Here is a 288358-nt window from a genome sequence, read left to right on the forward strand (position 1 = left end):
GAGTAGCAGGGCCACTGTCCAAAAGCCAACTGCCTTGGGGTCCTGAGGTAGCCAGCCCCACCTGCTATGCCTTGGGGATAGACAGCTCCTAATCTGACAGGGGCATTGACTATAGTGTAAAATCTGACCTCTAGGAAATGCAGTGGAATAGAGTGTAGGCCATCCTCCTTCCCAGGCCTAGTCTGTTCAAGGCTAGCTGGACAGGAAGGCATCATTATAGAAAAATAAAGTAAATATGTGGTTTGAATTTTTGTCACACTAGATTAACTGATTCTTTAATTGGTGTGAATTCATATACCTTCTCAGTGCATTTGCACTGCCTAATAATTGTAATAAACACAGCAACAACAATTCTTTTTAATATATTGGGCACCATATGCCAGGTACTGTGTCCTAACACAGATTATTTCATTTACTCCTCCCCACAACATATGGGGAATTATTCCCCACCTTAAATATGAGGTATGTAAGGCTTAAAGAGATTGAGTTGCCCCGCATTGGCTAGAAGTGACAGAACCCAGGACTCTCTTGCTTCTCAACTCTTGTCTCCTTGTACCTGATCCCATCGCTATATAGTACAACATCAGGGCTTTGTGGCTCAACTGAATGTTTTCCTCAAAAAGACAACATAAGTAATTCTTTGGAAAAAGTTCTACAATTTGAAAATAGTGGAATTTGTAAATTAATAAATACAAATTCAAGATCATTGATTCTGCAAAAAGGCAGAAGCTGCAGCTGAGGTAAAAGGGCATTTTAAACTGCACATTAAAGGTTGATTCTTTCGATGAGATCACAGTGAAATCTGGGACAGAAGAATTAGAGCTGTTACGCCTTTTTGCCATGAACTTGAATCATAAAAAATAATCTTAGGCACAGGCAGATCCAAATACCTGGCAGAGATGTGTAAAACCCACAGGCTAAATGTGATTCCCCAAGCCAAACAATCCCAGCCCTTGAGGGTGGTGAGGGTGAGGTGGACCAAGGGAGGACCTGTGGGGCTGAATCCAATGGCCTGGCTCTGTGGAATTTCCTCAGTAAGGCCAGAAGGCCCAGAGGACCTGCGGCTGGTAACAAATCCCATCCCCATTATTCACGATCAAGTCTGCGCCCTCACCTCTGGCCCAGAGATGTCCAAGTTGGGAGGCCAGGCCCTTTCTGGCATTTCTGGGGAACCTTTATTTCTGTTCCTCCCCCTCATTCCTTCTTGCCCCTCTTCTTTGGTAGGAGCTACCTTGGCTCCCTAAAGGCTATTGCAAATCGCTCTGCTTGTGACCTGCAAGACAGATGTGCCACAAAGTGGAAAACCTTCCCACTGTTTATTCCTAAAACTAGAAGATGCCCTCTGGGCTGCAGGCCCTCTATACATAAAACAGGATCAAAAGAAGGTCTTAGTGCTTCCATGGTGTGTTTCATGCATTCATTATCTTGTTTTTAGAACCTGATCTAAATTACTGTCTTTGGCCCAGGTGCGGTGGGTCATGCCTGTAATCTCAGCACTTTGGGAAGCTGAGGTGGGCGGATCACTTGAGCTCAGGCATTTCAGACCAGTCTGGACAACATGGCAAGACCCTGTCTCTGTAAGTAATATAAAAGTTAGTCGGGCATGGTGGTGTACGCCTGTAGTCCCAGCTACTAGGGAGGCTGAGAAGAGAGGATCACCTGAGCCTGGGAGGTCAAGGCTGCAGAAAGCTGTGATGGCACCACTGCCCTCTATCCTGGGTGACAGAGTGAGACCTTGTCTCAATAAACAAACAAACAAACAAACAAATTCTTGTCTTTATTTTGATGAATTTTTTTCTAGCTCAGAAAGCGTATAATGTTCTTTGCCTTAATAAGCCTGGGCAACACAGAGAGACCTTGTCTCAATAAATAAATAAATTCTTGTCTTATTTTAACGAATTTTTTTCTAGCTCAGAAAGTGTACAACGTTCTTTGCCTTAATAAGAAAGGAACAGTTTGACTGCTTGACAACGGAAGACCTTCTAATTCCCAGATTTGATAATCTATTCACCTGAAGGGCTTTGACTCCTGGGACAAGCTCGCCATAGCTCTGAGCCTTATTTGGCTTTTCTAAGGTAGGAGAAAAGGATCTTTTACATCCAGATCCCTGTTCTCAGCTCCAAGTACAAAGGTTAACCTAATTTCTGAAATCCATTATTTTTCTAAACTTACCGGTCAATAAAACTGAGTCAGTCCAGATAATGATTTTGAACCTTGGACATTGGTAGCTTTACCTAAGTTTAAGGCACAGAATAGAAATAAAGATGCCCCCAAGTCCTCCTCTACCATAGTGAATATTCAGCATCTACTGATGACTTCTCTGATCCTAACATGTATCAGACAATAATCATGGGAATCTTTGTGTAATGCACTACAGCAGGGCTTACCAAGAGGTACGATGGAATGAAAAATGGGAGCATGGGCTGTGAACTTAACTTTCACCAGGCTCTAATGAATTTCCTTACCCCTGTTTCATACAACAAGTGTGAGGATCAAATACATATAAAAAGTCCCTGACCTGCAGTTCGAGACCAGCCTGGACAGCATGGTGAAACCCTGTCTCTACTAAAAATACAAAAAATTAGCTGGGCATGGTGGCACGCACCTATAATCCCACTTACTCAGGAGACTGAGGCAGGAGAATTGCCCTCTCTGGTGCCAGGCATTCTTCACTAAAGTTCCAATAGAAGGGAATTTCCCTTCCAGTCTATGGAAAATCTGACACAGGAAACAGCCTCCCTGTCAGAGGGCAATGGTGATGGTCTCCAGACTGCTTGCAGCTCATCCTCCAGTAGGGGCTGGAGCCCAGGCCCTTCCCAGCGTCTCCTCCCCTCACCCACTGACTCCAGGGATGGCTGGGAAAAGGCATTATGCTGGTGTTGTCTATGCCTGTCCCCTGAGTAGAAGGATAGCTACCTCCGGACCTCAAGGCAAAAAATTCTCCAGGAGAGCCCTGGTTTTGTGGCTTCCTCAACCTAGCCTTCCTTACTGTCTCTGAAGCCTATCTATAAATGAGTATACAAAGCCAGCTCCTCTGTAAGAACAGGAACATTCTCACTTCTACTTGTGGACTGACAACATTTTGGTTGGTTTCTATTGAATTCAACAAACAGAGGCTAGGGTTTGGACACGGCATTGGACACAGTAAAAACGTAGTCTTACTATGCTGTCACAGAAGGGGACGGGGTTTCAATGACTGAGGTCTCATCATGAATTACACAATAAGGTAGATTATTTAGATGGTAGATTGGCTCTATCCCTTGGTCTGCCTCTTTGTGGCCACTTTCCTGCTCATTATTATCTCCCTCAAACATGGAGAAGGAAGAGAGACAATCTCTCAACTCGACATGTCACTTCCCCCACACTGGCACATCTGTCAGGGCCCAATAGACTGCAGAAAGAGCATCGTTTTCTCCAACTTTTTCTGGGTTATGCCTCTTTTCTCTATTAAATGCAAAATTTGCTGATCTAAGTCTAAGTATACATTTTATAGCACATCTGGCAGTTTGAATGATGTTATTTACAAATGCTATAAATTGAAGTGCTAGTTTTTCCTATGTTATCAAAGTTTTCAAATAAACCAATAGATGATATAACTCTCCTAAACTAACTCAGCTATTATAATCTGTTGAAATTAAATAGACAGTGAATTATCCAGCCACATTTTCCCCAAAGTCTAGGTCAACTAGATTTGACCAGCTCTGAAGATTTAAAGATAAAATGTCTACAGCTAGTATTAAAAATGACCTAGTTTATTAAGAAAACTCATTAAAGTATTTCAAAAACAAAGTCTAGTCTGATAATTTTATGCTATGAAAAGGAATCCTTCTTTTAAGTGGCTATAAAAATTATGCAATATCAAAAAATATAAAATCTATTTTTGTCTGAACTGCATTTGTTCCTTATATGAAGATCATCCTGAAGGAGGCAACTGAAATTTAGAAAAAATATTTATAACAAAGCCATAACCTCATGCACATTAGCTAAGTAAGGCTAAAAGGAAATAGCAAATAAAATTATAGAAATTTACCTTTTTTTTTAAAAAAAAGAAAAAGGTATACGGATAACTCCCATTAATACTGATTTAAATAGGAATGATAAAATTTATGAGTGGGTGTAAAAGCAGAAGATTTACAGGCTAACTATTGAACATGATACTGTTTTGCTAGACAACACCATAAGATGGATGAGCTATAACAGTGACTTGGTTTAACTAAAAAGCAGCTGCTCTCTCAAGTATGTGGTCTCTCCAAACAATGTTAAATGCTGTGATTCACTGATTAAATATGAAATGTTTCCACTCTGAAATTCACACATGATGTTTATGTGGACGATGTACTCAGAATTATGACACTGTGATGACAGGCAGAGACAATGTGAGTCCCAGAGTGGCTGCTCAGTGCAGAGGAGACTGCCCACTGTGGGTCTGCACATCACCTCCCCACCACCAAGTGGGTAGCCCTGACCACACGTCTTACTGCTGGGGGTTATACACAGGGCAGTCATAAATCATCACTGCAATATTTATAACTTCTTGCCTTGAACCAGAACCAATTAAAAACACACTTGGAGAACATGTTCTCTAACATCCTCTTTAAAATATTTATATGGATCAACTTTATTGAAAGTGAATAAACAGAGATAATGTGGCAAAAAGAAATTTTCCCAATATTAAACCCTTGATGATACTTTTTAATTCACTATAAGGAAAAGAATCCACCAACAGTAGATAGTTACTTATTTTTGCTGAGTGTCCTCTGCTTTTCTGCATGCTCCACAATCTTTTCTTCCACATAGAGCCCCTTCCGCTTTCGTACCGCATTCATGTACTTCCGGGCCTGGTTCTCAGAGTCAGCCTTCTCCCCAAAGTGCAAGTACTCCTCCTCAGTAGTTGGCACCCAGAAGGGGTCACTGGGAATGATCTTGTAAAAGAAGATGACAGAATGTGCAAGGTTAGGCATTTTTAATTTCAAACCTTATTCACTGAGCTCCCCAATTCATATAGTCTTAGCTAATGAAAAAAAGTTAGGCAAAGAACAACTAAGCTTGCTAGGAATGGTAGTAAGTATGAAGAATTGGCCGGGTGTGGTGGCTTACACCTGTAGTCCTAGCACTTTGGGAGCCAAGGCAGGCGGATTGCCTGAGCTCAGAAGTTCGAGACCAGCCTGGGCAACAAGGTGAAACCCTGTCTCTACTAAAATAAAAAATAAAAAAAAAATTAGCTGAGTGGGGCGGCATGTGCCTATAGTACCAGCTACTTGGGAGGCTGTGGCAGGAGAATTGCTTGAACCCAGGAGGCGGAAGTTGCAGTGAGCCGAGATCGTGCCACTGCACTCCAGCCCGGGCGACAGAGTAAGGCTCCACCTTTAAAAAAAAAAAAAAAAAGCATGAAAAATCATGGGAGGTGTGAACAAATGGAAGTAGAGTCAATAAAACTTGTAACATACATTATTATTCTTTGCTCATAATTCCAGTTCATAACACTAAGGAAGAAAACTATTAATTTTTAATAATATAATTTTAAAAAGCTTTCATTTTTGCTAGGATATATCTGAGTCTTAATATCTTTGCCATCAATATTTTGCCTTTGTCTTCAACCTCAACAAAGATCAACACATGTAACTAAACTCTTACTATTATTACATATATTTTTTTATTGAAGAGAGAGAGTTCTGCTCTGTTGCTCAGGCTGGAGTGCAGTGGTGCAATCATAGCTCACCGTAGCCTCAATCTCCTGGGCTCAACTGATCCTCCTCCCTTGGTGTACCAAGCAGCTAGGATTACAGGTGCATGCCACCATGCCCAGTGAATTTTTAATTTTTTTTCTGGAGGTGGTGGGTGCATGACATTGTGAATGGAAAAAATGCAGCAAAATGTTTACTTTAAAATGTTCAATTTTGGGGGAGGCTGAGGCAGGCAGATCACCTGAGGTCAGGAGTTTGAGACCAGCCTGACCAACATGGAGAAACCCCATCTCTACTAAAAATACAAAAAATTAGCCAGGCTTGGTGCATGCCTGTAATCCCAGCTACTTGGGAGGCTGAGGCAGGAGAATCTCTTGAACCCAGCAGATGGAGGTTGCACTGCCTGGGCGACAAGAGTGAAACTCCGTCTCAAAAGAAAATAAAAAAAGTTCAATTTTAGGTTGTATTAATTTCACACCTCAGTATATTATTTTTAAAAAGACAGACTTAAAGAAATCTTCCTGAATACACAATATGGTACAGAGAGATGGAGATTAGAAGAAAAAAGTCTGAAAGGAAAATCAAGAGCCATCAAGTATGTACAGGGTATATCTAACAGGAGTTCTAAAACCAAAAAACAGAGAACAGGATGAGAGTCTTCAGATGGAAAAACCTCACTGAGTCTGGACCAAGATAATAAAATAATCTACCCCTTGTGACAGTGTTGAAATGCTGGAAATCTGTGGGCACCTGCATCTCCTGAGGCTTGATTCTGACCCACTAGACACTATAGAATGGGAGGTGTGAGCCACAACTGTGCTTCTTGCTCTTGAACAAAGGTTGGAAATAAAGCAGCTGCCTGTGTCCTGGTGCTGAGGCAGGTACAGAGAAAATCAGAGAGAAAAGCCAGATCATCTAGAGAAGAACATGAATCAGACCAACGAGACGCTTTGCATCAGCAACAGCAGTTGCTGGTACACAATGAAGTCCTTCAGAGTGCTAAGGAGCCTCAGTGTGAGCCTACACGTCTTTATCTAGTTAAATAAACCATTATCAGTGACCAAAAAAAGCCTCTGTTGGACAGACTTTAAAACATATCTCATGGACACTCAACAAAAGAACTAGAAATATCTTTTAGAAAAGAGTCCCTGAAGGAAAGGGCAGACAGTAAGAAGTGAGAACAGCCAGGGGGGCACAGAGGCATTATCAGCGCTAGAGTAACAATTCTGGTGGGTGACAACAAGTCTACAGAAGCAGTGTCTTGAAGGGAACCCCATTAGAGGTTGGGCAACAAGGGGCAGAGAAGGAGACAAGGTCCAGGAATTGGGTGGGGGCGTGGGTAGGTAGAGTGGCAGACAAGGGCGAATGGATGGAATTTAGATGAGAAACTGCAGTAAGAAGGAGGAGTGGGGAGGAAGCTCGGTCCTGTGGACCTGGCCATCTGAGGGAGTTCTTCTGGGTCAGAGGGTGTGTGCTATAATTTTGTGGGCACGGCAGTTCCAGAGACTCAATTCTAATTCACTAGCCACTGGGCCTAGGATAGCAAGGCTCATTCCAGACCATTCACCAGCAGACAATGTCACCATGATACCAGCCAGGCTGAGTCAGTGTGGCCTCAGGGCCTGGGCAGGAGGAAGGGAGGGAAGGTGGTTGCTACTCAAAACAGCCTGACTGGTCAAAAGCCACCCACCCAGGGTGAAGGTAGGTAGCTATGTAGGGGGAGCATGAGGGAGCCTGTGGTGATGAAACAATTCTGTATCTTGATTACATAAAACTACATATGTGATACATTTTTATAGCACTACAGATGCACAAACTCCCATGAATATACAGAGCAGAAGAAAGGGAGCCTGCATCTTTGATGGTGTCCCTGAGCCATGGTACCAGCCCTAGTTGCTTAAACAATTACTATTCTGGCATTATGGTTCTTGCAGCTGAAAACACTCATAATCTATCAACTGATACAGGGTTGTTGTGAAGACTGAAGAAGATATATGAAAGTCATATGGTAAGGCACCTGGCACATCCTAGATTTGTCTGGCTCCAAAGCCTGCCCTTTGCCATGTTTGCAGACTGCCATGAAGACTGAGTTTATCCAAACATAAATTGCACAATGGTACTAGCTAAGTCAAGTGCATATATTATAACTGGTGAGACCTGAACAAGCGCTATGGGTGTATCAATGTCAATGTACTATAAGGGATGTTAACATTGGGGAAGGAGGGGTGAATGGCGCATAGGATCTCCCTGAACATATTTTTTGGTAAAAACATATGTTTGGTAATATATTTTTTGGTAATTTTTTCCTATGAAAAAAAACTATTGTAATTTTTTTAACACATTTTTTTTTTTAAGACACCCGGCCACAAGTTATAATTCTCTTTTGTCTGAAGGTAAAATTCTCAACATTTGTAACAAACACAAACTATTTTCAGAATTGGTCATTCTGCTTTGCTGGTGGGAGGACAGGGTGAGAGGGGTGGGGTCTGTTCCTCATATGTGAGGAAACAGGCAGAGAGAATGCAATGAGTGAGAAGAACCAAGTGAATCTGTGTGGAATCAAACCCAGAGAGTGAGGAGTAGGGGGCTGGCACTTCACTGAATCCAGGAGCAGGCACTGAGGCCAGAGTGAACGTGGTGTGAGGGTTAACTGCACTGGCTCTGGAGCCAGGCAGTTTCCCTTCAACGCCAGTTCTCTACTCGCTTAGCTGTGCGATCTTGGGCAACTTATTTCCAATCATTTATACCTGAGTTCTCCTATTTGTAAGGATGGAATGTTAAAAGTCCCAATAACATATGACTATATGAAGACATCTTCACTACTCTTGCATCTGTGTGGAGAGCCTGAAGCACCTGCCTCAACATGCCCAGCAAACTCTGAGGACAGGGGAGATGGAGTAACACTCGAGAGCTTGAGGCTGGTTTTGAATTTCCTTAGTGGAGCAAAGACAAAGCTACCCTTTTATGGTTGTCCAGCTTGTGCTCTACAGAAAGGCCCCTCCAGGCCACAGAGAGGGGCTTGATATCAAAATGAAGAAAAAGGTGCTTTTTTTCCTTCTTTTTTTTCCCGCACTTCCTCACCCAGAATTCAGCGGCCTAGAGTGAGAATGTATTTTTGCAACTCAACAGCCTGAAGGGGATGCCATTTTCGAATCATAAAAAGGCACCCAAGTGCAAAGTGTTGCCCTAGGCATTAAGGAAAAAGAAAGCCTAGAAGGAAAAAGCTCTGGGTGCTCCATTTCAATTTTTTGCCCAGTTTTCACTATGATTACTGCTGGCAGGTGGAAAATACCATGTCCAAAATAAATTTGTTTGGTGGTATTGTAATCACTTCACCCGGTATGAACTTTAGCCTACCCCTCAGGGTAATCTCAGTAATAAGTGGCAAATCTTGAGGTTATGCTGACATATATGTACAACAGCACTGGTTGGTAATATTTTTTCTTTCTGTGTCTGTTATTAGCTCCTTTTCTTCCTTTTTCATAGAAGAGTAAAACATAGAAAGAGAAATTATGAGATTGCTGACTTCAAAGGTTTCCTCATGGAAAAATGCCTGTAATTTTATTTTCTCTATTTTTTGAAGCACTTTCTCTCAAAAGCTCTTGATTGTAAATTATATGGTGTGGTAGAATACAAATGAAAAGAAGTGCCTTGGAGTGAGAAGCCATATCTCAACAACTGTGTTATTTCTAAACCTAACTATGGGGGAAAAACCAAGACAGCCAAAAAATATCAGATCAATGACATTTAATTATAATGTAGTTTTTAAGATTTCAAAAATTTGAAGCTTTTGGGAACAGGACCATGACAGGTGGCAAGGACGTGGCAGAAGGATGGTACAAAACTGGGGCAAAACTTTTCTTGAGAATATTTTTCTCTCAAGTTATTAAAAGACTTATTTTTAATAACAAGATGTAGCTAAGCCAGAAAGTAATATTTTTTAAAAGTATTAAATGTGTAAGATCAATTTTAAGATTTTTTTTTTTTAAATTTCTGAAGGATAAAGGAGACGGACAACCATCAAGGCTTTCAGGTAACAAAAACTGCCTATTTGGTAAAATCTTGCTGTTTTTATACTAGTTGTTCCTAAATATCCGTTCTCTACCTTTCTTTGGTAATAGATACTTCAGGTAGGCTTATAGCCACCTAGATTCAGAAGGTGGAGGCATACTGTTCCTATAAGGAGCTAGACAGTAAATATCTTAGACTTTGCAGGCCGTATATTATTTCTATCACAGCTACTTTACTCTGCTTAAAAGCAGCCATAGAAAATACATACATGATTGGGTACAGCTGTATTCTAACAAATTTTATTTATCAAAACAGACAACAGGCCATAGACCTAAAGACTACATTTCCCAGCCTCCTTCTTGTGTGGGGCCTTGTTAGATGTGGTCAGATGACTGGTTTTGGGCATTGGGATGAGGGTGAAGTAATGTGTGCAAGATTCAGTTTGTGTCCTTAAAGGGAAGGAGTATATCTTACTCTTCCTCATCCCTATTCTTATTGGCTGGAATGCAGATGTGACGGGGGAGGTAGAACAGCCACTGTGGACAATCAATGGGAGCCAAGTGTTGAGAAAGGCAGCAAGCCAGAATGGGCCTGGGCTCCTACCACAGTGAGGCACATGTCAGCCCTAGCTGCCTCCCTAGATTCAAAAGAGAAATAATCTCTGCCTTATTTCAGCCACTATATTTTGGGATCCCTTTATTAGAGAAGTCTTACCTGCTTCCTAATATATCGGACAACTAAGAAATGAAGGGAATTTCATACATTTTTCTAAAAAAATATGCTTTATAAAAATTACTTTTGAGGATAAGACTGACTATAAAATGATGAGATTTTAAAACAAAAAAGAATCTACAAATTCAAATGGATCATTCTTCTAATAATGATGCCGTTACAACAGCTTTGAATGCCTATTCGGGATCTGCATTTACAGACAATCCCAGTGATTACTTAACCTATATCCTCTTTGTTCTGATCAAACATACTATAACCCAGTTTTATGCACAAGTGTTAATCAAGGCCATCTTCATGAGATGGACTTCTCATCTCTGAGATATTCAGAAGCACGACTTGTGAATTCTGAGGGCAGTTTGCAGCAATGGTAATGCCAATGAAGAAAGCATTCTTCCTCTCAAGGTCATTAGGTTGAAGTGGACTGAATCTCTCTGATTCTAAATATCATTTAGCTGTATTGCTCTGCAATCACACATCTGGTCACTAAAACCTGTGGTAGAGGATGTTGTAATGATGTTTTCATTAGAGCCATCAGTAATATATTTACACTACAGACATAGTTCCTATTTTTCAGGCACTGCCTTTTAAAACCCATCCCTTATATTTCTCACTTGGTTTGTGTTCTTATATAAAAGCTGAATGCCGAAAACCAAAACCAAAACCAAAACCAAAACTAAAAAGTTAGAATTTTTGATAAATGAGAAATTACTACCCACAAGCACACGAATTAATAAACAAATGTTTATCCCAGCACTTTGGGAGGCCGAGGTGGGTGGATCATGAGGTCAGGAGATCGAGACCATCCTGGCTAACACGGTGAAACCTCATCTCTACTAAAAAATACAAAAAAATTAGCCGGGCATGGTGGCAGGTGCCTGTAGTCCCAGCTACTCGGGAGGCTGAGGCAGGAGAATGGCGTAAACCCAGGAGGCGGAGCTTGCAGTGAGCCGAGATCTGGCCACTGCACTCCAGCCTGGGCGACAGAGCGAGACTCCGCCTCAAAAAAAAAAAAAAAAACAAAAAAAAAAAACACACAAATGTTTGGTGGGTACTGTTTTCTACATAATGAAATTCAGCAATATCTCATCAGATATGATAAGCCAGCAATGCCATCAAAACACCATTAAGTTTTCAGACAAACATGCAAAAGTCAAGAAAAGATTCATAGTAAATTACTGTTAAAACCTAGAGTTTGTACTGACCAAAACAATGTAACCTAAATCACAGTATTAACCTTGGTTCTGCCAAACATTAAGAATGTGACTTTTTTTTTTTTTTTTAAAGAGGAAAAGCAGACACAATGGAGTGCTCCGGACTAGCAACTTCACTTGCATCAATTTAGATGATATGAACTTGCTGAATTAAAATCAAATTTGCCCTGTCCAAAGGCAATTTTTCTAAAGTGCCACCCTTCTTTACTTCACTGAATCACTTGATTATAAATTTCGTTTTAAAAAGAAAGTTCTCCCTCAATTATTCTCATTTTCCATTCTCTTCTAAACTTAAACTCTTCTTAAAGTGTTCTGGAAAAACGGACCCATCAGGCTAAAGAAAGTGAGAAAGATAACAGCTTAGCATTGAAGCTAAATCATGAGTTTTGCTGAAATAGAGTTTAAGAAAAAAAACCACGGATTATCTGTGTGAAGCCCCGTGCAATGAATGCCACACTGCTGAGAGCAAGCCAAAAGGAATGTGGTATAGACTCAGAGAATGATCCACAAGGAAATAATCTTCGCATCAGCAAGGGCTGGTCAGCCACAATGTCAGGCACTAGGTTAGATATTTGACCTAGGGCTGAGGAAAACTCAGGGAGGGTCCATGATTTGTCCAAATAAGTAGAAGAATATTTGAAACCAGGACTTTCTGACTCCAAAGTCAACGCTACTTCCATTACCTTACAAGCCTCCATGGTAAAAGGGGATAATGTGAAGTCATTTCAATTCTCTGTAAACAACAACAAAAACTGCTTTCTTAAAACAATCTTTCTACTTACATCCTTGAGTTTACAATTTGATTCCTGACCTTAGGCTTTTTCTTGAAAAGTAAATTGTTTTTTGCACATGCCCTGCAGTTTGCTTTTACCAGCCTTTTCTCATGCGGCACTTTCTAATTGAATGTCCTTCTTCTTAGCCAGTTAACGTCTACTTTATGGATATGTTCAGGATGGCTGGTCTGACCTTACCTTTACCTCTTGTTATTATTTTTTCTCTAACTTACAACAGTGTGTTCACAATCTTTCCTTTTCTCCCCAGCAATGTGGATCTGTTAAGTTTTCCTTTCTGATTACAGGTAAGGTTTGCCTTTTCATCTACCTTTACCTACACTGACAATGAAGGGTTCTGAGTAGCCATTTCATTCCATTCTCATTCCACAACACCTGAAAGCCATGGAAACCTTGAATCTCCATAATGGGGACTGAAGAATACACAATACATAATAATTTAAAGCTACCCCTTGCAAGAAGTGTAACTATTCCCCTCTAAATGCTGGAAATATTTTTTTTTCCCTAGAAGAAAATATTCTTAAAATTTCACATTCAAAAGGCCTGTGATTTTCTTCTAAAAATCTAAAATATATATTTGGATAAAAAAGGATTAAATTTTCAGCATCTTAAATTTTATATTGAATAAAAAGAAGAAATGAGAGTGAGTGTGTGTGTGTATATATGTGTGTGTGTGTTTATTAAAAACCACAGATGATCTCAGGCTCATTCAATCTGGATGAAAAACGCATTTGCTTTCTCCTGTCCATTTGACTGAGCCATAGGAACGCCAAATGGCATGATCTGTGTTGTTTGCTACTCTTGGCCTTTTCCGTAGGGAATGGATCCATAGATGAGAAGGAAAGGAATGAATGGGAACTTGGATTTTTACCTCCCAATGGCTGAATACCAGTTGCGGGCTGGCCAGGCCACTTGTCCTCTTCCTGATTTCATCAGCAAAACCAAAGCTTTCAGCAACAGGCAGCACAGCCTTGATGATGAACATGTCTGTTCCTTCTTTCATTTCTTCTTGAAGTACTCGACCTTCTCTCTTTGACAAGACAGCATAGACTCGACCTGTAAAACCATAAATATTTTTAAATCATGGATCAGTCATATGGCTTGAGCCACACCAAGACATGATTACCCATATACTCTGTAACAATCCACTAATGATTAAATTCGTTCTCAATAATTTTGGTTTACAAAAGTAACGAACACTTTTTAAGTGTTTATTTAAAAAGCATGAGATTTTTAGAAAAATTAGAAACAAAAAATAACAAAAATTAAATCACCCCAAACTGCACTGCTGCTCATAGACAAACTCCACAAAACAGCATGAGAAGAGGGAGATTTGTAAAAGGACCTTTCAATGTGGTTTCACCTATGAGCTATCTTTGGGTCTGAAATCCAATGATATGAGTGTGACTGGGCTTTGTTAAAGTTTATTAAATATTAAAATATTTTAATAATTATAAGACCTTATTGATATGCCAATGATAATTAAGATGGCATAGGCTATTTGGGCTTAGTAGGGAAGCAACTGGCATTTTTATACCAAAAATTAAAACCACACACATAAATATTTGCTCATAGTTTTCTTAAACTGGTAATATTTAAGTGGCACGAGTATTAAGTGTTTTATTCCCCTGAAAACTGATAGAATTCCACTAGCAAATTCTCTTGGATGACTCTTTTAATTCGTCTTTAGGCACAATTCTGCCTCATACTGAGGAGGGAAACATCTTCCCCTCTGACTGGTGTTCTGTATGAGTGTCTCTGGGAATGCAATATATTCTTTCAACTAGTAAGGAGAAGAGACCCTGCAAAGAATAGAGATACATTGAAAATCAAAGACAATCATGTAAGTAGCAGATACTCTCACTAAAGCCTCCTCTTTCACCTGCTGCCTAAAAAATAATTTTAGTTACATAAGTGATCTATTGCATATATTATCCTTAAACATTTACAACACTGCTGTTAAGCAGAGCTAAAGTATCCTTTGACCACCATTGAGTCCTGGACCCTACTCTCCTAACTGCCAAGGTGATGAGTCTGGAGTGTCCACGACCCACTCACCTTTATTTATTTATTTTTTAAACTAGAAACTGAGGAACAAAGCCAAACTGTCTGACTCCCAAACTTTTCTCTCTGATTCAGATTTCCCCCTAGTGGCGGTTATTAGGAAGGGTAATAGGAAACAAATGGCAGAAAATCTATTGTGTCACAAGGCCTCAAGGAAAAAAAAAACTAAACTAAAATCTCTGATGAGCCTTCACCATGTTGAGGTTTAGCTTAAAAACAAACAACTTAACACTCCATTCGTAATGAAAGGCACCCCCTTTCCTCTTGTCTACTTCCCCAGCTAGCTACTACATTTTCTCCTTCCTTGCTTCCTCACATCTCTTAAACAGGTAGCTTCTCATTTCTTCACTATGTGCTCTTTCTTTAACGTCTAGGCTCTCCTGTGCTCCAGGAAACTGCTTCCTTGAAATTTCACAATAATTTTCATATTCCTAACCTAAATGCTTTTTTTTCTCAATTTTCATTCTCTGTGATTTCTCTGTAGGAGGTACTAATCAGAAGCCACTGATTAGTATCTCCTCTGTCAACTGTCTCCAATCTTAGTATTATTCTCCTTACACTCCTGCCCTTCTGACCATCATTCTCTTTATTTCAGTATCCTGAACTTCTTCTTATGGATATTCTTTGAAGCTTCATACTCTTTGAACAAACTCTCTACTCAGCAAGCCAACTAATTTATAATTTGTGTGGTTTAAACTAATTTTATGCCTGGGACTCCTAAGACCATCTTATCTAAGCCAGGCCTCTCCTTGGATCTACAATACTACTTTACAATGGATGCCAGGGCATCTCTGCTGTGAGAGCCAACTTCCTTTTAAAATTAACACATCTAAGAATATATTATCCACTTCAAAAGGCAACTCCACTCTCCCCATTCTAACTATTCCCCCGTCATTCATACCAGAAACCTCATAGTTACAGAATCACACAACAGTGGGATAGAAGGAAACTTGAGGGTTAAGAAGTTCTACCAAAGTAGCTGTTTAAGCTCTCCTTGTACACTCTAAAACTCACTTCCTCCCAGGGCAGCCCATTCCATCTTTGGATAACCGTAACAGCTAGAGAATTCTTGAGTCCCAAATATGTTCCCCTGAAGTTTCTGACCATCAGTCCTAGTTTTTATCACATGTGACAAGTTTAATCCCTCTCCCACAAATTACCCTGTAAGCTACCCAAAGACAGCTATCTTGTCTTCACTTTTCCAGGCCAATCTTGCAGTGACTAGACCTGTATTTCCTGTTTTATCGTGGCCTACTTGAACTACTTGAACTACTATGATTTATTTACATCCCTCTTGGTATTTGGTACCTGGAAATGAAAACAATACTTCAAGTACAGTCTGAAAAGCTCCCAAAACAGCAGAATAATTATTATTTTCATTAGTGATCCCTTTTAGTTATATATTATTTGAGATATATAGAAAAAAAATCTTACCATAACACCTAACATGTGTGAACTAGTAATCTTTACTCCCCTATCTCATTTGAAGAAATGTTTTAACAGTCAGGAGCAGTGGCTCACACCTGTAATCCCAGCACTCTGGGAGGTTGAGGTGGGAGGATCACTTGAGGTCAGGAGTTCAAGACTAGCCTGGCCAATATGGTCTCCATATCGCCACTAAAACTACAAAAATTAGTTCAAAAGGCAACTCCACTCTCCCCATTCCAACTATTTCTCAACTACTGAGCACGGTGGTGCATGCCTGTAATCCCCGCTACTCCAGAGCCTGAGGCAGGAGAATCGCTTGGAGGAGAACTTGGGAGGTGGAGATTGCAGTGAGCTGAGATCGTGCCATCGCACTCCAACCTGGGAAACAGAGCGAAACTTGGTCTCCAAAAAAAAAAAAAGGAAGTTTGAAGGTAGTCTGCGGAAGTCAATACACAACAATAAAACAACAGGGGTAAAAAAGAATGAGGAAAGTGGGGCCAACAGACCATGAATAAAGGACCAGTGGGGACAAGCTGCCTGACTGCTGCTGCATGGGTCATGCCAGCAGGCTTAGATCAATAATTGTAATTGAAACTGAATGTAGTTAACATGTAATTTTGATCCATTCAATTTTAATTCCATGAAAACTATATCTTGATACTGGGGCACACTGGAAAATACTATAATAAAACCTTCCAAATACACTTGGCTCTCATGATAGGTGTGTCCAACGCTTAGGATGCATTCAAAGACCCTAAATGTGCCACTGTTATCACTAAGAAATTAACATAGCCATATCAATAAGAATTTCTGATCATGTGGCCCTTGACTGCAAATACTTTCAGACCCTTTCCATTGGATATTTGTTCCATCATGATCACTCGTTAGTTCAGTCACTTAAATAAAGATCAGAGTTGGTTGAGTACAGCGGTTCATCACTGTAATACTAGCACTTTGGGAGGCAGAGGCGGGAGGTACAGTTGAGACCAGGAGTTTGAGACCTGCCTAGGTAACAAAACAAGACCCTGTCCCTACAAAAAATTTAAAAATTAGCCAGGTGTAGTGGTGTGCATCTGTACTAAGGCACTAAGTAGCTAGTACCTTAGTAGCTATGGGACTAAGGCAGGAGAATCATCTGAGCCCAGGAGTTGGAGGCTGCAGTGGGCTATGATTGTGCCACTGTACTCCAGCCTGGGTGACGAGGCAGGACCCCATGGGAGGGAGGGATGGAGGCAGGAAGGAAGCGAAAGAGGGAGGTAGCAGAGTACCCTACTATATGAAAGGAACCAGGGAAGAGGAATTCATCAAGGAAAAAAACAGCAACAAAAAGCTTAATCAATTGAAACAGTTCTGATCAGGGCTCAACTATTAATGACTACACTATAAATATCTCAGCCTGTATTCAAGGCAGTAACCCACCCCTTCAGCTTCTCTAACTGCCAGACCCTAGAGTACACAGGGTACAGCCTCTGTGCTCCAAGCCAAGGTATATCACTCACTGTCCACAGTACACATTTGAGGTTTTGCCAACTCTGAGCTCATAGTTTCTTCAACCTAGAATACTCTTAGTCCAATGCTATATTCAAATCCTTTTCATCATTCAAGGCCCATTCAAAAATAACTAGTTCCATGAAGTCTTCTCTGATACCCAAGCTCAAAAAAATCTCTTTACCATTTGGGAACATTCTTCTTGTATGGCTTTATGGATTCTCATATATACATTTTCTTCTTCCATAATATTAAGATTAACCTGTAGATTGTATAATCTTGAAAGCTGGAAGTTTGGCAATTAAAGGTATGTTGTTTTTTTCAGAATTTAGGAAAGGGAGTAGCTGTTCACAGTAATGTTTTCTTTAACAGTAAACAATCAGAAAACAATGCAAATTTCCAATTTCAGAATGATAGTTAAGTAAACTATATCACATCCAATTGATAAGATCACATGCAGAGGTTAAAATGAAAATTACAAATTCTAAGTAGCCAAATGAAAGCATGCCTATAAAATAAATAAACCTAAAAAGCAAAATATTAAATCATTTCTATCATAAGGTTACAGATATGCAAAATGTACTATTACGGACAAGCGCTGTAAAAGGAAATGGGAAATAAAGTTGGATTCCAAGAAAAAAGAGCTTTCTTTCACCTCGTGATTTGTTATTGTTGGTAACACTTCTGCAATAACTTTAATTAAAAACACACACACAAATAAATTGGTAGGTACTTATTCTTATACACCAGGTCACACTAACCTCTTCCTTTTGTCACAGAGCTATGACTTCTGAATCAGACCAACATGGTTGACAGGATACAGATGGGCTTCAATCAAATAGGAGATAAAGCATGCTCAGACACAGTGGGGAATGTAGGCCGGTTGCTACTACATAGATAGATCAGCTACAAGTTTATAGATAATTGATGTTAACAGGTCAAACCCACTCTGGAAAGTGGTCCTTAGTGAGTCTGCTAGCAACTCTGTGTTCTATTATAATCAGTGACTTAAAAAAGAAGGCACAATGATCAAATCCAAAGTGGACATGAAGTTGGCAGGTAACAAATACTGTGACACAGTCAAGATAACTGGGCAAGGACCCCAATTTTTTTATTTTTTAGACAGAGGGTCTTGCTATGTTCCCCTGGCTAGATTTGAATTCCTGGGCTCAAGCGATCTCCTGCCTCGGCCGTGCAGCTGGGACTATAGGCATACACTAGCAATGCCTGGCTAGGACCCGAAATGGAAATTGTGTTAAACCAATCAAGTGTCCAGGATTTGACAGGTCAAGCTGCTGGAGACCAGCCTGGGCAACATCGTGAGACTCCATCTCCACAAACATTAAAAAGTTAGCAGGGCATGGTGGAATGCCTGTGGTTCCTGGAGGCTGAGGTGGGAGGAGCGCTTTGAGCCTGGGAGGTTGAGGCTGCGGCAGTGACCCATGTTTGTGCCACTGTTCTTTCTAGCCTGGGTGACAGAGTGAGCCCCTGTCTCCAAAACAAAACAAAACAAAACAAAAAAAAAGGAAGGTCATGCTGAACAGCAGTTCCTATAAAACCAACTAGAAATGAGTTTACTTTAGGCTTAATAGTAGTCTTCAATGTGCTATGGTATAAAGAAAGTCAACTTAATACTAAGTTGCTGAATCAAAATTATTCCATCAATCAAGGCCCATTTCCAGAGACCTACTGTTTCAAATTTTGCTAATCCCAATTTCTCTTAAAGCTTCCCTAGAAAACCATGTTTGTGCACTAAATTCAACTGTATTTTACTTTCCAATTATTTTATATAATTAAGATTTGTCACCTTATCTCTCAAAGCAGGAATCATGTTTAACACAGTATTGGCACATGCAGCTCATTAAATCTTTGTTGAATTGAATTACAAAATGCTGAGGAAATGTAAAAAGAGCCCTAAGTATAGAATAAGAAAAGGTTTAAAGGCCAGGCGGGTGGCTCATGCCTATAATCCCAGCACTTTGGGAAGCCGAGGAAGGAGGATCATGAGGTCAGGAGACGGAGACCATCCTGGCCAACATGGTGAAACCTTGTCTCTACCAAAAATACAAAAATTAGCTGGGTGTGGTGGTGTGCATCTGTTGTCCCAGCTACTCCGGAGGTTAAGGCAGGAGAATCGCTTGAAGCCGGGAGGCAGAGGCTGCGGTGAGCCGGGATTGCGCCACTGTACTCCAGCTGGGTGACAAGAGTGAGACCCCATCTCAAAAAAGGTGGGGCGGGGGGGGGGAAGGAAACAGCGAGGCCGGGCACAGTGGCTCACGCCTGTAATATCAGCACTTTGGGAGGCTGAGGCGGGTGGATCACTTGAAGTCAGGAGTTTGAGACCAGCCTGACCAATACGGAGAAACGCCATCTCTACTAAAAATATAAAATTAGCCAGGCGTGCTGGCACATGCCTGTAATCCCAGCTACTAGGGAGGGTGAGGCAGGAGAATAGCTTGAACCCGTAAGGTGGAGGTTGCGGTAAGCCGAGATCACACCGTTACACTCCAGCCTGGGCAACAAGAGCGAAACTCTGTCTCACAAAAAAAAAAAAAAAAAAAAAAAGTGAACAGTGACACTTATTAAGAATGTTTCTGATAAATTAAAGTACATGTGTTCCAACAATATTGGCATTTATTCCTATGTGTAAAAATAAAAGATTAAAAATATCTCATATATTCCATAAATATACCTACTACATACCCATAAAAATTAAAATTATTCAAAAATAAAAATTTAATAAAAGGAAGAACTACAATAATCATAGCTGTAATTAAAACTCTTAACTAGGCTGGGTATGGTGGCTCATGCCTGTAATCCCAGCACTTCAGGAGGCCAAGCTGGGTGGATCACCTGAGGTCAAGAGTTTGAGACCAGCCTGGTCAACATGGTAAAACCCCATCTCCACTAAAAATACAAAAAATTAGCCAGGCATGGTGGCGGGTGCCTGTAATCCCAGCTACTTGGGAGGCTGAGCCAGGAGAATTGCTTGAACCCCAGTGGGGTGGAGGTTGCAGTGAGCCGAGATCGTGCCATTGCTCTCCAGCCTGGGCAACAAGAGTGAAACTACATCTCAAAAAAAAAACAAAAAAACCCAAAAAACTCTTAACTAGTACTGTCTAACAAAAAGAAGTATTTTAAAAATGTGAGGTTATTACCAAAGATTTTAAAAAAAATGAAGAGCAAAAAAAAAAAAAGATTAACAGATTAGAAGGAAAAAATACAAAAAGAATTCAATGACAAGCAGGTAAAAGCTCAGCAATAATCAAGTTAATTACAGGGAAATTTCGTGGGTAAAAAATGATAATAAACTGCATCTTTAGAAAAGTGGATTTTAGAAGTATAGAAGGGCATTTTCCTGAAATTATTTCCCCAGATAAAATGATTTTGAGATTATTTTCCTACAAAATGTCCCATTTTGACCATATGCAAGTCTATCCATTTATAGAAGGATTTCTTGTTTTAACAATCTATATAGAAAAAACTAAGTTTTAAAAAAAGACTAAGGAAATTCATTTTGCTAAATAAAAAAGACCTGAAATCAACTTGTGCCGATTCTTGGAGAATCAAAACAACAGTCAGCAAAGTCTAAAGTCTTCTCAGAAGATCTCTAAGTATCCAGACAGGAAGCAAAAGGCCTTAGGAACACAGAAGTTCTTTTCATTTCTTTCCAATTGAAGGTGTTGATTTAGAAAGAAAAAGGAAAACACAAGTGAACAGCTGACTGCATTGATAGACCCTGGACACTAGAAATTGGTTATCAATATAAAAGAGCCCCTCAAAAACAAAAAGAAAACAGGCCTCAGAGGAGATTCTCCAGTCTAAGCAAGAGGACTTCAAATCAATTTGAGAGAGAGGAAAAAAAAAAAAAAAAAAAAGCCAGACTGTCTCCAAATGTAAGGCAGTGGATGTGGTAGTTGGTTGGTCTCAGGGGCAAAGTATTAAGAAAGTTGACCAGTGATAATGGTACAGAGATTGCATACCAACCCACATACACACAGTTGCCACACAGAAGGTAAATAAATGGGGCTTCTTAGAGGGCAGTGAGGCCCAATACAGTGACATTTGTACCTGGGTGAGGCAAGTCAAAATGATCCTTTGCTCCAGAGAGAGAGGGTTAAAATACATATTTCTTCCTGGAAAGCGGCAGAACTGACTCTGATGGCCAGGTGGGGAGTGCCAGGATAAAAATATAAGGATAAGATGACAAATGATATTTTGAGGTATTATCCCAGGGTGGCCTGGTCACATGCTGTATCCAGGTGGTGATTTCCTAATAGAAATGAGAAAATGAACACAGAGTGGTGACTCAACAGGGGTGACTCAACACTCTGCTAGGAATTCAGTCTGATAAACACCAACAGCTGATTCTGGCTTCACGTGTTGTACTGAAAATTCATCTTCTCAGAAAACAAAGGACAAATGCCACTCCAAATGAATAATGTAGAAGAGATGGCAATCTGGGGAGAAAACAGGTGTTCCCATTATTTTGGGAGGAAATACATGTTCCCATTATCTTGAGAGAAAGGATAGGCACAGACCTATGCGGGCCCTGGACTTCAGAAAGGATCATTTTGGCTGGGTGTGGTGGCTCACGCCTGTAATCCCAGCACTTTGGGAGGCCGAGATGGGCAGATCACTTGAGGCTAGGAGTTCGAGACCAGCCTGGCCAAACAGCAAAACCCCATCTCTACTAAAAATACCAAAAAAAAAAAAAAAAAAAAATTAGCTGGGCGTGGTGGCGCACACCTGTAATCCCAGCTACTCAGAGGCCAAGTCAGAAGAATTGCTTGAACCTGGGAGAAGAAGGCTGCAGTGAGCCGAGATCGCACCACCGCAGTCCAGCTGGGGCAACAGAGGACAGGAAAAAAAAAGGAAAAAAAGGAAAGATCATTTCAAACACAGAAAAAAAAAATACAACCAATACACACCATGGGTTCTAGGATAACAGTCCCTAAAATAAAATTCCTTTACAGAGTAATGAGAGTCTAAAAGAAATCAATCATGAATGATTACAATGACAGAAAAAGGAAGAAAGCCCATCCCCAACCCCTATTTTAAGAGGACATGCACAGTAGACGGAAGAAGAGGATACCAACTCAGGTGGATCAGTAGCATGTCCAAGATGCTCAAAATCAGAACAAGCTGAGTGTATGTACCCAAGCAAAAGAGCTAAAGACAGTGCAAAGAGCTTTTTCCAACACAGGTTGAATATCTCTTCTCCAAAATGAGTGGGACCAGAAGTGTTTCAGATTTTTTATTGTTTTAGATTTTGGCATATTTGTATTATATACTGTTTGAGCATCTCAAATTAAAAAATTAAGGCTGGGCGTGGTGGCTCACACCTGTAATTCCAGCACTTTGGGATGCTGAGACGGGCAGATCATGAGGTCAGGAGCTCAAGACCAACCTGTCCACCATAGTGAAATGCCGTCTCTACTAAAACTACAAAAATTAGCCAGGTGTGGTGGCACACGCATGTAGTCCCAGCTATTCAGGAGGCTGAGGTGGGAGAATTGCTTGAACCCAGGAGGTGGAGGTTGCAATGAGCCGAGACCATGCCATTGCACTCCAGGCTGGGTGACAGAGTTGAGACTGCATCTCAAAAAAAAAAAAAAAAAAGTTTCAAACTTTAGATCATTTGGGGTTTTGGATTTTCAGATTTGGGATTCTCAACCTATATTTTCAAAATAAGGAGACATGTCTTATGTACAACTTACAGAAACTCGTATCATGTTACAGAGGATAGCATGAAAACAGGGGTTCACAATACCTATGTTACCTATCATTCTCTTCAGTAAGGAGAATGGTGAACAAACTACAGCAAGGGGAACAAGCTGAAGTGGGAGAACACTGAAGTTCAGGATAGCTCAGAAGTTGATGACTAAGTACTTAGCCTTCTTAAATGAGTTCAAGTCTCCAGGACCAGAATTATATCTCACAATGTTAAGAGAATCTGCCCTTTTGAGAAATTAGAAATAGTAAGGTAGGTACCAGACTACAGGAAAAAGGTAAATAATGACTAAACTTTTTGAGGATATAAACACTGGGTTCCATAAATTGCAGACTAGAAAGCCATATGCTAATTTTCTGTAGAATTTTAAAGAAGCATTATAGGCATTTGTTCATGTTTATACAAGTATGAGGTAAATCTTGGGAGACAACATGAACTTTCTAATACAAAACATTAACCTAAGCTTTTTTTTTTTTCTAACATGATTGGTAAGCTGATAATTTACCAATTATCAGGGACTGTTGAAGATGTAAAGGACCTTAACTTCATCAAAACATTTGATTTTCTACCTGAGTTTTATTTCTCATCAGACAAGGACACATGAAAAAAATGAGTAAGAAGTCAATGTGTTAAGATGGTGATGATGTGACTTTTCTTGCCATTAAAATTTTTCTCCTTTTTACTGTTGTAACGCTAATTATGTTATATAACTTAAGAAAAAAATTAAGTATATAGACTCAGTACTCATACATAAAATATAGGAGTTCATACAACTACATAATTTCTACAGTCTAGTCAATTACCAAAAATTTGATTCTGCTCTTTGGGGAACAGAGTAGGAAAACATAACTTTTTTTTTTTTTTTAAAAGAAATGGGATTGATTTGACTTCTCACATGAATTAATGAGAAGATGTAATTGCTAAATTTCATTAAAAGAAGAATGCTGTATTTCACGTAGGAGGTAACAGTGTAGACACAGACGTGTTCTCTACTGGTTGGACGGTATGTGAGGTGCTGTGTTCAAATACAGTTGCTTTAAGAGGGATGCTGACCAAATAAATTATGTCCAAAAGACAGCAACTGAAATGGTGAAAGGATACAGAAATCATAACAGAAAAATAGGTGAAGGATTTGGAGAGTTTTTCTCCTGGATATAAAACTCGAAAACTAATGATTTCCTTCAAATACATAGAAGTGTTATTGCATGGAAGACAGATGAATGGTGGTACAGATGACTGGAAAGTAGCAGGTGACGGACATTTTGCTCAATATAGGAAAAAACACCATTAAATCATGAAGCTGGCTGTGCACTGCCCATCAACAGAAGTATTCAAACAGTGGTGGTATAAGCATTTGTCGGGGTAGGAGAGACTGGAGAAAAGCTCTTAGGTCTTCTTCAAAGATGTGAGGGATTAAGATTTCTTGATTTTTAACTCTTACTTCCGCCTTCTTAAATTAAGAAAGTTCTCAATGAAAATGAAAAATAGCATCTGAGAATAGTCTAGATTGGTGTTTCCCAAACAAATCTACAGATTCCATGGCTGTTAATACGAATGCTGTATTCAAATAAGGTTGAGAAGCACTGTATATGACATGCCGTATTTGGAGATTTGATTCACAATGCACACTGGCCTTAACCCAGCTATTTTTCAAATGCTGCTACTGATGCTCAGTTAGTCTCACAAAAACCTTAATGTGATGCAAGCCTAAATTTCTTCTGGAAAAAAAAAAAAAAAGCTTAAATTTCTGCTTTCAGGAATTAATCAGCAAAAGAACCTTCCTAAAAAGAATGTAATTAACCACATATTGACTCAAAGGGCCTCAGGGTTAGAGGAAACTTAATAATTTGGCCGACTCTCTCATCCAGGGCTCAATCCTCCTTTATATTCTCTTCACTACTGAAACAGTTCCATGATCTCAAGAGAATAAGAGAACTACTGTGTGCCAGGTGCTGTTCTGGGAACTGTATTTAAAAAAATTGTGTTATTTTAATCTTCACAATCTGTATGATTATCCTCTTCATTATATGTAAACAAAGTAAGTCTCAGTGAACTAATATCAGTCAAAAGTCCAAAGAGCTACTAAGTGCCAGGGCTTCACATCTCCTGAGATCTTAAAGGCTGCTTCTCCCAAAGAGAAAAAAATCAGGAATAGGATTTGATATAATAGTTAGTAGTGACTAAAGCCCCAAATAATTTTCTTTTTCAGAAAGAACCCAGAATTCACAAAAACCCTTTTGTGTTATGAGTACAAGAATGTTGCCTTATTCTTTGATCATTTTCAGAACAACTTTGGTTACCCAGACTGATATGCTTATTTGCTTGAGATAAAATACGGCACAGGTTTGGATGGTAACACATATGAGCAGTTTAAACTTCATTTAGCAGACCTCTCATTACAGAAGGGATTCTATTTGTTGCAAAAGAAAAGATCTTTAGTAGTCAGGTTTTTCCCCTCTCAAGATTTTAATATTTATGACATCTGGCTTTCAAAGATCTTACTTTGTTAGTAAATCAGAAGATGGTATAGCTTCTGCAAAACATACTAAACAAATTTAAGATTTTTGGGTCTGCCAGGTGCAGTGGCTCACGCTTATAATCCCAGCACTTTGGGAGGCCAAAGTGGGGGGATCGCTTGAACTCAGGTGTTCGAGACCAACCTGGGCAACGTTGTGAAACTCCATCTCTACAAAACATACAAAAAACTTAGCTGCACATGGTGGTGTGTGCCTGTAGTCACAACTACTTGAGAGGCTGAGGTGAGAGGACTGCTGGAGCCTGGTAGGCAGAGGCTGCAGTGAGTGGAGATTGTGCCACTGCACTCCAGCTGGGGTGACAGAATGAGACTTTGTCTCAAAAACAAGATTTTGAGTCTAGGAGACTTCACTGTTATTCAGGGCATTTCTTACTATCTTTACCTTTTCTTCCTTACCGAGAACATCACTGGTGGCCATGATTTCACATGTGTACATGGCTGCCATGAGGCGCTGAGGTTTCACTTGCAGTGCATAGCGACATGCTTCTTTCATGGTGGCAATTAGCTGTCCTGAGATAGGTCCATAGCAGTCAGTGAGTGGAGATTCTCCTTTATGGGATGTCCTCTTCTCAAAGGCCTCAGAGCAGCCATCTTGTAGCTCTTGGCTTTCATTTCCACCAGAACAGGTTTCATTTTCCTCCTGTCCCTCTTTTGCCAGATCACTTGCTCCTTGCTCCTCAAATTTACTTAGGTCCCATTTTTCCAGAATAAAACAGACACCCATGAGAGGCTCCTCACACATGGGGCCAGAGAGGGTTGCCAGTTGGAAGCCACTCACAATGCTATTGCCCAAATCTCGGTATCTACTAGCTTCTTTTGAAGCTTTGGCTGCTGGACCTGTCCATATTGAGTTCTGAAAATCTTCACTTTTATTGACTAGTATGTTGGGCCCACATTTTCTTGGGCCAAATGACCAGATTTGGTCAACAATGTTCCTCCATCTTCTCCCTGTTAGGTGTTGCTCTAGTTTTCCTTTGAATTCCCAAATTTTCTCTTGGATCTTCTGATGAATCACCTGAGTATTTTCACCCTCATTCAAAGAGGATGTCAACTGCTCCATAGAACGAATCAAATCACTATTTTCTTCCAGAATCTGGGTGACTTCTTCTGGAAGGGGCATGGCTCGAACAGTGAGCGTGGCAAGTTTATTGGGAGTTGTTATGGTGATTAGCCCAACAGAGTCAACTTGGATTCCTTCAGGGATTTTGTTTTGATCTTCTTTCATTTGGTGTATGACTGCAACTTTTTGCTGTTTGCCTATTTCTTCATTGACCATGTCAACTTTTGGGGGTTTTGTGATTGTTTCTCTGAATGGAATAATAGGTTCAGATACACTGATATGAATCTTTGCAAACCTACAGACAAATTCAAGAGAAATAACAGAAGGTTAAAATCAAAACAGCATCAAAGCTCCTGTGTAGAAATTATCACACAGTGGAGATTCTGTAAAAACATAGGAACATAAAAATTATCTTACTATGAAAGATCTGCAATTTACATTATATCACAATTCAAAAACTGCTTTCTTTCTGGTTGAAAAGACTACTTCTAATGGGAATATACCTCCAGGGAAATCCTTGCATGTACTGGAATTTCACTCTTTTTTTTTTTTTTTTTCATTTTTAAGATATATAAACTACCCCTTTAGATAAGAAAGTTTTGAGCAGAAAATAAACGTTTTAATATATGAAATATGAATTCTTTAAAACGGTATTTGCCAATCTAAGAGTGTGGACAAGAAAAGCTCAATGATTAAAACGCTAAATAGACATAGAATCACAGAACCTCAGGATAGCTAGTCAAATCTTCACAATGTATTTGGTTTTGATAATGAGGCTTATAGCAAGGCTAGCATGATCTATGAGTTTGTCTAGAGTAGCACTTTCCAAAAGAACTTTCTGCAATGGTGGAAATGTTCTATATGTTTACTGTGATTGCTGAGCCCTTGAAATGTGTCCAGTACAACTGAATAAATTTTTAATTTTATTTAAATTTAAAAAGGCACATATAGCTACTAAGCATTTGAAATGTGGCTTGTATGACTGAAGAACTAAATTTTTAATTGTATTTGATTTTAAACAGCTGTATGTGGGTAGTAGCTACTCTTCTGGACATCATAGCTCTTAAGCCCCAGTCTGCCATCAAGTTCAGAAAGTCCCTTTTTCCACATAATATCAAGTTTGATACTGTTGTATATTGCATATTTACAATCTTGTTATATATTCACAGGATATACAACAAGATGGACTGGACACTGTATGTTTTTAAAACTACTTTGATATTCAAACCTGACAAAGACAGTATACATATACAAAACTGTAGTTCAATCTTACCTAAGAATTCAGATATAAAATCTAAGATAAAATAACAAAAACTAAGGATATGCAGGTGTGTGCATTAAAAAAGCTTATTATGTATGAGGCACTGTGTTAAGTGTTTTACATGTAGTATTTCTTTAGTAGGCACTAGTACTATTTAATTTTGTAGAAGAGGAAACCAGATCAGAAATATTAAGTAACTTCTCCAAATAGCCTGTAAGTGGAGAAGCTAGGATTCAAATTTAGGTCTGACTTCAGAATCCACACTCTTGGTCATTATGCCATACTGAAAAATGGAGTTACACAGTACGTTAAAGGAATAATTTATCACAACACTACAAAGTTTGTATTATAGGTTATATGAAAATTAATTTGTATTAGAAGATCTGTTAAAATAATACCACATTAAAAATGTCAAATAATCTATGTAGCCACTTTTAAATATGCTAAATTGGCATTCAATAAGATTCAATACCTATTCTTGATTTTAAGAAAAAAGTCACTTAAAAATCTTAGGAAAAGAAAAATATTTCTAAAATTATCATTACATAGGGAAAATATGCTCATATACTTAGAACACTCAAGAAAATCAACTGCAAAGCTACTGAAACTACGACAGAGTACACATCTACGACACTGCCCTCTTATTCCTGTAACACAGTCAAAAAAGCTATGAGCTACTTTAGTCGTTCTAATTCCTGAGGCTCCCAAGAAGTCTCCTGTAGTAATCATTTATATGATTAATTAAAACCACTCCAAGCTGTAGAAGGAAGTGTGTGATGGTTGCCACATTTACAAAGCACCTCAGGACCAAAGGTTCTTTAAGTCCTAGCAATACAGAGCCTCTGATTACACTAAAAAAAGTGCAGTAGGCTCAGGCTACATCATGGCAATTTCCTGTGGCTTCCTGCTCTGATTATTACTACATTGAGATCTGGATGCTAAGAATTCTGACAGTTTCTCTGGCCTGGAGACAACAGATAGTCTCCTTGTCTCCCATTCCTGGACATAGTCTATTCCTGAAAAAGTGTGTAGAAGTTGAAAAAGATTATATACTACCAAAAGGTAGGCTCTGTCCTATGAGAACTAAAAAAATTCTATAACATTATACACATTCTTAATGTAAGCATAATTATGAAATGTAATAGTCATATAGAACAGTTCACAAAACAAAAATCTACTGATCTATGATAACTTACCTCAAAGTGAATACCCATGTAAACTACATGGTATCGTCAAGAAACAGAACATTCTTAGCCCTCAGAGGGCCCCAGGCTGCCTTTTCCCAATGCCATGAAGTATGAAGGTAACTGCTATCCTGATTTTTATTGTAATATCCTCCTTTTCTTTCTTTTTTTTTTTAAATCACCTAAACATGTAACCCTTTATACTCCACAGTTCGGTTTGGACTGTGTTTCTTTTTGTTCTTTTTTTAAAACAGGGTCTCACTGTGTCACCCAGGCTGAAGTGCAGTGGTGTGATTATAGTTCACTGCAGCCTCGAACACCTGGGCTTAAGCAAACTTCTTGCCTCAGCTTCCCGAGTAGCTGGTATTACAGGCATGCACCACCTGCCCTGCCTGAATAATTTATTTATTTTTTTTTTTAGAAATGAGGTCTTGCTATATTATCCAACCTGGTGCAGTACGTTTTGAACTTCATATAAATACAAACAAACACTTTTTGGGGGAAGTGAAGCGGCTTCTTTTGCTCAACATTATATTGTGAGATTCACCTATGTTTTATATACCTGTTGTTTTGTTCACTGAGATCATTCTATAGAATTCCATTGTATGAATATATCTTTATTTATTTATTTATTTATTTATGCATGCATTTAAATGTTTGAGTTGTTTCCAACTTTTGGCTACTAAAATTTTGTTGCTATGAGGCCAGGTAAGGTGGCTCATGCCTGTAATCCCAGCACTTTGGGAGGCCAAGGTGGGTGGATCACTTGAGGTCAGGAGTTTGAGACCAGCCTGGTTAAGATGCTGAAACACTATCTCTACTAAAAACACAAAAAATAGCTGGGCGTGGTGGCGCACACCTGTAGTCCCAGCTACTCAGGAGGCTGAGGCAGGATAATTGCTTGAGCCCAGGAAGTGGAGGTTGTAGTAAGCTGAGAGTGCACCACTGCATTCCAGCCTGAGCGACGTGAGTGCCTTTTCTCAAAAAAAAAAAAAAAAAAAAAGAAAAAAAAAATTGTTGCTATGAGTATTCTTGGTGCACATTTGCCTAGCTCTGTGTTGTGTATATACAGAGTACAAATGGGAGATTTACCAAGCCACAGGAAGTGCCTATCTCTCATCTTAGCAGACCATACCAAATTATATTCCAAAATAGTTGTACCAGTTGATATTCCCACTAGTTGCGTAGGTGAATTCTTGTTGTTCCACATCTTTGCCACCACTTGATAACATCACTTAAAAAATATTTAACCACTCTAGTGGGTATGCAGAAGTATCTCACTTTGATTTTGAGTAAGTTGAATAGTTTTTCATGTTTATTGGCCTTTGGAAGCCTCTGTTATGAAGTAGCTCTTCAAGTCTTTGTACAGTTTTTCTACTGGATTGCTGCCCTTCTCATTTATTTGTAGGAATTCCTTCTATATTGGGGATATAAGTCTCTTGTCTGTTACAAGTAGTACAAAGGTCTTCTCTAACCCTGTGGTCAGCCTCCTTATTATCTTAATAGTGTCTTTTGATGATCAAGCTTTTCCTTTGTCATTGGTGCTCTTAATATGCTATTAAGAAGCTTTTTGCTACCCTGAGGTCTTGAAGATATTCTCTTATACTATCTTCTAAACACTTTATGGTTTTGCCTTTTACATTGTAACCAAGAATCCACCTGAAATAAATTTTTGAGTACATTATGAGGTAGGGGTCTAGTTTCTGGCATCTGGTAGAAGCTTTACAGAATCCTACATAAATGCTGCAGTAGTTATTCTGTTTTTTGTTTGAGATGGAGTCTTCCTCTGTCGCCAGGCTGGAGTGCAGCGGCACGATCTCAGCTCACCACAATCTCCGCCTCCCAGGTCAAGTGATTTTCCTGCCTCATCCTCCTGAGTAGCTGGATTACAGGCGCATGCCACCACACTCAGCTAATTTTTGTATTTTTAGTAGGCACAGGGTTTCACCAGGATGGTCCTGATCTCCTGACCTCATGATCTGCCCGCCTCGGCCTCCTAAAGTGCTGGGATTACACGTGTGAGCCACTGCGCCCGGCCAGCAGCAGTTATTCTTGTTCTATTATTAGTGCCAGGTGTTGTTGTATAGTTACTACTACCACCAATTTTACTGTGGTATAAAGATTAAGTGAGATAAATAGTGCTTAACACAGTGACTGTTATATAATATTTAATATATATCAATCATTTATAATTATTATTTGTTATGATTATGATTATAGTCCCAGAAATTTTAAAAACAAAAGGAAGGACAGCAATTACAGGGAAATTTCTAATTTTTTCTACTAGTAAGCACAGAAATGTGTATTAATTGTGAATATCTTTCATTTGTCTTCAAGACTGACGACATTTTAAAAAAATGATAAACTATGCAAAGTTGCAAAAGTTTGAGAAAAGAGGCACTTTCCAATATTTATTGCTAGTTATAATGTAAATTAGAACAGCCTTTCTTGAGGAAAATATGGATCATAACACTTAAAAATAAGCATACTTTTTGAGTTAGCTATAATACTTCCGGAAGTTTATGTTAACCAAATAATCAGAACTGTGTATATAGATATTTGTGTATACTTTAATATGCATAGAACAGTGTGGATTTAGGAATCTGAATGTAATGGTGGTTATTTCTGCATGGTAACTGAATGATTCTTTTTCTTCTTCTGTATTTTCCTAATTTTTGCAATAAACATACATTATCTTTGCAACAAAGAGGAAAAATGCCTGTTATAAAAATTTGGGATGCCCATTTTATAACACATATTGTCTTTATAGAAAAATACAAAGATTTCCAGAAGGTTTACATTGTAAAGACCATATCAATAAGAGAAGTCTATCCTAATTACATAGCCAACATTTACAAAATAATATTTTGTTTTTGTTGTCGTGGTATTTTGTGTTTTGTGTACATGCTTAAAGTAAAATACATATACAGAAAAACATTTTATGACTTAAGCTAAAAATGCAAAATTATTCAAGTGTAGGCAGTGAATGCCAGTTTTCAGTTATTAAAAATTAAGTCTACAATCGAATAACTGTTCACGTCTGAATTGAGGGTATTTCATTTTTCTCCAAAAATAAGCCATAGTCTAAGTTCAACTGGTTTAGGAAACACTAAAACATCCCACTGATTGAGAGCTATCATTTCTCCATCACTATCATTTTCACCTAACCTTTCTTTTAAGTCATCCAGGCATCGCTGAAGGTGGACTTCTCCTGCTGTGACTAAAACGTGCTCTCCTGTTTCCTGAATTAAAATCTGGACACAGGGATCAGCCTGGTTTAACAGCTTCATTCCTTTTACGAGCTGAGGCATTTCACCTAGGTTAAAAAAATGAAATAGATTAAATATGATATAAGAACTAACACAATTCAAAGACAATGGTTCTGGCTACTCAAGGGAAAATTACATTGAAATAAACTCTTAAAACAACAATTTATTTTTCTTCCAGATAGTGCAGTGACATGAAGAAAACTACCTTCTAGTAATTTTTTTGTACAGATAGCAAACATGACACATCCGCAAGCTTATCATCAAGACTCCCAAAGCTCATCTATATTACTTCTTCAAATACTCTGCAGATATAAGCTTCCATCTTTCTACTTGTGAATTCACCTAAATCTTATAACAAATGTACACATTATATACCTAGAAAATAAACAGAGCATTTCTTCAAACATCACCTATAAAATCAACAAATAAGCAACAGAAACATTTAATATAATATTCAAGAAACCGTACCAGAGCCTCATATTAAAAATAATTATTTGTGAAACTGCTCGATAGAACTTGGGTTTTAGAATACCCTAACTAGCTACTTTACCTAGTGAGCTAAAGGCATCTTCTGCATTGTATTCTGCACGTGTTTTTCACATATAATTGCTTTTACCCTATAGTTCCTGGGAATTGAGAGTAGGGATGGGGACTATGACCTACATCTTGGGTTTAGCTACTTTTTCACCCCCTTTCCACATACCCAACTGCTACTGCTCCCTCAAGGCAGGTCCAAGGAAGTCTCCTGCAGTGGCCTTAGCAGAAGCCTTGGTCTTGAAGACATTTTTATGCAGTCTTGTTTCAGTTCTACATTTGAAGAAAAGACTTAGCAATCCTTCAATGCTTGGTTTTCAGCATGCCAAAAAGACAAAATCACAGGAACTTTCTGCAATGCAATGATTTTCAACATGCCTTATAAAAGTTGATTAACTGGGAGCAGGAATATTAGAACTTCTATACCTATTTATTTTTGAAATAAAGTTCTAATAATAACTAACGTTTCACAGCACTAACAATGTGCCAGACAAGCAATTTACATATATGAGCTCATTAACGATTAGGTGGTATGATTATTGTTCTCATTTAATAGATGAGGAAACAGGTATAGAGAAACTAATAAACTTGTGTTCAAGGTCCCAGACTAACTAAATGGCAGAACCTGGTTTAGAAGCTGGGCAGCCAGCCACAGAGCTCATGCTCTGTGGATGGATGTCAGAACCCTTGTAGGTCAGGTGATCAAAAGCCACCTATGGAATGCACAGAATTCCAAGGGAAGACGGGAAGTAGGATTTCACTGTGTCCAGGGTTGACAGAGGCACCTTCATTTGTTCCTTCTTGGCATACTGTAATTTTCTTTTGCCTAATAAGTGGATTTACAGATATTATCTAGTGTTAACTAAGGCTTCACAGAATTTTAAACCTGGCTTAAATGGATTCCCGCAAAGATATCACTGACAATACTATAATACTAATAACACAAGCACATGGGAATAATAAAAAAAGAAATGGCAGGCCGGGCGCGGTGGCTCAAGCCTGTAATCCCAGCACTTTGGGAGGCCGAGACGGGCGGATCACAAGGTCAGGAGATCGAGACCATCCTGGCTAACATGGTGAAACCCCGTCTCTACTAAAAATACAAAAAACTAGCCGGGCGAGGTGGCGGGCGCCTGTAGTCCCAGCTACTCCGGAGGCTGAGGCAGGAGAATGGCGTGAACCCGGGAGGCGGAGCTTGCAGTGAGCTGAGATCCGGCCACTGCACTCCAGCCTGGGCGACAGAGCGAGACTCCGTCTCAAAAAAAAAAAAAAAAAAGAAATGGCAAGGCTTTTTGTCAGCTCTCCATCAAACAAATTATAAAGTAAAAACAATGGCTACCACCAAGATGAGATCCCAACAAATATTTTTGAAAAAAAATATATACACTTAAATTTGTCTCTTCAAGGTAAAATAAAAGTAACAGTTTAACAATAAGAAAAATTTTTTTTTTTCCAAAAGAAATTTGAAACATGGAGACAACATTTAGAAATTAGGTGTTTGAAAATGTTGCCACTGACAGTCATTTGGTTGCTGAAGATAACATAAATACTTCATGTATAATGTATAAAAATCTCTTAAAATTTGGAGGGTGATTTTCTTAACCTGTTCTTAAAATCACCAAATAGATAGTTCAATAAAGATATAAGAATTAACAAAGCTTCTAATTAGTATAAGAAAAATGGACTGCCATCAGGAAAACTAGATAGTCACTAGCTACATTTTACCAAAACCTTTTAATAATTGGGAAAATGGGAATCTAAAATGGATACCATGATTTAGTAAAGGAAGCCAATGAATCATTCTTCCCTTTGGACTATGTAACTTTGTGAGGTGGCTTTTCCAGTGATAATGGTCATTAAAATCAAGTGTTTTAACAAATGGAACCTAGGAGCTGGACTTGGAATGGCTATATCACAAAGTGTTCAGGCAAGACCTTCAAAAAGAAGGAAGCATTATTGTGGTAGCCAGTCTCCAAGGTGGCTCCAATCATCCTTGCCTCCTGATATTCACATTCCTGTGCAGCTCTCTCCAACTGTGAACCATGGCTGGTCTGTGTGACCAACAGAACACTGTGGAAAGGATGATGTGTGATTCCCAAGGCTAGTTCACAAAAGGCATTATAGCTTCTGCCTTAGTATTTTGGAACGCTGGCTGCAGCCAATCACCACGCTATGCTGCAGGACACTCAAACAGTCATGTGGAGAGGAACTGAGGTCCCCAGCCAGCACTAACTTGTGAGCTCATGTTTGGAAGTACAGTTAAACCTTCAGATGGCTACTGCCCAAGGTGATGTATGACTACCACTACTTGAGAGACACAATGCCAAACCCTTCCAAATTCCAGACCAAGGGAACTATGAAAAATAAGTGTTGTTTCAAGCCACTAAATTTTGAAGTAATATATTACACAGTATTAGATAACTAAAATAATTATAGGCCACAATCACAAATAAATACTATATATACTTATATGTACATACTGTATGTATCTTCATCAAATACAAATAAAATTAGGTATTTGATTTTTCAACTCAATTTTTAAATAATTTCTATTTTGTGTTTCATAATGCATATAAAACATTAGCACAAAAATTCATCTATCTATATAAGCATAGGTGTCAAAATTTTTTTTAACTAATATGGATAAAGGATAAAACAATTCCAGAAACAAATTACTCTGATCTCAGATAAATAGGATTTCTTGGATTCCCACAAATGAAGATCTAGCATTGTTTCTGAGGCAGAGATCTGTATCCTGACTTCACTGCTTCCTAACTGTATGGCCTTGGGCAAATTAATTTAACTTCTCTAAGCTTCAGTTTCCCTCCTGTGAAGATGAGAATAAAAAGAGTATCCTAATGAACAGGGCTTTTGGGAGGATTAAATGAGATAATCAATGTAAAATCCTTAGTACAGTGTGTGGAATACAGTAAGGATCAATTATAATGAAGAAAATAATAATTGCTTTGGAACATTTGTAGTTCTCTGTGTTGAGTTTGTAGTTGACCTGTGGGCATGAAGTAGAGGGTGGCTGCCATGACATTTTGATCCCCACTTGGGAAATTAGAGAAAGAAAAGTGGAAGAACAAATACTCATGATTTGCTTCTCTCCGAAAGAAAAGAAGCAAATTGTTGTCTTCTGGATTAATCTAGTTGTCACAAAAAAAAAAAAAAAAAAAAAAAAAAAAGACAGGACCTGGGGATATGTGGTCTATTCAAGAAAAACAATGGATGTGTCCAGTGCCTCTCAGAGGCAGTATTACTGGAAAGTCTTATAAGAGAGTGAAATATCCCAACAGTCGTCAGACATGTAACCTATGAATAAAGGGGTCACTGCCCCCAAATAAGGATGATATAAGTTACTAGGGCAAAGAGTAAACAGACAATAAATACCCTCTGAAAGCTCATAGGAACAAGGAAGGGAAGTTTCCCCAGACATTCTGAATGTAAAATAACATATGGACAATGTGAAAACACCAAGAAGGCAAAATAAAGAGTACAAAGTTCAGACACTGAAAAATCAAATGGGGTGCTTCAGTAACACAGTCAATAAATGCATGGTAAAACCAGTAAAAATAATATACTTAATGGGAAAAAAATAGCAATACTCCTTTTAAAATTATGAAGAAAATTATGTGCCCCGTCTAACCATTTAAGTTTATTTTTCACAAAGTTCAGATAAATTTAATGAAAACACACATGAGGAAGCACACTTTGGCCTCCAAATTGATAATCCTGAATAATTCTATTTATTAGACTATCTCATTTATGGAAAGGAAAGGAACTTAATCTTACTATGAGTCAGCTTTAGGACAGGAAATACACTAGGTAACAGAACCCTTCATCTCATGTAGCCAGTCCTTCAAAGAAGCTGGTTCTTTAGAGTTGGGCTTTTACTTAGCTTCTATAACAGACACCACAGAGTAGCACATAACCATAACAAAGGCTTTTAAAAATTATAAATTTCTATTATTAAAATATCACATCTTAGGCCAGGCACAGTGGCTCACACCTGTAATCCCAGCACTCTAAGAGGCTGAGGTGAGAGGACTGCTTAAGCTCAGGAGTTTAGGACCAGTCTAGGTGACATGGGGAGAACCCATCTACAAATAATAAAAAAAATTAGCTGGGCATGGTGACATGTGTCTGTGGTCCCAGCTACTTGGGAGGTTGAGGCAGGAGGATCGCGTGAGCCCAGGAGGTCAAGGTTGCAGTGAGCCGTGACTGTGATTGAGCCACTGCACTCCAGCTTGGGTGACAGTGAGACCTTGTCTCAAAATAAAGAAATAAACAAACAAGTAAAATTATGGCTTAAATTATTATTGTTTCCTATTTGTAAAATGCATGTGCAAATGCAATAGAGAAAAACTAAGTAAGAAAGAGGATACGAATAAATAGTAGACACATCTAAGAATAAGCCATGGTTGCCAGACTCAAATATCACAACTTAAATAAAACTGAGCTTTCTTGTATGTATTTCGAAGGATTGAACACAGTAGACAGTGGTTAGAGCCAGCCTAGTGAGTAGAATAAAAGAACAAAATCACGAAAGGCCAGGATCTGGACAAGCCTAAAAGAGGAAGCATGTTTTACATAGACTGGGATAAATCCGTGCAGCAACCAAGGCACTGTGTCAGTCCACAGTGATGGGCCACAAAAAATTCCTATCTCGAGGCTGAAGGCAGATGGCTATTTACTAGGGCTGGCCCCAAAGGTCTGAGGTCCAGTCCTCCAAGTATCTGCCCTGGGGCTCCAGGGATCCTTAATGGCTAGGGGTATGTCTTAGAACTTGAGAGAGTGATGAGTTCAGAAGGGTTAGCTCTGGGGAGAGGAGGGATACATATGTTCAGGAGCAATGAGGCCATTATATACCTCAACAGAAAACTACCATTTTACCATTTGTTCTTTGGTTTCCTTAAAGCATGGTCTGGAGATTCTTCACTGACAATCACTAGCACTGGAATAGCAAAGTCACAGTGATTTAGGATTAGCGATAGTCAAGGGACGTGAAATACAAAAGTGCAAAAGGATTGACTAGGTAAATACTATAAGCCAAAGACTAAGGAGTTGTTGTTATATGGTCAGGCATATGCGAATGTCAGGTGGCCGGCAGGAAAGGTGCAGAAAGTGGTTTCTAAACAGATGGGAAATTCTCAGTGTCCAGATAATCTGTCAAACCTAGAGGGAACAGGCAAATGATGGATTCTGACCCAAGGAGCTTGAGATAAGATTCCAACTAAGAAGTCACCTAAAACATGAGCTTTGGCTGGGCACAGTCGCTCATGCCTTTAATCCTAGCACTTTGGGCGCCCAAGGCAGGCGGATCACCTGAGGTCAGGAGTTCAAGACCAGCCTGGCCAACTTGGTGAAACCCCATCTCTACTAAAAACACAAAAATTAGCCAGGTGTGGTGGTGGATGCCTGTAATCCCAGCTATTCAGGAGGCTGAGGCAGGTGAATCGCTTGAACCAAGGTATTAGAGGTGGTGTCGAGATCACGCCAGTGCACTCCAGCCTGGGCAACAGAGTGAGACTCCACCTCAAAAACTAAACTGAACTAAACTAAACTAAACAAAACAAAACATGAGCTTTGCTAAGCTACAATCTATGCCAGGGTTGTGGAGGATGTAGAGATGTCCCTGTCTTTGCCATTAAGAAGATGCAGTCTCCCGGACAGCAAAGGTACCTGTAACCACGGCATGTTCCTAAGACAGAAGTTAGATGCCCTTTGAAGAGTTGCTTCTACTATACACCTCAATGAAAATTCATTATATACTGCTGAAACAAGTCATGAGGAATCACATACTAAATACATGCTATGCTTTAAAAGAATAATAAACATATGCTTTTAAAAACAAGGTTATCTTACTTGGATGTTTCGGTTCAACAGCAACTCTCACAATAGGAGTGGCTTCGAAGTTGAGTGGTATAAATGGTGGGCAGGAGGGCAGGCTACACAGTGTTGCAGATTTCAGCACAAAATCTTGAAGGCCTCCTATTCCTGTAGGAAGAAAAGATCCATACGGTCAATAAAGGATGATAAACTCTGAATTTATGTTAGAAAAACAGCAGCATCAACCCAGTATATGTGTCACAGAGCCAAATGCTTCCAAAATGTTGCAAGAAATGAGGCAGACCTGCACCATTTTTTTTTTTTTTTGGTACACCTGGATACCATTTGATTGCTGTCAAAATACAGAAATTCTGCCTTTTGTTTCCCACATGTACAAATCTTATTACATCAGATTGGGCTAATGCATACCTACTTCGACCACAGAAATGATCACTTCCAGACATATCTGTCTGAAAACACCGATTATTTCTAACACTTAGTTGGTTTTAAAAAATATATTAATTTGATGAAGAAGATGGGTCTCTACTGAAATAATCTTTTGCCAAGTCCATTTGCATGAGTAAAGGGAATTCAGGAACTTAAAATGTGATGTTGCTATGTAGTATGTTACCCTAAGCCACCCTCCATACTTCCTCTATTTTAGAAGATAATCCTAGTCAACCCCTTCCCCCTGCCATACACTCACTTCAGGCTTTTGGCTCATGATTGCATGAGACTCTGAAGGTTGCATATTTGTCTTTGAGCAGATGGAAGCAAAAAGAATGTCTTAGAAAGAGTGATACGGGGCCAGATGCAGTGGCTCACACCTGTAATACCGGCACTTTGAGAGACTGAGGCAGGCGGATCATGAGGTTAGGAGATCAAGACCATCCTGGCTAACACAGTGAAACCCCATCATTACTAAAAATACAAAAAATTAGCTGGGCATGATGGCGGGTGCCTGTAGTCCCAGCTCCCTGGGAGGCTGAGGCAGGAGAATTGCCTGAACCTAGAAGGTGGCGGTTGCAGTGAGCTGAGATAGTGCCACTGCACTCCACCTAGGTGACACAGCGAGACTCCGTCTCAAAAAAAAAAAAAAAAAAAAAAGAGTGATAAAGAGGTATACTGAATCTCACACCCAGAGTATGAGTAGACAACATTTTAGAACAAATTAAGAAACACATACAGAGGGCCAATGCAGTGGCTCACGCCTGTAATCCCAGCACTTTGGGAGGTCGAGGAGGATCACTTGAGGTCAGGAGTTCTAGACCAGCCTGGGCAACATAGTGAGACTTCTTTCTACAAAAAATTTAAAATTTAGCCAGGCATGGTGGTGCACACCTTTTTATAGTACCAGCCACCTGAGAGGCTGAGGTGGGAGGATCGCTTGAGCACAGGAGTTCAAGACTGGGTGACAGACTAAGGCCCTGTCAAAAAAGACAGGAAAGTATAGGACAGGAGAAAGAGAGAGAGAGAGAGAGAGAGAATGAGCGAGCGAGAGAGAGAGGGGAACACACACACACACACAGGCCATTTTTGTGCTTTTGAGTTGAGGAAAGGAAACAAAGAAAACCACTTTGCTGCCTTTAGTTGACCAATTGATGTAAAGGTACAGGGCAATGGGAGGCCACCCAATCACACATCCAGGCTGGTGGAGGGGAACTGAAGCAGAGGCTTCAGGTACACACACTTGGAGGATAATTTAGATGTTTTTTGTTGTCTGACCACACAGTATGGAAACCTCCCTCTTAACATCCACCTGAACATCTACCCTCTGACATCCACCAGAATTTACCACCTCACTACATTAACAGATAGCTCCAACTTTAAGAAAATTTTCCTTGCATTATTCTAAAATCTGTCTTTCCCCATCTCCACACATTGTTTTTAGTTCAATTCTCCAAAGGTTCACAGAAAATGTGCTGCTTCTACTTTCACAAACTACCTTTTAGATTTTGAAAGCATTTGTCAGATCCTTTTAACTCTCTTCTGCCTCACATTAAATATCAGTAGCTCCTTTAACTATTCAGCACAGGACATGATTTACAGACCTTTTGTGTGCATGGGATCCTCTCCAAACTAAAGTTTCCAGGATGTTAAATTCCTCCTGTGCCTCCAGTGTACTTCTTTGGTCAAAATCTAAATTTCTTATTATTGTACCTCTTAGCTCAGCACACATAGTGATACCTAGCTATAGCTTCTTGTTTACATCTCCTATTGGTACTATGATGTAATAGATCTGGGTCTGTCCACGTTTCCACTAAGTCTGCTAGAAATAACATCTCCCAAGAGGCTAAGGGTTTAGGAAAACCCAATAGTAAATATTCCCTTTCAAACCTCATCTATCCTGCTTCTGACCTCTGACCAGCATGCATTTCCTTCCTGCACACAGAGCACATGGTTTCAATGAAAAGATAAATGCTGGTCTTTCCTCCGTATTGCCAGGTATGCAGACTGCAGATGGTCAGTATATTTTAAACACTGTCTCTTTGAACTTCTGGTTTACATTTGCTGTTCCAATTACCGAATCTACTCTTGCTATTTAGATATGCCCAGATTTGCTAACATGAATACAATTCTCCCAAAAAACAAAAAGTCAAGACCACAATGTTCATAGCTAATATTAGAATTTATGGAAAAAGCAATGCTCCAAAGATAGTAAAAACTTCACTACCCGTACTACATGTCAACATTTTTACTTATTTTTAAATATAATTTTAAAACCTACGACAGGGAAGACCATTAAGATGATCTAGATGAATCACTATAAAGTAACTTTAAAATCCCTTTTGAGAATTTCTTGATTTGCTATCAATTATTAACTGCACAACTTGTTCTTTACACAAAATACAGTCTGAAGCAACTTTTTGTTTTTAAAAATAACATCAGCAAGTACAATCTTGAAAAAAGACTTTATACCCACAATTCCACCATTCTAATATTGCCACTATTTTCTTTTTATATTTCTCTTTATTGTCTTCTTTATTGTCACACATAATTTACAGTATTGTAATAACCATAAATTTCTTATCCTTTTTTCTAATTAAATCATGTGATTTTCACTTCAGTCACTTTAGTGAAAATTATAACAATTAGGGACAAAGAATTCCTTCACAGAAAGCACATTTGCTAAAGCATTTTTCAACTGGAATCGGGGGATGAGAAGTATGTTCCCTCCGGGTAATCATTTCAGAATTCCCAGGGTAGGAAGAGTGACAGCATGGGGGAATAAAATCCAAAATTAGTGTGCCATTGATTTGTTTTTAGTCACTATATTTATTTTCACATTTCATGGATTATAGAGGGCACCAGTATTTTTTTTGTTTATCAAAAAAGTACATGTAATTTACAAGAAATAAAAGAGAAAGCAGGTTGAGGAACATGGAGCTAAAGCAATTTACTAGATGCCAAGAATTCTACTTTTTATAGAAACACCAGTACTTTTGTCTGATTGAAGATAAATTATCAAACCCAAGCCCTTTATGATCCTGATTTTTCTCTATACAACAAATAAAATTAAATAAATTGGCATGTGAACTCTATGTTACAGACTGGAATGACAACTGAGTACATAGGTCCTTGCTAGACTGTACACTATACCCTTCAAATTCCTCATAATCAAAAACCAGTATTTTGTAAAGACTGTTGAGCCAAATTTTTTTTTCTAGGCTGTGCCCTAATATTTCCCTTTAAAAAGAATTCCAGAAACAAATATTAAGGAGAGTATCTTGAATGATATGAGATTGAAAAAAACTGTGTGGGGCTTGAGAGATGAATTCACCTTCTGTTGAAAACTTTTTTTCTATTCTTAACAACTCCCTGTTGCACGGGTTTAATCAATCTAGGATGATTAAACTAGATACTGGCAAGTAGGAAGACGGTAAAACCAACAGTGAATACTAACACTGCTTTCTGTGGGTGAGCCTGTTAGCTGTCTGGATAGGGAACAGAATTACCCTCTTCAGGCAAATTTGGATTTGTAAAGTGCTCTCTCATTGAACTGTTATAATTTAATTCTAACATTATTATAATTTTAAAAATTTGTGGGAATAAACATTAAAATATGGTCTCTTAATCACCAAAGTTTTATTTCAAACTGACTTTAACATTCTTCACCCAAGAACCATCAACCTGTTCCTGTTAACCTGTTTAGGCTGGAATTAATGGATCTCTTTAAACCTTTGCAGTAAATGCAAGTCATATGTCATGAATATCCATACAGCCTCATGCCTGTGAAAGAAATGAACATCACTTTGGAAGAGAGATGAGGATTTTTTTTTAAAGTACAAGTTCCCCAGGTAGTGGGAATCTAGAGAACCCTTAGTTTTGAAAGACCATCTTCTGCTCTAGGCCCCGCTGCATTTGGATACCAAAGCAGCCCATATCCTCTGTTTCCAGTTTTATGCCTTGGTTCTGTATCTTTCATCAAAACTCAGATTCCGTGCTCTTTGACTCAACTACAAAGAATAACAGGGAATCCACATGCTTTATAACTGCTGTCACCCTTTTCAAGCCTGTTTGGCTAGTATCTCCAAAGTGGATCAGTATTGCTTAGCTAAAGTTTTCAGAAGATGGGTCAAGTCTGTCCATCATGCTAAACAAGTCCATTAAATCAACTGCCCTTTAACTTCTTGGTGTTATAGTAGGCCGTTGGGAAAAATCTTGCAACAATGACATCACTATGTCACAAATTTTTTTCTTCTCATAGGAACAGACTGAGCTAATAGTTTTTTGTGTGTTTGTTTGTTTTTGAGACGGAGTCTCACTCTGTTGCCCAGACTGGAATGCTTGTGGTGTGATGTCAGCTCACTGCAAGCTCCAGCTCCCAGGTTCCAGCGATTCTCCCACCTCAGCCTCCAGAGTAGCTGGGATTACAGGCACGCACCACCACACCTGGCTAATTTTTTGTTTTTTTAGTAGAGATGGGGTTTCACCATGTTGGCCAGGCTGGTCTCGAACTCCTGACTTCAAGTGATCCACCCTCCTTGGCCTCCCAAAGTCCTGGGATTACAGGTGTAATAATAGTTCTTACACATACTTCTTCAAGATCTGTGGGCCCTTTTCTCAGAAGAGAAACTACACAGGAAATGAGAAGAAAAAGTAACACCTAAAGAACCAAAACTCTTTTTTTCCTGGAGATATGCTGGCTTACTATCTTTACTATCAGTGTCCTGAACAAGTTAAAAGTTTTATAACTGTGTCACTGTAAGGTCCCAATTTATGCCCCAAGAAAGGATCCTGAGACAGTCAGACCACCATCATTCTATTAGGTACAGACTGACCCAATGGAGCTTGGTTCTCACCAAGGGAATAACATGGTTTTCAGTGTGGGGGTATAGAATTGAAATAGTGGAAGAAATTCCATCTGGGGCTTGGAAGCAAAGTAGAATGCCTGAGTGGGGCCTGGTATTTTATCATCTCTTGGTGTGTCCTAACAGGACAAAAAGAATCTACAGAGCATCTACCCAAAAAGGATCTACCCACACTCACAACTGTATGATTTTCTTGGTGAGAATAAAGCTCCAATTGGGTCAGTCTGTTCCTAATAGAATGGTGGTGGTCTGGGTTTCTTATGATCCTTTCTTGGAGCATAAATTGGGATCTTAAAGAGGAATTAGAGAGAACTGAGGTAGAACTGCCAAGTCTTGGTGGTTTGTTAGGAGCTCAGAAGAAGGGACAAGAAGGAAACAAGATTAAAATCCAGATTCCTGGCATGGACAACGAGGTAGATAAATTACTAGTTCAAAGCAGTTGTCTATTCTTCTTTCAGGTTTATAATTTTTATTATTTATATTAGTTTTATGTAATAAACATTTGAACTCTTTCACATTTCTTCCTCCAGCCTATAGTTTCCCTTTATATTTTGCTTCTATTTTTTTCCCTATAGTAACTTTTTGAGCTTTTTCCATTTGGTGTCTAAGTTTCAAAGCTCAGGAAGCTGTGCTTTCAAATAATTGATAAACAGTTATTCAACTTTCTGTTAGTCTTTCAATGAGTTCAGTTTTAAGGGCAAGGACCAAAATGGGCACTTCATAGGTTCCTCAATGAATGAGTGCACATGAACACAGTTGCCATCTTCACAGAGTTTAAAATCTGGTGAGGGACAAAGGCAAATAAACAGTTAATTACGACACAATGTGACACATCTTATAACAGGAAAAGTACACTTTTTGTTCATGTGAAGACAGAAACTGAAAAGGTTATGGGCCTCCTGGAGAAACTAGCATTCAGGAGTATGGAAATAACCAAACAGAGGACATGGGAAGGAGTGATGAGGTGTGGAAACGGCACCACTAGATGTCTAAGTGAGAAACCAAGGTCATTATTGACAGCTTCAGGGTGGAGCCTTAAGGCACAAGGGAAAAGACTTTTCCATCCCATTCATTTTCTTTTCTTTAGTCAACATGCTTTCTTGTTATGTTCGATTTGGAATCCAAGGAACTTGAAAGTTATAAAGTTCTAACCTTCTGCAATAAATGCAAGTAGTGGCAGTGGTGGTTATAACAGTCAGAGTAGCAGTGGTTTTATTCATAGATTTGTTAATCAGATTTAAGAGTTCCTTTGGAGTATGATATAAATTGCATATTTAATTTTTTGTATATATTGTTAACTATAAGGAAAATTAAAATAACTTCTTTATGAAGCGCAAATTCATATTCAGGATCAGATCCATTTATGAGTTTTGTATCCTGTCCCATTTACCTAAATTTATATTTTATATAGTAACACATGGTTTTAAGTGATAGTCCTTTAACATGTGCTGCATTCCAATTCAAATGATTTAAATAAATGGGGAAACACACAAGATTCAGCAAGTCAGAAGCACAAAATGCTTAGTATAGTTGAAAACAATGCTGGAAATTTGTTTTAAGACAAAAAGAAAAGGGGAAGAAGAGATACAGCTTTACACAACCAGGAAATCATAACTGAATTCCTTCTGCCTTTAAACCCTAAATATTTTCAATTAAAATCAGGAAACAGAGTCACTTCTGGAAGAAATGGCAACTTCAGCACAGGTATACAAATGGTCCTGATTGAAATGATCAAAGAAAGAGAAAACTAAAGAAAACCTGAATGAATAGGTGAAACTAGAGAAGGGCACCTTGAACTGTATGCTATTTCTGTTAGTCATGGATCAGATTAAAGGAAAATATTAAGGGTCAGTTCATAACTCTCTTCTTGAGCAAGTGGCACAACCTCAGGGGGATAAAAATACATAGGCAGTGTAGTGACAGTGGTCTGTTAGACAACAGATCAATGGAAAAAAATGAAGAGCCCAGAAAAAGACCAACACGTGGGAATGACGAAGGGGCAACAGTGGCAGACAGGTAGGACTATTCGGTAAACAGCATTGAAACAATTAGCCAATGCAATGGAAAAAATGATATAATTGCATCTGTGTCATACACCATCTAGAAAAAGAAATTTCATATAGATCAAAGACCTAAATGTGAAACATAAAACCTGAAAGCACAAATCATATGATACCATAAGACTGAAGATTTGTAAGACTCACTATATTCTTTAAAAAACTTCAAAATAAAAGAAACCAAAGAAACATAGGAACAACAGACGCTGTGGACTACTAGAGAGTGGGGAGGGAGGTTGGTTAAAAAACTACCTATCAGGTACTATGCTCACTACCAGAGTGATGGAATCTGTACTCCAAACCTCAGTATCATGCAATACTCTCATGTAACAAATCTGCACACATACCTCCTACATCTAAAGTAAGAGTTGAAATTTATACACACACACACACACACACACACACACACACACACACATCCCGCAAAGATAAAAGCTGCAATGTAAGAGATGCTTTCAATGTCTAAAGGAGACAAAAAATTGTAAGTATATAAAGAACTAGTACAAATCAATGAAAAAAAGCAACCCAATAGGAATCTAGGCAAAGAATATAAATAGTCCAAGAAAAGACATTAAAAGAAAAGAAAGCCTCAGCCAAAAAACATTAAAAAAAAAAAAAAAAGAATCTCATCGATAATAAGGTAAATGCAAATTAAAACCAGATACTATTTCACACCAATACAACTGGTATGAGTCTGAAGAAACCATGTGTTGGCAAGTATGTGCAGAAAAAGTAGGTCTTGCGCACTGTAGATGAGAACAAAGATTGTTACAACTATGAGGGAGAATAAGCTGCAATGTTCATTAAAGTATGACTATTCAACTCACCAAGGTGATTTCTAGTTGTATATCCCAGAGCAATGTTGAGAACAGGCACAACTGTGCACCAGCAGTGTTGAGAACAGCACACCACCCACAGCCATACAACCCCTCTCTAGGTGATTTAGTGAGTGAGTGGTGGGGGCGTTTCTGACTGGGGCCTACTACTGGCAGTTACTGAGCAGGGGCCAGTGCTTTGCATGTGTGAAAATGTCCTCCCGTACAAAGAATTACCCTCTTTGTATAGCTTTTGAATATTCTGCTGGAAAAATCTGTTCATAATAATCTGAGTTTAAATCTAATTCAATTTTAATAACAGAATTTTCTGTAGTTTAATATACACCGAATTTTCAGAAATGGAATTACCACATAAATCAAAGGAAGTATGAACTTGTTCTGAAAACAAGCTGTTCACCATTTTATCGATGTCTATTAGGTCTGCTTGCTGCAGAGATGAGTTCAATTCCTGGATATCCTTGTTAACTTTCTGTCTCGTTGATCTGTCTAATGTTGACAGTGGATTGTTGAAGTCTCCCATTATTATTGTATGGGAGTCTAAGTCTCTTTGCAAGTCTCTAAGGACTTGCTTTATGAATCTGGGTGCTCCTGTATTGGGTGCATATATATTTAGGATAGTTATCTCTTCCTGTAGAATTGATCCCTTTACCATTATGTAATGGCCTTCTTTGTCTCTTTTGATCTTTGATGGTTTAAAGTCTATTTTATCAGAGACTAGTATTGCAACCCCTGCTTTTTTTTGTTCTCCATTTGCTTGGTAGATCTTCCTCCATCCCTTTATTTTGAGCCTATGTATGTCTCTGCATGTGAGATGGGTCTCCTGAATACAGCACACTGATGGGTCTTGACTCTTTATCCAGTTTGCCAGTCTGTGTCTTTTAATTGGAGCATTTAGTCCATTTACATTTAAGGTTAATATTGTTATGTGTGAACTTGATCCTGCCATTATGATATTAACTGGTTATTTTGCTCGTTAGTTGATGCAGTTTCTTCCTAGCCTCGATGGTCTTTACATTTTGGCATGTTTTTGCAATGGCTGGTACCGGTTGTTCCTTTTCATGTTTAGTGCTTCCTTCAGGGTCTCTTGTAAGGCAGGCCTAGTGGTGACAAAATCTCTAAGCATTTGCTTATCTGTAAAGGATTTTATTTCTCCTTCACTTAGGAAACTTAGTTTGGCTGGATATGAAATTCTGGGTTTAAAATTCTTTTCTTTAAGAATGTTGAATATTGGTCCCCACTCTCTTCTGGCTTGGAGAGTTTCTGCCGAGAGATCCGCTGTTAGTCTGATGGGCTTCCCTTTGTGGGTAACCCGACCTTTCTCTCTGGCTGCCCTTAAGATTTTTTCCTTCATTTCAACTTTGGTGATTCTGGCAATTATGTGTCTTGGAGTTGCTCTTCTCGAGGAGTATCTTTGTGGTGTTCTCTGTATTTCCTGGATTTGAACGTTGGCCTGCCCTACTAGGTTGGGGAAGTTCTCCTGGATGATATCCTGAAGAGTGTTTTCCAACTTGGTTCCATTTTCCCACCTCACTTTCAGGCACCCCAGTCAGATGTAGATTTGGTCTTTTTACATAATCCCATACTTCTTGCAGGCTTTGTTCATTTCTTTTTCTTCTTTTTTCTTTTGGTTTCTCTTCTCGCTTCATTTCGTTCATTTGATCCTCAGTCGCTGATACTCTTTCTTCCAGTTGATCGAGTCGGTTACTGAAGCTTGTGCATTTGTCACGTATTTCTCGTGTCATGGTTTTCATCTCTTTCATTTCGTTTAGGACCTTCTCTGCATTAATCACTCTAGCTATGAATTCTTCCACTTTTTTTTCAAGATTTTTAGTTTCTTTGCGCTGGGTACGTAATTCCTCCTTTAGCTCTGGGAAGTTTGATGGACTGAAGCCTTCTTCTCTCATCTCGTCAAAGTCATTCTCCGTCCAGCTTTGATCCGTTGCTGGCGATGAGCTGCGCTCCTTTGCCGGGGGAGATGTGCTCTTATTTTTTGAATTTCCAGCTTTTCTGCCCTGCTTTTTCCCCATCTTTGTGGTTTTATCTGCCGCTGGTCTTTGATGATGGTGACGTACTGATGGGGTTTTGGTGTAGGTGTCCTTCCTGTTTGATAGTTTTCCTTCTAACAGTCAGGACCCTCAGCTGTAGGTCTGTTGGAGATTGCTTGAGGTCCACTCCAGACCCTGTTTGCCTGGGTATCAGCAGCAGAGACTGCAGAAGATGGAATATTGCTGAACAGCAACTGTATTGTCTGATTCTTGCTTCGGAAGCTTCCTCTCAGGGGTGTACTCCACCCTGTGAGGTGTGGGGTGTCAGACTGCCCCTAGTGGGGGATGTCTCCCAGTTAGGCTAGTCAGGGGTCAGGGACCCACTTGAACAGGCAGTCTGTCCCTTCTCAGATCTCAACCTCCGTGTTGGGAGATCCACTGCTCTCTTCAAAGCTGTCAGACAGAGTCGTTTGTGTCTGCAGAGGTTTCTGCTGCTTTTGTTGTTGTTTAGTTGTGCCCTGTCCCCAGAGGTGGAGTCTACAGAGACAGGCAGGTTTCCTTGAGCTGCTGTGAGCTCCACCCAGTTCGAGCTTCCCAGAGGCTTTGTTTACCTACTTAAGCCTCAGCAATGGCGGGCGCCCCTCCCCCAGCCTGGCTGCTGCCTTGCGGTTAGATCACAGACTGCTGTGCTAGCAATGAGGGAGGCTCCGTGGGCGTGGGACCCTCCCGGCCAGGTGTGGGATACAATCTCCTGGTGTGCCCGTTTGCTGAAAGCGCAGTATGGGGGTGGGAGTTACCTGATTTTCCAGGTGTTGTGTGTCTCAGTTTCCCTGGCTAGGAAAAGGGATTCCCTTCCCCCTTGCGCTTCCCAGGTGAGGCGATGCCTCGCCCTGCTTCAGCTCTCGCTGGTCGGGCTGCAGCAGCTGACCAGCACTGATGGTCCGGCACTCCCTAGTGAGATGAACCCAGTACCTCAGTTGAAAATGCAGAAATCACTGGTCTTCTGTGTTGCTCACACTGGGAGTTGGAGACTGGAGCTGTTCCTATTCCATTTAATACCATTTTCAATATGAATGGGGTTTTATACTATAGCAGTTACGGGTTTTGATTTTATGTTATAAAAACACAGTATTGGCCAGGCACAGTGGCTCACGCCTGTAATCCCAGCACCTTGGGAGTCAGGAGTTAAAAGACCAGCCTGGCCAACATGGTGAAACCCTGTCTCTACTAAAAATGCAAAAATTAGCTGGGTGAGGTGAAAGGCACCTGTAATCCCAGCTACTCGGAAGGCTGAGGTGGGAGAATTGCTTGAACCCAGGAGGTTCAAGACCTGGGCAACAGAGAGAGACTACATCTTAAAAATTGAATTTTGAAGACTACTTAGAAATAAAGTAGAGTATGTCATTCAATGTAAATAGGATTATATAAATAAAAATAGAATAATAATAACTAAAATGTAAACTGTAGGAATGCCAGTATTGAGATTACAAGTAATCTTTTAAAATAAAAGAATTGTAATTGTTACCCGGAAAAGTTATTAGACACAAACTACCATAACCTTTGAATTAAAGAGCTGCCATTATTGAGGATGTAAACTACACAAACTGATAAATGGCAATGGCAACACTGCAGTACAGTGGGGATGTGATAATGGTTTTAAGTCAACCAGATACCTGATTGAAAAAAATAATTGACACTGACTCCCACCTTACATCTGTTACAAAAACCAGTGTCAGATGGACTGCAGATCTAAATACGGTAAGTAAAACAAAAAAAGCTTACAGAATAACAACATAGAATATCGCCATGACTTTGGAATAAGCAGATTTCTTAAACGTGACACAAAAAGCACCAATCTTAAAAGAAAAAATTGAAAAATATTAGATTATATTAAAACTAAGAACTTCCGTTTATCAAGAGACATCATTAGAGGGCAGCAAGATAACTTGTAGAGGAGAAAATATTTGCAATACATATACCCAACCACGGACTTTTATGCAGAATATATAACGAATGCCTATAAATCAATACAAAAAAGGCGGAGAATCTAAAAGTGGGTAAAGACTTAACAGGCATTCCACAAATCAGTAAACAACAAAGGTCAATATATAAATGAAAAGGACTTTTCACTTCTCTAGTCACCAGCAAAATCTACGTAAGATACTACCCCATACACACAAAAATGACTCAAATGAAAGCAAAAACAAGTAGGAACAAAGACATAGAGCAACTGGAACTTTCAGATACCCTTGGGGGAAGCATAAAGTGGTACATTAACTAAGCTTGAGCATATGCCTACTCTATGACCCAGCAATTTCTTTCCATCAGAAAGCATAGGTATATTAGCCAAAAGACACATATAAGAATATCAGAGCGACAATATTCGTAATAGTCAAATACCGGAAATTACTTAAATATCCAACAACAGAAGAGTGGATAAATAAACTGTGGTAGTCACACAGCACAGCAACATGAATGAGCAAATCACAACCATGTGCCACAACATGGATGAACCTCATAAACAGAATGCTAAAAGAAAAATGCCCAACACAAGAGCACATTCTATATATAAAGCTTAAAATCAGGTAAATCTAATAGGGTGAAGGGGTGCGGTGGCAGTAATGAGAAAGGAGCTTGGCTTTTGGGATATTTGTAAGGTTCTGTTTCTGGGTCTGGGTACTAGTTACACTGGCATACATTCAGTTTATGAAAATTCATCAAGCTGTGCATTTAAGATTTGTATACTTTTCTATATGCATATTATGCATCAATAAGTTTACTTAAAATGTTGTATGACACAAATTACATGGGTATTTTAAGTGTTTCTGAGTCTTTTAGAGATGCTAATAACTGCAACTAATAAAAATAAACCATTTCAGAACCTATTAAAAAAAACTGGCAGCAAAGGGGAGAGCACATGGTTCGTCTCCTGGTATCAATTTTCTCCACATCCTCTAATGACTGATAAAATGTGGCTTTCACTGCGAAGTCTTTACACTGATTCTCCCGGCCAGGTCTGTCCTCAATCAAATCACTTCCTTACTCAAGTGCATGTAACCAGCCTCCTCCTGGCTGCATACTTCTGTCTACACTCTGGCTCCTGACACTGTGGTTCACATCAAGTTTGGTCTTTTAAATATCCATTGGAAGATGCTCAAAAAGGCTCAGAAAACTGTTCTTTGATTTTGGTCTGCTTCATTTTTTGGGAAAGCAAAACAATCCCCAGCACCACATGCTTCTCTACAGCTGCCTTTATTTATTTATTTAAAAACATCCAACACATTACTCAAAGAATTTCCAAGTGTCTCCTTCCATTTTTACCATCTACCACTGCCAAAATCTAACCACTAGCAGAATAAAATAATCTCAGCTCACATCATGGGAAATATTTCTTTGGTTCTGAGAAAACCAGAGAGAAAGTGCTGCAAAATGTAGGCTAGGAAAATAACGTAAAAGTTACTTCAAGTTGATGATTTCCACAATGTGGAACGTGATGGTCTTGTATATGTGACTCTCTGAATAAAGACCCCAAAAATACTGTGAGGTAAGATTATCATTTTTAATTGACCCCAAGTAGAAGACTCATAAGGGATTTTCACGGGAATCCCCTTTACTCTATTGAGGTACTCAGGTGTGTCTTCTCAACAAGCGTTCTTTAGATTTATCAGCAACAAACTAAAGAATTCCACTGTATACAAAGCAAACATGCTGATAGAGCATCTTTGAAGAAGCTTTCATAAGACAGACTAACGCAAAGAATTTTTTCAAGGCTTCCCAGCCTATGACTACCAGTGAAGTTAGATTAATAACAACAATCAAATCACACTGGCTCTCTGTTCCCACCAGTTCATACGGGGCCTTATTTGGAATGTGTTCATCAACTAATCTGGGCATCCTAGTGGAGATTCCTCATGGGCCCAAGAGCTCATACTTGCCGTAGATACTTAAACACTAAGTTTAGGTTTAAGTATGTCAGGGTGCCCAAACTCTGCAATGGTTTCTGGAATAGTGGAAATGCTCCTTTCTTCTGCCTCACTCTCTTAGAGGGAAAAAGGCATTGCTGTGATCCAATGTCTTACAGAGGTCAGTTCTTCCAGGTTTTACTCTTATCTTCCAAAGGTCTCAATCAGGGGAGCCATAGGGCTGGGCCAAAAGGCAAATCAAGTGACAGGCAGCACATCATTCCTCCCTCTTGAGACTAAAGCTTGATTACTGGATTACCCTGTCATGTCTGGTTTCTTCTCCCTTAGGAGGAATTTCATTCCAGGAGGTACTCCAATCACTTTCAAGAGCTCATTCTACCAATTCTCTGGACTTGCCCCTCCTCTGAACCCTAGAAAATAATACAGTCTATACTGAAGCTAAACTATTTGCATTACTATTCTCCATAAAGAAAATGGGCTTAGCATGGTGGCTCACACCTGTAATCCCAGAACTTTGGGAGGCTGAGGAAAGAGGCCCAGGAGTTCAAGACCAGCCTGGGAAACACAGCAAGACTCTTTCTCAAAAAAAAATAAAAAATAAAAAAACAATGAAAAAGTAAAAATTAGCCAGGCATGGTGGCATGTGCCTGTAGTCCCAGCTACTCAGGAGGCTGAGGCAGGAGGATTACTTGAGCTCAGAAGTTCAAGGTTACAGTAAGCTATGATCGTGCCACCACAATCTAGCCAGGGCAACAGAGTGAGACCCTCTCTCTAAATAAATAAATTAAACAAATAAAAAACAGAATGGCTCATAGGATTTGGCTTATGTGGCAGAAGAAGTGGCAATACTTCCTAGTATACTCAGGTAATGAGAAAAGCCTTCAGAGAGATATGGAAGCAGTCAGGTCTCCAGACCCAGTACCTTATCAGGTAAACAAAATCATCTCTAAAATGGTCTGTTTTAGTCAACATGAATTTTTTTTTTAAGCTGTGCAAGCAAGTTTTATAGTTTGCTTGTAAAATAGCACTGTCTCTGATTGATTTTAAAGATAGAATGACAAAAATGTAAACTCCAGCAAGTCCTCAGATCTCACCTACTCTACTAATGAGGAATCTGAGGGTAGCGTGGGGAAAGGCACATCCCAGACCAGATAATGTCAGGCAGTTCTGGAGAGAGTCCAGTTTTCCTGACTTCTAGGCCAGTTTTTTTTCCTCTGTGCCATGTTTCCTCAGTATCTCCCAGACAAGAAGGCTATATTTTCTAAGGCCAAGTCATATTATATCCTCTTCTTTTCACAATCATTGAAATCTCTTTCACAGTGGCCCTCCCTCCACTGAAAGAAAAGTAAAAATGCCAAATCTGGCTGGTAGAGAAGGAGAAGGGAGGCAGACTAACTGGTGGGAACAAAGAGGCAGGGGTCCACCCTCACTTCTATACAGCTGGTTATGCACAGAAACGGGAAGGGGGGCATCAAGGTGGAGAGGGTGAAGCAATAATTCCAAAAAGACCAGTGTCTAAACCCAGAATCATCCTTACAGAAGAGCAAAAGGGTTGGGCAAATAAATACTAGGTCCCTTGTCTACAAATACCTCTCTATGGGTGACACTGGTTTAAAATTAACATCAACTGGAACCCTGAAAGGAAAAATGAGGGACTAAGTACCTTGACAATCTAAATACAATCAGGCAAGGAAACTGTGAGAGAGTACTAACTCTATTCTATCCCAGCTTCCACACCTCTATCTACCACACATAGGAAGACCTCAGGTGTTGCTTCAGCACCTCTGGCTTTGCTATCTTCTTTCTTCTAATCTATTAACTCTTCCCCATCCCCACTCCCCAACTCCTACTCACTATGGCCTTACTGTCTCTCTACTCAGATACTCACCAGAATTGCTGTACTTGGCATCTAGTAGATCCTCCATAGATATTTGTTGAATGAATGAGTGAACCCAATTTGTGTTACCAATCAGTTAAAATGAAAAAATGAAGCACTAATTGTGATTAAACTGGCAAAAAAAAAAAAAAAAAGAAAAAAGAAAAAAAAGAAAAAACCACCACCACAACAAAATATACTGATTATCACTGGAACACTGCCTCAAACAGGAAACACAATGACCATGGCAATAGACTAATTATCCATTAAAAGGGACTGGTTTTAGAAAAACACAACATTCATTCAGCCATGAGAAAAAATATAGTCAATCTGAATGTGACAACAAATTCTATGATCCAGAAGTAAAAACTACTAAGATAAATTTTGATTTTTATAAAAAGTAAAGTAGAATAAAATAACATTAATCATATAAGATTCTTTCTTCTCCCCTATTAACATAAAAAGGTATACTTCTTGGTAGCTTGGTAAGAAGATAAACATGGTATAGGTAATTTTTCTTTTTTTTTTTTTAAAGACAGGTTGGAGTACAGTAGTGCAATCATGGCTCACTGTAGCCTCCACCTTCCCGGGCTCAGGGGGGTCCTCTCATATCAGCCTCCTCAGTAGCTGGCACTACAAGCTCAGGCTACCATGCCTGGCTAATTTTTGTATTTTTGTAAAGAAGAGATTTCACCATGTTATCCAGGTTGGTCTCAAACTCCTGGGCTCAAGCAATCTGTCTGCCTCGGCCTCCTGAAGTGCTGGGATTACAGGTGTGAGCCACTGCACCTGGCCTAAAATTTTTTTTTAATTGACCAGTTATCACGAATATCAGCTAGATTCTTAAAAAGTCTTTCATAAAAAATATTGAATGGATAAAATGGTATCCCAAGTTACTTTAAGCTCTAAATACATAGGGTCTTATGATTCTACTAGCAAATTTCCCTTTCATTATGGCACATTCTGTAACTCAATATATAGTTTTTCCTAAATGTAACTGACTGCGACAAAATGATCTCCAGATGACCAGTAAGACTGAAGTTAATTTATATTTCTGCATTTTGCATATCCACAAAAATAAATTTTAAAGCTTCTGAAAATCATTTCAGACAAACTTTGTGACTATACTTGACATGAGATGGACAGAAAAATATCTGTTACCTGATATACATTTACTATCCTCAGTAACAACAGAGAAAAACACAACCATGTGAACACAGAGCTCTAGAAGTGGAAGCAGCTTGGCAATTTACTTGCTTTAAAACAACTTGCCTGCAATGTGGAATCTCTTTCATAATATCCCCAAGAGAAGTTGGTCATGAATTCTAATTTATGTGTGTCCATGTGTGTGTGTATGCGTGTGTGTGTGTGTGTGTGTGTGTGTATGAATTCACTTATTCATTATGAACATCTCCTGCATAACAAGTTCTCTGGTAGGCCAATGAACATGACACTGCCTCTATCCCTCAGGCTCTTCCCGGTTTTCCTGTGTTATATTCAAATCATATTCTGTATTATAACACCACTGCTTCTAGTTTTACTTTCTGGAATAACACAAGCCTTTAAATTCCTGAAAGCTGGCTATCACATCTTCCCAAATACTTCTTTTTTCATAACCTCCGGTCCCCTAAAAACTTCCAGTTCCCTCCATGCTCCATGTACAAAATTAATAAAATATTGCACTTAGGTCAAAAAATCAGCTGTGGCTGGGCACAGTGGCTCACACCTGTAATCCCAGCACTTTGGGAGGCTGAGGCAGGCAGATCATGAAGTCAGGAGTTTGAGGCCAGCATGGTCAACATAGTAAAACCCCATCTCTACTAAAAATACAAAATTAGCCAGCTGTGGTGGCACACACCTGTAGTCCCAGCTCTCAGGAGGCTGAGGCACAAGAATCAGTTGAACACAGGAGGCAGAGGTTGCAGTGAGCTGAGATCATGCCACTGCACTCTCCAGCCTGGGCAACAGAGCAAGACTCTGTCTCAAAGAACAAACAAACAAAGAAAAAACCAGTTGCACAAACAGGTATATTTCTAGGCAGCTATTTGTGTGGGAAAAGCTCTTCGGTTTGTGGTTGACAATAGGTTTGGTGTGAGCTAATAGTCTGAAGTAGCTGCTAACTCAATCTTAGGTTTTCTTTCATGAAGCACAGGGACAGTTTACAAAGTAACAGGTTCCTTTAATGGTCACTTATATCTGAAGTATTATTCTGTTAGGAAGGACAGGTTGGGCCAAAGAGGATGGCAAGTTGCCTGTATATCATATTTTACAGGTATGAAGGACATGGAGCCAAAATGTGGTATGAAGTCAGATTTAATCACCAGAACAGTCAGCCAGTGAAGGCACCAGCGTACAATCAGGAGGAAAATTAGGCATCCAACCTTACGCCAAGATTGGAGCTGCTCTGGTACTGCGGCATTTTTAGAGGGTATGAGGTGGAAAGACAACAAGGAAGTTTGCAGGTGAAAAAGCCCAGCAAGGAGTAAAGGGAACTGGGAGGTGACAGCCCACCTGATACCAAGGTTTACTGAGAAGGAGATGGCAAAACCAGGGATTTGTCCAGAGAATTTTACCACAGAGGCCCTCTGGCTATATACTCAGCAGCAAAAAGTACCAACTTTTTCAAATGTAGGGAGAAAGAAAAGTTGATAATCATATTTTATAATAATTTTGTCCTTAAAGTAAACTTTGTGTTCTTGAGTAACTCAAACAAAGCATTGCATATTGCAGGGTACATCTGCTTAATCTTCAAACACATGAGATAAAAATGAACTTGGCAACAAAGTTTGTTTTTTAGCAGGCAGCTTTCTCACTCTCTCCTTTGGGATGTTAATCTCCTTATTTTGGGGGGAAATCCTTGCCTCCTCCGGATCTGGTTATAAGACACCACTTAGGGGCATCTTTCAGGATTAATAATCACTGGCCCAATTGTCCTTGCTCTGCTGAATATGTCACACTACCGCTCCACAGAGAGCAACAGGGGCCAGGTGAGAACAGGTTTGTTTGGTGATAACTTGCACCACCGTCCCCTAAATCTGACGGAAGGAGCTGAGAGAAATGTAATAATAAAGGTTCTAAAGATGGTCTAGCAAAATGTATTCTGTAGCTCTGAGGAACTGAATAGTTAGCCATTTTGAATATTATCACTGGATTTACAATAGGCCCTTGTGTTCTGTTTGTGAATAGGGTCAGTTGGCAGCTAGTTACGTTTCTTAGGGAATTATTGAAGTCAGCATTAAAATAAAACCAAACACAGGATTCCCTAAAAACTGCAAAGCACTGGGAAGTCTGCCTAGAACAATATCAGGTCATCTTACAAGTCCAAGAGCAGAATACTTGAGCAGCACATATTAGTAATAGAGGGATCACCTTTCAACGGTGGCTAGAACTGGTCATGCCTTCATGCTTGTGTCCATGGTTTTGGTTTACTTTCTATGGGGTTTCAGAACTCTGGGACCTCAGAGGTGGGTAAAGATGTGAAGCAGGCTAGAGAGTGGCTAAGAAAAGTGACCTAGTCTTACTAGCTATCACTATAATCAGTGGTTAATAATTATTTTTAGCCAAAATATTTCATCATATTTGAACCTGTTCGAAAAGTCATTATAAATGTCTATCTTAGAAAGGTCCAACTGCTATATTACTGTGCAAAAGATCTGTAGTTGAGATACATAAAGTTCTGGACAATAAACAATAGTCCTGGTACCCACAGGAAACAGCAGAAGCGTGAGGTAAGTAATAAAGCAAACGATAGCACACATTTACAGCAACCTCAAAGAGTGATTTAGAAGCATTAATTACCTCCAGGAAAGGTATTCTAACAATGGAATAGACAAAATCCTGCAATGAGGTTGACCTGTGAACCATAAGCTCAGTTGCCTGGTGGAAGTAAGCGTTAATTACCACAGTGAGTCCTCTCCCTGAGAAGGAGAAGGAACCTGTTCCTTCTACTACCCCATAAGTCACATTTCACATTAAAGCAGCACCCACCTGTCACATTTCACATTAAAGCAGCACCCACCTGTACCTTCCCAGCAGGACCAACCACAAAAGGAAACTAAAAGCATAGTCTAAAATGAGACGAAGAACAAACTGCCCAAGTTAGCATAGATATTTTTCAGTGCTCTCTAGTGCCCTACTAAATGGTTTCTCCGGCATTTCATGTTCATGTTATTTTGGGAATTTCCCCCCCAAATTTGGAGAAGTGGTGGAAAAAAAGATACTTAGGTAAACTGTAAGGAAGAAGAGGAAAACTTCCAACTCCCAAATTCCTCACAATTTGACAGATAAGGGATTATTAGATGACATAGAGTGAAACAATCTACGGTGAAAACATATGCAATCATAAAAACAAAGAAATGTAGAGTTTTATTATCTGAGGATTTAGAGACAAGAACAACTTAAAGAGTAGTGTGAATAATAAGTCCATTGTTTAGCTAACAAATAGGAGACCTTCATTTCCCCAGGCTGTGCTAACATGAAGCAAATCCTTTAGTGAAGGAAAAAGAAAGAAATCTATTTTTATATCCAATGCTACAATGGATTTTGTCTCTTAGAGATAAAGCTAAGTTCTGACTATTTACAAATGAACTCACAACATACATATTACCCCAACCCATAAGACATGCAAATTCTTAGGAATGTTTTGTGTGTGTGTGTGTGTGTGTGTGTGTGTGTGTGTGTGTGTGTTCCTCAATTCATAGAGTTAAAACACTGGGTCACCTACTTTCAAAACTAAAAAATTAAAGTTAAAATTGTATCTCTACTCCATACCGTAAACCAAGATAAAAATCTAGATGGATTAAAAAGTGACACATATGTGTAACTATTAAATAAAATTAAAATGCATGTCTTCATAAATGAAAAAAGTAAAGAAGAAAAAAGCTAAAAATCCAAAAACAAAAAATCGAACTTGTAAATACTTTAAAGACAGTCAGAAAAAAATTTTTTAAAATTATATCTTTTCTTATAAATTTTTACTTTTATGGCAAAAAATCAAAGTTAAAAAGCAAGTCAAAAATGTAAAAGAATTATCAGAACACAGATGAATAGCTTCAAATAAAAAGATTTTACCAATAAATCAGAAAATGAATACCACAATTTAAAAACACAGCCAAAGAATACAATTAAAAAAAATGTAAGTGGCCAACTTAGATATAAGGTAGTGTTCAACCTCTTTAATAGTAAAAGCAAATTTAAATTAAAACTCAATACTTTTAGTTACTGACATATTCAGGACTCTATTGTTGAAACAGTTTTGCAGCATTTTTTCCCTAGAAAATCAAAGGGCCTATTTGCATATGGAAATTAATTAGCCTTGAAAATTATACAGTATTTTCTTACAATTTAAAATCTCTATTTTAAATCTCAATTTAAAATCTCTTCATTCCCACTAATTCCTAACTTGCTTGTTTTCCCCTTTCCTCAGTGAGACATTTAACTATTTTTAAACACATCTTTTTAAATATATCTGCTATTTACTTATCAATTCTAGTATATTTTGTTGTATAAAATTTAATTTTTGCTTTTTTCTTTACTAGTATCTTCTTTTTTTTTGTAAGGGGGGACTTGTCATTCTTTCCCTGATTACCTCAGTGGAATGAATAGTTGATTTTTTTTCCTCACTAAATAATAAAAGCAAAGGCTAGCTTTTTATACTCAGAGTTTGGGAATCACATCTAAAGGCTTTGATATGTTGAATTCTTACTTTTGTCAATTTTTAAATCCACATAGGCACACTTCTTTCCATCTTTAATTAATATCTATAAAATGCAGGGAGTAAGGCCAAAAAGCAATAGCGGGGAAAGGCCATTAACATAACACAAAAATATTCTAGCCTAAAGTACTATATTGTCTGGCTTTTTAGTAAAGCCCAACCTGAAAAGCGTATCTCTTAACCATATAAAACGGCAAAAGAATGGTGCTCTGGCAGTTAAACACTCTCTCACAAACTGAATCATTTCCAAATATTAGGTGTTCCAGTCTCACTGTGTTTTGATATTGTCAGAAATGTCAGCCACTTTTTTTTTTTTGGTCCATTTAAGCATTCATTACCTTTATTTTTAATATAATTAACTCGATTATAAATTTATGTGATTTAATCTTTAATAATGGCCAAGTTTAACAACTGGTTAACAAATTTCCTGAAAATTCAGCGATCTGCTCTTATGAGCCAACAGTTTTCCTTTTCCATTTCCAGACCTGAGTGTTCTATTCCACCCTTTTGGAGGTTCTAGTCCCACATGACTTGGTGTTGGTCTTTTTCCTGTATCTGTTTCTAGTCTACAAACTCCACAGTACTTGAGTCCTCTTTGATGATCGAGGCTTGTTTTGCTCTAAATTGCAGGTCCCCTGGAACTGACATCTCATATTGTGCAAATAATTCCAATGATTCAGGTGCTTGTTAAGTAGTCTTTTGAGCACTCCCTCACTGGAACCTCAGCCTGTAGTGATTTTAGACTAATTTCTAGAGGTATGTTGTTTTTCATTTCCTTGAACTCTGAGTAGAGATCACCATGCCCTTTGGATATTTTGTTATACCTTCCTACGGAAGCTATTTTTATCAATTTTTAAGAGTAATTGCAAAAATGTTCTTTATTATACATCATCTTACAAAGGAAATTTGCAGGGGATGATAAGCGCTAGTGCTACTGTAGTGTTTTCCTACAGAGGAGGCACTTGTCAATGAGCAAAGAGGCCAACATTGTGACAAATACCTGGAGCTTCAGTTTCACTTCTTTCTAATAGGGAAAACAAATATTGTAAAATAGGTGTAATTTATCCTAAAGCTGTTCGGTTAAAGTGAAATGTAAATGTTTTAAACCAAAGGATTGCTCTACTCTGTAACTGCAAACTTAATTTCTACTTTGCTCTAAGAGTGACTTAGGAGACTGTATTTTAGTATCTAGCTGATTACAATTATTTTGAACATCTTTTTATTATTAACTTTGAGTTTTAGTTTATTTTGGTCAGAAAATAAATAATAGCTTATGCAGATTATATTTTGGAGATTTGATTAAAACTTTTCTTGTGACCTAGTAAATTCAATTTTTAAACTTAATTTCCACTTAGAGTACAAAATTTTATATCTATCTATTACACCAAGCTTATTGTTTATATTATTTAAATATTCTATTTTCATATTTATCCTCTACTTAATTTACATGTCAAATTCTGGAAGGCATGTCCAAGTCTTCTCATACAATTTCTATTCTGTAAATTCTAATTATTTTAATGTTTTGCTTTATATGCACAGTATCTAAAACATCTGGAGGAGGGAATACTTTTTAAATTTTTATATTTTGCTCTTTTTTACCTACTTAATCTACTTCAACTTAATCTCAGTCATATTATTCTATGGTTATTCTTTGGAGCAATATACACTGAGATTTTGTTCTATATTTCACGGTAATAACTATAATAATGAAGTGAACGGCCCTGTGTTTCCAGACTTTTAGGATACTCTAATTCAGTGCTACCTTACTTGGGACATAAAGACTTATGAACATTATAATTTTAGTTCCAACTATATTTTTCTTTAATAAAATATAACTGTTTGTCCTGTTGAATGCTTTTCCTCTTGAAATTTCGTCTACCTAACACTAAATTTGTATCTTTATCTTTACAAAATTGTTTACTTGAAACAATTGTTGTCTTTATCTTTTCTTTATTTTCAAACTTTGAACTGCTTTATTTCACATGGTTCCTGCAAACAGCATGATTCTCTTGAGTTGTTTGGAGTGCCCAATCTAAAGAGTCATTCTCTTTTAATTAAGTTGTTAAGTTCCCTCACATTTCCTGTGGTAATATATTTGATCTTGGGTCTAGCATACTTCCATTTTCTTATCTTTTTTCATCTTAGTTTTTTCGTTATGTTTTATTTTACCAAATGAAGTTTTCTTCATTCTTTTTTAGAAATCTTCACTTAGTAGGAAATTACATATCCTATTTCTCTCTCTGACTAGTGAGTTCCTTAAAGAAAATCTAAATCTATCTGTCTCTACCTGTATCAAGAACAATGCTATAACTGCTGCTTCCTCATTGGGAAAAGTTAAAAATTCACTATCTTTTAAGTTAACTTTTCTTTTACCTTACAACCCTACTCTATCTACTTTCTAGGTTTTGTTAAAACAAAGATTCTACATTCAGATTTTTTAAAACAATGTGCATCTTCCCTTTCAACAATTATTTTTAAAAAGACCTAAGCTTCAGAAACTATAAAAACACTTAGTTGGCTTAACCAGTACACATTAATAATTTTGTTGTTCTCTATTCTTTCCTCTATGTTGTTTCACATTATAATTCATTTCTTGGTTAGCTGCAGTACTATTTTAAGTAGTTCTTTGTTAAAAGGAAAGGTGTATCAATGGCAAACTTGGTGAGATTTTGCAATGTTAGAGAAGGCCTTTATGTTTTTTTCTTTTTTTTTTGCTCATGCATCCAATCATTCTACAAATACAGTCATGCATCACTTAACAACAGGAACACATTCTAAGAAATGCATCCTTAAGCAATTTAATCACTCTGTGAACACAGAGTATACTGACACACAAATTTAGATGGTACAGCCTACTACACACCTAGGCCAATATGGTGTGTAATGCTCCTAGGCTACAAACCTATACACCCTGTTACTGTAGTGAGTACTACAGACAATTGTAACACAATGGGAAGTATTTCTGTATCTAAACATAGAAAAGGTTCACTAAAAACAGGGTATGATAATCTTATGGGACCATCATCATATATGTAGTCCTTCACTGAATGAAACATTGTTATGCAATGCATGACTGTATTTACTGAGTATGTATCATGTGCTAAACGTTTTTCTAGATACAAGAGGTACAGTAGGGAAGAGTAGAAAAAAATCCCTACCCATATGGAGCTTACATTCCAAGAGTCTAGAAGATTAGACAATTCATGAATCACATGTTTTTTCCTCTCAAAATTCTGCAGCCAAGAAGAGATGCTTGATGTTGACTTCACTTTCTTTTCTTTCTTTTAACTATTATTATTATTATTATTTTTTTAACTATTATTTTTTAAAGTGGGCATCCTGCTTCAAACCATCTGGATGTTCTGGAATATTTTCTTTAGTCTTCAAATTCATATTTTTCTCTGGATTATTTCAAGGTCTAGGTTAAGGGTCTTCTTTCTCCCAATGTCTTCCCTGTACTCCAACTATGCCTGTTACTAAGGGTGTTCTTTCAATGAGAGTGCAAGTCCTTAAAAACTCTCTCTTATTATTCTTTCCAGTATAAACACACACGCATATATACATTAGTATATACATTTATTTATGTTGAATTCTCTGTATATATTTTTCATGTTTCCAGTCTTTTCACTTAAAATTTTCATGTTCTGGGCTGAGCACAGTGGCTCACGCCTGTAATCCCACCACTTTGGGAGGTTGAGGTGGGCAGATCATCTGCGGTCAGGAGTTCGAGATCAGCCTGGCCAACATAGTGAAACCGTCTCTACTAAAAATACAAAAATTAGCCTGGCGTGGTAGTGCGTGCCTGTAGTCCCAGGTACTTGGGAGGCTGAGGTAGGAGAATCACTTGAACTTGGGAGGCGGAGGGTGCAGTGAGCCAAGATCACACACTCCAGCCTGGGCAACAGAGTGAGACTCTGTCTCAAAAAAAAAAAAAAAAAAAAAAAAAAAAAAAAAAAAATTCATGTTATTTTCCTTTGAGTTTTATCAGAATTCCTTTATCTTCCTTCTCACTCAGTGATTCAGGTTTCTTCAGTATTGAATCTGTTCCTCACTGCTTTGTTTTAAAATTCTGTAACCAAGTTTTTAATTTCCACTAACTTTTTCTCTTCTCAGTTCATTTGTTTTTCTTGACTATCTGCTCTGATTTGAATCAATGCAATGCCCTCTTAATTCTGCTTTGAGTAACAACTCATTTTTCTCAGTTTTCTCCTGTTTTGTACAAGAAGTCTGTTTCAGACAGGAATATCACCTTTGTTGGTCAAACTGGTCTTTACTTTTGAATACTACATCTTTCTATATGTCCATGGATTCGTCTATGTTCATTCCAAGAGAGGGAAGTATCCATGTTTGTTTTGTGAGTCATAAGGAGTTGTGCCAGATAGTGTGTAAGTGTTCAAATCGGTGGTCTCCATAAAAAAAAGGAGGATAGATTTTGGTTTTATTATAAATTTATTTGCCATGTTAGTGATCCAACATTTGTATAAAATAATAAGGGGCTGGCAAGTAGAATCAGAATAAGGGATTTTACTTTTGTTCAAAATATATATTCCAGGTCTTGAGTAATCTAAGTGATAATACTGATAAATAGGAGTATCTATTATGCAGGTGTTACGTATGTGTATTATATATATATAATTCACATATATCTGGATTTATTGTATGTGTATATATACAGATATATATGTATGTATGCAAATTAACTTTAATATCTACTTAAATATGGATATCAGATCACAAGTACAACCTCAACAATGCCCCCAATATATATATACACTGGGCGGGTATTATTTTATTCTCCAACATTCCTTGATTTTTTTTCCATCTCATTGCCATCCCTACTGTAACCAAAAAAAGGGGAGTTTATTTTCTCAAGTAATTGCTTAAAATTCCTTTCCATCGCCTCAGATATTTAAAGAAAACTCACAGTTTTCATTGTCCCATCTTTTCTCCTTGGCTACTTCCCTACTTTTCCCTACAAATATTATGCATTATTCACATTGCAGTAAGTTACACCCATTAAATATAAAAAAGAAGAACAATACAACACACCCTGAAATCTTTGGGGCTACTAATTTCTAAAAAGATTACTTCAAGCAGTAAAGTTTTATTTTATAAAAAAGAAAGTTTAAAGTTTCATCATTCAAATGTAGCCTATCTAAAACACCTGGAAATGATTTCAAAGTTTTCAAAGTCACTATTCTAATAGGTATTACTTCCAACCTAACCATTACTGGCCTTTGAAATATAGAAGCTAAAAACAGACTGCACAGATCAAATACTACAGATAAAAGCATTTTGAAAAGCATACGGTACTACGAAAACATAAGGTGGTAGTATTAAAAATTGATTTGGACATGAAATCCCAAACTCATTCATTTCAGTGATTCCATAGGGCTTGGATGAGGGCAGAAAATAGTGAGACTTTCATCCAGATTCAGTTCAGCATCTTACTGGGATCATTTCAGGCCAGTCAGCTGTAATCAAATTACACTCCATCCAGACATGATTAGAAACAAACTAAGGTTTTGATCAAGTGCCACAGGTTTTTCACTCAAGGCCATCATGCTCACTTTCTTGGAAGACACTTGGAAATTATGTGATCAAATCTGAAAGTAACTTTTCAAGAGGTATGTGTGGTCTTTCTGACAAAGAAGAACTTTATATTTGCAACTGACTTAAAATCTCTGGCTGTAACTAATTAGTGATAAAATAACAATAATGAATATGGAATACAAGCTAGAAGAAATCTTAAGACTCTAAAACACACGTTAACAGAATGAAATTTATAATATCTGCTATTATATCTCATCTATCAAATATAGCCAAGAATATGGAAGAAAAAAATTGTTAAAGATATGCCTAGTAGGAATTTTTAAAAAACATCTGCTGAGACAAAGAAGGCTGGGCATACTGCATGTAAAAGTAAAAATACAGGCCGGGCGCGGAGGCTCACGCCTGTAATCCCAGCACTTTAGAGGCTAAGGTGGGCAGATCATTTGAGGTCAGGAGTTCAAGACAAGCCTGGCCAACATGGCGAAACCTCATCTATACTAAAAATATAAAAATTAGCCGTATGTGGTGATGGGTGCTTGTAATCCCAGCTATTCAGGAGGCTGAGGAAAGAGAATAGCTTGAACCTGGGAGGTGGAGGTTTAAGTGAGCCGAGATCGACCCACTGCACTCCAGTCTGGGTGACAAGAGTGAAATTCCGTCTCAAAAAATAAAATAAAATAAAATAAAAATACAGTAAGTAAAATCAGGTGTTTTGAAAACGTATGGAACCTACTGAAATAATTAAAATATAAGCAGATGAAGCAGATTTGGCAGTGACAAAAATTAGAATTATTCAGGGATAACCACTTCTTAGTAATCATGCAGTCATACTCACTGCTTTAAGCTTAACTAAGTGCTTTAATAAACATTACATTATTTGGGTTTCACAACACCATGAGGTGGAAAGCCCTGTGAACTTATAAAGAGAATAGCAACAGTAATGAATTTGAAACATGGCAAAAGAGAATGTGAGAAACTGCCCAGGGACAGAGATTATATACACTTATAGTATAGTGGCTCTTGACACTGTGTAAGCAAGAGCTTAATACATATCTGTTGAACTGCACCAAACTGATAACATATTCAATACCACTTTTATTAAAAAAAAATATATAAGAAAGAAAGAGGTAGGCAAAAAAAAGTACAAAAGCATGTGTGTGAGAGAAGCACTATAGGAAAAACTATGGAAGGCTATAAGGTGATTTGTGATCAATGGTTATATCAGAGAAGTGGTGGCAAAGATGAGGAGACTTATTTTAACACTTCTTTATTGTCTGGATTTTCACAATAAGCATGTATAACTTTTGAAATTCAAATGAGTAAAACCAAAATAAAAATGTGCCAGCTAAATTTGTTAACAAAGAATGGGTATTGCTTTTAAAACAAAAAATTCGAATTATGTGTTTTTTAAAAATGAAAGATAAAATACCCTAGGATTATGCTATAGTTTGTGACTACGGGATCCTGAAAATAGAACAGTTAACTTTATGATCACATATACTTGACAGAGATCTTGGTGGAGAAAGAAATTTAGATTCCATTACTCTGTATTGAGCACCGTCAGGTATTAGACACTGTACTAAGCAACTCTGCAGTAACTTAGGACTTAGAAAGCACCTGTACTCAATTCATGCACAGCCTTCCTCATACATACCCAATTATATCCCCTTTCAGCTTTACACATAAGCAACCCCTATACTGTGAACACAAAGTCAAAGATAACTATTTCCTACTTATCAAGTACTTCCATTCATGACAGTCCATGGCATTATTACATTTAAGAACAGTTAACTTGTCCTTATTTTGCCTAAACTTGGAGGCACTTAGCTAGAGTAAAATTTGGCAAAACAAAAAGATGACTCGTTTTGTCAGGCATTGTAAACTGCCTATCAGAGTATAAGGTGTATTTCGCAACTTAAATTCTGAAAAAGGTCATTCTTCCCTCCCCTGCCTCATAAGTGATTGGCTGTTACTGACTACACCTAGCTTTCTATTACTATGTCTACTTTAAATTAAGAGGCCAAATCTATTATTTGGAAATACACGTGGCTCAATCAACTGAAGGTGCTCACAGAAATCTTCAACCTCTTTCAAGAACTCTTTACATGCCATGCAAACTATTGTTCCATCTGGGCTCTCCCACCCAACTCGGGGCCTCACTCTCCTCATTCTGGAACACAGTGCTGTCGCTAACACTGTGAGCAGCCACAGTGGCTGAACCAGGCTACTCTCTGTCTGTCTCTGCTTGACACTGGAAAATTCCTTTGTCTTTATACTTAGCAGCAGTGTAATCTTAGAGAAAGATCTTTAATTGGAGAAGACTTTACTGAAAACTCACTTGGGAGTCCCTAGGGGAGGTGAAAACAGATCATTGAAATCTCTTCCACAGTTGGGTTTGGTCAGTAGAGCCACTGGGCTGACTGGATCTTCAGCCCAAGTGCAATCCCAGTTCTTTTACTAGGAGGCACCTATACCATTCCAGACTAGACCAAACTTCGCTCTTCATTTTGATAAAACCAAACTGCTTCCCAAGATTCATTCCATACTTATTTCTTGAGTACTTTGTTCAAAGCAGACTACTAAATACTGTCAGGGACACAAAAATGAATCCAGTGCCATACTCAAAGAACTTATAATATCTAAGTCTTAAATTGGTAGGACACAAAGGAGAACATCTCAGTACTGACTTACATTTAAAGAATGATCAGAAAAACACAAAAAGCAGCTATTAATCGAAATAAAATAGGATATACCTTCCAAAACATCAGAGAATTTAAAAATGCAGAAAAGTTTAGTCAAAAATGCACTTACAGAACTATTAAAATCAAAGCATAAAATAATCAAGGACAAAATATATCAGTGATAATAAGGGTGACCACATAGAGCTTATTGTCCAAGTTAGGATTTTAAACAGTGAAAGGAGACACTATTAATAACTTCTCCAAGACGACAGGCATAAACCAGACGTCCTCAGCAACCCAGGCTGTGAGGCCTCCCTAGTTATGAAAATAAATAGCTTGTTTTACTCAAAACGAGACATGGAGTTAACGGGTTCAAATGCTCAGCTTCGTCTCTACTTTTCCACAGTCCTGTTTTTGGAATTAAGTAATCAATGAGGCAAAGAAAACAAAATAGGATACACAAAAAACTATATGAAGGATACAAAGAACAAAACTATGGATCTGCTACATTTTAAAATAAATTTAAACTTGGTAATGATTTGTGGCCTTGGGAAATGTCAGCTTCTCTCTTCCTTTTGAGGAGCCAGCTATTTCTCCGCCTGTCCTTTCCAATGGTTTTGCCCCTTACAAAGTGAAAGACCTGGGTTCTAGATCAACTCTCAAACTATCAGCTGCCCAGCCTCTCTGTGAGTCTCTGATTATTTATAGGAGAAAGGGCATACAGAATCTATGAAACTCAAGGGTTCTATATGCAGAGTGTCAAAAATCATTAGAGCATATTTTCATTTTTAATAATCATAGTAAGTGAGGAGAATCAGTAACAGTATTTCAAATAATTTCAGCTACACAACTATACAGAAAATAAAATTATAGCTAACAAGCAATGGCTGGGATAGTGTAATTTGTTGAGCAAGTCAAAACCCTTTCAGTTTTTTAATATGCAAAATGAAGAGAAATTTACCACTAAAGTTTGTTTCAAGGCTTAAGAAAACAAACAAAACTGACTCAGTGAACACCTCCCATGCAGCTGGTACTAAATAAACATTGGTTAAATCTAATTTGATATATCTTTCAAGTGCATTAATCATTGTGGCACTGGCTGGGAGCAGTGGCTCACGCCTGTAATCCCAGCACTTTGGGAGGCCAAGGTGTGCAGATCATGAGGTCAGGAGTTCAAGACCAGCCTGGCCAACATAGTGAAGCCTCATCTCTACTAAAAATACAAAAATTAGCTGGGCGTGGTGGGTGCCTATAATCCCAGCTACTCGGAAGGCTGAGGCAGGAGAATCGCTTCAACCCAGGAGTCAGAGATTGCAGTGAGCCGAGACTGTGCTATTGCATTCCAGCCTGGGCAACAGAACGAAACTCCATCTCAAAAAAAAAACCAAAACAAAACAAAAAAACAAAACAAAACAAAACTGTGGCATCATTGTTAGTATCAGTTAACAAAATATATGCAAATATAGTGAAACTGATTATGTAAACTGGAAAGTGAAAATTTACTACTGTCATTTTAGAAAATCAAAGGCTTGTGGTTTTGAAGAAAAACAATCATTATACAACAAATCTACTAATTGCTCATTTTGTTTAGGGCTAAAAAAAAAATGTTCCTCTTTCCCTTCCACCCCTACCCCCAGGGGATAGAAAATTTACCTTTGAATTCCAAGCATATCTGATTTCTTCCAGCCATTACATAGTCAAATAATAAGACAAATTCAGATACAATGGTGAAGGAATAATGACTTTTACTTCAATTCTACACTTGAATCAATAGACTCAAATCCTTTGAAATATGATCATCATCAATGCAATTATGTGCTGAACTGCTAAATTAACAGTCATCTGGGAAACATAAAACAAAACTAGTGACAATGTGCTTCTAATTGCAGGGGGTTCAGGATATTAGTGATATTTTATATTCTGCTTCATTGCTCACCAAACAGCATACCTTTTCATAATAACGCTTTTTCCAACTAGAAACAACCAAAGGTGTCGTAACTCAATTTCCAAGATGAAGAGAAAACAAAAATAAAAGAAAATATATACAGTTGAAACAATGCCTTTAGTAGTTGGAAGAGGGGTAGGAGGGGCAAGAGAACGAAAAACAAAGGGCCAAATTAAACTTAAATGACTGTTGTGAAGTCATTCTTCAGGTTGAAACAGCAGGCTAAATGAATTTCAACTCCTCTATATTAATGATTCGGTCATCTCTAAGCCTCCAATAATAAAAAGTGCCTGCCTGCCTGCCTGCCTACCTGCCTGCCTGCCTGCCTGCCTGCCATGTGTAAGACTCTGGGTTTGGCAGGGGGATATAGTCTATAACCTATATTGAGGCGGCCTTGATTGTGTTAACGAAACTTTAGCACAGTGAAGCCCAAAATCTACTTAGCATTCATATGCCCTTCACCCTACAGCTCTTTATAAACAGAATTATCGGCTAAACATTTTACACACAGGCACTGGTGTGGACAGAGCACAGGCTCACGCATGCGCTTACACTGAAATCGCGCACTCTGTTCCTTGGTGATCTGACGAAAATCTGTGGGAAAGGCTGCCCCCTTGTGTTCATCTCAGTGCAGTTGTGACCCTGCTAGAGCTGGAACTTTGCAGATGCCTTTTACCATCCCATGACGGCTTTAGAGAGGGGACTTCAGCCTGCTCAACCTCTACCCAAAATCAAGGCCAGTGTAAACGAGAAAGTGCCAATACTTCTGAGCTTGTTCAAGTCCACGAAAGCCATTCTGGATCTCTCCTGAGGCACAGCCAAGTGAGGCTAGTCCTCATGGATCCAATCAGGATAACTGTTTTGTTTTGTTTAAAAAACAAAAAACTCCTGGTTATGAGAAGAGATCTTTGGAAGGATGGAATTGCTCTATGTCAAATGGCCTCTGGACCTCTGCCTGTCTGAATGTCACTTAAAGCAATCCACAGATAGAGAAGAGGGCACAGAGGGTACTGAAAACAGCAACATAACTAAGAAATAAAGGAAAACTCAAGACATGGGCAGTGGAAAAGGTGAGGAAGGATCCTGGAAAACCAACTAGGAGAGAAAGAAAGGCCATAGAGATTCATCTACCTCAACTTCCTTTTACAAATGCAGATTCAGGTCTGGAAATTCCCACAAAGTGACCAACTTGCCAGAGGTACCACCAGTAAAACCAGTGCTGCTTCTCCTATCAGAGGATGCCTTATTTACTAGTTTGTGATCAAAACTGTGAAGCACCTATAAATAATTTGGAAGACTAAGCACCCAGTATGAGAAATGTAACCTAGTGATCAATATAGAACCAAACAGTAAGCAAAAAATAAATTTGAGTAAATGATCAGGATACAAAATTAAGCCAATAAAGATTTCACTTTACAGAGGAAAAAATAGTTCACTGCATTTAAAAAAACAAAAACAAAAACAAAAACAAAATCTGTTTTTTTCTTTTTAAAAATCTTTGGATCCTGACAAAGGAAGGCTTATAAAAGACACCTTATATTCCTTCCTCCCTCTCTCACATCCCTTCACCTCCAAATTCTAAGTTCAAAAACAGGTAAAATTAGGGAGAGGCTATGTCAACACAGGAAAAGGTCTTATCCAAAAGCCGAAAACTTTGAAAAATGGAACTAAAGGCCACCCAGGTATATTATGCCACTAAGATAGCAGTTTGTTGCTCCAGAAGTTGAGGGAGAGAGAGAGAGAAAGAGAGAGAGGGAGAGAGATCCTGGGCTTCACAAATATCAAAAAGTAAGAAAGCCAAGGGCAGAAGCCTTTGGAGAGAGAGAGAGGGAGAAAGAGAAAGAGAGATCCTGGGCTTCACAAATATCCGAAAGTAAGAAGGCCAAGGGCAGAAGTCTTTGTCTCAGGGAAGACCCTCAGGCAAAAGTAGTTCTGGCTGCTGCCTGCTGGCTCAATTGGAGACGGCTAGGAATGCGGTCCGCAAAATAAGACCTTGCATGAAAATGGAAAGGGCTGCTCCCCCAAAGAGACTAGTACTGGGATAATTTTAACTGTTTAAAATCATTTATTTGGTAATAATAAGGAAACCAGAAAAACATAATGCTGGGTTTAAGCTGCAGTCCCAGCTTTAGCTCCCCAGTGAACTTATTTAAATTCACACACATGAATTTATTTCTTACTATAGGAACATGCATATGTATTATGCATAGAGAGAAGTCTGGAAGAATACACCGATAACACCTATAGGAACCAGCCCTAGCAAGGTAACTTACTTGGCTTTTTCTATATAATTACCTTTACAGTAAAAGAGTGGTCATAATTTACCTCTGTATGTAAGGTGTCTTAATATAGACATTTAATATATCACAAGAGATAAAATCATTTCAAATTCATATAGAATAAATGTTTAAAAATAGCCCCCAATTAAAGCTAAAAGTGAAAGAACCAGATTCAAAAATGAATTATTGATACCCTCAAAATCAAACAATACAGGCTGGCAAATACATCAGAATAGAAAACAGTGTCCAGAAGCCAACTACAGTATGTGTGGGAAATGTGGTAGTGAAACAGTGGGGAAGGAAGCAGGGGCAGGGGCAAGTTTATTTGATATACTGTGCTGGCACAACACCTATGCATTGGGAAAAAAATTAACCTGAATAGGTCTAGCTTAGGGGTTGCCTGACTCACACCCCAGAAGGGCTTAGCCAGGCACATGAGAGTTATATAACATAAAACAATCAAAGAAAATTGCAAGAAAGAGTACAAATGCCAAAATAAATGGTAGAAATTAAGAGAAATTAAAAAAAAAAAAAAAGAGGGAAAGCATTAGTGGAGCTTAAGTCTCTATACAACACACCTATGAGAATACTATACAAAACAACAACTTCAGGCAGAGGCAATTGAGTCTTGCCTTCCCTTGGTAGCAACCTTAGCTCAGGAGACTGGAAACTGGCTCCAAGTAGCTTCTGCGGGGTAATCTTGGCTTTACAAAAGCCTGGGACAATGTTCTCCCCTCCTGTTGACTGGACCATGGCCCATAGAAAAGAACAGAAAGATACTCAGAATATTTCTGCTTCTCTAACATCAAACAGCCTTGTTTTTTTTTTTTTTTTTTTTTTTTTCAGTCCAGGATGTAGCTGGGAGCCTCCCAGAACACACTGAGGGCAGGAAGAACCAGTTAGTTTCAGTGTACTCTCTGGGCTAAACAAAACATCCCCAGTGATAACATCATCTTGGCTCTGGGAGCTGAATAATCTTAACATACTAAAACATCACTACCCTGATATTCTTTAATAAGAAATCTTCAGACTAAGAAATTATTTTGCTTTCACCTAAAATTCCAGTATATTTACACTGAAAAGCCAATGTGTTTACTTCTAAAAAAATATTTCTATACTTTCTATCTCCTTTATGTACTTGCGAATTTTTTTCCTTTTTAAGACAGTGTCCCGCTCTGTCACCCAGGCCAGGGTGCAGTGGCACGATCACAGCTCACTGTAGCTCCAACCTCTTGGGCTCAAGCAATCTTCCACCTGGGTAGCTGAGACTACATGAAGTGCCACCATGCCCGTTTTTCTATTTTTCTATTATTTGTAGAAATGGGGTCTCACTATGTTGCCCAGGCTGCCTGAGAATATTTTAAACCTTGAAGAAATAAATGATGAACACTAAATAGCTTCTGGCTGCCCATGTATTCCCTCACCTAAGCTTATTAAGTGATTAATTTATTCATGCATTCAACCAATATACACTGAACACCCAAGAGATCTTCACCAGGAATAATTAAGTGTGAAGACTTGGGAGGCCCAGTCCTTGGGGAATTTGCAGTTAGTCCTCTCCAAATCAGCAGGTCTGGGTGTTAGGAAGGTAAAAGCTCTGTGCTCATCTACAAAGGAGAGGGGGACTTTCTTCCCTAGGCAAAGATGAACTAACTCTCCTCACTCCATGTACAAAACCGGAAAAAGGCCAAGTGTTTTTTAAAAGACTCTAATATGTTGTGTTCCAGGGAAGAATCTACATGCTTTCAACCCCTACTGCTCTTAACATAATTCTGGAGGTTCAGTTGAGGATTTTCCTTGTAAATGATACCTTAAAAAAAAAAAAAATATATATATATATTCTTTAATAAAACAAATTATACTGCAATTGTGTGGGCTGCTTTGTATTTGTGAACCATTATTTTGTTAGAATATCATTTTAGAAAAATATATGCCCATTTTTATAGTTAATAACTTCTTGCAAAAAAAAAAAAAAAAAAAAAAAAAAGAACTCAAACTTTCACTCTGAGTCTACCCCACACAGCTCATGGCTTTGTTGATTAGGACTATGGCCTGTCATAGAAGAATCCGGGACAATATGGTTACTACTGTTTCCTTCTCCACTTTGTCTCTAAGCTTGTATAACACATATGCTTCTCAGTAGAAAACTCTCTCCCTCCTCCTACTTTAAGCCACAGGTCCTGCATCAGCCACTCCTCCTTCTCCAAAACGTCTACTCGTGGAGTCACACTTCAACCCGAATCTGGAGTGGGGCTCCAACATCAATGTTGACAATTCAGGAGTTTTAAGGATCACTCCTTTTGCCTTGGTTCTCAGAAAAACTAATTCCCTCTATCACCTCTGCCATCTCAAACTTCCTCTTAAAAGCTATCAAAAAGTTTCGAATCTTTGCAACACTGAATAACTAGGAATGGAGAGGGAAAGTCAGAGTTTCAGCAACAGACAGTGAATCTGATTTCTTTTCTACATATATTGCTTGGAGGACCTCTTTCAGATCAACTTCACTAGAACAAAAGAATCCTTTTCCCCTAGAAAAGTACTCTTTTCCTATTTTTTGAGTAGCCTACTTAAATTCTTTGGATAAAAAAATTTGCATTTAAATAAATGACATATTTTTTAAAAGTGGAAAGCATTCTTTAATCTTCATAATTAAGTGCTTCACTTATCATTTTCTTTATGTGTGACTTTGGAGGTCTATTTGTTAATGACAATATTTCCCAAGGAAATCAATGATAACAATGATGTTGCTTAATTAACATTTTGCCTTTTGATATTTTTTTGAAACAAAATAATGTGCATCATCCCACTGGATCTTCAGAGCTGATTTCCATGATCCTCACCTCGCAAAGAAGAAACCAAGGATTGGTGAGGTAGAAAAGAGGTTGAAGAGAGGATCAGAGAGGCTTGTTGCCCAGGGCTACAAGGCTAAAAAGTTAGTTGAACTAGAATTTTAACACAAAACATTCTATTTCCAAATTAAACACTTTTAACTTCTCTAATCAATTATATGGGATAAATTCTGCAGGACACCACCAACAATCTCAGGGAAAGATATTAATTTTGTTCCCTAATTTTTTTTTGAGACAGAGTCTTGCTCTGTCGTCTAGGCTAGAGTGCACTGAACTCTCAGTTCACTGTAACCTCTGCCTCCCAGTTTCAAGCAATTCTCCTGCCTCAGCCTCCCGAGTAGCTGGGATTACAGGTATATGCCACCACGCCCAGCTAATTTTTGTATTTTTAGTAGAGATGAGGTTTCACAATGTTGTCCAGGCTGGTCTCGAACTCCTGACCTCGTGATCCACCCGCCTCAGTCTCCCATAATGCTGGTATTACAGGCGTGAGCTACCACACCCGGACAGTTCCCTAATTTTTTAAAGAAAAAATTCAACAATATTTAAGATATAAAAACAGGTAAATAATATTTAAGATATAAAAACAGCTAAAACAGACAATATAGGTCCACCACTCACCTTAAGAAACAGACCTTAACCAATACTTGTGTATTTCTCCTCAGTCATGTCCTCTCTCAAGATAACCATTATCTTGTACTTACTGTTTATCTCTCTGTGCATTTATTTTCTATTACATATATATCTGTTCTTAAACAATATATGGCATGTCCATGTTTTGTTTTGTTTTTGTTTTTGTTTTTTGAGATGGAGTCTTGCTCTGTTACCCAGGCTGGAGTGCAGTGGCGCGTGGTGCGATCTCGGCTCACCACAACCGCTGCCTCCCGGGTTTAAGCAATTCTCTGCCTCAGCCTCCTGAGTAGGTGGGATTGCAGGCACCCAACACCACGCCCAGTTAATTTTTGTATTTTAGTAGAGATGGGGTTTCATCATGTTGGCCAGGCTGGTCTTGAACTCCCACCCTCCTGATCCACCCCCGTCAGCCTCCCAAAGCGCTGGGATTACAGGCGTGAGCCACCGCGCCCAGCCATCTGTTTTTAACCTTTATATAAATGATAAAAGTTTTATAAAACTTGCTTGTTTTCAAAATTAATTCTATTTGTGAGACTGACTGTAGTTGATACATATAATGTATTTCATTCATTTTCACGAATGTATAATATTCCATTTTGCACCATAATCTACTTATCCATTCTTCTGTCAATGGATATTTAGGGTGCTTCCCTTTTTCTGTATTCACAAACAGTGCTACTATAAATATCCTTGTACTTGTCTCTTTGTTTAAGAGGGTACTTAAAGTTCCTCTAAGATATACACCGAGAAGTGGGATTGCTACACCCTGTGTCCAGTATTCCTTAAAGTGGTTGTATCAATTTACAACAGTTTACACATGTTTTCACTGCTCCATATCTGTAACACAGAATTTTGTTAGATTTTAACATTTCTGTCATTTTAATGGTTATGAAAGGACATCTCACTGAGATTTTAAGATGCATTTCCTTGATTACTTTACATCTAATGTCTGCCACATGTCATGCTTCAGGTCATACTAGAAACATGTTTCTCTATCCAATATCACCTTTCTCCTAATCATATACTTTACATTTTCTGGAAAGACCAAAAGACCTGTCAGGTCTTTACAATAACTGCCACTACTCAAAATTCATACTTACTGTTATAACTGAAAATCACCTTTCCCAAAAGCTATCTTCATAGCCTTTAAAAAATATCCTTTATTTTTGGAAATTAAAAAAAAAAAAAAAATCTACTTAACCAATTTACCCCTGCCTTACAACTTGCACTCCAACTGGACTATATCAATTTATGGGCATAAGAGAGTATATTTCCACCTTCTTCAAAGCCCTTTTGACAATCACTTGCTTTTCTGTTGGAAAAAATCAAATCCAAACTTATCAACAAGAAGACTATTGTGTGAACCATCAAGGATATCTTCCCAACCTGCACAAAACCACGTAAAAGTCAAATTATTTCCCCATTCTGTCATGTGCTAAAAATACTAAGAATAGAGGTCAAACGTCTCACTATCGGTTCCTTGAGCATGACCTTTGCTTGGCCTATTACCACCCACCTACTCTTTACGGCTTCCTATATCTGACATTTGACCTGCTAGTGTCGTATTAGTTTAGCTGAGTTCCAGGCTCTGGCCTCTCTGGCCTGCCCAGTGTTGGCATGACAACTATGCTGATAATTAAATACTCAACTCATGAAGTATGTTTCCAGCATATCTTTGGAAGAGAATATGATCTGAAGTCTATTCATTATTATATGTAAGTTCTAAATACGATTGTTTACTCTTTCAACTACTGTATCTGAAACAGTAGATTAGTAGGGCCAAAACCACAGATGGAAATGAAGAAACTGCAACAAGTCTATCAGCTGAGTTTGCAGGAGGTGGCTCTATGGCAGGGAGACTGTCCTCTCTCTCCCAACAAGAAGCAAGAGGACCTAACACTTGAGAAAAGATGGCCTCATGAGCATTTCCTCCAAGCTTATAACTAGCGAAGCCTCAAGCTATGAACAGCCTATATATAGTCCCTCTGGCACTTGACTCAAGACAGTCTTATATTTCAATGTCTGTGTAATACTCACTGGACTCCTCATCTCCACTTCTTCCCAGAACCGCATTACTGTCCAATTTAGTCAAGGTATCATCTAATGATTTGCTAGCAAATGCTCGTTGTGGCTTTTTCACGCATCTACCAGTTTTCAGAATCTTATTCTTTCCCAAACCTTCCTTCTTCTTAGCAGATGGCTATGCTCTCTACATTGTTGAGTTGGGAGAGACTATAAACCTTATATTATTAATCATTTAAGTTGTTCACTGCATCTTTTATTTTTCCTCTTTTCCTACCTGTTTTCCACTGATATAACAAGTAGAATCAAACTCCACTAAATACACAGACACGGACACACACACGCACACGCACATGAGCACACACACACACTTCCTTGACTCAACTACTCCTTCAAACTGTTAACCCATTTTGCTCCTTTCTTTAACTGACAAATTTCAACAAAAACTGTTCCAATTATCTCTTATTTCATCTTTCCTAATTATCTGGCCTCTACATTGTTAAATGTCATTTAAGAGTAAAAGAGGAATATACTCTTAGAAGATGGAGGGGAAGAAAATTCCCATTAAATAATCCTTTGTTCTTATATACTATCTATAGCAGCAATGGGCTTATTAGTAGATAAACAGTTATTAGATTATGAAGCTGTATTAATCCATGTATTCAAAAGAACTTATATAGTCATTGCCAGTTACTTCAGACAGTGAAAATGAGAATTAACAGACACATCTTAAGTTGTAAAATAAGCATTTTATCAACCTGTATGCTAACAACCTGTTCTGGGTGATAGACAAGGGGACTCCCATCTTCTCATAACCTTCTCAGCAGCTTCAAGGGCTGAAGAAATCAGTAGCATGTCACGTCTGTAAAAGGCAACTGTAATCCTCTGGTTGCAAAGCGTTGAATTAGAGTACACATAAAAATATGATAAAGAGAATATAGCATATCAAATCAAAGAAATTCAGTTCAAATTATACTAAGATTCAGACCATAAATGATTTCCTTTGAGAAGAAAACAAATCAAATCTAAATTAAAAATTAAAATATAAAGCCATCTATGATAAGCAGGAACCAAGACTTAAAGATAATACATAATATACTAGAAGACTGTAATATATAAAGAATGGGTTCTTTAAGGGTAGAAGGAAAGATACAATGTAACAAGTCATCAATAAGACATCAAGAGAAAAGGAAAAAAATTCAAGTAATATGGAAATAGAGATTAAATAACTACAGATACAGAAGTAGATAAATATGTCGTCTTAATAAATATTATCATGGGATCATGGAAAGTTACTTAATCTTTGTGTCAATTTTCCCATCTGTGAAATGTATGTATCTCACTTGGCAGGGAATAAAGAAGATATCACTTCCAAATATTTAGTATAATTTCTAGCACACAGTAAGCCCTGACATTAATTATTGTCATGAATATAATCAGTATTAATACTGGTCTCCATTACAAATAAACTGGATAGTCAATCTGATTATCTATGAGTGTGAAGTACCAAAACTGACATAAGAAGCAGTAAAAAGAACCTGAAAGGGACAATAACAATTAACAACTAACCAAATATAGCTGATTTCATGGGTGCTAATATCCAAAATTTTAGGGACCAGAAAATTCTTATGCCATTTAAACAGAATAGAGAACAATAAAAACCATCACCTAATTTGTGACTTGTTTCATGTACCTGGTATAATGCTGATATCAAAACTCCACAAACACAAATATACACAAAAAACTACAGACCAAACTTACAAATATAAACATTTTACTAAACTACTGACAGACTGAGTTTGCTGCTCAATAACATACTTGAAACACACTCATCTAATACTGTATTCCAGAAATAAAAACTGGCTTAATATTAGGAAATGTGTTCATATGATTCACGGCATAAGTGGATCCAAAATAAAAACCTCATATATGTCACCTGAAAGATGTAGAAAAGACCATTTGATAAATCTCATTGCCCACATTTTAAAAATTAACCTAGTAAATAGAAAAAGAAGGATACTTCCTTTTCATTATAAAAACTAGCCCTAATCTCAGGGTAACATATATATATATATATATATATATGTGTATATATATGCATATATAACATATATAGATAACATGTATATATAAATTCCTCTAACTTAACACATGAAACAAAGATTCTTATTGCATCACTATTTAACACTGTTCTGAAAGTTGCAGCAAATGCATTTAAATGAAGGCGGGGAAAGCTATATTCAGAGAAGGGATTGTCTCCAAGAGAAAAATATACAGGTTAAAAAACAGTACAGAAAGTATGATTTTTAAATAAAAAATGCTACTGAACTGTATACTTTTTAAAATAGTTAAGATGGTAAATTTTGTGTTGTGTTTTCTTACCACAATTTAAAAAAATATGCACATATATGGACAGAAGAAGACTGATGGTTACCCCTACAGTAAGCAATAACTCTTATTTAGCTTATCTGCATTTTCAAAGTTGAGAATAATTGATTTCTTTTTTTTTTTTGAGAAGGAGTTTCGCTCTTGCCACCCAGGCTGGAGTGCAATGGCGTGGTCTCAGCTCACTGCAACCTCTGTGTCCCCTGGGTTCAAGGGATTCTCCTGTCTCAGGCTCCTGAGGAGCTGGGATTACAGGCATCCACCACACGCCCGGCTAATCTTCTATTTCCAGTAGAGACAGGGTTTCACCATGTTGACCAGGCTGGTTTTGAACTCCTGACCTCAGCTGATCTGCCTGCCTCGGCCTCCCAAAGTGCTGGGATTACAGGCAAGAGCCACTGCACCTGGCTTTATCTGCATTTTCAAGTGGACAAATATTATGGCTTGCACTATACTGAAAGTTATCTTTTAAAAAGAACTTTAAAACATTAACTATATATACAACTGTATTAAAATAAAAAGACAAATTTTGTAATAAAGAAATCGAACAAGAAAACACAAATATACAGAACTGAAAATGAAAAAGATAAAGTTTACCAGATAGAAAGAATCAAGTATTTTATGCATCAAGCCCAGTTAGTTTTAAAGGTGAACTATTTCAAAACTTTTGAAGAAAAGGTAATTCTTACATCATATACAAATTTCTTAAGAGCAGCACTATACAATACGGTAACCACTAGCCACATATAGCTATTAAGCACTTGAAATATGGCTAGTGCAACTGATGGGTAAACTTCTAATATTATTTGATTTCAATCTATTTAAATTTAAGTAAGTGAATGTAGCTAGAGGCTACCAAATGGAGAGTGCAGCTTTAGAGGGTAGAAAAAAATTGAAAGCTTCCCATTTTAGTATTATGATACCAAGAAAAGAATGGCCATTTTAACTTATAATGCAAGAAAATGCTGGACAAAATGCCAGTACACTGAACCTAATAGGGGTTGAAAAGAATATGCAATGATCGAGTGCTATTTTTTTAACATAGGAATGCAAGGATGCCTTAATAATCAGGAAATTAAATATAATTCACGACATCAATTACAGTAAGGAGAAAAACTCTATAACTTTGTCTTCAGAGGCTAAGAATGCATCAATAAAATTCAGTATCCATTCCTGATTATTAAAAAAAAAAATTCTTTCCCAGCACAATAAATAAGAGATATCATGAATTGACAGGCATCAGCAAACCTGAAACTAAAACACCAGAAGCATTCCCATTAAAGTCCAGAAGGAACTAGACAAAATAGCAACTATAATTATTATTATTTACCATATTCTTATAAGCAATATGAAAATAAAAAAAATATGGCACACAACTATAAGGAAAAAAGAGAATAAAATCATTATTATCTGTAAGAGAAAAGCCATTAAAATCAGTTGAAACTCTTAAAACTAAGAAATGACTATTAGGTTTTCACTGATTAAAACAGATTATCTCCAAATGGAAATGTTGATAATAAAGTACATTTAAAAGAAATTCACTACTAACTGAATTAAAAACATAATAAAAGTATCACAAAGTCTTAAGAACCAAATTCTACTGAGCTTTCCCTTGAAATAAATTAAATCAGATTTGCTAGTAAAAACCCTTCAAAGGTTTCTCACGCCTAGATTACCCCACGTGACTAAGGATTCTCTCACACACACACACACACAGATTATCAACACTGACGGAATTCCTACTGACCCAGCAACCCACCATGGCAGAACTAAAACCAGTTCAGAAAAAGGCTAATTAATATTTATTATTTTCCTCATGCTGTGAAAAGAAGAGTATCATGTTTCCTCTCAGAATATGTCTCTCAACTTTTAAAGATTTAACCATATGGAAGAGATCTAAAGGAGTATATGAAAAGGCTAAAGATTTGGAATCCTAATTCAATTTCCCCTCACATTTTAATAGGAGCCTGTAGCAAATATTTATTTTTAGAGATATTCTCAGCAGGGAACTGAACAAAAGGCTATTGTGTGCTAAACATGGTGAGGTCTCTCTGATCCCATCTATACCAACTTTATAAACATCAGGTTAGAATTAAACAACTTTAAACTTTAAATCAACTATTTCCAGACCACAAAATCTATTCTACACTTATCAGCACATATAAGTTCTCTACGTGACTTATAGCTGAGTTCAAATGTGAAATCTGCATTTTTCAAGTGCCAATAAAAGAACTTTCCTTTGGACTTTGACTGAATAATGCTGAATTGTCCAAGAAGGCCATATAATGTTTTCATTTCCTTTTCCAACAAAAATTTTCATCTGCACTTGATAAATTTACTGACTCCATATCAATTATGATGAAAAGCATATGGGTACCAATCATATTGGTCTCCACTATTTTGTTATTAAATAGGAATTACAACTTTTTCTCAAAGTTTAACAAAAGTAAAAAAGATGACGTTTACAGGCCTGCCCTGATCGCTATGAACATCTCTTTATATGTGTCCTGTCATAAGTCTGCTAAAATGCAGAAGGAAACAAGAAATTATCTACGATTAGCAATGTGGTTGTTTTAAAACATATCCACGAATACTTTGACATGCCTCCCATCAAAAGGCAGAGTCAGTTCCCTCCCTTTGAACATGGGCCAGGTGCAGTGACTCACTTCTAATAAACAGAATGTGGCAAAAGTGGGGCTGAAGGCTTTGAAGGCTAGGTCATAAAAACATGATATACCTTCCTCCTGGCTCTCCTTGTTGGGTCGCTCATCCGTAAAACTTAGCCACCACGCTGTAAGGAAGCCAAGCAGCCATATGGAAAGGCCTTAGTTCCACTCCCAGTCAAGGTTCCAGACAACAACTGGAATCAGCCTCCAGACATGTGCTTGAAATAGCCTCCATATGACTTTAGCCCCGGCTTTGGGCCGTATCAATAGACATCACGTGGGGCCAGGTGCGGTGGTTCACGCCTCTAATCCCAGCACTTTGAGAGACAGAAGCAGGCAAATCACCTGAGGTCAGGAGTTCGAAACCAGCCTGGCCAACATGGTGAAACCCCATCTCTACTAAAAACACCGGCGTGGTGGTGGGTGCCTGTAATCCCAGCTACTCATGAGGCTGAAGCTGGAGAATCACTTGAACCAGGAGACAGAGGTTGCAGTGAGCTGAGATTGCTCCATTGCATTCCAGCCTGGGCAACAAGAGGGAAACTCTGTTCAAAAAAAAAAAAAAAAAAAAAAAAATAGACACCACGTGGAAGAGACAAGCCATTCCCACCAAACCATGCCTGAATGGCAGATGCTTGAAAAAATAAGGACCGTCTTTATTTTAAGTCACTAGGCTTTGAGTGTTTTATTATGCAACAACAGGTAATTGGAGTATATAGATTATTTCAGCCAAATGCAGCCATCTTATTCTTTCCATTTCAAAACTACCTGAGAAGACAAATCTGTTTCAAAGAAAAATAAAAACGCGCTGACATACCTGGTCACAGTCAACTCACCCTAGAAAGCCAAAAGCTGGAACCCCAGTATTTATTACCTGTGGCTGCCAGCTAGCCTTCTCTTGGGCAGTTTTCTTCTCACTCCTTAATATACCAGACTCTTGGCTGGGTGCGGTCACTCACACCTGTAATCCCAGCACTTTGGGAGGCCGAGTGGGCAGATCATGAGTCAGGAGTTCGAGACCAGCCTGGCCAACATGGTGAAACCCCATCTCTACTAAAAATACAAAAAATTAGGCGGGCATGGTGGCGCACGCCTGTAGTCTCAGCTACTCAGGAGGCTGAGGCAGAAAAATCGCTTGAACCCATGAGGTGGAGGTTACAGTGAGCCGAGATTGTGCCACTGTACTCCAGCCTGGGTGACAGAGTGAGACTCTTCTCAAAAAAAAAAAAAAAAAAAATCTATATCTATACACACACACACACACACACACACACACACACACACACACACACACACACACGACTCTCTGGCCTCTTTTGTTCTGTCTTAAACTGACTCCTAGCTTTGAAAAGTTGCTTTTTTTAAACACTCTGGCTTATGAGACTGCTGCTACTGCTAACATATGCTACATATTTTTAATCAAGGAACAAGTAAACTTTGCCTAAAAAGGTAATTCTATGACTTTGAGGCAGGTAACCAGTTCAAGATGTTTTAATGAAGCCATTAAAATGGGTTAGCAATCAAACCAAGCAATCATATCAAAACATTTACTGTTCCTCCTAATAAACACTAGGGAGGGAAATATTCTAACTACTGAAATAAGGTTTTTCTTTAAGAAACACAGCTTAAATGTTAAAAGCTAGAAGCAATCTTGAAGATAATCTAGTTTAGAACTTTTTTTAAGTCACTGGGAAACTGACAAAATCCAGGGAAGATCTTCATGACATAAGTAAAAAAGGTTTACCTCATTCCATCTCCACCTAGGAGGTCAACCTGCCATCATATAATGACAATTTTAAACTTCAATTCTGTTTGTATTTTACCAAAAAAATTACAAATACAATTTTGTTGGTATTTTATAGCTACAGTAGAAAAATGTACTCCATGCAATGTTATTTAATGCTTTATCTTTAAAGTTTAGGATATACGACAAATCCCAGTTAGGACAAATAAAAGCATCCCTGGGAATCCACAGTCTTCTTATAAAAAAATTAAAAGTGGCTGTTCTATTTCTATCATAAGAAATATTAGTAATCATTGCTCTAGTCCAAATCACTTGGGAAAACAAGTCCAGCAAGGTTACATAACTGGCCTGAGGCCATATAACTAGTTAGTGGCAAAACTATGGCCGTAATTTTGGTATACTCATCCTTTCTAGTCATGCGGGGCACTCAATTAGATTTCAATTAATAAAAGAAACACAATTACTATATGTTTCAATTCAAAAAGCCCCATCAAAGTGGCTGGTTGCATTCCAATTCCTTCAATGTTATGCTCAAAATCCTTCTGGTGGACTACCTTTCTCTTTAATGTAAAGAAAACAGAACCTTAATGAAGGCACCTCAGGCATCACCAGGTGAATGGAAGGCAAATGCAGCTCTAAGAGTGTGGACTGGCTATTCAAAAGCCATTCACAACCCCAATATCTTTTGCCTTAACTACACAGGCTGAAAGAGTAAAACACTCAATCCCAGGCCTCCCCGGCAGCTAGGAGCGGACATATGACAAAACTACAAAAATGAGAATATATACAGAAGTCACTAGAGAGGCATTTCTTTCCAAATAAAAACATTAAACCTGTTAGAAGGTCTTGACCCTTGTACTCTCTTCCTGTAAGGAATGTGGATATGATTCTCAGACATGTAAGGCCATCTTGCTTCTATGGGTACAAAAGCCACATGCTGAGCCACTGGCTCCCTGATGACACAGAAGAGTCATGACACCAGCCCTGGACTGTCCACCCTTGGGCTTCCTACTGAGTGAAGTTTAAGACTATGCAATTGGTTTTCTGGTTACTTGCAGCTAAATACAATCCTAACTCTTACAGGAAATAAATCTGGCTTTTCCTCTTCAATCCATTTTGTTCCAAAGTGGTTGGTTGTCCATCTGGCTCAGTCTTATGTAAGTCAATTTGGTAAACAAAGATTTAGTCACCTTCATTCTTACCCCATGTTGTGCTATCATCTCACTTTTTTAAAAGGTCAATAAAAGACATCAAGGTATATCTCTTCTCCAAGAATAAATGAAAAATTTTAGCTTATAGTAGGTTTGTCTCCCCGTACCATATAGCAGAGCAAAGGCTGCCTTGGAAAACAGAAGAGAGAGAAATGGTTTCTCTCCTTATACATCACTTAACCTCAGTCCTGGACAGCATCTAGAAATTCAGCAACAGGAAGAAAAAAGAAAACCAGAAACTAATGCATGTCACATGCTCATCCTCTACTAGGGAAGGAACACAAGCACCAGGCCTTAATTAGAGAAGATCGTATAAAAACCATTCACTCAGCAGAATACTTTCTCTTTCCCTTGAGCATCATGCTGGAGATATACCTCATGTTCCATTTAATCTGAGCAATACAGTAATCTCAAGGAAGGCTTATGAACAAAAGTAGAGTGTTTACCATTCTTCCAATGTCCTTTTCTGATAAAGCTGGCTGTGGCAGCTTACAAAGATACATCAATTGTTAAGGTTAAATGGCATTTTGCAAAGGGATAGAAGAAAATAGGTAACACTGATGAGAAGCTAAGCATTCTACAAATTTCATGCCAAAAAATTAAAGAAAGAAAAGAATATATCTCTGTAGGTGAATGGCAACATGCTTTGGCAAATTTCTTGGATTCAAGTCTATAAAATCCAGAGAAACCATTAGATATTCTGGACCAACAGACTAGACCTTTTTTAAAAAGTTAAACCTTTTTCTAAAAAGCTGAGGATTCCCAAACCAAGCAATCACCCAATAAATAGCTCTATAGCTGACAATGACCCTAAGGGTTCAGAATCTAACAGTACAATGGGATACAGTATTCAATAGTATACTCTGGATCCAAGAGAAATTTCTTCATCTGAGTCTATAGGTTTGCACTAAGAATCTCAAAAAGCGAATTCTGCACATGAGGAGCAGAAGTCAAACAAGTGATAACATTAAGGAGATGAAGAATAATATTTACAGATATAAACCGACAATCAACTAATCTTAGCAAAGCAATGCTCAAAGGATAAAAGCATTGGGAAAAAAGCAATGAGTTTATTTATTTATTTATTTATTTATTTTATTTATTTTTTTTTTTGAGACGGAGTCTCACTCTGTCGCCCAGGCTGGAGTGCAGTGGCCGGATCTCAGCTCACTGCAAGCTCCGCCTCCCGGGTTCACGCCATTCTCCTGCCTCAGCCTCCCGAGTAGCTGGGACTACAGGCGCCCGCCACCTCGCCCGGCTAGTTTTTTGTACTTTTTTATTTTTTAGTAGAGACGGGGTTTCACCGTGTTAGCCAGGATGGTCTCGATCTCCCGACCTCGTGATCCGCCCATCTCGGCCTCCCAAAGTGCTGGGATTACAGGCTTGAGCCACCGCGCCCGGCCAGCAATGAGTTTAAATAGACCTTTACATCAGAATAGTTTCCAACAATTTAGAATCTAATCTGTAGAACCAGAAATGCCTTAGTCATCTAGATTGACTTGATGTGAGCAGGAATTTCTCCTCTCACTCTGAAATAAATGGAACTCCAGCTTAAGCTAGAGCATTTACAAATTACTTAAGCAACACATTTTTAAAACAGCTCCTATAATTCACAGAAAGTAACTGATCTCCATGTTAGTTACTCAAATGTACTAAGTTAAAGATGCCAGAAACAAAAAATTATCAAACTAAAGAATAAAGTTATTCCCTTCAAAAATTTCACTAAATTTTCAGTGACATGTTAGATAATCTCCTAGAATGGAATAAGGATATAATAAACAGCATCACCCTACCTAGCACGTTTCCTGGAGGTACCTCCTCTAGATATTCCAGTTCTCTTCCCATCAGAAGATACAGGTTTTCCAGAGCACAGTATGCCATGTGGGGGACTGGGGGGAGGCCATCTGGTGGAGCTGAGAAGCCTAATGGTACCTGGGCAAAGAAAAATGATTGAAGACAAGTTAGGAGGCATATGGAAGCATTAATTGGTATTTGTAAAGTTATTTTTGTTCAACAGTAACATACGGTATAGCAACATTTCATGTAAACCTGAAATAAGAACATTTGAAATGGTGTGATAAAATATAAGTCTCACTTTATGAATAAAATTTGAAATACTGAAATTTCTCAAACACTAAAAAATTGTCTAGATTCCCATTTAATCATAAGCTTTATGGCTAAGTAATATAAATTCTGTTGCGACCTGGTATTGTCACTTTAGCTGTTCTCCATAGCCCCTGGTTAAATTATTTATATGAACCATGTCATACACCAGTTCTGGTGACTACTGTGCTATTATTTGAACACTCATTATTACTATTATCATTTAAAGTTGTTTTACTCTTATGTACAATGTTCTTCAAGTATTCAGCAAGGGCTGGTGCTAGTGCCAAGTAACACATAAAAATAACTTTGGAAGGGTAGTTAGATGTGATAAAAATGCAAAAAAAAAAAAAAAGGTCAGACTGTTATTATATGTTATATTGTTCATATGGAAGAGCATGCTGTGACATATTAGGAACACATTAATGAGAGGACAGAGTACATTTACAGCAAAAGTATACAAGTACAAGTACATTAGATGTATTAGCTCCCCGTACATCATATTTATTCTTACTGAAACACTGTCTCAAACGATTCAAATTTTGCATTGTGTGAAGTCTTCAGAAATATATCTACCATATAAATGCAAGTACCCAGAAAGCATTTCAATTAACCAAGCAATCAATCTTTGATGCTCATAGGCCTGGGGTGCTGCCCTAATGCTATGAAGAAAAAAAATGGCTGAGATACAACATGTACAAAGATTACTAACATCACAAGCACAGAGTGACCAACAAAAAGGTAGTATAGGCAAGTAAATCCATAAAGGTTTAGAGGAAGGTGAGGCCCCTGTGCTAGGGTAGACTCTAGAAACTTCATGAAAATGAAGGCACATGTTACATCTAAATGTATGTGTTCTGACACAATGACAACTCTCAAAGTAGCTCTAAAGATGGGCTGAGAAATAGAAAGATTATAAGAACTGAATGGAATTATCTACACAATATGACCATCCACTTAAAACAAGCTACAAGCTACAGATAAATTATAATTAGTAAGACAGCTTAGCAAGGTGGCAAAAATGCAAGATCAATATACAAAAGTTAATTATACTTCTATAATTAGGAATAGAAAATGCATAAATAGAATAGCAATAAATAGAAAATATGTATATTTAAAATGATTTCTAGAATAGCAACAAAATCTAACAAAAGTTAGATTCAAAACCCGTTATAAATGAAACTATAAAACTTCATGAAAAACATTTAAAATGACCTAAATAGATAAATCAACCTAATACATTCATGGATGGAAAGATGCTGTATTACAAAATGTTGATTCATGCCAAACAGGTGTATGGACATAAAGTAATTCCAATTGAAGCCTCAACAGGGCTTTTCATAGAAGCAAGAAGCTGACCATAAACTTGATATATAGGAGCAAAGAGTCAGGAACAAACAAGACACTAACAAAGAAAAACACGGTAAAGGGACTTGGTCTTTTTGACGTCAAAACATTGAAAAATGAAGACAGCACTGAACAGAGACAGTTAGAGACAACCAGAAAAAATAAAATTAGTCCAGAAACAGATCTATGTACATAGGTAATAATCTGATTTATGACAGAGTGGACAAAGCAAATTAGTGGATAAAGATGGACTATTCAATAACATTGGAACAGCTGGACATTTAAATGAGGAAAAAATGAACTTGGATCCCTTCTTCACAACCACTGAATTATATATTTAAACATGAAAGGTAAAATAATAAACTTTAGAAGAAAACATAAGAGAAATTTTTGAGACTTCAATACAGACTTAGTTTCAATTTTCCTAAGATATAAAAAGCGAAACCCATAAAATAATGATAGTTCGACTACATTTAAATTAAGAACTTCTGCCTATCAAAAGGTACCAAATGGAAAGTAAAAACAAGTTTTACACTGGAGAAGAAATTTGCAAAATTCAAAACTGACAAGGAATTAGTATCCAAAATATACAAAGGACATCTGAAAAGCAGTATTTAAAACAATAAAGTAGCATAATAGAAAAACAGGGAAATGACTCCAAGAACTATTAATATCTTCACATAAGAACACAAGCTTGATCAATGAACATATTAAAAGAGTAATAAGGAAAATGTAAACTAAAACTGCAAAGCACCATATCATACCCATCAGACTGGCACAAATCAAAAGCCTAATAAAACCACATTTTGGGGAGCATGTGGAACAACTGGAACTGTTAAACACTCCTATTGGGAGTGTAAATCAGAACTACTTTGGACAATAAATTGGAATTATCTTGATAAGCAGAAGATTACCAAGGCAACTCCACTATAGGTATATTCCCCAGAATTTCTTGTAAATCTGCATAAGGAGACATATACAAAAATAATCAAGGTAGCATTGCTTAGATTTGAAAAACAAACAAACAAACAAAAAACCGAAAACAGCAAATATATAGTGACCAAAAAACTGTATATATAAAATGTACATTTAAGTAAAGGAATCCTATGCCACACTGAACAATAAACAAATTATGGGAGTAGGCATTAACATAGATTAAATTCACAATGTTAAGTTAAAAAAAAAAAAAGGCAAGTTGTAGAATAGTTACAGTAAAATTCCATTTATACAAAGTTTCAAAAGCATGCAAATGTGACAATACTCTTTAGAAACGCACACTCAGGTTGTAAAACTATAAAGAAAAGTAAGAGAAGGATGTGGCAGACAGATGAAAGGTGCCCCTCCCATGATGCCTGCTTTCCGATGTTCACACCTTTGTTTTGAAGCCTCCTTCCCGAGTGTGAGTGGGACCTGTGACGTGCTTCTTCTAAAAAACAGAATATGGCAAAGGTGGTGAGATGTCACACTGTGATTCTATACCATCATACAGGACTCTGTCTTGCTAGAAGACTCCTTCTAGTCTCTTATACGGCTTGATGAAGTAAGCCTCCAAGTTGGGAAGGTCCACATGACAAGAAACTGAAGGTGGCCTCTAGGAGCTGAGGGCAGCCAAAGGCCAGAAAAAATCTGGGACTCTCAGTTCTACAGGTGCAAATATATGAATTCTGACAACAACCTTTAGTGAGCTTGGAAGCAGGTTCTTCATCAGTCAGTCCTCCAGATGAGAATGTACCCTGGCCAACATTCTGGTCACGGCTTTGTGAGACCCTAAGGAGAAGATGTGGCTAAGCCATGTGTGGTTTTCTAACCCACAGAAACTGTGAGATGGTAAAATGTGCAATGTTTCAAGCTGCTAAATGTGCTGTAATCTGTAATATGCAGTAACAGAAAACTAACACAAAGGATGAACACAAATTCTGGGTAGGGGTTACTTTGAGGGTAGGTCTGAAATATTTCAGGTTTCTTTTTTAAGCAGTTAGAATTAGGTTTTATGGTGCTCTGATTACTGAAATAAGAAGCTATTTGAGCTGTCAATGTATTGTATCATTCCTGCTTAAGACATGAGACACATAAGCAACTGATTTCAACCTGTAGCAAAGAAACACTATGCAGAGATAAACTGGATTGTTCATGGAATTTGTAATGCAAAATAAATCAGTGTTTCACTAAATAAAAATTTCTTGCTCATTTACCTTCACAAAAAAAGAAAAAAATTAACTGATACTTGACCCTTACTGATAAACAGCAAACTATCAATTACGTCCAAGCCAAGATAATCACAGATAAGTTTTTATACATATTCTCACTTTCAGACTCCCATAAAATATAACCCTATACACACTAAGTGCTGTGATCTTTCTTGCTAAATCAGAACATGCTCAACAAGGACTGCTTAACTGCCATGCAGCACTGCACTCTCCAAGGATTAAACTGCTAAAACTCATGGAATAAGCATTCAAGGCAAAGAAAAACCGATGACAGATTTTCTTCAACTGCTACCTCCTTCTCTCTCACTTGTAGCCAAGTACCAAAGCGGTTTATCTACAGACAGGCTGCTTCCTGGACAGAGAAGAGCATGTGTTTCTCTGCTCATGATGCTCCACGGTGCCAGCTGACAATTTCCTAGCTTACTGCTTTGTGCTGATCCAGACTGGCTACTTGGACCTCTGGCACTGTCTTCATCCTATGACCTCTATTATTTAAATATAATTACAATGTATATATCTTGCTTACTTCCAAAAATGTTCTGAGACATCTCTAGCCTGTGATCTCTGTTTGCCCCTTGGCTCAGGCATTTTTAGATGCTGCCTGTTCACCTACTTACAGACCCTCCTGACCAGACTCAGGGTCAGTGTGCCATGCAACTCCTGCCTATCCCCTGCTCACGGCCCAACCTTTGGCCTGAGCCAGCTAGTTTTTGGATCTTCCTATTTCTCAAAGATTCGCCATTGCCCTGGCTCCAGCATGACTTCTGCTCTCATCAGTCCTTTTCTCTAACCACAAGGTGATTCTTGCCTAGAAGAGAAAAGCCTTATAATTAAATAAGGCCTGAAAATTTGGTCCACACACTGATTTGGTTTCCTTAATGTTACTGAGACATACATGACAAACGTTATCAAAGCAACACAAACGGAGATACACAGTCACTCAAGTGTGCCTTTCCAGAGACAAAATAAATCTACCAATAAGATCATCGCCAGTCCCAACAAAATGTGAAAAGATATCAGACCCTTGAGAAACAATATCTAAATATTTTACTTTCAATTCTTACCCTTCGTAAAAACTCAAGAGGACTGTATTTGGGCCCCAAGACGAAAATTTTCTTTCCTCTTCGAGCCACACCACTGAACACTCGAGCAAATGCAATAAAAGACTCTTGGTTGTCTTCTTCCTGGAGCACAGGTTTAGAGGTCATACTTTCCACCTGTTGCTCGTCACCTGCCAGAAACAAAAAGATAATTAGTGCCAAGAATGCCCTCTTAATTCAAACACTGTCTGGAAACACGAATATGATATGTTTGGTCCAGTTTCAGAAAAAAAACAAAACTAAAACACCAAGAATGGAAAGAATATTGATAAAAACAATGATTAAAGCTTAAAAAGCTCAAGAACTAAAGGATGAGTGTCCCAAGTTAAGCAAAAAGGCAAACACTTTGCAACAGAGCCCACTTAGGAAAGTTATACCTCTTGGCTCCTCTCCTTTTGGACATGTTTCAAGGGCACTGCCATCTTGGGTGGGCTCCAAGGGTGCCTGTCCCTGTGCTGCTGCAAGCTTCTCTGCATGCCTTTGTCTTGCACGCTCATGTCTCTGAGCAATTTCTTCTTGAGTGAGAGGCCTACAGGATATCACAAATATGTTATCATCTGGCAACATTAAGCATCTCTCAGTTTAGTCAAGCAGGGAAACAGCAAGTATTGATATGGCTGGGTAAGATGAAGATTGGTCCCAGCTCCATTCCAGGCAGTTTTCTCCAAGTCCTCTCCCTGTCTGTAGCAACAGGAGAGGGCCTATCAGCTTCTCTCTAATAATGCTGTGTCCCAACTATTTTGAGCTTATGAACTGACATGCAAGAGCCCAAGTCCCTATCTGAAGCAATGTACAATAGTATGGAATCTTTCTCAGATGCCTATATTCCTTCTGGAAAAGGCAAAGAACAGGAAGAAGGAAGGGAAAGAGTGACAGATATCAGGGTTTGGAACAACCCTGGCAGGGAAACAAGCATAAGGCCTCAATAACCGGGGTTCAAGAGGAAGGGTTCAAGGTCAGGATGAGTACTGGCAATTCATCAGGACTAAAAGGTCAAACTGAAATATCAGCCACTGTGTTACACCCAAGAAGTACCACCACAGAAAAGGCAGGGTGTGGGTGTGTATATGTGGTTTTCCCTGGGGATGAGAATGAGAGGGTGTGGAGAAGGTAATTAAGCTATTTTTCCTGAAGAATTACCCTCATGTCTGTCAGGATATAGAGAAGGCATTCAGAGTTTTAATACCAAAAAGTTGTTGACAAAAGGGGAGCACTAAGTCGAACACAAATTCTGTTTGGGAGTTTGGGTTTGGAAGGTAGAAACCAGGCAGGTAGACTGTTTCCTAGGACTTGGCTCCCTTCCCATGTAGGGGTCCTTATGAACCTACCTGCATGCTCAACCCCAGCACATGAACAAGACCAATCCATGTCCTAAGGCTGATAGAATAGCAGCATCTTTAGCCTCCTGATACTCTGGGACTGAGCATCAAAGCACTCAGGCTAATCCTATGGTCCTAACTTTATGCTCCAGCTCTGGAAGCTGGACAACTCTTCCTGGTCCCAACACTTTGTGCCTCTCTCCCATGTTGTCCTTCACCTTTTACATTATGATTCCTGCTTTATTTCCCAAGCTCAGACTTCACACCTAACTGATAACCTTCATCCCCATCTTGCCATGCCATATTCCCCTCCCCTCTCTATAAGCCATGGAAGCCATGCAGGTAGCCATTCTGCCTACTTGCCTTCCAAATGGCCACATACAGGTAGGGCTCCTGATTCAAAGTGGCCTAACTCCTTCTACCTTTCTAGTTCATGTAAGCTAACCTGGAAGGTGACTGCTTAAATCGTTGACTGTCCACTGCTATACTCTTCAGATATCTTCCTGCTAGACAAGACTTCTCTAGTCCTAGTGTCCAGGACTAGACACTACTTCTGCCTTCCTTAGCACCTGTCCCTCAAAATCAATGGTTTAGTTCCAAGAGCAGGCCCTTCCACTCACACCCACTCTGCTGCAGGTCACTGGGCTGTGCAATAGAATACAAAAACATGAGAAACAATCCTTGAGCCTGGCTTGGTCAGGTGCCTCATTAGGCAATCAAAACTGCTGGCACTAAGGGGCCACACTACCACTGCAAGAGACAAGCTTCTCATTACAGGAAGCTCTAAATGTCAGAACTTTCAAATACAGAATGAACTCTGCTTCCTCGCAATTTCTAGCTATGGCCGCAGTTCTCTCCTCTGGAGCAACATCTAACAAACCTACTTCCCTCCCCTTTCCTTTGAATCACCTGCATTCATGCCTTCCCTGCCTCCCTTCTTTTCCCCAGGCTGAGCACTCTAGCTGCTCCTTCAACCAATCCTTAGACAACTTTCCTTGTTTCTAGACTTTTGCTAAAAACTCATAAGAATATCTGAAAAATGTGAATTAAAATACAAATGCAGAACACATTTTTATTGTTAGAGTAGAAGGGAAAAAATACCAGAGGTATCTGCTAGTATCTACAGAGAAATGGTCTCTTCCAACGGGTTTATCATTATGATCCAGAGACTGTGTTAATCACTTTACATATATTATAGCACATAATTTATCACAACCATTCAATGAAGTAGATATCATATTCTTATTTTACATACAAGAAAAGGGAGACTTTGAAAACTTCAGTAACTCGACCCAAAGTCACACAGATTTTAAATGGAGGAGCCATCATTCAAATCCAGATCTGTATGGCTCTAAGGTCTATGCTCATTATCACCAGGTTATGTCTTTCCTTCAGGAGGAATTAAAGATGATAAAATCGTCATCTTACATAAATGTGATTTCACTTTAGTTTTAGTGAAAAAGGAAGTGTATTTGTTCACCTTGCAGATTAAATCCTCATGTGCCCAAGTTCATGAAGTGATCTGGAATAATCAGCATGTATGGTCATTAAGTAAGCATCAACTGTATAGATGCTTGCTGTCTGTCTATGTTTCTATGCATCCATCCAATTAACAACTACTGTGTGCCACGCACTGCTGTGGGCACTGGGAATGATGGTAGAGGGGAACAAAGCAGATAGTAATCAGCAAGGATGTGTAAAAAGTACCCACTGTGTATCCAGCATCTGCTAAGAACAAAAAGAAATGTAATTACAAGAAAATGGGGCCCTACTAGTGAGGAAACAGCTGTGACTGGGAAGTTATTTAGGCTATAAACTAACCATGGACTTCTTGAAGGGACAATAGTCACTAATACTGAGATGAAGGAGACCAGAGGTGAGAATGTTGACTGAAGATTCAAATGTCATGTTGGAAGGTGAATTTGAAGAAGCAAAGAAAAGAGGCAAGAACACAAGAACAAAGGATAAAGTCCTGTAACAGTCCCACACTTCATTTACACCCAAAGCGGCACTGTTGAGCAGTGAGTAAACGTCAGTGTCTTCAGTAAGTTAGGGAAAAATTCTTAGGCTTTGCGGATGCCGAATCCCATTTCCTGCCTTACTTTTCTCCCTGGCACATATCACTAATACATTGTACTCTATACAAAAGGAAAATAATACTCTGTTATTCCTGGCTTGGGTATCTAATACAATGGAGATGAAAACGCTATCAAACCAACTTCCCAAGGTACATTTTCCTAAATTTAAAAAATAAAACTTAAATGAAAAAAACTATCAGCTAGAAGATGGAAAAGAACAAAGTAATGGTGATGACCTTAACCAGGTATACCTGAAAACACTGTATTATTACATAACAATTGTTGAACCTGATATACTGGTTAAAAAACAAATGACAAAAATAAAATCAATAAAACAACTTCACGGAATAGAATGGATTGCACTATCAGAAATATACTAAAAATCAGAAAAACATATGATGAATTATTAAGAAAAATGTTTACAGAAAATGTAATTAATAGTAGAGGCATAATAATACTATTATTCATCAGCAAGAAATGAAGGATAGGTAGAGGTAGGAATTTTAAATGATATAAATACATGTATTTCAAATCTTAACAGCAAATTTTCCAATTCTCTGATATTCCCTATGATTCTACTGGAATCTCTCAGATACTCCCAATGGCCAAAAAACATTCAGTATCCTAAAATTGTTAGCACAAGAAATTGCTACTACATGTAGCACTGAAATATTATCTGGGAGTAGCCTAGATACATAATTGGGCATTCATTCGTTCCATTATTCACTCATTTACTTACTCATTTAGCCATTCATTCACCTATTCACTGACCTGTTCATTCCCCCATTCAGATATTCACTCATTCATTCTTCATTTACTCACCCATCTATTCTTTTACTTATCCCCAGGGCAAAAATTATTGACTACACCTATGTCCAAATCACTAGGGAAGTACTAAAAAACAATGCATAACCTTTCTGCTGAAGGACAAACATAATTTTATCAGAAGAAAAGAAGCCTTCTCAGATGGAGGAACAGCACAAGTAAAGATATGACGTTTGTTCAGACACTAGTATATTAGAGAAACAGAAATAAAAATCTAGTCAAAACATGTTTTGGGGTCAGGTCACGGTGGGTCTGAAATGCCACTAAGACAGCTCAAGTTTATTTCACAGGCTGATGATCTGACCTTCAGTCACTCACATATTATTTTCATGATTTCTGCTATATCTGCATATTATTTATTTAATGCTTATTTAAATGCACAAACATTTTGAACTCAATAAAACTTTAAAATCTCATCACAGTAAAGGCTTTATCACTTGACATACACAGGCAATACACACAAATAAACATTAAAATAAATATGCCAACTAAGTAAACTAAAACTTGTTTCCCTAAGTACCACTGAAATCATCACCAACACTTCACACTTGAATCAAAACTGCTCAAAGCAGTGAGAATCATTAAGGGTTTTGAGCAAGAGACATATCTTCATAGCTGAGTTTTACAAAGATCACTCTAAAGGAAGAAAGGCAAGTGCATCGGTGGAACTAAAGATGGGGCAGGAGAACCAGCTAGGAGGTTGCTGCAACAATATCCACAAGACATGATCAGAATCTAAACTTGTAGGGAAAGCAGCAGAGACAGAAGGAGGGGAACTCACATAAAAAACAGGAAATGTAGAAGAGACAGATTCCCCAAGACTCTGGAACTTGAGAAATATCTCTCTCCTACACCCACCACACCCGGGCACACATAATACACACGGGGAAGCAGAGATACTCATACATTCATAATCTCTACTGAGGTAGACAGAATTAGATGAGACAAGGCAGGAGGCTTAGATTAAAACTCGCCTAACATGTTCAACAAAAGTTAACTGTTGCTACTGCTACTAACGCCACTCTTCAAACTTACATCACTTCAATTCAAAATCCCAGAGCTGCTTTCAACAGCTTTCTCCTACAGAGGTATCACAAAAGGATATATTACTGTACAAATTGTATGTTACCCTGGGGGTTGGCTTGAAATGAATTCTGGGTTAAGGAGGAAAAGCATTATCTGTGCCTCACCCCCATCCACACCCCAACTACATCCTACCAAACATATACCATATTCCTAGCCCAGCCCAACTTTCCCACTTCCCTTACCTTGGCTTATTCTGAGGCAAGGCCTTAGCATCAACTGCAAACATTTTGGAAACAAATATGATAACTGGAGCAGTCTCCTCACTTCCACATTTCATAAAAGCTAAACAAATAGGAAGTAAAAATGTCACTATTTTTCCCATTACTAAAAAAACACATATTTTTCTGGAAAACAATTAAAATGTTTAGAACATCGCATTATCTAAATGCATCAGAAGTCCATAACTTTTTCCAACTATGATAAGAATTTTAATTAGAAAAGGGTAAGATTGCTAGGAAAGAATAGCAGAGCAAAAGCAAACAGAATTGGCAGAAATAAGGAAGGAAAAGCAAGCAAATTTGATGGGGTGAGGGATCCCATATGAAAGTTAAAGCTATGCAATGAGGTTAAATATCTACTATAAGCACTAATACATTTTTCACTGTATCAAGTATAGAAAAAATAGAATTGAGGAATGTTACCAAAGGCCAACGATCAACAAGGTAGCTTGTTAATGAGATATATAAAAATCAATAGCTTTTCCAATCCCCCACAGTAACAAGTTAGAAAATAAAATGGACAAAAATACTGTATTATGATATTAACAAATTCTTAGAAATAAATTAAGATTCAATATTATTAAGATACCAATTCTCCTTAAATATACAAATTTTAACACAATTACGTATTAACATATGAACATTTTCCTTAACCTATATTGGAAGTAAAAAACCATTGATTACTGAATTTTTTAAAACAACTCCATCACCTCACGTTAAAATAATTTGTATACAAAGAATTCAACAGTAAAATTTAAAGAAGGAAAAAGAAAGCCACAGGAAGTAAGAATCAAACATATATCAGAAGTCTTGCCAGTGGAAGCTTTGAATGAGGAACAGAATGACATGCCCTGACTTTTATCTTAAGAGGATCACTCTGTTTTGTCTGCAATATTGAGAAAACACTAACAGGAATCAAGAGCAAAAGCAGGGATACTAGTCGTTTTGTTGTTGTTGTTGTTTGTTTTCTCAGACGGAGTCTCGTTCTGTCACCCAGGCTGGAGTGCAGTGGCATTATCTCGGCTCACTGCAACCTTCGCCTCCCAGGTTCAAGTGGTTCTCCTGCCTCAGCCTCCCAAGTACCAGGGACTACAAGTGTGTACCACCACGCCCAGCTAATTTTTGTATTTTTAGTAGAGACAAGGTTTCACCATGTTGGCCAGGAAGTGAAAACATTGGGAAATAGCTGAATTCCGTATTTCAAAGGAAGAATAAACAGGATGATGGACTGCATGTTGGACTGTGAGATAAATATAAGGGCCATTGATAACTCCACGGTTTTTGGACTGAGTAAATGAAAAGATTGAGGTCCCCCTGAGATGGGAATGACTAGGTGAGCAGGCTTGGGGATAAGATAAAAAGTCCAGTTTGGGATATGTTCAGTTGAGATGTTTCTTAGAAAACACAGTATAGGGGGAGTTCTAGATATCAGTCCAGAGTCCAGAAAACAGACATGCTCTGAAGATACACAATTGTGTGAATTATGAGTATGTAGTTGTCATTTAAAGTCTTGAGATTGGATGAGATTATCAAAAGAGGGACTGCAGGTAAAATAGATGACGATCAAAGACTTGAACCTTACTTGGGGCACACCAAAGTTAAAAAGCCAGGGAGATGGGGAGGAATCACAAAAAGACCTTATTAAGTATAAGCAGCCAGGGAGACAGGAAGAAAAGCAGAAGCAAGGGAATGGAAGCAATGGAAGCCTAGAAGTCAAGGGAAGAAATTGTTTCAAGGAGGAGTGATCACCTGCATCAAATGCGAGTGGAAGATCTAGTCCTATGAAGACTGAAAACTGGTCATTAGATTTAATGAACCAAAAGTCAATAGTGATGCCAAGAACAACAGTGTAGTGGTTTGGGGGCAGGGTTACAAAAGCAATAGAACTGGAGGAAAAGAATTAGAGAAAAGAAAATACATAGAGACAAATTTCATGGAACCTACAAAGTCCAGAATGGGAGCTTCTTTTCTCACGAGGAGCATGTGTACAGGAAGTCGCTGGTCTCTCATCGTACTGGCTGAGCAAAATGGCTGTAACAAGAAAACCTTTGGGGTGGGGGTGGGAGGCAAAACTGGTGAAATGGTCATTTGTGAAACTGTTCATCTGTGGAAGTGGACATTTGGCAAATTGGCCATTTAGCAAACTAGCATTCAGCAAATTGGTCTAGAGCAGCCTGGATGGAGGACAGTCAATGACATGGTATATTCCAACAGGTCCATCTTTCCTTACCTGCTTTCAGTGCTTGAGTTTCTGGTGGAAGAGAGTCAAAGGTTTGTGATCCTGTGCACATCAGTCTCTCCACTCTCTCGGCTGTAATATCAAGGGGACTAGGAAGTTTCTGACACACCATCGCTGAAGTCTGTTGTTAAGGACTCAAAACCTTGAGCCAGTGCCTCCCACCAAGGCGAAGATTCACTGTATGTTCTAAATATTGAGGTAACAAAGTCTGTCCATACAGAAAATGCCTGTGCTATATGGCAACACTGCTTTATGCATCACATCTCAAAACATGCACACGATTTCAGGGAGTTCACAAACTCCTAAAAGCTCAGAAAGGATCCTCATGACAGATACTTTAACACTGAGACCCATGGAACAAATGAGAACAGAGCTTAGCAGGCTGGCTATCGGTGACCTTGAAATGAAACAGTTATCTAACACAAACATCTTATTTAAATCTTAGTGTAAACATTTTTATTTTTACAGTTTACTAAATAAACACAAAAAGAATTGTCTTCTTAAAGAAGTTCACTATTAGTAATGTTAACATAAATTAGTATTAGTGTATTAATTATTAAAGTATTTAATACAGTTTCATGGTAGAACACCAAATAAGCAGAGAAGACTTATTTTGGATTGAATGTTATTTCCAGAGAATTTCCTGGTTGCCATAACGCATTGTTTTTTCTTGCTTTATCAAAACTATTTCATTAAAAACCATTAGAATAAAGGATACCAAGAACAGCATGGGATATGGGTAGCCACTGACTGCAAATGGCGTTGATCTGAACTTTAGGGTCTGAATGTCGTGCCTCCCGGGCTCCAATTTTTAATCCTAAAGAAGTCACTATTTTATCAATTTTGTCTTTGTCCCTATAGTAAACACAAGATTGGAGGGCGGAAATGTCATATGCACATAAAAACAGGCAGTGGGGAAAAGGAACCCAACATTATCTGGCATATTTTTATCCTAATGTGTTACTTTTTCAAAAAAAGCTAAAAATGATTGAAGGGAATTCTGCCACAGAAAAAGCCTCCTCAACTTCTACTCTTATACTTTCAAGTGAATCCTTCTTTAAGACTTCCCAGGAAGTACTTCTCCCCAATCTCCTCAAGCAGACTATATCAAGTGGTAAAGCAGTCTTACAAATAAGTACTAATAAGTCATTATTGCACCACAGGAATAACTCAGAAAGTAAATTTACTAAAGCAAACTTATACCAGAAAAGTTATTTCCCCACTTCCCCATTAATGATCCTAGCTATCAAGCACCTTTTCTACTTTAATAACTATTTTTTAAACCTGGGTTTGCATAAAAAAAGACCCAATGTTTCTTTCTATCCTTTTATCTCTTCACCTCAGCACTCTATAAAATATTGCTATCCTGTTCCTTCAACATCACTCTTTAGCTGGGTTACACAGACTTCTTTAAATTGCTTCCAAGCCCTGTAATCAACTCATCTGTAGAAGCTCTGTTCACTTTCTCAGTCCATCTCAGCTTTCTGAAGTATGACTCATCAAACTGGAAAGTGAGACAAATTATACTGCCTAAAGATGCCTAAAGGTAAACAATGTCATAAGAGTCTTACTTTTTCAAGACAGCATCATACAAACTCCATATATTTTCCAGGATCAACTGCACAAATAAAGGTTTCTTTCCTTTGGCCTGTACAAAAGAATATACGGGCTTAAGTTCCTGAACATTTAATAGGCATTTATATATTCCTTCTTGACATGCTTTTATTCTCAATGTGTTTCATTTCTACTTGAAAATAATTATTCAAAAATAAAGTAGATGAAAGTAGTTATAAGAATGCACTTAAACAGCCAATAATCCACAATTAATAATAATCCATTGTTCTTTCCTCTGGGAACCACAGACTTTACAAGTGACATGACCATTCGTGGGTCATATTACCATGGCTGCCATCAAACAAATACACACAGCACCCAAGCCAAGAGCTAAAACTTCACTCTGCACGTGCAGGCTCTTTCCATGGACTTCAGTCTAAAATTATGTTAGAAGAAACATAAAGCATTCTTAAACATATTTCTAAAAGTTCACAAGGATAGGAAAATTTTGAAAACCCAAAAAACTCCATCATTTCTCTTACCAAACTACGCAAAAAGTTACTAGCAAGAGCACCTTGAGGGGTATACTCTCCCATATACATGAAGGGGGATATATTAATAAATTGAAACCTCCTTTCTGAAGAACTACGGGCAACAGTATTAAGAAGTTAAAAGTCATTGGCTTAGAATGCTCAGTTTAAAAAAAAAAAGCATCATGAAGACATAAAACTTATCCACAAAGATATCTATCGTACAATATCAAAACATTTGAAAAAAAACTATGTCCAATCTTAAGAGAATGATTACATAAATCATAGTGGTCTCACAAAATAAAATAACAGAGTGCTTACTGAATTATTTCATATAATCATCATAACTATCCTATGAGATAAGTGCTATTATCTTAATTTTACATATGAAATAACTGAGATAAAAGTCATAGAGCCAGTAAGTGGTGGAGCCAAAATTCAAACACAGAGTCAACTCTCAAGGCATGCTCTTTCCCACTTAGCTATATTCATTCCCTTTAAAATATATGGTTTATAAAAAAGCTTTTAATGGCAAGGGAAGATGTTCATGATATGACAAAAGCAAAAGGGCAGCTACATTGTATAAACAGCATAATCTCAACTGACGGATGTATATATCCATGTAAAAAGAATGAAAGAAATTACAAACATCTACTAGCAGTGCTGGCTTCGAGTTTTTTGTTTGCTGTGGCTTTATACTTGTGAGTACTTTCTAAAAAGAAATGTATATGATTTTCAGTGAGAATAAATTTATGAAATCCTGGTTTTATATCAAAAAATAAAGCTCCAAGAAAAGTATCCTTTGAGGGTATATGACAGCATTCCTACACCACCTCTATCTATAGAAGGAGTTTCAGGGAGCATCCACCTCTCCCGATCTACACTGCACGATGACCAGCATGCAGGGAGATAAGGCTTCAACTGAGACTAGGACAGTGTGAACCATACAGGGATGTCTAGAAGAGACATCTCTTTATGGTGACAGAGACAAACAAATGCACGGCACAAAACGTGTGTCTTCAGGTGCCCAAGATCTAAGATTTTTGGTCTTCTGAAAAAAAAAGAAAAGAAAAGAAAAAGCAGTTCTTTGCTCACTATACTTAAAAGGACTAAGAACTCTATATGAATAATACCTGTATATGAGACGTGTAAGCCTTTCCCAATTATATACAGTAAAAATTCCCTCATGAACTCACCTGAATAAATTAAAGCTGAATTACATTTATTAAAGATATTACAGGATAGATTTTCATAGGGCAAGAACATGACCAGCAATCAAAAGGGACATACACCACATTACCTGATCACCCTTCATGATCTTTTTAGCCTTCATATTTATACAGTAATCTCCCCACAAGGTTTTCATAAGAACTTCCTTTTTGATGCCAATTTTTTGACTGTAGATTCTGGCGAAGTGCTCAATTCTGAAAGAAGACCAAATGTTCACGTTATTAATAACAACGATTAGCATAGGTAACATTTGAACATTTCTGTGACAGGTACTGTTCAAACTTGTTTACATGTGTATTACTAAACTTAATCCACTATCCTACAGAACTTCCCCATTTTACAGAAAAGGGTAATGAAGCACAGTAATATCATGCAGGGAAGAAGTGAGGTGGGGCTTTAAATCCAAGCAGTCTGGCTCCAAAGCCCATGTTCAGGTCTACATTAATATGAATTGTAATACATGCTATAGCTTTGTTTCTTAATTTTGCATGTGTAAAACAAGATAAAACTAGGGCCAAAGCCAAGAAAATGCAAGCTCCAGCTGCCCGTCACAACTATGCCAGCCATAAAATTTTATTTCAGCTACTCACTGCTGTGACAGTTGCTCACAAATGAAAGAAACTCTTGAGCCACAACCTGCCAAAACAAGGTGTTTATTATCCTAGATTAATGATAAACATACACACACTGACTTAACTCGCATCAGCCCACAGAGAAACCAGTTACCACCATGGCCTCCCATCACAGGAGGACAGTCAACAACAACTAAGGGTGCTACATATAGCATCTGCGTTGTCTGGATAAAGGACCTAAGAAATGCCTTGTCTTTAGAGAACAACCTAATTTAATCTAAGGTTTGATATTAGAATTTTCAAAGTACCAGCATCTTAAAAGATGCCTGCTCAGGAAAAAAAAAAAAAAAAAAGGATATTCCCAGTTTTTTTCCACACCATACTGAAAAGCCCAACCTAATGCAATCACGCAAGAAAAGGAAATAAAAAGTATACTGATTAGAAAAGAATAAATAAAACTATCTTTGTTCACAGGTGACTCTTTAATCACTCCTCCACAAATGAACACAATGTGAAAGGCTGACAACCACTGGTAGAGTTCCTATGCCTCAAAAAGAAAGCAGGCTCTGCCTTGTTGCCTAACCAGTGGATCGCTAAAGAGTCAGGCCTCCTCCTGGCTTCCTGTGTTTCTGCACACCCAGAATGGCGCACAGAGCCTTACTTCCAGATGTTAAGTCAGGATACCCTTATCTCTGCGGCTTTTCATTTGTCAACACCCAGTTTTGCTAGGCAGGCTGCAACCTGCCATGCAGATTTGCAAATCCAATTCAGGACCTACAGGCAGGTCCAAGGTCTACACGTGGAAGGAAACAATAGGAGGCAACTACTGTGGACTGACTTCCCAGGCATTCTCCAACCTAACTGTAGAAGGGAGCCCTATTCTTTAGCAGTGATGCTCCCTGGGGCCTCAACAAATACAGCTGAAGCTTTGCTCTCCACATTGGCAACTTGGGTCCTTCTTAGATGGTTAAAACCGGAGCTAATGACTGAGTGATGAACACATGAAACCTGTGACATTTTCTTTCTTTTAAATTTGAATTATTTTTTCACCTGATATAGAACCAATTTTTTTATATCTTTAACTGACACTTACATTCTGACTTTAATTATTCTATTCATATGGTTCATGTTCCTGTCTACTTAACCTGTGAAAATCTCCCCTAAACCATGTGCCTGCAGAGTTCTACTTATAGTTCTATTTTTGTCTCATGCACTTTGTTGTTCTGATAATTGATAGCTAATCTCTTCACTAGTAAATGTGTCAATTATCTATGCGAAAATGATCCTTATGCCATAATTCATTTACCATAAATCCTATTTTATTGTTAATGTTGCCAAACCTCTCTCTTTTCATTCACATTTGGTTGACATAATCTGATTTAAAGCTTTGGTATTTAGCCTCTGTCCATTACGCTTTATGTTTATCTCTTTTACGTAGTAAACGTCTGGATTTATTTTTTTAATAAAATTTCCTTTCTAAAAAATATCTCCTTAATAGGGGATTTGATACATTTATTGGGGCAATCATTTATCGGTACAACTGTTTTGATCAGTTAGATTTCCAGTGTGGTTTCTATTCTTTCAGGATTTTTAAAAAAAATGTTGAGTTGTGTTACCCAGACTGTATTATACATTCTTTTATCTTTTATAATGATGTCAGATAAATACCCTGCTCTTAATTCTGAAAGTGGTAAACTTAAAGATTTTTATAAATAAACACTCTAAAACCCCTATCAAAATCATAAATTATAGTAAGACATTTGCCCTTTTGCTTAGGCTAGGCTCTTCTAGTCCACCACATAAAATATTCACACCTGTGTACACACATGGGTACATAAATCTTTCAAAATCTTGTTTCTTATCCTTTTCATTATTTTTTATTCCATACTTCCCACAAAATTTGCTTAACACCAACCCATTCCCCATTACTGCTAGTGCTTTTATTTTTGTCATTAAACAGTTACAATTTTTAAACACTGACAATTTCTAGCACTTCTCCATTCTTGAATTCTATTTTAATTCGTTTCCTCTACAGAGTAACTGCAAACAAGAGTCTAAGAGACCTGCAGACCGATTTATATTCCAAGACTACTGATCTATTCGTTGCCTATCTTCATGAATGACAACTCAGTCAAGTATGAAATTACTGAACCACACACCCTTTTGCCCTCCAAGCTACGAAGTGGATTACTGTTAACTACAGAATTCTAAGACACGGTTACACAAAGACAAGTAAATCTATTACAAAGGGCTTCTCATTGTCTCTTTTCTCCTGTTCCTATGCTATAAGTTTGGGGACTCAGTTCTATGTATCTAAAGCAAGAACTTAGATTCTTGCTGCTACCCATCCAAGTCAATGTGTTTCTGCTTTTCAGTGCAGACTCTCCCAGATTAACATCAATTAACAGGACAGATTTAGGCAGAAGACCTAGGTTCAGCCTCTAGTCACACTTCTTAATCCTTTCCCACTGCAGAGAGTTTATAGAATCATCTTGCAAATTCTGAAATGTGCTCATTTTCCACTTTTGTGACACATGCAGCTGTCAACTTGGCCTATTCACTGACATTTTAGAGGAAAAAGGGAAGGAAAAAGTCTCTGGTGCTTTCATTTCCACCACTACTTTCCCATAAATTCACATATCAACTTGTTGAGAACAGACACTAGCCGATCTCTAAATCTGACCTTGTCTAACACAGGGGAACATTCATTTATTGGCTGACAGTATCTAAAAATGTCAGAAGTAAGAGCTCTGTAAATTTCCCTTATTCTATCCATTCAACTTTCTCTCCATTCCTTTTCCTTCCACAATAAACTTCCCCCAATTTTACTGATTGACTAAAATTGGCATAAAACATTAAATTACTTATGAAAATCACTGTAAGAAAGGGACAAGCCTCCCACCTTGTGGTTTACTACCAGAATGCTCACAAATCAGGAAATCAACAGGTCTGACCCTATTACACGACTGAATGAATCACTGTGAATGAATCTGAAGAAAGTCTTGAAATCATCTTAGCCCAATATTCTTGTTTTTTCAGATAAGTAAACTGAGGCCTAGAAAGGTGATAATGACAACCCATCAACGATATATGAAAAGTGCAAATTCTCAGCAGGTTCACAATTTCTATTTTTATCATATACACATTACCTCAATTTATTTAAGTCTGGTATGACCTTTCGGGCATCAAATGGACTAAGGTATCTATCATTTATTATAAACAGAAAGTTATGATATTATATTACACTGCCCAAGACAAAATCTGGTCAAAGGGAAACTGGAGAACAAGTTCCTGTAAAAAGGAAAATATATTTTAAAAAATGAAGCCAGAGATTTGTTAGGCTACTCCAAGCCTTGCATTCTAGTCAGCTCCTGATCCTTTCTTTCTTTCCAATTCTAAGTCATACTGATACATGTTTCATGAAGAAACTCTGTTTTCTCCTACTGCATCAGTTTTAGTTCTATGATTCCCATAAATTACATGCAATATCAAGCCCACAACTAAAGTAAAGGTCGTTATGGTCCCACTATTACTTATCCAAACCACAGACATTTTTCTCAAAGTAATAATCTTTTAACTACATTTGGATTTTTTGATTCCACAAGTCAGAAATTGCTATAGTTAAAAAAATGTGATCAATTACCTACTCCATTCTGAAATCTAATATCACTGTTAACACGGCCTCAGCATGTACAAATCCGGGAGAGGCAATAAGAAGAAATAAGAATCCTTATACCCCATAGGGCAGACACTAGAGAAGAACCATGTCAAAAAAAGACAGGATTCAGAGTCAGGCAGACTTTAATCTTAATATCAGCCTGCCTCTTATTAGTTGAGTGATGTTGAACAAAATTTACTCAATGTTCTTGAGACTTAGATAATAAATAGTAGTATCTGTTTCAAAGGAGTGTTGTCAGAATTTAGCGAAATAATTTAAATAAAGTGACTAACTCAATATCTTGCACATGTACATCTTCATTAAAGCTAGACTAACTTTTGCTACTGCTGGTATAAAAGTTGATATAAATATATTTGTTCATCTATGTATAAATAACTTTAAGAAGATAAAAAAAAAACTGACAGGAAATAAACTGAGCTAAGGAATAAGGTGGGATCCATTTGTGGCACACATTTCAATTTACTCAAGAATAAAGTTAAAAATCAACTGTATATAAAATATGTAAAGAAATGCAAGACTGGCTCAATATTCAAAAACATCAATCAATGTAATATACCATATTAACAAGCTAAAGAAGAAAACTCATACAAATATATTAATCAATACAGAAAAGGTATGTGACAAAACTGGACACATTCATAATAATGACATTCAGAAAAATATTAGGGGACTTCCTCAACTTGATAACAGACATCTAAAAACAGCCTGCAGACCTAACATTATTTCTAATGGTGAAAGACTTAATGCTTTCCTCCTAGATCGAGAACAAGGCAAGGAAATTCTCATCACTGTCAGTCAAATAGTGCTGGAAATTCTAGCTAATGCAATCAGCAAAAGAGAAAATAGCATGGAGATAGAAAAGGAAAAAAAATACAACAATTCCTATTTGCAGACATGATTGTCTCGCAGCAAATTCAAAAATATCTACAAAGAACTTCAAGTGAGTTCAGCAAGGTGACAGTATACAAGATCAACATATAAAAATTAATTGTATTTCTATATACTAGATGTGTGAACACCAAAATTAAAAATATCACTTATAATCATTCAGAAAAATGAAAAATTAAGTGGAAATCTACCTTAACATGTACAACACTTGTATGCTGAAAACTATAAAATGATCACAAAATATTTTTTTAAAATGTTAAATAAATGGAGAGGTATAGTGTGAGGCATGGAATAGAAAAGATTCAACACAGCAGAGATGTCAAAATTCTCCCCAAATTAACAGGTTTACCAAGCAATTTCCATCCAAATCCTAGCAAGATGTTTTTGTAGATATAGGTAAGATTACTATAAAATTTACATGGAAAGGCAAACGCCTTGAACAGCAAAAGTAATTTTGAAAAATAAAAATAATGTGGACAGAAATAATCTACCTGATTTCAAGACTTATTAATGTAGCTATACTAATCAAAATTATGTGGTACTGTTGGAAAGACAGACACATAGATTAAAGGAACAGAACAAAACACTCAGAAACAGACCCACACAAGTATGCCCAACTGATTTTGAAAAAGGCACAAAAGCAATTCAACAGAGAAGAGATAACCTTTTCAACAAAGGGTTCTAGAGTAAATGGAAATTCAAAGGCCCTCTTCTCCCACAAACGAAAACCTCAATCCAAGCCTCACACTTTATACAAAAATTAACTCAAAATGGGTCACAGACTTAAATGTAAAAAGTAAAACTAAAACTTTTAGAAAAAAATGAGAGACAATCTTAGGATCTAGAGCTAGGCAAAGAGTTCTTCAACTTGACTCTAAAATCAAGATCCATAAAAAGAAAAAATGATAAAGGACACCTCGGTCAAATTAAAAACTTTGCTCACTTTGATGGTTGGGAGTGGTGGCTCACGCCTGTAATCCCAGCACTTTGGGAGGCTGAGGCGGATCACCTGAGGTCAGGAGTTTGAGATCAGCTTGGCTAACATGGTGAAACCTCGTCTCTACTGAAAGAAACACAAAAATTAGCTGGGAATGGTGGTGTGCACCTGTAGTCCCAGCTACTCAGGAGGTTGAGGCAGGAGAATCACTTGCACCTGGGAGGCGGAGGTTGCAGTGAGTCAAGATTGCGTCACTACACTACAACTTGGGCAATAAGCAAGACTAAAAAAACCACAAAAAACTAGCCGGGCGAGGTGGCGGGCACCTGTAGTCCCAGCTACTCGGGAGGCTTAGGCAGGAGAATGGCGTAAACCCGGGAGGCGGAGCTTGCAGTGAGCTGAGATCTGGCCACTGCACTCCAGCCTGGGCGACAGAGCGAGACTCCGTCTCAAAAAAAACAAAACAAAAACAAAACAAAACAAAACAAAACAAACAAAAAAACAAAAAAAAATCTTTGCTCACTTTGAAAAACACTATTAGAGGATATGAAGTCAAACTATAGACTGGGAGAAAATATTTGCAAAACACATATGAGACAAAGGACTACTGTTTAGAATAGAAAAAACTGTCAAAATTCAGGAGTATGAAAAAAACACAATAACAAAATGGGAAAAAATGTGAAAAGACATTTCACTCAAGAGGACCTACAGATGACAAATCAGCACATGAAAAGATGTTCGAGGTAACCAGCTATTATGAAAATGCAAATTAAAACCACAATAGCATATTAGTACACACCCAACAGAACTGCTAAAATGAAAACAGTGACAACACCAAAAGTGAACATTTGGAGAAAACGGATCACTCACGCATGCATTGCTGGTGAGAATATAAAATGGTACAGTCCCTCTGGAAACAGTTTGATAGCTTCTTTAAAAACTAAACATACAACTACCATACGACTCAGCAAATGCACTCATAGGCATTTATTCCAGAGAAATGAAACATGTTCACACAAAAACCTACACATGAATGTTTATAGCGGCTTTACTCATAATGGCCCAAAAAGGAAAAAAAAAAACCAGATGTCCTTTAATGGGTGAATAGTTATACTGGGGTACATCCACACCATGGAATACTACTAAGCAACAGAAAGGAACCGACTACAGTATTAATGCATGCAATAACTTGGATAAGTCTCTAGAGAACCACGCTAAGTGAAAAAAATCAATCCAAAAAAATCATATATTTTTTGGTTCCATTTCTATAACACCCATGAGATGAGAAATTTGGAGATAAGATAAATGGTTGTCAAGGGTTAAAAAGGGTTTGAGGGAGGGAAGGAAGTAGCTGTGGCAATATAAGGGCAACGTGAAGGAGCTTTGTAGTGATATAAATGTTCTGTATATTGATGGCAAATGGCAAAGTCCTGGTTGAGGTATTGTACTCAACCAATGGTTATACAAGATGTTATTATGGATAGGAGGCAGTTACTGGGTAAAGGGCACCAGAGAACTCTCTGTATTATCTCTTACAACTGTAGGTGAATCTATAGTTATCTCAAAATAAAAAGTTTCACTAAAAAAACCAATGGCATATAAAATCCACAAAGAGATTTAATCAGATTCAAACAGACTTACCCAAAGCCCCACCCATCTATTGCACTGGTAAACACCACATTTCCCTGTTCTGGAGAGAAGTAAAGCTGAGAATCATCTGTGTCCTCCAAGCCAGTGCTCCAGTCATATACTTGCTCTCCTTGTTCAGAATGTGGATTCACTTGGGATTCAGTCTCTCTCTCTGCTCTTTCTTCTAGGACTTTAGAAGTAAAAAGAGTTCCTGTGAGTGCATTAATCTAGGAGAGATGGTGAAATGGCAGAGTGTCATTCAGATGCTTAGCACACTCACGGAAGGATAAACACTGTTTAACCTGTGTTAGGACTAGAATCATCAGTCAGTTTGGGCTCATTAAGCATACACGAATGGAGGTGGCATTTACAATCAGTAAATAACTTACATGTATCCATTCTCTAAACTCAGCATAACTAAATTCTAAGGCTTTTGGAAGGTCATTTTTTGATTATTATTAGTTTAATGTAAATGTTAATATCATACCCTTAATTTGTTTTTCAGCACTGAGGCCTACTATCACAAAGTACTCATGATTTCCAACCCCACAATCCTAGTTTGTAACCTTAGTCCACTGCCTTGCCATTTCTCACATCGGTTGTCTGAAATCTTCACTACCCTCTTCAGGCCCTCTTCCCAACTCCTAATCCTCAACTACTTTCACTCCCAAATAGGCAGTAATCTTATGTCCTACCTCAGAAAGAAAATGGAACCTATTACTCATATTTCCTTCAAGTGCCCCACATTCCAATCTACAAGCTCACTTATGTCTGCAAATACCACTGACCTTTCTCCTGCCAATGCAGGGCAGGAGTTATTTTACCTCTTCCTATTTCATGTTTTTTTTTTTATTTTCTGAGGTGGAGTCTCGCTCTGTCGCCCAGGCTGGAATGGAGTGGTGTGATCTTGGCTCACTGCACGCTCTGCCTCCGGGTTCACACCATTCTCCTGCCTCAGCCTCCCGAGTACCTGGGACTACACATGCCTGCCACCAGGCCCGGCTAATTTTTTGCAAATTTTAGTAGAGACGGGGTTTCACCTTGTTAAACAGGACGGTCTTAATCTCCTGATCTCGTGATCCACCCACCTCAGCCTCCGAAGGTGCTGGGATTACAGGCAGGAGCCACCGAGCCCGGCCTACGTCTTCCTATTTCTACAGGGAATGATATCCATCCCTCATTCTTTTTCACAGTTCTGCTTTTATTGTTTCCTGCCTTTAGCAAATAAATATACTCAAGCTGTCCTCATCAATGGCTTTCCACTATGTTGAGGAAAAAATTTCAAACTCTTATGCATGGCATACAAGGTTCACCAACATCTAAATCCTATATCCTTTTTCCCATCTCTTGTCACTGTTTAACATAATCTAATTCTTCAGCTATAAAACAATTTGTAGTCCTTAAATGAAACACTGTACTGTGCTTTTTCTTGCCTTTATGACTTTGCCCATCATATTCCTTCTCTTTTGAATGTCCTTTTCCTCTCTACCTGGCAAACACCTACTTCACTTCCATCTCAAGGTTTCCATTGTACGACTTCTAACTCATTCTTCCCTCTTGACCCAGACTGGGTTAGATGGCCCTTATGCTGTCATATCACACCCAGGGCTTATCTCATTGTTCTCCAAGTATCTCTTTGTCTCCCCTACTATACTGTGAGCTCCTTGAAAATAGGGATTCTGACCCGTCCATCTTATATTCACAATCCCTAATGCACAATGGACATTCGATAATTCATTTATTCAACATATATCTAGGAAATATTTGCTGAATAAATAAATGAATGAATGCTTGGGTAAAATTTCCTCTAACGACAGGTAATAAAATACTATAGACAGGTAATAAAATCCTAATATTGCTTCACTTTGGAACCAAGATACAGTTTTAAACAACAGAGCCTATTGTCTAAGCTTTATATGATGGGTGATTCCAAGAGATGGAAGGGACTACTGAGAACATGCTTATTCTGTAGCCACTGTTGTAGAATACCACCAACATGTATGAATATGAAGTGGAAAAGTTCATTTTTCTGTAGCAATGGCTCATACCAAGCTTAGTAACTTCCTTATAACTCTTCTTTGAGACTAAATTTTTTAAATACTAAAAATTAAAATACCTGTTCTAAAATATTCTTGAGGTGAGAATAGGCCTCTTGTGGGGTGAATTTCAGTTCCACTATCAAGCGATCTATCTTATTAATCACTAAAACTGGACGGATGTTTTCAAGCCAAGCTTGTCGCAGAACTGCTTGTGTCTGATAAAAACAGAAAGAAGAATGTAAAACTCATGATTTGAATTAAGTAAAGCACATTAGAAAATACTGATTAATAACCACTCTAGACAACGCCAGTCAGACAAAGGTATTCATTAGGCATTCACAAACTATGTATACAGCACAGTAGCAAAGAACTATAGACAAGAAATCATCATTGCCTTTACACAACTGACAGTTATGAAGGATAAATAAGGCCAGGCATGGTGGCTCACACCTGTATCTCAGCACTCTGGGAGGCTGAGGCAGGTGGATCGCTTGAGGCCAGGAGTCCAAGACTAGCCTGGCCAACATGGCGAAATCCCGTCTCTACTAAAAGTACGGAAATTAGCCAGGTGTGGTGGCACATGCCTGTAATCCCAGTTACTGTGGAGGCTGAGGCATAAGAATCACTTGAACCCAGGAGATGGAGGTTGCAGTAAGCCAAGATCGTGCCACCACACTAAAGCCTGGGTGACAGAGCAAGACTGTTTCAAAACAAACAAAAACAAAAACAAAGTATGTTAAATTAAAGTCATCATCTCTAAGATTCCTTCAGAACTCTGGTGATTTAACTCCATCACAGACTGGAACGTTACCAAATGTGAAATATAAAACCAACGTTCTGATTGTCAGTGAAATGCCTAAAGTCAGTCAGTTCCTCCTCTTTCCTCACCCTTAACCATTTAAGTATTTTCTCATCACAATCTACTACCTGTGGACAGACTCCTTCCACAGCATCTACCACAATGATGCATCCATCACAAATGCGAACAGCGGTTGATACTTCTGAGGAAAAGTCCACGTGTCCTGGAGAGTCTATCAGATTAATCAGGTACTCCTCATTACCTAAAACACAATTTGTAAACACACATTTTCAGTTCTCCAGGTATACAATGTTCTTCCTCAGGCATTCTAGAATAAGAAAGCTGAAAGCTTCTAAGAAAAAACTGAACAAAGCTAAAGGAGTTGAAAGCTCAATCCAGAGCTACCATTCCAAGTTTTCCCACTGATGGGACTACTGATTCCAAATAGCATCTATATAAAATGTTAAAGGACTTCATTATTCTAATAGTTACCACTTAAGAGCTTAATGGGAGCCAGCCACTATGATACTCACTTTTAATGTGCTAATCACATATTATTGAATCCTTACAATATCCCTATGAGATACATATTACTATTCTCCTTTTACAGATTAGGAAATTGAAACTGAAAGAAATCAATGCTCAAGGGCCTAACAGTAAGAGCTGTTCAAAGGGCTAACAAAGCAGTTGGCCAACTTCTTCCCTACAATTTGTCAAAGAGCAGTGTATGAATCTGCTCAATCAAGATTTAGACTCAAATCTACAAAAACTTAAGGAGCAGTTACTATGTGCCAAGCAGTGTGCTATGTGCTTGCCCATTAATATCTCCTTCAATAGTCTCAACAGACAAATGTATTAAACTTATAGTAGGGTGATGACACATCCTGAGTTGTCTGGTTTTAACACTGAAACTTCCACATCCCATCAAAGCCCTTAGTCCCACGCAAACAAGAAAAAAAAAGATCATCCTAGGTTATAGAGAGTTATCATTAAACATAACTTAGTATACCATGCAGAAAATTAGTAATGCTATAGAATTCTACTCATTCCCCATTATTGATAAATTTGATAATTCTCTTTTAAAGACAGAATAATTATTTGAATGCTCAAACATATACTTCACTTTTGCTCCTCCCCTTAACTCAGAGTGTCAACTTGAATGTGCTCAAGAATGACTACAAGGTTGAGTATCCTTTATTTGAAATCGAAAATGCTCCAATGAGCATTTCCTTTTTGTGCCATGTTGGTATTTGAAGAGTTTTGAATTTGGGAGCACTTCAGATTTTGGATTTTCAGATTTGGGATGCTCAACCTGCAATGTATGGGACAGTTAAAGAATTTTCCCCCAATATAATTTTAATGACTTCGCTTGTGCCCTAGGTGATACAGATTATAAAACACCACCACAACAATAACCACAACCAGAACTTAACATCTGTGGACTGCCTATTCACGGCTGGCATTGCTCTAAGCATATTACAGAAATTATCTAATGTTTACTTACAACAATGCCCTGTAGTAGTTACAACTATTAGCCCAATTTTATACAGCAGGTAACTAAGGCACAGAAAAGTTTTTTTCTGAAGGACATCCAGTTAGAATCCAACTCTGAGGTTAACTGACTAAGATCACACAATTCAAAATGATAGAGTAGAAGTTCAGATCCATTTAACTCCAAAGACCATACCTCTAACCACTACACTCAGAAGGCAGTAACTTTTACCATACATGCCAAGATTCCACTGCTAATGAATTCCTAAAACACTGGGTGAAGCATTCCCAAGTGTACTGTGGCTCAGTGGGAAAGACTGCCATCAGTTAGCAACAGACTGTCTTCTTCAGAATCACTCCTCCCCACTGCCTCCTGGTCTTTTCATGCAAACTGCTTTATGAGGAACCATTGCTCCGCTGAAACCACCGGAGAAGGCTCTAACCAGAGAAGACCACGGAGATCTCCAATGAAAATCCAAGAAGTCAAATAATCAGAGCCCTGGAGCAATGGTCCACTGGACCTCAATTGAGCCTTTCACTGTCAGATCTCACACCAGTTTTCCTAGCCAACATTTTCTTTTTTTTTTTTTTTGAGACGGAGTCTCGCTCTGCCGCCCAGGCTGGAGTGCAGTGGCCGGATCTCAGCAAGCTCCGCCTCCCGGGTTCACGCCATTCTCCTGCCTCAGCCTCCCGAGTAGTTGGGACTACAGGCGCCCGCCACCGCGCCCGGCTAGTTTTTTGTATTTTTTAGTAGAGACGAGGTTTCACCGTGTTAGCCAGGATGGTCTCGATCTGCTGACCTCGTGATCCGCCCATCTCGGCCTCCCAAAGTGCTGGGATTACAGGCTTGAGCCACCGCGCCCGGCCCAACATTTTCAATAAGTACCATGGTCTCAACCAAGTACACCAGAAAAAAAAGGAGCATGTCTAGTGGTGGTCTAGGGTCCTAGTATATAAAATTAAAGTCGTGAGATTCTTAGAATCACTCAGCATCTTCTCAGCCTAAGCCTTTATTTCATAGAAAAACATGCTAATGCCCTCAAAAGGTAAGAGACTCACCCAAGGTCCCAAAAGAAGCAAGCCAGAAATACACCCCGGGCTATCGAATGATCTTAGTCATTTCTCGGGTCTTAGATGCCTTCATACTTTGCAACTGGGGAAACCACACTAGCCTGTTCATTCGGCTGAACTCCAGACTTGAGAGTGGGAGAACTTCAAGCACTTTCCCACCCTTTGTGATATGACCTGGACCTGATACACAAGTTTCAGAGACTGGGTCTCCAGTCAAGTCCTTTACAGAGTCTAAAAATGCACTCATACAGAAATTTCAGGCTTCCTATATAACAGTGCTCTTACCTTTTATTGGAGTTAAGACCTTTTAGGGAATACTCAGAAAAATGAATACCTATCTACCTATCTATGCTCCTCTAATTATGTATCCATTTCCAGATTCTTTGAAATTCATTCAGGAAGGGCAAGTTCAGATCTACAGAGGAACTGAAAAGCTAGAGATACACCAAGTGTTTCTGTCTGAAAATCTACATCCTAAAAAATAAGTGTCTGATCAAATAATACAGCTGAGAAATACAGCCGGCCTTGGAGCTCACATCACACATACATATTAAAGGTTCAGAGAAGCCCTGTGACAGAAGTCTGTCCAACTCTATTTAACCTGGAGTTTCTCAAATGTATTTAACGGTGAGAAAGAGGAAATGCCATGGTCAGTTACACAGCTGACAAAGGCTTGGCTCAGCTCTGAGTCAGGCCTCCCAATTCCTCTTTCAATGCCTTTTTCATCTTAACCCTTTGCAAACAACTTTAACCTAAATTTTCAAAGGTTGGAGAAAGAAGTCCCATATCCATTAGAGAAAAAAAGTCCACAAGCACAGCTCTTCTGCTGTGACTTCAGCTACATTATGTATCTTTAAAAAATGCCACTTACCACTTTTGTGTGTGTGTGATCAAATTTAAAAAAAATATAAAAACAGTTACAGGGTTTATCATGCTAGATATTACTATTGCTAGTGGAAATTATCTTAAAAGTAGAGAACGCATAACACTTTTCAGGAGACAAAATTTTTTACATGCTAAATGATCTTTCCAATTTGTAACAAAGTCCTGAAGCTATGTGTTGAATTAATCCCTGTAATAGCATTCAGGGACATAAGCTTCTGCTGCTTTACTTCCCAGGCATTCCAAACTAAACCGCTTCATTTCAAGGCACAGATATAATCAGTCAAGCAACAATCCAATCTTTTCATGTTCCAGGGGGCTGAAAAAAAAGTTGGAAGAACCAAAGTTAATTATGGGAGATATCTTCCTGACAATTTCTGCTGCTAATAGGGAGTTACGGGAAAAGAATTCCTCCCTTGCCCATGGTTTTAAAGTGCCATGGATAATTGTCTCACAGAAGGTGCACATTTGTCACTAGTACCTGCCAAAACACCTCTGTATTCAGTAAAACTTCATATAAGGAATTTAGCGTTCGACTTCCAAAACATTGGAAATGTTCACTAACACATACATAGAAAGCTGATGAGAGAAAACTTTCCGTAAAATAAAAAAGAAAAACTGAAGTTATGGATGAAGATCTGAACCTCCTGAAAGTGTCTTTTGTTTCAGTGTATTGGTAGAATATTTTGCCTGACAACAAAAATAACAGAAATACAGGCAGAACCTGAGTTACCTGAAGATATGTTCCTAAATTCCTTATGTATGAACTTATAACAATTATATACATAAATTGTACCCCAACTATAAAGTAACCACAAATCTCCCTCCTCAGGAAATACCACTTTTTATTTTTTATTTTTTATTTTTTTTAAGAGATAGGGTGTCACTATAACATTCAGGCCGGATGCAGTGGCACAATCACAGCTCACTGCAGCCTCAAACTCCTGGGCTCAAGCAATCCTCCTGCCTCAGCCTCCAGAGTAGCAGGGACTGCAGGCACACAAGGGTAATTTTTATTTTATTTTTTGTAGAGATGGGATCTCACTGTGTTGCCGTGGCAAGTCTCAAACTCCTGTCCTTAAGTGATCCTTCTGCCTCAGTCTCCCAAAGTGCTGGGATTACAGACGTGAGCCACTGCACCTGGTTTCCTTTTATATCTTAAATCACCACTATCCTTTTATATTTTAAGTCAATGTATAACATTATAAGTTATAAATCAACTAATACGGCTTATTATTTGACAGAATTGTAAAGCACAATTGTAAAGCTGACACAGGTAACAGGGTAACTATCTTTATGAGAAGCCTGCCACAAGGAGAGGTGAAGGGTGGTTGACTCTGATGGTATGTGTCAAAACTGAGATGGAGTCAGGCACAGTGGCTCACACCTATAATCCCAGTGCTTTGGGAGGCCAAAACAGGAGGCTCACTTGAGCCAAGACCAGCCTGGACAACATGGTGAGACCATCATCTCTACAAAAAATTTTTAAAAATTAGCCAGGCATGGTGGTACATGCCTGTAGTCCTTGGTACTCGTGATGCTGAGGCAGGATGACTGCTTCAGGCTAGGAGTCTGGGCTGCAGTCACCTATGATCACCACTGCACTCCAGCCTGGGTGACAGAACAAGACTCTTAATCTTAAAAAAAAAAAAAAAAAAAAAAAAGTGACATGGGTTAGAAAAGAAAGAGGGAAAAATTATCTAGAAACAACTATGAATAGCAAACTGATTAAGTTTTCTTTTGCTGCACAAACCCAACCTGAAGGCCTCTCCAGACCTTCCTCCAACATGAAACTAGACCACATACAGACCACTTCTGATTACATTTTGCCTCACCCACTTTTGGTTTTTCTCAGTATGATGCCAGTCCACATCTGCCACCCAGTACTGTGGCCACACCCTGAACTCTGACATTACTGAGAACTTCTCCACCTTTGAAGGCCTGCTGCATAGACAGTAAATCTAATACATCCACATTGTCTTGATTCCTTTGATCATTGGCAGTTTTGCTTGGAAGGGTGTAAGAACCAGAATAAGAAACCCTGGAGTTAAAAAAAAGGTTGATGTTTGCTTCTTATAATCTCTCTATGCCTAGCATCACCCTGGAGAGAGGGTCATAGATCAAGGACCAATTTCACACTGCTAATGCACGTCATTACTATAAGGTGCAGGTCTCATTATCAGAGTAATTGAGAGACTAATTGTAGTATAACTTTGACTAAGAAGGGGGGAAGAGAGAGAACATGCAGAGGAATGTGGGGCTGAAAGGATTTATGTATTTTTTAAGACAAGAAAGACTTGAGCATGCTTAAAAGCTGATGGATACAAGCCAGTACAGAGAGGTGGAAGATACTGAAGAAAAGATCGTTAAGTCCGGAGCACAGGTTTTTGCCAGTGACAGGAGGCAAGCAAAAAATGCCCATACCATTATGCTTTGAGATACAGTGGCAAGCAGGTGAGAATTCTTTCCTTTTCTGAGAAATAGAAGGTAAGAATGTCTGCTGAGATTGTGGAGGAGGGGATGACAGATAGGCTGAAAGAGACCAGAAGATTCAAAATAGCTGTTGGGAAGAATGAGCAAGACCCAACAGGGACAGATGGAAAGTCTGCCAGCAGTTTGGAGGACCACTTGAGAACCTAGTCCAAATACAAGGACGAAGAAGTGTAGAGAGTTAGCTTTATCAAGAGTTCAAGTTTTGTTGGGAAAAATATGACAGAAGGTCAAGAACCAAAGAGACTGAAGATGCTGGCAAGACTGTCAGTGAAATGACAAATCTGGGCTGTACGAGGCAGGAAGTGAATGAAGAAAGAGGCTGTTGGGAGTCAAAAAACTAGAGAATATTATGAAGTCAAAGAATGGGTACCTCATTAGTCAGGTGAAAGAAAGAGCTGGGAGAATCAAAGAATGTAGAGAAGGAAGTATTTAAGTTTGAAATGTCGAAGATGGATAGCTCAAGGTGATGCTAAAATCCAGAAAGCAGTCATGACAATGGGTAGGTGAAGTGGAGAATCAATGTTGGTGAGAGGATAAGATGCTGAAGAAGTCATTTTCAGGGATGGTAAAAGCCATCTTAGAAGATTCATGAGGCCGGGTGCCAAAGTCATTAATGAATAGGAACCATCACCAGGAGCTGACAATGATTGGAAAGGTGAATAACCGGATGGTCTGAGTCTTGAAAGGAGAAGTTTGAAAACGAGGGTAGAAGAATTAACTTTTGTCATCAGATCTGGGAACAAAAAGAATAGCAATCCCGTATCCTAACCCAGAGATTCATGGAACATGAACGGACGAGTAGCATTCACTTGAAAAAGGTACACGGTAGGCAATGTCATCAGAAGACAGCCAGGCAGAAGGAGGAAACGTCAATAAAAAGGCATTGAGGATGTAGGGATGTTTGTTTACCTTGGAACGTTTTTAGAGTAAGTTTTGGTAAGGAAGGGAATAATAGGAGATTGAAAGAGGGTGTCAGAATCACAGAGAAACATGGGGAAGAGACTATAAGAGAGGCCAGATCATGTGGCCCACATGGTGGGCAATGACTGAAGACCACAGGGATGTAGGTAGTGCTGGCCACAAGATGTCCATAGCAATCCCTGGTGGAAAGGAGATACTTAAGCCTCAGGAGAAATTATTTGTGGCCTAACTTCCAAGAGACTAATGGTCCAAGTGAATAGGCTGGAAATGTTGGTTCTAGGACTACTACCACATGCTAGAAATTACTCTGTCCTTGGGAAAGTATCTTCACCTCTCTGAACTCCATTTTTGCACATGTGTAAAGTAAGAGTAATACCCATCACAGAGTTGCTGTAAAGATGAAACAAAATCAGGCATATGAGACACCTAGCTCAGAAGTGAACTATCGTGTACCTAGTTTCTTAGGCCTGGCATCAACTGAATGCTTCACAAAGTAAAGCATTCATTGTCTGATGAGAACAAAATCTACCCTTCCGTCAAATGAGGGGTAATGAAACTCTTCCCTCCCAGCCTCACTCTAGAAAGAATAAGGCAAGTTAGGACCATGGGTAAACATTCACATAGCCAGAAGGAAAGGGAAGCTACTGCCTCTGAATGAAAGAGATGACTTTCTGGTACAAGCTGGCCTTGTCTGTAACTAGATGGCATGAGTCAGTGTCTCCATGGCCTGGTCTTTGGAGTATAAAACCAGAGAGCCACAGAGCTGAAATCAACACATGCATAAATCCTCCATCTGCCCACAACCACTAACCCTAACAGAGGTATTTACAAAGTGATCAACTTGCATATGGACCTCTTTGCAGAAGGCTGCTGTATCCTTGGTCTCCACGTTTGGAGGACATCCTCACTGCATATGACTGACTCTTGGTGAATCCCAAGTGTACCACTGACCCAGGCTAATAGCTAGACTATATGCTAAGGTTACACACTAAAAGTTTGTAAGCTAAAGCCCACTGCAGTGTGTTCCACAAGGTGTTTTACAATTTTTAAAGAAGTTGGCAGCATTTTGATATTTGGAAGATTTTGCCAAACATCCTGATGCCAACTTTTCTTAAAAAAAAAAAAAAAAATTCCCACTGTGTATCAATCAATCAACTGGAGCTGAATGATACTGGCCCTTACCCCAGGAATCGGGGGAGTATTCCATGGGTGGGCATAATTCACTCTCTAGTCCTTAAGAGCCCCACCCAAACTGCCTCACTTGTGCAGAGGTGTCAACAACATGTCAGGAACTAATAATATTGTACTTAATAATCACATCTGACAGGTATTAGAATAAGTAAGTTATTGGGGGGAGGGAATAAAGTTAGATATTTACCTCACAGCGTGTGCACACGCATGTAACTTGCATTAAATATAAAAATTGAAATTATAAAATAACTGGTGGTGAACTGAGAGTGATTTTTATTTCATTTTTGTGTTTTACTGTATATTCTATAACACACACTAAATTTTCTATAGTAAATATAAACTTGGGCCAGGTGTGGTGGCTCACAATTGTAATCCCAAAACTTTAGGAAACAGATAGAAGGCTTGACCCAGGAGGTTGAGACCAGTCTGGGCAACATAGCAAGATCCCATCTCTACAAAACATTTGAAATATATATATAAATAAATAAATTGAAATATATATACATATATACTATATATTCAACATATATAATATGCACATATGTACATAAACTTTTACATTTATCTAAAATATTTTAAAAAATGAATTAGATAAAAAATTCAAAAGTTCAGGAACAGCAATATTTGCTCAGATATAAAAAATGGTTATACAGTAGAAATGACAGCAGTATTCCTTTTGATGAATTTCATATTATTTAACCCATGTGAATCTATTTCTGTCTTATGTATCTGGATTCTAGGCTAAAGGATTCAAAGGCATTACATCCCCTTAGGATATTTTACAGAACGTGTATTGCTAGGAATACTTCCTAACTCTTGAGATGACAAGATAAATGTATGGTATCCTTGTGGGTGGGACACAAAGAGAGGTAAGAAACAGGCAAATAACATTTAATAATATGATCCCAACATTTGTAGCAAATTTTGGTCACAAACGTAAAGATAACAGAGGCTCCATTTTCTCAAAGAAGAATTAGGTTCCTGGAAAATGCTAAGATAGTGTATGACCTTGATGGTTTTCAATACCACTTCTATAACATGCATGATTTATCTGTTTACTTTAAACTAGAATAAGACCCTATATTTCAACCCAAATAAAGATTTGAAAATACTTTTGAAAGCTTAGTAAACTAAGAGTCAGAACCAGAGAAAGGGCTTAATTTGCATAAGAGGGCATTCAAAGTGGGTGAGAAGAAGGGGAAGGCATGGTATAAATAAAAGTCACCTGTGGAGTTTCTTCAACCATCAGGTTTCTCTTTTTCTCCCATCTAGGTTCCCCTTCAGGCTGTCCCACCTTCATAGCAGGAAATACCCCATTCTGGAGAATCAGCACTAAGATATGGATAAAAACATATCTCATCTCTCAGGTGATCTGAGAGGATATGTCCCAGTCAACATTCCTAACTTCTATCCCCATAAGGCTCTGAATTGTCAAGTGTGTTGACTGCTCAGCCCAAATTCCTTTCTAGGAAGTCATCCCATGCTCACAAGAAACATATTTGACACTTTGTGACTCCACTCCAATCACCACTGACTGGACTAGGAGATGACTAACCAACTAAGGGCAGCCAATCCACACCTGCAACCTCTGTGATGGGTTGGCATGAAAAGATAAGCAGAGCCGCATCCTGTTCTTAAGACTGTGTGTTTAGAAACACAAGAGATCAAAGCAGTAGGCAACAGAAATATGGTGAAAACAGACAGGATAATAGGGTAAGAAGTCAGGGCAAAGTGAATGCACAAAGATGAAGACATGACAGTAGGCAAAAGCTATGAGACAGAGAAAAGACACACAGGATAATAGTGGAGATACAAACAGACACTCAAATCCAAGGACAACAGTGAAGTTCCAGAGGAAGGATCCATAAACTTTTACTGATGTGGTCTCTAGAGCTATCTTGGATCCATAATCAAAATCTGGCTCCAATTTTTATGAGACACCACTCCAATAAGACTCCTATTTTTCAATTTTCATGGATATTATTTCCAATATCATTTCACACATATGCTTTCAATAATCTATCCCACCCCAACCCAAGCTAGCTTAAGTCTCTGGTCTATGCAATCAAGAAAGCATACCCGGCTGGGCGCAGTGGCTACACCTATAACCCCAGTCCTTTGGGAGGCCCAGGCGGGCAGATTACCTGAGGTCAGGAGTTCAAGACCAGCCTGGCCAACATGGTGAAACCCCATCTCTACTAAAAACACAAAAATTAGCCAGGCATGGTGGCATGCATCCACAATCCTAACTTCCCAGGAGGTTGAGGCAGGAGAATTGATGGAACCCGGGAGGCAGAGGCTGCAGTGAGCCGAGATCGCGCCACTGCACTCCAGCCTGGGTGACAGAGCAAGACTCTGTCTCAAAAAATAAAAAAGAAAGCGTACCTAAAACAATCTGATCTGTGAGCAGCCAAGGTCCAGGTCACAGAGCTCAACAAAATAGAGGTCAGACCATTCAATTCCCAGGGTGCTATAGCAAATTCTCCTACAATACTACACCAGGAAGACAAATGTGAATTGGAGTGGGTGAATTTTATGGTATATAAATTAAACCTTAACAAAGTGGTTAAAGGGGTCAGGAGAGGGGGACTAGAGACAAAGTATAGAGCAGAACAACTAAAATTGACACCCGAGAAATCTTCAAATAAAAACAGACTAATAGTATGAGTAAGGAAGAAGGCAGCCTACAAATCTCTTGAAGTCTATAAAATGAGATAAATCAATAGACTCTCGACCCCATTCTCTGGATCACAGGATGAGAACATACCCTTTAAAATGTGAGAAGTAGTTTAAAAAAAATGAAGCGTTAAACATTAAACATTGAGAATTCATGTGCCTAAGACCTTCAAAACGGGTTTGGCACAACAAGCCATGCCCCACAGAGTACATCTTTTGGTGGCAGTGCCAAAGATATGACACTTGTGAAGGATGAACCACAGGTAAGTCCATTAGGGAAATAAAATTTATCTTTATTATTTTCTTCTAATTACAAAAATATACATTTTGTGTAAAATTTTCAAATACAAATTTTGAAATTGTGTAAAAATTTCAAAATAAATATTTTGAAAAGTGCAAGTTTCGCCATAATCTAGCCCCTGCAGAGAGCTACTGTTAAGGGTTTAGTAAGTATCCTTCCAGACACCTTTATCCGCATATATATTTTTATTACCCAAACACATTCATATCTTACAAAAATAGTCTGCAATTTGTTTTCTGTCTCTTAACATACCATTCTTCCCTATACAATGGCATATATATTAAACAGTAGGTTTAACAGCTGCACAGTATTTCACAGCTTGGATGTATCAGTTTATTTAACCATTCTCCTACTGACATTCAGGTTGTTGGTATTTTTTTCACGAATATAAACATTTTAGTGAATATCAGTGACATGTATCTCACACACTGACATGACTATTTCTGTCAGATAAGTTCCTAGAAGTGTTACTATCAAAGTAGCATCCTCATTTGAGGATAGCAAGCTGGTCCTGATCATGCCAGTCTACTTTTAAGTAAATAAGACTCCAAATCTAACATGCAGGCTAGGCCATGAGGCAGAATAGTAGGGCTGAACCAGCTAAAGTCCTAGGGCTCCTGACTTTCCTTGTGAAGAAATCCATACAAGCACCTGGTGGAGGGGGCCAGTGTGAACTGCCAGTTCTTCTGCCCTCAAGCCAGTCAGAGGTTTCCATTTGCTTCCAAGCCTGGACAGCCTGACTCTGACAACAGATCATGTGGAAAGGCCAGAATAAAATATGTAGAATATAAGCAAAGAAACTGAGGCATGCAATTAATTCAGAAAGAGAGAGGAGGACATGAAAGATGCAAAGCTGTGTTTTTGTAAAACAGATTGATTTACCTGTTGCATAATGTAGTGAAATGGCACTGGATTTCATAGTGATCCCTCGGATCTGTTCATCTTCTCTGCTGTCCATGTACCTTAACTGGAAAAATGCAACATATGCATCTTCACTTCCCAAAGAATTAAAATATAACATTAAAATTTGCTAATTTAGATTTTTGTTTTAAATATTTAAATTTTTATTTTTATTTATTTTTGCACAGACAGGGTCTCGCTATGTTGCCCACGCTAGTCTTGAACTCCTAGCCTCAAGTGATCCTCCCACTTTGGCCTCCCAAAGTGCTGAGATTACAGGTGTGAACCACCATGCCCACCAATACTTAAATTTTAAACTACATAGAGTCTATTTTTTTTTTTTTTTTTTGAGACAGAGTCTTATTCTTTTGCCCAGGATGGAATGCAGTGGCACAATCTCAGCTCACTGCAAACTCTGCTTCCCAGGTTCAAATGATTCTCTAGCCTCAGCCTCCCAAATAGCTGAGATTACAGGCATGTGCTAACACGCCTGGCTAATTTTTGTGTTTTTAGTAGAGACGGGGTTTCGCCACGTTGGCCAGGCTGGTCTTGAGTCCCTGACCTCAGGTGATCCACCCACCTCGGCCTCCGAAAGTGCTGGCATTGCGGGTATGAGCCACCACACCTAGCCCTCTCTCTTTTTTTTTTTTTTTTAAGATGATGGGGGTCTGGAGAAGTGAAGTTGGTTGAGGGGAAGGGAATATGACAAATTGAAAAACATTACCACTAGGAACTCATAAATGTATTCAAATACTGCATACCCTCCCCAGAGTGTTGCTCATCCAAGTATCAGCAATGAATGATGGGGCAGGTCAAGAACAGCTTACAGACAGCAACATTTGGGAGAATTCTTTCTAAATATCAAGAACATAGCCATTCTTTTCCTATTTACAAGCTGTTTGACAAATTCTGAGCAGAGACTGAAACAGAGGTCTCTAGAGGCAAGAGAAGTCTTTATTCCTTTCCCAAATTAATAGATTTTGAATACATCTTTTTTAAAAAAAGAATACAGTAGAAAATATTTGTAGTATGACCATTTCGTTGATGACTTTCATAACACCGTAATATCCACCAATGAGGATCTACATCTCATTCTCTAGACTTTGCAGTGCATCAGTATTGACAGTGGTTTTGTTTAAATAAGATTCCATCCCTTTCCAACTCCTCAGCCCTAAGTACCAGACTAACTTCCTCCTCCTTTCTCCAGAATGATTTTCCCTTACCCTACCTCATTCTCTCCACTGTCAAACTTTTGAAAAATTTTTAACCTTTCTATTTACTCCTTTCTTTCATTCAAAAGCACTGAGAATTATCTGTTGATATGAACTGCCACATGTATTCATCCACATTAATTCTGAAATTTTCAGAAAGGCTTCCATTTCCGCAGCTCTGGCAAAATCAAAGCCCTAAAAGCTATCAATGACCTCTGGCCAAACACAGTAATAATTGTCAATCCTCACTTTTCTTGATTCCAGTGCAGCGTAACAGTCACCCTTTGTGTGCATGTGTGTTACATGCATATGTGAAATTCTTCCAAGAGTCTGAAATATCTTAATTTACCTCCATCTCTCCTTAGATCCCATTGCTGGTTTCCCTTCACCTCTCCAACCTCTCAGTCCTTCAAAAAGTTTCAGTCCCTTATCAGTCTTCTATAACGTATGTTTTTAAGCACTGGGTTGGTATGAAACATGTGTAATACATAAATAACAACACAATGAACCCCTATGTATGCACCATCCCATTTCAAAAGGAAAAAAAAAAAAAGTTTGTTACTTTTGAAGTACCCTGTGCTCCTCCTGGCTTATAGGTAACCACTATCCTGAATTTTATCTTGATCATTTCCTTATTTTCTTTATAATTTTTAAAAATGAGTGTGTCCCTAAGCAATACATCATGTAGAGTGGCAAGTTTTAAGCCTTGTATAAGACTCACGCTTACTCTATTATACTGTCACTTTTTCTCTGCTCGATATTGTTTTCCTGAGATTCACCCCTATTGATGTAATTCATTCATTTTTATTACTGTAGGACTCCACCTCACAAATCTACCACACCCATTCATCCATTGTATTACCGGTGGACATGGAGACAGATTCCAGTTTTCTGTAACTATTACTGAGCTGATATGAACAGTTGCGAGTCTCTTGTACACTCCCTACCAGTAGAATTTCTGAGTTATTAAATCTGTACATCCTAAACCTAACTTGATATTTCCGAATTATTTTCCAAATAGTTGGACTGATCCACAGTGGAATATTACTTTTTTTGATTCATAACCTCAACAGCTGATATTGCTGGACTTTTATTTTTTAAGATGGGTGATAAATAGCATCTCATGGTTTTAATTTACATTTCTCCTATTATTAATGGGATTAAGTATCCTTTTACAAGTTTCTTGTATTGGCCATTTAACATTCCTTTTCTGTGAACTGCCTATACAAGGCTTTTGTCCACCTTTCTACTGGTTGTAATACAGATTTATTTTGTTTTGAATAGGAGTTATTTATAGTCTCTGAATTATAGTCCTTTGTCAATTACATCTGTGTTATTAATATTTTTCACAGTTACCAGGCTTGTTTTTTCCATTTCTTTCTGGCATATTTGATAAGTATGTTCTAATTTTAAGTAGTTTACTAACCTTTTATAAAAAAGTTTGCACATTTTTATCTTAAGAAATCTTCCTTTAAAGTCATAAAAATATTAGCCCATATTATTTTCTAAAAGCTTTATAGTTTTGCTTTTAAATAAAAATATCTTAACCATGCAATTGATTTGTGTGTGAAGTAGAGGTCCAATTTTTTTTTCCCACATGGATAACCAAGTGCACAAGAACCATTTGAAAGGTTTGTCTTTTTTTTTTTTTTTTGAGATGGAGTCTCGCTCTGTCACCCAGGCTGGAGTGCAGTGGCACACCTCAGCTCACTGCAAGCTCTGCCTCCCAGGTTCATGCCATTCTCCTGCCTCAGCCTCCCGAGTAGCTGGGACTACAGGCACGCACCACCATGCCCAGCTAATTTTTTTATATTTTTAGTAGAAATGGGGTTTCACCGTGTTAGCCAGGATGGTCTCTATCCTCTGACCTGGTGATCTGCCTGCCTCGGCCTTCCAAAGTGCTGGAATTACAGGTGTGAGTCACCGCGCCTGGCCAAATGGTTCATCTTTTTCCCACAGATCTGAAATGCCAGCCTACTATTCTAGGCTTACTATTCTGAGCCATCCAGTCAATTTCATGCCTCAGTCAATTCCAGGCCACAGGCTACAACACATCAATACATTCACAGTAAGTCTTGCCAGTGGGTAAGACGTATTTCCATACCCTACTCTTCTTTAGCCGTGTCCCAGCTATTAATTGGTTTATTTGCTCTTCTGTATATATTTTAAAATCAGCATATCAAGTTGAAATTTTTAAATATCTGTTGGAATTTTTACTGGAATTCCTGAATCTATAGATCAATATTTTTTAAATGTCATTTAAAAAATACTGAGTCAGCCAATACATACATATGGAATATCCTTCCATTTATTTAAGTTTTCTCCAATATCTCATAGGTGGTGTTGTTGTTGTTGTTTTGTTACTTTTTAAGAGATAGGGTATTGTGCTATCTACCAGGCTGGAGTGCAGTTGCTGTCACAGCTCACTGCAGCCTCAAACTCCTGGTTTCATGCAATTGTCCTACCTCAGTTTCCTAAGTAGCTTGGATTATAGGCACGAGCCACCATGCCCAGCACAGGAACATTTATTATGCTATTTAAATGGTTTATGTTTTTAAATAGATAATTTAAATATTGATCTATTTATTGCTCATGTATACTTCTTTTCAACGGTTTTCACATCCTGAAACCTGCCAACTTGTTACTAATATCCTAGCAATTTATCTACATTTTTGTTTTCTTCCTTTCCAAAATTCACACTTTTTATTTTTCTTTCCAGCTTTATCACTGCAACTAGAACCTCCAGTACAACGTAAAGGAGAAGTTATAACACAATGAGCAGAAGGGTGTGATGGCCATTCTTCCCTTATTTCTGGCTATGAATAGAAAAGTTTTTTTAACACTTCATCATTGAGCTCAATCTTCATTCTAGGTTTTTTATAAATATCCCACATCAGATTACAGAAGTTCTCTTCTGTAACTACGTTGCAAAGAGGTTTTATCACAATAGATGTTGAATTTTACTACGTCTTTATTATCTGTTGAAATGATCATGATTTTCTTCCTTTAATCTATTAATATAGTGAAATTACATGTTAAACCAATCTTGAATTCCTTGGGACAAACTCGATTTGGATATGAATAATCAGCTTTTTATACTATGCTGAATTCTGTTTCTTAATGAGGATTATAATTTTTGCATCCATAATCATAAGGTTGGTATATAATTCTCCTGTCTTGTATTATCCTTAACAGACTTTTGGTATCAAAGTTATGCTATCTTCATATGATTTGGAGAATACTGCCAATTGTTGGGTTTTTCTCTGCTATATTTTGAAATGGTTTAAGTAGGACTGAAATTATTCGTTGAATGTTTGGCAGAACTAGAGAGTTAAACCATATGGGTCTTTTCTTTATGGAAAGATTTTTGCCAACCAATTCAATTTCTTTTTTTTTTTTTTTGAGATGGAGTCTCACTCAGTCGCCCAGGCTGGAGTGCAGTGGCGCAATCCCGGCTCACTGCAAGCTCCGCCTCCCGGGTTCACACCATTCTCCTGCCTCAGCCTCCTGAGTAGCTGGGACTACAGGCGCCCGCCACCACTCCTGGCTAATTTTTTGTATTTTTAGTAGAGACAGGGTTTCATCAATTTCTTAAACGACTATAGAATAATTCAAGTTTCCTATTTCTTCTTGACTCCATTTTAGTAAGTTATGTTTTCCAGACAATTTTCCAGTTTAGCACTTTTAAGTTTTAAGTTTACTGGCACAGAGTTGTTCATTATATCCTATTAATACCTTATTAACTTCTGTAGCATTTTTCTTTCCTGGTATCACTTATATCTGCCCCCTCTCTTTTCTTCTTGATCATCTTGCTGGTATTTTGTCAGCTGTATTACTCTTCTTTAAAGTCATTCATTCAAAAATATTTATTTATATATACTATGCTTTGTATATGTCCAAAGTACAGTGAGCCACACTAGGAACATTAGCAGGTCAAAAGTGTCAAATGTTCCTCAACAATGTCAATGAAAAACAAAACAAAAACGTTTCCTAGTCAAGATAATCAAAAATTATCTATATTGCTAGTAACTGTTTCAATTAATAACATTATATTTTTAGAGCAACTTTAAGTTTACAGAAAAATCGACTGAAGGTTCCCACATACTCTCTCCTTCCACCCACACAGTTTCCCCTATTATATCTATCTTGTATTAGTATATGGTGTGATACACTTGTTACAACTGATGAACCAATATTGATGCATTATGATTAATTAAAGTCCATAGTTTACATTAGGGTTCACTCTTTGTTAGCTGGGTTAATCTTTTCCAAAAACAAACTTCTGGCTTCATTGATCCTTTCTATAAAATGTCTATTTACTATTTCATTAATTTATGCTTTACTATTTCCTTTCATCTACTTATTTTAGAGTTATTGTACCTTCTCTAAATTCTCAAGTGGGGAAAATATAAGTATTTCATTATTTCACTCAACCTAGTTTTTTCAGCCTCCTCTAGATAGTATCTTGGGCCAGCTTCCCTCCCAACCCACACATCAATTCCCAAATCGACCTTCAACTCTACTGGGTCTACTCTGTGGATTCAATTTTACTTCTCCATCTCCTCTTCTCTTTGTTCTCTGTCACCTGATAAACCCTATTGATCATATCCTAAATTCATTATGGAAACGAATACATCTTTATTTTCCTACTGGCAAGTAAATTATTCCAAGCCCTTAAAACTCATAGCTACAAATAAAGATCTCTTTAATTTTATTTCCTCAAACACTATTTTCAGGCTAGGTGTGGTGGCTCACACCTGTAATTCTAGCACTTTGGGAAGTCAAGGCAGGAGGACTGCTTGAGCCCAGGAGTTCAAGATCAGCCCTGGGGAACATGGCAAAATCCTGTCTCTACAAAAAATTAGCCATGTGTGTTTGTGTGCACTTGTAGTCCCAGGTACCCAAGAGGAGGAGGTGGGAGGATCACCTGAGCCCAAGAGGGCGAGGCTGCAGTGAGCCGTGCATGATCACACCACTGCACTCTAGCCTGGGCAACAGAAAGAGATCCTGTCTCAAAAACAAAAATCAAAAAGCCGCTATTTTCATCACAATCCTCAGGCACAAGCAGCTTTCCTTTGATACTTAGGTTACCTTTTAAGGTATTCTATAATCTATTCTCCCTGCCAGTATGTTTTCTCTGTCACTAGCCTCTAGGCAAATGCTCCGCTCAAATAAAGCACAACACACAAGTTAGCCTTTATCTGTGTTATTTCTGACCACCTGGTAGTTTTTCTGTCTTCTCCTCAAACCATGCAACTTATTCACCTACAAGGAATCTCTTTCACTGTGAAATCTTCCAAAATTGTGTATCATTTGCTTGTTGCAAAAACTCACTTTTGCACTTATAAAATATTAATATAAAGCAATACAAAGCAATATAGAAGTAACTATTTTCTCATCAGCCATTTAATCTTGCAAAATGGATTGGCAGCTTTTAGATGCAAGAACAATGTTTTATACCCTTTTGGATCGCTAAAGAACACAGGAAATGGTTCATCACATTGTTGACTGAAATGCAACAAGTATTTATAAAATAAGAACATACCTTGCCTGCTAGGCGGCTGGAGATGATTCCATTGCTAGATATAAGACAGTCAGTCAGAGTAGTTTTTCCTGTTAAATAAAATAGGGACATCAATTCAAATATATGTCTTTCTTAAAAGGGGTCATGGATCATACCTATAGATTTTAAATCTGGCCAGAAGAATTGGTTTAGTAAAGATTTTCAATTTACCTATGCTAGGTAACAAAAGACAAAAGAGATTTATTAGACTTTTGAACAGAATATCATCAGGAAGGACATAGATGCTAGCACTCTATAATGCTGTAATCTTATCTCCAACCCTGTGGATCTAATCACCCTCATCTGAAAAGTTGTGAAGCAACTTAAAGCCATTTCAAAAACAAAAAATTCAAGTTCTGGTTTAAAAAACAACATGACATACTATAAAGAAGAATGCTACTCACTAGGTAACTGTGTTCATTTCAAACGCTTTATAGCAAGGCAGGCTTCCCCAACATCACAGAAAACTTTTAAAGGAAAGAAGACTTGCTTCTTAGCAAACACCACTCTCAGCTGCCCACAGCTTCACTCCACTGAGACATACAGAGACACACCTCCCTTATTTATCAAAACAAGCACTTAAAAAGGATTCTTACCATGGTCAACGTGAGCCAAAACACAAATATTCCTGATGTTGGCAGTGTTTTTCTGGAGATGAATCATCTTATCCAAACTGTTGAGCACCATGGTTACTTATTTCCTGTGACTAAAAATTAAGTAATTATTAGCCCAGAGGCTAAAGGTCGGGGCAAAAGAAAAAAAAAATAAACGCTAGGAGGTGGCAAGGCTTCTCAAACCCCTTAAACTAAGAACCCAGTGAATGTTTATTGATGAGACACACCACCTAGGCCTAAGTCCCGTTCGAGCACCAAAGTCAATATCCTAGCACGATTACACTTAAGGAGTTTGCTTATCCTTCCGGATCCGAAGGCTGCGATGAATCACGCAGCTCGAGGCGGCTGGGTGCGCAGTGACACCAGTAACCCTGCCGGTGGAGAAGTACTCGGGTAAACTTCTCCAGGCCAATGACCACGTACAGGAAGGGTTGCATGCAGGAGGGAGAGAAGATGCTGAAGATGATGCTCCCTTTCTCTCTTCAGTCTTCCCCCAAGTCCCTCATTCTGACATTCTCGCTAGTCCTCGCGGGAGGTCGAATACCCAGCTTTATTCCTGCCCACGGAGCCCGAACAAAGTTTTGGGTCACGTGCTTATTATCCAAGCAGGTGCACTGCCGGTCTTTCATTCCTTTCTAAACAAAAAGGAAAAACCTCTACACTACATGCCCTTCATTTCGGCAGGGTCCCGGATTCGTTCTCTTTGAGAATCGCTGGTCCACACAGACAGGCCACCGCCCCGGCCCCAGACTGGAAGCGACACTCCGGGGACCACCGCTCCCAGCCAGGGCTCGGCCCCAGGCCCCGTTCCCGCCTCAGAGCCGCAGCGAGCGGGGTCCTCCAAGCACCGCCCAGAGGCTGGCAGAGGAGGATGCAAGTCCCCAGCGCGAGCCCGCACTCACCGGCGGCAGCAGCCCCACCAGCCCAGCTTCTCCTCTCGGGTCACAGCCAGCCACACCAAGAGCTTCCGAAACACAAAGATCTCTGCGGGTTCTGCACGCCCGCGCGCCAGGGGGCGGGGCCGGCTGACGCTCGACCTTTCACCCGCGTGTCTCTGACGCCACCGGAAGCCGGCGCCGGGTCTGTCACCAGGCATTCCTCTGTTTCCTTGACTACGGCGGGCGCTATGGGAGTGGAGAAGCCGCAAGTGCTGAGGCAAGGTGGAGGAAGGCATGGGAGCCAAGAGCATGAGGAGCTGGTGTCTGTGTCAGATTTGTACCTGCGGGTAAGAAATGGCTGGTGTAGTGGCGGGCCGGGGCTTGGGAGCCGACCTAGGGCCTAGGTGCACGGAGCTGGCTCCTCGGGAACCCTGAGAATGGCCGTCCCCCGCAGATCAAGGGACGAGGACGCAGCGACATCCCCACTTATCCCGTTCCACGAATACTCGCTCCGCACCCGCCGGCTACCTGGGGGTAAAACGTTTCTTTGTAGCCCCTGAGACTCCCAATCAAGGATGCAAAGTAAAATGCCACCCAGGCCGGGTAAATAATATATGTGAAGCAGCGACGGGATATAAGACTGGTGAGTAGTGGGATGTGATCCGACTGGGAGAATGCATTTCCACCCCGTCATCCCTCACCACAAAGATGAGAAAGAACAGTGCTCAAGGCCCTGAGTCTGCAACCCATATCACACTTTCTTTCATCTGCTTTCTGTCCTCCCAGCCAGACCATATTCGCATTCCCGTCCCGTTCTTTGGGATCCGCCTGACTGAAAAGGCAGTATAGTAGTCCCCACCCTGAAACCTAGAATCCAACTGAGTCTTGCCTAACAACCTTCCATCACCTAGAAACACAGTCTTCTCCTTCCTCAGCTTCACTGTTGACCCAGGGATTAGATCATTATTTGCTAAGTAAATATGAAAGTGTCAATCCCTTCGTATTTGTAATCCCCTTCAAAGAAAACACCTGCATGTTGATGGAAAGCAGTTTTTTTTGATAGCCTCATAATAAACACAGTTCGTAATTAGAAGTAGATTAAAATATCAACAAATTAACTTTGGGTGTATGAATCTGCAGACTGGTGTGCAGGAGACAATTTTTACTTTTTTCCTAATTTACATTCAACGCAAGTTCCTTTCTCATTCAACTGTTAGGAAATTCAGTCTTCATTATGTTGAGGGCTACCCTTGGAATGGTGTGATTTTACTTTTTCTTTGTTTTTGGTTGTGGTTGTTTTGTTTTTTAAGGGTTTTATTTTTATTTTTTGATAATGCAATAAATACACAAGAGGTATCATAAAAATCCATAATATTGTAAAATATCTATATTATAAAACACTTTCATAATTCTATCTTCCACAGATAACAAATGTTCTTTAAGACTTGTTTTACATGTGCATTGATTTTTTTTTTTTTTTTTTTTTTTTTGAGACAGTGTCTCACTCCATCGCCAGGCTGCAGTGCAGTGGCGTAATCTCAGCTCACTGCAATCTCCGCTTCCCGGGTTCAAGCAATTCTTCTGCCTCAGCCTCTCGAGTAGCTGGGATTACAGGCTCATGCCACCACACCCAGTTAATTTTTGTATTTTTAGTAGATCTCCTGACCTCATGATCCACCCGCCTCGGCCTCCCAAAGTGCTGGGATTACAGGCGTGAGCTACTGCGCCTGGCCTGCATCGATTTTATTTTATTTTTTTAAAAAGAGAATATTCTGAGCATACTATTCTACAATCCAGTTTTTTACTATTTACAATCTCACCATCTTCCAGTGACCATGCATAAAGGTCACCCTCATTCTCTTAAATAACTGTATACTATTAGCTTATATGATATATTGGTCAAGGTTCTTAGTTATGGATAACATAACCTCCTTTCATTAGTTTAGGCAAAAAGGAATTTATTAAGGCGTGTTTATATATATAGAGAGAGAGGTCACTTGGAAGAACTTAAGAAATCATTTTCAAAATAAGCTTCCAGGAAAAACTTCCAAAAATTTTACCACAGAACAGGACTGACAAGAGGCCACTGCCTCTGCCATAATCAGAAAATTGCAACAGAGCTGTAGACTCCAGAATCACTCGTCTCTTCCATGGTCAAGAAGCTGCCAAGTTAGGAAACCAGCTTGCAAATCAAGATGCCACCTAACAACTTCTAACTCCAATCTCTTGTTGCCTCTATTACGTTCATGCAAGCAAAAAAAAAATGTTGTGCCTTGACTCTCTCCTTATGTAGCTCTGTTCTGAGTCAAAGTATCATGTGAATACATGTAGCAGGTGAAACCTAATTTCTATGTGGAACCTTTCTGCAAGAGCCTGGGAAAAACCCTAGGCTTTTTAGGACTAATAGGAAAAACTCTGTTAGTTTTTCAGCTTCTATAGTGTAACAAGACACTAAATTGTTATGAGACACTGAATTGCTGTGCTTCCACCACATAGGGATAGACCATTATTTATAGATTGTTTTTGTAAACATCATTACAGAGGAAACAGTTTTTGGTTTTTTTTTGTTTTTGTTTTTGTTTTTTTTGAGACAGAGTCTTGCTGGGTTGCCCAGGCTGGAGTGCAGTGGCACGATCTTGGCTCACTGCAAGCTCCGCCTCCCAGGTTCACACCATTCCCCTGCCTCAGCCTCCCGAGTAGCTGGGACTAGAGACACCTGCCACCAAGTCCGGCTAATTTTTTTTGTATTTTTAGTAGAGACAGGGTTTCACCCTGTTAGTCAGGATGATCTCGATCTCCTGACTTTGTGAATCGCCCGCCTCAGCCTCCCAAAGTGCTGGGATTACAGGCGTGAGCCGCTGCACCCAGCCCAGTTTTTGGTTTTTCAGTAAAGCTCTAGAATTTAGAAACTGTGAGTTTATTGGAGGTCTCTGATTAAAATGCAATTACAACACAAAATGTTTTTTGAGGTTAATCTTTCCATTGATTTTTTGCACAGCCGACATCATTGTCGACATGGAATCACAAGGATTTATGAAAATTCTGGGGTGTTTTGCCCTACAACTGAATATTTGGAAAAATATCCTATGTATGACAATGTTCTTCCAGCTCAGAGTCTTAAACCCAAGCAAGAAATTCAAGCATGCTGTGGTAAAATGGAAGGAATAACTACATTTAAGTAAATATTTAGTAACTATTTGCTTTACTTATTTTTCTCTCAACTCTTCTGGTGTCAATAAAGTTTTCTAGCTATTTAAATTACTGTTTACTTAAGTTGAACCAATTTAATAGGCAACAGACTAGTTAAGTCACAACTTGAAAAAAAAACAGAAAAATACGAATTAAGTTAGGTTGACAAAGTGTGAGAAGAAAAAAGGGATATAAAAAGTTCTATTTTTTTTTTAACTTCCTAAAATATCTCATATTTATCTACTTTCCACTGTTACCACCACCTAGACCAGGGTGTCTTATCTTTTGGCTTCACTGGGCCACATTGGCGGAATTGTCTTGGGCCACATGTAAAATACAATAACACCAACCACAGCTGATGAGCTAAAAAAAAAAAAAAATCACAGGAAAATCTCATAATGTTTTAAGGAAGTTTATGAATTTATGTTGGACCTCATTCAAAGCCGTCCTGGGCCGCATGCAGCCCATAGGCTGCAGGTTGGACAAGCTTAACCTAGAGGTTATAATAATATCTGAATCTACTCTAGTTTTTGCAGTTTGATCTGTTTTCAATACTTCAGCCTGCCCAAATGATTTTAAAATGCAAACCAAACCCTATCACTTCTTTGCTTAAAATACCCTTAAACTTTCCCATTGTGTTTAACACAAACCAGAATCCTTATCAAAACCATGTAGAGGCATGGTTTGCTCACTACTTAATTCTCTAATTCATTTTCACTGTAGTGCCCTTTTCACTTTTATGCTCCATCCCATGGGCCATTTTTCATTTCCTTGAAAGTGCCAGGTTTTCCTTATCTCAGAGTCTTCCAAGATACTATTTTCCCTACCTGCAATTTTCCTTCCCTCTCTTAGCTAATGCTCATTCAATCTGTAGATCTCAACTAAATTATCACTTGAATAAGCCTTCTCTGACACTTCATCCAGTTTTCAGATTAGGTAAAATTCTTCTGTGTAAGCTCCCAAAGCACCTTCCTGTTATTTATCATTAGATTGGTTTCAGTGTTTCATGAAAGCAGGAACTAAGTCTTTTGTTATCTCAGCATTCTATTTTTAGAAAACTAATAACAATGCCTACTAGCACATAGTAGGTACCCAATATTTGTTCAGTGAGTGATGAACACAAATCTTCTTAAGCCTATACTTTTCATTTGGACTGACCTTTTTTGATCTCTGTATTTTTGTCAGTTAGCTAGATTATGTATTATATTTACTCATTATTTTATTTAAACTGTTAATGTATATACTATATTCAAGGTACAATCTTGGTGTTAAGTATAAAAATGTCAATAAGTTTATGAACCCCAAATATCTGAGGTAGGTCTCAGTTAATTTAGAAAGTTCATTTTGCCAAGGTTGAGGGTGCGTGCTGGTGACACAGCCTCAGGAGGTCCCAATAATATGTGCCGAAGGTGGTCAGAGCACACTTTGGTTTTATACGTTTTAGGGAGACACACGTCAATCAACATGTATGTAAGATGAGTATTTGTTCGTTCTGGAAAGGCGGGACAACTCGAAGCTGGGAGTGAGCTTGCAGGTCATAGGTAGATAAGAGACAAATGGTTGCATTCTTTTGAGTTTCTGATGAGCTTCTCCAAAGGAAGCAATCAGATACACATTTATCTCAGTGAGCAGAGGGGTGACTTTGAAGATAATGGGAGACAGGTTTGCCCTAAGCAGTTCCCAGCTTCACTTTTCCCCTTAGCTTAGTGATTTTGGGGCCCCAAGATTTATCTTCCTTTCACAAGTTGAAGTTCCTGCTTCCTAGTGACTTGTACATCATATTTCTATAATTTAGAGTTTTAAAAATGATCTGTAACAGCTTTAGATTTTGGTGTTAGCCATTTTCATTTCAGATGCAGCTCATTCTTATATAGCAAAGATACAAACTTTCTTATTTATTTATTTATTTATTTTTAAAATTATTATTATACTTTAAACTTTCAAACTTTTAGTCTAATATTTCTATTTTTAACACTTCAGGCATTCCTTGCAGTAATAATACTTTGGTGACTCTAGTTACTTGTGTAGGTGTATGGCTCTTCCACAGATGGAAGATTTTACTTAGTCCTCAGATTTTGGTATGCAGTAGTGCCATCTAGAAGTGTTGCAATTGCAGATTCCAGGTCTCCATCTAAAAGAGCCAGTAGATAATAGAGTGGGTCTCAGGAAACTGCATTTTTAACCGGCATTGCTAGTGATTCTGTTGCCACTGATTCAGTGCAGTAGGTCAGGAACTGGACTGCTCACTGAGGATAACATGGAACATAAAACAGAGACGGTCTTTGCTTTACTGTTGTTTATAGTGTTGTGGGAAAGTCCAGATATGAAAATATCAGATAAATAACTAAGATAATTATGGATTATAATAAGTGAGATGAGGATATTCAATAACTGGTTGAGACTGATTAAATGGGAATGGTTGCTCTTTTTTCTTCACTTTATTAATATTTCTTTCTTGATGCCATAATGGTTCATATTAGAGATTTGAAATAAATTTTACAATATTTGTGTTTATTGAACAAAGATTTTGCTTTTAACCAGTTCTAAATGTAGAAATTGAGAAAATTTAACCTGCCATATCTTTCTTTTAAAAGGCAATTGCTTTTCAATTCTGAATTTCCCCAGTTGACTTATTCAAATAAGCTTTAATAATTAAAAAAAAAAAAAGCAAGAAATGTCCCAAAGGTCCAAATATACTAATAAAACTAAAATATTCATTTCTTAAATTGTCATCTCTTCACTTAGTACAACATTGGATCTTTTCTTTATATTTTCACTGGGAAACTAGCAGTATTTCTAAGAGTCATAATCTAGAAGCTTGAAACTCTTGCTTGACTCCCTCATGTTGACTGTGTTGACTATGCAGTAGGAAGTGGATTTATCTGTACAAACAAAGAAGCATTCTGTACCTTTGTATAGTACAGGAAGTGACTGTGTAAAGAGGTGTCTGAACTTGTACAAGATTTTGGATCCTTTATAGCAGTACTGTTGTAGCTCACTTAGATGACTGCCAGAGTTGGCAGGAAGCCTGCCCTGAAGGAGTAGGATTCTAGACACATCAAATGTTTCAGGATATATCACATGAATAAGACTGCATTCACCCTCTACTACTACATAGAAAGCGGCTTTGGGTTTGGAGGTATACTTTCTAACACTTAACTAGTCTAACCAGAGAAACTGAGAGTTCTAAGCTTTTGCTTTGCTTTTCCCTTCCTGATTCTCTCACTTCCTGACTGCATTTTAGCCTATTCCCCTCTAGTTAGTATTTGGGAAGAGCAAAGAACAACTGACATGTCTTGGGAGGCAGAGGTATGTGATTTCTACTACTCTTCATTCATTAAATAAAAAATTATTAAGCATTTGTTAAGCATCAAGCACTATACTAGACACCTGGGATACAGTGGTGATCAAAAGCAGTCATGATCTCTGTGCTGACAGATGTTGCAACCTATTAGAGATGGTAATCAAAAACATTACTCAAAATAAGTCTAAAATTGCAACAGTGATAAGATCTATGAAGGATAGGCACAGGTACCTTGACATCCAGAACAAGAGTTTGACTTTATCAGGGAAATAAGAAAAAAAAGTCAAAACCTGAAGGATATTAAATTAGCTGGATTAAGAGGGGGAAGGAAATGCATTCCAAGCAGAGAGAGAGAGAGTAACATGTAGCAGGAAGGAGCATGGAAGGGAGAAAAGTATCAAAGAGGGCCAGCTGGAGCAGAGAAAGCAAGAGGAAGCGTGGTGAGAGCTGAGGCTAGTGAAGGAGACCAGGCAGAGCCTTTAAGCCATGTTCAGTGTCGTCTATGTCCTTACAGTAATAAGAAGCCATGAAAATTTTTCTGCTTTGTTTTTTTGGTAGAGGGTAGAGTTGGGGAGGAAGGAAGTTAAGGAAGAGGCCAGGGAGATAAGGGCAAGAATGACCTGATGAGATTTACACGGGAAAGAGTTACTCAGGTGCCATGTGGAGAAAAGATTGGAGGGAGAACTAGAGTGGATGTGGGTAAATGAGTTTTGAAAGTTATTGAAGTGATTCAAATGAGCTGTTGCAAAAACTTTGCATATTATGGTAGTGGCAGATGTGGAGAAAAGTGGTTAGATTTGAGGGAGATTTATGAGGCAAAATTGACAGTAGTTGACGATGGACTAGATAGAGGAGAGAATTGAAGTATGAAGGGCGAGTCCTAGATTTCTGACTCTGTGTCTGAAGCGATGGTGATAGCATTCACTTAAATAGAGAGCAAGCAAAAAGGACCACATTTATTAAGGGGAAATAATGAGTTGATTTGGGACATACTAAGTTTTGAGTTGCCACTGAATATCCAAGAGACCATCATAGATGCCGGTATGGAGCTCAGAGAAGAGGTCTAAGCTGAGATGTAAATTTGAGGGTTATTTCAATCTAGGTAGTAATCGAAGCTGTGGGAGTAGAAGAGTTATCCTCAGGAGTGAACAGTGGATGAAAAGAAGTATGTGTAGGTAGGTCCAAGTCTTGAGGAATGCTAACATGTATTTAATGACCGAGTAAAGGTAGATGAAGTTGTATAGGAGACTGGCAAGAAATAATAAGGAAGTCAGGAAGAGCAAGTTTCCTAGAAACAGACAGTGTGGACAATAATGTCAGTTACTACTGGAGAGGTCAAGTAAGATGAGGATTAAAAATGTTCGATGAATTTAATCACATGGAAGACATGGTGAACCTTAGAGCGGTATTAGGGAAGTGGCAGTCCTGGAAACCAGAGTGAAATGGATTGGAAGTGGTGAGAAAACAGTTAATTAGTCTAAGAAGTTATGTTGTAAATAGAAGAATTCAGTGAGGGGTTTGGGTTCTTTGGAGAACTTCCAGACATATGCAACAAATATTGATTAATACAAGATAGTTTAATCACAAAATGAGTGATGTGCCAATAGAGTCCAGAAGAAAAAAGCAATCCATGAAGTCTTGGGGTAGTAACAGTAGTGGCTACCATATTGATCTTACTATGTACCAAGCAGTCTTAAAAGCGTGTGTGTATATCCTTAAAAACAACTCTGTGAGATAGAAGATATTATTGTCCCATATTATATATAAAGAAACTGGGGCATAAACAGGTTAATGAAGTTATCCAAGGTCCTGCAGCTAGTAAATGACAGAGCCAGGATTTGGACGTAGGCGGTCTGATCAGTCTAAGTTTGTGTTCTTCTCCATTCCTCAGTTTTTACCTCAGGTTCTGCAGTACTACTTCTGTCACATAATGTTATATAGCACCCAGGTTGGCTGCATTACCAGCTGGCATCCATCCATGACAAGGAATTCTGGGAGATCCAAAGATGAGGAACATTCATATCTATAATCTGAATGTGATTTATGTCTAAAGACCAGAGTTACTAATCATTTAACAATAAGCGAGAAAACAGCATGAATTCAAAAAGAAGAAAGTATGCCAAAATAATTTGCTGGAGACTTTAAGTAGGATGAGTAAGGACTTTGACAAAGTGGACTCAGGGGGAATATATTTTTTAAACTTTTCAGGTTTAGTAAAGTTTACCTGAAATTTCCTTCCAGGTTAGAAAACAATCAAATACTTGAGGATATTGTTTACTGAAGATCCAATTAACTGAGATCTATTGTAATGATGTTTTAAAAACTAGGATTTTTGATATATTTACTTTTCTCAAGATATTTAGTCACTGGATAGGACCTTATGAAAATTCATTTACTTCTTTCAAGTAGTTTATCAACTATTATGATTTTAATATCTTCTCAGACTTTCCAAGTAAAAAAAAAAGCCTTGACATTTTCCATACTTCATTGAAATAATTAGAAATAAAAGAACGTGTGAGGCTATGTTTCAAATTTATATATTTCAGGTTGGATTATCATCCTTATGAAATAAACAGCCTCACCATGTGCCAGAAGAATATAAACCAAAACAAGAGAAGATTGATCTTGGTACTACCTACAAACGGGATTTTAATTCATACAAAGTGCAGCCTGTGGCAATAGTCCGGCCTTTGGAGAGACAACAAGTTAAAAAAGGAAGGTTGGACACTGTCCCAACTTATAAAGGTAACTTGCCATTTCATAAATGAAGGAGCCAAAAAACTAAAATTCACTTCCAGCTTTAACATCTAGTATCAAATTATAACTTTGGTGTGCTGCCAAACTTAGCCTCCATGGCTTAGGAAAGAACATTTCTCTCTTTGGCAAAATAGTATTGTATAGTAACAAAAGAAAGTAAACCATTTGTCTGATTGAGAGGTAAAAGACCCACATTCCCATCCAAATTCATCTACTTTATTAGTTTTCGCTGTCTCAAAACGTGAAAAACAAAGAATGCCATTAAACAAGCATTATGTCACATTTGTCACTTCATGTCACATTTACTTGGCATTATTCTTTTCTTCCTATCCTAGAAAAAGTTGAAATGCTTCCGAGAGTATTGGGATCTTTGAAGTCAAATAAATATCAATGCTTTTCTGCATTCAAGTCCTGAACCAACCTATAAAGCAAAAGAGTTACCAGATAGAGAAGCAAAATGTTACTTTTACACTGATAAAGGATAAAATAGAGAATGAAGCTTTCATCTGTATGCAGGCGATTCCTGATACTGAACCTCAGAATTAGATAGGCTTATCTACCCCATGATAGACAGTGCCAAATTGGGTCCTGCTCCTCTAAGAATTCTGGCATGGTGGAAGGGTGTGAATACTTTCTCTTTGCAGGCAACTGACTTAGAGGAGTACGAGTTGAGCCATGTATGTTTTTCTTTCCAGAAACCTGTTTTTTTTGTTGTGGTTGTTTTTGGGTTTTTTTGAGACAGAGTCTTGTTCTGTCGCCCAGGCTAGCGTGCAATGGCATGATCTTGGCCCCCTGCAACCTCCACCTCCTGGGTTAAAGCAATTATCCCACCTTAGCCTCCCAAGTAGCTGGGATTATAGGTGCACACCACCACATCCAGCTAAGTTTTTGTATTTTTAGTAGAGATGGTGTTTCACCATGTTGGCCAGGCTAGTCACGAACTCCTGACCTCAAGTGATCCACCCACCTCAACCTCCCAAAGTGCTGGGATCAAAGGCGTGAGCCACTGCATCTGGTCCAAAAACCTGATTTTAAAATACTCTAATACTTTTGAGGAGTGGGGTCTTTGTTTTTTTAAAATAGGCTTTCCCCCCCCCCCCAAAATGGAGGCTTACTCTATTGCCCAGGCTGGAGTACAGTGGTGCAATCTTGGCTCACTGCAGCCTCTTTTTCCTGGGTTCAAGCAATTCTCCTGCCACAGCCTCCTGAGTAGCTGGGATTACAGGCATCCGCCACTACACCTGGCTAATTTTTGTACTTTTAGTAGAGATGGGGTTTCACCATGTTGGCCAGGCTGGTCTCGAACTCCTGACCTCAAGTGATCCACCCATCTCAGCCTCCCAAAGTGCTGGGATTAACAGGCGTCACCACCGCACCTGGCCTAAAAATAGGCTATTTTAGGCTTATATTGATTTTGATTTATGATAGTAGGTATTATTTTTATATCCTTTTATTAATAATATAATTACATATATAGGATTACATTATTTCCATTGGTTATGTAAAATAGCTGAATGGATATGTCCTAATATAAAACACTTTTGTAAGAGTGATACCATCAATAATCAAAGTAATGATTCATACTTTATTTAGGTAATAGTTAAATGCATACTTTTTCTTTAAATTTCATGCCTACCTGTTCAACGAGTAACTAAAGTGCAGGATATCAATATACTTTCATCTATAAGCCTACCCATTAGGGAGGTCAAGAAAATGTTTTTTCTGTTTTTTAAATCTTTGAGCACATAACATACTACACAAAGAACAAATTGTGAAGACTGTGAATGTTGAAGAAGTATAATTAAATGTAGCATAGAGCAATTGCTGATATAGATTGATATGCACAGGAGAGAATGTACTGTGTAAAATTTGACATAGAGAATAATTGATGAAGATGAATTTGGTCTTTTTTCATTTGTTTGTTTTTTGAGATGGAGTCTTGCTCTGTCACCCAGGCTAGAGTGTAGTAGCACGATCTCGGCTCACTGCAACGTCCGCCTCCCGAGTTCAAGCAATTCTCCTGCCTCAGCCTCCTGAGTACCTAGGATTACAGGCATGAGCCACCACGCCTGGCTAATTTTTATATTTTTAGTAGAGACAGAGTTTCACCATGTTGGTCATGCTGGTCTTGAACTCCTCACCTTGCCATTCACCTGCCTCAGCCTCCCAAAGTGCTGGGATTACAGGCATGAGCCATGATATTTGGTCTCTTATACAATCATATTAAGATTTTCTTTTTTTCTACAAGATCCATAAGAAATATACCAGTAATACTGTTGTCCCCTGATGCTGGGAACATGGACACACAACACACGTACACACTTATACCAACACTACTAGCTTTCCATGACCTGAGTTTCCTGTAGATTCCGATACTTCCACTCCTGTGGTTATAGTTCAAGCATAAGGAATTTTGAGTTCCTCTGGCATTCTTACTACTGAACTTTCTTAGTCAGCAAAGGTGATGTTTTGTATTTCAGGTTTTCAGGCATGAGACAACAAAAACACTAAGAGCCAAGGTTCTACTTCCATACTCTGTATGATTGTACTGCAGGTTTTGTAGATAACCTATTTAAGAACAATTCTGCAGCTGAAGAGAAGTCACAGTGGGAAGGTACTCTCACTGTCCTCCTTTGGAAGGCCAAGGTGGGTGAATCACAGGGTCAGCAGTTCGAGACCAGCCTGGCCAACATGGTGAAACCCCATCTCTACTAAAAATACAAAAAATTAGCTGGGCGTGATGGTAGGTGCCTGTAATCCCAGCTACTCAGGAGTCTGAGGCAGGAGAATCTCTTGAACCTGGGAGGTGGAATTGCAGTGCGCCAAGAACTGCACTCCAGCCTGGGCAACAGTGCGTTACTTTGTCTCAAAAAAAAAAAAAAGTATTTGAAATAAATGAAAATAGAGTCACAATATACCAAAACTTCTGGAATGTGGCAAAAGCAGGGTTAAGAGGAAAGTTTATAGTGCTAAATGCCTATATCAAAAAGATAGAAATAGCTCAAATTAACAACCTAACCTTGCAACTAAAAGTACTAGCAACATAATAACAAACTAAACCCAAAGCTAACAGAAGAAATAATTACAATCAGAGCAGAACTGAATGAAATGGAGACCCCCAAAACCATTCAAAGGATCAGTGAAGCAAAAAGTTCATTTTTGAAAAGATAAACAAGATGGATAAACCACTAGCTAGATTAACAAAAAAAGACATCCAAATAAGCACAATCAAAAATTACAAAAGTAGCATCACAATTGATCCCACAGAAATACAAAAGATGCTCAGAGAATATTATGAACATCTCTATGTACACAAATTAGAAAGTCTAGAGAAAATGGATAAATTCCTGGAAACACAAATTCCCAAGATTGAACCAGGAAGAAACAAATCCTGAACAGATAATAATGAGTAAGGAAATTGAATCAGTTAAAAAAAAAAAAAAAAAAAAAAAAAAAAGAGCCGTGGACCAAATGGGTTCACAGCTGAATTCTACCAGACATAGAAAGAACAGCTGGTACCAACCCTACTGAAAGTACTCCAAAAAATTGAGGACGAGGGACTACTTCCTGGCTCACTCTATGAAACTAGTATGATCCTGATACCAAAATTTGACAAAGACACAAAAAAGAAAACTACAGACCATTGTACCTGAACACAGATGCAAAAATCCTCAGAAAATACTAGCACACCAAATCCAGCAGCATATCAAAAAGTTAATTCACCACAGTCAAGTGGGTTTTATTCCTGGGATGCAAGGATTGTCCCACATATGCAAATCAATAAATGTGATTCACCACATAAACAGAATTAAAAACAAAAATCATATGTTCATCTCAGTAGATGCAGAAAAAGCATTTGATAAAATCCAACATCCCTTCATGATAAAAACTCTCGAAAAAACTAGGCATTAAAGGAACATACCTCAAAATAATAAGAGCCATCTATGACAAACCCACAGCCAACATCATACTGAATTGACAAAAAACTGGAAGCATTCCCTTTGAGAACTGGAATAAGACAAGGATGCCCACTCTTATCACTCATATTTAACAGTGTTGGGAATGCTAGTGTTGGAAATTATGTCTCTTCACTGACAATGTAATTTATACCTGGGAAGCCCTAAAGATTCTACCAAAAGACGCTTAGACCTAATAAATGAATTCAGCAAAGTCTCAGGATAAAAAAATCAATGCACAAAAATCAGTAACACTTCTATACACCAGTAATCTTCAAGCTGGGAATCAAATCAAGAACATAATCCCGTTTATAATAGCCACACACACTCACAGTACCTGGGCATACATCTAATGAAGGAGGTGAATGATCTCTGTAAGGAGAAGGAAATCATAAACTATACAAATGGAAAAGCATTCTATGATCATGGATAGGAAGATTCAATATCTTTAAAATGTCATGCTACACAAAACAATCTACAAATTACCTATATATATATATATTTTTTTTTTTTTGGCAGAATTAGAGAAAAACTATTCTAAAATTTGTATGGAACCCCAAAAGAGCCTGAATAGCCAAGGCAATCCTAAACAAAAAGAATAAAGCCAGAGGCGTTACATCTCCCAACTTCAAACTGTACTATAAAGCTAGCTACACTAACCAAAACAGCATGGTACTGGTACAAACATAGACACATAGACCAATGGAACAGAATGGAGACCCCTGAAATTAAGCCAGACACCTACAACCACCTGATCGTCAAAAAAATTGGCAAAAATAAACAATAGGGAAAGGACTCCGTATTCCATAAATGATGCTGGAAAAACTGGCTAACCATATGCAGAAGGATGAAACTGGACTCCTACCTTTCACTGTGTACCAAAATTAACTCAAGATGGAGTAAAGGCTTAAATGTAAGACCCCAAACTCTAAAAATCCTAAAAGAAAACCTAGGAAATACTCTTCTAGATATTGCCTTAGGCAAAGAATTTATATTTTAAGTGCTCAAAAGCAAATGCAATAAAAATTGACACATGGGTCTTAAACTAGAGAGTTTCTGCACAGGAAGAAAAACTACCAACAAAGTTACAAACAAGTTACATAATAGAAAATATTCACAAACTATGCATCCAACAAAGGACTAATATCCAGAATCTATAACTAAGTTAAATAAATCAACAAGAAAAGATAACATTAAAAGATGGGCAAAGGACGTGAGAAGACAGTTCTTGAAAGAAAACGTACAAGTAACCAACAAACACGTGAAAATATTTTCAACATCACTTATCATGAGAGAGATGTAAATGAAAACCACAATGAGATACTATCTCATACCAGTCAGAATGGCAATTATTTAAAAAGTAAAAAAAAAAAAAAAAAAAAAAAAAAAAAGATGCTGGTGAGGGTCCAAAGAAAACGGAACACTTATGTACTGTTGGTGGGAATACAAATTAGTCCAGCCCCTTTGGAAAGCAGTTTGGAGATTACTCAAAGAACTAAAGGTAGAATTACCATTCAACCAAACAATCTCATTACTGGGTATATAACCAACGAAAAATAAATCATTCTGTCTGCACTTGTATGTTCATTGTAGCACTTTTCACAATAGCAAAGACATGGAATCAACACAGGTGCCCATCAATGGTGAATCATATAAAGAAAATGCAGTATATATACACAATGGAATACTGTGCAGCCACAGTAAATAAAACCATGTTATTTTCAAGAACAAGGATACAACTGGAGGTCATTATTCTAAGCAATTTAACACAGAAACAGAAAACCAAATACTGAATGTTCACACTTATAAGTGGGAGCTAAACATTAGGTATACATGGACACAAAGATGGAAACAATAAACACTGGAGATTCCAAAAGGAGAGAGGGAGGGGAGCATGCAAAGGTTGAACAACTACCTGTTTGGTATTGTGTTCACTAATCGGATGATGGAATCATTAAAAGCCTAAACCTCAGCATCACGTAATATACCCAAGTGATAAATCTTCACATATAATCCTTGAATCTGAAATTCAAATAAATGAAATAAATGGTATGGGGAAAACTGAGTATCCGCATGTGAAGGAATGAAATTGGAGCCTTATTCCATAAACAAAAATCAATTCAAAGTGAATTGAAGTCTTAAACACAAGACCTGAAACCATAAAATTCCTAGAAGAAACCATGGAAAATGTCCTTGACTTTGACCTTGCCAGTGGTTTTTTGGATATGACTCCCAAAACACAGGTAACAAAAGTAAAAATAGACAGATGGGTTCATCCAAACTAAAAAGTGTCTGTACAGCAAGGAAACAATCAACAAAAGAAAATTGGAACTTATGAATTGGCAGAAAATATAAGCAAACCATGTATCACATAAGGGGTTAATATTTTAAAAAATAAGGAACATAGACAATAGCAAAAAAAGGGAGGGGGGGATTAAAAATTGACCAAAGTACCTGAATAAACATTTTTTCCAAAGAAGACATACACATGGCCAATAGATATATGAAAAGATACTCAACCAATCACCAGATAAATGCAAATGAAAACCACAATGAGATATCATCTCACACCTGTTAGGATGTCTGTTATAAAGAAGATAAAAGACAGCAAGTGTTGGTGAGGATGTGGAGAAAAAGCAATCCTTGTACTCTGTTGGTTTGAATGTAAATTGGTATAGCTATATGGAAAACAATATGAAGTTTTCTCAAAAAATTAAACATGGAATTTTCATGTGATCCAGCAACTTCTCTGGTATATATCCAAAGGAAATGAAATGAGTATTTTGAAGAAATATCTTCACTTTTATTTATTGTAGCATTATTCACAAAAATATAGATAAGAAACAACCTAAATGTGCATCAATGAATGAATAAATGTGATGTGTAAATATTTGTATGAACATATATATAGTACACATATATTCTATTATATATTAAGTAATAATATGCATAATAATGTGTAAATCTGAAAGAGTTGAATACATAGAAGCAGAAGATAGAATGATGGTTACCAGGGGCAGGGAACTGGGGGAAATGGGGATATATTGGGCAAGAGGTATAAAGTTGAAGTTGTATAGGATGAGTAAATCTAGAGATCTAATGTACAGCATCATGACTATAATTAATAATACTGTACTATATACTGGAAATTTGCTGAGAATAGATTTCAGGTGCTCACACCACACACACTCACACACGCACATGCATGCACACACACAGGTTACTGTGAGGAGATGAATATGTTTCTCACTTTAGTAATCATTTTACTGTGTGTGTATACACGTTAAAGACCAAGTACATTTTAAATATATACAGTGTTTATTTAAAAATAAAATTGACTATCTAAAAAGAAACTTTATAATTGAGAATTTAAAAAGCAATAGCATGAAAAATGAAATTGCCATACTAGACACCAAAATGAGATATCCTCAGGGGAAGACATTATTTACTACAAAAATAGTGGAGCAAACAGTGCTTCAAGAATTTATACTTGGTAAGTTATCCCTTCAGGCCAGCCTGGGAATGCATCAGACACTAGTCGGTATTGAGATGTAGAAAGAGGAGGGATATTCTGAAAACTAGTACGAAATGAGTAAAAAAGCATAGAATCAGAAAAATAAAACAGTTATTCAGTAGACATAGTGAGGACCAGAAATTTTCAGGGATGAGAGATTGGGGTGTAATTCCATGAAAGTAGATTGAGATCAGTTTGGGAAGAACCTTGAGTGCCAGGCTGAGGGGACTTGACATAAGTATAGATTTTTCAAAATCTTCTTGGAAGGACATCAGACAGCTGTAGAAGCAAAATACAAAAATTTCAGAGAGCTAGGAGCCCTTCCTCAGTGAGTCGATATGGCCAGCCATTTACTTCTCTGGGAACACTTGTCAAGTCCTAGGCCTGTGCTGAGGATTGAGCTTGGCATAAGCAGATAAACTCTAGTAGAGGAAAAAGAAAGCAGTGGAACACTTGAATTTGGGCTGATAGGACTAATTGAAATCTAGAAGAGCCCCAGATACATGGCTGGTTTTCAATGTGAGACATTCACTGAGAGTTTGTAGGGGAGGGGGCATGGTGTGCTGGGAGACTGGGCCAGAAAAATTCCAGAGGAATATCCCACAGTCTTTTTTGGGAGTAAATGCTTAGGAGACAAAGCTCCACTAGAATGAGGGCCTTACTACAAACACACCTTGAGTCTTGCTCTTGAGACATTTGAAACTCGAGTAAGACTATGTCTAACTGAAGGTGCCATTGAGCACTGATCTAGCTCAGATTCTGGTAAGAATGAGGTGATCTCCCCCATATTCTAACATAGGAAAGAGTAAACTGTCTCCTGTTGAAAATAACATTGATTTTAGTTTTTATGATTCTCTTATACACAACATCCAGCACATAGTAAAATGTTATGAGGCCTATGAAGAATCAGGAGATATTTGAAGAGATAATGGTCAAGACTTTTCCAAAATTGAAAGAATCAGCCCACAGATTCAGGAAGCTCAGCAAACTCCAAAATAAACACATAGAAAACCATCCTAGACAACTATTGTCAAACTTCTGAAAACCAAGTAAAGATAAATTCTTAAAAGTAGCAAGTGAAAAACTATTCATTATCTACAAAAAGAAAAAGTTATATCTGACTTTTAAACAGAATGATACATGACTTTTCAACACAAACTATGGAAGTTAAATGACAATGATATGACACTTTAAAAGTGCTAAAGGTGTGAGAAGGGTCTAGAATTTTAAAGCCAGCAAACCTGAGAATTGTGTATCTAGTAAAAATAGCCTTGAAAAGTTAAAGCCAAGTAAAAATGTTTTCAGACAAAAAAAGAAAAAGCTGAGATACCTACTACAGAAAGTATTAAAGGACATTCTTCAGTTAAAAGGAAACTTATTCCAGAGAGAAGCATGAAATGCAGGAAGGGATGAAGCACACATAAAGGGTAAATATGTGGGTAAATATAAAATAATATTGACAACTTAAAATTACTATATTATGTTTTTACACAAATATAGAAGTAAAGTATGTTAGAACAGTAGTACAAAAGGCAAGAGGATTTAAATAGAATTAAATTGCTTACAGGTTCTTCCATGCTAGAAATGGCAAAAATATCCATTTACGTTTGAGCCAGAAAAATCTCAAAATAAGTCAAACATTCATTTTTTATTTTTAAAATATAGAAAAAATTCTAATAGTAAAGTGGAATAATACAAATGCCATTTATTAATACAAAAGAAGGCAGGAAATAAGGGTTATTGGAACAAAGGAGGGAAAAATCAAAAGCAAATAGCAATACAGTCAACTTAAGCCCAGCTAGATCATTACATTAAGTGTAAATGAACAAAATATTGTGATTAAAACTCAAAGATTGATTTTTCACACATTAAAAGATATTTTTAAAAAATGCCAATAAGTTACAAGTTACATAAAATGGATAAATTTTTTGAAAAATACAATTTAACAAAAGTAACTCAAGAAGAAATAAAAAGTCAAAATAGCCCTATATCTGTAAAGGAAATTGAATTTGTAGAATTCAAGGTGTAATTTTAAACCTCGCCTTAAAGAAATCCAGAATTTTCAGATTCTGTGTAAGATGCAGAAGGCCAGAAAGATTATATTCCCAACATAAGAATAAGAAAAAGGCAGCTAATCTACAAAATCATAAATGTGTATGAATCCTTTAGAAAGCTGAGATCACACGTTAACCAATTAGCCTGACATTTAATGAAAAAAAACTTCCACCCAGTTGAGACAGGAGACAAGCACTGTTTCACCCAAAGCTGGGCATGGAATGAAGACGAGCTGTTACACAACTGTATCAAATAATTTACATATTATTTGCTAAAGACTTGAGTGTGAGCTACTGTGAGAGCATAGAAGCTCTGAGAACTTCAGACACTAAAGGGGGAGTTCAAAACTACTTGTAGACTGTTCCCTATGGATGTTCACTGTGTGATCATCAGAAGATTGGGAGAAAGGCTGGAGACCACAGAAAATTTCCTTCATAGTGCAGGCTTAGGCCGGGCGCGGTGGCTCAAGCCTGTAATCCCAGCACTTTGGGAGGCCAAGACAGGTGGATCACGAGGTCAGGAGATCGAGACCATCCTGGCTAACACAGTGAAACCCCATCTCTACTAAAAAATACAAAAAACTAGCCGGGCGAGGTGGCGGGCGCCTGTAGTCCCAGCTACTCAGGAGGCTGAGGCAGGAGAATGGCGTAAACCCGGGAGGTGGAGCTTGCAGTGAGCTGAGATCCGGCCACTGCACCCCAGCCTGGGCGACAGAGCAAGACTCCGTCTCAAAAAAAAAAAAAAAAAAAAAAAAAAAAAGCAGGAAGCTCCATTTGGATGCCTGTAACCTACAGAACAAAAATGGATTAATAATATCCACTGCAGGCGGGGGAGCGGAGCAAGATGGCCAAATAGGAACAGCTCCAGTCTCCAGCTCCTAGCGTGAGCAACAAAGAAGACAGGTGATTTCTGCATTATCAACTGAGGTACTGGGTTCATCTCACTGGGGAGTGCCGGACAATCAGTGCTGGTCAGCTGTTGTAGCCCGACCAGCAAGAGCTGAAGCAGGGAGCGGCATCGCCTCACCTGGGAAGCGCAAGGGGGAAGGGAATCCCTTTTCCTAGCCAGGGGAACAGAGACACACAACACCGGGAAAATCGGTAACTCCCACCCCAATACTGCGCTTTAAGCAAACGGGCACACCAGGAGATTATATCCTACACCTGGCCGGGAGGGTCCCACGCCCACAGAGCCTTCCTCATTGCTAGCACAGCAGTCAGCGATCTAACCGCAAGGCAGCAGCGAGGCTGGGGGAGGGGCGCCTGCCATTGCTGAGGCTTAAGTAGGTAAACAAAGCCCTGGGAAGATCGAACTGGGTGGAGCTCACAGCAGCTCAAGGAGGCCTGCCAGTCTCTGTAGACTCCACCTCTGGGGACAGGGCACAACTAAACAACAACAACAACAATGACTACAACAACAAAAAGCAGAAACCTCTGCAGATGCAAGCAACTCTGTCTGACAGCTTTGAAGAGAGCGATGGATCTCCCAACACGGATGGTGAGATCTGAGAAGGGACAGACTGCCTGCTCAAGTGGGTCCCTGACCCCTGAGTAGCCTAACTGGGAGACATCCTCCACTAGGGGCAGACTGACACCCCACACCTCACATAGTGGAGTACACCCCCGAGAGGAAGCTTTCAAAGCAAGAATCAGGTACACTCACTGTTCAGCTGTATTCTATCTTCTGCAGCCTCTGCTGCTGACACCCAGGCAAACAAGGTCTGGAGTGGACCTCAAGCAATCTCCAACAGACCTACAGCTGAGAGTCCTGACTGTTAGAAGGAAAACTAACAAACAGGAAGGACACCCACACCAAAACCCCATCAGTACGTCACCATCATCAAAGACCAGAGGCAGATAAAACCACAAAGATGGGGAAAAAGCAGGGCAGAAAAGCTGGAAATTCAAAAAATAAGAGCACATCTCCCCCTGCAAAGGAACACAGCTCATCGCCAGCAACGGATCAAAGCTGGATGGAGAATGACTGACGAGATGAGAGAAGACTTCAGTCCATCAAACTTCTCAGAGCTAAAGGAGGAATTACATACCCAGTGCAAAGAAACTGAAAAGCGTGAAAAAAGAGTGGAAGAATTGATAACCAGAATAATTAATGCAGAGAGGGCCATAAACGAACAGACAGAGATGAAAACCATGACACGAGAAATACGTGACAAATGCACAAGCTTCAGTAACCGACTCGATCAACTGGAAGAAAGAGTATCAGCGATTGAGGATCAAATGAATGAAATGAAGCGAGAAGAGAAATCTAAAGAAAAAAGAAGAAAAAGAAACGAACAAAGCCTGCAAGAAATATAGGATTATGTAAAAAGACCAAATCTATGTCTGATTGGGGTGCCTGAAAGTGAGGGGGAAAATGGAACCAAGTTGGAAAACACTCTTCAGGATATCATCCAGGAGAACTTCCCCAACCTAGTAGGGCAGGCCAACGTTCAAAGTCAGAAATACAGAGAACGCCACAAAGATATTCCTCGAGAAGAGCAACTCCAAGACACATAATTGCCAGATTCACCAAAGTTGAAATGAAGGAAAAAATCTTAAGGGCAGCCAGAGAGAAAGGTCGGGTTACCCACAAAGGGAAGCCCATCAGACCAACAGCAGATCTCTTGGCAGAAACTCTCCAAGCCAGAAGACAGTGGGGGCCAATATTCAACATTCTTAAAGAAAAGAATTTTAAACCCAGAATTTCATATCCAGCCAAACTAAGTTTCATAAGTGAAGGAGAAATAAAATCCTTTACAGATAAGCAAATGCTTAGAGATTTTGTCACCACCAGACCTGCCTTACAAGAGACCCTGAAGGAAGCACTAAACATGGAAAGGAACAACCGGTACCAGCCATTGCAAAAACATGCCAAAATGTAAAGACCATCGAGGCTAGGAAGAAACTGCATCAACTAACGAGCAAAATAACCAGTTAATATCATAATGGCAGGATCAAGTTCACACATAACAATCTTAACCTTAAATAATGGACTAAATGCTCCAATTAAAAGACACAGACTGGCAAACTGGATAAAGAGTCAAGACCCATCAGTCTGCTGTATTCAGGAGACCCATCTCACATGCAGAGACACACATAGGCTCAAAATAAAGGGATGGAGGAAGATCTACCAAGCAAATAGAGAACAAAAAAAAAGCAGGGGTTGCAATACTAGTCTCTGATAAAACAGACTTTAAACCATCAAAGATCAAAAGAGACAAAGAAGGCCATTACATAATGGTAAAGGGATCAATTCAACAGGAAGAGCTAACTATCCTAAATATATATGCACCCAATACAGGAGCACCCATATTCATAAAGCAAGTCCTTAGAGACTTACAAAGGGACTTAGACTCCCATACAATAATAATGGGAGATTTCAACACCCCACTGTCAACATTAGACAGATCAATGAGACAGAAAGTTAACAAGGATATCCAGAAATTGAACTCATCTCTGCAGCAAGCAGACCTAATAGATATCTACAGAACTCTCCACCCCAAATCAGCAGAATATACATTCTTCTCAGCACCACATCACACTTATTCCAAAATTGACCACATAATTGGAAGTAAAGCACTCCTCAGCAAATGTACAAGAACAGAAATTATAACAAACTGTCTCTCAGACCACAGTGCAATCAAACTAGAACTCAGGACTAAGAAACTCAATCAAAACCACTCAACTACATGGAAACTGAATAACCTGCTCCTGAATGACTACTGGGTACACAATGAAATGAAGGCAGAAATAAAGATGTTCTTTGAAACCAATGAGAACAAAGATACAACATACCAGAATCTCTGGGACACATTTAAAACAGTGTGTAGAGGGAAATTTATAGCACTAAATGCCCACAAGAGAAAGCAGGAAAGATCTAAAATTGACACTCTAACATAACAATTAAAAGAAGTAGAGAAGAAAGAACAAACACATTTGAAAGCTAGCAGAAGGCAAGAAATAACTAAGATCAGAGCAGAACTGAAGGAGACAGAGACACAAAAAAACCCTCCAAAAAATCAATGAATCCCGGAGTTGGTTTTTTGAAAAGATCAACAAAATTGATAGACCGCTAGCAAGACTAACAAAGAAGAAAAGAGAGAAGAATCAAATAGATGCAATAAAAAATGATAAAGGGGATATCACCACCGACCCCACAGAAATACAAACTACCATCAGAGAATACTATAAACACCTCTACGCAAATAAACTAGAAAATCTAGAAGAAATGGATAGTTTCCTGGACACTTACACTCTTCCAAGACTAAACCAGGAAGAAGCTGAATCCCTGAATAGACCAATAGTAGGCTCTGAAATTGAGGCAATAATTAATAGCCTACCAACCAAAAAAAGTCCAGGACCAGATGGATTCACAGCTGAATTCTACCAGAGGTACAAGGAGGAGCTGGTACCATTCCTTCTGAAACTATTCCAATCAATAGAAAAAGAGGAAATCCTCCCTAACTCATTTTATGAGGCCAACATCATCCTGATACCAAAGCCTGGCAGAGACACAACAAAAAAAGAGAAGTTTAGACCAATATCCCTGATGAACATCGATGCAAAAATCCTCAATAAAATACTGGCAAACCAGATCCAGAAGCACATCAAAAAGCTTATCCACCATGATCAAATGGGCTCCATCCCTGGGATGCAAGGCTAGTTCAACATACGCAAATCAATAAACGTAATCCAGCATATAAACAGAACCAAAGACAAAAACCACATGATTATCTCAATAGATGCAGAAAAAGGCCTTTGACAAAATTCCACAGCCCTTCATGCTAAAAACGCTCAATAAATTCGGTATTGATGGAACATATCTCAAAATCATAAGAGCTATTTATGACAAACCCACAGCCAATATCATACTGAATGGGCAAAAACTGGAAAAATTCCCTTTGAAAACTGGCACAAGACAGGGATGCCCTCTCTCACCACTCCTATTCAACATAGTGTTGGAAGTTCTGGCTAGGGCAATCAGGCAGGAGAAAGAAATAAAGCATATTCAGTTAGGAAAAGAAGAAGTCAAATTGTCCCTCTTTGCAGATGACATGATTGTATATTTAGAAAACCCCATCGTCTCAGCCCAAAATCTCCTTAAGCTGATAAGCAACTTCAGCAAAGTCTCAGGATACAAAATTAATGTGCAAAAATCACAAGCATTCTTATACACCAGTAACAGACAAACAGAGAGCCAAATCATGAATGAACTTCCATTCACAATTGCTTCAAAGAGAATCAAATACCTAGGAATCCAACTTACAAGGGATGTAAAGGACCTCTTCAAGGACAACTACAAACCACTGCTCAGTGAAATAAAAGAGGACACAAACAAATGGAAGAACATACCATGCTCATGGATAGGAAGAATCAATATCATGAAAATGGCCATACTGCCCAAGGTAATTTATAGATTCAATGCCATCCCCATCAAGCTACCAATGAGTTTCTTCACAGAATTGGAAAAAACTGCTTTAAAGTTCATATGGAACAAAAAAGAGCCCGCATCTCCAAGACAATCCTAAGTCAAAAGAACAAAGCTGGAGGCATCACGCTCCCTGATTTCAAACTATACTACAAGGCTACAGTAACCAAAACAGCATGGTACTGGTACCAAAGCAGAGATATAGACCAATGGAACAGAACAGAGTCCTCAGAAATAATACCACACATCTACAGCCATCTGATCTTTGACAAACCTGAGAAAAACAAGAAATGGGGAAAGGATTCCCTATTTAATAAATGGTGCTGGGAAAATTGGCTAGCCATAAGTAGAAAGCTGAAACTGGATCCTTTCCTTACTCCTTATATGAAAATTAATTCAAGATGGACTAGAGACTTAAATGTTAGACCTAATACCATAAAAACCCTAGAAGAAAACCTAGGTAATACCATTCAGGACATAGGCATGGGCAAGGACTTCATGTCTAAAACACCAAAAGCAACGGCAACAAAAGCCAAAATTGACAAATGGGATCTCATTAAACTAAAGAGCTTCTGCACAGCAAAAGAATCTACCATCAGAGTGAACAGGCAACCTACAGAATGGGAGAAAATTTTTGCAATCTACTCATCTGACAAAGGGCTAATATCCAGAACCTACAAAGAACCCAAACAAATTTACAAGAAAAAAACAAACAACCCCATCAAAAAGTGGGCAAAAGATATGAATAGACATTTCTCAAAAGAAGACATTCATACAGCCAACAGACACATGAAAAAATGCTCATCATCACTGGCCATCAGAGAAATGCAAATCAAAACTACAATGAGATACCATCTCACACCAGTTAGAATGGCAATCATTAAAAAGTCAGGAAACAGGTGCTGGAGAGGATGTGGAGAAATAGGAACACTTTTACACTGTTGGTGGGATTGTAAACTAGTTCAACCATTATGGAAAACAGTATGGCGATTCCTCAAGGATCTAGAACTAGAAGTACCATATGACCCAGCCATCCCATTACTGGGTATATACCCAAAGGATGATAAATCATGCTGCTATAAAGACACATGCACACGTATGTTTATTGTGGCACTATTCGCAATAGCAAAGACTTGGAATCAACCCAAATGTCCATCAGTGACAGACTGGATTAAGAAAATGTGGCACATATACACCATGGAATACTATGCAGCCATAAAAAAGGATGAGTTTGTGTCCTTTGTAGGGACATAGATGCAGCTGGAAACCATCATTCTCAGCAAACTATCGCAAGAACGGAAAACCAAACACCGCATGTTCTCACTCATAGGTGGGAACTGAACAATGAGATCACTTGGACTTAGGAAGGGGAACATCACACACCGGGGCCTGTCACGGGGAGAGGGGTGGGGGGAGGGATTGCATTGGGAGTTATACCTGATGTAAATGACGAGTTGATGGGTGCAGCACACCAACATGGCACGGGTGTACATATGTAACAAACCTGCACGTTATGCACATGTACCCTAGAACTTAAAGTATAATAATAATAATATTAAAAATCCACTGCAGGAGAGGCATCACTGTGACAGCCACAATGAATAGGTGAAGATGTATTGCAACTTGATGAAAGATATAGAAAAACAACAACAAGGAGCAAAATAAAACTGAACCTTGAAAATGAAGAAAGAACAGGAAACGGTCTTGGGACCAACAATTAGAGACCTACTACATTTAGTGAAGGGGCAGGTACACTGAGAGAGCCCTGCTTCTGAGACCCAGGGGCACAGGGCCTGCCTAACACTGAAGATGGACTGGGACAACAGAGAAACCACCACACACCCACCTTCTACTTCCCAAACACAAGATTCTGAGCTTCAAATATACAAAGCAGCAAAAACTTATATTACTAACATAAGAAATGTAAAAATATGCATTTGTAGTTGGACACTTCAACACTCTCTTTAAGTAATCTGTAGAACATAGACAGGTAATAAGTAAGAATATAAAGACCTGAACAACACTATCAACAATTTGTCCAAATTGACACTTCTGCCAACAATAACAGAATACACATTCTTTTCAAGTGCACATGAAAGCTTCATCCAGATAAACTATATTTGGAGTCATAAAACAAACCTTAACAAATATAAAAGAATTGAAATCATGCAATGTGTGTTTTTGATCATAACAGAATTAAATTAGACATCAATAATAGAAAAAAATGTAGAAAAATCCCCAAATATTTGGAAATTAAACAGCAAATTACTAAATGTTTGTTTTTTCTTTAAGTATCATGAAACACTAAAAACACATGATAAAGATTATGCTGTTTTAAAGGTATTGCTAGAATGTTGTCAATAAATATTCCAGAACAGATAATAAGTATTCCAGGTATATGAGCATAGGCATATTTATGGGGAGAAAATCAATTTTCTGCAATTAGCTTGAACTGACATTCGTACTATTGTACGCTATTACATCCATCTCTCAGTGTCCAAATTCTTGCTTCCATTTTGAAAACCAAAGCTGGTTTGGTGAGGGAAAATATTGTCTTCTGTTTATTCTCTTACAATGAAAATCTTTTTTCTCTTGTGTGGTAGCAAGAATTCTCCCTATATGATTGTGTGGAACTGTAGATCTTTAATAACATCTGTGATTTCTTTTAGCTAGTGAAAAATGGTGTTATACTTTTATACTTTAGTTTGCAAAGAAGAGAGATTCCCTCATGGTACCTCAAGAAAAAAAGACTCCGGTAAAGCTTCAGGTGAACTGAAAATGAAAACCTCTCAGGTGCCAGGGAGCTTCAAGGAAGAGCTTTTCCCTTCATCTCCACAGTGAGCTACATGATTTCTCTCACAGCACCTTCACTTCCCTTCACTCATCTGCTCTGATTGCCACTTTGCTAACTGGCCGCCTCTGCCTAGTTATCATTTCTATTTCTTTACAGGTCTGTTTTGAATGTAACTTCAGCTTTCCATGGCTCTTCAGCACTACCTCCTGGCATCCTTTTCAATTCTCCCATTTCTATCTCACTCATTATTTTCAATTTTAGGTTTACAGGAATAAGAATGCTTGATCTAGCTTATCTTTTCTGTCAGTTTGTCTTCAAGGTCTCTGCTGGCCTGAAGGTCACCTATTCTTGAGTCAGGTGCCCTCTCTCATCGAAACATCAGTAACTTGATCATTTAGTCCAAAAGTTGGCCATTTTGGCAGAAATGGATAAACATTTTATCTCTTTGAAGAAGATATCCACATAATAAGTTTTCAAGGTTTGACCTTTCCTGTAAATACTGCTTAGACTTTAGTTCTGAATTTAGTATGTTATCTTGTATAATAAATTTCTATCTTTTATAAATTAATTTTTGGTATTTAGAAATACATATTTTGAGGTGAGGTCACTTTTATGGTATTTCCTAGCTTATTATCGTCCTCATCTAGAAATAGAAAACACAAATAATCCTTAGTTGAAATATAAACATTTCAGTTTTAGTGAAGTGTACCATTACCAACTTGTAATGGTATTACAAGTCATCACTCTGTAGACACCAGAGTGAACGAAAATGCTCCACAGTCTAGGTAAACTGCAGGAAGTAGGCTTAAGGTTATTTAACTTCCAAACCCCAGATCTTTGCTCTGATGGTCACTTCAAATTCTACAATTTCAAACACCTTTGAAGGCATTCAGTTAAGGCCTCTGGCCTCTAGATGGCCCTCTATCTTTTGGGAATGCCTTAAAGTCTATTTCATGAGGGAAAGTTGAAGCCAGAGATCTTTCTGGGATAGCACAAGTTACCCTGTATCTTTGCTTAAGGACTTCTTTCTGTAGCTTCCTAGAGTATACCAGAATTAAAATTTTCTCTCCTTTGATGAGTCTCTCCAAAGCAAGGAGTAATGTCTGTATTACTTTTGTCCACACATGAGGGCACTTGATTTTATTTCAAGCCCTGGATTTTAGACATACTTTAGCATTTTGTGAGTTGTACTTAAAATCCCAACCACTTCCTAGGAATACAACCTTAATCTCCTAAACTCTGTCCTCACCTACAACACAGTCCTTTTGGCTTTCAAGAACTATCCACAATCAGGCTCAGATATGCTTTTCCTTTGTTATGTAATCAGATGAATCTGAAAGTGGAAAGTTATATCTATTAAAGTGAGGAGATGGGTAGAGGAAGGTGGAAATGAAGAAAAAGAACAAATCTGAAAGGAATCAGAGAAACTGTATTCTGATACTATTGTTTAGATTTCTAAAGGAAATGGAAAGATGTTTGGCAATGAGAGAAATCAGTTATGATTTTTAGAAGATGGTTGTTTTCTTCAGCATTTAAAAATGTTTTTACTTTGTTTTAATTTTCAAGATGATTATAGAGCTTATGACCTTCATAAAAGTGAACTTTATAAGCCAGAACAAACTTTCCACCCCCCTACTGTGAAATTTGGAAATTAAACTACATTTCAGGATGACTTTGTTCCTCAGGAGATAAAGCCTAGGCAAATCTTTAAAACCTCCTCTGTGGTCAGACGTTCTACAGCCCCTTTTAATGGCATTACAAGTCATCGCCTTGATTATATACCTCATCAGCTTGAACTCAAGTTTGAAAGGCCAAAAGAAGTTTGCAAACCAACTGACCAATGCTTTGAGGATCTCACAACTCACCGGTATGACTTTCAGGGTCTTATTGGTGAAACTGCAAAAATTTGCAGACCTGTACACACCAGAGTGACCCAGAATGATCGGTTTGAAGGAAGCACTGAATTCCATGAATGTTTTCAACCATGGGAAATCCCACCACCTGAGGTCAAGAAAGTACCAGAGTACTCCTACAGGTAGCATGCTATTAAACATCACAAGCCATCTTAACTATGTTCCATATCAGGCCAATCGTGTAGTTCCCATCAGGCCAGTTTCTCATAGAAGAAGTAATAATTTTCCTTTCCAAGGAAAAAGCACCATGAAGGAAGTTTTTCCAGCATGGGAAAATTGTCGTCAAGGACTTATTAAGAAGCAGGAGCAGATTCCCAACCCATCTGGAAAATTTGATGGTTTGAGCACTTTCAGATCTCACTATGTGCCACACAAATTGATTCCAACAGAGTTGCAAACCTTTTAAATATTGCTTTTAAGAGTTCTGTTCCATTTGATGATGTGACCATCTACTCTGTAAACACCGAAAAAACAGGAAATTTGTCCAGCGAGTTACTCGTCTCCTCCAGGTTATATTTTTGAAAATGCCAGTTCCCAAGGTCATAAATTCTTTCGCAAGATTTCTCCTGCAGTGAAGGCCTTCTAATAACGAAAATATGCTTAAAAGGAAGCTACTAGCAAGTAATTGTTTTTCCAAGAGAAAACTCAATTTTTGGAGTGAAAAAAAATGATATAATAAATCATTTTTTATATTTTTAAACAAGAAAATTGGAAAATGTATTATAAAATCTCAGAATCTTAAAACCCTTTTGTATTGATATTTTAATCAAGATTGTTCTTTAATATGCATTTCAGAAGGTTCAATAATATACATTCCCATGTGAACTCTTTTAATATTCAACATACTGCTTAGTAGCTTGTCCCCAGTCTATTATCATTTGTAATTCTGTTTATAATTGTGGCAATTGTATGGTTATTCACATACCAGTTGTCATTTATCAAGCACATCAAGATTATCTAGAACGACACTGAAAATGATACATGGATTCCTCTTCCAAGATAATAGGATTCATTTTACTCAGACTTTGTGCATCTACATAGCATCTACTGAGTCAAGTTTTGGTTGGTGGTATAGACTGCTGCACTGCTCCTCACCATGTTCAGGTTAGCAAGAGGCACTGTGGTGTGGCAAGGAAAGGCTCTGTGTGCTGGGAATCAAAGGACTTGAGTTCAAGTTCTAACTAATTATCATTATTTTTAGAGACAAGGTCTCACTGTCACCCATGCTGGAGTCCAGTGACGTGATCACTGCTTACTGCAGCCTCAGCCTCCTGAGCTCAAGTGATCCTCCTACCTCAGCCTCCCAAGTAGCTGGGACTACAAGGGTGTGCCACCACATCTGGCTATTTTTTAAAAAATATACTTTGTAGAGACAGGTTCTTGCTATATTGGCCAGGCTGTTCAATATATTATCCAGGCTGCTCTTGAATCCCGCCTTGGCTTCCCAAAGCACTGGTATTACAGGGATGAGCCTGAGTTTAAGTTCTAATAATATAGATTTCTTTTTCTTTTAATTTATTTATTATTATTATACTTTAAGTTGTAGGGTACATGTGCATAACGTGCAGGTTTGTTACATATGTATACTTGTACCATGTTGGTGTGCTGCACCCATCAACTCGTCATTTACATCAGGTATAACTCCCAATGCAATCCCTCCCCCCTCCCCCCTCCCCATGATAGGCCCCTGTGTGTGATGTTCCCCTTCCTGAGTCCAAGTGATCTCATTGTTCAGTTCCCACCTATGAGTGAGAACATGCGGTGTTTGGTTTTCTGTTCTTGCGATAGTTTGCTAAGAATGATGGTTTCCAGCTGCATCTATGTCCCTACAAAGGACACAAACTCATCCTTTTTTATGGCTGCATAGTATTCCATGGTGTATATGTGCCACATTTTCTTAATCCAATCTGTCACTGATGGACATTTGGGTTGATTCCAAGTCTTTGCTATTGTGAATAGTGCTGCAATAAACATACGTGTGCATGTGTCTTTATAGCAGCATAATTTATAATCCTTTGGGTATATACCCAGTAATGGGATGGCTGGGTCATATGGTACATCCAGTTATAGATCCTTGAGGAATCGCCGTACTGTTTTCCATAATGGTTGAACTAGTTTACAATCCCACCAACAGTGTAAAAGTGTTCCTATTTCTCCACATCCTCTCCAGCACCTGTTGTTTCCTGACTTTTTAATGATCGCCATTCTAACTGGTGTGAGATGGTATCTCATTGTGGTTTTGATTTGCATTTCTCTGATGGCCAGTGATGATGAGCATTTTTTCATGTGTCTGTTGGCTGTATGAATGTCTTCTTTTGAGAAATGTCTGTTCATATCCTTTGCCCCCTTTTAATGGGGTTGTTTGTTTTTTTCTTGTAAATTTGTTTGGGTTCTTTGTAGGTTCTGGATATTAGCCCTTTGTCACATGAGTAGATTGCAAAAATTTTCTCCCATTCTGTAGGTTGCCTGTTCACTCTGATGGTAGTTTCTTTTGCTGTGGAGAAGCTCTTTAGTTTAATGAGATCCCATTTGTCAATTTTGGCTTTTGCTGCCGTTGCTTTTGGTGTTTTAGACATGAAGTCTTTGCCCATGCCTATGTCCTGATTGGTACTACCTAGGTTTTCCTCTAGGATTTTTATGGTATTAGGTCTAACATTTAAGTCTCTAATCCATCTTGAATTAATTTTCGTATAAGGAGTAAGGAAAGGATCCAGTTTCAGCTTTCTACTTATGGCTAGCCAATTTTCCCAGCACCATTTATTAAATAGGGAATCCTTTCCCCATTTCTTGTTTCTCTCAGGTTTGTCAAAGATCAGATGGCTGTAGATGTGTGGTATTATTTCTGAGGACTCTGTTCTGTTCCATTGGTCTATATCTCTGTTTTGGTACCAGTACCATGCTGTTTTGGTTACTGTAGCCTTGTAGTATAGTTTGAAATCAGGTAGCGTGATGCCTCCAACTTTCTTCTTTTGACTTAGGATTGTCTTGGAGATGCGGGCTCTTTTTTGGTTCCATGTGAACTTTAAAGCAGTTTTTTCCAATTCTGTGAAGAAACTCATTGGTAGCTTGATGGGGATGGCATTGAATCTATAAATTACCTTGGGCAGTATGGCCATTTTCACGATATTGATTCTTCCTATCCATGAGCATGGTATGTTCTTCCATTTGTTTGTGTCCTCTTTTATTTCACTGAGCAGTGGTTTGTAGTTGTCCTTGAAGAGGTCCTTTACATCCCTTGTAAGTTGGATTCCTAGGTATTTGATTCTCTTTGAAGCAATTGTGAATGGAAGTTCATTCCTGATTTGGCTCTCTGTTTGTCTGTTACTGGTGTATAAGAATGCTTGTGATTTTTGCACATTAATTTTGTATCCTGAGACTTTGCTGAAGTTGCTTATCAGCTTAAGGAGATTCTGGGCTGAGACAATGGGGTTTTCTAAATATACAATCATGTCATCTGCAAACAGGGACAGTTTGACTTCTTCTTTTCCTAACTGAATACCCTTGATTTCTTTCTCTTGCCTAATTGCCCTAGCCAGAACTTCCAGCACTATGTTGAATAGGAGTGGTGAGAGAGGGCATCCCTGTCTTGTGCCAGTTTTCAAAGGGAATTTTTCCAGTTTTTGCCCATTCAGTATGATATTGGCTGTGGGTTTGTCACAAATAGCTCTTATGATTTTGAGGTACGTTCCATCAATACCGAATTTATTGAGCGTTTTTAGCATGAAGGGCTGTTGAATTTTGTCAAAGGCCTTTTCTGCATCTATTGAGATAATCATGTGGTTCTTGTCTTTGGTTCTGTTTATATGCTGGATTATGTTTATTGATTTGCGAATGTTGAACCAGCCTTGCATCCCAGGGATGAAGCCCACTTGATCATGGTGGATAAGCTTTTTGATGTGTTGCTGAATCCGGTTTGCCAGTATTTTATTGAGGATTTTTGCATCGATGTTCATCAGGGATATTGGTCTAAACTTCTCTTTTTTTGTTGTGTCTCTGCCAGGCTTTGGTATCAGGATGATGTTGGCCTCATAAAATGAGTTAGGGAGGATTCCCTCTTTTTCTATTGATTGGAATAGTTTCAGAAGGAATGGTACCAACTCCTCCTTGTACCTCTGGTAGAATTCAGCTGTGAATCCATCTGGTCCTGGACTTCTTTTGGTTGGTAGGCTATTAATTATTGCCTCAATTTCAGAGCCTACTATTGGTCTATTCAGGGATTCAACTTCTTCCTGGTTTAGTCTTGGAAGAGTGTAAGTGTCCAGGAAATTATCCATTTCTTCTAGATTTTCCAGTTTATTTGCGTAGAGGTGTTTATAGTATTCTCTGATGGTAGTTTGTATTTCTGTGGGGTCGGTGGTGATATCCCCTTTATCATTTTTAATTGCGTTGATTTGATTCTTCTCTCTTTTCTTCTTTATTAGTCTTGCTAGTGGTCTGTCAATTTTGTTGATCTTTTCAAAAAACCAACTCCTGGATTCATTGATTTTTTGGAGAGTTTTTTGTGTCTCTATCTCCTTCAGTTCTGCTCTGATCTTAGTTATTTCATGCCTTCTGCTAGCTTTCGAATGTGTTTGCTCTTGCTTCTCTAGTTCTTTTAATTGCGATGTTAGAGTGTCAATTTTAGATCTTTCCTGCTTTCTCTTGTGGGCATTTAGTGCTATAAATTTTCCTCTACACACTGCTTTAAATGTGTCCCAGAGATTCTGGTATGTTGTATCTTTGTTCTCATTGGTTTCAAAGAACATCTTTATTTCTGCCTTCATTTCGTTATGTACCCAGTAGTCATTCAGGAGCAGGTTGTTCAGTTTCCATGTAGTTGAGCGGTTTTGATTGAGTTTCTTAGTCCTGAGTTCTAGTTTGATTGCACTGTGGTCTGAGAGACAGTTTGTTATAATTTCTGTTCTTGTACATTTGCTGAGGAGTGCTTTACTTCCAATTACGTGGTCGATTTTGGAGTAAGTACGATGTGGTGCTGAGAAGAATGTATATTCTGTTGATTTGGGGTGGAGAGTTCTATAGATGTCTATTAGGTCTGCTTGCTGCAGAGATGAGTTCAATTCCTGGATATCCTTGTTAACTTTCTGTCTCGTTGATCTGTCTAATGTTGACAGTGGAGTGTTGAAGTCTCCCATTATTATTGTATGGGAGTCTAAGTCTCTTTGTAAGTCTCTAAGGACTTGCTTTATGAATCTGGGTGCTCCTGTACTGGGTGCATATATATTTAGGATAGCTCTTCCTGTTGAATTGATCCCTTTACCATTATGTAATGGCCTTCTTTGTCTCTTTTGATCTTTGATGGTTTAAAGTCTGTTTTATCAGAGACTAGTATTGCAACCCCCGCTTTTTTTTGTTCTCCATTTGCTTGGTAGATCTTCCTCCATCCCTTTATTTTGAGCCTATGTGTGTCTCTGCGTGTGAGATGGGTCTCCTGAATACAGCAGACTGATGGGTGTTGACTCTTGATCCAGTTTGCCAGTCTGTGTCTTTTAATTGGAGCATTTAGTCCATTTACATTTAAGGTTAAGATTGTTATGTGTGAACTTGATCCTGCCATTATGATATTAACTGGTTATTTTGCTCGTTAGTTGATGCAGTTTCTTCCTAGCCTCGATGGTCTTTACATTTTGGCATGTTTTTGCAATGGCTGGTACCGGTTGTTCCTTTCCATGTTTAGTGCTTCCTTCAGGGTCTCTTGTAAGGCAGGCCTAGTGGTGACAAAATCTCTAAGCATTTGCTTATCTGTAAAGGATTTTATTTCTCCTTCACTTAGGAAACTTAGTTTGGCTGGATATGAAATTCTGGGTTTAAAATTCTTTTCTTTAAGAATGTTGAATATTGGCCCCCACTCTCTTCTGGCTTGGAGAGTTTCTGCCGAGAGATCTGCTGTTAGTCTGATGGGCTTCCCTTTGTGGGTAACCCGACCTTCCTCTCTGGCTGCCCTTAACATTTTTTCCTTCATTTCAACTTTGGTGAATCTGGCAATTATGTGTCTTGGAGTTGCTCTTCTCGAGGAGTATCTTTGTGGCGTTCTCTGTATTTCCTGGATTTGAATGTTGGCCTGCCCTACTAGATTGGGGAAGTTCTCCTGGATGATATCCTGAAGAGTGTTTTCCAACTTGGTTCCATTTTCCCCCTCACTTTCAGGCACCCCAATCAGACGTAGATTTGGTCTTTTTACATAATCCCATACTTCTTGCAGGCTTTGTTCATTTCTTTTTCTTCTTTTTTCTTTTGGTTTCTCTTCTCGCTTCATTTCATTCATTTGATCCTCAATCGCAGATACTCTTTCTTCCAGTTGATCGAGTCGGTTACTGAAGCTTGTGCATTTGTCACGTATTTCTCGTGTCATGGTTTTCATCTCTTTCATTTTGTTTATGACCTTCTCTGCATTAATTACTCTAGCCATCAATTCTTCCACTTTTTTTTCAAGATTTTTAGTTTCTTTGCGCTGGGTACGTAATTCCTTCTTTAGCTCTGAGAAATTAGATGGACTGAAGCCTTCTTCTCTCATCTCGTCAAAGTCATTCTCCGTCCAGCTTTGATCCGTTGCTGGCGATGAGCTGCGCTCCTTTGCCGGGGGAGATGCGCTCTTATTTTTTGAATTTCCAGCTTTTCTGCCCTGCTTTTTCCCCATCTTTGTGGTTTTATCTGCCTCTGGTCTTGATGATGGTGATGTACTGATGGGATTTTGGTGTAGGTGTCCTTCCTGTTTGATAGTTTTCCTTCTAACAGTCAGGACCCTCAGCTGTAGGTCTGTTGGAGATTGCTTGAGGTCCACTCCAGACCCTGTTTGCCTGGGTATCAGCAGCAGAGGCTGCAGAAGATAGAATATTTCTGAACAGCGAGTGTACCTGTCTGATTCTTGCTTTGGAAGCTTCCTCTCAGGGGTGTACTCCACCCTGTGAGGTGTGGGGTGTCAGACTGCCCCTAGTGGGGGATGTCTCCCAGTTAGGCTACTCAGGGGTCAGGGACCCACTTGAGCAGGGAGTCTGTCCCTTCTCAGATCTCAACCTCCGTGTTGGGAGATCCACTGCTCTCTTCAAAGCTGTCAGACAGAGTCGTTTGCGTCTGCAGAGGTTTCGGCTGTGTTTGTTATTGCCCTGTCCCCAGAGGTGGAGTCTACAGAGACAGGCAGATTTCCTTGAGCTGCTGTGAGCTCCACCCAGTTCGAGCTTCCCAGCAGCTTTGTTTACCTACTTAAGCCTCAGCAATGGCGGGCGCCCCTCCCCCAGCCTCGCTGCTGCCTTGCTGGTAGATCACAGACTGCTGTGCTAGCAATGAGGGAGGCTCCGTGGGTGTGGGACCCTCCCGGCCAGGTGTGGGATATGATCTCCTGGTGTGCCTGTTTGCTTAAAGCGCAGTATTGGGGTGGGAGTTACCCGATTTTCCAGGTGTTGTGTGTCTCAGTTCCCCTGGCTAGGAAAAGGGATTCCCTTCCCCCTTGCGCTTCCCAGGTGAGGCAATGCCTCGCCCTGCTTCAGCTCTCGCTGGTCGGGCTGCAGCAGCTGACCAGCACCGATCGTCCGGCACTCCCCAGTGAGATGAACCCAGTACCTCAGTTGAAAATGCAGAAATCACCGGTCTTCTGTGTCGCTCGCGCTGGGAGTTGGAGACTGGAGCTGTTCCTATTCGGCCATCTTGCTCCGCCCTCCCTAGATTTCTATTTTTATTACCTTAGACAGTGACTCATATCTCTGAGCCTCAGTATCTTTATTTGTAAAATGATGTCTGTTCTCAAAAAGAGTTTGTTTTGAGCATCAGACTATATGGTACATTTTAGTCCTTAAAGTACAAGTATAAGTATAAGTGTAGAGGATTGTTAAAAAAAAATCACTCAATCTCTTTTTGTACTTGTTTTCTCCTTTTCAAATGAGGAAAATCACTTACTCAATCCTCATTTTCTGGCCTGTAGCAAGGATTGTAAACTAACCTAATTTGCTTTGAGCTTCTGAGTAGTATGTGCTTCTGAGAGGAGTCTTGTCCTTTAAAACTTCATGAGCACCTGAGACATTGTTAACAGAGAATGGAAAGCTTGGAATGGGATAAATACAGTGGTTTGAGTAAAAGTATTGCAGAAAGGAAAAAGTATTTGCTAGGGTAGTTTTAGGAAGTTTCAGGAAGACTGACAGCTCTGAAGAAATCTGTAGGGTAAATGTAGGTAATTTTGAACCTAATTGTCATGCCAAGTCACTGTTCAGAGGCAGAACCAGTCCCTGCAGGGGGCATAATCACCTGGTTCACCTCTTCCAGTGTGAAGATAAGTGCTAAGGAAAGGAATGATGCCAGGAAGTATAGTAGAAACACTCTATTGCATTGAGAAATGCTAAAAATTTCCTAATGAATTAAACTATTATTGGGTGGTTTCTTTTTTTAAAAAAATTAAATAATTGCATTATGGGAGAATATTATTTATTTTAGCATAAAGTGAATTTTAGTCTTTTATGGCTTCAGAATTATTCCAAAACTACTTTATTGAAAATCATCAATATTTCATTATTTTAATTGTTCAAAAGTAATTTGTTCTTATTTACATTTATTAGCAAAAGTATGGTGTGTGAAACTTTATATTTCTATGCAACATTAATAAAATCAATAAAAGGAATAGATTTTCAAGAAATCATTTCTGTACCTAATTTTTTTCAAAGAGAGCATTTTAATAAAATCTTGTCTAGGTTAACCTATACATTAGATGTTCTTACTTTTAAAATACAAAACAATATTGTATAATCAGAATTAAAAATAAGGAAATACTACAGCATTCTGTCATCCTGGCCTATATTCCAATGCTGGATATTCAAATTCCTCTGTAATTTAATGGGGGTGGTCTCCTTTCCGGACGAAGGTCACCCTTAATAAAACATCTACTAGAGTTTCCGGAGGCAATTTGTCATGGGATAAAGATTGGAGATGAATAATGGTGTTTCCCCATAATCTAACACTCGGCATAACAGGTGTGAAAATAGAGATTGAAACAGAGAACAATGCAAGACATTCAGCCTACGAGTTCAGGAAAGTCTTCCTTATGGAGAGGATAGACAGGGGAGCTGAATCTTCGAAGATAAGTAGGAAATTTCCAAGAAAAATGGGAAGGTGGGAACAGCATAAAACTAGGTACAGAGGGACTCTATCTCTGTGAAAGAGTTAAAGGAACTTCCAAGCTATGTTGGTGGAAAGCTAGCAATCCCTGATTCATTCTCCTGCTAGGCCACCTTGAAATACTATGCAGGAAGTCACACAAAAAACATTTTAACAGTGCTGTGTGGGCAGCAAGCCACCCAGGTGCGGAGGCAAGAGATTGAGGGCACGAGCTGTTCCAGTACAATAAATTATTATAAAAGAAGAATAGTTATACTAGATATAAACAGATGTGATTATATATGAATATCATTAATCATTAGTTTGTGGCAATTACTCTTTACTCCAATATTATAATAATCCTTCCTCTACAACTATAACTTAGGAAAAGAGCCAGGCTTCAAGGGAGCCTGTGACTCTAGCCAAGTCTGATTCGGAGGAAAAGAAACAGGCATGAGAAAACGAGGCTATGGAGGGATAGGGTTGCAGGCCTCATTACTGGGCCAAACAGGCAGAAGGTTGAGAGGCCTACAGCAGGGCTGAACAGGGACAGGGTTGAGATAATACAGGAGGGTTTTCATAAAGTTTAAATAAGCCAAGTACTTAGCACTGGCCTGTCCCATGGTGTCCCCGGAATACTGTGAGTGCTCAAGCTTACCACCAAGCTTGTTGACCGCAATCGTCAGGAATCTCTGGTCGAAATCCTCCGCTGATTCCGCACTCAGGGTGCAACTTCACACAGCGAGAGAGAGCCCCACATTGGGTGCCGTATGTAGGGTCCAGCCCCACAGGGTCAGTGGGTTTTTCTCCCCATGTGAGGAGACGAGAGATTGTAGGAATAAAGACACAAGGCAAAGAGACAAAAGACAGCTGGGGCCGGGGGACCACTACCACCAAGACGCGGAGACCGGTAGTGGCCCTGAATGCGTGGCTGTGCTGTTATTTATTGAATACAAGGCAAAAGGGGCAGGGTAAGGAGTGTGAATCATCTCCAATGATTGAAAAGGTCACGTGAGTCACATGTCCACTGGAGAGGGGGCCCTTCCCTGCCTGGCAGCCAAGGCAGAGAGAAAGAGAGGAGAGACAAAGAGACAGCTTACACCATTATTTCTGCATATCAGAGACTTTTAGTACTTTCACTAATTCACTACTGTTATCTAAAAGGCAGAGCCAGGTGTACAGGATGGAACATGAAGGCAGACTAGGTGCATGACCACTGAAGCCCAGCATCAGAGAGAGATGGTTAGGACTCCGGATAATTGTGGGTGGGCATGACTGATGTCAGGCCCTCCACAAGAGGTGAAGGAGTAGAGTCTTCTTTGAACTCCTCCGGGGAAAGGGAGACTCCCTTTCCTGGTCTGCTAAGTAGCAGGTGTTTTTCCTTGACACTAATGCTACCTCTAGACCATGGTCCACTTGGCAACAGGTGTCTTCCTAGATGCTGGCGTTACCGCTAGACCAAGGAGCCCTGTAGTGGCCTTGCCCGGGCATAACAGAAGGCTCACACTCTTGTCTTCTGGTCACTTCTCACTATGTACCCTCAGCTCCTGTCTCTGTATGGCCTGGTTTTTCCTAGGTTATAATTGTAGAGCAAGGATTATTATAATATTGGAGTAAAGAGTAATTGCTACAAACTGATGATTAATGATATTCATACACAGTCATATCTATTATCTATATCTAGTATAACTATTGTTATTTTATATATTTTATTATACTGGAACAGCTCATACCCTCGATCTCTTGCCTCGGCACCTGGATGACTTGCCACCCACACTTTGTGGTTCAGGAGGCCTTGAGGGAAGGACCCTGGCAGTGTGTACAGAGGCCTGGGATTGGTGTTGGGGTTGTTTAGCTAGCTGGAGTGCCCAGGAGGTGAGATGAGAGAGGCTGGGAGGGTCTCTGCTGCTGGCTGTGGGTGGAAGATCAGCTGAGCAGAGAGGGGAGGCTAGAGTTTCCTACAGTTGTAGGACTCTGTGTCCCCTCCCACCTCTCCTCGCCCCACCAAGGCTTCTCCAATGGGTCTCCCAGGCTGCGCCCCCTCCATCCTCCCATCCCATCTCTAGCCATGGGTGGGGCCTGTGCCTGGATGACCCTCCTTCCAAGGACATCATCGACTTCTCCTCAGTGCCACCTGGCATCCTCTATGATGTGAGCCACCAGTGCCGCCTCCAGTATGGGGCCTACTCTGCCTTCTGCGAGGACATGGATGTGAGTGGGGCCAGTGTAGGTGTGGGGGTGTGGGGACCCGGCAGGAGGGCTCGGGGACAGCTCTCACCAGCCCATGGATGCCAGCCTGAGAGTAACCTCACCTGGCCTGGGCTGCGCCCCCGAGTGATACTGTGAGACGCCAAGTGACCTGTGGGAGAGGCCAGGGATGGGCGGCCACAGACCCAGCTCTGAATTCTGGGTCAACCATGGACAAAGTGTGACACTTTGGGCAAGTCCCTTACCTCTCTGGAGCTGGCTCATGAGAGGGAAAAGGAACCCCAGTGGGGAGGGTCTATTTATCCTGGAGAAGATTGCCTGAAGTGATCTTCTAACGGGAGTGTTTCCAGAGGAGGGGCTAGGCTGGGAGAGGTGGGGACAGCTGGGGACCACTCTGAGGAGTGCAGCCCCGAGCACCCCACACCACCACATGGTCCAGGGAGGAAGGTGGGAGCAGACACACAAGAAGGGACCTCTGGGGGTCTGTGGGCCCCTGCCATGTAGAGGGGTGCCCAGGGGACCCTTGGGGACAGGGAGGGGGCAGGGTGGGTGGCAGCACTGGGAGAGGGTGAGGGTATGGCCCATGCCCTCCTCCTCACAGAATGTCTGCCACACACTCTGGTGCTCTGTGGGGACCACCTGTCACTCCAAGCTGGATGCAGCCGTGGACAGCACCCAGTGTGGGGAGAATAAGGTACAGGATGTCCCCAGTCCCGGCGGTGGGTGTGTGAGACGCCAGACCTGCTGTAACCAGGCCCTGAGGTCAGCCCCAGCTCACAGTCTTGCTTGTGCTCCTAGCAGAGCCCCGCACTCTCTGCAGCCCAAGGCCCCATCTGCAAATCGGAGGCATTGGGGCCAGGGCTTGATTCCATGATTCCCCCGGAGGTCTTCAGCTGAGTCAGCATGTGGGCCGTTTTACTCCCTGCTCAGCTCCTCCCTGTGGTCTGGGTCACAGATGATTGTGATGATTGTAAAGGGGCCTCTCTCACCTTCCATCCTTCCCCTCTGTGCCTTTCTCAGCCTTCCCACCCACCTTGTTCTCACTAGGGTGAGGATTACTGATAGGCTGGGGGGTGGGGTGGCTCTACCTCCATCTGTCTCGGTAGTGGTGTCTCAATGAGGAGTGCATGTCTGTGGGCTTCTGGTCCAAGGCCATGGATGGTGGCTGGTCCGGCTGGAGCGCCTGGTCCATCTGCTCCCGGAGCTGTGGCGTGGGCGTACAGAGCGCTGAGCGGCAGTGCACGCAGCCTACGTGAGTGTGGGGCCCAGGGTGCCCTGGGCAATGGGACAGAGGGACCCAAGCAGTCAGCCGATTGCAGGAGCTTGGCTCTGTCCCAGCCCCTGGCTCTGAGAAATGTCCTCATAATGGTCAGTCCGAGTGTCCAGGCCACCTTGAGTCACTTTCAAGCAGTGTTCTGGGGGCTGACAGGGTCCCCACTGCTGACCCCTTTCCAGAGAGCGGGACACTGAGGTCCAGAGACTGGAGAGACTCATCAGAGGCCACATGGCAAAGCAGCTGCTGGCTGGAAGGAGGCAGGAGAGGGCAGTGGGGAAGAGCATGGGTCCCAGACCTTAGATGGTTCCAGGTTCGAATCCCATCTTCATCCTTTCTCTGGGCCTCGTTTTCCCCATCTATATAACAGCAGTACCCATCCAGTAAAGTTGTAGTCAGGGGCAAATACAGTTTTTGCAGGCCAGGCCCTCAGTCTTGCAGCTCGTCTGTAGGGGGCACTCAGCGGGAGGGGCTTGGTGGCCTCAGAGGCACAACAAGAGTCTGAGATGAGACTGGGGGCAGCTGGGAGGATGGGCCAGCACTGAAGGGATGGCCTGAGGTGAATGACTTCACCTCTCTGGGCCTCTATTTCCCGTCTAAACGGGGTGGTGTGAAGATCTGCTGAGACACAGACGTCAGTGGTACCGTAGACCTGAGGCACTACCCGGCTAATCTTCACTTCAGGAGGCCACCTGGGGCAGACATGGGGTTCACAGCCAGCCCCAGCCAGGGCACTATGCTTATCCAAGACTGGCCTGTGGCCCTCCCTGCCTCCTGACCTCCAGGTCTGAGCTGGGTGGGGGCCAGTGACCCTGGCCTAGATGCGGAGGGTTTCAGGAGCTGTGCTCGGTCAGACCTCTCACCTGGCTGGGGCCCTGGGCACTTCCTTTAGGCCCGGGCTGGGGTACTGCCACCAGGAGGGAGGCTGAGGACTCAAGGGCTCGTTAGGATGCTGGTGTCATGGGCTAGAGACTCGGTGCAGTCCCTCCAGCCAGTGCCAGTCATGCCTGCAACTTGTCCCAGCTTTTCAACAGCCCTCTGCAGAGGCAGCCCAAACCTCACTTTATACAGGAGGAAATTGAGGCCCAGAGGCTGGCCGAAGACTTGCCCATGGTCACACACTCAGGCTTCCTGCTGCCACCTCCCCACAGGTCCTTACAAACAGGGAGGGTGTGTCTGGGCCAGAGGGTGGGCAGCCCAAGGGAGGGAAGCATTGTGCACAAAGCTGGGTGGCAGGGATCTCGGGGTGTGGGTGCAGGAGGAAGCCGCTTGCTCTGGGCTGTGGCCAGGCAGTAGTATTCACCAGGCCCTGGGGCCCACCCCTCTCATCCCCACCGACCCAAATACAAAGGCAGATACTGTGTGGGTGAGCGGAAGCACTTCCACCTCTGCAAGTTGCAGGCCTGCCCCACTGGCCGCCCCTCCTTCTGCCACGTCCAGTGCAGCCACTTTGACGCTACACTCTACGAGGACCAGCTGCACACATGGGTGCCTGTGGTCAATGACGGTGAGTGCTGCCTCCCATGGAGACGCTGAGGCCCAGAGGGCTGGGGATGTGTGGGTCCAAGGTTACCCTGTGATGCAAGTAGGAGGCCCAGTCTCCACCCCAAGCCTGGGCCACTCCCACTGTCCCCTGGGGCTGCTGCTCACCCCTAGCTCCCCAGTCTGCGACCTTGCAGATAGCTACCAGCCCAGCCGGAGCCTCCAGCATGTTGGTGCTGCTTGGGAGCCTCTAGCCTGCTATGGATGTGTGTCACAGAGGGGTCTTCCTGGTGGCCTCCACACTCCTGCCCCAGCTGTTGCTGATGGCTCTTCTACTTGGGCCTCCAGTGAACCCCTGCGAGCTGTACTGCTGGCCCTCAAATAAGTACTTTGCCAGGAAGTTGTGGGATGCCGTGGTCGATGGCACCCCCTGCTACCAGGTCCAGGCCAGCTGGGACCTCTGCATCAACAGCATCTGCAAGGTGTGCCTGGTTAGGAAGAGGCTCTCCCAGTACTGGCTGCCCCCAGCCCCACTGGCGGGCCCCAGGTTCTCTCCTGGGTCCCTCCTGGTCCTCTTCAGGCCACCCTCCCCATGTTCTACCATTGGGTTTCCCAGCCCCCACCCTCTATGATCTCTAAGGCAAAGCCCCTGCCACACCTCCTGGCACTGGGGACCCCTCCCAGTCAGGACTCACTTCCCTGCATCTCCTTGGATGCCTGCACCAGCACCACCCCAGACAGGAAACTGGAGCCCAGGCAGTGACTTGACCTCTTGCTGGCTGGCTGACCCCAGGCAGTGGTTTGCTCCCTGATAGAAGGGGTTAAATGAGGTGACATAGGTGACTTGAAGGGCTCTGAGCCCCAAAGAGTAGCACTCAGTATTTGGTAACAATTTCTATCCTTATTTTTAATAACAATCATGGCCTCTCCTCTTTGCCCATGTCCCCAGCCACCTACTTGTCCCTGCTTCTTGCCCTCTAAGCCACTGGTGTATCAAGGCCTGGGCTCCGAGGAGGACGAGCAGGGAGGTGCCAACCCCCAGTGCCTTCCCTGCATGCGCTGGTCAGGAGTGCATCAGATCCCCTGCCTGCCTGCAGCCTTTGCAGAACTCTTCCCTTCTCTTGTCTTATGTGATGCTCACGACATGCCTTTAAGGGAGGGGTGGATCTCCCCATCTCACATGTGAGGAAACTGAGGCTCAGGGAGGTAGAGAAGTTCACCTGAGTCAGAGGCACAGCTGGGATGGGGCAGGGCCAGAGAGAGGCCTCCTGACCCCCACTCCCAGCTTTCTCCTCCTGACCCTGGCTGGCCCCCGGGACTGGGACCACACAGGGCTGACCACCAGCACCAGGGGCCTCTCCTCCTTGTGTGTTGCAGAACGTGGGCGGTGACTTCAAGATTGACTCCGGTGCTATGGAGGATCACTGTGGCGTGTGTCAGGGCAATGACTCCACCTGCCACACCGTGAGTGGGACTTTTGAGGAGGCCGAGCGCCTGGGTATGGGGTGGAACCGCTGTTGGGGAGGGGTGTGCTCTTCACCTGGTGGCCCCTTCCCCATCTCCCCTGGGCCCCTGTCCTTCGTCTTGTGGTCCCCACCTAGACTAGAGATGGCTAAGCAGGGAAGCCTTGCTGGGGTAGAATTCTTGCAGGAGTCAGGGGACCCCTGGCCCACATGCAGAGAGCTGTCCCCACGGGGAGTCCTCCTGTCCCAGAGACCCCAGGCAGGGCCAGCTCGGCTTGCGTGTGGCCCCTGGGCCTTTCAAAGAATGGTAGTCTCCTCCTGAAGCTTCTGAGATGCCCAACTCCGTGCCCTCACCTTTGGTCTGTTTTGCACACGTTGCTCAAATACTGACTGTGTGCTAGGTGATGGGGACATGCAGGTGAAGTGCTCAGTCCTGCAAGGGGACAGAACCTTCTGGTGTGACCAGTGCAGTAGAAGTAGGCCCAGAGGGCTGTGGGAGCACCAAGGAAGAAGGTCCTGGCCTGGGGAAGTCAGGGAAGGTTTCCTGTAGGAGGTGGAAGTTGAGCTGAATCATAAAACTCAGAAGAGATGGAAGTGGTCTTCCAAATGGAGGAAAGAGCTTGTACCAGAGCCTGGAGGCAAGAAGGGAAGGCAGGACCAGCTATAGGGCCTCGAGCCCCAGGCTGAGAAGCTTAGACTTCATCCCAGAGAGCAGTGCAGTGTGTTGGATAAAGCACTGGCCCTGGAGGCTGCTCATATCCCAGCAGGACGCTCATGCACGTTACTATCCCTGTCTGCCTCACTCTGCTCATCTGTAAAATGGGGATAACAATAGTACCTAGGCTATAGGGCCGTTACCCATGAGCTTACACATATGAAGTGCTGAGAGTAGTGCCTGGCATGTGACGGGTGTGATGGAAGTGAATGAATAAAAGCAGGCCGCATGGGGATGAGGAGGGTGTCCCAGGAGAAAGGCCTGGGCTCTTTGGTTTTTTCAGAAAGAGAATGCCAGCTGGCCTTTAGTGTAGGGGATGGATCCAGCCTTGTGATGAGACCAGCTTAGGTCCCCAAGTGAGGGGTGATGGGGCATGGCCACGGGGTCAGGATTTGTGGCACCTCTGCGAGGTTTTGGTGGTCTATGACAGATCTGAGCAATTTGGGGAGCTCAGACTTTAAAGCTAATGGCGAAATCTTTGGCATCAGCAGGCGGAGGCAAGTGGGGAGAGACGTGAGGGAAGCGGGTGGGGATAAGCAACCTTCTCACCCTGGGCACAACCTACCCACAACCCTTGGCTGACAGGGTATGTGGACGTGGGGCTGATCCCAGCCGGCACACGCGAGATCTGCATCCAGGAGGTGGCCAAGGCTGCCAACTTCCTGGCACTGCAGAGCGAGGACCCAGAGAAGTACTTCTTCAGTGATGGCTGCACCATCCAGTGGGACGGGGACTACCAGGTGGCAGGGATCACCTTCACATACGCACGCAGGGGCAACCGGGAGAACCTCACGTCCCTGGGTCCCACCAACAAGCCTGTCTGGATCCAGGTGCCTGCCTCCCAAGGCCCAGGGTTGGGGAGCGGAGGCGCAGTCCCCAGGCCCAGCACCCCTTATGGCAGGTCTCGTCCTGGAAGAGTGAGCCCTGGGTCAGTCACAGAGCCTGGCTCTGAGCGAGGCCCTCCTGCTGCAGCCTCTACCTCAATTTTCTCATCTTTAAAATGGCCCAATGGTGTAGCTACAGTTCACAGAGGTGGCTGGGGTTGGCTCCTTTAGGACTGGGTGGATGGAGAAGACACCTCGTGCTCACGGGCTCCTGCCTGCCCACCCAGCTGCTGTTGCAGGAGAGCAACCCCGGGGTGCGCTACGAGTACACCATCCACAGGGAGGCAGGTGGCCATGGCAAGGTCCTGCCGCCCGAGTTCTCCTGGCACTATGGGCCCTGGACCAAGTGCACAGTCACCTGTGGCAGAGGTGAGAAGTGGGGCAGGCACAGCCCCGGCGGCAGGGGCTTCATCTCTGGACAGGGACGCTGGCTTCAGCTTCCAGCTCACTGCTGGGCCACCACGGGTTTGGAAGTTGGCTTCTCTGAGCCTCAGTTCCCCATCTGTGAGATGAGGCTGGCAACTGCCCTATGTCCCAGGCCCACTGGGAGGGTAAATGGATGAGGCAGGTGGGTGCTGGCTCGCGGCGCGTGCTCAGTGTGCTCCAGCTCTTGGTGTTCTCCCTCCAGCAGACACAGCTCCCTCTCGATTGTGTCCTTGCTCACCTCTGGCAGGTCTTATGCTTGCATTTCTGCTGTGTCCCGGAGACCAGCCCAGTGTCCCCTCACCACCCTGACTTATTTCCCTGAACTATTTGTAAAAAGCAGGGCAATTTCATTAACTCCGACTCTTCCTCCCCATATTTATCTATCTCCCCCCATGCTCCTCAGTCCCTGCTCTCTCTTTGTCTCCTCCTCACTGCTCCTCGGCTTCCCCTCTACCCCTCCATCTCCTCCCATACTTCTCAGTCTCCCCCCGTGCTCCTCAGTCTCCCCTCTCTGTCTCTTTGTCTCCTCCTCACTGCTCCTTGTTCTCCCGCTCTGCCCCTCTGTCTTGTCCCATACTCCTCAGTCTCCCCCCATGCCTCTCAGTCTCCCCCTTACCCCTCGGTCTCCCCCACCCCCCAGTCCCTCCCATGCCCCTCAATCTTCCTCCCCCCACTCAGTCTCCCCCGCCATTCCTCGGTCTCCCCACACCTCAGTCTCCCCCTTTGTCTCTTAGTCCTCCCCTTTTCCCCTCGGTCTTCCCATCGTTGACACTCAGTGTCCTCAGGGTCTCAGGATCAGGAGTCTGAGATGCAGACATTTGAGCATTCCTTAAAATGCTATTATGATGACAAAACGAAAATGGAGAACTGGACAGATACCTTCCAAAGCTAGGAAACCCATGTTATCTAATACAGCTGTCTTTATTTTATTTTATTTTATTTTATTTTACTTGAGATGGAGTCTCACTCTGTCGCCCAGACTGGAGTGCAATGGTGCGATCTTGGCTCCACCTCCCAGGTTCCAGTGATTCTCCTGCCTCAACCTCCTGAGTAGCTGGGATTTACAGGCACGCGCAACCATGCCCGGCTAATTCTTCATTATTGGTAGAGATGGGGTTTCACCATGTTGGCCAGGCTGGTCTCGAACTCCTGACCTCAGGTGATTCATCCTCCTCGGCCTCCCATAGTGCTGGGATTACAGGCGTGAACCACCGCGCCTGGCCTAACACAGGTGTCTTTAATTGGACAAACATGAAAACCAACACATACATTTACAGCACTAGACATTCGGGGAATTGTCTTTCAGCAAATTGGCTGCTTCGCAGGTGGACCACTTGGGAGTGTCTGCAGAGGCAAGTGCCCCATGGTGGCTGGAACAGACAGGGGTTCTTTGTCTAGGGCAGGAAGTCCCAGGTGCACAGTCCAAGCTGGCGGGATCTGGAGCTGACTGGCCCTCAGCCACACTGTCCTTGCCACAGCAGCCTCCCCTACACTCCTGCTTGTCACAGATGGTTTCCTCCCTTCCAGGGCTCTTATCCTGTACTGGGCAGGAAGGAGAGGGGAAAGGGCTGACTCCTAATGAGGGACTTGTGCCTTTTTCTCCCCAGCCAGGACTGTGTCCCAAACCCCCCTAGTTGCAAGGGAGTGTCAGGGAGTTGTGTTTTCAGCTGGCCTCATTGCTCCTTGAACAAAATCAGAATCTGTTGGTGAGGAAAGAGGGGGACGGGTGTGGAACTGGCAGCTCAGGGGAGGGACAACTTACACTCTGGACCACAGGGTGGGGGTGGAGCCACGAAGGCAGAGCCACCTGCAGAGGGGGTCCTGTGGCTGGGCCTCAACAGGCAGTATGGGAGTGAGTGTCTGAGGTGAGGAGCGTGGCGATGTAAAGGCCCCAGGATGGGCAGTGGCGGAGAGTGTGAAGGACAGGAGCAGTGCCAAGGTTGGTGCAGGGGTGGAGAGCAGGGGCTGCCCCTTGTTGCCCAATTTCTTTTCCAGATATTCTCTGAGCCATTGGGAAGGGTGTGGACGGTGGGACGGCCTTGATACCATGACTGGGTTTGCATGCTAGCAGCAGCTGGCACGGATCGAGCTCTTAGGATGTGCGGGGCACAGGCTGAGCCTGCACATGCAAGAACACACGCAGTCCTCCCTCCAGGGCTTGGAGGAGGCAGGATTGTTGCTCTCACTTCCCAGAGGAGGACGCTGAGGTTCAGAGAGGCCAAATGAGCTGTCTAGGCATCTCAGTTAGGAAGCAGAGGGTCTGGGCACCCAACCCACGAAACCTCCACACTCTGCCACCCGTCCAGGGGCAGTCAGAGGGGAGGCTACATAGGAGAGGGTGTGAGTGAGAACCAGGACAGCAAGGAGGCGATGGTGGAGGTCTGCCTTCATCCTGACATGGGCAGTAAGGCGCTGGGAGGGTTTGGCAGAAAGGGTGTTTTTGGGTCTTGGGCGGTGGGCACCTGGGTGCCAGTCCCAGGCTGAGCCCCATGGCCCCTAGGTGTGCAGAGGCAGAATGGATACTGCTTGGAGCAGCAAGCAGGGCCCGTGGACGAGGAGAACTGTGCCCCCCTGGGCCAGCCCGATGACCGCCAGAGGAAGTGCAGTAGCAGCCCTGCCCTGCCAGGTGAGCCCGCCTCCACTCCGCCACCAACTCCCCACCCCCAGGCATCCTGGGTCTGCCACAGGCCCCTACATCTGGGTCCCCGGGGGCCCTGGGGAGGAGCAGAGGGAGCCGGGCTTTCATTCTCTTCCCAAGGCTGAAACCCCAGCCCCCAGTCCCCGTCACCCCAGCCTAGGCCAGCCTGGACACCTGTGGTCCTCCTCTTTGGGCCCCTGGATGTGGAAATAGGCCTCAGGTCACACTCAGTTTCCCTGAGGGGAGGGTGGCAGGAGTGGAGGGGCTGTGCCATGTCACCAGGCTTTGAGGGCAGGACACTTACCTGGGCTTGGAGCTCTGGAGAATCATCCACTGGCCTCAGTCCCAGCTCTGCCCAAACCCTGAGGGCCTGGAAGCCCAGCCTGGCCCTCCCTGTTGGTAAGCCTGCTGATGCCACTCATCTGATGCCACGGTGATGCCACCCATGTGCCCTCACCAGATGGTGGGCAGGTGAGTGGCAGCTGTGCTCCAGCTCCTGTGGGCCTGGGGGCCTCTCCTGCCGGGCCATGCTCTGCATCCCAGCATGGGGCTGGATGAGCAGAGTGCCCTGGAGCCACCCGCCTGTGAACACCTTCCCTGGACCCCTACTGAAACCCATTGAAACCGCCATGTGCCCTGTCCGGCCACCTGGGCTGTGGGGAACTGGTCTTAGGTGAGTGTGGGATGGGAGGGGGCTCGCCTCCAGCTCCACCCTTGGTCTTTGGCTACAGGTAGGCAGACAGCCTTCCTGGAGCCCTCGTGGGTGGGAGGGAGCCTGGGCATTCCAGGGTCCAGCCCCTGACTCTAAAGCCTCAGGGATCAGGAAGCCCCTGGCAAGCATGTCCACAGCCATGGCCTTGAGCTGGGCAGGACCAGAGAGGGCTGGCTGGGGTCTCTGCCACTCTGACATAGGGTAGTGGACAGGTTACCCAGCCATGCCCCAGCGTCCCCTGGCAGCCTGCCTCCCAGCCTAAGCTCCTCACCCTGGCTTCCCCTGCAGTGCTCAGTGACATGTGGGGAGGGCACTCAGCACTGAAATGTCCTCTGCACCAGTGATACTGGTGTCCCCTGTAACAAGGCCCAGCAGCCAGCCAGCGAAGTCATCTGCTCTCTGCCACCCTGTCGGTGGCCCCTGGACACACTGTGCCCTGAAGGCTCAGACAGCGGCTCCTCCAGCCATGAGCTCTTCAATGAGGCTGACTTCATCCTGTGCCACCTGGCCCCATGCCCTTCACCTGCCTCATCACTCAAGCCAGCCACCATGGGCAACGCCATTGAGGAGGAGGCCCTAGAGCTGGACACGCCGAGGCCCGTGTTTGTGGACAACTTCTACTATGACTACAATTTCATCAACTTCCACAAGGATCTGTCCTATGGGCCCTTTGAGGAGCCATATCTAGACCTGGAGTGGACAGGGGATCGGACTCCCCGACCACACAGCCGTCCTACTGTGCCTTCCATGTGTAGCCCCGTGCCTGCCACAGAGCCTCCTGCAGCCAAGGGGAGGGGGCACCGGGATCTTGGTCCCCTAGCCCTTGACCCAGCCAGGCTGGCTGCTCCCCACCCCCACCCTCAGAGCAGACCCCTGGGAACCCTTTGATCAATTTCCTCCTGAAGAAGATGCCCCCAGGGGTGCCCCAGATCTTGGGTTCCCAGCCTGCCCTACAGGTGTGAAGTTTGAGGCAGGAATGATGAGCTTGGGGGGATAAGGGAGCCCAGCAAAGGCCAGTGGCAGAAGCGGGTGGAGGAAGGGCCTCAGATGGGCAGGACAGCTTCTGCTGGGCCTGTTTGGAACTCAGGGGTTCAGAAATCTCAGATTTGGGCCCTGAGCTGGGTCCTGGAGTCAGCTGGGCCAGCATTTGAGTCTTTGTCCACTGGCTGCTGAGTGACTCTGGGCAGGTTGCTTTGCTTTGCTGGGACCCTGTTTCCTCATCTGCAAAACTGGGACAGCTTGGGAGAGGAGGGTTGGGAGGATTAAATGAAGGAACTCAATGAAGCACAGGGCCAGGCACAGCACGACACTGGCACAGACTCAGTTTAGGGTTTTCAGACCCACACCTAATAACAACAAAGCCTGGTGGGCTGGGCCCTGGCTGTGAAACCTGTCTCCTCCCCTCCTGCCCAAGGGCTGCTGCAGGTCCTCTGCCCTGTCCCTCAGGCACAGCGTTGTCTTGCCCACGTCTCTGCCCACTACTGCATCAGGGCTCCATCCCAGGGCCCCTGCCCAGGCCTCTCAGGTGTGTCCCATGTGAGGGGCTCACTGCCTGGCAGCCCCATGGGCTGTCCCACTGTTCTCATGCCCCTCCCCTCTGCAGGAGCCTATCCCACAAATGAGAGTGGGGTTCCAGCACCAAGTGGGTTCTAGGAGTGGGACCAGGTCCTCCAGGAGGCACTGAGGGGGCGGCTGGGAGCAAGGGCAGGCCTGTCAGGCACAGGGCACAGGGATGGTTTCCCAGAGGCCCCCACTGCCGCCACTGCTAGGGCTGGCCTGGGAGACACTCATTCCTTCCCTGTGTCTCACAGTGCTCAGCCCCCTGTGGCGGTGGTGTCCAGCGGCGCCTGGTCAAGTGTGTCAACACCCAGACGGGGCTGCCCGAGGAAGACAGCGACCAGTGTGGCCACGAGGCCTGGCCTGAGAGCTCCCAGCCGTGTGGCACCGAGGATTGTGAGCCTGTCTTGCATCACCGTGAGTCCCCTGACCCCAGGATCTCTGCTGAAGTGAGGTGGGGCGGGGAGGGCGATGGGGAAATGGGGTCGTCAAACCATTGCATCCACCGCACCGGCTGGCTCCATCTGTAGTCTGGGCTCAGGAGCCACGTGGCCACTGAAAATCCTGATGCCACAGGATGCCATGCCGGAGGCTGGGCTGTGCTGGGAGTCAGTCAAGGGTAGTCGCAGTCACACAACATCCCGCAGGCAGCTGTCTGACCTCGGGGGAGTAGAGGGAGTGGCCCTGGCCCCTGATTTGCTGTGTGAACCTGGGTAAGCTCTTCCCCCTCTGGGTCTCAGTCTTCCCATAGTGAGACCGGGGATGTCCCTGAGGCTGTGTGAAAACTGGGCCTGGGTGAGTCCCTGTCCCCAGCCCTGGCCTGTCCATTCCTCAGCCAGAGGACTGCCTAGAGTGAGCAATGGAACCGCAGGAAGGGCCTCCCTTCCAGGGTCCTGATAATCCAAGTAGTGGGGGTTTCCTGGCCAGCTGGGTCCTGGTGGAAGGGCCTGAGCTAGAGGTGGTTCTGGATACCCCACTGCCCCCCCGCCTCCAACACACACACACACACACACACGCACGCACGCACACACACACGCACCCACACACACACACACACACACTCTCACACACTTCCTTCCTGAGTCCCAGCCGCTCTCAGCAGTGCTGATGGCAGGAAACAGGGTGGCCCTGGAGTCTCATCTAGGCTCCCCTCACCAGCTGAGTGGCTTTGGGCTCCATTTCCCTCTCAGGGCCTTCATGTGCTGAATAAAGGGGCCACCAAGCCCCATCCTTCCATAAATGGGGTCTGGGCATGAAGGGCCCAGCACTGCGTGGGCTCAGGAAAGGTGACTTTTTCCTCTCCCCGAAAGCCACTGTCATCCCCAATTGCAAGGTCAGGGAGAGGGCCTGGGACCGCCCCCCCCCCGCCAATCTAAGGAATCCAGAAGCTGTGGTGTGAGGAGCTGCGGCCCCTGTGCTATTGACTGTCTGCTCTCTGCCCCTAGGACAGAGTCCTCAACCAGGGCACTCAAGCTGGCATTCGGGGCCCCCTGCAATCTCTCCAGTCTGCCTTCTCCCCTTGTCCAACGCAGCCTTCTCTACCTGTGCTGGCTCCTGGGCAGCCCTCATTCGGGCTCAGCGTGGCCCCCGCCATGCCTCGCTACCCTGCATCTGGCAAGGGTGGCCTTCCTGCCTCAAACTCCACTACCTCAAGGCCCAGTGGCAGTGCCCCCACCCTGTCCTGCCTGCCTTCAGCATGCACCCAGCCAGCATCTCAGAGCACTCCTGTGTGCTGCCTGAGCTGGGTGCTGGCACCATGTCTCTCACCTTCAGGGCTAGGGTGGTGGGGTGGTTATGATCCCTGGGGGTGAGGACCAGATGGGGCAGAGAACAGGAACTGAAGCACCTGGGGGCCTAGAACCAAGGACGGATGGCCCAAGAGGCTCTGGGCTTGCAAGGTCTCCCAGGGGCGGGTGTGAGTGGGCTGCAGGGAGTGGGCTATGGGGGCTGGTTAGGTGGCTGAACTAGAAGCTGTCCTATGTGAGGAGTTTTCTGCCACCAGTGAACAGTGGAGGGGCGGCTGGGAAGGTGTCTTGGACTTTGAGACCCGGAATTCCCAGGATGTCCTGCTGGTCTGTGGGACAGTTGGTGGGACATGTGGAAAGCCGGGAAACTCCAGAGTGTGTGGTCGCTGCAGTGACACAGCATGGCCACATCTGTTTGCTGTGGAGGTGGGGTTGACAGACCTCCTCTGTCAACCCCACCTCCAAGCCCAAGAGGTGAAGCAGCTTGTCTGAAGTCACCCTGGGAGACCAAGATGCAAGCCTGCAGATGTGCGCTTTGGAGCTCTGCCTGGAGCTTTGGTGGAGGACCCTGCCTGCTGCCTCGTGCCCTCTGCTGGGCCTGGGGGATGTCTGCTGCCCTCCTGCTCCTCCTCCCCAGGGAGGTCTGCTGGAGTAAGCAGGGCCCGGCAGCAGTTGGGGGCTGTCAGCAGTGGCAGTGGCATCAGGAGCAAGGCCAGGAGGCTGGAAACAAGCCACTTCCCAGAATAGCTCTGATAACCTGGGGCAGGAGGGCCCAGCCAAGCCTCAGCCCTGACGAGCACAGCCTGGAGCTGGCCTCCCTCCCCAGTGGGCCTGGGCTCAGTCCCTGGTTTCCACTGACAGCCTGTAAGGCCCACTCTCTCTAGGCTTCGTGGCCCACCTGAGAAGTGGGAGGCTGGTCTGGGAGATGGGACCCTGTGACGCAGAACCCGAGGCTGAGTACAGTCCCTGTGGCTGGAGGTGGTCACGGAGGTCTGGCAGGACAGATGTACTGGGGCAGGGGTCAGTGGGGGGAGTTGGGGGCAGAGGCCGCTGCAGGCAGTGTGGCTTTTCACCTGCTCCTCTGGGGCAGATCTGCAGGGGGCAGAGCAGCAATCGGGTCCATGAGACCGTGGCATCTGGTGAGGCACGGAGCGCCTTGGAAGCTGGGGGGCTGCTGCCCAGGGAGGCCTGTCTGCAGAGGGTGGGGTGCTGGGGGCAGGAAGGTCTTCTGGGCAGGGGCACAGCTTGGCCCTTACTTGCTGCCTGCCTCCAGCTCAGGCTCCCAGCCTCCCCTGGGGCCCCACTCTGTGGTCCTCCGAGACCTGTTCCACAGGGATTGAGCCCACTTTGTCACTTGCAGGGACTGCCCCTTGGAGTGGTGGGGACTGGGTCCCCCGTGGGCTCCTCCCTGACCCTGTCTGTTCCATCTGTTGACTCTTCTGGAAAAAGCAGGCAGAGAGGGGAAGAGCAGTCTGGCCAGCTGTGCCCTAGTGGTCCCCACGTGTCCCTTCATCTCTGTGCCCAGAGATAGGGCTGGGCTAATTGCTACCACCTCAGAGTGGCCCCTTTCCCACCACCAGCCCCAGCAACAGGTTCCTACCACGCTGATCGATGGTCCAGCACCTGGCACCTTCCTACCCACAGCCCCTTCCCCTCCCATAAAATCTAGTCCCATGGAGCCAGACAGTGGTGCCCACAGCAGGGAACAGAGGGGCATGAATGTGCTTTGAAAAGGGTCCTGTCCTGGCCAGGGCTGGGAGGCTGGGGAAGGGGCAGACACTGTCCTCCCAGGCCCAGGCCCAGGCCCAGGCCTGGATCCAACCCTGCCCTCTGTCTGTGAGCCTTGGACTCAGCCGTTGACAATTTCCTCCTCAGCTCTCCCCTTGGAAGGTGTTACACCCCTTCTCCAGGTGGGGACACTAAGGTTCAGAGAGGTTGCCCTGCAGCCTACAGGGGTCACCTCCCACATTCTGTTCTCCAGCATATGACATCCCTGGACAAAAGGGGAGTGTGGCCCTGGAGTCTGCATGTGGCAGCCACGCACACTCAGGGCTGGGTGTATGCTGAGGATGGAGTGGACACCACTGAAAATCACTCCTGACTGGGCACAGTGGCTCCCAGCACTTTGGGAGCCTGAGACAGGCAGATCACCTGAGGTCAGGAGTTTTAAACCAGCCTGGCCAATGTGACAAAACCTCGTCTCTACTAAAAATACAAAAATTAGCCAGTTGCGGTGGTGGGCACCTGTAATCCCAGCTACTTGGGAGGCTGAGGAAGGAGAATTGCTTGAACCTGAGAGGCGGAGGTTGCAGTAAGTTGAGATTGCACCTTTGCACTCCAGCCTGGGCAAAAAAGCAAGACTGCATCTCAAAAAAAAAAAAAAAAAAAAAAAAAAAATTTACTCCTTAAGGACTGAGACCAAGAAACAGTATCAGAGGCTGAACCCTTTTGTGATGAATGTCTGTCCCAGGACTTGGAAGGGAGGGAGGGAGCGTGACCAGGGGGGCTGCCTGAAGGTGCCTGTCCTGCTGCTCCCCAACTCAACATGCTCAACTCATTTCACACCAACATGCCCCATCCTCAGAGGAGGAGCCCAAGGCTCTGAGAAGAAGTAACTGGCCCAAGGGCGCATGCCCTGCTGACACAGGCCCATCCTAGGCTCCAACTGCCCACCTCCAAGCTCCAGGCCACCCTGAGCAGGTGGAAGAGGGAGAGGACCCCAGGCAGGCCCCAGCTGTGGCTTTGCACAGAGAGGCAGCCTGCCAGAGTTCACACAGGAAAGCAAGTTGCTGGGCAAGCTAGCGTGATTCCCAGCCCCGCTGCACTGCCCAAGGGTGGAGGAGTGTCAGGCGTGCTTCCTGTCTGTCTACAGCAGCCTGGCTGGCCCAAAGAGACCCTGGGAAGTCATGGCTTCCCAGGCCTTAGTCAGAACTGCCCGTGGTGGCAATCCCTTCCAAGGGTGGGGAGCAGGGCCTGCTGACTTGCCTCTGACCCACACACTGAGCCAGTCCCTGTCCCAACTCTGCCACCACTGCTGTGCTGTGTGACTTCAGGAACCCCCAGCCTTGCTGAATCCATGTCCCCAGAAGAGAAAACCCTGTCAGGCCTTGGCCTGCCCTGTCTGGGAATCCATGCTGGAGCCACCCCAAAACACCCTTATGGGAAGACATTTGATCATCATTCTTGGGTGTTTTCCACTGATGCCTGGGCTTGTCCCAGTGGCAGCTGGGCCTGAGCTGTCAGCCCAGGCAGGAGACAAACAAGCCTGTGACTCAGACAGGGCATGGCACAGCTGGCGGAAGGAGGCGTGCCTGTTCTTTGTGGCTGGGTGGGGGGTTATCGGGACATAGGGAGCCTCCAGCTCCTGGCTTTCCCACCTCAGTGTCCCCAGCCCACACCTGCAGCTTGGCCATGGTTCTTGGGGCCTCCCAAGGCTGTCCCTGCTGGCAAAGGCATCCTGATGCAACTGCCCCAGGGCGAACCAAGGGCAGGGACACCCAGAAATGCCATGATGGAAGGTCAGAGAGCCCCTCCTCGCCCCCCAACACCAATAAGCCCTGGCCCACCCTCCAAGCCCTTGGGGTGAGCCTCATCACTAGTGACTATAATGGAATTTCAGTGCAGAATATCATACAAATTAGTTTATTTCTTCCTTAGTACTACAGTTCCAAAATGTAACTGGAAGGTCAGCAAAGGAGCTGCTGTGTCATAAAAAGATAGAGTCATCTGGTGCCCCCTGCAGTCCTCCAGTTGCCCAGCAGCGGTGGGATGCTCAGTGGCACACTCTAGGTCTCTGTATGGCCTCCCACCTGCAAGGACTTCCCTGGGCAGGCCCAGCTGCCCAGAAGCCCCGGAACACGCAGGGAGACAACACTATAGGATGGCGGGTGGGGATCTGTGCAATACCAACATGTAGTTAGAAAACCCAACCAGGCATCTGTCTAGGATACTTCCTATATCAGTATACTGTAGTTGAAATGATGGCGGCTACCGTAGCCATCAGCAGTGCCGCAGGCTACCTGAGGTAAGAAGTGGGCCAGCCTGCACATCACATCAGCAAGTCAGTGAGAGTCAGGGCCAGAGGGAAGAGCAACTCGGAGGCTCAGGCTGGCACAGATACAAGGGAGTCACACACATAAGCACTTGTTATATAAAATAGATATGTGGAATCCAGAAACATCTTGGGCAAATAGCCTATAAAAATATAAACTGTAGTGAAAGCACACAAAAGTATTAACAGAGGTTCAACCCATCAAAAAACCCCATCCATTTAAAAGTTGGCAACTACCAGCAGGTGTGGGGAGGGAGCTCCCATCGGTCCTTGTGCGTGTATTTGGACAGGCCTTTGGGTTTCCCAGCTGGCAAAGTCCCCCTTGCAGGGGCCATGGGCTGGATGTTGGGGTGAAGGTTCTGAGGAGGAACAGCAGTATGGGGCAGCCCCTGCCAGAAGGGCCCCCTGCCATGGCAGCCAGTGGAGGCCAGGGACCTTCAGGGCACTGGAGGGGACAGAGCAGCTCTTTCCTCAGTGACATGAAGCGGGGAAGTGTTAGCGCTAAAGAGTGAGGCCACAGTCCTGGAAGGAGGAGTTGGCTCCATCCTGTTCCCCAACCGGCACCAGGGAGAGCTGCCCTCTCTTGCCTCCTGGACATGCGGCACTTGATTCCAGGTAGGAGAACCGCTGAGAAAGCGTCCCCAGTCCCTTTCCTCCAGGAACTCTCCTGCTCTCACACACACACTGCCAGGCAGCTGCTGACAACTGCCTGGAAACACGAACATACTACCGTGGGTTGCAGCCATGATGGGACCCTGGTCAGGTGCATCTCTCGGCAAACTGGACAACATGAGCCTTTCCCTAAAGGCAGCGTCTTAGCCCCAGGACATGGCAGTGTGTGTTGGCATGTTCTAGGGGCCATCAGCTTGGAAAGTAAAACCTGAGGGCAGCTGGTGCTGGCCCATGGGCCCAGCCCCATTCCTGCTGTACCTCCTCAGCAGCTGCCCCCCAGGCTGACAGCTGTCGTTTCTGATGGGCTGAGGGAGTGGGAAGTTCCAACACTTGATTTGAGCAGACTGCAAGGCCCAGCTCACAGGACAACTTCCTGAAGGAGTCAGACCTCAAACTGCTGCTCTCAAAGACAAAGACAATGGCAAAACCCATTTTTATTGCCTGAAAAGAGGCAAAGGCTTTTGGCTAAATATAGAGGCCAGCCCCTCTACCAGTGAAATGTTAACCAGCTCCACTAAAGACATGAAGCCGGGGCTCGATCTAGTGTGCTGAAACGCCAGCTTTGCTGTGGCACTGCTAGAAAGTTGACAGCAAAATATAATAGGAAAAAAGTACCTCTTAAAATTGCATTCCACCGTTGAATTGGAATCCCGAACCGTCATACTTGGTGAATGATTCCCACAAGTCAAGAAGGGCATTCCACAGAATCTCACTGAGCCACGCCAGGCACGCGGCAAGCTGGGGCAGAGCAACCCAGTGATCTGCAAATGCAGGCTGGCCATGAGAAGTGAGGGTGGGTGTCTGGGCAGCCAGGCCCTCCCCATCCAGGTTGGGAGCCACTGTTGGAAGAGTTGCGTGTGGAAGAGCAAAGGCTATTCTAGAAATGGGGCATGGCTAACAGCTTAAAACCACTGGTGGGAGGTTCATGGGCTTTCTACAGTGGCCATTTCTGAACAAGGGATGTGCCTGCTTTTCTAAGGCAGTCCCTTTTCATACCGACCTTATGCCTGAGGCAGCAACCCTCTGGCCTACAGGTGCCTGAAGCACAGTGGGCATCCTTCACAGCACTGCCATTCAAAACCACACACCACTGCCCATCATGGACAGGAGAGAGAACATGGGGAGATGCCCAGAAAAGCAAAGTTTTGGGGTCAGAGCACCGACAGGCTGATGGAGGCTGGAAACAGGCTCTTGCAAATAGCCACTGGTAAGCCTGGGGATCCACCAATCAGGCAGAAAGCATGACTGAGATACGTGTAACCAAAAGCGTGGCATGGAAATGGCTGTAAACAGATGAGACCTCCCACCCCTGCCCCCACACAGTGGGAAATGAGGAAGTGCAGTCTGGCTTTGGACATCTGCCCAGCCGATGTCCCAGAGGCCATACGTGTTATGTTCTGGCTTTTAAGCACGCTTTCAACCTTTGGGCACATTTTGGTTGTGAAGGTAGGAAGAGAAGTGTCCCAAAGCCCACTCAGGTATACTCTTCCTCATCGCTGACCAGCTCACCCTTGTCAGGGCTGGTGTCCTGCTCATGCAGGAAGTCCTATCAGATGGACTCCAGCTTGGTCAGCTCCACCTGGACCTTCTCCAAGTGGTAGGTGCGTCGGTTCCGGATCTGGCATAGGGGAAAGGGGTTCAGGTCCCCAAAGGAGATGCTGATCAGCTTCATGGCAGGACACAGGGGAGAAACAAGAGAATCAGCAGCGCTTGCATGAGTGCTCACACACAGCCCTCACAGGCACAGCAGGTGGCCTGGGGCAGGGTGGGAAGAGCGCTGGCCAGGCTGGGGGTCTGATGTAGGGAACGAGGCCCACCTTCTGCAGAGAGGTGACAAGGAACAATGGCCCAGCCAGGGGCAGGCTCAGAATGACAGCCTGGACTCCAGCTCTGCCACATGCTTGCTGTGTGACTGAAGTCACCACCTTTTCTGGCCTCTGATTCCTCATCTGCACACTGGGATAACAGTATTGCCACCTCCTAGGGTGTGGGATTACTTGAGTTCCCATATATAAGCACTGAGAAGAGTGCCCAGCACTTGCATGGTGATGGTGGGTGCGGGTGTGTCTGCATCCTCTGGCAGGCATGAGGCCTGGCACCAGGCATGAGTCCGGGATGTCTGTGTCCCAGGACTGATTGACTGGGAATGAGCACAGGCCCAGGCAGTCCTGGCGATGACTGTCAGATGTGACAAGTGTCCAGATGCAGACTACAGAGAAATGTGCAGTTTGTGGGTTTCAAATTATCCCCAGGTCATGGCTCCAATTTACAATAAAAATGTTAAGGTTGTGATCACTTGCTCCTAACCACTGGTCAGTGGCTTAATAAAAACAAAACCAAAAGCTGTCCTGAGACCTGGCTATGGATTTGTAGCACTAAGGGGTCAGCCATGCTGGTCTCTGGGGATCACAAAATAAGCCAGTTCCTCCAACACGGGGCCACCATCTTCCCCTCTCTCGATTCTGCCAGGCTCCAGATGCTCTGCATCCAGCAACAGGGTCTCATTCGCTTTCCTGTCATCCAAAGCCCCAACAGACACACCAGTCCCAAGAAAAGCTGTGATGAAACATAAATGCCCTGAAGGACTTCCTGCCTGTCCCCATCAGAGCAGGCCATTTGCTCCTGCTGCCGTCAGCTGCCTGGGCTCCTGTCAACACCAGGCGCACACGAGGGCGCAGCCTTTTATGTTTCTAACACCGCTCCCTGGACAGGCTTCACTCTTGTCCACAGGCTCAAGGTCAGAAAGGCCAGCTTTATTTAAATTCTGAATTCCCCAGCATGTGTTCTAGTACATGGGAGCATCAGAGAACAGGGAAGGCCCAAGAACAGGGGTCCCTGCATGTGGATTTCTCAGGTTCCGCCTCCTGTCTGGCTCTGCAGACTGGGCTGCCAGCCCCACCAGGTGGGAGGAGGCTCCGAGTGAATGGGGCACGGGGTCCCCACTCACCAACACTTTCTCCCCGATAGCTGTCAGCCCACAGTCCCCACAAACCCCAAACCTATAGCGCTCACCCCTTCTGTGCTGCAGAACATGATCCCGAAGTGTAATTCTTCTTTTGCTCCTCAGTCAGGAGCTGACAGAGGCCTCTGAGCCCAGGCTGGCACCCGGGAAGCCAGACCCTACCTCTGCCTCAGGCCTGGAAGGTTCTGCTGGGAGATGAGAAGGTGCCTCATGATTAGATAAATTTGGGAGACGATGCTCAGCACCTTGAAAGGCTCCCAGAAGTCCTGCTGCAGAGCCTGGTTCAATCCTATTTAACCCCTGTCTCTTGAATGCAGCTGACCACAAAACTCCCTCCCTGTGCTTCTGAAGGCCACTCACTGTGCTGCAGGACTGGCCTCCTTGCAACCACCAGTCTGGTTGCATTAAAACACTGAGGCTCCAGCCCAGAGGCGGGTTATGGACCCCTGCAGTCTTGATAACATTGGGGAGCCTGATGCCATAGCCTGGCACTCCTTAAAGCACCTGTTGGTCTGGCGAGCCCACTTTCTAAAGCAAGCTGCAGGGGAGACCATACCAGGAGCCGCTCACAAAGAGGCACTGCAGGAGCACGCAAGGCCTAGCAGTGTGGGAGGGGCCAGGTCGGCCTGTGGTGCCAGGGAAGGGGCGGACACTCACCAGAGCCACGCCCACTCACCTCCACGCCTCCTGGCAGCACCTAGGACCCAGTACAGAACTGAGGGCAGCAGCCCTAGCTGCAGCTGTCGGCATGGGTGAGCTTACTCCATATCACTCTCAGCAATCCTGACCCAACATGAGATGAACAGAAACTCTCCAGGCTCACCCCACAATTCAGAATCAAACTTTCCCCAGCAAATATGTTTCTCATATCCTTCCTCATTTGGCAGAAATCAGGGCACTGTTGTTGGTGCTATTAGTAAGCCTGAAACTATTACAAACCTTCTCCCAATAAAATACCCTGAAAATAGTGATGACCTCCAGCATGGCCTCAGTCAGCACCTCAGCTCCCTGTGTCCAAATCAGCTGTCAGGGTCAGCGCAGCCAACAGCTGTGGACATATGGACGAAGGTGGCCCAGAACAGCCAAAGACCGTGTGGCCAGGGAGGGTTCCTGAACACTTGGCCACCCAGGCCAGAAACCCAGGGCTCTTCCAAGTCAAGGATCACTTGAGCCCAGGAGTTCAAGGCCAGCCTGGGCAACACAGTGAGACCTTGTCTCTACACAAAAATTTTAAAACTAGCTGGGCTTGGTGGTGGCACGTGCCTGTAGTCCTAGCTGCCTGACAGGCTGACGTTGGAGGATCACTCTGAGCCCAAGAGGTTGAGGCTGCAGTGAGTGGTGATCTTGCCCACTGTACTCCAGCCCAGTGGCAGAGCAAGATCTTATCTCCAAAAAATTTTTAAAAACTGAGTAGACAGGTGTCCTAGTGGCATGATAGATCCTGGGTCCCCTTCCAGATCTGTGACCTTTGGCAGCTGACTTTTCCTCTGGACCTCAGTGTCCCCATCTGAGTGAGAAAAGGTGGTGGGGAGGCAAATCTTTGAGTTGAAGCAGTGTAGAAACCACATCTGAAAAGCCACATTTGGGGCTCCAAGTCCAGCACACTGTAGCAGGACGAGCCACAGACAAAACTCCTCAGACACCAGATTAAAGAAGGAAGAGGTTTTTTATTCAGCCAGGAGCGTCGGCAGACTCGCGTCTTAAGAGCCAAGCTCCCTGAAGAAGAAATACGTGGCCTTTTTAAAGGCTTACAACTTTAAGGGACCCATGTAAAAGGGACATGATAAATCAAGCATGCGTGGAAAATGTGACAAGGGGCTACATGCATCAGCTAACAGAACAAAAAGTTTTACAGTGCTTTCTCATACAATGTCTGGAATTTACAGATAACACTAGTAGTTTTGGTCAGGGGTTAATATTATCATTATTATTTTAACCACCAGGGCCAGGTGGTGGTGCCAAGGTCGTCTAGCTATTTATCTTACTTCTGTTTCTTTCCAACTTTTTGCTTTCTCCCCCTTCTCCTGTCTTATAAACTAGGGAAAAGGGGAGATGGGGAAAAGCTGAGAAAGACAGCAGGAGAAGTGGTGGTCTCATTCTATAACACAACATCAGCAGAGCCCGGTGGGACAGCCAGGGCAGCACAGGCATCAGGTCCCAACCTCCTTCCCTCTTTGCCCACTCTCAGACCAAGAAGCTCATCTTCTCAGAACTGCTGTCCAACCTATACTTGCATGGGGATAAGAACACGCTGATGGAGGAGTCAGCAGAGCAGGCACAGTGGGGCAATGAGATGCTGTACATGTACCACATGCTGATGGAGGCACCCAGCATCATCGGTGACACCAACACAACCACCATCAGAACGCCCACGGGGCCCATGGATGTCTTCTGGCTGCAGGTGCAGAGTGTCTTGGCCGGACGCAGGTACCAGGGCTGGACCCCATGAGCTCAAAGTCCCCCAGCCTCCATGACTGGGCCTGGGGGCTCTTGAAACAGGTGCTGTGCCCAAGCTAGCAAATGTGAGTGCTCTCTGGAGCCGTCAGAGAGGGCAGAGAGCTTGTGGTTTATGGCATAGGGGCTGGGAGCTTGGAGGGGGTTAAGTGTGGGGCTGCACTCTAAGGTGGCCAGACACCTAGGAACATCATCCTGGGCATGCCGTACCTGTCGTGCAGTCTGAGTCATGCTGCCAGGGCAGGGCATCCAGCTCCCAACCTGGGAGTGCCAAGAGCCAAATCCACTGCAGAGGAGGGGTGATTGTCAGGGTCCCACCTCCTCTATCTGTTGGCAATCCAGTGGCGATCTAGGTGAGAGTCCCATGCACATGGTCATCCCACAACACACTCCACAGGCCAGGCAGGGACACACAGCCCCCTTCCCTCTCTCCCAGGTACCATCATAGCTGCTAGCATGTGACCAAAGGCAGGGTCCCTGGCCCCCACTGAAGTACTACAACTGGCCAGCGGGCTCACGCACCTTGGTCTGTTGCTCCTAGGGGCCACCTGTGCTATTCAGCCAAGGGGACCACAGTGCCTGCTGGCCCAGCTGAGCTCTACCTAGTAAGCCTACCTGCCACTTCTGCCACAGACTCTCCCTCTTCTGCTTTTCCCAGCAGGAAGGGCTCAACCTCACCTATGCAACCTGCAGCCCCTCCGAGCCCAACTAATTGAGGCTCCCCTCTTAGATTTATAAGTCTATGGCCAGTGGCATCCAGCTACCTCTCCTCCCTGCCTTCCCCAGGCTCCCTTCAGAGGGCCCTAGGCTTTCTGACTGCACAGAGAGAGGCCTCTGGCACTCATTCCAGCCATCCATCCCTTATAGCTTCACCATTTTAGTTCAAGCAGTGTTCCTTCTCTATCAGGCCTGGTGGTTGTTGGGTGGGGTTCCCCAAGCAAGATGTGGCCCCGGGCCATGGTGACCAGGGTGACCAGAGAAGAAAGAAGCCCAAGGGAACTGAGCATTGGTCTGAACTGTGGGTACACTGCCTGGATGCCATGGGAGAGGCGTGTGTGGAGTGTGGAGGGCTGCTGTAGCCCCCAAGCACTACCTGTGAAGCTCCGGGTCCTCCCTCCATCTTCCTCCCCTTTCACTTCCAGCCCCTCTTTTCCAGGATCCTTGCCAAACCCGCACCTACGCCCTTCCCTCCCTGGCCCTCCCACAGCTCCTGCACCAGTGCTCTGTGCTTGCTTCACCAGCTCTGGCTTTTCTTTAACCCATTTTCTCTCTGCTTTCTCTCCAACTACCAGCTGAACGGGTCAGGCAAGTCCATCCTGTCTGGAGAGCCCAAGGTCCCCCTTCAATCTCCGAACAGATCCTCCTCTTCTCGGAGGCCTCCCTTTCCAAGCCTGCCTGGGCAGGTGTCCTGTGACTTGACAGTGGCCCCCCGGCCCCAAAGTCAGCCCCTTTCATCCTTGACTTAGTCTATTGTAGTGCTGAGCTGACACATCCAGGTATGACTGTTGCTGAAAACTTGTGCCCCCCCCCCCCCTGTGGTATGTCCCTGCCCTGTTCTATAAATAGCTATATATACACACACACACATGTGGTTGACCGCCTCACCTCCAGAGCTGGGAATCAGTCACCGTGCTGTCATTTTGGAGGCTTGTGGCTCATCAAGAGAAAGCTGTCCCCCAATATCACCCCTCCAAAGTGCACCACCTCCAGTGAGCCTGCCTGTCATGCCCGGCCTGTGGACAGCCAGCCCCCACCATCCCTCCCACCCTCCACCAAGCATGAGGGTGCTGTGCAGGCAGCCGTGTGGCCTGACAGTCTCTACTAGTCCTGTTGTCCCTCGGCTGAGAATCAAACCCATTTCTGGATGACGGGGAATGTGTCCTCTGCTGGCTGTGTTCTCTGTGGAGCTCAGGGGAGGGAAAAGGTCAAGCCATTTCTAGGGTGCTGTTGGGAGCACTGAAAAGGCCAAACCCTTTCCAAGGGACACTTCCTGGAAAGCCCCTGGAGTTTAGCTGACTCTTATCCTGTGAAGCCAGCTCTGGCCATTAGCAAGCAGGGACATGAACTCAGCCTGAAGGAAGCCTGAAGGACACTTGTCACTCTGGAGGGAGAGACACAACAGGCCACCCAGTGCAGACAGGAGAGGGAGGCAAGGGGACAGAACGGAAGATGCCTGGGGTGGATGGAAGTCAGTGGCCTTGGGTGCTGGTATCTGTCTTCCTGGCCACCACTATATCAGGCTTCTGAGCCTGTTGGCTGTCAGGGCTGGACTGTGCCCCATAGGCACCATGGCAGTCCTCGTGAAATCCACCAGGTGTCACCAGGCAGCATACACGTAACAGGCCTGGAAGGTCCCCAACAGCCATCTGGACATGCTCAGACATTCTGGGGCTCCTCGTTCAGTGGGACAAACTGCAGGACCCAGTGAGGGAAACAGAAATATACCAGGCCGAGCAGTATGGCTAAATCCGTTTATTCCAAAATAAAAACAAACAAACAAACAAACAAACAAAAAAAACAGGAGTCACATCACCAGGCAGCCACGACCTGCCTCCTTCCTCCCTCCTATGCTAGCAATAAATAAGTTTCCCAGCCACAAATGCTTAGAACTTCCTCCTCATATGCTAGCTCCAACCTCCACTAGGTAAGGTACAGGGGGTGGCCCTACCCCCTGGAATATACAAAATGTTACACAGATACTGTATGTACACTGGGGAAGGGGGTCACCCCAGCAGCCTGTGCCCTTACCTGGTCCCCACTGTCCCACCTCAGCTGCCTCCCTGAATAAGAAGATGGGAGCCCCCTGAGGGAAAAGTTGCTTTGGTGAGAGTAGAGAGGCCATCAGGCCTCCTCCAAACAAACCAGCTCCACCAGCCTCTGGCTCTTAAATAACAAACATCATCCAGAAATTTAATGACTCAGCCCTGGTCAAGGTGGCAAAGGGTCTGTTTGTCTTCCTCCATTAGACAGGGGTCTTGTCTTGAGACCCTAATGGTAAAGGTGTGGTTGGTACATGGTGGGGGCAAAGACTCCAGACCCACTTCTCTAGGCTTATGCTGATAGGGGCCTGCTTTTATTTAGTTTTATTTTTATCCCATGACATTTTTTGAAATCCCATAACTCTTTTTTCATAACTTTTAAAAAACACTTTTCATAAAACTTTTTTCCACTTTTGTTTTGTCACAACGTTTCCACAGCATTTTCACCCTATAACTTTTTCATCCCACAACTTTTTAAAATGCCCATTACTTCTTTTTAGTTTGCATTCTTTTAATAAACACACTTTCATAATTACAATTTTGTAAGAATAAAAACTGATGTGCTCATGCCAAGAGTGCCCAGCATTTGCACAGTCTCAATACCTTTAATACTATAGTTTTCAGACACACTAAATTTTAAGGCAAAAATGGCAGTTTGCAACAATTTCATAATTTATTACATTACAGTAGCATCACAGCAGCTGTCAATAATGGCACTTTAGACAACAGTCTTTCAGTATTTCCATTATACATTCTGTTTACAAGAATTCATAAATTGGTAAAAGTCATTCTAAGAAAACTTGGCAAATAAAGCTTTGGACTGGAATTGCCATTTCTTTCTCTACTTTTCCTTCCCCCAGTTTCTTTGTTTTAAACAACAGAATTCATATTTTAAAATGTTGTAACTTATTTCAAAATATTAACATAGCAGTTACATTTTTGAATAGTTATATTATTTTAAAGTGACTCTGTAACATAAAGTCTTAGAGAAACTACTATGGATAGGGCTGATGCACGTTTTCACATTTTCTAAAAATCAGCATTGGTTTTAGAACTGATTATTTTCATTTCTGGAAAACCTATCAGGTTTAATCAGATACTTTAAAAATAATGACCATATATTGCAATCTTTAAATAGGTATTTTGATTCTTTACTTCCTACAGAAATTCAAATTTATTCAGTTGAACTCACATTTTAAAATTCTATATTTCTGATGATCTCTAAACTTCTAATGTTGTCTTCTAAGCAAATTGAAAGCTGCGTTATACTGAGTGAGGAAGAGAACAAATACTTGCTGAATGAGGTATTGCAAAAGACTTCATGCACTTTGATGAAAGACTTAAGTTATTGTGATATGATTTCCATTCTTTTTAATTTTGTCTTAAACATACGACAGTATACCTACACAAAGAGCAGTATTTCAGCTAATACAGTACATTTATTTTCCAGATTGACATTCAACTTAAATATGACAATATGACAGTATGTGATTTAATCCATAGGTCCCTGATGAACACATTATTGTCAGTTTGGTTACAGATGCTAAACGCGATCTGAAGGTCATTCCTAGTCATTTATATGTGTCAGAGCAAAAGTGAAGTGATTGGAACTATAAAAATGCCTTTGAAATAATACATCAATGTATTAGTATATCAATGTATTAGGTAAAACCAGTCTCAGAATGATAAAGAAAAACTGTTAGACCAAATAAAATGGCTAATTAACAGTGGTACGCTTTCTAGCCCGAGGGTTTAAAATGGACTTGAAGTAACCGTCTTTCAAGTGAACTCAAATAATGTGAAAACGGCAAGTTCACAAAATAGAAGGCAAGAACAGGAACTTAAGTCCATGAAGTTTTAGCTGTTAATTCTTTCCCAAGCATCATAAAGTTATTATTTAGGCAACGTATGACTGAAATAATTCATTCATCATGTATAGGCACATTAACATAAATATGGCACAATATACCTCTAACTGAAATCGAGAGGTATAAAAACATATTTCACTGTTCATAAAGAACTTTGTGAGGAAATATAACTCTGTGAATGTGTAGACACATTTCCTCATGATACTGTGATATTCACAAACAGTAGATTGCACTGCAGTTTGTAAACATTTTAAGTTGCATAAACATCTCCTTGATTTTCAAATGTAGTATAATACTGTCTACTAAAAACTCCTTTTTGTTTCAACTAAGTACTCTCACATATATTGGTTTATAATAATGGTTGTTATTAAAGTGTTTTCCATTCAAAGAAAAGAAGTAAATTCCTCTGTCAGAGTAACCAATGTGGTTGAAGAATAGCCAGAGAGGTCTAGATGGTAAAATCAATCTTCTAGCCTCAAAGAAGCTCCATGAACATAGAGGAATGCCAGGTGTCACACAGCTTTCCTTCACTCGAATTCATTCTTGACTAGAGCCTGTATGCCTGTTCCAGGGACATTTAAACTCTGAAAGGATTTCTTATGATCTTTACTAAGTACATTAAGAAGAAAGCCAACCAGTGCCCTTTTGTGTACTGGGACATGTAGTCATGTGATTAAAACAGGTAACATGGACTCTGACTTTAAAACGTATTGTAGACATAAAATGCTCTAGGCTGGAAAAGGTTTTCTACATCCACAGTCAATGATGGGAGTCTTTCATTCCTCAGATAAGATCTCTTTTTAGGTCATCGGCAAAGAGTACAATTGCTGCAGATCATGATGCAATATCTTCATAAGCCCAGAGCACACACAAATCCTAAGGGAACTACCATAGTACTGCGCTCCTTTTTGGCAACGAAACAAATGAAACATATTCTATCCTGCACACACCTGCCAGAGCAGGCCACTTTCCTCTTCTGTGAGATTTAAAAAGCTCCCCAAAATGTTATTAGTCCCATCCCCAACACACAGAATAAGGGGGAAAGGCTGTTTCCAGTTCTCGGCCTTTAAACAACTCTAAATGTCAGTACTCACAGTGGCATATTACAAAGTAAGAAACAGTGCGCACTTGAGGGAAAACCACATATTGAACTAATGAAGAGCTCACTGTGATTAGGATCCGATCAAACATAATATCAGAGCATAAGCAAATTTTATCTGAATTCCATAATGAATATACATGCCGCAATAACATCAAAAAAAGCATGGCAGCCTATTCCAAACCAGCAAGAATAATTTTGTGCAAATAGTGGGTCTTTGTGTGCTTGAACTCCCACCAGGTAAGGGCAAACTCGATATGTGAGCTAATGACTTACAATTATCAAATTAAAAAACAAAAATGCTAAAGGATGTCAGAGTGAACATCAGGAAAAGATCCACTCTCCCTTACCTTTTTACAAATAAATTTAAATTAAATTAGAAACACAAATAAACATGAGTGGCTCTAACATTCAAATGAAGTAAATGAATTGTGTAGGAAACTAACCCCAAAGTTTTCTTTTTTGTTTTTTTGTTTTGTTTTGTTTTGTTTTCAATTTCTCGTCCAGGTCTTAGATGATGATGTTTATCTCCCTGTTCTCAGTTGCCCAGTAAAAGAATGGCATGCAGGGTTTGCTGGCCAAGCCTGAGTGCTCCTGGGTGTCCTGCATTACAGGAAGCAGGTGCACGATCTGCTGTGCAGTGGGGTTGTCATGGGGAGAACCCTCCCAGGCCTCTCCTGATGCAGGCTCCATGCTGTCGTCCAGGCTCACCTCACAAAAATCTTCGGAGAGAGGGAGGCGGGGATCTCAGTGCAGGGCTAGCCTCCCCTGCTCCTGCCTGCCCACCCTACCTGAGGTACCCACCCTGCTCCACAGCAGCCCCAAGTTCCTGGGGGGCCGGAGCCCCTGGAGCGGGCTCATTAGCAGGGTTCTGGACAGCAGTGAAGAATTTGCCATGCCTCTCGTGGTTGCCCACGGGCGGCAACACCAGCTCCTGAAGTTCCAGAAGATTCGCCTGAATGGAAGGGTGCTCAGCTGCCACACCAGAGACAGTGCCAGTGCCCATGCCCACCCCCACCCCTGTAGAGGTGTTGCACACCCTACCTTCATCTCTTCCTTGTTCTGGGCCAGCCTGATGACATCCTCCATCTCCCAGTGCCACATGTTTAGCACCACCCCTTGGCTCTCATATACTGTGATGTACTCTCCTGCAAGAGGACAGGGCTCAGACACTGGGGCCCCTCCAATGGCCCTGCAGCTCCCCCTGCCATGCCTAGGTCTCCCGATCACTCATGCCATCTGTCGCTCCAGAGAGCTGGATGAATCCACGCTCTAGGTTTTCCACCTGTTCCTTCCCATCTGCCTTCTCCTTCGGGGGGTCCATAAAGCCACTGTGGAGCCAAAATAACGGGGTCACATCTCGAGAGTGACCTGTCTGTCCCGCTACCACTTTTCTTGGCTCATGCCAGGAATCACTCACCTTCACCTTCTCCATGGCCTTCTTCAGGGCCCGGTAACTCTCCCCACACACAAACTCACTCCCAGTCCCTGGAGCTGGGTCCTCTGCCTCTGGCTCCTTCCAGGCTGAGGCCATCAGGTAAACCAGGTGCGGGCAACACAGCCTTTCCACCTACTGCTGCCCACATGGCCGTGCCTGCTCCTCCTGGGCACTGGCTCCAGGGGAGTTGAAAATGTCACTTGAAGGCAAGAAGTGAGTATTCTTGTAGGGGCATACATAGAACAAACGGGGCAGGGAGGTGGAGTGCGAATCCTTCCCTTGGGGCTTCAGAGAGTGCACCTGTTGGTCACAGGTGAAATGGTGTCTGACCACTGGCTCCCAGAAGGGGTGAGGGTCCAGAGAAATCAGAAGGTAGGGAAACCAAGAGCATAAGGAAGTCTGGGAGGGACCACAGAGGAAGGTGGCAAAGGGGAGGCGGGGAAAGTCAGGCTCACCATGGCCTCCCAGCTCTCCTGGTCCTGTGGGATACTCAGCATGGGCCGAGGTGCCTCCTCCTCCTCACTGTCCAGATGTCCTCCTCTATCTCCTGTGGGGAGGTGGCCAGAGGGGTCCTCAGACAACCCAACAAGGGAAGTACTGTGGGCCCACCTCTGTCCCCACCCTCACTGTGTAACCCTGAGCCAGCCCCTCCCCAGAGGGGAATGAGCTGCTGTTCTTTATCTTTCCTTTTAAGAACCAAGATCTTGCTATATTGCCCAGGCACAGTCACATTACCGGTCAGTGCGGGAGTTCTGACCTGCTCCCTCTCTGATCTGGGCCAGTTCACTCATCCTTAGGCAACCTGGTGGCCCCCTGCTCCCAGAAAGTTACCATATTGATGCCGAACTCAGTGCAGACACCCGGTTGGCACAACGATCAGCTGTTCTAAAGGTCTCTTCCAACTCTTCAATCCTATGCTGCTAACAATCCCCCCTTCCTCCTAGGGCTCTCTCGTCTTCCTCTAACTGGTCTCCTGTACCTTCTCCAGGGAAATCCATGAGGCTCAGCTGGGTCTCTAGCTGTTGGTTCTGTTGGCTGGCAGCTTCTAGGTGCTCCTAAGGGGACGGAAAACAAACAGAGTGAGAAGGCACGGAGGTTGCCAGGTCGTCCCCCTCAGGACTCCATCCTCTGTAACTCCCTCCCCTTGGTCTCCTGCAACTTTTGGTGGGCCATCTCAGCCACCGCTTTACCCTGAGCTTCCTGCTGCTGCAGCTGGTCCATGAGCTGGGCCTGCAGCAGTAACTGCCTGTACAGTGTCTCTTTCTCAGAGGTCAGCTGCTAATAGGTGGCCACATACTGCTGCAGGTGACCCAGGTACTAGTCTCACTGCTGCTGCAGACTCTGAGACTCTTGGGTCTTCAGCTGTATCTGCAGGAAGACCGTGGGAATGAGGGCATGTGGTGGTTGGCTTCCAGATTCTGGGTCCATTAATAGGGTAGCGAGGGCACTGTGGGGCTCTGTCACCTGTCCAGGCCCCTGGCCTCTTGCTCCAGGCCTAAGAGACTCCCCACTTTGCCTAGAACCTCGTGCCTCCTTCCCCAGCCTCAAATCTCATGTCCTTCTTCCCACCATTTAAACTGTAGGCCACAGACTGGTGGAAAAGCAGAGGGAGCCAACCACCATCTGCTACGTGTGCTACATGCCTAATGCTTTCCATGTATTATCTCATTTAATCCTCAGCACCTCCGTAAGGAAAATGCTAACTTCCTTTTGAAGTTAAAGAAACAGAGACTTAGAGATGAAAAGTAGTTGAATGGTGACCAGTGGAACTGAGGCCAGAATCCAGTTTGAATCTAAGGAGGCTTTTTTGTTTTGTTTTGTTTTGAGACAGAGTGCCACTCTGTGGCCCAGGCTAGAGTGCAGTGGTGCAATGCCAGCTCACTGTAACCTCCACCTCCTGGGGTCAAGCGATTTTCATGCCTCAGCCTCCTGAGTAGCTGGCATTACAGGCATGCACCATCATGCCTGGATTATTTTTTGTTGTTGTTGTAATTTTAGTAGAGATGAGGTTTCACCCTGCTGGCCAGGCTGGTCTCAAACTCCTAACCTCAAGTAATTCTCCTGCCTCATCCTCCCAAAGTGCTGGGATTACACGCATGAGCCACCTTGCCTGGCATAAGAAGCCTTTCATACCACTGTCTCTTCCCCTGTGATTGGGGGAATCCAAGCCTCTAGTTGGGATGATGATGTCCAGACCTGGGAGGAGCCCAGGGCTACCCACCTCTAAAAGTCAGAGGGCGGGAAGCAAGAAACAGTCATAGGGCTGCCCTGGAGAGTGCTGGGGTCACCTGCCCCGCAGCTGGAGCTGCCTTTGGCCTGGCACCTCCCCTCCCCAGAGGCTGGTGTCTGCCTCCCAGCCCTCCTTGGATGGGGTGGGGGCTACCGTCTGCCTCACATCGCTCAGCTCCTGCAGCTCCTTTACTTGCTGCTCCAACTGCAGTGCGCTCTGGTTTTCATTGTTCTGGACAGAGAGAAGCAATCAGTGGCCAGCCACTGCAGCTGGAGACCCCAGAACTTGGTGTCTACCTCCCATGTCACCGGGAAGGGTGGAGGCAGGTTAGAAAAACCATCCCGTCTCCCCAACAGCCATCAGAGCAGGGCCTGATGAGCTCTGGCTCACAGGTGACTTTAGAAGTACCATTTCATGTGAGGGCTACACTGCCCCATTTTACAGGTGGGGAAACAAAGGCCTGGAGGGTTAGGGATAAGGGCAGGCTCCCCAGGTGGGGCAACCCACCTCGAAGCTGCAATGTGGCTCAGCCAGCTGCTTGTCGAGCTTGTGGTTCTGGGAGAGCACGAGCCTCTCCTCCTGCTTTCATAGCCTCTCCTCCTTCTCCCACAGCCTCTCCTCCTTCTCCCACAGCCTCTCCTCCTGATCCCGTAGCCTCTCCTCCTGCTTTCGTAGCCTCTCCTCCTCCTTTCGCAGCCTCTCCTCCTGCTTTCATAGCCTCTCTTCCTGCTTTCACAGCCTCTCACCATGCTCCTGTAGCCTCTCCTGCTGCTTCCGAAGCCTCTCCTTTTGCTCACACAGCCTCTCCTGCTCCCGCAGCCTCCTCTCCTCCTGCTTTCAGAGGCTCTCCTCCTGATCCCGAAGCCTCTCCTTTTGTTCCTCGCTCAGGAGACTCAAGGCCTGATTGTTTTCCACCTGGGAATGGAGCTTTCCCTCCAAACTCTCCACCTTCTTCTTCAGGTACCTGACCTCATCTTGTAGCTGCTTCACCTCAGATATCTCTGCTGGGGGTGCTGGGGACAGGGGGTCAGCTGAGAAAGAAAGCAGACAATAAGGGCCTCTGGATTCCACAACCACCACCCCCTACCCAAAAAGAAAAAAATAAAACCCTCCTCTTGATGCACAGCTCCTCTCAGGCTTTCCAAACTTGGCCTCACTGCTAATGATTCCTTGAACCTGATGGTAGCCAATTGCCAAGTCACTTTCAGATAGAGAGCACTATGGGTGGCTGACAACGGGCACTCCTCCCTCTTTGCTGATGGGGACCCTGAGGCTCATGGAGATGACAAAACTTGCTGTCTCCTGGCACAGACCTCTTTCCCTCTGCCTCAAAGCACTTCCATCCACCCATCTCCCTGGGGCATTCTAAGCCACCCCCACAGTCCTCTGATGCCGGTCCTCCTCCCACGTCACACCAGCCCCATCTTACCCATCTGGGGTTTGAGTTCGGACAAGCTCCTCTCCAGCTCCTGTATCTGATGTATGTCACGCTTCTTCTCTTCCTTCAATGCGCAAGCCTGCCCAAAGCACAGAGGGGAAGGGCCCTGGAGAGAGGGGCTGGTGGCTGGACAAGCTACCATCTCCCTCTCTGCCCCCACCTCCACAAAGCCCAGATCCATGACCACCTCTGGCTGTACTATTCCCATTTTACAGATGCCCAGAAAGATCCAGTGACCTATCTAAGGTGGGGGGCTGAAGGGTCAGGTCTCACCTCCACCGACATTTTCCACATCCTCTCCTGCCACTGGGCCCTCTCTCCTGTTACATGTTGAGCATATTCATCTCTCTCTAGCTGGACTTGTTTAAGTGACTCTGTCATCTGCGAGAATGGGCACAGAAGTTAGGAAGGGCTGTCACTGGTCCTCAACTGCTCCTGGCCAGCTGGGGTCATCATTCTTCCACATCCCTCCTCTGCAAAGCCTCACCTGTGTCACGTGTGCGTTCAGCAGCGCCCGCTCCTTTGAGGACTGCCTTAACTGCTGCTGAAGGACTGCTTCACTGTGGCTCGAGGACTGGATGGTGAAGAGTGAGAAGTTTCGATCTGGGGAGCTGGGGCAGTGCCCCTTAAAAGGGCTAGGGCTAGACTCAATATACAACTCAGTCAGTAAAGATCAAGGCATTTCCAAGCCCATGTCCTGGTTTTTAAAGAACTCAGTAAAGTTGGAAGGCACAAGGAAAGAGATCTAATTTACAGCTGGCTAAGAGAGGCCCAGAGAGATCAGATAATATTGCTATTGTTATTACTGTTATTACTACCACTTTTAACCTTTACGGAGTGCTTCACCAGGTACCACGCTAACAATCCCATTTAATCCTCACTACCACCATATGAGACAGTTACTAGGATTACCTCTATTGTGTAGATGAAAAACATGGAGTATTCGAGGTTAAGTTCTTGCCTAAGATCACTTAGACAGAGCTGGGATTTGAACACCCAGGTCTATCCCATTCTCTAAGCCCATTTTTCTTGCTGGGGGTGGGGACACAGGTAGGAGGGGGAAATTAATCTTTTGTTTGCTTTTTGAAAGGATGATACATTCGCATAGTCCAAAACTCAGAAGGTATGCCATGGAAGTGTCTCCCAAGCACCTTGTTACTCTCTCCTGAGTTTTTTACAAACACTTGGAGACATGTTTTATGTACATTATCATAGTACACACACACACACACACACACACACACACACACACACCCCTTTCCTCTCTCTACAGAAATGGTAACATAGTAAAGGTACTCTTCTGTACCTTCACAGTACAGGTACCCAATACCCCACCTAGGACTTGGCCAAGGCCACAACCAGGTAAAGGCAGGGCAGGCACTTGGCCTCTGAGCTCTGTGTCCAGTGCTTACTCCCCACAGTGCCCCCAACTTACCCACAGCAGCTGACTCAGCCCCAGGCTGCCTCTAACAACCGTACACAAAAGCAGCTTGAAATGATCCTGCTGCCTTCTGGGCAGGACACTGCATCCTGCAGCAGGGACCTTTAGGCTCACTCCTCCATCTGGCAAGCCAGGCTGCCAAGGGATGGGGCAGCTGGTTGGACTCACCCTGTCCTCTTCCTGCTGCTGTGTAGACACAGCAGCGAGAGCCCGCTCCAATTCTTGAATACGCTGTAAGGAGGATTACAGGTGACCAGCCAGATCCTTGGACTCTTCTGTAATGACAGAGGTTGAGATGGGGCCCAAAAGGACTCCCCCTAAAGACCTGTCAAAGTGCCAGGTTGAAGGATGATGGGGTGCCCAGATTCCCACCTTCAAAGTGTCTGGCAGCACCTTTAGTATGGTAAAGGGTGGTCTTCAAGTCTGTCTTTTCCAATGTGAGGATGTTGATTGTCTGGAATTGAACGTTTGGGAGAAAAACCAAGCAAGTGCTGAAAGAGAAGGAAAGAAACATTCTCCAAAAGACAGGAGAAAACTCCCCACCCTCCACTCATCTCTAACTGCTCCGTCTGTGCTTTGTGTATGTCATTGTTTGCTTTCTTTTCCTATAGGAAGAGGAATACAGAGCTCTTACCGCGGGGAGGTAGAGATAGCACAGTAAGAGACGTACCCCAAGAATGCCACCAATGCCCCAGGACAGGTCCACTCATGGGACTAAGTTATCAGGGACCCTATGGGGATGGGATGGAATCTGAGGGTTGAGCCTTCTTCCCCAGGCTGGGAGTGGGTGAGACGAGACTGGCCCCTCTACATCCTCTACATCTGAGTGCCCCCCAAACCCAGCAGTCATGTTGTGAGCAAACAAAGAAATCACATTACTTCTTCCAACTGATGTTCCCCTTGTTTCTTCTGTTGTTTCTGTGGAGAGAGTCAAATTCAGGTGACTAAGGGTGGCCCCTCCAACTCTATTCCCCAGACCAGGAAGCAGTAGTCGGGGCCAGGAATGGATTTTAAAGGCAATGTTCTCAGACCCAATGGCAACACGAACTGGTCAACTCTCTTCAAGCTCCCAAGGACAGAAGATTTGGGTCTTTGTTGGTTTTTGCCCATAGACACAGAACTCAAAGTCTGAATCTGGATTCTCTTGAAAGGACAGTAACATAAATCTCTAGAGATGGAGTCTGAGAAAGGCCCACCCATCTGCCAGCTTGTGATTTAGAAAGGTGCGTTCATTCAACAGACATTTACTGAGCACATATGGGCCAGGTATGGTTCTCCACAGCAGATATAGGATGGAAAAGGACAGACAGGAGCCCTTGACCGTGAGGTTTCCATTCTAGGGGCCTTTAAATCTCAGACTCTCAGAGCTAACAGAGACCTTTGATGCCATACCTCCCCGCGAAACACAAGCCCAAGGAGAAGAGGTGGCTTGTACAGAATCAAAGAGCAAATTAGGGACAGAGTCAGAGCAGAAATTCGGGGCCCTTGACAATGAGTCAGGCTAGTGCTTCCCTGACAGGTGACAACCCCAGTGTGTGTGTGGAAAGGACTAGAGCAGGGGTATCTGGAGGAGAGAGAGTTGGCAAAAAGGGCAGTGACAGAAGAGCCATGCTGCATGCTCCTTGTTCTGGGGTCTCTCCAGGTGAGGCCTGGGTGCTCCAGCTCCCCATTTGCCCTTGGCACCAGGGGCCCCCAGCCCTTTTCTTTAGGGCCCCATGGGGAAACGAAAGCCTAGGACTGGCAGCATGGAATCAGGGGACCCCACTGGACTCTTACCAATGATTCTATGTTTTCATTGAGGTGATTGATTGTTGTGGAGCTTGACTCCAGAGCTACTGCTAGTTCTTGGTACCGGCTCTGAGGCGCATGCCAAGAAGATGAGTTGGAGGAGGATTGCAGGGAGAGGTAGAGAGAACAATCATTAGGGCTGGGGTGTATGTGAGCTGTCTCAGCTGGCAGAGGGTCACCCAGCCCCTGCTGATGAGAGAAGGTTGGAGGGCTGGCCTGTAGTGTCACTGCACCTTGGCCTAGGGCCCCTTACCTCCAGATCCTTCAGGATAACAGATGATGCAGGAGTGATAAAAATGAGAAATTCAAAAAAACAGAAACTTACATGGGAAACAACTATAGATATTGAGAAACTATAAAAACAGCAAGGGGCTGGGCACGGTGGCTCACACATGTAATCCCAGCACTTTGGGAAGCTGAGGTGGGAGGAACACTTGAGGTCAGGATTTCAAGAGCAGCCTGGCCACCATGGTGAAACTCCAACTCTACTAAAAACGAAAAGATTAGCCGGGTGTGGAGGCAGTTGCCTGTAATCCCAGCCACACAGGAGGCTAAGGCAAGAGCCAAGATCGCACCACTGCACTGCAGTCTGGGTGACGGAGTGAGACTGTCAAAAAAAAAAAAAAAAAAAAAAAAAAAAAAAAAAAAAAAAAGCCCCAAATCCCACATGCTTGCGCTGTATGTTATTCCCAAACTACTTTTAAACTTTAAGGTCTCACCATTTCCAAGATGATAAAAGATGCAGGGAAGGAAAAAACCCAATCAATCAAGCAGGTGAAGAAGCAGACATAAACAGGCCAAAGATTAATGGCAGCAACATAAAATAAGCCAGAGGCAAACTATTCCCCAAACTAGAGAAGCCTCAGGGGCATGCACAGCTGGAGACAGCAAGCCAGAGAGGGATCTCAGCACTGCCTAACCTTCCACTTGTCCAATGGGGGAGTGCTACCCCGTTGGAATGGTTAAGGTTGGACACAAGCACCTTCTGAATGTCCTGAATCTATAGGAGATGACAAGGGAGAAACAAGGACAGGGAGAAAGACAGAAGCGGCTTAGAGAGAAACAAGAAAGTCAGCGTGGGAGGAAGATGTGGGTTCAGGAAATGAAATGCTGAAGAAGAGCAGAGGAGATTAAAACCATGGCCTGTGCCATTCTTCCAAACGGCCACCTGCTGCCTTGCCAGGGGCAGGAACAAATAGATGGAAAAGTCCCCTGAGTGGTGCAGTCACAGAGTGGAGTCACCTGACCAATGCAGCTCTTAATACGCTCACTGGCTCCCTTTTCTCAGGCCCGGGATGTGGGTGATGAATCTGGTAGAGCTCCAGACCTCCACCTCCATTAAAAAACCAGACTTCTGAGTAAGGGTTCACTTGAACTAAGGGGGCTCCAGCTAAAAAATAAGTTTGAAAGACACTGATCTTCTCCAGTATCATCTTACAGAGGAGGAAACTGAGGCCCAGGGGAAGAAGTGATTTTTCTGTGACCACCCAGCAAGCTGGTGGCAAGTTAGATCTTCTCTTACTCCTAGTGCCCGTGGCTCTCCTCACCACAGCCTGGGCCCCCTTCAGTGACTCCTAAAGCGACAGCCTAATGGCAAGTGGCTGTCCTCATTGGCCCAGCTTCCCCTTGAGACGGGGGTTGAGGAAAATCAAACAGCAATGACCATTTCCTGGGTATCGTGGGTGTTTACAGCAGGCCATGTACTAGGGATTACCAGAAAAACAACAACAACAAGGAATCTCATTTAAACTTCACAACTGGAAGTCAAACAATATTATCCCTATTTTATAGATGTGAAAAGACAGGCCCAAACAGCTCAAGCAATTTGCCATAAATCAGATCCCTAGCAGAGGGAGAGGCAGGATTCAAACCCAGAATTCTCTACAATTACCCAGCAATCTCAACAATTACCCAGGAGCCTGGCCAGCCAAGACTCACATCCCCAGGTGAGTGGCAACCACCAGAAATGGTTTTCTCAGGGCTACTTCCAGTTTTTTTCTTTTTTGTCTTTGCTCCTGCCGGAACACCAGGGCTGTTCCTCTGCTGATATTCTTAAAGCTGTGTGAAAGAAGAGCAGTAATACTCATGAGAACTACCAGCCCCTACAGCCACATCCTCCTTTACAGTTTTTCAAAATACTCTTATACACCATCTGATTTAATGCCACCAACAACTGTACAAGGTGTTGTCACAGTCACTTAGTGACTGAGAGGGATGGATATTATGGGCAAAAAAAAAAAAAAAAAAAAAAAAAAAAGAGGGGGGCAATAATGGAACTTAAACTCGGTCTTCTGACTCCAAGCTCTGGGGTTTTGCCATGAATCAGCAGCTGCCAGGGACCAAATCCAGAGTCAGAGGTAGAAAGGTAAACATTAAGTAGGCAGGAACTGCACTCTGTGGTTTAGTCATACATCCTCTCATGTCTGTTAGTGTGAAGAAGTGCACCAGTACCTCTCAAACTTTTATATCAATGTGTCCTCATGGCAGAAGGCAGCTTTTTTATTAAATCTGGAAATTTTTCAGAAAGAGGACAACCCAAGCCTCATTTCAGAGAGAGGTCTGGTATACTCTTAGAAACCTATGTGACTGTCATCTCTAAGTACATTAATGTTTTTTCTCTCTCAAGAGAATTGAGGGAAACTGATGCTTCAGAAAGATCTCCCACATTTATCCCATGGCACTCAAAGTACCCCAAGTTGAGATGATATGAGGAAGATTCAAGCTGTCAAATTCAGTTTCCCAGGACCTATTCCACAGAAGATGAGCAAATCTCACTTCAGAGACCACTGACTGAAGGGCAGTCGGGTCCCAGAACTGTGGAGAATTAGAATATGAGGTGGAGAACTCAGAAAAACATGTTAAAGTCTCTCTGGAGAGTAGAAGCCTGGGAGAAAACCAAACCAAACCCGTTTCCCCATTGCCACCCAGAGATACTGTCAACGTTTTGAGTTCATGGGGGATGAGTAGGCTTTTCCCACTGTCAATGTCTATGAGAAGGGAATAAGACAACCAGTAACCTCTTGTTCCTAGGTCCCATATTCCCCATTTCCCTTCCAGCTGGAAATTTGTGCTGCAACCAGAGGAACCAGAAATGGGGTGAGAATGCTCAGAGGACTGGGTCGTAAGATCAAAGGCTGGTCTTGCAGCAGTAATGAAAGTTTCTAGGGGGACTGTGACATCATTACATTCCACTCCTCCTGGGGGTGGGAGGAACCACATCAGTGCAATGGCTGAGTCACTGAACCACGATGTGGGAAGGTGACATAAGGCTGGGACCCAGGTCCTTAGAGACACTAGTCCAAAGAGCCCAGGGAAGTCGGACTTGGGTCAGCAGGAGGGGAGAGCAGAGTCTGCAGCAGAGAACCCCAGGAGTCACCAGCCCAAAGTCACCAAGGGGTGACTGGCGATGGGGGTGGGAGCTGGGGCTGGGGCTGGGGGACCCAGGTCATTGGAGAGGCGAGTCCAAAAAATCCAGGGAGGTCAGGCTTGGCATAGCAGGATGTGAGGGCTGAATATGGAACAGGGAGCCCCAGGAGTCACCCGCCCAACATCACCCTGGGGTGATTGGCGAGGTCAGGGGCTTGGCTGCTTGGTGAAGGGGGGGGGGGGGCTGACTGACAAGACTTTGGTGAGGGGAGCCCAGAGGCGCCAGGGTTGGGTGGCCCAGTCCGGTATTTCTCAGGAGTGGTATGGACTCTGGTAACCGTTTTGTCATTGGAGGGGATCTGTGGCTGGGTTGGGTGGATAGCCTGAGGTCAGGAGTTCAAGGCCAGCCTGGCCAACATGACTAAATCCTGTTTCTACTAAAAATATAAAACTTAGCCAGGCATGGTGGTGCACACCTGTAGTCCCAGCTACTTGGGAGGCTGAGACACAAGAATCACTTGAACCAGGGGGACAGAGATTGCAGTGAGATGAGATCACACCACTGCACTCCAGCCTGAGTGACAGAGTAAGACCCTGTCCCAAAAAACAAACAAACAAACAAAAAACCCACAGGTAAAATTGTGCCTATAACCAGGAGAGAAATAAATCAATAGAAATAGGCCCAGAAATGACAGAGATGATGTAATTAGCAGACAAGGATATTAAAAGACATATTATAAATATGCTCCATATGTTCAAGAAGGCTAAAATGTTTGATCATGATGAGAAGAGAGAAATGGAAGCTATATTGACGAAAAAATAAAAAATAAACCCTGGCTGAGTGAAGTGGCTCACGCCTGTAATCCCAGCACTTTGGGAGGCTTAGATGCAAGGATTGCTTGAGCCCAGGAGTTCAAGATCAGCCTGGGCAACATAGGGAGACCTATCTCTATAAACAATTTTTAAAAATAGCCAGGCATAGTGGTACACACCTGTAGTGCCAGCTACTCAGGAGGCTGAGGCAGGAGGATCACCTGAACACAGGAGGTCGAGGTTGCCATGAGCTGTGATTGTACCACTGCACTCCAACCTGGGCAACACAGTGAGACCTTGTCTCAAAATAAAACAAAAAGAATGACTAGAGATGAAATAGTTACCTCTGCAGATATGGGATTAAAAGCAGTTGAAGTCAGTGAGGCTAGGTGGGGTGGCTCATGCCTGTAATCATTCCAGCAATTTAGGAGGCTGAGGCAAGAGGATTGCTTGAGGCCTGGAGTTCAAGACCAGCCTGATCAACATAGTGAGGTCTCATCTCTACAAAAAAAAAAAAAAAAAGAAAAAGAAAAACGGAATAAAACATTTTCAAAAACTTTAGTGAAGACAAAATACAGACTTGTTCACACAAAGAAAAGCCAGGATAATCACCAGCAGGCCTGCACTCTGAGAAATGTTCAAAACAGTTCTTTGGTCAGAAGAAAAATGACACTAGGTAGAAATTTGGATCTACACAAAGGAATGAAGACCACTGACATAATAAATACGTGGATAAATAGAAAGATCCTATTTTCTCATTTTTTGATGTCTAGAAATAAGGAATACTGCGTTGCTCTTGAAAGTGGGAAGAGGAAGTTTCAGAGACTTCCCCCGGGCTCTTCCTACTATAGTGGCTCATACCTACAGCTCAGGGAGTAAAGTGAGAGCTCTGTTACCTTCTAAGCATACTTATATCAATTGCATATTTAGGGACAGATAAATGACCACCAGATGGGGCTGCAGCCTCTTAATCCAGGGATTCATTTATTACCTAATCTTCACACATCCTCAGTCTTTTGGAGAGGGGACATCGTGGCATTGTGGGTCTTCTGGGGTCAGGGTCAGCTGTAATCCTATATAAACGGCCCTCAAACAGTCTGGGTATTCCCTTTTCACCAGCTACAGTTACTTTCATCAAAGACCCCACATCCCTTTGGAGAATAATTAATGAATACCATGTGGTAATGTTGCAGGATCTTTTTCCAAGAATACCCAGCCTCCCCTACAATCAATGAGCTATAGGTCTCAATTGTCTCAGTCTGAAAACTGGGTAGGAAATTGTAACTTTTTGTTGCAGCCTTCTGCGTGCCAGATCTTATTGTTGTTTCCTGAATACAAAAATCAGGAAATATCCTAGGGCTCACACCTGTAATCCCAACAATTTGGGAGGCCAAGGCAGGAGGATTGCTTGAGCTCAGAAGTTTGAGACCAGTCTAGACAACATAACAAGACCGCATCTTCACTAAAAAAAAAAAAAAAAAAAAAAAAAAAGCCAGGCATGGTGGTGCATGCCTGTAATCCCAACTACTTGGGACGCTGAGGTGGGAGGATCACTTGAGCCCAGGAGGTTGAGGCTGCAGAGAGAGATGATTGTGCCACTGCACTCCAAACTGGGCTACAGAGTAAGATCCTGTCTCCAAACAACAAAATACCCTAGTCAACTGCCTATATAACTCTCCCCAGGAATGCCATCAGTTTTTTTTTTTTTTTTTTTTTTTTGAGACGGAGTCTGGCTCTGTCACCCAGGCTGGAATGCAGTGGCCAGATCTCAGCTCACTGCAAGCTCCACCTCCCAGGTTCACGCCATTCTCCTGCCTCAGCCTCCCCAGTAGCTGGGACTACAGGCGCCCGCCACCTCGCCCAGCTAGTTTTTTGTATTTTTTTTTTAGTAGAGACGAGGTTTCACCGTGTTAGCCAGGATGGTCTCGATCTCCTGACCTCGTGATCTACCCGTCTCGGCCTCCCAAAGTGCTGGGATTACAGGCTTGAGCCACCGCGCCCGGCCTGCCATCAGTTTTTACCCAATACAACAGATCCCTGGAGGTCAACTCATCCTGGTTATCACTCTAGCCTTCCTACCAATTAAGTTAATTACATCCACGTTGTTGATGATGGTGAAGTGCCACCACCTGGCATCTGCTGTTCTGGCCTTCCACCATTCCCACTGACACCACGAAGCCTGGTCTAACGGCAGCATCTCCTCTTGTCAATCCTGGCCTAAAAAGGATAGTCTCTGAAAGATTCAGGTGCCCTTCTCACTAGTGCCTTCCTTGTTAGCCTAGAGAGGGGAGTTGCTGTGAGGTTTCCAAGGGCACATAGTGAAGTGGTAGATTCCGAATCTGCTGGCATATAATGAACCATTCCAACATTCCTACCTCCCCGTAATTTCCAGCTTCTTTGATGCTTTGCAAATGTAGTCCTATAATCTCCACCTAATTCCCTGCAGCAACTGTTCCATCCACATTTCAAGGAGCCACTGCAGCAGCATGTTAGAGCCCCAGGTGTCCCTGCCAAGCCATTAAATCCTGAGAGTGCTCCCACTTCAGTGTATTCTCATGTATACAGCCTTTAGTCTCCCCATGGTCCAACATCCTTATGTCCAGTCCTCCACCTCCTCTCCCAGATTCTGCCAGTACACACTCGGAAGCTACTGCAACCTTTTTGGCAAAAAATCATTCTCCCAGAGCAGACTGTGCTTGTGACCTTGGGCCATGATGAGGAATGACCGTAGCCTGGTGTCAATGTGGGGCAGCAATGATGACACACTTCATCCTGCTGTAAGGCCTTGTTGGAGGCTCTTTGCCTAGTCTCCAGGCAAGGGACAGCTGTGCTTCTCTTAGCAAGGAAAGGAGGCTACTTCTTTTAGCCTAGAGCATTGAGTGGAAACTGGAAGTTCGAAGTTCTCAGATGTATCCACTTAAGTTTCCCCATACCAGATATCAGGATCCCATTGCTCCTCTCCCCTCCCCTCCCCTCTTTTCTCTCCTCTCTTTTCTCTTCTTTCCTCTCTTTTCTCTTCTCTCCTCTATTTTCTTTTCTCCTTTCTTTTCTCTTCTCTTATTTCTTTTCCCTTCTCCTCTTTTTCTTTTCTCTTCTCTTTCTCTGTCTTTCTTTCTCTTTCTTTGTTTTTCACTTGGGATCTCACTCTGTCACCCAGGCTGGAGTGCAGTGATGTGATCTCAGCTCACTGCAACCTACACCTCCCTGGCCCAAGGGATCCTCAGTCTCCTGGGTAGCTGGGACCACAGGTGCATGCTACCACATCTGGCTAATTTTCATATTTTTTATAGGGATGGGATTTCACCATATTACCCAGACTGGTCTCGAACTCCCAGGCTCAAGTGATCCTCCTGCCTCAGCCTCCCAAAGTTCTGGGATTATAGATATGAGCCACTGCACTCACATCTCCTTTTCCTTAAGTAATTCTAAATAAAAAGACTAAATCATAAAATAAAATTTGTATATTTTGGGGAAATGACACAAAACTGCCATGACAGCTGAAATTAAAGGAGTTTATTTCTCGATTTTCTGCTGTGTGCATGTGTGCGTGTGCACACTTGTCCTTGGTTGGCGCCCTATGTGTGTACCTGCTGTAGCTATTGGGTCAATCTGCACAATGTCTGACTCCACAATTTCCAGCAAACAAAAGCTCTACACTGCCTAATTTTCAAGCAGTTGAGACTGAAGCAGCAGTCTCCTTCTGTTTTTAATTTGAATTAAACTGCCAGGCTGCACTTGTGTGGGAAACTGACAATATTCAACAAGACGTTTCCAGGTGAGGCCTGTCACCCTCCAGTGTAACTTCAGGGCCTGCTTGGCAGGTGGACTGGCTTTGGCTGGAGGCTGGGTCAAGAGGGCTGTCCTGGCATGGCACATTCCCATCGTAGGGAGGGAACTCTTTTGGGAGCATGAGATGGACTAAGAAGACCCATCCACTAGGAAAGTGGCCCTTGGTCTGTCCAGTTTTAGTGGAGGAGGGTGATTGGTGCAACGACCACTTCTGATGGGAAAACTAATCGGAGACATGGACATTCATTGTCTTTACCATGTATGCCCCACCAGGACCCAAACTGGAGAGGTGAAAAGTTCCAGAAGACAGATTAAGAGTGGTGGACATGTCATGACTGCCCAGGCTGGGATCCTCCCACCAGCCCTTGGTCCTGCCCTCTGGAACCCGGGGCAGGCTGGCGGAAGTCCTTTTTGTGGTCTGGGCTTCTGGCCAGGATGCCTCTGGCTTCCTAACACCCACGTGGGGCAGCCTAGTGTAAAGATCCTGAAAACAGGGGAACAGCAATTGATAAAGTGAACCCAAGATATGACTAAAACTATCTCTGATGGCAAAGCCTTTGATGCTGAAGAGTCTGACTCATAGAAAGATGGCCCTGAGCATGGCACCTCTGACCAAATTCCTCACTCTGACCTACTGAGCGTATGAGCCTAGCCTTGCTCATAGTCAGGGCTGGAGGAAGAGCTCATGGAGTCCACTTGATAACTGCACTTCCTGTGTGCCTGTCACAGCTGATTCCACCCACACTGTCCTCTACCACAGCCAGCCCAGCCCTGCCATGCCCTGCCATTGCAGTCAGGGCTCTTTGGGGGTGAGTGACAGAAAATTCACTTGAGTTGCCTTAGGCAAGAAGGGAAGTTCATTGGTTAGTAAGTTAGCCACGTGCAGGGCAGGGAACAGCTGGGCCTCAGGAATACCTGGTCTCAGAGTCACCAGTGCTGTCAGGATTTGCAGGCTCTTTCCCTTGTCTCTGTCTCCACCTCAGTCTGTAGATCAGTTTTGTGCTCTCAGAGAAACTTTTCCCACAAGGTTGGAGTCAGGCTATTGGTAGCATGAGACTTCCGTCTTCCTGGCTTTGCCCCCAACAAAGGATGGTGCTCCCCTCCATTAGTTCCTATTCAGAAAACTCCAGAAGAAAGTTTCTGCTTGGTGTGGTCTGGGTTGGCTGGGGAGCTGGGACACTAAAACTGCCAACCCCTCTAGTGTCATGTGGTTGAAGTAGGGTAGGGAGATGTATTAGTTCACGTTGCCATGCCAAAATACCACAGACTGGGTGGCTTAAACCACAAACATTTATTTCTCACAGTTCTGGAGGCTGGGAAATCCAAGACCAAAGTGCCAGCAAGGTAGGTTACATTCTGAGGCCTCTTTTCTTGTCCCATAGCTGGCTGCCATATTGTGTGCTCACGTGACTTCTTCTTTGTATTTATGTAGACAGAGAGTGACTGCACTCTCTAGTGTCTCGTCTTATAAGGACACTAATGCTACTGAATCAGGGCCCTACCCTTAGGACCTCATTTAACCTTAATGACTTCCTGAGAAGCCTCATCTCCAGATACAGCCATGAAGAGGGTTAGGGCTTCAACATATGAATTTAGAGGAGATAGAGATGCTCAGTCCATGATGGGAAGAAAAACTTCATGAAAAATGGGGTGCAGTGGCCAGAAAAGGGGCAGAAAAATTGTTCTCTCCATTTCCCAAAATACATATCACACACACACACACACACACACACACACACACACACACACACACACACCATGGTCCTGCCTTTGTCCCTTCCCAACAAGGCCACTCCCCACCCTGTGATTATTTACCTCCCTCCTATCCTGCTCTCTGGTGCTGCCCTTTCCCCTAAGTTGTCCTGTGGCTCACAGATTGCTACATGCAGGCAGCTGCATGTAAATGTAGCCCGGGGCTGGGGGCCTCCTGGACCATGTGTGTCCTGAGCCCTACCATGAGACTGGGCAGGAAGTGGGTCTCACCCATGTCTACTGTCCTCAGGCAGAGCCTGGCCCTAGGACATGAGCTCAGTGGGTGCTGCAGCTTTGTTGGATTCACTTCAGGCACACTTTCCCCACATCCACTTGTAAGGTCCTCAGAGCCTTGATACCTCTTGTCCTTGGAAGAAAATAATGTGATTACTGAGCTCACACAAACCTTCTGGTGGCTTCCTGGAATAGAAGGACATGATTTTCTAGTTCAAAAGAGTCTACCAAGTGACTAGCACGGTGAATGAGGATCTACAACAGGGCACATAATTGGGAAATTTCAGAAAACTAAGAACAGAGAGAAAATCCTAAAATCTTCCAGGTCATATATAAAGAGCCAAGACTCCACATGGCACCGACTTCTTCCCAACAACACTGGGAACTAGAAAATAATAGAGCAATGTTTCCCAATGTGATGAGATGTTACATTTAAATTACAGCATTATATCCAGCCAAACTATTAATCAGAAGTTGGGGTAGAACAGTAACATTCTAAACTACGTGAATGTCAGAAAGCTTGGCTTCCATTCACTCTGTCTCAGGGAGCTACTGGAAGATGTGCTGCAACACAATGAGAGGATAAAACAAGGAAAAAGAAGATCTGGGGCCAGGGAACAGTAGATGCACACAGAAGTAAGCAAGCAGAGTTGATCTACTGCCTGCTTGAAAACACTATTTAAAAATCCCTAACCCAAAGAAGTCCAGAGCTCTCATGAATCTGACCCAACAAATTTTGAAGCCAAAGTTGAGGACATTTGAAGCGAAAGCCTGGCCAGACAGAGATGAGGCTCCTGGGAGGGAACAGGTGCAGTCCTGCCCAGGCTGCAGTGTCCTCAGGCTACAGTTGGACAAGGGCTCCCTCTGAGTCACAGCTTCTAGGGACAGAGTTTGGGGTAGTTCAACTGTCTGCATTGTAGGACTCTGGTGATGAGCTCAGCTGGAAAACTGTGTTGTAATGGGAAGGGAATGGTTTTGCTTTTCCAAATCATCGACTCCATGCATGCTTGGATCCACATTGAAATTCAGTGTAGAAACTGCCTTTGAACAGCTAAGCCTGAACTCTGGGCTGTTTGTCCAGTTTCCTGGCCTCTGGCTTTGTTCACTGCTTACCCCTACCCATCACTGATGCCAGATCCATCCTCCCAAATATCCTTTCATCATGTTACCCTCCCCACCACTTCATGGCACCTTCTATACAACAGGAAATGCCTCCCACCTCAGCCTGGCATTCAAGGTTCTTTCTGATGTGGCCTACCTCTCACCACCCCACCACATCTCCCTGTGGGCCCTGCCAAATTGGATCAACTTTTTCTATCCATGAGCTGAACTTTCCCACCTCCATACTATTGCTTACACTGTGACCTTCCTGTGCATGTTCTTTTCCTCCCTCTTCCCAAGTCCAAATGCTTGCACCACCCTGCACAGCCAATGGTGGTACCCAGGTAGTCTGCTATGGGCCTGGAATAAGGCTCTGAGACATGTTGGCTTCAGGTGGGACCCAGCACATTCCCAGCTTTGGTGGCTGTGGTGAGAGACCTCTTCTGCTTGAGAAAAGGAGAGGGAAAGGTAAAAGGGACTCTGTTTTGCAGCTTAAGTACCTGCCTGTCCACAGTGGGGCAGAGCACCAAATAGGCTCCTGTGGTCACTGATTTTAGGCCTTGTCTCTTAGACGGAATTTCTTGACCTGCCCTGGGCTGGAGGGGAGCCCACTGCCCTGAAGGGTGAGTCCCAGGCCTGGAAGCATTCATCACAAGTGACTTAAGAGCCCTTGGGCCCTAAGTAAACATCAACAGTAGGCTGGCAGCACTCCCTGTGGGCCTGTGGTGGTGGTCACAGGGCGAGGCTCCTCTGCCTGTGGAAAGGGAAAGGCAGAGTGGGAAGGACTTTGTCTCATGGTTTCAGCATCAGCTCAGCTGCTGTAGAATAAAGCACCAGGTAAGTTTCTAAGCTTTTTGCCTCCAGTCCCTGGCTCCTACACAGCATCTCTGGATGCACCAGGGCCTGAGGGAACTGGTTGCCCTGAAGGGAAAGACACAAGCGTGACTGGCTTTGCCACCTGCTGACTGTAGAGCCCCAGGACCTTGAGTGAACATAGGCAATAGCCAGGTAGCGTTGACAGTGGGCCTTGAGTGAGACCCAGTGCTTTGCTGGCTTTAGGTCTGACCCAGTGCAGTCCCAGTGGTGGTGGCCATAGGGATGCTGTGTCAGCCCAAGTGGCCCAGCTCTGAGTGGCTCAACAGAGAGAGAGAGACAGACAAACAGACAGACAGACACACAGACAATTTTTTTTGGAGAGAAATTACAGGTAGGGAATAAGAGTTTCTACTGCCTGGTAGCCCAGAGAATTCTTCCAGATCTTATCCGAGACCACCAAGTAGCTCCTCTATGAGTCTGCAAGAACCATAGCATAATTGGGCTTGGAGTGTATCTAATAAAGATACACTTTAGATCACCACACCCACCTCCTTTCAAATACTTGGATAGCCTTCCCAAGGGTAGGTACAAACAAGCTCAGGCTGAGAAGATGGTGGCAGCTTGACATGAGCCATGGAATATTTGCACCATGGAAAATGGTAAACACTACAGAACAGACTTCTGTTCCCTCTCCAACAGAACCCCTTGTATAACAACAGCACACCACTGCCCCATCCCTGAGCAGAGCGCTGTGTGTTGCCACAGAGTGGGGGCAGGTGTCTTCTCCCTTGGGCTACAGAATACACATTTTTTTTCCCTCAGCATACGGATCATTGATCATTCTCAAGGATGGACCATATCTTAGGTCAAATGACAAGTCTTAAAAAATTGAAAAAAATTAAAATAATATCAAATGTCTTCTCTGACCACAATGGAATAAAACTAGAAATTAGTAACAAGAGAAATGTTGGAAACTATACAAACACATGGAGATTAAATAATATGCTCTGGAATGACCAGGGGGTCAATGAAGAAATTAAGAAGGAAACTGAAACATTTCTTAAAACAAATGATAATGGAAATACAACATGCCAAAACTTATGGGACATGACAGAAGCAAGACTAAGAGGGAAGTTTATGGCTATAAACACCTACTTTTAAAAAGTAGAAAAGCATCAAATAAAAAAATTAACAATGCTCCTTAAAGAAATAGAAAAGCAAGAACAAGCCAAACCCAAAATTAGTAGAAGAAAAAAATAATAAAGATCAGAGCAAAATAAATACAATGAAGAAAGCAAAGCATCAATGAATTGAAAAGTTGGTTTTTGTAAAGGATTAACAACATTGAGAAACTTTTAGCCTAACTAAGACTAAGAAAAAAAGAGAGAAGACCCAAGTGAATAAAATCAAATATGAAAAAGGAAACATTACAACTGATACTGCAAAAATTCAAAGGATCAGTAGTGGTTATTACAAGCAACTATATGCAAAGAAATAGGAAAACCTACTAAAAATGGATACATTTCTAGACACATCCAGCTTAGCAAGATTGAACCATGATGAAATCCAAAACCTGAACAGACCAATAACAAATAATGAGATTGAACTGGTAATAAAAAGTCTCCCAGCAAAGAAAAGCCTGGGACCTGGTGCTTCACTGCTGAATTCTACTAAACATTTAAAGAAGAACTCATAGCAACCTTACTCAAGCTATTCCAAAACTAGAGGCCTTACCCAACCATTCCAAACTCATTCTACAAGGCTAGTATTACCCCAATATACCAACACCAAAGATACTTCCAAAACAGAGAACTACAGGCCAATATCACTGATGAATATTGATGCAAAAATCCTCCACAAAATATGAGCAAATTGAATTCAACAACACATTAAAGTTGGGGTGCAGTGTCCCAGGTTCACTCAACCCTTCCTTGGATTGTGTGCGTCTACTTTGGCTGTGATTCCTAGTGGCAATGGTGGTAAAAATGTTGGTGCGTGGGCCTCCCAGGACAAGGAGAAAGTGAGTATGCCCTTCTCTTGCCTCCTGCCAGGTGTCTGCAGCCTGGCACCAGCTGGCCAGGACGTCAAGCAAGGGACCTGGAGATGTTCTTTTCTAATTTCTGGATTGGGAAATGGAGGCAAATTCTGGGTGTTAGAGTGAGAACTAAGATGAGGCTTGATCAGGGGAGTCTGGGGTCCTGAAATGCAGAGACCTGAAACCCTCTAGAGCATCTGGGGAACTGGGTGTGTGTTCAGTCCAGTCTCTTCTCTCTGTGCCTCAATGTTCCATGTACCCTTGGAGGGGTTGAGATCCTGGGAATTCCTGGAACCTGGCTGCATGGCCTGGCCATCCTGATGCCCTTGTGTTCTCCATGGCAGGCCCACAAGGCCAAGGAGAATGGCTCCGACAGCTTCATGCATTCCATGGACCCACAGCTGGTGCAGCAAATGGAGACCACAGAGAGCCTGGTGGACTCCTACATGGCCATTGTCAACAAGACTGTGTGTGACCTCATGATTGGTCTCATACCAAAGACCACCATGCATCTCATGGTCAACAGTGTGCATGCACTGCCTCATGGGGGCAGGGGGCTCCTGTGGCACTGGGGATGCAAATGGCCATGTTGGAGTAGGGTAGCTGCCGACCAGCCCTATAGGACCAGGTCCAGGGAGAGTGGCACAGTTCAGACCAGAGCTGTCCTATAGAAATATAACATGGGACTGAGCAGGGTGCCCCATGTCTCTAATCCCAGCACGTTGGGAGGTCAAGGCAAAAGGATCTCTTGAGCCCAGGAGATTGAGACCATGTTGGCAACATAGTGAGACCTATCTCTATACAAAAACTTTAAAAATAGCTGGCCGTGGTAGTGGCACATGCCTGTAGTCCTAGCTACTCAATGGGCTAACGTTGGAGGATCACTTTGAGCCCAGGAGGTTGAGGCTGCAGTGAGCAGTGATCTCACCCACTGTACTCCAGCCTGCTGACAGGGCGAAATCCTATCTCCAAAAAATTTAAAACTGACTAGATAGGAGTCCTGATGGCATGATAGGACCTGGATCACCTCCCACATATGTGACCTTGGGCAGGTGACTTTTCCTGTAGACCTCAGTGTCCCCATCTGAGTGAGAAAATGGCAGTGGGAGAAAAGGGCAGACCCCAACTCTACAAAGAAATACAAAAATTAGCCAGACATGGTGGCCCATGCCTGTGGTCCCAGCTACTCAAGAGACTGAGGCAGGAGGATCATTTGAGTCCAGAAGATCAAGCCAGCAGTGAGCTATGATCATGTCATGGCACTCCACAGCCAGTATGGCAGTGAGACCTGTTCCTAAAACATTTTTTTCTATTTTTTTGAGAGGGAGTCTCACTCTGTCACCTAGGCTGGAGTGCAGTGGCATTATCTCGGCTCACTGCAACCTCTGCCTCCCAGGTTCCAGTGATTCTCCTGACTCAGCCTCCCAAGTAGCTGGGATTACAGGTGACCATCACCACACCCGGCTAATTTTTGTATTTTTAGTAGAGTCAGGGTTTCACTATGTTGGCCATGCTGGTCTCAAACTCCTGATCTCAGGTGATCCACCTGCCTCGGCCTCCCAAAGTGCTGGAATTACAGGCATGAGCCACTGCACCTGACCTACAAAAAAGTTTTTATTATGAAAATAAACTCCTATTTCTGAAATTCACTACTGATATGAAGTCACAAGGGAATATACCTCCCACTCTAGCAAACAACAACAGGCCAGATGAGCTAGAAAATAAAAAATATGTTTAACTCATCAGAAAGCTAAGGACACAAAGAAATCTAGGTTGGGTGCAGTGGTTTATGCCTGTAACCCGAGGAAGTTGGGGCACCACGGCAGGCAGATCTCTTGAGCTCAGAAGTTTGAGATCAGCCTGGGCAACATGGCAAAACCTTGTCTCAACAAAAAATACAAAACTTAGCTGGGTGTGGTAGTACGCACCTGTAGTCCCAGCTGCTCAGGAGGCTGAGGTGGAAGGATCAGTTGAGCCAGGGAGACAGAGGGACTGTAGTGAGCTGAGATCACTACAGGCTGTACTCCAGGCTGGGTAAGAGTGAGAATCTGTCTCAAAACAAAAACCAAAACCCAAGAAACCTAAATGATCCAAACTCCAGAAATTGCCAAGTCCTTCATAGGAGAGAAGAAATCCCCTAGCTCTTGTTATTTCGAGTTGAACTATGGTAGGAGGAGTAATACTATGGGGGAGAAAAGAGAAACCTGTTGAAATTTAACAAAATTTTCACAACCCCTTGGAGGCTGATTTGACATTAGAACCTAGAGGACCCAAATTCACAGATGAAGGCTTCTAACCAATCTTACCCCTTAAATGATGACCAGGTATAGCAAGGTGTAGTACACTAAATGTGTGGATAATAGAAGGAAAGCTGAGAGAGTTTGACATCTCCCAAGGGCAAAACGCCCTTTAAAAATGAAAGCAGAGGCAGGATTGTTGTGAAATCCAACAGAGGCACTCTTGGAAGCTAAGTGGGGTCAGAAATGCTGAGAAACTTGTCTCCTAGGCATTGTGGGCATTCCTCTCCAAAAGGACAGGACACACATGAGAGCTGAGAAAAATATCCTTCTGTCTCCCAGCCCATTGATTAAAAAAAAATCCTGGCAGCAAGGTTGTAAAGCAGGGAAAGATCTCCCACAGTGATGAAAGCTGGTGGCTTAGCTATGAAGCAAAGTCAGATCTCTGGAATCTTGCCAAAGCCCCAAATTCAGGTCCTGATGAGATGAGAGTTCTGATTCTATCTTCATTCAATATATTTGAAACTAGACACAGACTGAATCAAACTAAACTGAAACTGCAATGAAGCCCCAAACTAGAACTCTTATACATCAGATTGAGCCACCATTAAATTGGCCTAACAAAACAAAACAAAACAAAAACCAAAGTGTATGCCCTGTTTTAGAAGTAAATATTTGCTTCAATTTCTTTTTTTTTTCCCAACAAAAAACGTCCATCATCCAATCAAATATACAAGAGGTGCAAAATCAAGAAAATAAGATTCACGGTAAGGGAAAGGAAAGGCTCAATAGAAGCAGAACTAGAAAAGATCCAGATGTTGAATTATCAGTTTGGATCTTTAAAACAACTGATTAAAGGAAAAAAAAAAGGAAAAAATCCCCAGTAAAATAACCGATTAAAATGCTGAAAAGTAGAGTGCAAAATGTGGAAAACATGCATGAAGAAATAGTAAATTTCAGCAGAAAATGGTAACCATACAAATACAATGAAATTCTAGAAATAAAAATATTAGAAATGAATAATTCAGTGCAAGTATGTAACTAGAATCTCCAAAGAAGAGAAGCTAGAGAGTATGAGACAAGAGAAAAATGTAAACAGACAACGGCCAAGAAAGAACCAATATTAATGAAAGACATCAACACAGATCCAAGAAGATCAGTAAACTCTATAAAAAGAAAAACATACCTGGACATATCCTAGTCAATCTGTTGAAAAGTAAATATAATGCCCAGATGCAGCCATTGAGAACAACCACACATTATGGAAAGGGAAATAAAAATTAAAATGATGAATGATTTCTCACCAGAAATAAATGAGGCCTGAGTACAATACATTAACTTCTTTAAAGTACTGAAAGAAGAAATAAAAGGTCAACATAGAGTCCTATATCCAACTAAAATACCCCTCGAAAATAAAAGTAAGGACATTCTCTGATAGACAAAAGCTGAGAGAACTCATGTGTATTAAAAACTGCAATAGGGCCAGGTGCAGTGGCTCACACCTGTAATCCCAGCACTTTGGGAGGCCAAGGCGGGCAGATCACCTGAGGTCAGGAGTTCAAGACCAGCCTGGTCAATATGGTGATACTCCATTTCTACTAAAAATATAAAACTTAGCTCGGCTTGGTGACATGTGCCTATAATCCCACCTACTTGGGAGACTGAGGCAGGAGAATCACTTAAACCTGGAAGGTGGAGGTTGCAGATGGCACCATTGCATCCCAGCCTGGGCAACAGAGCAAGAGTCAGTCTCAAACAAAAACAAAAACAAAAATAAAACAAAAAAACAGAAAAGACAAAAACCACTGCAATAGGCTGGCCACTGTGTCTCATGACTGTAATGGCAACACTTTGGGAGGGCAAGGCAGGAGGACCACTTGAGCTTAGGAGTTCCAGACCAATCTGGGCAACATATCAAGACTCCATGTCTACAAAAAAGAAAAAGAAAAATTAGCCAGGTGTAGTGGCACACACCTGTGATCCCAGCTACTCAGGAGGCTGAGGCAGGATGATCGCTGGAGCCGAGAAAGTTGAGGCTGCAGTGAGCCACATTCATGCCACTACACTCCAGCCTGGGTGAAAGAGACCCTATCTCAAAACAAAAACAAAAACAGTCCATGTGAGCCGAGTGTGCTGGCTCACACCTCTAATACCAGCATTTTGGGAGGCCAAGGCAGGAGGAGTGCTTGAGGCCAGGAGTTTGAAACTATCATGGGCAACACAGCAGGACCTACAAAAAATTTCTTACATTTGCCTGGTGTGGTGACATGCACCTGTAGACATAGCCACTAAGGAGGCTGAGGCAGGAGGGTCGCTTGAGTCCAGGAGCTCAAGACTGCAGTGAGATATGATCATGTCATTGTACTCCAGCCTCACAGCGTGAGCTACAGAGTAAGACTGTCTCTAAAACAGCAACAACAAAACTGTCCATGGGCTGGATCTGGCCCATGGGCCCCACTTGTTTTCCAACCCCTATAACATACCATCTTAACAAAATAAAAAAGAGAAATACGTAATAATCTTATTAGAAGCTAAAAATGCAACTCACAAAATTTAAAAACCCTGCCTAATAAAAACTCAACAAACTAGGAATAGAAAGGAACTTCTTTGGGCTGGTCTATGAAAGACTTACAGTTAACATTATACTTAGTGATGAAACGTTAAGACTTTTATCCCTAAGATTGAGAGAACAAGGCCAGGTGTCTGTCCTCACCACACATTAAACATTGCACTAGATATTGTAGCCAGTGCATAAAGGCAAAAAAAAAAAAAAAAAAAAAAAAAAAAAAAAGAAGAAGAAGAAGAAAAGGCATAAAATCAGAAAATCAGAAAAAGAAGTAAAAACATTATTTGCAGAATAGACTGTTGTGCATGTATTTAATGTAAAACTCTATGGAATCTACAAGAACGATTTCTAGAATAAATGAATTTATCGAGTTGGCATGATTGAAGATTAGCATACAAAAATCAATCAGGCACACTGACACTTGCCTAAGGTCCCAGATACTTGGGTAGCTGAGGCAGGAGAATCCCTTGAGTTCAGGAGTTTGAGACCAACCTGGGCAACATAGCGAGACCCAGCTCTAAAAAACAAACAAAAAAATCGATTGTATTTCTAGATGCTAGCAATAAACAACTTAAAAATGAAAATTAACTGGGCACAGTGGCTGATGCTTGTAATCCCAGCGCTTTGGGAGGCCAAGATGGGCAGATCATGAGGTCGGGAGATCGAGACCAGCCTGACCAACACGATGAAGCCCTGTCTCTACTAAAACTACAAAAATTTGCCGGTCATGGTGCGTGCCTGTAATCCCAGCTACTCTAGAGGCTGAGGAAGAAGAATCACTTGAACCTGGGAGGCAGAGGTTGCAGTGAGCCGAGATTGTGCCACTGCTTTCCAGCTTACCCAACAAGAGTAAAACTCCATTGCAAAAAAAAAGGAAACAAGAAAGAAAATTTAAAATATTTAAAAAATCAAATGCTTAAGAAAATGTCTAATGTAAAATATGCAAGTTCTATACAAGGGAAGCTACAAAACAATCCTGAGAAAAAAATTAATACCTAAATAAATGAAAAGACATAATGTGTTCATGAATTAGCTAATGCAATACTCTTAAAATTTTCATTCTAAATGGACCTGTACACTCAACAAAACCCCATATCAAGATTCTAACAGGTTTTTTTTTTTTTTTTTTTTTTTTTAGACAGGGTCTTGCTGTCACCCAAACTGGAATGCAGTGTCATGATCACAGCTCACCCAGCACAGCTAAGTTTGAAAAACAAGATGAGCTAATTCTAAAACTTTTATGACAATCCAAAGTATCAAGAATAACCAAAGCAATCTTGAAAAAGAACAAAAGGGAAGGATTTACTATTTTAAAGACTTACTAGAAAAAACTGTGCATCCATGTTGAAAAAAACTGAACCTCATTCTGTTCACAAAAATTGATTTGAGATGGATCACAGACTTAAATATAAAATCCCAAACCATAAAACTTCTAGAAGAAAATATGTTCTTTGTGACTTTGAGGTCATAAACCCATAAAATAAAAAACTGATAAAGTGAATTTTATCAAAAAAATTGTTCATCAAAAGATCCCAATAAGTATACAAACCAGAGTCTTTAAAAAAAATCATAGCATATCTATCCATCAAAGGATTTATACCCAGAATACAAAGAATAACACCCACAATAAAAAGACACCCAAATTTAAAATGAGAAAAGACATGAAAGACATTTCATGAAAGATAGACAAGTGAAAAGCATATGAAAAAGTGCTCAACATTTATTAATCATCAGGGAAATGTAAATTAAAATCATTTATTTCATGTGTGCTAAAATGGCTAATATAAAAAACACTGACAATGTAAATGTTGACAGATATGTAAAGCAACTGCAACTCTCATACATCACTGATGGGAGTACAAAATGGTGAAACCACTTTGGAGAACAAGAGGGCAGTTTCTAATAAACATGCACTTACCATATGACCCAGTAATTTTCTACTGTTATTTATCCGAGAGAGATGAAAACATAAATCCACAAAAAACAAAAACAAAAGTCTGTGTAACAATATCGATAGCATCCTTATTCATAAAAGCTCCAAACTGGAAACAACCTAAAAGTCTTTCACTAGGAAAATGAATAAACAAATTGTGGTATATTTACAGAATGAAATACTACTCAGCAATAAAGATCAATGTCCTGATACATACAATACGGATGTCTTTAAAGCATTATTGGTGAAAGAAGCCAGATGCAAAAGAGTACATTATTATATGATGCCATTTATATGTAATCCAAAGCAGGTAAAGCAACTCTAGTGACAAAAATCAGGAAGTGATCACTGGAGTGTGGAGGTGCTCAGGGGTGATTTAAAGGTACTTGAGAACTTTCTGAGTGAATTGTAATGATTTATGTCTTCTTTTGGTAGTTATTACACAGATGTATGCAATTGTCAAAACATCAGACTTAACACTTAAAATGTGTACATTTTGTAATAATACAAATTTCTATATATCAGTTTAAAATAAAGGTGAGTAGTGGATTCCTTTTCCAGGAGTGTTTGTCTCTGACTCTTTACTGGCCTGTTATCTGTTTGCTTCAGTGAGGTTTTGGGGTTCCAACTTATTCAAGGCCAAGCCCTTGATCATGGATTTATCTTGAAGGGCACACAATCCAGTGTCCCAGAGACAGCATTTAGAATCTGTGAAGCAATTTTGTGGAAACAACAGTCACTTATTTCCATTGGTTAGTGAGCAACCACTTGAGCATTGTAAGGCACAGACTTGTACACGGACTTCCTTAAAAGTACAGCACTTAACCTACTTTGTTGCAAGCTAGTCAAAATGGAGTAAAAATTCATTATTCAAAGGCATGCAGAACACTATCACCTTTCATTAATACCATTCTCTAGCATTTGCTGCTCTGACCTTTACAACACTCGAAATTAGTACTAGGATTTTTGGATACAAAATCATTTTTATCATTTCCTATCCACAGCAGACATCTTTTCCAAAGCAGGTAGACACTCAGATCATTCTTCCTTGTTAGAAAACTCTTTAGTGTTTTCCATAGTTAGATAGAAAAAACCCCACAAGTCTGGGCATATGGTAAGAATTTATTACCAAGCAAACAACTTTGTTCATACCAGGAAGACCAGCAATTAGATTATAAATGACTTCAGAGCAAGTGCGAGAACTTAACAATTTTAGTGCATTCCACGAGAAAGTCTATTTGCCCAAGAAGGCCCACAAGAAGTGCTCTACAAACGTTGGTTATTATTTTATGCTGTACTTCCTTTGAGAAAATGATGTGATGTACAGAGGTGGGAGTACACCTAGCAAGGAAATCTCCTTGTAAAAGGAAGCTGGGAAATTCAAGTAATGGTGTTTTTGGATAAGATCCCTAAGAAAACTTAGGAAAAACCCTGCTGAGCATGTGCTTGCTCAGTCTTCAGGAATCCCACTTGGCCAACTGACTCCAGAGAGCTACAGCCTCACCTTGCAAGCCTCAGATTCATAATTCTAAGAACAGCCATTTAATGTGCACTGAATTGGCTTATAGGGCACTACTCTGTTGTTACACAGAAAAAAAAAATTTAGCTATCAGAAGGAAATCTGAAATCTGCAGAAATATTTTCAGCCTGAAATGCTTTCTGGGGGATAAACTGTCTACCATAAATAGTTGGTTTTGTATTTTTTCTTCTTCTTTCTTCTTTCCTCTTCCTCTTTCTTCTTTCCTCCTTCCTCCTTTCTCTTTTCTCCCTCCTCCTCCTCCTCCTCCTCCTCCTCCTCCTCCTCCTCCTCCTCCTCCTCCTCCTTCTCCTTCTCCTTCTCCTTCTCCTTCTCCTTCTCCTTCTCCTTCTCCTTCTCCTTCTCCTTCTCCTTCTCCTTCTCCTTCTCCTTCTCCTTCTCCTTCTCCTTCTCCTTCTCCTTCTCCTTCTCCTTCTCCTTCTCCTTCTCCTTCTTCTTCTTCTTCTTCTTCTTCTTCTTCTTCTTCTTCTTCTTCTTCTTCTTCTTCTTCTTTTTTCTTCTCTTTTTTGACAGAGTCTCACTCTGTCACCCAGGCGGGAGGGCACTGGCCTGATCTCAGCTCACTGCAACCTCCACCTCCGGGGTTCAAGCGATTCTCCTTCCTCAACCTCCTGAGTAGCTGGGATTACAGGCATGTGCCACCATGCCCGGCTAATTTTTGTTATGTTTTAACATAGCATGTTAATTTTTAAAATAATATGGAAATATTAATAAATATAGATAAATAAATAAATAAAATATAGTTTTAATAAGAAAAAGAAAGAAAAAGAAAATTGGTGGGGGAACAACTTATCTCGTGATATTTAACAGTACAGTAATAATATATTTTCCTTATCCCAGAGATAAACCTTTCTTTTCATTGAACACTCACAGAGTTATACCTCTCTTTTCAGAGAGCAGTGTGGAAACACTTTTGGTTTCAAGGCTACCAAGGGATATTTGGGAGCACTTTGAAACCTGTAGTGAGAAAGGAAGTCTCCTCAGAGATAAACGGGTAAGAAGCTTTCTGAGAAACTGCTTTGTGATGGGTCTATTCATCTCATACAGTTAAACCATTCTTTGGAAGGAGCAGTTTGAAATCACTGTTTCAGTGGAATCTTGGAAGGAAAATTGGGGAACGCTATGAAAAATGCAGTGTGAAAGGAAATATCCTCGGATGAAAACTAGAAGGAAGCTTTCTGAGAAACTACTTTCTGTTGTGTGAATTCCCCTCACAGAGTGAACGCATAATTTTCTTTCAGCAGTTTGCTGGGACTCTTCCTGTGTAATCTGCGAAGGGATATTCGGGAGTGCTTTGAGGCCTATGATGAAAAGGGAAATACCTTCAGATAAAAATTGGAGAGTAGCTTTCTGTGAAGCTGCTTTGTGATGTGTGCGTTCCACTCTAAGAGTTATACATTTCTTCTCATAGAGCAGAATGGAAGCACATTTGGTGAAAAAGCTACCAAGGGATATTTCGGAGGGCATTGAAGCCTATTGTGAAAAAGGAAATATCCTCAGATAAAAACTGGAAAGAGGCTTTCTGAGAAACTCCTTTGTGATATGTTCATTTGACTCATCGAGATAAAGCTTTCCTTACATTGCACAGTTTGGAAACTCTGTCTTTGAGGAATCCACAAAAGCACATTCGGTGGCGCCCTGAGACCTATGTTGAGCAAAGAACTATCTTCAAATAAAAACTGGACAGAAACTTTCTGAGAAACTGCTTTGTGTCGTGTGAAACAATCTCGCAGAGTTAAAAGATTCTTTACACTAAGGCGTTCGCTGATGGTGTTTTTGTGTAAACTGCACAGCGATACTCGGGAGCACTTTCAGGACTATGGTCTAAAAAGAAATATTTCCAGATAAAAACTGGAGAGAAGCTTTCCATGAGCCTCCTTTGTGATATGTGCACTGCACTAACAGAGTTATACCTCTCTTCTCATACTGCACTGTGGAAACACTTTTGGTGTATAAGGTACCAAGGGATATTTCAGAGAACTTGGAAGTCTCTGTTGAGAAGGGAAATATTCTCAGAGAAAAACTGGAAAGAAGCTGTCTGAGAAACTGCTTTGCGATGCGTGTATTTGTCACCTAGAGTTGAGCAACCCTTGGGATTGAGCAGTTTGAAATCGCTGTTTTTGTGGAATCTGAAAGGGGAACTTTGGGAACGCTATGAAAAATATTGTGGAGAAGGAAGCGTCCTCGGATGAAAACTAGAAGGAAGCTTTCTGAGAAACTGCTTTTGGTCGCGTAAATTCTTCTCGCAGAGTTAACCTTTTCTTTTCACATAGCAGTTTGATAACACTGTTTCTGTGTCGTCTGAGAAGGGATAACCGGGAGCCCTTTCAGGCCTCTGGTGAAAAAGGAAATAACTCCAGACGAAAACAGGAGAGAAGCTTTCTGTGAGACTGCTTTGTCATGTGTGCATTCCACTCGCAGAGTTATACTACCCTTTTAATCGAGCACTGTGTACACGCTTTTGGTGTAAAAGGTAACAAGGGATATTTCAAAGCATTTTGAAACCAATGGTGAGAAAGGAAATAACCTCAGAAACACACTGGAAAGAAGCTTTCTGAGTAACTGCTTTGTTATGTGTGTAGTCATCTCATGGAGCTAAACCACGTTTTGGACTGAGCAGTTTGAAATGGCTGTTTTTGTGGAATCCAGGAAGGGTCATTTGGGAATGCTATGAGAAATATGGTGGAAAAAGAAGCGTCCTCGAATGAAAACTAGAAGGAAGCTTTCTGGGAAACTGCTTTGTGATGTGTGCATTCCACACTAAGAAACAATCCCGCAGTGTTAACAGATGCCTTTCACTGAGGTGTTCGTTGACGGTATTTTTGTGTAAACTGCACAGTGATACTTGGTAGCGCTTTCAGGCCTACCTTCCAAAATAAATATTTCCAGATAAAAACTGGAGAGTAGCTTTCTGTGAAACTGCTTTGTGATGTGTGCATTCCACTCTAAGAGTTATACATTTCTCCTCATAGAGCAGGATGGAAACACTTTTGGTGAAAAAGCTACCAAGGGATATTTCGGAGCGCATTGAAGCCGATGGTGAAAAAGGAAATATCCTCAGATAAAAACTGGAAAGAAGCTTTCTGAGAAACTCCTTTGTGATATGTTCATTCGACTCATCAAGATAAAGCTTTCATCGCATTGCACAGTTTGGAAACTCTGTCTTTCAGGAATCCATGAAAGGATATTAGGTGGCATCCTGAGGCCTATGTAGGGAAATACCCTCAGATAAAAATCAGAAAGAACTTCCTGAGAAACTACTTTGTGATATGTGAATTCATCTCACAGAGTTACACCACTATTTCGTGGAGCCGTTTGCTAGCACTCTTTTTGTGGGTTCTGAGAACTGATATTTCGGATCGGTTTGAAGAGTACAAGGACAAAGGAAATATCCTCAGTTGAAAACGTGAAAGAAGCTTTCTGTGAAACTGCTCTGTGATGTGTGAATTCATTTCACAGAGTTACACCACTCTTTGGTGGAGGAGTTTGCTAGCATTGTGTTTGTGAAATCTCAGAAGTGATATCTTGGATATCATTGAATCCCATGGTGAAAAATGAAATATTCTCAGATAAAAACTGCAGAGAGACCTTCTCAGAAACTGCTTTGTTGTGGGTGAATTCACCTCACAGAGTTACATCATTATTTTCAGTGAGAAGCTTGCTAAGAGTGTTTTAGCAGAATGTGCAATGAGACACACGGGGGCGCTTTGAGACCTGAAATATCCTCAGCTGAATAAAAAAAGAAGCTTTCTGAGAAACTGTTTGAGATGTGTGAAGTCAACCAACAGAATTACACCTGTATTTTGTGGAACCATTTGCTAGCCCTGATTTTGTGGAGTCTGAGAATGGATATTTCAAATTGCTTTGAAAAGACTATACGGCCAAAGGAAATATTCTCGTATAAAAACCAGAATGAAGCTTTCTGAGAAACTGCTTTGTGATGTGTGAATTCATCTCAAAGTATTTCATGGAGCCGTTTGCTAGAACTCTTTTTGTGGAATCTGAGGAGTGATATTTTGGATTGCATTGAGGCCTGTGGTGATAAAGGAAATATCCTCAGATGAAAACTAGAAAGAAGGTTTCTGAGAAACTGCTATCTGATGTGTGAATTCATCTCAGAGAGTTACACATGTATTTCGTGGAGCCGTTTGCCAGCCCTGTTTTTGTGGAGTTTCAGAAGTGATATTTTGGAATACTATGAAAACTCCTCAGACAGAGGAAATATCCTCAGATAAAAGCCAGAAAGAAGCTTTCTGAGAAACTGTTTTGTGATGCCTGAATTAAACTCACAGAGTTACACCTTTCTCTTCATGAAGCAGTTTGCTAATACTATTTTCGTGGAATCTGCAAAGTGATAATTGGGAGAGCATTGACGCCTGTGGTGAAAAAGGAAATATCCTCAGATAACAACGAGAAAAAAGCTTTCTGAGAAACTGCTTTGTGATGTGTTTTTATCCTTTATGATGCTTGAATTCATCTCACAATGTTACACCACTCTCTCATGGAGGAGTTTGCCAGCTCCGTTTTTGAGGGATCTCAGAAGTGATGTTTTGCATATCATAGAATCCCATGGTGAATATTGAAATATCCACAGATAAAACCCAGGAAGAAGCCTTCTCAGAAACTGCTTTGTGGTGTATGAATTCACCTCACAGAGTTACACTATTGCTTTCATTGAGATGTTTCCTAACAGTGTTTTCAGAGAATCTGCAATGAGATATACGGCAGTGCTTTAAGAACTGAAATACGAGAAAGAAGCTTTCTGAGAAAATTCTTTGTGATGTATGAATTCATCTCACAGAGTTACACCACTTTTCGATGGAGGAGTTTGCTAGCACTGTTTATGTGGAATCTCAGAAGTGATATATTGGATATCATTGAATTCCATGGTAGAAAATGAAATATCCTCAGATAAAAACTGCAGAGAGACCTTCTAAGAAACTGCTTTGTTGTGGGTGAATTCAGCTCTCAGAGTGACATCATTGTTTTCAGTGAGAAGCTTGCTAACTGTTTTTCCACAGAATTTGCAATGACACACACGGGGGCGCTTTGAGAGCAGAAAAATCCTCAGCTGAAGCAAGAAATAAGCTTTCTGAGAAACTGTGTGTGATGTGTGAATTCAACTCACTGAATTACACCTGTATTTCATAGAGCCTTTTGCTAGCCCTGATTTGGTGGAATCTGAGAACGGATATTTCGAATCGCTTTGAATACTATAGGGCCAAAGTCAATATCTTTGGATAAAAACAAGAATGATGCTTTGTGAGAAACTGCTTTGTGATGTGTGAATTTATCTCACAGAGTCACACAGGTATTGCGTGGAGCCGTTTGCTAGCACTCATTTCGTGGAATCTGAGAAGAGATATTTTGGATCGCTATGAAGACTCTTCGGATGGAGGAAATATCCTCAGATAAAAATGAGAAAGAGAAACTTCTTTGTGATGTGTGAATTCATCTCACAGAGTTACACCTTTCTCTTCATGAAGCAGTTTGCTAACAGTGTTTTCGTAGAATCTGCAACGTGATATTTATAAGGAAATTGAAGCCTGTGGTGAAAAAGGAAATATCCTCAGATGAAAACTGGAAAGAAGCGTTCTGAGAAACTGCATTGTGATGTGTAAATGCAACTGATAGAGTTACACTGTTCTTTTCATTGATCAGTTTGCTAACACTGTTTTCTTGAAATCTGCAATGGGATAATTCATAGCGCCATGAGGCTTACCGTGACAAAGGAAATATCCCCAGATAAAAACGAGAAAGAAGCTTTCTGAGAAACTAGTTTGTGATGTGTGAATTCATCTCACAGATTTACACGTTTCTCTCCATGAAGCAGTTTGCTAACACTGTGTTCGTGGAATCTGCAAAGTGATATTTGGGAGGGCTTTGAGGCCTGTGGTAAAAAAGGAAATATCCACAGATGAAAATTAGAAAGAAGGTTTCTGAGAAACGATATATGATGTATTAATTCACCACACAGAGATACACTTTCTTTTCATGGAGCATTCTGTTACCACACTTTTTGTTGAATCTGGGAAAGGATAATTGGGATCATTATGACGACTATACGGACAAAGGAAATACCCTCAGATAAAAATCAGAAAGAAGCTTTCTGCACAACTGCTCTTTGATGTGTGAATTCATCTCACAGAGTTACAGCTTTCTCATCATGAAGCAGTTTGCTAACACTGTTTTTGTGGAATCTGCAACGTGATATTTGGCAGCGCATTGAGGCCTGTGGTGAAAAAGGAAATATCCTCAGATGAAAACAGGAAAGAAGCGTTCTGAGAAACTGCATTCTGTTGTGTGAGTGCAACTCACAGAAGTACAGTTTTCTTTTCATTGATCAGTTTGCCAGCACTGTTTTCTTGAAATCTGCAATGGGCTATTTCTTAGCACCATGAAGCTTATGGTGACACTGGAAATATCCTCAGATAAAACGAGAAAGGATCTTTGTGAGAAACGGCTTTGTGATGTGTGATTCATCTCACAGGGTTACACAGGTAATTCGTGGAGCCATTTGCTAGCACTGTTTTTGTGGAATCTGAGAAATGATATATTGGATCACTGAGAAGACTTCCCGGATGAAGGAAATATCCTCAGACTAAAAACTAGAAAGACGCTTTATGAGAAACTGCTTTGTGAAGTGTGAATTCATCTCACAGATTTACACATTTCTCTCCATGAAGCAGTTTCCTAACACTGTTTTCGTGGAATCTGCAAAGTGATATATGGGAGCGCATTGAGGCCTGTGGTGAAAAAGGCAATATCATCCGATGAAAACTAGAAAGAAGGTTTCTGAGAATCTGCTATGTGATGTGAGAATTCATCTCTCAGAGATACACTTTCCCCTCATGGAGCATTCTGTTACCACTCTATCCTCAGCTGAAGAAAGAAAGAAGCTTTCGGAGAAACTGTTTGTGATTTGTGAATTCAACTCACGGAATTACACCTGTATTTCGTGGAGCCGTTTGCTAGCCCTGATTTGGTGGAATCCGAGAACGGAAATTTCCAATCGCTTTGAAGACTATACGGCCAAAGTCAATATCCTCGGATAAAAAGCAGAATGAAGCTTTCTGAGAAACTTCTTTGTGATGTGTGAATTCACCTCACGGAGTTACACCTGTATTTCATGGAGCCGTTTGCTAGTCCTGTTTTTGTGGAGTCTCAGAAGTGACATTTTGGAACGCTATGAAGACTCCTCAGACAGAGGAATTATTCTCAGATAAAAACTAGAAAGAAGCTTTCTGAGAAACTTCTTTGTGATGTGTTCATTCATCTCACAGATTTACACGTTTCTCTCCATGAAACCGTTTCCTAACACTGTTTTCGGGTAGTCTGCAAAGTGATATTTGGGAGCGCATTGAGGCCTGTGCTGAAAAAGGAAATAATCTCAGATGAAAACTAGAAAGAAGTTTTGTGAGAAACTGCTATCTGATGTGTGAATTCATCTCTCAGAGATACACTTTACTTTCATGGAGCATTCTGTTACCACTCTTTTTGTTGAATCTGGGAAGGGATATTTGGGATCGCTATGAAGACCAGACGGACAAAGGAAATACTCTCTGATAAAAATCAGAAAGAAGCTTTGTGAGAAACGTCTTTGTGATGTGATAATTCATCTCAGAGAGTTACACCTTTCTCTTCATGAAGCAGTTTGATAACACTGTTTTCGTGGAATCTGCAAAGTGAAATTTGGGAGCGCATTGAGGTCTATGTGAAAAAGGAAATAGCCTTAGATGAAAACTAGAAGGAAGCTTTCTGACAAACCACTTTAGGACGTGTGAGTTCATTTTAGAGAGTTATACTTTCCTATCATGGAGCAGTCTACTACCAATGTCTTTGGGGAATGTGAGAAGAGCTATATTGGATCGCATGGAGGCCTACGCTGAGAAAGGAAATATCTTCAATTAAAAACGTGAAAGAAGCTTTCTGAGAAACTTCTTTGTGATGTGTTAATTCATCTCAGAGAGTTACACCTTAGTCTTCATGGAGCAGTTTGTTAACACTGTTTTTGTGGAAACTGCAACGTGATATTTGGGAGCGCATTGAGGCCTGTGGTGACAAAGGAAATATCCTCAGATGAAAACTGGAAAGAAGCATTCTGAGAAACTGCATTGTGATGTGTGAATGCAACTCACAGACTTACACTGTTCTTTTCATTGATCAGTTTGTCAACACTGTGTTCTTGAAATCTGCAATGGGATATTTCCTAGTGCCATGAAGCTTATGGTGACAAAGGAAATATCCTCCGATGAAAACGAGAAAGAAGCTTTCTGAGAAACTGCTGTGTGATGTGTGAATTCATCTCACAGAGTTACACATGTATTTCGTGGAGCTGTTTGCTAACACTCTTTTTGTGGCATCTGAGAAGTGATATTTTGAATCGCTATGAAGACTCCTCGGATGAAGGAAATACCCACAGATGAAAACTGGAAAGAAGCTTTCTGAGAAACTTCTTTGTGATGTGTGAATTCATCTCACAGAGTTACCCCTTTCTCTTCAGGAAGCAGTTTGCTAACACTGTTTTCGTGGTATCTGAAAAGTGATATTTGGGAACGCTTTGAGGGCTATGGTGGAAAAGGATATATCCTCATAGGAAAACTTTAAAGAAGCTTTCTGAGAAACTACATTGTGATGTGTGAATGCAACTCACAGTGTTACAGTGTTCTTTTCATTGATCAGTTTGCTAAAATTGTCTTTCTTGAAATCTGCAATGGGATGTTTCTTAGCGCCATGAAGCTTACCGTGACAAAGGAAATATCCTCCGATAAAAACCAGACAGAAGCTTTTTGAGAAACTGCTTTGTGATTGGTGAGTTCATCTCACAGAGTTACCCCTTTCTCTCCATAAAGCAGTTTCCTAATGCAGTTTTCGTGGAATCTGCAAAGTGATATTTGGGAGCGCATTGAGGTCTGAGCTGAAAAAGGAAATATCCTCAGATGAAAACTGGAAAGCAGCGATCTGAGAAACTGCTTTGTGATATGTGAATTCATCTCACAGAGTTATACGTTTCTCTCCATGAAGCAGTTTCCTAACATTGTTTTTGTGGAATCCGCAATGCGATATCTGGGAGCGCATTGAGGCCTGTGTTGAAAAAGGCAATATCATCAGATGAAAACTAGAAAGATGGTTTCTGAGAAACGGCTATCTGATGGGTGAATTCATCTCACAGAGATACACTTTCCTTTCATGGAGCATTCTGTTACCACTCTTTTTGTTGAGTCTGGGAAGGAATATTTTGGTTCGCTATGAAGACTATACGGACAAAGGAAATATCCTCAATTGAAAACGTGAAAGAAGCTTACTGCGAAACTGCTCTGTGATGTGTGAATTCATTTCAGGGAGTTAAACCACTCTTTGATGGAGGAGTTTGCTAGCGCCGTTTTTGTGGAATCTCAGAAGTGATATCTTGAATATCGTTGAATCCCACGGTGAAAAATGAAATATCCTCAGATAAAAACTGCAGAGAGGCCTTCTTAGAAACTGCTTTGTTGTGGATGAATTCAGCTCACAGAGTGACATCATTGTTTTCAGTGAGAAGCTTGCTAAGAGTGTTTTCGCAGAATGTTCAATGAGACACACGGGGGCGCTTGGAGACCACAAATAGCTTCAGCTGAAAAAAGAAAAGCTTTCTGAGGAACTGTTTGTGATGTGTGAATTCAACTGAAGGAAATACACCTGTTATTCGTGGAGCCGTTTGCTAGCCCTGATTTTGTGGGATCTGAGAACGGATATTTCGAATAGCTTTGAAGACTATACGGCCAGAGGAAATATCCTCGGATAAATACCAGAATGAAGCTTTCTGAGAAACTGCCTTGTGATGTGTGAATTCGTCTCACAGAGTTACACGTGGGTTTTGTGGAGCCGTTTGCTAGCCCTGTTTTTGTGGAATCTCAGAAGTGATATTTTGGAAAGCTATGAAGGCTCCTCAGACAGAGGAAACATCCTTAGATAAAAATCAGAAAGAAGCTTTCTGAGAAACTGCTTCGTGAAGTGTGAATTCATCTCACAGTTACACCTTTCTCTTCATGAAGCAGTTTGCTAACAGTGTTTTCGTGGAATCTGCAAAGTGATATTTGGGAGCACATTGAGGCCTATGGTGAAACAGGAAATATTCTTAGATGAAAACTTGAAGGAAGCTTTCTGAGAAACCGCCTTATGATGTGTGAGTTCATTTTAGAGAGTTATACGTTCACATCATGGAGCAGTCTATTACCACTGTCTTTGGGGAATGTGAGAAGGGCTATATTGGATCGCATGGAGGCCTACACTGAGAAAGGAAATATCTTCAATTAAAAACGTGAAAGAAGCTTTCTGAGAAACTTCTTTGTGATGTGTTAATTCATCTCAGAGGGTTACACCTTAGTCTTCATGGAGCAGTTTTCTAACACTGTTTTCTTGGAAACTGCAACGTGATATTTGGGAGCGCATTGAAGCCTGTGGTGACAAATGAAATATCCCAGGAGAAAACTGGAAAGAAGCGTTCTGAGAAACTGGATTTTGACGTGTGAATGCAACTGATAGACTTACACTGTTCTTTTCATTGATCAGTTTGCCAACACTGTGTTCTTGAAATCTGCAATGGGATATTTCTTAGCGCCATGAAACTTACGGTGATAAAGGAAATATCCTGTGACAAAAATGAGAAAGAAGCTTTCTGAGAGACAGCTGTGTGATGTGTGAATTCATCTCACAGAGTTACACACGTAGTTCGTGGAGCTGTTTGCTAACACTCTTTTTGTGGCATCTTGTAGAGGACTGTGTGCTCGCAAACCAGATATTCCCGATAAGCCCTGCTCTTGCAAACAAAGCAGGACATTCCTTCTCTGCAAACAAGAAGGATAAAGGAGCCAGCTGTAAACAGCGGGCTCTGGGAACTGGTCAATGTTTACTGATCTTGCGAGTCAAGGAGAGGTCAGAGAAGCAACACATGTCCCGTGACTTGGCAAAATTCCACAAACGGCTGGATAAAATAAAGCAGAGTGTGCCGTTCGGGGCGGTCGCCATGTATGTCTTGTCCTGTGTTGTCTTGTGTGTTCATTGCTTTGTTTAGGAAACACACAGGCCTCAACAACTGGCAAAGCGAGCAGGGTCCGTGGCTCCAAGACAGCAAGGAACCGGAGGGGGAGCATCCCGGGTATGTAAGTAAAAAAAAGGGAGACCCATGGGAAAATTATGGGGAATTCCACCTCTCAAGCCTCAGAATATTTACGGCTGCTTCAAGGACTGTTGCTGTCTATAGGAGTAAAAGTGAAAGAAAAGACTTTGAAGCGATGTTTGCCCATGTGGAACAACATTGTTACCGGGTTCAGTATCACACTAAAGTGCAGCTGAATCGGAGAGCATGGTTACAGGTAGTAAAAGCTTTGCGTAGAGCTCACCAGTTAGGGGATACTATACCTTTAAATTTGTGGACCTTGTGTAGCTCTATCACTCAGGCATCAGAGTTACTTGAGACTGATTCAGAGTGTGGTGATATAGCCACAGGAGGAAGGGCATCTGAGGATTTGGGAAAAAATGAATCTGAAATGGAGCCCATTTATGCCAGGGTAACAGAGGATGGGGGGATAGCACAAGGGGGAGAAGAGGAAGAGCCAACTCTTCCTTCATCTAAGGGGAATTCTGACATGCAGCGTATTATGGGAATGCTTCAACAGATATTACAGATACATTCTTCTAATTCACTTTTGCGAGCTTTCCCTGTTTCTCTTCCTTCTGCCCCATTAGAAGGGGATTTTCCAGTGCCTCCAACCCCGCCAGCTTCCTTACCTTTTTCTGGCAAAGTTTTCTCAGTGCCTTTCCCGCCATTGGGGGAGGGAGAAAAGGAAAAGATAAGAAAATTTGAGGACCTGGATCTGTTTCCAATTATTCCTGCTCCTTCTGCTCCTAATGCTCAGTTTCCAAATGGTGGCAATAATGTCCAATTTAATGCCTTACAATTTAAATTTTTGAAAGAAATGAAAGCTGCCATTTCTAACTATGGACCTCAATCTCCTTTTGTCCTTGGTTTTCTTGATGCTTTTTCATCAGAAAATTTGATGATTCCTATAGACTGGGAGACTTTGGGGAAGGCTGTTCTTGATCGTTCTCAGTAGCTACAATTGTGCAGCTGGTGGATGACGTGGCACATGTGCAGGCTAGGAAAAATGCTATGCGTGATCCCCCAAGGCCCACTGAGGAACAACTCACAGACACGGGCCAATTTGCTACTCTTAATGCTCAGGCTGGCCTAGATGATGTTGCCCTTACTCAAATCAAGACTTTGTTTTTAAGGGCCTAAAATAAGGTAGAGAGAGCAAAAAAATCTTCCCTCTCCTTTGTGAAGATTTTACAGGGCACAAATAAACCATATCCGGATTTTTTTTTTTTTTTTTTTTTTTTTTTTGAGACGGAGTCTCGCTCTGTCGCCCAGGCTGGAGTGCAGTGGCGCGATCTCGGCTCACTGCAAGCTCCGCCTCCCGGGTTCACGCCATTCTCCTGCCTCAGCCTCCCGAGTAGCTGGGACTACAGGCGCCCACAACTGCGCCCGGCTAATTTTTTTGTATTTTTAGTAGAGACGGGGTTTCACCGTGGTCTCGATCTGCTGACCTTGTGATCCGCCCGCCTCGGCCTCCCAAAGTGCTGGGATTACAGGCTTGAGCCACCGCGCCCGGCCCATATCCGGATTTTGTAGCCCGTCTTCAGGATGCTGTCTTGAAAACTGTGGGTGTTGGCCCTGCTTCAAAAATTTTGTTACAAACATTGTCTTTTGAAAATGCTAATGCTGACTGTCAAAAATTGTTGAGACCATTAAAGGCCAGTGGGGCCAATTTAGATAAATATATTAGAGCTTGTGCTGGTGTTGGAGGGGCTACTTATAATGCTCAATTATTTGCTGGAGCCCTATCTAAAGCCTTAAAAGAAAATAACAAACAAGGTGTTTGCTTTCAATGTGGTAAACCTGGACATTTCAAAAAAAAAAAAAAATGTCGTAAAAAATTGAACACTTTTATCCCTCAAGACAGAAAGCCTTCAGAGGTGTGCAAACGTTGTGGCAAAGGTTGACATTGGACAAGTGAATGTCATTCCAAAACTGATAAAAGTGGAAATTTACTGTCTCCTCTCCTGGGAAATGGGAGCCGGGGCCCACAGGCTTGGGGCCCCAACAATTACAATGCAAACCTATTACAATACCCAGTGAGCAATGGCCTACAACATCAAGAAATAAATTCGAGTCCTCCTTAAGGATCCCACACCTTACCCCAGTTTCCCAGCTTTATGCGGCAACTAAGCAGAGCGCCGCTGCTGACTTAGCTATTACTCAGCCTTATACCTTGTCTCCTAATGGAGGAGTATATAAATTAGCTACTGGAGTGTGTGGCCCTTTGCCAAAAGGACATGTAAGACTTTTGTTAGGTCAAAGCAACAGTGCTATATGGGGGTTAATGGTGATTCCAGGAATCATTAATCCTGATTTTACTAGTGAAATTCTTATTATGGTACAAGTCTCACAATTTATGCGCCTAGAGACAGGGGAGCGTACTGCACAATTACTTTTGTTGCCTTTTTTTCGTTCCTATCTAGAGAGGCATCTAGACAAAGAGAGTTCGATAGCACAGGAAAAACTGTTTTTTGGGAAACTTTAGTTTCTGATCAAAAGCCCTTATGTTCATTACACATTAATAAAATAATTTTTAAAGGGTTAATTAACACGGGGGTGGACGTGTCTATCATTTGTTTAAATCAGTGGCCTATGCAATGGAAAAAAAGACAAGTTTCAGTTACACTCACTGGCTTGGGTGCTGCTTCTGTGGTTTATCAAAGCGTAGAACCTTTAACCTGTGTCGGTCCTAAAGGTCAACAAGGTCAAGTGTTTTTTTATATTGTTCCTATCAATATTAATCTTTGGGGACAAGATCTTTTACAACAATTTGGTGCTTTTTAAAACATTCCTCATATTTCTTCAGCTGCCAAAAATATGATGTTCAAAATGGGCAACAATCCTTTAAACTCATAGCCACTGTTCACCAGCCTCAAGCTTTATAATTAAAGTGGAAAACTACCACTCCTGTTTAGGTGAAACAGTGGCCATTATCTAAAAAAAAAAAAAAAAAAAAAAAAAAAAACTTGGGGCTTTAAAAGAGTTAGTCAAAAAACAATTGGCTGAGGGGAATATAAAGCCAAGTACTTCCGCATGGAATTCCCCTGTCTTTGTTATACAAAAATAAAAATAAATAAATAAATAAATAAATAAATAAAATAAAATAAAAAGTAAAAAAAATGGCATTTATTAACTGATCTTAAAGCTATAAATGCTTACATTCAACCTATAGAGAGTTTGCAGCCTGGTCTTCCTAATCCTGCCCTTATCCCACAAAGTTAGAAATTAATGGTCATGGATCTCAAAGATTGTTTTTTCTCTATTCCATTACAACATCAAGATTGTAAGAAGTTTGTCTTTACCATTCCTAAATGTAATAATGGGCAGCCCACACAAAGATATCAGTAAAAGATTCTTCCCCAGGATATGCTTAATAGCCCTACTTTATGTCAAAAATTCATACATAAGACTTTAAATCCTGTGAAAAATCAGTTTCCAATTGTGTTAATTTATTATTATATGGATAATATTTTATTGGCTACCCCTGACGTAACCCTCCAAAATTAAGTTTTTAAGGTTTTACAACAGCTAATTCATTATAATTTACAAATATCTCCTAAAAAGGTACAAACTCAGTTCCCCATTCAATATTTGTGGTATCTATTGACTCAAAAATAAATCCGCCCACAAAAGGTTCAAATTAAGAGAAATCAACTTATGACTCTTAATAATTTTCAAAAATTTTTGAAAAATATTGATTGACTTCATCCCATCTTAAATATTCCTACTTATAAATTACAACATTTGTTTGCTACCTTAAAAAGAAATTCATATTTAAACAGTTCTTGGCAATTATCCCCAATACAAAAAAGAAATTGTCTTTTATAAAAAATAAAATTAGTAAAGCTCACCTTGATTATATTATACCCTATCTTCCACTCTTTTTATGTCTTTTTCATACTCCTCATTCACCAACAGCCATCTTACATCAGATAATAACATTCTAGAGTGGCTATTTTTGGCTAATAAAGCCATTAAAAATTTACTCTTATATTAATAAATTGACTAAATTAATTATTAAAGGACAACATAGAGCTCGTCAATTGCTTGAAACTGACCCTGTAAAAATTATTACCCAATTATCTAATCAATACATTAAATCTTTACTAAAAACTCATAAACAATAACAAGTGACTTGCACTAAATATACTGGTTCCTTTTCTCAGCACTATCCCAGTCATAGATTATTTACTTTTCTACAACAATATTCTTTCCTGCCCTATAATCCTATTTCTTATACTCCAGTTAAAGGTCCCACCTTTTTTACTAATACTTCTAACAATGAAAAAACTAAATACTGGGCATCAAATAATTCAAAAATTTCTTACTATCCATTTAAATCTGTACAACAAAGAGAACTTTTTGCCATTCTTATGGTACTGCAAGATTGGCCTCAAACCCCTTGTAATATAATTAGTAATTCCCAATATACTATATATGTGAGTAAGTATATTTCTCAAACTTCTTTACCATTACTCCCAAAAACCCCTTTACAAAAACTATTTTCCTTATTGTTCTTGATTCTTACTTCCCATACAACCCCCCTTTTTATCACTCGTATTCATTCACATTCAGCTTTACTGAGACCTTTAACTTTTGGCAATAGCGAAATTGATTCTTTACTTGTTAACAATGTCCAACAGATTCAGAATAAATATCAATTACATCATACTAACAGTTTAGGATTACAGTGGCGATTTTCTATAACACGCCGTCAAGCCCGAGCTATTGTCAGAGCTTGTCCATCTTGTGCTCCTATTATTACACCCTTTTTAAGTCCAGATATAAATCCCCAAGACACTCAACAAAATCATATTTGACAAATAGATGTAACTTATGTTTCTTCTTTTGGTCGTTTAAAATATGTTCATCATACAATTGATACTTGGTCACACTTCCAATGGACTACACCATTACCCTCTAAAAAAGCTGATTCTGTTATTACTCATTTACTTACTTGCTTTACAGTTATAGGAGTTCCTACTAAATTAAAAACTGACAATGCTTCTGCTTATTGCTCTCATAAATTGGGTGCCTTCCTCTCTTCATACCACATTCGTCATTCCACTGACATTCCATTTAACAGTCAAGGTCAAACAATTATTAAAAGAGCTAATGCTATCTTAAAATTACAACTTTTAAAACAAACAGGGGGAAATGGACGAGATTCCCCCAAACATCAAATTCTGAAAGCTCTTTTTACTTTAAATTTTCTTAACTATTGGTACCAATTACATCAATCTGCAGCAGTGAAACATTTTCAACAACCATTAAAAAAGCCACAAGCTAGCAATTTGTGGGTGTACTATCCTTCACTACAAGGCCAACATTTAAAAGAAAAATTTTACAATTGGATTGAGGTTATGCTCTCGTTCATACAGGTGCCGGAGATGAGTGGTTCCCATCCCGACGGTTGAAGCAGTGCCATGGTGAAGAGGAGCCGGCCGGAGGACTTCCTGGTGGCATTTCAGGAATTAAATCTGAGTGCTCAGAGAACCTTCACCTTCAAAACTCGTCGAGCGGCACCCCCGACATGGGGTCAGCTAAAAACACTTACTCAAGAAGCTGAAGGGGTTGTTCAACAAGCTGGACAGCCCAAAACCTCACTGACCTTATTTCTGGCTATGCTAGCTGTAGTGAGTTGCCAGATAACAGCTGAAAATTTCACATATTGGGCTTACATTCCCTTTCCACCCTCATATCAAGGTGTGGCCTAGGGAGACAAAGAAGTTTTAGTATTTACTAATGATAATGCTTGGATGCCATCACCTTTTTAAAATTAGGATCCTGAGTTAGACATGGGTGCAGTAAAAAGTTCATATCAATTTGGAATAGAAGGGTTACCTATATGTCTTGAGAATAGTCCACATTGTTTACATCCTTCTCATGAGGCTTGGGCTGTGCGCTATAATCATAGTCACACTGCTGCCTTTACTATGATTGTTGTTACTCAGAGTTTTAAATATAATCATACTGCTCTGCTTAATGAAACCTTGCCTACTATATTATCCTTATGTCCTATTCCTGACGTGTCCGGAGGTGTTTCCCAATTAGAGTGGACTAAATGTAGAGAATATGGACCACATTTATTATTAGAGGTAAAAGGTAGGAATTACAGATACCTTGTCACTGACTAGAGTGTGCATAGAGATTTTCAGACTAAGTTTAGCCACATTAGCCTACGATGACATAGAAATAATCACAGCATTTATGCTGATGGTAATGAAACTATTATTTGGCATGATGGTGGCTTGTCGCCCCCTATGCCACATTTGGCCAACACCTCACAAATACAAAGTCATATATAGAAGTTACTAGCTGCTGGCAAACCAATGTCTACTTTTATGGGAAACATGTCCTTAAATACCACTAATCTTTCTAATCCTTTCCATATATCTTTACATCGAAACAGATCTAAAAATGTCATTGTTTGTGTTTAAAAAAAACCTTACTTGTTGTTAGCAGGAATCTTTAAATGAGATAATGATACAGGAGTAGTTAACTATACGGACAATTGTACATTTTTAAGCTGTATAAATACTACTTGGTGGCATAATAATTGGAATGAGACTCACTCCGATATATATATTTTAAGAACTGAAAAAGAAACCTGGTTACCTATAAACTTGACACAAACTTGGAGTGAATCTGCTGGGGTTATTCAAATTTACAAAGTAATGCAAGATCTTGTTCACCACAGCTGGAGAGCGGTTGGGATTGTCGTAATAGCAGTAGTGAGACTTGTGGCCATTGCTTCCACCACTGCTGTTGCTGTACTGGCATTACATCAGAGTATCCAAAATGCAGAGTTCGTGCAACAATAGCACGAACAATCTCACTTGTTGTGGCAACAACAACGAGACATCGATGCTCATTTGACTGAATGAATAAATAACTTAGAACAAGTGGTTTCTTGGATAGGGGATCAGCTGACAGTGTTAAATAGTCGAGCCTTGTTAAAATGTGACTGGAATACTACTCAATTTTGTATTACCCCTGTTCCTTTTAACAACACTGTACATAACTGGACAGAGATAAAAAGGCTTTTAATTGGCCATAACAATCTTTCCCTGGAAATACAAGAACTCACCCACAATATTTCTAAAACGTTTCGTAATCAGTTACCATTGTTGACTGGTGCAGATTTAATGACTGGTATTGCACAAAGCCTGAAATCTTTAAACCCTATGAGTCCTGTAAAAACTTTACTGACTTCTGTTTCTAGTAATGTATTGATTGTTGTTTTTGCCCTGGTCATTTTCACAGTCTACTGGAAATGGAGCCAAAGGGCAAACACCAAATTCCAGCGAGCCCAACATGTAATGATGGCTTTTTAAAAAATTCAAACCTGTAAATAAAGAAGGGGGAGATGTAGAGGACTGTGTGCTCGCAAATGAGATGTTCCCGATAAGCCCTGCTCTTGCAAACAAAACAGGACATTCCTTCTCTGCAAACAAGAAGGATAAAGGAGCCAGCTGTAAACAGCAGGCTCTGGAACTGGTCAATGTTTACTGATCTTGCGAGTCAAGGAAAGGTCAGAGAAGCAACACATGTCCCGTGACTTGGCAAAATTCCACAAACGGCTGGATAAAATAAAGCAGAGTGTGCTGTTCGGGGTGGCCACCATGTATGTCTTGTCCTGTGTTGTCTTGTGTGTTCATTCCTTTGTTTAGGAAACACGTGAACCCCAACAGAATCTGAGAAGTGATATTTTGAATTGCTATGAAGACTCCTCGGATGAAGGAAATATCCTCAGATGAAAACTGGAAAGAAGCTTTCTGAGAAACTTCTTTGTGATGTGTGAATTCATCTCACAGAGATACCACTTTCTCTTCATGAAGCAGTTTGCTAACACTGTTTTCGTGGTATCTGAAAAGTGATATTTGGGAACGCATTGAGGGCTGTGGTAGAAAAGGATATATCCTCATAGGAAAACTTTAAAGAAGCATTCTGAGAAACTGCATTGTGATGTGTAAATGCAACTCACAGAGTTACAGTGTTCTTTTCATTGATCAGTTTGCTAAAACTGTCTTTCTTGAAATCTACAATGGGATGTTTCTTAGCACCATGAAGCTTACGGTGACAAAGGAAATATCCTCCGAGAAAAACTAGACAGAAGCTTTTTGAGAAACTGCTTTGTGATCGGTGAGTTCATCTCACAGAGTTACCCCTTTCTCTCCATAAAGCAGTATCCTATCGCAGTTTTCGTGGAATCTGCAAAGTGATATTTGGGAGTGCAATGAGACCTGTGGTGAAAAAGGAAATATCCTCAGATGAAAACTGGAAAGCAGCGATCTGAGAAACTGCTTTGTGATGTGTGAATTCATCTCACAGAGTTACACCTGTATTTCGTGGAGCCGTTTCCTAACACTCTTTTTGTGGCATCTGAGAAGTGATCATTTGGATGGCTATGAAGAATCCTCGGACGAAGGAAATGTTCTAACAGAAAAACTACACAGGAACTTTCTGAGAAACTTCCTTGTGTTGTGTGGTTTCATCTCAGAGTAACACCTTTCTCTTCATGAAGCAGTTTGCTAACACTCTTTTGGTGGAATCTGAAAAGTGATGTTTGGGAGCGCATTGAGGGCTATGGTGAAAAAGGATATATCCTCAGATGAAAACTTTAAAGAAGCGTACTGAGAAACTGCATTGTGATGTGTGAATGCAACTCACAGAGTTTCAGTGTTCTTTTCATTGAACAGTTTGCTAACACTCTTTTCTTGAAATCTGCAATGGGATATTTCTTAGCGCCATGAAGCTTACTGTGGCAAAGGAAATATCCTCTGATTAAAATGAGAAAGAAGCTTTCTGAGAAACTGCTTTAAGATGTGTGAATTCATCTCACAGATTTACACATTTCTCTCCACGAAGCAGTTTCCTAACACTGTTTTCGTGGAATCTACAAAGTGATATTTGGGAGCGCATTGAGGCCTGTGGTGAAAAAGGCAATATCCTCAGGTGAAAACTAGAAAGAAGGTTTCTGAGAAACTGTTATCTGATGTGTGAATTCATCTCACAGAGATACACTTTCGTTTCATGGAACATTCTGTTAGCACTCTTTTTGTTGAATCTGGGAAGGAATATTTTGGTTCGCTATGAAGACTATACGGACAAGGGAAATATCCCCCATTGAAAACGTGAAAGAAGTTTTCTGCGAAACTGCTCTGTGATGTGTGAGTTCATTTCACAGAGTTAAACCACTCTTTGATGGAGGAGTTTGCTAGCGCCGTTTTTGTGGAATCTCAGAAGTGATAGCTTGAATATCGTTGAATCCCATGGTGAAAAATGAAATATTCTCAGATAAAAACTGCAGAGAGGCCTTCTCAGAAACTGCTTTGTTGTGGGTGAATTCAGCTCACAGAGTGACATCATTGTTTTCAGTGAGAAGCTTGCTAGGAGTGTTTTCGCAGAATGTTCAATGAGACACACGGGGGCGCTTGGAGACCACAAATAGCCTCAGCTGAAAAAAGAAAGCAGCTTTCTGAGAAACTGTTTGTGATGTGTGAATTCAACTGACTGAATTCCACCTGCATTTCGTGGAGCCGTTTGCTAGCCCTGATTTTGTGGAATCTGAGAGCGGATATTTCGAATCGCTTTGAAGACTACACGGCCAAAGGAAATATCCTCGGATAAAAACCGGAATGAAGCTTTCTGAGAAACTGCCTTGTGATGTGTGAATTAATCTCACAGAGTTACACATGTATTTCGTGAAGCCGTTTGCTAGCCCTGTTTTTGTGGAATCTCAGAAGTGATATTTTGGATCGCTATGAAGACTCCTCAGACAGAGGAAACATCTTCAGATAAATACCAGAAAGAAGCTTTCTGAGAAACTGCTTTGTGATGTGTGAATTCATCTCAGAGAGTTACACCTTAGTCTTCATGGAGCAGTTTGTTAACACTGTTTTCGTGGAAACTGCAACGGGATATTTGGGAGCTCATTGGGGCCTGTGGTGACAAAGGAAATATCCTCAGATGGAAACTGGAAAGAAGCATTCTGAGAAACTGCATTGTGATGTGTGAATGCAACTCACACACTTACACTGTTCTTTTCATTGATCAGTTTGCCAACACTGTGTTCTTGAAATCTGCAATGGGATATTTCTTAGCGCCATGAAGCTTACGGTGACAAAGGAAATATCCTCCAATAAAAACGAGAAGAAGCTTTCTGAGAAACTGCTGTGTGATGTGTAAATTCATGTCACAGAGTTACACATGTATTTCGTGGAACTGTTTGCTAACATTGTTTTTGTGGCATCTGAGACGTGATATTTGAGAACATATTGAGGGCTATGGTGAGAAAGGATATATCCTTATATGAAAACTTTGAAGAAGCGTTCTGAAAAACTGCATTGTGATGTGTGAATGCAGCTCACAGAGTTACAGTGTCCTTTTCATTGATCAGTTTGTTAAAACTGTTTTCTTGAAATCTACAATGGGATATTTCTTAGCGCCATGAAGCTTACAGTGACAAAGGAAATATCCTCCGAGAAAAACTAGACAGAAGCTTTCCGAGAAACTGCTTTGTGATGAGTGAGTTCATCTCACAGAGTTACCCCTTTCTCTCCATAAAGCAGTATCCTATCGCAGTTTTCGTGGAATCTGCAAAGTGATATTTGGGAGCGCAATGAGACCTGTGGTGAAAAAGGAAATATCCTCAGATGAAAACTGGAAAGCAGCGATCTGAGAAACTGCTTTGTGATGTGTGAATTCATCTCACAGAGTTACACCTGTATTTCGTGGAGCCGTTTCCTAACACTCTTTTTGTGGCATCTGAGAAGTGATCATTTGGATCGCTATGAAGACTCCTCGGACGAAGGAAATGTCCTCACAGAAAAACTAGAAAGAAGCTTTCTGAGAAACTTCTCTATGATGTGTGGTTTCATCTCACAGAGTTACAACTTTCTCTTCATGAAGCAGTTTGCTAACACTCTTTTGGTGGAATCTGAAAAGTGATATTTGGGAGCGCATTGAGGGCAATGGTGAAAAAGGCAATATCCTCAGATGTAAACTTTAAAGAAGCGTTCTGAGAAACTGCATTGTGATGTGTGAATGCAGCTCACAGAGTTACGGTGTTCTTTTCATTGAGCAGTTTGCTAACACTCTTTTCTTGAAATCTGCAATGGGATATTTCTTAGCACCAAGAAGCTTGCCGTGGCAAAGGAAATATCCTCCTATTAAAACGAGAAAGAAGTTTTCTGAGAAACTGCTTTATGATGTGTGTAATCATCTCACAGATTTACACGTTTCTTTCTATGAAGCAGTTTCCTAACACTGTTTCCGTGGAATCTGCAAAGTGATATATGGGAGTGCATTGAGGCCTGTGGTGAAAAAGGTAATATCCTCAGATGAAAACTAGAAAGAAGGTTTCTGAGAAACTGCTCTCTGGTGTGTGAATTCATTCACAGAGATACACTTTCCTTTCATGGAGCATTCTGTTACCTCTGTTTTTGTTGAGTACAGGAATGAATATTTCGGTTCGCTATGAAGACTATACGGACAAGGGAAATATCCTGCATTGAAAACGTGAAAGAAGCTTTCTGCGAAACTGCTCTGTGATGTGTGAATTCATTTCAGGGAGTTAAACCACTCTTTGATGGAGGAGTTTGCTAGCGCCGTTTTTGTGGAATCTCAGAAGTGATAGCTTGAATATCTTTGAATCCCATGGTGAAAAATGGAATATCCTCAGATAAAAACTGCAGAGAGGCCTTCTCAGAAACTGCTTTGTTGTGGGTGAATTCAGCTCAACGAGTGACATTATTGTTTTCAGTGAGAAGCTTGCTAACAGTGTTTTCGCAGAATGTGCAATGAGACACACGGGGGCGCTTGGAGACCACAAATAGCCTCAGCTGAAAAAAGAAACTTTCTGAGAAACTGTTTGTGATGTGTGAATTCAACTGACTGAATTACACCTGTATTTCTTGGAGCCGTTTGTTAGCCCTGATTTTGTGGAATCTGAGAGCGGATATTTCTAATTGCTTTGAAGACTACACGGCCAAAGGAAATATCCTCGGATAAAAACCAGAATGAAGCTTTCTGAGAAACTGCCTTGTGATGTGTGAATTCATCTCACAGAGTTACACCTTTCTCTTCATGAAAGAGTTTGCTAACAGTGTTTTCGTGGAATCTGCAAAGTGATATTTGGGAGTGCATTGAGGCTTATGGTGAAACAGGAAATATCCTTAGATGAAAACTAGAAGGAAGCTTTCTGAGAAACTGCTTTATGATGTGTGAGTTCATTTTAGAGAGTTACACGTTCACACCATGGAGCAGTCTATTACTACTGTGTTTGAGAAATGTGAGAAGGGCTATATTGGATCGGACGGAAGCCTACGCTGAGAAAGGAAATATCTTCAATTAAAAAAGTGTACATATGTAACAAACCTGCACGTTATGCACATGTACCCTAGAACTCAAAGTATAATAATAAAAAAAAAAAAGAAAAAAAAAACGTGAAAGAAGCTTTCTGAGAAACTTCTCTGTGATGTGTTAATTCATCTCAGAGAGTTACACCTTAGTCTTCATGGAGCTGTTTGCTAACACTGTTTTTGTGGAAACTGCAACGTGATATTTATGAGCGCATTGGGGCCTGTGGTGACAAAGGAAATATCCTCAAATGAAAACTGGAAAGAAGCGTTCTGAGAAACTGCATTGTGATGTGTGAATGCAACTCACAGACTTACACTGTTCTTTTCATTGATCAGTTTGCCAACACTGTGTTCTTGAAATCTGCAATGGGATATTTCCTAGCGCCATGAAGCTTACGGTGACAAAGGAAATATCCTCCGATAAAAACGAGAAAGAAGCTTTCTTAGAAACTGCCTTGTGATGTGTGAATTCATCTCACAGAGTTACACATGTATTTCGTGGAGCTGTTTGCTAACACTCTTTTTGTGGCATCTGAGAAGTGATATTTTGAATCCTTATGAAGACTCCTCGGACGAAGGAAATATCTTCACATGAAAACTGGAAAGAAGCTTTCTGAGAAACTTCTTTGTGATATGTGGTTTCATCTCACAGAGTTACACCTTTCTCTTCATGAAGCAGTTAGATAACACTGATTTCCTGGAATCTGAAAAGTTATATTTGGGAGCGCATTGAAGGCTATGGTGAAAAAGGATATATCCTCAGATGAAACCTTTAAAGAAGCGTTCTGAGAAACTGCATTGTGATGTGTGAATGCAACTCACAGAGTTATGGTATTCTTTTCATTGATCCGTTTACTAACACTCTTTTCTTGAAATCTGCAATGGGATATTTCTTAGCGCCATGAAGCTTACCGTGACAAAGGAAATATCCTCCGATAAAAACGAGAAAGAAGCTTTCTGAGAAACTGCTGTGTGATGTGTGAATTCATCTCACAGAGTTCCACATGGATTTCGTGGAGCCGTTTGCTAGCCTTGTTTTTGTGGCATCTCAGAAGTGATATTTTTGATCACTATGAAGACTCCTCAGACAGAGGAAACATCTTCAGATAAAAACCAGAAAGAAGCTTTTTGAGAAACTGCTTTGTGATGTGTGAATTCATCTCACAGAATTACCCCTTTCTCTTCATGAAGCAGTTTGCTAACACTGTTTTCGTGGTATCTGAAAAGTGATATTTTGGAAGGCATTGAGGGCTATGGTGGGAAAGGATATATCCTCATATGAAAACTTTAAAGAAGCGTTCTGAGAAACTGCATTGTGTTGTGTGAATGCAACTCACAGAGTCACGGTGTTCTTTTCACTGATCAGTTTGCTAAAACTGTTTTCTTGAAATCTACAATAGGATATTTCTTAACGCCATGAAGCTTACGTTGACAAAGGAAATATCCTCTGAGGAAAACTAGAGAGAAGCTTTCCGAGAAACTTCTTTGTGGTGAAAGAGTTCATCTCACAGTGGTACCCCTTTCTCTCCATAAAGCAGTTTCCTAACTCAGTTTTCGTGGAATCTGCAAAGTGATATTTGGGAGCACATTGAGGCCTGTGGTGAAAAAGGAAATATCCTCAGATGAAAACTGGAAAGCAGCGATCTGAGAAACTGCTTTGTGATGTGTGAATTCATCTCACAGAGTTACACCTGTTATTTCGTGGAGCCATTTCCTAGCACTCTTTTTGTGGCATCTGAGAAGTGATCATTTGAATCGCTATGAAGACTCCTCGGACGAAGGAAATGTCTTCAGAGAAAAACTAGAAAGAAGCTTTCTGAGAAACTTCTTTGTGATGTCTGGTTTCATCTCATAGAGTTACACCTTTCTCTTCATGAAGCAGTTTGCTAACACTCTTTTGGTGGAATCTGAAAAGTGATATTTGGGAGCGCATTGAGGGCAATGGTGAAAAAGGCAATATCCTCAGATGTAAACTTTAAAGAAGCGTTCTGAGAAACTGCATTGTGATGTGTGAATGCAGCTCACAGAGTTACGGTGTTCTTTTCATTGAGCAGTTTGCTAACACTCTTTTCTTGAAATCTGCAATGGGATATTTCTTAGCACCATGAAGCTTACCGTGACAAAGGAAATATCCTCCTACTAAAACGAGAAAGAAGCTCTCTGAGAAACTGTTTTAGGATGTGTGAATTCGTGTCACAGATTTACACGTTTCTCTCCATGAAGCAGTTTCCTAACATTGTTTTCGTGGAATCTGCAAAATGATATTTGGGAGCGCATTGAGGCCTGTGGTGAAAAAGGCAATATCTTCAGATGAAAACTAGAAAGAAGACTTCTGAGAAACTGCTCTCTGATGTGTGAATTCATCTCACAGAGATACACTTTCCTTTCATGGAGCATTCTGTTACCAATCTTTTTGTTGAATCTGGGAAGGAATATTTCGGTTCGCTATGAAGACTATACGGACAAGGGAAATACCCTCTATTGTAAACGTGAAAGAAGCTTTCTGCAAAACTGCTCTGTGATGTGTGAATTCATTTCAGGGAGTTAAACCACTCTTTGATGGAGGAGTTTGCTAGCGCCGTTTCTGTGGAATCTCAGAAGTGATAGCTTGAATATCGTTGAATCCCATGGTGAAAAATGAAATATCCTCAGATAAAAACTGCAGAGAGGCCTTCTCAGAAACTGCTTTGTTGTGGGTGAATTCAGCTCACAGAGTGACATCATTGTTTTCAGTGAGAAGCTTGCTAGGAGTGTTTTAGCAGACTGTGCAATGAGACACACGGGGTTGCTTGCAGACCACAAATAGCCTCAGCTGAAAAAAGAAACCAGCTTTCTGAGAAACTGTTTGTGATGTGTGAATTCAACTGACTGAATTCCACCTGCATTTCGTGGAGCCGTTTGCTAGCCCTGATTTTGTGGAATCTGAGAGCGGATATTTCGAATCACTTTGAAGACTACACGGCAAAAGAAAATATCCTCGGAGAAAAACCAGAACGAAGCTTTTTCAGAAACTGCCTTGTGATGTGTGAATTAATCTCACAGAGTTCCACATGGATTTCGTGGAGCCCTTTGCTAGCCCTGTTTTTGTGGCATCTGAGAAGTGATTTTTTGGATCGCTATGAAGACTCCTCAGACACAGGAAACATCCTCAGATAAAAACCAGAAAGAAGCTTTCTGAGAAACTGCTTTGTGATGTGTGAATTCATCTCACAGAGTCACCCACTTCTCTTCATGAAGCCGTTTAATAACACTGTTTTCGGGGAATCTGAAAAGTGATATTTGGGAATGCATTGAGGGCTATGGTGGAAAAGGATATATCCTGATAGGAAAACTTTAAAGAAGCGTTCTGAGAAACTGCATTGTGATGTGTAAATTCAACTCACTGAGTTACATCTGTATTTCGTGGAGCTGTTTGCTAGTCCTGTATTTGTGGAATGAAAGACCTGATATTTCGGATCGCTTTGAAGACTATACAGTCAAAGGAAATATCCCCAGATAAAAACGAGAAAGAAGTTTTCTGAGAAATATCTTTCTGATCTCTGAATTCATCTCACAGAGTTCCACCTTTCTGTTCATGTAGCTGTTTGCTAACACTCTTCTCTTGGAATCTGCCAAGTGATATTTGGGAGCGCATTGAAGGCTACAGTGAAAAAGGAAATATGTTCAGATAAAAACTGAAAAGAAGCGTTTTGAGAAATGGCATTGTGACGTGAGAATGAAACTCACAGAGTTACATTTTTCTGTTCTTTGATCAGTTTGCTAACGCAGTTTTCTTCATATCTACAATGGGATATTTCTTTGTCCAATGAAGCTTACGGTGACAAAGGAAACATCTTCAGATAAAAAGTAGTAAGAAGCTTTCTGAAAAACTGCATTGTGATGTGTGAATTCAACTTACTGAGTTATATCTGTATTTCATGGAGGTGTTTGCTAGTCCTGATTTGTGGAATCTAAGACTTGATATTTCGGACTGCTTTGAAGAATATACAGCCGAAGGAAATATCCCCAGACAAAACAAGAGGGAAGTTTTCTGAGAAAGGTCTTTCTGATCTCTGAATTCATCTCACAGAGTTCCGCCTTTCTGTTCATATAGCTGTTTGCTAACATTCTTCTTCTGGAATCTGCAAAGTGATATTTGGGAGCACCTTGAGGGCTACAGTGAAAAAGAAAATATATTCATATAAAAACTGAAAAGAAGCGTTCTGAGAAACTGCATTGTGACTCGTGAATGTAACTTACAGAGTTACACTTTTCTGTTGATTGATCAGTTTGGTAATACAGTTTTCTTCAAATCCGCAATGGATTATTTCTGAGCCCAATGAAGCATACGGTGAGCAAGGAAACATCTTCAGATAAAAAGTAGAAAGAAGCCTTCTGAAAAACTGCTTTGTGAGGTGTGAATTCAACTCACTGAGTTACATCTGTATTTCATGGAGCTGTTTGCTAGTCCTGTTTTTTTGGAATCTAAGACCTGATATTTTGGATCGCTTTGAAGAGTATACAGCCAATGGTAGTATCCCCAGATAAAAACGAGAAAGAAGTTTTCTGAGAAATGTCTTTTTGATATCTGAATTCATCTCACAGAGTTCCACCTTTCGGTTCATGTAGCTGTTTGCTAACACTCTTCTCGTGGAATCTGCAAAGTGATATTGGGGAGTACATTGAGGGGTACAGTGAAAAAGGAAATATCTTCAGATAAAAACTGAAAAGAAGCATTCTGAGAAACTGCATTGTGACGTGTGAATGCAACTCACAGAGTTACACTTTTCTGTTCATTGATCAGTTTGCTAACACAGTTTTCTTCAAATCTGCAATGGGATATTTCTTTTCCCAATGAAGCTTATGGTGACAAAGGAAACATCTTCAGATAATAAGTAGAAAGAAGCTTTCTGAGAAACTGCTTTGTGATGTGTGAATTCAACTCACTGAGTTATATCTTTATTTCGTGGAGCTGTTTGCTAGTCCTGTTTTTGTGGAATCTAAGACCTGATATTTCGGATCGCTTTGAAGAGTATACGGCCAAAGGAAATATCCCCAGATAAAAATGAGAAAGAAGTTTTGTGAGAAATGTCTTTCTGATCTCTGAATTCATCTCACAATGTTCCACCTTTCTGTTCATGTAGCTGTTTGCTGACACTCTTCTCGTGGAATCTGCAACGTGATATTTGGGAGTGCATTGAGGGCTACAGTGAAAAAGGAAATATCTCAGATAATAACTGAAAAGAAGCGTTCTGAGAAATTGCATTGTGACGTGTGAATGCAACTTTCAGAGATTCTGCAGGGGCCTTTGAAAACAGTATGCTGAGAATAGATAGGGCTCAAGGACAGTATTGCCAATTGAACTTTTAATGAACTCCCGTAGGCGCCAAGAAGGTGGGCAGATAAGAAAGAGCATAGAAACAAGGAACTGAGTAAAAGTTTACATGTGGGAAAAGAAAGTTTGTTTTGCATTGCATTCTTTCAGCTGACGTCGGGTTTATGGAGTATAAATAAAGTGAGGCGGAGGCTCTGAGCGCGGCCGCCATGTTCTCTGTGTGTCTTTGTCTTTGTGTGTTCTTTCATTCTCCACCACCCCCTGCACGGACCCGAACAAGTGGCGCAGCGAGCAGGGTCAGCACGGGTGAGTAGGGGAGAACAAGAAGGGGGATCCCCTAGGGGCGGGTAAGGCCCGGATATTGTTAAGGGGAACCTTCTTAAGCTTTCATTATGGGGAATTCCAGTTCCTTGGCCTCAGAATATTTAAGATTATTACAAGGGCTTTTACTTTCAATTGGAGTTGATACAAAAGAGAGAACTTTGTGGAAATTGTTTGCTCATGTGGAACAACATTGTGATTGGTTTCAATATTAAACTGAAGTACAATTAAATAAACGAGATTGGCAACAGGTTGTTAAGACCCTTCGTCAAGCACATCAGAGTGGTGATGTAAGGCCGGCACCTTTGTGGGCCCTCTGTGCCTCTATTACTCAGGCTTTGGAGCTCTTAGAGACAGATTCTGAAAAAGAGGAGGGTGGAGATGAGGAATCTTTGAAGTCTCCGATAGCTATTTCCCCTCCTTTAGATAATTCTGTAACTGAGGGGGAAGGTCCTTTGCATAATGATGTGTCTCAGGAAAAGGAATCAGAAATTCAAAAGGAGCTTCAGACCGTTGTTCAATTGTTACAACAAATTTTGCAACTGCAGTTATCTCCCCCTCACCCTTCTCCTCCAGCCACTCCTGTTTTTACTTTTCCCGTGGCTCATCCATCCCTGTCAGCACCTAAAGCGGTGGAGGAGGATAGTTTTCCACCACCACCACCGCCAGTGGAAATGTTGCCTCGTTCAGGCACGGTTTTTACTGTCCCTGCTTCTACTGCTAAAGCTGTAATTAAGGTATTGGATTCTCAAGAGGATGAGGATCCTTTACAATTGTTCCCCATTACTAGGCAACATTTTGGCCCTAATGATCAATTTCCTCAAGGAGGTGTGAATGTGCAGTATAATGTCCTTCAATTTAAATTCCTTAAAGAAATGAAGGCAGCTGTTGCTAATTATGGCCCTCAATCTCCTTTTGTCATGGGGCTTTTAGACTCTTTCTCCTCTAAAAATTTATTTTTGCCTCTTGATTGGGAGACTTTGGGGAAGGCTGTTTTGGACCGTTCTCAGTGGCTCCAGTTACATAGTTGGTGGCTGGAGGATGCCAAAGAACAGGCCTGCTGCAATGCTGCTAGAAATCCTCCAGGACCAACAGAGGAGCAAGTAACAGGTACTGGTCAGTTTGTTACCATAGCGGCTCAATCTGGACTCGATGACATAACATTATCACAAGTTAAAGGACTTTTTTTAAAAGCTTGGTGTAAAGTAGTACCATCGGGAAAAACTGCTTTGTCTTTTGTTAAGATCTTACAAGGTGCTAACGAACCTTACCCTGATTTTGTTGCTTGGCTCCAAGATGCTGTAATGAAAACTGTGGGTAATGGGACAGCAGGCAAAATCCTAATAACCACACTAGCTTTCGAAAATGCTAATCAAGAATGTCAGAGGTTGTTGCGCCCTCTAAAGGCTGCTGGAAATTTGCAAATAGAAGATTTTATTAGAGCCTGTGCCAGAGTGGGAGGGGCTGCCTATAACGCACAATTGTTTACTGGAGCTTTATCTAAGGTACTCATGGAAAAAAAGGGGGTCTGTTTTCAATGTGGAAAGACTGGTCATTTTAAAAAGGAGTGTCGTAAGTTACTTAATAAGAATGACTCCCCTAAAACAGGATTTAAAAAGCTTCCCACTGAGCTCTGTCGCCGTTGTGGCAAAGGGCGACACTGGACTAATCGATGTCACTCTAAAGTAAATACGGTAACCCTTTAACCTCCGAATCGGGAAACTTGCAGAGGGGCCCTTCAGCTTGGGACCCCAGCAACAATACAAGCCCTCTTCATTTGCAATTTCCAATCAGCTCGGAGGTCCAACATCAGCAGGCCAATCAGTCAATGTTAACCCCCGATTTTCACTAACTCAACTTTTCTCCGCTACTTCTGGTAGCGCTGCTGCTGATGTGTCAATTTTACAGGCTGTTGAACTCACCCCAGATATGGGAGTTGTTAAATTGCCTACAGGTATTTTTGGGCCATTACCTCCACATACTGTTGGATTGCTTATAGGACGTAGTAGTAGTATTTTAAAAGGTTTACAAGTTCATTTGGGTGTTATAGATTCTGATTATAAAGGGTAAATTCAAATTATGGCACAGGCTCATAAACCCATATCCCTTAAAGAGGGGCATCGAATTGCACAGCTCCTTTTACTACCCTATTTTCAGTTTCCCTCACGGAGGCAAGAAAGAACTGGAGGTTTTGGAAACACCAGTAAACATATTTTTTGGGAAACTTTAGTAACTCAACAAAAACCCTTGTTTCCTCTCGAAATAGAGGGACAAATTTTTCAGGGCTTGGTAGATACAGGAGCTGATGTTTCCATTATTGCCTCTGACCAATGGCCTTTGCAATGGCCTAAACAGCCTGTTAATGTGTCTTTTACTGGATTAGGTTCCGCTTCAGAGGTATATCAAAATTCCCAGTCTTTGAATTGTCGAGGGTCGGATGGTCAAATGGCCCAAGTCCAATTTTATATTGTTCCTATTGCCCTAAATTTATGGGGGCGAGATTTATTACAACAATTTGGAGCTTTTGTTTCTATTCCTCATGTTTCTAATTCTGCCAAGAATATGATGTTCCGCATGGGCTACAATCCCCTTAAAAAGTCTTTAAACATGTAGCCACTGTTCAGCAGCCTCAAGCCCTTCCTTTAAAGTGGAAAACTAATATTCTTGTATGGGTTGAACAGTGGCCTTTAACACGTGAGAAGCTTGAGGCCTTGAAAAACTTAGTTCAGGAACAATTATCCTTAGGCCATATAGAGCCTAGTACTTCTCCATAAAATTCCCGTCTTTGTCATAAAAAAAAAATGGAAAATGGAGATTATTAACAGATCTTCGTGCTATTAATGCATTTATTCAACCTATGGGATCCTTACAACCTGGCCTTCCTAATCCTTCTATAATTCCTCAAGACTGGGTCCTCATGGTTATTAATTTAAGGGATTTTTTTTTTCTATTCCTTTGGATCAAAAAGATTGTGAGCGTTTTGCCTTTTCCGTCCCTGTTTTTAATAATTCACAACCACTTTCTCGATATCAATGGAAATTTTTACCTCAAGGTATGTTAAACAGCCCTACTTTGTGTCAAAAATTTGTCCATAGGGCCTTGGATCCTGTTCGAAAACGTCATCCTTCTGTTCTTTTATATCATTATATGGATGACATTCTTCTTGCTGCACCCACCAGAGAAAAGCAGCAAGATGCTTTTGTATCATTGCAAACTCAGCTTTCCTTTTATTCACTTAATATTGCCCCAGAAAAAATTCAACTGGATTTTCCTATTCAATATTTAGGCTATACCTTGGGGGCACAAAATATTCGACCCCAAAAAATTCAAATTCGACGTGATCATTTAAAAACATTAAATGATTTTCAAAAGCTTCTAGGAGACATTAATTGGATGCGTCTTGTTTTAGGAATACCAACATATCAGTTACAACATCTTTTTTCTATTCTGGAAGGAGACAGTCACTTGGACAGCTCACGTTATTTAACTCCTTTGGCTTTACAGGAACTCCAGCTTGTGGAAGAGCAACTTCAAAAGGCCCATTTACATTACATCCTTCCCAATGTTCCCCTTTCCCTTTGTTTATTTCATACTTTACATTCTCCTACAGGAATGATTCATCAGACCAATCAGCCGCTAGAATGGATCTTTTTGTCCAATAAAACATCTAAACGCTTAACTATTTATATTGATCATTTAGCTAAACTGATCATCAAAGGACGACATCATTGTTCACAACTTTGGGGAGGAGATCCTTCTGTAATTATTTCTCAATTCACTAATAGTCAGATCACTTATCTTCTTGCAACTTCTGATTCTTGGCAAGTTGCTTGCGCTTCTTTTGTTGGACAATTTTCTACCCAATATCCTAAGTCTCCGATCTTTTCATTTTTTAAGGCAACATTCTGTGTTGCCTTTCTCACCAATTTCTGTATTTCCTGTTCAAGGTCCTACCTTTTTTACCGATGCTAGTAACAATGGTAAGGCTGAATATTGGAGTGTTCATCAATCTCGAGTTACAGTTTATCCTTATCCCTGGGTACAACAGGGAGAACTGTTTGCTATTCTCATGGTCTTACTTGATTTCCCTACTATTAGTTGTAATATTGTTAGTGATTCTCAATATGCTGTTTATGTTACTTCTTATATTTCTCAGGCCACTTTACCTCTTTGTACTACTTCTTCTCTTCAAAAACTCTTTTCCTTGTTATCTTCTACTTTGCGCCAACGTCGAGCTCCTCTATTCATCACTCATCTTCGTTCTCATTCTCAACTTCCTGGACCATTAGTTCATGGTAATACTCAGATTGATTCACTTCTAATTGGCCACTTGCAGACTACAAAACAAGAACATGCTCTACATCACACTAATAGTTCTGGCCTTCAACGACGGTTTCATTTAACTCGTAAACAAGCTCGTTCTCTTATTCGAGCTTGTCCTTCCTGTGCTCCTTTGAGCATTCCATCCTTCCATCCTGGAGTTAATCCACGAGGTACTCAAGTTAATCAGATTTGGCAAATGGATGTCATACATGTTCCTTCTTTTGGACGATTAAAGTATGTTCATCATAACATTGATACCTTTTCTCATTTTCAATGGGCCAGTCCGTTGCCATCCGAGAAAGCTAATTCTGTTATTGCACATCTCCTAGCTTGTTTCGCCATCATGGGCATTCCTCTTATACTTAAAACTGATAATGCTCCTGCTTATGTCTCTCATAAATTACAAATTTTCTTACAACGATACAATATTCAACATATCACCGGTTTCCTGGGCAGCAGTCAAGGTCAAGCCATCATTGAGCGCGTAAATTTAACTTTAAAAACTCAACTATTAAAACAAAAAGGGGGAAATGAGCCCCCCAGAAACCAGATTTTGAAGGTTCTTTTCACCTTAAATTTTTTGAATCAGTGGAGACAATTGCAAGACTCCGCTGCTGTAACTCATCTTTCCTCACCTCCCTCGGTGATAGTCCCTGCTGACAATTTAAAGGTCTGGTAACCTAATGATGAAGGTAAGTATGTTCAGGGGAAAGTTCTAAAGCAGGGACGGGGCTATGCTCTTGTCCTTACAGGGAGCGGATCTGAGTTGTTTCCTACAAGACGATTGAAACCCTGTTGAAAAGAAAATTGGATTCAACATACATTTCTTCCTTTGTTGGATGTGCCTCGGTGGGGGACTTATTTCTCTTAGTGAGGCTTTGTATGAATATTGGACTTATATTTCCTTTCCGCCCTTGTATCAAGAAGTCGCCTGGGGAGAGGCGGAAATTAAAGTTTTCACCAATGACACTACTTGGATGCCATCCCCCTATATAGACAAGGACAATATAGAACGGAAAACGGGAATTATAAACAACACATACCAATTTGGAGTGGAAGGACTTCCAATATGTATGGGAAATAGTCCTCATTGTCTCCAAAAATCACATGAAGCTTGGGCTGTTCGCTATAATCATAGTCACGTGGCTGCTAATACTGTTATTATTGTAACTAGAAGCTTTCAGTATAATCATATTGTATATAGTAATAAGACTATTCCTAGTTCTTTACCTGTTTGTCCTATTCCAGAGGTTTCCCCTAATATAGAGGTGTTGGAATGGCAACAATGTAGGGGAAATAAACCCCGGATTTTATTAAAATATAATGGGATGCAAATAACTGATTAGAGTGTGCATGGTGATTTTCAAACAAAATTTAGTCACATACCTTTAAAATGGCACCGGGTAAATAAAAGTGTTACTGCTGATGGTAATGAAACCTTGGTTTGGCATGAAGGAGGCCTGTCGCCACCTATGCCACATCTTAAACACTCTTTACAAGTACAAAGTCATCTTTGGAAGTTGTTAGCTACAGGCGATGCTATTAGCACTTTTGTGGGGAATATGTCCCTTAATCTTTTTAACCCAACTAACTCCTTTCATATTCAGTTATATCGAAATACCTAACGATATATTATTGCTTGTGTCCGTAAGCCCTACCTATTATTAACAGGAAATTTGACATAGGATAATAATACTGAAATTGTTAATTGTACAGATACATGTACATTTTTGTCTTGCCTCAATCATTCATGGTGACACAACTTTGCTGGGGATATTTATATCCTCAGGGCTCGTAAGAAAATTTGGCTACCTGTTAACCTTACGTGACCGTGGGGGCATCACCTCTTGAAACTTATATTTGGATTTCTCTTCAACGAACCTGCCATGCCCTTGGACTTATAATTGCCTCGGTGATAAGTCTTGTTGCCATCGCCTCCACTGCAGCTGTAGCAGGGCTCGCTTTTCATCAAAGCATACAAAATACTAAATTTGTACAACAATGGCATAAACAATTACACCGGTTATGGCTTCAACAACGAAACATTGATTCTCAACTTGCTAAAAGATTGGAAAACATGGAGCAAGCATTGACATGGCTTGGAAATCAGCTCACTGTACTCAGTACTTGGGTAACATTACAATGTGATTGGAATTCCGCTCAATTTTGTGTAACGCCTGTGCCTTTTAACATCTCTCAAAATTGGACTGTAATCCGAAAATTATTAGTAGGCCATAAAAATATTAGTTTGGACATTCAAGAGCTCACTCAAAACATTTCCGAAATATTTCGACAACAACTACATGTGTTGTCTGAAACCGTAACTCTGCAGGAGCTGGGGCAGCGCCTTGCTGCCTTTAACCCATGGACCCAGATAAAAGCATGGATTTCTACAATCTCTAGAAGTATATTGCTTTGGGCACTTGAATTGGGTCTACTTCTTTTGGTGATTTGATGCTCCCTCCGTCGCCTCCAAAAACAAAAGAAAACACAGGAACAAATATGGACTACCTTTTTAGGATTGAGGCAAAACAAAATAAAAAGGGGGGAAATGCAGGGGCCTTTGAAAACAGTATGCTGAGAATAGATAGGGCTCAAGGACAGTATCTCCAATTGAACTTTTAATGAACTCCCGTAGGCGCCAAGAAGGCAGGCAGATAAGAAAGAGCATAGAAACAAGGAACTGAGTAGAAGGTTACATGTGGGAAAAGAAAGTTTGTTTTGCATTGCATTCTTTCAGCTGACGTGGTGTTTATGGAGTATAAATAAAGTGAGGCGGAGGCTCTGAGCACAGCCGCCATGTTCTCTGTGTGTCTTTGTCTTTGTGTGTTCTTTCATTCTCCACCACCCCCGGCACGGACCCCAACAGATTCACTTTTCTGTTCATTGATTAGTTTGCGAACACAGTTTTCTTAAAATCTGCAATGGGGGATTTCTTTGCCCAATGAAGCTTACGGTGAAAAAGGAAACATCTTCAGATAAAAAGTAGAAAGAAGCTTTCTGAAAAACTGCTATGTGATGTGTGAATTCAACTCACTGAGTTACATCTGTATTTCGTGGAGCTGTTTGCAAGTCCTGTTTTTGTGGAATCTAAGACCTGATATTTCACATCGCTTTGAAGAGTATACAGCCAAAGGAAATATCCCCAGATAAAAATGAGAAAGAAGTTTTCTGAGAAATGTCTTTCTGTTTTCTGAATTCATCTCACAGAGTTCCATCTTTCTGTTCATGTGTCTGTTTGCTAACACTCTTCTATTGGAATCTGCAAAGTGATATTTGGGAGCGCATTTAGGGCTACAGTGAAAAAGGGAATATCTTCAGATAAAAACTGAAAAAAGCGTTCTGAAAAACTTCATTGTGATGTGTGAATGGAATTTACAGAGTTACACTTTTCTGTTCCTTGCTCAGTTTGCTAACACAGTTTTCTTCAAATCTGTAGTGGGATATTTCTTTGCCCAATGAAGCTTACGGTGACAAAGGAAACATCTTCAGATAAAAACTAGAAAGAAGCTTTCTGAGAAACAGCTTTGCAATGTGTGAATTCAACTCACTGAGTTACAGCTGTATTTCTGAAGCTGTTTGCTACTCCTGTTTTTGTGGCATGTAAGACCTGATATTTCGGATCGCTTTGAAGAGTATACAGCCAAAGGAAATATCCCCAGATAAAAATGAGAAAGAAGTTTTCTGAGAAATGCCTTTTTGATCTCTGAATTCATCTCACAGAGTTCCACCCTTCTGTTCATGTAGCTGTTTGCTAACACTCTTCTCTTGGAATCTGCAAAGTGATATTTGGGAGCGCATAGTGGGCTACTGTGAAAAAGGAAATAACTTCAGATAAAAACTGAAAAGAAGTTTTCTTAGAAACTGCATTGTGACGTGGGAATACAACTCACAGAGTTACACTTTTCTCTTCTTTGATCAGTATCCTAACATAGTTTTCTTCAAATCTACAATGGGATATTTCTTTGCTCAATGAAGCGTACAGTGACAAGGAAATATCTTCAGATAAAAATTAGAAAGAAGCTTTCTGAGAAACTGCTTTGCGATGTGTGAATTCAACTCACTGATTTACAGCTGTATTTCGTGGAGCTGTTTGCTACTCCTGTTTTTGTGGCATGTAAGACCTGATATTTCGCATAGCTTTGAAGAGTATACAGCCAAAGGAAATATCCCCAGATTAAAACGAGAAAGATATTTTCTGAGAAATGTCTTTCTGATCTCTGAATTCATCTCACAGAGTTACACCTTTCTGTTTATATAGCTGTTTGCTAACACTCTTTTCTTTGAATCTGCACAGTGATATTTGGGAGCGCATTGAGGGCTACAGTGAAAAAGGAAATATCTCCGATAAAAACTGAAAAGAAACATTCTTAGAAACTGCATTGTGACGTGTGAACACAACTCACAGAGTTACACTTTTCTGTCCTTTGATCAGTTTGCTAACAGAGTTTTCTTCAAATCTACAATGGGATATTTCTTTGCCCATTGAAGCTTATGATGACAAAGGAAATATCCTCAGATATTAAGTAGAAAGAAGCTTTCTGAGAATCTGCTTTGTGATGTGTGAATTCAACTCACTGAGTTACAGCTCTATTTCGTGTAGCTGTTTGCTAATCCTGTTTTTGTGGAATCTAAGACCTGATATTTCGGATTGCTTTGAAGAGTATACAGCCAAAGGAAGTATCCCTAGATAAAAACGAGAAAGAAGTTTTCTGAGAAATGTCTCTCTGATCTCTGAATTCATCTCAGAGTGTTCCACCTTTCTGTTCATGTACCTGTTTACTAACACTCTTCTCTTGGAATCTGCAAAGTGATATTTGGGAGCGAATTGAGGGCTACAGTGAAAAAGGAAATATCTTCAGATAAAAACGGAAAAGAAGCGTTCTGAGAAACTGCATTGTGACTTGTGAATGCAACTCACAGAGTTACAATTTTTTGTTCCTTGATCAGTTTGCTAACGATTTTTAAAAAAATCTACAATCGAATATTTTTTTGCCCAATGAAGATTACCATGACAGAGGAAATATCTTCAGAAAAACAGTAGAAATAAGCTTTCTGAGAAAGTGCTTTGTGATGTGTGAATTCAACTCAATGAGTTACAGCTGTATTTCTTGGAGATGTTTGCTAGTCCTGTTTTTGTGGCATGTAAGACCTTATATTATATATTGCTTTCAAGAGTATACAGCCAAAGGAAACATCCCAAAATAAAAACAAGAAAGAAGTTTTCTGAGACCCGTCTCTCTGATCTCTGAATTCATCTCACAGAATTCCACTCTTTTGTACATGTAGCTGTTTGCTAACACTCTTCTCTTGGAATCTGCAAAGTGATATTTGGGAGCGTATTGAGAGCTACAGTGAAACAGGAAATATCTTCAGATAAAAACTGAAAAGAAGCGTTCAGAGGAACTGCATTGTGACGTGTGAATTCAACTCAGAAAGTTACATTTTTCTGTTCTTTGATCAGTTTGCTAACACAGTTTTCTTCAAATCTGCAATGGGATATTTCTTTGCCCAATGAAGATTACGGTGACAAAGGAAATATTTTCAGATAAAAAGTTGAAAGAAGCATTCTGAGAAACTGTTTTGCGAAGTGTGAATTCAACTCACTGAGTTACAGCTTTATTTCGTGGAGCTGTTTGCTAATCCTGTTTTTGTGGAATCTAAGTCCTGATATTTCGGATAGCTTTGAAGAGTATACAGAAAAAGGAGTATCCCCAGATAAAAACGAGAAAGTAGATTTCTGAAAAACGTCTATCTGATCTCTGAATTCATCTCAGAGTGTTCCACCTTTCTGTTCATGTACCTGTTTACTAACACTCTTCTCTTGGAATCTGCAAAGTGATATTTGGGAGTGCATTGAGGGCTACAGTAAAAAAGGAAATATCTTCAGATAAAAACTGAAAAGAAGCGTTCAGAGAAACTGCATTGTAACGTGTGAATGCAATTCACAGAGTTACACTTTTCTGTTCCTTGATCACTTTGCTAACACAGTTTTCTTCAAATCTACAATGGGATATTTCTTTGCCCTATGAAGCTTCCGGTGACAAAGGAAACATCTTCAGATAAAAAGTAGAAAGAAGCGTTTTGAGAAACTGCTTTGTGATGTGCGAATTCAACTCCCTGAGTTACAGCTGTATTTCTTGGAGCTGTTTGCTAGTCCCGTTTTTGTGGAACATAAGACCTGATATTTGGGATCGCTTTGAAGGGTATACAGCCAAAGGATATATCCCCAGATAAAAACGAGAAAGAAGTTTTCTGAGAAATGTCTTTCTGATCTCTGAATTCATCTCACAGAGTTCCACCTTTCTGTTCATGGAGCTGGTTGCTACCACTCTTCTCTTGGAATCTGCAAAGTGATATTTGGGAGCGCATAGTGGGCTACAGTGAAAAAGGAACTATCTTCAGATAGAAACAGAAAAGAAGCTTTCTGAGAAACTGCATTGTGACGTGTGAATTCAACTCACAGAGTTACACTTTTCTGTTCCTTGATCAGTTTGCTAACACAGTTTTCTTCAAATCTACAATGGGATATTTCTTTGCCCAAAGAAGCTTCCAGTGACAAAGGAAACATCTTTAGATAAACAGTAGAAAGAAGCTTTCTGAGAAACCGATTTGTGATGTGTGAATACAACTCACTGAGTTACAGCTGTATATCGTGGAGCTGTTTGCTAGTCCTTTTTTTGTGGAATGTAAGACCTGATATTTCGGATCGCTTTGAAGAGTAGACAGCCAAAGGAAATATCCAAAGATAGAAACGAGAAAGATTTCTGGAAAATGTCTCTCTTATCTCTGAATCCATCTCAAAGAGTTCCACCTTTCTGCTCATGTAGCTGTTTGCTAACACTCTTCTCGTGGAATCTGCAAATTGATATTTGGGAGTGCATGGAGGGCTATAGTGAAAAAGGAAGTGTCTTCACATAAAAACTGAAAAAAAGGGTTCCCAGAAACGGCATTGTTACATGTGAATGCAACTCACAGAGTTACAGTTTTCTGTTTCTTCATAAGTTTGCTAACACAGTTTTCTTCAAATCTACAATGGGATATTTCTTTGTCCAATGAAGCTTACGGTGACAAAGGAAACATCTTCAGATAAAAAGTTGAAAGAAGCATTCTGAGAAACTGCTTTGCGAAGTGTGAATTCAACTCACTGAGTTACAGATCTATTTCACGGACCTGTTTACTAAATCTGTTTTTGTGGAATCTAAGAACTGATATTTCGGATCTCTTTGAAGAGTATAGAGCCAAAGGAAATATCCCCAGATAAAAACGAGAAAGAAGTTTTTTGAGAAATGTCTTTCTGATCTCTGAATTCATCTCACAGACTTCCACCTTTTTGTTCATGTAGCTGTTTGCTAACACTCTTCTCCTGGAATCTGCAAAGTGATATTTGGGAGCGCATTGAGGGGTACAGTGAAAAAGGAAAAATCTCCAGATAAAAAGTGAAAAGAAGCGTTCTGAGAAAGTGCATTGTGAGGTGTGAATGCAACTCAGAGAGTTACATTTTTCTGTTCCTTGATCAGTTTGCTAACATAGTTTTCTTCAAATCTACAATGGGACATTTCTTTGATCAATGAGGCTGACGGTGACAAAGGAAATATCTTCAGATAAAAAGTAGAAAGAAGCTTTCTGAGAAACTGCTTTGTGATGTGTGAATTCAACTCAATGAGTTACATCTTTATTTTGTGTAGCCATTTGCTATTCCCTTTTTTTGGAATGTAAGACCTGATATTTCGAACTGCTTTGAAGAGTATACAGCCATAGGAAATATCCCTAGATAAAAACGAGAAAGAAGTTTTCTGAGAAATGTTTTTCTGATCTCTGAATTCATTTCACAGAGTTCCACCTTTCTGTTCATGCAGTTGATTGCTAACACTCTTCTCTTGGAATATGCAAAGTGAGATTTGGGAGCACGTTGAGGGCTACAGTGAAAAAGGAAATATCTTCAGATAAATACTGAAAAGAAGCGTTGTGAGAAAGTGCATTGTGACGTGTGAATGCAACTCACAGAGTTACACTTTTCTGTTCCTTGATCAGTTTGCTAACACAGTTTTCTTCAAATCTACATTGAGATATTTATTAGCCCAATGAAGATTACGGTGACAAAGGAAATATCTTCAGATAAAAAACAGAAAGAATCTTTCTCAGAAACTGTTTTTGATGTGTGAATTCAACTCAGTGAGTTACAGCTGTATTTCGTGGAGCTGTTTGCTAGTCCTGTTTTTCTGGCATGTAAGAGCTGATATTTCGGATCGCTTTGAAGGGTATACAGCCAAAGGAAATATCCCCAGATGAAAACGAGAAAGAAGTTTCCTGAGAAATGTCTTTCTGATCTGTGAATTCATCTCACAGAATTCCACCTTACTGTTCATGTAGCTGATTCCTAACACTCTTCTCTTGGAATCTGCAAAGTAATATTTGGGAGGGCGTTAAGGGCTACAGTGAGAAAGGAAATATCTTCAGATAAAAACTGAAAAGAAGCGTTCTGAGAAACTGCATTGTGACGTGTGAATGCAACTCACAGAGTTGCACATTTCTGTGCCTTGATCAGTTTGCTATCACACTTTTCTTGAAATCTACAATGGGATATTTCTTTGCCCAATGAAGCTTACGATGACAAAGGAAATTTTCTTAGATAAAATGTAGAAGGAAGCTTTCTGAGAAACTGCTTTGTGATTTGTGAATTCAACTCACTGAGGTACAGTTGTATTTCGTGGAGCTGTTTGCTAGTCCTGTTTTTTAAATGTGAGACCTGATATTTCGGATACCTTTCATGAGTATACAGCCAAAGGAAATATTCAAAGATAAAAACGAGAAAGAAGTTTTCTAGGAAATGTCTATCTGGTCTCTGAATTCATCTCACAGAAAGATGAACCTTTCTGTTCACGTAGCTGTTTGCTAACCCTCTTCTCTTGGAATCTGTAAAGTGATATTTGGGAGCCCGTTGAGGGCTACAGTGCAAAAGGAAATATCTTCAGATAAAAACTGAAAAGAAGCCTTCTGAGAACCTGCATTGTGATGTGTGAATGCAACTCACAGAGTTTCACTTTTCTGTTCCTTGATCAGTTTGCTAACACAGTTTTCTTCAAATCTACAATGGGATATTTCTTTGCCCAATGAAGCTGATGGTGAGAAAGGAAATATCTTCAGATAAAAAGTAGAGAGAAACTTTCTGAGAAACTGCTTTTTGATGTTTGAATTCAACTCACTGAGTTACAGCTATATTTCGTGAAGCTGTTTGCTAGTTCTGCTTTTGTGGAATCTAAGGCCTGATATTTCAGATCGCTTTGAAGAGTATACAGACAAAGGAAGTATCCCCAGATAAAAACGAGAAAGAAGTTTTCTGAGAAATGACTTTCTGATCTCTGAATTCATCTCACAGATTTCCACCTTTCTGTTCATGTAGCTGTTTGCTAACAATCGACTCCTGGATTCTGCAAAGTGACATTTGGGAGCGCGTTGAAGTCTACAGTGAAAAAGGAAATATCTTCACATAAGAACTGAAAAGAAGCGTTCTGAGAAACCGCATGGTGACGTGTGAATGTAACTCATAGAGTTACATTTTTCTGTTCCTTCATCAGTTTGCTAACACAGTTTTCTAGAAATCTATAGTGGGATATTTCTTTGCCCAATGAAGCTTACTCTGACAAATGAAATATCTTCAGATAAAAAGTAGAAAGAAGCTTTCTGAGAAACTGCTTTGTGATTTGTGAATTCAACTCACTAAGTTACAGCTATGTTTCGTGGAGTTGTTTGCTAGTCCTCTTTTTGTGGAATATAAGACCTGATATTTTCGCTCGCTTTGAAGAGTATAGAGCCAAAGGAAATATCCCCAGATAAAAATGAGGAAGAAGTTTTCTGAGAAATGTGTTTCTGATCTCTGAATTCATCTCACAGAGTTCCACCTTCATGTTCATGTAGCTGATTGCTAACACTCTTCTCTTGGAATCTACAAAGTAATATTTGGGAGCGCTTGAGGGCTACAGTGAGAAATGAAATATCTTCAGATAAAAACTGAAAAGAAGAGTTCTGAGAAACTGCATTGTGACGTGTGAATGCAACTCACAGAGTTACACTTTTCTGTTCCTTGATCACTTTGCTAACACAGTTTTCTTCAAATCTACAATGGGATATTTCCTTGTCCAATGAAGATTACGGTGACAAAGGAAATATCTTCAGATAAAAAGTAGAAAGAAGTTTTCTGAGACACTGCTGTGTGATGTGTGAATTCAACTCACTGAGTTACCACTGTATTTCATGGAGCTGCTTGCTAGTCCTGTTTTTGTGGCATGTAAGACCTGATATTTCGGATCGCTTTGAAGAGTATACAGCCAAAGGAAATATCCCCAGATAAAAACGAGAAAGAGCTCCAACTCCCAGTGCGAGCGACAGAGAAGACTGGTGATTTCTGCATTTTCAACTGAGGTGCTGGGTTCATCTCACTAGGGAGTGTGGGACAATCGGTGCTGGTCAGTTGCTGCAACCCAAGCAGTGAGAGCTGAAATAGGGTGAGTCATGGCCTCACCTGGGAAGCGCAAGGGGGAAGGGAATCCCTTTTCCTAGCCAGGGGAACTGAGACACACAACACCTGGAAAATAGGGTAACTCCCACCCCAATACTGCACTTTAATCAAACGGGCACACCAGAAGATTATATCCCACACCTGGCCAGGAGGGTCCCATGCCCACGGAGCCTCCCTCATTGCTAGCACAGCAGTCTGCAATCTAACCACAAGGCAGCATCCAGGCTAGGGGAGGGGTGTCCACCATTGCTGAGGCTTAAGTAGGTAAACAAAGGCGCTGGGAGGCTCGAACTGGGGGAGCTCACAGCAGCTCAAGGAAACCTGCCTGTCTCTGTAGACTCCACCTCTGGGGACAGGGCACAACTAAACAACAACAAAGGCAGCAGAAACCTCTGCAGACGCAAACGACTCTGTCTGACAGCTTTGAAGAGAGCAGTGGATCTCCCAACACAGAGGTTGATATCTGAGAAGGGATAGACTGCCTGCTCAAGTGGGTCCCTGACCCCTGACTAGCCTAACTGGGAGACATCCCCCACTAGGGGCAGTCTGACACCCCACACCTCACAGGGTGGAGTACACCCCTGAGAGGAAGCTTCCAAAGTAAGAATCAGACAGGTACACTCGATGTTCAGCAATATTCTATCTTCTGCAGCCTCTGCTGCTGATACCCAGGCAAACAGGGTCTGGAGTGGACCTCAAGCAATCTTCAACAGACCTACAGCTGAGGGTCCTAACTGTCAGAAGGAAAACTATCAAACAGGAAGGACACCTACACAAAACCCCATCGGTACGTCACCATCATCAAAGACCAGAGGTAGATAAAACCACAAAGATGAGGAAAAAGCAGGGCAGAAAAGCTGGAAATTCAAAAAATAAGAGCGCATCTCCCCCGGCAAAGGAGCGCAGCTCATCGCCAGCAACAGATCAAAGCTGAATGGAGAATAACTTTGACGAGATGAGAGAAGAAGGCTTCAGTCCATCAAACTTCTCAGAGCTAAAGGAGGAATTATGTACCCAGCACAAAGAAACTAAAAATCTTGAAAAAAGAGTGGAAAAATTGATAGCTTGAGTAATTAATGCAGAGAAGGTCATAAAAGAAATGACAGCGATGAAAACCATGACACGAGAAATACGTGACAAATACACAAGCTTCAGTAACCGACTCGATCAACTGGAAGAAAGAGTATCAGCGATTGAGGATCAAATGAATGAAATGAAGCGAGAAGAGAAACCAAAAGAAAGAAGAAGAAAAAGAAATGAACAAGCCTGCAAGAAGTATGGAATTATGTAAAAAGACCAAATCTACGTCTGATTGGGGTCCGTGAAACTGAGGGGCAAAATGGAACCAAGTTGGAAAACACTCTTCAAGATATCATCCAGTAGAACTTCCCCAACCTAGTAGGGCAGGCCAACACTCAAATTCAGGAAATACAGAGAACGCCACAAAGATACTCCTCGAGAAGAGCAACTCCAAGACACATAATTGCCAGATTCACCAAAGTTGAAATGAAGGAAAAAATCTTAAGGGCAGCCGGAGAGAAAGGTCAGGTTACCCACAACGGGAAGCCCATGAGACCAACAGCAGATCTCTAGGCAGAAACTCTACAAGCCAGAAGAGAGTGGGGCCAATATTCAACATTCATAAAGAAAAGAATTTTCAACCCAGAATTTCATATCCAGCCAAACTAAGTTTCCTAAGTGAAGGAGAAATAAAATCCTTTACAGATAAGCAAATGCTTAGAGATTTTGTCACCACCAGGCCTGCCTTACAAGAGACCCTGAAGGAAGCATGAAACATGTAAAGGAACAACCGGTACCAACCATTGCAAAAACATACCAAAATGTAAAGACCATCGAGGCTAGGAAGAAACTGCATCAACTAACGAGCAAAATAACCAGTTAATATCATAATGGCAGGATCAAGTTCACACATAACAATATTAACCTTAAATGTAAATGGACTACATGCTCCAATTAAAAGACACAGACTGGCAAACTGGATAAAGAGTCAAGACCCATCAGTCTGCTGTATTCAGGAGACCCTTCTCACATGCAGAGACATACATAGGCTCAAAATAAAGGGATGGAGGAAGATCTACCAAGCAAATGGAGAACAAAAAAAAGCAGGGGTTGCAATACTAGTCTCTGATAAAACAGACTTTAAACCATCAAAGATCAAAAGAGACAAAGAAGGCTATTACATAATGGTAAAGGGATCAATTCAGCAGGAAGAGCTAACTATCCTAAATATATATGCACCCAATACAGGAGCACCCAGATTCATAAAGCAAGTCCTTAGAGACTTACAAAGAGACTTAGACTCCCATACAATAATAATGAGAGACTTAAACACTCCACTGTTAACATTAGACAGATCAACGAGACAGAAAGTTAACAAGGATATCCAGGAATTGAACTCATCTCTGCAGCAAGCAGACCTAATAGACATCTATAGAACTCTCCACCCCAAATGAACAGAATATACGTTCTTCTCAGCACCACATCGCACTTATTCCAAAATTGACCACATAGTTGCAAGTAAAGCACTCCTCAGCAAATGTACAAGAACAGAAATTATAACAAACTGTCTCTCAGACCACAGTGCAATCAAACTAAAACTCAGGACTAAGAAACTCAATCAAAACTGCTAAACTACATGGAAACTGAACAACCTGCTCCTGAATGACTATTGGGTATATAATGAAATGAAGGCAGAAATAAAGATGTTCTTTGAAACCAATGAGAAAAAAGATACAATATACCAGAATCTCTGGGACACATTTAAAACAGTGTGTAGAGGGAAATTTATAGTAATAAATATCCACAAGAGAAATCTGGAAAGATCAAAAATTGACACTCTAACATCACAATTAATAGAACTATAGAAGCAAGAGCAAACACATTCAAAAGCTAGCAGAAGGCAAGAAATAACTAAGATCAGAGCAGAACTGAAGGAGATAGAGACACAAAAAACCCTCCAAAAAATCAATGAATCCAGGAGTTGGTTTTTTGAAAAGATCAACAAAATTGATAGACCGCTAGCAAGACTAATAAAGAGGAAAAAAGAGAAGAATCAAATAGACGCAATAAAAAATGATAAAAGGGATATCACCACCGACCCCACATAAATACAAACTACCATCAGAGAATACTATAAACACCTCTACGCAAATAAACTAGAAAATCTAGTAGAAATGGATAATTTCCTGGGCACGTACACTCTTCCAAGACTAAACCAGGAAGAAGTTGAATCCCTGAATAGACCAATAGCAGGCTCTGAAATTGAGGCAATAATTAATAGCCTACCAACCAAAAAAAGTCCAGGACCAGATGGATTCACAGCTGAATTCTACCAGAGGTACAAGGAGGAGCCTGTACCATTCCTTCTGAAACTATTCCAATCAATAGAAAAAGAGGGAATCCTCCCTAACTCATTTTATGAGGCCAACGTCATCCTGATACCGAAGCCTGGCAGAGACACAACAAAAAAAGAGAATTTTAGACCAATATCCCTGATGAACATCGACGCAAAAATCCTCAATAAAATACTGGCAAACCGGATTCAGCAGCACATCAAAAAGCTTATCCACAATGATCAAGTGGGCTTCATCCCTCGGATGCAAGGCTGGTTCAACATATGCAAATCAATAAACGTAATCCAGCATATAAACAGAACCAAAGACAAGAACCACATGATTATCTCAATAGATGCAGAAAAGGCTTTTGACAAAATTCAACAGCCCTTCATGCTAAAAACCCTCAATAAATTCGATATTGATGGAACGTACCTCAAAATAATAAGAGCTATTTATGACAAACCCACAACCAATATCATACTGAATGGCCAAAAACTGGAAAAATTCCGTTTGAAAACTGGCACAAGACAGGGATGCCCTCTCTCACCACTCCTATTCAACATAGTGTTGGAAGTTCTGGCTAGGGCAATCAGGCAAGAGAAAGAAATCAAGGGTATTCAGTTAGGAAAAGAAGAAGTCAAATTGTCCCTCTTTGCAGATGACATGATTGTATATTTAGAAATCCCCATCGTCTCAGCCCAAAATCTCCTTAAGCTGATAAGCAACTTCAGCAAAGTCTCAGGATAAAAAATTAATGTGCAAAAATCACAAGCATTCTTATACACCAGTAACAGATAAACAGAGAGTCAAATCATGAATGAACTTCCATTCACAATTGCTTCAAAGAGAATAAAATACCTAGGAATCCAACTTACAAGGGATGTAAAGGACCTCTTCAAGGAGAACTACAAACCACTGCTCAGTGAAATAAAAGAGGACACAAACAAATGGAAGAACATACCATGCTCATGGATAGGAAGAATCAATATCGTGAAAATGGCCATACTGCCCAAGATAATTTATAGATTCAATGCCATCCCCATCAAGCTACCAATGAGTTTCTTCACAGAATTGGAAAAAACTGCTTTAAAGTTCATATGGAACAAAAAAAGAGCCCGCATCTCCAAGACAATCCTAAGTCAAAAGAACAAAGCTGGAGGCATCACGCTACCTGACTTCAAACTATACTACAAGGCTACAGTAACCAAAACAGCATGGTACTGGTACCAAAACAGAGATATAGACCAATGGAACAGAACAGAGTCCTCAGAAATAATACTACACATCTACAGCCATCTGATCTTTGACAAACCTGAGAGAAACAAGAAATGGGGAAAGGATTCCCTATTTAATAAATAGTGCTGGGAAAATTGGCTAGCCATAAGTAGAAAGCTGAAACTGGATCCTTTCCTTACTCCTTATACGAAAATTAATTCAAGATGGATTAGAGACTTAAATGTTAGACCTAATACCATAAAAACCCTAGAAGAAAAAATAGGTAGTACCATTCAGGACATAGGCATGGGCAAAGACTTAATGTCTAAAACACCAAAAGCAACGGAAGCAAAAGCCAAAATTGACAAATGGGATCTCATTAAACTAAAGAGCTTCTGCACAGCAAAAGAAACTACCATCAGAGTGAACAGGCAACCTACAGAATGGGAGAAAATTTTTGCAATCTACTCATCTGACAAAGGGCTAATATCCAGAACCTACAAAGAACTCAAACAAATTTATAAGAAAAAAAACAAACAACCCCATCAAAAAGTGGGCAAAGGATATGAAAAGACATTTCTCAAAAGAAGACATTCATACAGCCAACAGACACATGAAAAAATGCTCATCATCACTGGCCATCAGAGAAATGCAAATCAAAACCACAATGAGATACCATCTCACACCAGTTAGAATGGAATCATTAAAAAGTCAGGAAACAACAGGTGCTGGAGAGGATGTGGAGAAATAGGAACACTTTTACACTGTTGGTGGGATTGTAAACTAGTTCAACCATTATGGAAAACAGTATGGGGATTCCTCAAGGATCTAGAACTAGAAGTACCATATGACCCAGCCATCCCATTACAGGGTATATACCCAAAGGATTATAAATCATGCTGCTATAAAGACACATGCACACGTATGTTTATTGTGGCACTATTCACAATAGCAAAGACTTGGAATCAACCCAAATGCCTATCAGTGACAGACTGGATTAAGAAAATGTGGCATATATACACCATGGAATACTATGCAGCCATAAAAAAGGATGGGTTTGTGTCCTTTGTAGGGACATGGATGCAGCTGGAAACCATCATTCTTAGCAAACTATCACAAGAACAGGAAACCAAACACCGCATGTTCTCACTCATTGGTGGGAACTGAACAATGAGATCACTTGGACTCGGGAAGGGGAACATCACACACGGGGGCCTATCATGGGGAGGGGGGAGGGAGGGATTGCATTCGGAGTTATATCTAATGTAAATGACGAGTTGATGGGTGCTGACAAGTTGATGGGTGCAGCATACCAACATGGCACAAATATACATATGTAACAAACCTGCACTTTAGGCACATGTACCCTAGAACTTAAAGTATAATAATAATAATTAATTAATTAAAAATAAATAAATAAGTAAATAAATAAAATTAAAATAAATAAATAAATATCTCATACTCTCTACACACATACAAAAAAAAAAGAGAAAGAAATTTTTGAAGAAATGTCTCTATGATCTCTGAATTCATCTCGCAGACTTCCACCTTTCTGTTCATGTAGCTGTTTGCTAACACTCTTCTCGTGGAATATGCAAAGTGGTATTTGGGAGCGCATTGAGACCTACAGCGAAAAAGGAAATATCTTCAGTTAAAAACTGAAAAGAAGCGTTCTGAGAAACTGCATTGTGACGTGTGAATGCAACTCACAGAGTTACACTTTTCTGTTCCTTGATCAGTTTGCTAACACAGTTTTCTTCAAATCAACAATGGGATATTTCTTTTCCCAATGAAGCTTACAGTGACAAAGGAAACATCTTTAGAAAAAAGTAGAAAGAAGCTTTCTGAGAAACTGCTTTGTGATGTGTGAATTCAACTCACTGAGTTACAGCTGTATTTCGTGGAGCTGTTTGCTAGTCCTGTTTTTTGGAATGTAAGACATGATATTTCGGGTCGCTTTGAGGAATATACAGTCAAAGGAAATATCCCCAGATAAAAATGAGAAACAAGTTCTCTTAGAAATGCCTTTCTGATCTCTGAATTCATCTCACAGAGTTCCACCTTTCTGTTCTTGTAGCTGTTTGCTAACACTCTTCTCGTGGAATCTGCAAAGTGATATTTGGGTGCGCAAGAGGGCTACAGTGAAAAAGGAAGTATCTTCAGATAAAAACAGAAGAGAAGCTTTCTGAGAAACTGCATTGTGACGTGTGAATGCAACTCACAGACTTACACTTTTCCATTCCTCAATCAGTTTTCTAACACAGTTCTCTTCAAATCTACCTTGGGATATTTCTTTGCCCAATGAAGCTTACGGTGAAAAAGGAAATATCTTCAGATAAAAAGTAGAAGGAACCTTTCTGAAGAACTGCTTTGTGATGTGTGAATTCAACTCACTGAGTTACAGCTGTATTTCGTGGAGATGTTTGCTAGTCCTGTTTTTGTGAAATGTAAGACCTGTTATTTTCGATCGATTTGAAGAGTATACAGACAAAGGAAATATCCCCAGATAAAAATGAGAAAGAAGTTTTCTGAGAAATGTCTGTCTGATCTCTGAATTCATCTCACAGAGTTCCATCCTTCTGTTCATGTACCTGATTGCTAACACTCTTCTCTTGGATTCTGCAAAGTCATATTTGGTAATGCATTGAGGGCTACAGTGAAAAAGGAAATATCTTCAGATAAAAATTGAAAAGAAGCATTCTGAGAAACTGCATTGTGACGTGTGAATGCAACTCACAGAGTTACACGTTTCTGTTCCTCGATCAGTTTGCTAACACAGTTTTCTTCAAATCTACAAAGGAATATTTCTCTGCCCAATGAAGCTTACGGTGACAAAGGAAATATCTTCAGATGAAAAGTAGAAAGAAGCTTTCTGAGAAACTGCTTTGTGATGTGTTAATTAACTCACTGAATTACAGCTGTATTTCGTGGAGCTGTGTGCTGGTCCTGTTTCTGTGGAATGTAAGACCTGATATTTCGGATCGCTTTGAAGAGTATACAGCCAAAGAAAATATCCCCAGATAAAAATGAGAAAGAAGTTTTCTGAGAAATGTCTTTCTGATCTCTGAATTCATCTCACCGAGTTCCACCCTTCTGTTCATGTAGCAGTTAGCTAACACTCTTCTCCTGGACCGTGCAAAGTGAAATTTGGGAGCGCATTGAGGGCTACAGTGAAAAAGGAAACATCTTCAGATAAAAACGAAAAAGAGTCGTTCAGAGAAACTGCATTGTCACGTGTGAATGCAAGTCACAGAGTTACACATTTCTGTTCCTTGATCAGTTTGCTAACACAGTTTTCATCAGATCTACAATGGGATATTTCTTGGCCAATGAAGTGTACGGTGACAAAGGAAACATCTTCAGATAAATAGTAGAAAGAATTTTCTGAGAAACTGCGCTGTGATGTGTGAATTTAACTCAATGAATTACAGCTGTACTTCCTGAAGCTGTTTGTTAGTCCTGTTTTTGTAGAATCTAAGACCTGATATTTCGGATCTCTTTGAAGAGAATACAGAAAAATCAAATATCCCCGGATAATAATGAGACAGAAATTTTCTGAGAAATGTCTTTCTGATCTCTGAATTCATCTCACAGAGTTCCACCTTTCTGTTCATGTAGCTGTTTGCTAACACTCTTCTCTTGGAATCTACAAAGTGATATTTGGGAGCGTATTGTGGGCTACAGTGAAAAAGGAAATATCTTCAGATAAAATCTGAAAAGAAGCGATCTTAGAAACTGCATTGTGACGTGTGAATGCAACTCACAGAGTTAAAAATTTCTGTTCCTTGATCAGTTTGCTAACACAGTTTTCGTCATATCTACAATGGGATATTTCTTTGCCCGATGAAGCTTTCGGTCATAAAGGAAATATCTTCAGATAAAAAGTAGAAAGAGGCTTTCTAAGAAACTGCTTTGTGATGTGTGAATTCAACTCTCTGAGTTACAGCTGTATTTTGTGGAGCTGTTTGCTAGTCCTGTTTTTGTGGAATCTAACACCTGATATTTCGGATCGCTTTGAAGAGAATACAGCCAAAGGAAATATCCCCAGATAAAAACGAGAAAGAAGATTCCTGAGAAATGTCTTTCTGATCTCTGAATTCATCTCACAGCGTTCCACCTTTCTGTTCATGTAGCTCTTAGCTAACACTCTTCTCCTGGACTCTGCAAAGTGATATTTGGGAGTGCATTGAGGGCTACAGTGAAAAAGGAAATATCTTCAGATAAAAACAGAAAAGAGGCATTCAGAGAAACTGAATTGGGATGAGTGAATGCAACTCACAGAGTTACACTTTTATGCTCCTTGATCAGTTTGCTAACACAGTTTTCTTCAAATCTGCAATGGGATATTTCTTTCCCAATGAAGCTTACCGTGACAATGGAAACATCTTCAGATGAAAAGTAGAAAGAAGTTTCTGAGAAATTGTGCTGTGATGTGTGAATTTAACTCACTGAGTTATAGCTGTATTTCATGGAGCTCTTTGCTAGACCTGTTTTTGTGAAATCTAAGACCTGATATTTCAGATCGCTTTGAAGAGTATACAGCCAAAGGAAATATCCCCAGATAAAATCTAGAAAGAAGTTTCCTGAGAAATGCCTTTCTGATCTGTGAATTCATTTCACAGAGATCCACCTTTCTGTTCATGTAGCTGTTTGCTAACACTTTTCTCGTGTAATCTGCCAAGTGATAGTTGGGAGCACATTGAGGGCTGCAGTGAAAAAGGAAATGTATTCAGAGAAAAACAGAAGAGAAGCGTTCTGAGAAACTGCATTGTGACGAGTGAATAAAACTCACAGGGTTACACTTTTCTGTTCCTTGAGCAGTTTGCTAACACAGTTTTTTTCAAATCTGCAATGGGATATTTCTTTGCCCAATGAAGTTAACGATGACAAAGGAAACATTTTCAGATAAAAAGTAGAAAGAAGCTTTCGGAGAAACTGCTCTGTGATGTGTGAATTCAACTCACTGAGTTACAGCTGTATTTCATGGAGCTGTTTGCTAGTCCTGTTTTTGTGGAATGTAAGACCTGATATTTCGGACCGCTTTGAAGAGTATACAGACAAACAAAATATCCCCAGAAAAAAACGAGAAAGAAGTTTTCTCAAAAATGTCTTTCTGATCTCTGAATTCATCTCAAAATGTTCCACCTTTCTGTTCACATAGCTGTTTGCTATCACTCTTCTCTTGCAATCTGCAAAGTGATATTGGGGAGCGCATTGGGGGCTACAGTGAAAAAGGAAATAGTTCTGTGAAACGGCTTTGTGATGTGTGAATGCAACTC

The 288358-nt window shown here is 41.1% G+C and overlaps 5 protein-coding genes, 1 long non-coding RNA gene and 1 pseudogene across 10 annotated transcripts; 5 read left to right on the forward strand and 2 right to left on the reverse strand.

The window, feature by feature from the left end:
• Positions 1-4593: 4593 nt before the first annotated feature.
• On the reverse strand, positions 4594-135212 carry EFL1 (elongation factor like GTPase 1). Of its 4 annotated transcripts, none has more exons than XR_001446032.3 (20): positions 135085-135212; positions 134165-134274; positions 133551-133618; positions 126777-126861; positions 114997-115130; positions 114147-114284; positions 112043-112257; positions 104396-104519; positions 102583-102659; positions 101730-101866; positions 101003-101125; positions 98737-98836; positions 93624-93775; positions 93211-93377; positions 88283-88421; positions 38856-38987; positions 32353-32500; positions 26062-27034; positions 13301-13485; positions 4594-4922 (listed from the first exon to the last, which is right to left on the reverse strand). XR_001446032.3 is itself a non-coding variant. In XM_015142866.3 (20 exons), exons 2-20 carry the CDS (start codon positions 134253-134255, stop codon positions 4734-4736), a joined length of 3363 nt encoding a protein of 1120 aa, XP_014998352.2. In that variant the 5' UTR covers positions 134256-134274; positions 135085-135212; the 3' UTR covers positions 4594-4733. The 4 variants fall into 4 exon arrangements, 2 of the variants coding, with proteins under 2 accessions (XP_014998352.2, XP_028707062.2); XM_015142866.3 differs by having other exon boundaries at positions 26076-27034; XR_013395351.1 differs by lacking the exon at positions 114147-114284.
• Positions 135213-135269: 57 nt separating this feature from the next.
• Positions 135270-164666, forward strand: LOC106999258 (stabilizer of axonemal microtubules 2). Its single transcript, XM_077938740.1, is given in 7 exon segments — positions 135270-135407; positions 144100-144119; positions 144122-144298; positions 163623-164082; positions 164084-164358; positions 164361-164427; positions 164429-164666. Coding segments are annotated over 7 exon segments (1179 nt in total). The 5' UTR covers positions 135270-135354; the 3' UTR covers positions 164556-164666.
• LOC144329698 (stabilizer of axonemal microtubules 1-like) lies at positions 135498-138395 on the forward strand. The gene is made up of 2 exons (XM_077938660.1): positions 135498-135601; positions 138059-138395. Exons 1-2 carry the CDS (start codon positions 135498-135500, stop codon positions 138240-138242), a joined length of 288 nt encoding a protein of 95 aa, XP_077794786.1. The 3' UTR covers positions 138243-138395.
• Positions 164667-173419: 8753 nt separating the features above from the next.
• LOC718170 (uncharacterized) lies at positions 173420-195222 on the forward strand. 2 transcript variants are annotated; one of them, XM_077938742.1, is made up of 5 exons: positions 173420-175255; positions 175854-178032; positions 179385-179471; positions 183996-184121; positions 184594-195222. In XM_077938742.1, exons 2-5 carry the CDS (start codon positions 177475-177477, stop codon positions 184606-184608), a joined length of 786 nt encoding a protein of 261 aa, XP_077794868.1. In that variant the 5' UTR covers positions 173420-175255; positions 175854-177474; the 3' UTR covers positions 184609-195222. The 2 variants fall into 2 exon arrangements, with proteins under 2 accessions (XP_077794868.1, XP_077794867.1); XM_077938741.1 differs by lacking the exon at positions 184594-195222 and having other exon boundaries at positions 183996-184582.
• On the forward strand, positions 179681-184005 carry LOC144329699 (A disintegrin and metalloproteinase with thrombospondin motifs 18-like). Its single transcript, XM_077938661.1, is given in 3 exon segments — positions 179681-179777; positions 180723-181226; positions 181229-184005. Coding segments are annotated over 3 exon segments (1005 nt in total). The 3' UTR covers positions 181633-184005.
• Positions 195223-204522: 9300 nt separating the features above from the next.
• Positions 204523-215566, reverse strand: LOC100430741 (golgin subfamily A member 6C-like; annotated as a pseudogene).
• Positions 215567-245495: 29929 nt separating this feature from the next.
• LOC144329729 (uncharacterized) lies at positions 245496-253040 on the forward strand. Its single transcript, XR_013395353.1, has 2 exons — positions 245496-245663; positions 251048-253040. It is a non-coding gene; the product is annotated as an uncharacterized LOC144329729 (long non-coding RNA).
• Positions 253041-288358: the final 35318 nt, after the last annotated feature.

Source organism: Macaca mulatta, chromosome 7 (assembly GCF_049350105.2).
Source record: "Macaca mulatta isolate MMU2019108-1 chromosome 7, T2T-MMU8v2.0, whole genome shotgun sequence".
Classification (NCBI taxonomy): domain Eukaryota; kingdom Metazoa; phylum Chordata; class Mammalia; order Primates; family Cercopithecidae; genus Macaca; species Macaca mulatta.

What these genes read in the sequence shown, in the direction of transcription:
- LOC718170 (XM_077938741.1), top strand. Translation starts at nt 177,475, where the DNA reads ATGCTGGTGTCATGGGCTAGAGACTCGGTGCAGTCCCTCCAGCCAGTG. An exon ending in GGTGCCTGTGGTCAATGACG is followed by an intron (nt 178,033 to 179,384) that starts GTGAGTGCTGCC and finishes TGTGTGTTGCAG; the next exon opens with AACGTGGGCGGTGACTTCAA. An exon ending in ATGACTCCACCTGCCACACC is followed by an intron (nt 179,472 to 183,995) that starts GTGAGTGGGACT and finishes CATGGCCCCTAG; the next exon opens with GTGTGCAGAGGCAGAATGGA.
- LOC144329698 (XM_077938660.1), top strand. Translation starts at nt 135,498, where the DNA reads ATGGCCGTCCCCCGCAGATCAAGGGACGAGGACGCAGCGACATCCCCA. An exon ending in CGGCTACCTGGGGGTAAAAC is followed by an intron (nt 135,602 to 138,058) that starts GTTTCTTTGTAG and finishes TTTTTTGCACAG; the next exon opens with CCGACATCATTGTCGACATG.
- EFL1 (XM_015142866.3), bottom strand. Translation starts at nt 134,255, where the DNA reads ATGGTGCTCAACAGTTTGGATAAGATGATTCATCTCCAGAAAAACACT. An exon ending in TTGCCTCAGAATAAGCCAAG is followed by an intron (nt 93,776 to 98,736) that starts GTAAGGGAAGTG and finishes GATATCCTGTAG; the next exon opens with GCCTCTCACTCAAGAAGAAA. An exon ending in CTCTTGAGTTTTTACGAAGG is followed by an intron (nt 88,422 to 93,210) that starts GTAAGAATTGAA and finishes TTCTTTGCCCAG; the next exon opens with GTACCATTAGGCTTCTCAGC.